The 243,747-nt window shown below is 37.2% G+C and overlaps 4 protein-coding genes and 1 long non-coding RNA gene across 14 annotated transcripts; 2 read left to right on the top strand and 3 right to left on the bottom strand.

Moving 5' to 3' along the window:
- Positions 1–1,735: 1,735 nt before the first annotated feature.
- sc5d (sterol-C5-desaturase) lies at positions 1,736–5,899 on the bottom strand. The gene is made up of 5 exons (XM_039687495.2): positions 5,750–5,899; positions 5,097–5,313; positions 4,872–5,004; positions 4,423–4,523; positions 1,736–2,696 (listed from the first exon to the last, which is right to left on the bottom strand). Exons 2-5 carry the CDS (start codon positions 5,304–5,306, stop codon positions 2,241–2,243), a joined length of 900 nt encoding a protein of 299 aa, XP_039543429.2. The 5' UTR covers positions 5,307–5,313; positions 5,750–5,899; the 3' UTR covers positions 1,736–2,240.
- A 541-nt stretch (positions 5,900–6,440) lies between these two features.
- On the top strand, positions 6,441–7,414 carry anapc13 (anaphase promoting complex subunit 13). The gene is made up of 2 exons (XM_039686147.2): positions 6,441–6,828; positions 7,106–7,414. Exons 1-2 carry the CDS (start codon positions 6,730–6,732, stop codon positions 7,229–7,231), a joined length of 225 nt encoding a protein of 74 aa, XP_039542081.1. The 5' UTR covers positions 6,441–6,729; the 3' UTR covers positions 7,232–7,414.
- A 1,046-nt stretch (positions 7,415–8,460) lies between these two features.
- Positions 8,461–93,463, bottom strand: arhgap32b (Rho GTPase activating protein 32b). 4 transcript variants are annotated; one of them, XM_039686141.2, is made up of 25 exons: positions 92,960–93,463; positions 67,297–67,410; positions 58,302–58,410; positions 55,750–55,841; positions 55,562–55,646; positions 40,229–40,315; positions 37,467–37,604; positions 34,591–34,683; positions 34,355–34,477; positions 34,169–34,246; positions 31,696–31,777; positions 30,226–30,276; positions 29,517–29,591; positions 25,411–25,560; positions 23,700–23,802; positions 21,593–21,737; positions 20,969–21,051; positions 20,610–20,717; positions 20,343–20,488; positions 19,894–20,095; positions 19,627–19,772; positions 19,385–19,459; positions 18,530–19,300; positions 15,716–16,305; positions 8,461–12,714 (listed from the first exon to the last, which is right to left on the bottom strand). In XM_039686141.2, exons 2-25 carry the CDS (start codon positions 67,383–67,385, stop codon positions 10,489–10,491), a joined length of 5,847 nt encoding a protein of 1,948 aa, XP_039542075.2. In that variant the 5' UTR covers positions 67,386–67,410; positions 92,960–93,463; the 3' UTR covers positions 8,461–10,488. The 4 variants fall into 4 exon arrangements, with proteins under 4 accessions (XP_039542075.2, XP_039542076.2, XP_039542077.2 ...); XM_039686142.2 differs by lacking the exon at positions 30,226–30,276; XM_039686143.2 differs by lacking the exons at positions 29,517–29,591; positions 30,226–30,276.
- A 5,922-nt stretch (positions 93,464–99,385) lies between these two features.
- On the bottom strand, positions 99,386–204,395 carry igsf9bb (immunoglobulin superfamily, member 9Bb). 7 transcript variants are annotated; one of them, XM_089123417.1, is made up of 22 exons: positions 204,085–204,395; positions 180,344–180,535; positions 175,739–175,885; positions 159,884–160,035; positions 153,215–153,332; positions 150,560–150,701; positions 140,442–140,587; positions 134,984–135,126; positions 132,949–133,089; positions 132,733–132,849; positions 132,492–132,642; positions 130,191–130,314; positions 125,214–125,389; positions 123,526–123,752; positions 122,708–122,792; positions 121,104–121,265; positions 119,417–119,462; positions 115,558–115,578; positions 113,600–113,686; positions 107,188–108,831; positions 104,137–104,264; positions 99,386–102,773 (listed from the first exon to the last, which is right to left on the bottom strand). In XM_089123417.1, exons 1-22 carry the CDS (start codon positions 204,146–204,148, stop codon positions 102,559–102,561), a joined length of 4,428 nt encoding a protein of 1,475 aa, XP_088979543.1. In that variant the 5' UTR covers positions 204,149–204,395; the 3' UTR covers positions 99,386–102,558. The 7 variants fall into 7 exon arrangements, with proteins under 7 accessions (XP_088979543.1, XP_088979542.1, XP_088979544.1 ...); XM_089123416.1 differs by lacking the exon at positions 115,558–115,578 and having other exon boundaries at positions 113,600–113,755; positions 130,203–130,314; XM_089123418.1 differs by lacking the exon at positions 115,558–115,578.
- On the top strand, positions 168,539–169,280 carry LOC148970819 (uncharacterized). Its single transcript, XR_016147655.1, has 2 exons — positions 168,539–168,823; positions 169,153–169,280. It is a non-coding gene; the product is annotated as an uncharacterized LOC148970819 (long non-coding RNA).
- Positions 204,396–243,747: the final 39,352 nt, after the last annotated feature.

Here is a 243,747-nt window from a genome sequence, read left to right on the forward strand (position 1 = left end):
ACATCAGGACTAGGTCAAGTAAGATCAAACGACTACTCGACAACAAAGATGTTTGTCTTTGATATTTGTCGACAACAAAGATATTAGTCGACGAATCGACAACTCGCGATATTGCACGCCATTACATTAGTTCAAATGAGATCGAACGACTACTCGATAACAAGATATTCGTCGACGATTTTTTATTGTTGACAACGTCGACTAATCGTTGCAGCCCCAATCAGCATCAACCACAGTACTACATCTAAAATAGGATTTCATACAAACTAAATGAAAAGATTTCCTAAAGGTTTTACTTCTTTTATTAATTTGTGTGGAAATACATTCTGTGGAAGGGACATTTGTAAACAGCCCGGAGTTATCATTAGAAGCCCAACAGAATGAGCATTGGTCTGTGCTGTAATTGAAAGATAGTGGCCACAGCTGCAGTACAGCAAAGCAATGATACCGATTCAAATAAGGGGTGCAGATTATTCCAGGTGGACAGGAATGTAATGATTAATTTCCTCTTTGGGTTCCGCGCGATCACAACAATGGGTAAGAAAATGTGGCATTGTTTGTGCACAAAGCAATAGTGCTCCTGGTGGTACCCACAGTGTGAACTTTGAAATTATGTGTTCCTGTACCTCAGTTAGCTACCAGGATACAAATGAGTCATCCAGCATCCCACGCCTGCATGCACATCCACCGTATAATAAAGCCATTTCACCCAGCATGAAATAAAAGACCATTTTCAGGTTCAGTTATTTGGTTCATAAACTCTCTCACGGCCTAAACCACACGTGCAACAGTTCACATACACGAGAGCACGGTGGCAAGCTTAAGCCGAGAAAAGAATTGCTATATATATTAGCCAAACATAACATAAAGTAAAGCACTAACGTGTAATTATATCTGTAAAGGAAATTCATTAAAAGCATAATGCCTTCTGATATTCACAGCATGAAACCTGAAGTAACCCCACTAGCCCACCCACTTCAATCCATCATAAAGATGGCAACTTCAACTTTTATCCTTATTTCTCTCCTCGGAAATATGACTCAAATGCTCATGTGCATCAAAAATGATCTGGGCTGTAGTTTAACACCTCACACAAAGGTGCCTTTCCCCCTCCAACACACCTTAATTAAAGTTTTGAGCATTTTCAACAAGTGATTCAACGGCCTTTACGTTTTAGTTCAAATGTGAACCTTTAGTCACCTTTAGCATTAGTCATAAAAATGAGAAAAATGGTTGCCATAGCCACTAATTAGCTTGCCAGGATGTTTTTAACAGGAGCATGAATTAAATTTGCTTAACAATGCATTGCCTATCGGTTTCTCTCCTCATTATAATGATGAACAAATATGTTTAATTTGAGTTTGTTTGTTTTACGTTTATGAAGTTAACAAGAAACTGTTCTTTTGTGATGGAAACAGTTGTATTCTTGCAATATTGTCTTTGTCACCGCTTTGGTTTGTCAATAAAACTATTTCTTCACCTTTATTTCTGCACCTTTAGGTACTTAAATCACAAACACCAGAATAATGTGTGATTCAACAGCACCCTCTTGTGTGCGCCACACAAACTGTTGCTATGCTACGATGGACATTAAAATGCCAGTGATTTCAAAGGTAAAAAGTTCACTATCAACAATTATGTAATATGAGCAATATAGCTTTCTTCTCCATTCGTGATTGGGCTTAATTACATTACCTGACCTCAGATTTATGTGCACAATATTACAACACACAGCTACACAGCTACTTTTTTTTTTATTTGGAAGGAATGTGCATTTATAAAAAGTAAACCACAGAATCTCTTTTTAAATAAAATGGCTAGATCAGTACCTTCACCTGGTCTCTGAGTTCATAAATAAACGTCTTGTTTTGTTAACTTTAACAATGGCATACTGCTAATAGAAAGGTGAATAGGTTTATGTGAAGGGATAGTCCAGTCAATCTTCATACATTCTTTGAATGTTTATGATTGCAAAATTATAGACGCTTACTTGTCAGAAGCCTATTAATTCAAGTCATTCGTATTAGGTTACACAATGGCAAGAAGATTAAAATACCAACAGGGTAACCATAGTGAATGTTTCTATTTGGCAAAAATATATTCCTTTTGTCTATGCTTCCTTTAGGCAATTATATGCATAATTTTAGTGCCAAGTAGAGTTTCAGAGTCTCATGAATAAGGACTTATTAAGAGCAGAAATCTTACCTTGAAACCCATTCATGCATCTTTTATATGCCTACCTACTCTTTCTTGACATGAAGGCCATTTTTATTATTATTAGTGTGGCCGTTTATGCTGTCTGAGCTCAGCTTCCCTTCCGCCATTAATTTCTTGATGTGGTCGTGCGGCCCCTTCCCCATCAAGGCTGAAGGATAGCGGTAGGAGCCTCCGATGCGGTCCCACAGGGTGAAGTACTGCCCGTAGTTGTAGTCAAAGAAGAGGTGGTGGTCAGTGTGGTGAGCTGAACCATTGATGATTTGTTCCATCAGGCTGGGTACGCGGTAGTCCCCGTCATGGATGGAGATGGTCCATATGTTGACGAACACGTACAGGGCTAAGTACAGAACCTTGTGTAGAGGGAAGAGGAAGGGGTAGATGTGGTACGGTAGGCCCTGAAGAAATCCATCCACGGGGTGGAAAGCGTGGCTGGCAAACGGAGAGGGGATCTTCCACACATGATGTGGTTTGTGAAAGTACTGTATATGAAGGGAAAAGGATGAAAAAACATTATTATATCGCATATATAAAATACATGAAATATACACCTTTTCATATTTTCTGTAGGGGGAAATCTACACAATTATTTATAATGGTTTTAAATATGTGTTATATGGAGAACACTTTTATTGGTAGCAGAAAGCATATTAAAAATCAGAAACAAAAGCTGTCATAGTGTGACCATTAATCAAAAATGGGTCATTTTTACTATGTACCCATAATATGGATGTTAATATGGAGGTTAAATTCACAATAAAATATAAATATAAGATAAAAAAAAAAAAACTTTTTTTAAGAAAGTTTGCAGCTAATTGAAATAAATCAGTTGACGTATTAAAAATTGGTATAAACTAATTTTATACAGAAATTTAAAAAGCAAACATTTGTAAAAATGGCAAAAGCACATACAATTGCTCAAACTAAAATTATAAAAAACTAGTAATAATACTAAATATTTCTTCTGGGGAATATTGTTTTAATTGGTTATATATATATATATATATATATATATATATATATATATATATATATATATATATATATATCACCTAAATGATTATTAGGAACACCTGTTCAATTTCTCATTAATGAAATCACATGGCAATCACATGGCAGTTGCTTCAATGCATTTCAGGGTGTTTTCCTGGTCAAGACAATCTCCTGAACTCCAAACTGATGTCAGAATGGGAAAGATGGTGATTTAAGCAATTTTGAGTGTAACAAGTTGGTGCCAGACGGGCCGGTCTGAGTATTTCACAATCTGCTCAGTTACTGGGATTTTCACGCAAAACCATTTCTAGGGTTTACAAAGAATGGTGTGAAAAGGGAAACACATCCAGTATGCGGCAGTCCTGTGGGTGAAAATGCCTTGTTGATGCTAGAGGTCAGAGGAGAATGGGCCGACTGATTCAAGCTGAAAGAAGAGCAACTTTGACTGAAATAACCACTTGTTACCACCGAAGTATGCAGCAAAGCATTTGTGAAGCCACAACACGCACAACCTTGAGGCGGATGGGCTACAACAGCAGAAGACCCCATCAGGTACCACTAATCTCCTCTACAAATAGGATAAAGAGGCTACAATTTGCAAGAGCTCATCAAAATTGGACAGTTGAAGACTGGAAAAATGTTGCTTGGTCTGATGAGTCTCGATTTCTGTTGAGATATTGAGATGGTCGAGTCTATATTTGGCGTAAACAGAATGAGAACATGGATCCATCATGCCTTGTTACCACTGTGCAGGCTGGTGGTGGTGGTGGTGGTGGTGTAATGGTGTGGGGGATGTTTTCTTGGCACACTTTAGGCCCCTTAGTGCCAATTAGGCGACCAGATGTCAACCCAATAGAGCATCTTTGGGTTGTGGTGGAACGGGAGCTTCGTGCCCTGGATGTGCATCCCACAAATCTCCATCAACCGCAAGATGCTATCCTATCAATATGGGCCAACATTTCTAAACAATGCTTTTAGCACCTTGTTGAATCAATGCCACGTACAATTAAGGCAGTTCTGAAGGTGACAGGGGGTCAAACACAGTATTAGTATGGTGTTCCTAATAATCCTTTAGGTGAGTGTATATAATGTTTTTCCTTTGTCCTTAATATAATCCTGTTTTTTTTGTAATATTACTCTTTATTTCCTCATTTTTTTTACCCACTGTCAAATCAAAATATAATTACTCATTGCATTATCATATATCTTAAATACCTTATATATTAACTTGTGGTGAAGGAATCTGTGGATCCAGTAAATGCACATGTCCGTAAAAAACAGGAAAGAGACCATGCTGAAAATAATCCCTGACCAACCTGAAAAAACAAAAAAAAAAAAAACCAAGAATAAATAGTATGAAATAGTTAATGCCCATAGCAACATGTTTATCTCAAGCATATCTGACAGACTTCATCACTGACACTTACTAAAATTAGGGCTGTCAGTTCGCTGCATTCAGATTTAGTCATTTTTAATGTGCCTGGTGTAGTTTTGTTTTAAGTTTGAAAGACAGTTTCAAACATAACCCGCTTTATATATATATATATATATATATATATATATGAATAACTATAACCCACTTGAAAAAGCAAAGCGTTGTCCATGTAGCGCTTGTTTAGCTCAAACTTTGATTGACATTTATGACCACAGCTCTGTTTTCTTACCGAAAGGGGATTCATCGACTCTGTCGTACAGTTTGCTGTATCCTCTGACCTCAGCAAAAAACAATGCTACTGTGGGTATGCTTATATAGGGCAAAGACCACAAAGCATACTTTATTTCACGTTGCACCTGGTTCTGTTGACAAAACAAAACAAAAAACATATTTATTCTTGCCTCTGATGCAAAACATGAGAAAAGACACTAGGTTGGTAGATGCATAAACAAACCTCCAAAAATTGAGGGTGTTGCATTAATTTGTGGTCAAAAACGAAGAAGTAGCACAAAGTACCCAGGCCTAGATATAAGATTGCAGCACCCAGGTTGGTGACCACCATCAAGCCGATGATCTGTCGCAGAGGCTCGTCCTCGGGCCATGATGAGGGATACACATATGGGGTGAAGAAGTAATCATCTGCAACGTTCAACACTAGGTCCATCTTTGACCTTACAAGATGGCCAGAAGAAGTGTGATTAACTGTCTATAATGTGACTAAAGAAGGCAGATTCAAATTAAATCATTTGAGCATCACTGCTGTATAGTAATATATATATATATATATATATATATATATATATATATATGAAGAGTTCAGATGCAAAAGCCTCTAAATGCCATTTGAAATTTTCTTCTTTAATGATGATTTTTTTTTTTATCAAACTTGTATATTTAAGTTCAGTGATTTCACTTAAATGGCAATGATAATTACCTATTAATTGTTATTTAAGTGAAATTACTGAACTTAAATATACAAGTTTGATAAAAAAAAATCATTATTAAAGAAGAAAATTTCAAATGGCATTTAGAGGCTTTTGTATCTGAACTCTTCATATATGTATATATATATATAATTATACAGAATGTTAGAAACAATCAGCTCACCTGAACGGTGTTTTTTAAGACACGGCAGCGAAGAAAGTAAGTAACTTAGATTAGGTTAAAGCCTTGACAGAGGTAGTCCTTCTGCTTCCACCATAGACTATTAAAAAAAGGCTTTCACTGAAGAAACACAAACGGACGCAGCCAATAGCGTCTCACTTCCTCACAGCGCCAGCCCATTTCTTGACGTCTCATTGGTCGATGCGAAATCTGGTCATGGCGTTAGTGACAGGAAGTCCAACTCCTTTCCACGAATCGGTTCTTTGGAAAAGCTCGATAAAAAAAAGAATCGATTGAAACAGGTTAAATGATTCTTTGACGGTCTTCACATTTGCGTCGTCATCTCAATTAAGTTGTATTAAGATATTTCTCGTAATTTGATCTGCCCTAGTTCATTTTATTGTTGCCATGAGTCAGCTCATAAAATAAAAATATATACATTTTTAATTTAAACATAATTTATATTTACAATTAATAGCACTTAAATTCATTTACATCTATTTTCTGAAAATGTATTGTGTGTTTCAGTAAAACCAGCTGTCATGCAAGCGTAAACATATTTCTAGCGCGTCTTGTTCGTAACAATTCGTGGAAAATTCAATCAGACGGCAGGTCCAAGGCAGATTTATGAACCGGCTCAACAGATCCATTGAAAAGATCTGTTCACAAATCGTACATCGCAACGTATATGACGTAACAAATGCATCAGAGTAAATGAAAGAAACACTATGATTATTCGGATTTATTAATCTAGGTGCATCATAAGCTACATGTTGTATGCTCGGTTTTATTTATCTAGGTAGGTGAATCATCGACTGCTGTATGTTTAAATAAAAGTAGGAGTTATATGTCGTCATCAAAGAGCGACGCAACAAACAGCTGCGCGCCGCTGGGCACAAGACTATAACGTTACCAGACATTCCCTGACTGCACGGATTTGTGATTTAACGTAGTTTGATCTTTTGATTGTGTAAAGTCGGATCATGGACAGTGAAGTACAGAGAGATGGACGAGTGCTTGATCTCACAGATGATGCCTGGAGAGAAGACAGACTGCCATATGAGGATGTGACGATCCCACTGGTGAGTATTAATATTTAACGTTACAGTTTTGATATATGCCTTCCGAATTACATACATCAAAATTTAGCATGACAATGATTGGCGCGTATTGTAATGCAGTCAGCAATGGAATGTGCACATCAAATTATTATTTTTACGCCCCACCCCCTTTTGCACAACAAATAGTCAAATCAGTCACATATTTCACACGCACCCTTTATATAATTTGTATTATATTTACCATAAATTGCCTCTAAGCCTTTCGTATTATGATTTAACTCTTCTCCTTTTCTGAAAGAGTGAACTTCCAGAAGCAGAACAAGACAACGGCGGATCAACCGAGTCAGTCAAAGAACAAGAGATGAAGTGGTCAGATCTCGCCTTGCAAAGTTTGCATGAAAACACCCCAAACATTGGCAGTTAGCGGGACGACTCTGTCCTCTCAAACTGATCCTTCTGTGGGTGATCCGATCCAGAATTTATTTATAATAGAAAAAAAAATAATTTCTGAAAATATGACATTAAATAACTGTGCCACTGTGATTTTCATTACACGGTTTTCATTGTTTTGATATCAAAATAACTAAATAAAATGTTTAAAACTGGAGTGCAGTATCAATCCATTTTAGTTGTGTGCTAGTTGTTTAAACTGACAGACATTTGGCTTTTTCCTCAATTTACAATTTACAAAATGTTCAAGGTTTCAGATTATTGTAGCCACCTACAAGGTTGTAGCCACCTACAATTTATCAAAAGTAACAGTAAATAAATTTATTTAAGAAAATATTATTTTTTTCAAATAAACACTGGTCTTTGAATTTTCTATTCATCCAAGAATCTAGATTTTTTTTTTTTTTTTCATGGATCATGGTTTATCATGATTTCTAAAAGATCAAGTGATGGCTTCTAAAAATTAAGCTTTGTCATCACATGATTTTATTATTTATGAAATTATATATTAAAATATAAAAAGTAATAAAATTTTAATATTTCACAATATTACTGTTTTTATTGGATTTTATCAGATAAATGCAGCCTAGGTGAGCATGAGACTTTCAGGGTACATTTACGACAAACGTGTTTTTTTTTTTTTTCATGTACAGACAACAATGTTGTCAAAACGATCCCAGTTAAGACGGATCCATAAAAAAAGTACTATAAACACTGTATTATTTATGCCAGGCCAGTATTTATGTATTAATTTATGCCAGGCCAGGCATTGTCTCTTTGCAAAGAAATATTACATGCCTATAGACTGAACACGTAATATGTATGCATATGACATCACAGTTTACAAATTCGCGTTTTTGTAGTTTACACCGACGATAACGGTATCGGTTTCAAAAACTTGCTCTTTGAAACCCAATTTAAAAAGCTTGCATTTTAAATAAATGACCTAAACGCATGAAAATATTTTTTATCCCGTTTTTAGTTGAAAATGGTGGCGTGCAAACATTGAAACATCATACCGACCTCAAATTTTTGAATGTTGGTGTACATTAGACTGATTGCAGGGACAGCCATCGCTTATACTGCAGTTGTATTACAAACACATAATATGAAACTCAAGTCACTGGAAATATAATGTAAGCAAGCATGAAATAGCTAAGAATTGAATTAAAAGTACAAGCAATAAAGAATGGAATCAATAAATCATTCCTTCTCAGGCTAAGCTTAATTTTATTTGGGTTCAAAGGTGACACTGAAATTCTCCAAGTGTTATCACAAATAAATTTGAACCATGGCTAACTGCAAGCATATTATGTTTCAGTCATTGCCAACATGTATGATAATACTTTATTGGTATTACAGAAACATGTGTTCTGCTAGGTAGGTAGGTTTGGGGGAATATGACCAAATAGCTATAGACTTACAGAACAATGGCTTGAGATTAACATATCAAATGCAATCTTGATTGAGATTTTTTATACAACAATCCACTTTGCAGCCAAATTAAATCAAGTCTGTAGCTGTATTATATTACAGATTTATGTTGTATGAAGTATTTCTTACAGAGAAAAATAGTAAAGTTTATTTATTTGTAAACTACACTTGAAAAGAAAATATTATACCCCAAAAATGTGCGTTTAAAGACTAAATGTCATCGAGGCCAAAAGAAATCAGACTGCAGGGCAATTAAATCTTGATTAAATTAGGCCATGAGGCATTAATGCTAATATTTAGGGCCAAGTCCTCATGAGGAGAATGCAGGCTTGAAGATGCTGCATTAAAATTTCAGTTTGGTCCCATAAAATAGAGGTTACATATGAATGCCTTTATTTTATTTTTGCACACTAGCCACCCAACCATTTTTTTTTCACAGTCTAAAACAAACAAAAAACGAGAAAACAGCATATTACCTGTCAATCATAAAAATGCTGGCAAAATGAGAATGAACTTCATAAGACTTGGCAAAACACAAAAAACATGTTATCAGGGAATCAACCACAAACATACAAATAATGCCATTGCGAGTTTGGGCTCACTTGAATAATCAAACATGAATTTTACAATTATCGCTATGCAATAATAATTATTACTGTCTGATAGAACGGTAACATGCAATGGCTTTGTAAAAGAACAAAACTGGGTCCACTGATCATAATAAAATATAGGTTTATCTCCATCTGACAGAATCATTCTGAGAGCAATGTGTATTGTAAAAAGCACAACGTTAAGCAGAATGAAGTGGTTCCCCTTACAGATGAAAAGTTATGGATCTATGTGAAATTTAGTAATACAGTTTGTTACAAAAATGTAAGTATGGCACTGGTCTTAAATTAGTCAGATACATATTTTAATCACTTAATGTATCAAAAGCTCCCTTTCAATCACCAATTTCTCTGAAAGGGGAGAGAAATGTGTCAGTCACTTCACACAGGCATTCTCACTTTCAGTCATTCTCCAACACCTTCATGAATATTGATGCAATCAAATCCATATTCATTGTTTGGTCCCTCAAACAAACAAAGAGCAACCTTATCCAAGCATAGTTCAGTCAAGTTTTCAAATGAAGAAAGAATTCCAGTTGCTTGTGATTAAACCCTATCATACGTAATAGCAATGGCACAGTTTGGACAAAATGAAAAATGCACATTTTAGGCCTCCAACCTGAAGGCAGAAAATTAAAAGTTTCACTAGTACCACCTAGTTGTGTAAACTGAGTGAAAAATTAAGGTAGGGTGACTTAAACAGGGGTTCTTTCCACTGCTGCTGTAACATCCAGAAAGTACACAATAAGGTACACAGAACTGTTCTGTAAAAGATAGATTACATGCATTTCTAAAATGCAAACCTTTACACTTCATTTATACCCCATCCCAGACCTTTTCAAAGAAATAAAACAGAACTAAAGAATCCCTTATATCCAGTAGTACTTTTCAGATATACATCATCATTTCAGATATATATCATCTGGTTATGATTTATGTACCATTTGTCAATATCGCAGAGTATCTACAGTATATAACAAGTTATATCTCCATGTTTAAACAACCGAAAATATGGTACATTTAGTTCAGTAAAAAGTCTTTAACATTTCTTTGTACATTTAAAAAAAACGAAACTGAATGTAAACAGTCAGGCGGCAGTCCGCTGTCCTGCAGAGGCTGCCGAATTATTATAATTATTGACACCTAGAATACTGTTCCAAATCTATCCTATTTGTCATTAAATGCCGGTTCACTCGGCATTAATCTCCGTCTCCGGCCTGGGCACTGAAAGCTCAGCTTGTATGAAGGCGCCCTGTCCTAAGGCTGTGGAGTATGCACGGTTACTGTGTGGAGTTGAGAAACCAGGGCTATGATAGGAGCTAGAACCGCTCCGATTAGCTAGCGAGGTTTGGGACGGAGGTACCGGATGGTAGTCATCCAGGTTGTCGTAGTGTGACTGTGAAGTAACAGTGCCTTGTCTTTGCCCCTGTGACTGATGGGCGTAGGAACCACTGTGGTCTCCATCTGAATTGTCCGGTAAATGTGCGGGAAGACTAGACAGGTTGTAATGCTGCCGCTCTCTAACACTGTGGGATCTCTCAGGCTTGGGTGGAGGAGCTGGCTTCACAGGAGCCGCTTGTTCATCTTCACTGGCACTGCTTGTGGCTTTAACCCTGCATATGTGGCGATCCAAATCGGACCTTTCGTAACGAGGCTGGGCACTCCTGCTCTCTGAGTGTTCCTGCCAATGTTTACTGCTCACTTGCTTTTCCCCTGTCTCAAACTTGGGGTCAAGATGGCCACCCTCTGGTAAGTGCTGCAAACTTCGTGGTGGAAGTTGCGATTGATGTGAATGGATGGACGAGTAGCTCCTGGAGCTGCCTTGCTTGGCGGTTTTGTCCCCCATTCCATTTCCTTGGCAGTGCTTCTCGGTTTCCATATACAACAGGACATCTGGATCGGAGATCAAGTGCCTGGGAGCATGCTGCGGTCCAGGAACAATATTGTATCTCGCCTCCTTACTTTCGGTGGTCATCAATACGGCTTTGCCAGGATCTGATTTGCTGCGCAAATGTAACATGTCTACATCTACTGGCATGTAGGGCCCCACATTGTCATACTGAGACATAATAGAACCCTTCACCTTTTGCCTCGCTCTGCTTTCCCTGCGGATAGAGTGTATGCGAAGCCTCTCTGCTTCCTCTGGGTCCCACGCAAAGTAAATATTTCCCTTTGAACCACTGTAAGGTGGCATGTCCCTGCTTACGAAGCTATGCTCCTTTAAAGGAATGAAATGGCGTGAAAGGTAGTGGTAGCCTCCAGATTTGGCTCCAGATCGAAGGAGAGGGGCACTGTCCCGACCACTGAAGGAATGGACATGCCGTAAACGGATCGTACCATAATGGTCCACATCGTAGAAAGGGGCATCCAGAACATGAGAACCAGAGTAGGGGCTGTAGCGGTACTGAACTCTTCCATTCTCAAAGTAAGGCTGCAGTTGTGTGACATGATAGTCAGCTTGAGAGGGCGCTTGGTGAGACTTGCAATGGTAGACTGGGCGCTGATAGTAAAATAACTCATCATCTGGTGGAACCTCAGTTCTGGTGACTGGCACTGAGCGGATAGCCGTGGGGGGCGCATGTAGGGAGTGGACCCTGCGGATTGTTGGGTACACGGTAGGTCCATCTACCTGGCTGTAGCCATGGGAGTGGTGCAGTGAACTTGGAGAAACGTACTCGCCTCTCGGTGGGCCACGAGATTTGATGGACTGGTGGTAGGACCTGGGTCCAATCGTATTGTATCGCCCATCACCGTGGCCTCTATAAGAAATCTGTGGCTCCGATTTCGACACATAAGAAACGTGAGGTGGAACACTCTCTGGCCGGTAATGGTACCCTATTGTAGCCTGACCAGAAGGGGTTATCCGCTGATGATAATATGCCTCGGAAGTGGGCTCCAAAAGGGCTGCCTCCCCTTTTGAGTGGTAAATATAACCTGACTGATGAGTGGAAGACCTGCGGTGAGGTGGATGAGATTGTGGGGGAGTTTCCTCCACTGAGCCCCTCATGGATGTCTCTAAGATGGCATGAAAGTTGGCGGGGTTTGCTGCCTCAGTGTTGCAGAGAGCCGCCATTGCTAGTTTACTTTCAATAGAGCGAACAGGGGGTGTTGGCGGTGTCACTCCCTGAGTGTGGTGTTGATGAACGCTATCTCCCTTCGGATGGACAGGCTTTATGGCTTCCCATGGTTTTTCCACAGGATCAAGAGGTGCAGCCGGGATTGGCGCAACTCTAGCGTTGGGCTGCGATCTGGGCTGAAATTGAGGCTGTGCTTGTGACTGAGAATGAGGCTGAACTTGAGCTTGAGACCGAATCGAGGAAATAGGTTGAATCTGTATTTGAGGCTGAAGAATTGCGACCAGTTGATCTGCCGCCTTTGTGGATTTGAGTGGCAGGGGCGTTTCAGTCATACGGATCTAAGGATTAAACCCAAACCAACACTGTTAGATATCTTACATATTTTCCTTTGATATTTATTTGTGCTGTAAATTTAGTTACTGATACCAATACCAGAATAATAAAATAATTATTCTTGATAACAATTTTGATACAATAAGACAAATCTGAATTGTCATACACCCAGGGGTCAATGGCGTCACTTTTTTTCTTATCAGTGTGACTCAAACTCCATTGATTTTTGTCATACGGATAAGTACCTAAATAAAAGTAGACATTTAATAGTTTCGAATTGTGAACACTCACAATTAAAACAAAATGTTGTGCTTTTCGTAAAGTAAAGAAAATAAACAATCTGCACGTTCTGCCATCTCAGTGTGAAGTCCATTCTGAAAAGCTTGAAGTGTCTATTTTTAACTTAAGTAATATAAGAAAAAATATTCTCTGTTTAAGTAACCCGTATGAAACCAATGAGAGGTACAGTTTCTCAAGCGTCTTCTCATTATCCATTATGTGAACACACCTGAGCGTGCACAATCAATTCACGAGCTAATAGTCCACATAAAGGAACGCAAAACCTGTAAACAAACTTCATTCCTCTGCTTTTCACCAAGTTTGGAAGACACACAATGATTTACCTTGGATTTACTGCAGAATCATTTTAAGATAAGAAAGAGGTAAGGTAAGAAATGTATTCTGTATTATATTAGTTAGCGTGTTATTGTTGCATAAACTTCATATTGTACTAGTTGAACTGTTGCGAGACTAAAATGTATAAAATTGATGGAAACATGGCCTATGGCCATGTTCAGTGACTTTTTTCCCCCTACAAACCATGCATAAACGTAATTTTCTCAAAGCTACAAACTTTTACACACATGCTGCTCACTATATTATTGTAGCAGAGTTTGTGCTGAATACAGTGTAATCAGACTTAAGCCATGAAAATGTTACAAGTAACAGAAATAAGAACACATATCAGGGCATGTCAGAACACCTCCGGCGCCCAGAAAACACCTCAGACACTTTTAGAGGGTTAATAACATGCTCTTCAAAATTTGAACTTACAATGGCAAAGCCCTGGATGATCAATATAAGGCTGCACGATATATTGAAATGGAAGCAATATCACAAGTGTACATATTGAGATATGCATATCGCAATGGCTTACAATAACTGAATGATTTTAATACGTCAAAAGATTACAAAACGTCAGCTTTAGGCCAACGCAGACAGCACAGAGTAGACTAGACACATGACTGTTACATACATGTGATATGCTTAATGTTATTAGGCGCAATAAGCGAAGCAGGGCCTACTCACGCGCACAGGAAGCTGTCTCTTGCGTATTCCTGATTTCAGTTCTCTTCTGCAGCGTATATGGCCATATACACACAAAGTTATGTAAAAATGCCTGTCTTGGTGACTATTCATGTAAACACAGTCAGCTATGTCTTAAGTGGAGTTAACAGTTGAGTAAGCGCATGTGTAACAATATATTGGATCTGTGCAGATCTTAAAGTGACAGCAGCCTAATAAACCTGCTTCAGTCTGCTTTCAACCTGCTTATAATAAGAATCAATTAAATACAGTGAAGACTAAGCAGTGTTTTATTTTTACATTTGATCATTACATTTCTGAAATCTAATGTAGGCCTACCTGAAATCCTAAACACCCCAGGTTTACAATTACAGTTAAAATGACACTTACTTTTTATTAGGGCTGTCACGATTGCTCAATTAAATTTACCCGTGCCAAGTAACCGGCAAAATACCAGAAGTGGCACATTCCAAGGACAAGAATCCATGAACCGCATTAGACCGTTTCCATGGCTGCACAATGTATTAAAACCATCTAAAAACCATAGTATATCATAGTGCTATTGTGAATTCACATAGGTTGCAGTTATATCAAACATATTGTATATATTTATTATATTATAGAGTATATATATTATATACACACACACACGCACACACACAGGAATGATGCGAGTCTGGGTTGCTTATTACATTCATCTGGGAACACAATGTGCGCCATTTCGTCAAATTTATAAATGTATATCAATAAATCATAAAATATGATTTTTGAAATATGAAAATATTAATTTTTTAAATATGCAAACTGTTGTTCGTTGCAATTTCAAAATACAAGTTTAAACCCTTGCTCTGAGTTTGCATGTTTTGATGTCCACATATTTCTGTTCAAGAAATTACAGAGGCTGTAGCATTCTATAAGTGGACAAATATTAAAGATTAAGTGAATATTTGAATTAAATGCTGTTTGGCCAATATTAAACAAGAATTATATCATGTTTTGTGTAACAATAACCAGGCCATTGGCACCCTCTGCAGGCATTTGTTAATTTACATAGTGTAAATATTATGATTGCTTATATTATGTATATCATGTATTTTAACAGTATTGTTCTATAAAACCATATAATTACTTGCTTTTGATACTTTATTTGAACCTAATATTATTGCCTTGTTTTTATATATGTATTTTAGGTCATTTTTAAAGGCTTAGGTCTTTCTTTAGGTCTATTTTTTTTTACCACAAAAATATCTGATTACCCGAGTAATCGCAAAATAATAGTTAGTGACAGCCCTAATTTTTATTGCTAAAGTAAAAAAACTGCAGTTCACTTTCAGAAGTTGTAGGGATGCTCTCTTTTCACAAAAAAAATGTGAAACATGTATGCTGCTTATATGATTTTCAGTTTTTAAATATATTGAAATAATTAATTTTACAAACTCAAACCATCATCCTTTGTTTTGTATTGTATTGTATATAGGACCCCCTCGAAAACGAGATGGTCCATCTCAAGGGGTTTATCCTATTCAATAAACTTATATGAATCATATCATATATCGAATACTCTGTTATTTAACAAATTATAGGATATCACATTTTTCTTCAATATCGTGCAGCCCTAATGATTATTTATAACAATGTAACGTTTAGCCTTGGTATCTAAGTACTAGTGCGACTGACATCCCTGCTTGTGCCACTACTTACCTCTGAGCTGGGTTGTTGAATGACAGCATCCTTGCTGCTGATAGTTGGTGCGGTGCTTGTGGTTTTGGCTGCGCTCACAGGGGTCTGGCCCACAGCAGGCTGCTGCCTCTCTGGGCTTTTTTGTGTCTGAGACACTTGAGAAGGTTGACTAGAAGGCGTAGCATTCTGGCTCGGGCTCTCAGGTGAGACAACATCCTGGTTGTTGCAGGAAACGCTAGATGGCTTCCCACTATCAGCTGTGTTAAGGTGCAGACTGACTGAGTGAGTTAGTTTTTCAGGTGGGGTGGATGGTGGTGAAGACGTAGGAGCGGATATCTTTGAGACTGCAGCTTCCTCCAGGAACGGCTGTGATAACAAGGAAGGAGCAGGAGGCCAGTCCAGGGTGTCCAGTAACTCTTGTGGCTTAAGAGGGGACACTGGTGTAGGGGGTCCAGAGGATTGCCTCTGAGACAGAATGGAGGCCTGCTGGGCAGATTCAGCTAGAGCTAGTGCAAGCATGCGGGCAGCGTTCTTTGGTGGGGGAGGGGGAGGGATGAGGGACACAGAGCTGACAGGGACATTGCCCTTTGGTGAGTCCAGAACTACGGCTCCTATGGATGGACAAAACAGAGGGAGCTCAAACAAGGCAGGCAGGCTAATATTCATGAGAAAGGTAAGAGAGGGGGAAATGTTACATTTCTATTGATTGTGGACAGATTTCTCTACATTGAGAGCACTCATGCAAAGCGTTACTGGTAAAAGCCTGGCGAACTAAACCTGAAAAATCAAATAATTATATTATAAAATTTAAACAGTGTACCTTAAAGGATCATTTCAAAGTAGCATCAGGTTCAATGACATGTTTGTGTGTATATATATATATGTATTAGGACTGTGTATCACCAGCAATGTCACGATACAAAATGCATCACGATACTAAAGCCACGATACAATATGTATCACGATATGGATTCATTTGGAATTTAAATTTCTTTTGAGCAGAGTGAGTTTAGTAACAGTATTATCTGTTTATTGAATAACCAGTGTTATAACAGTTGTGATAACTGAACAACTATTTTGTTTTTGTCATTAAATAAAAAACAAAAACAATGAGTTAAATTAAAATGTCACAAAAAAGCTTAGAGTGGCTCTTCTGATTTTAAAGTCTCTGCCTCAATAACTGAAATGACAATTATAGTGTCAATTATAGTGACACTGAAGCGTGTCGACAATGCTCAATGACTAAATAAAACTTAACATATTCCATAAAAGCAAAAACTGTAACAACTTAAACTCTCTGTTGAGAGTGACAGCAGAACATCTCGCCAAACTTCATCAAACAACCGGGGAATTGACGTTTCTGTAAAAAACTGACGTGTTGGTATTGTGTAGCGTGCCTCACACTCGTGAAGCAATTGTCTATTCTCGACATCACTGTATGGCTGTAAATCCTGAAGCGCATTAATGCATTTGTAATCTTTTGAGAGCACTGAGACGTGGGTGGGAGTTTTGAGGTAAAAGCATCAGGCGACTGTGGTGTCTTCTGAGATGACAGGTGTGTGCTGCGACCAGGGCTGGCTCGTCTGGATGATGTTTTGCCATATGCAGAGAGAGTACTTAACTTTTGTTTTGCAGGTCTAGCATATCACATGACTCATGTCTAATGTCTGACCCCCCCGGTTTAGTGTAAAACCCCAAATTCTATTTTTTATTTTACTTTTGTCAGCGGTGACAAAATCCTCTTCTCCATTTTGAATGTCTCGCTGCTGCTCGCATGGTTAAAATTGGCGCCAATTGACGTCACTTGATAATTGGCTACAGTCAGGAGTTCATGACGATGTATGTCGATATTCTGAGCACAGCCCTCATATATATTAGTGCTGTCAAATCGATTAAAAAACAAATTAAATCACATAATTTTTCTGTAATAAACCCAAATGAATAAAACCTAACATTAAAATTAATATATTTTTATATTGTAATAATTTCACATGTAATCTCCAAATTAATGTAGAAACAAAAACAGTAGCCTATATCTGTTTAATGGCATCTATTTATGAAAGAAGGCATCACTGATAACAATACTGCTACTGATTTATTTTTTTCTCAATTTTTTATAATTCATAATTATAGTATAATTAAAAGCTATTCAATTTTACAATTTATTAGGCTTTAAATAATAAAACAACTTAATTTAAATGAACTTAAAATAATTTTCCTGTGCCCTTCAATATATCAGGAATAATTTTTTTCTATTGGCCCAGTCTGACCGGTTTAGATTTTTATTTGCCCGGTCAAAATGCACAAAAAGTTATTGTTTTCCCTCATTTTCCTTGTAAACAGTGCTTGAAGATTTTTAAGTCGGTCTAACAGGTAGAGTATAGAAACTGAATAAAGCTCAAACTTATCAAAGCTACACATATTATTCAGTCAAGAGCAGCAAGTGACTTTCTCTTTTTCTTTGTTCTTTCAAAGAAACATCACAGCAGCAGGTTTTTTTTTGGGGGGGGGGGGGGGTCGGTGCTGTCACTTTAAGACCCGCCGCTGCTGCACATCACGCAGACTTGACAAGCAACCCAATTTAAATTGTTAATTTAAGACGTCATTTAACTGTGCTTGCAGGATACTCAACAAAACGGTCATTTTGATATAATTTTGTGTGTTTTTGACCATTCGAGCGCTGTCTGAAGAGGCTTTCTGTACGTGCTTTAAAAGCATTTGCATGAATAAGAGCCACGATCATATTGTAACGCTAGCCAAAGAATGCAACGAAAAATGGACGCTGCGTTAATATTTTTAATGTGAATTTAAGCCATGTATTTTAGTTCAGCTTACCTGGCTGCTCTTGGGAGCAGGTATCCTGTGGTGTCTGTGAACATTCAATGCTTGATATGTCTTTACTCTCTTTACTCTCAAAGGTAGCAGCTTTAGAAAGAAGCTCTTGTTCAATGGCTTCACTCAGGGGCAGATCAGTGGTTCTTGTCAGAGAGCTCAATTTTGCAGGAGAGTCGAGAGGAGATGGAGGGCAAGAGGGCTGTACCGCAGTTTTCTCTGGTCCTTTTCTTAGAATGGAGGCAGATGATTCAGAGATGCTTAGAGGAGCCATAACAGCTGACTTCTCACTGCTCTCAATTGACTGAACTGGAGTTCTCTCCGAGACAGATGCAGGGGGCAGTTTATTTCCATCCTTTAGGGCTGGACTGTGGACTGGAGACAAAGAAAAGCTTGTAACTTTAGCTCTTACTGGCGAGACCGGCTCTGAGCCACTGCCACTGCCCTGACTCCTCTTTAGACTGTTTGCATCTATGTCAAGTGACAAAATGGAAGTCTCAGCCAGTGGAAGGCTGCATTGAAAAGACATGGGGTCAAAATCTAAAGAGGCCATGCCAATGTCAGGAGGGCTCAGGTCCACATCATCAGCGGAACGGGGTGGGGACATGAGAGCAGGCACACAAATTGGACCATCATCCCCATCACTGTCCCCTTGGTCCAGGTTGTCATACGAGTTACAGTGTTGCCTGCTATCCAGCAGGTCACCATTGAAAGAAGCAGAGAGAGCATCACTGCTGGAGCGAGGTCTGCGTGGCCTGTAAACCTTAGACTCTCCTGTGTTAAAGGTAAAGGAACGTCGTCATTTCACAATGGTTGATTTACAAGTTTATTCTGAGCATTCTCTGAGAATTTTGTTACCTTCAACGTTATGCAGAGAGGTGAGAGATTCCTCACTTTTGGCAGACCGAAGAGTACTTGTGTCTCCTCTCCCTCCTGTGCAGTGAAAATAAAGTGGGAAAAAAGTTCATACAAATTACTTTTACGTGGCATCCCACAAAATGAACCCCTTTGACATGATGTAAAACCTAATTAAACACTGGGTTGATTTTGTGATAATGATCATCTGACATTCTGAGATGAGAAAACGGCACAACACTAACCAGCCAATGCCATGGCCTTGAGTTCATTTGGTTCACTGGGATTGCGGTGTAGTTTGCGTTTAGACATCGAGGAAGACTTGCCCAAGTTGAAAAAAGACCGCCAACTGCCGACTGGAGACTTTTTAGACTTTATGGGCTGCCTTTTCCTAGGTAACAATTGATAAGAGGCACAAAATGTATCTATGAGAATAACAGGCATAAAGTTGGTCTCTATGACAACAGAAACACTGACATGGTTAAAATGATATAAACCTCAAATCATTATACCTCTCAGTGGGGAATTCAATGACTGTGTGGAATTTTCCCTGTAAGGCTGCAGGACCCTCTCCCACCTCTATGTACTTGCTGTCTGCAGTGATGGGCGAGTTGATCTGGGCCTGGGTGCGTGCCTGTGCCTCTTCTAGTGTTAGCAGCTTCGTGGATGGAGAGGGTACCAGCAAAGATTTAGGCCGAGACAAAGAATTGTGTCCTAAGAAGACAAAGACATTTGTGATGAAAATGTAGCAATCAAAACAAATGTTTAAACAAATGTTGTTTAAGCAAAATACTTGTTTAGACAATTGATATGTATCCTGAAGGAGGCTGTGTAACCAAAACCCATAGATCTACACTTTTAACAGTTTGTAATGATTTAGCCCAGCAAATTAAAGGCTTTTTACTTCACTTAAGTGCTTGTAACATGTTCATAATCCATTGAAATCTGTTTGTGTCCATACCTGTTCCCTCCCGTATGAGAGAGCTCAGTTTGGGGCTGAAGAGAACATCCACGTGGTTGAGGATGAACTCCACCACAACCGACTGAATCCGGACCTCCATGAAGGCTGCTGTTCCGCTGAAGCAAGCAGATTCTATTTGCTTTGACCTTTTTTTTTTTTTTGAATAAAAATCAAATATTAGTTATGAATAGTAGGATTTTTATATTTATAGTTATAAAACTGTATATCTGTTTTCACATTTGCACATTGCATGCAGATTGCACTTACCTCAGTAAGTTTGGGGCCCAAACGATGGCCAAATTCTTTGTATGCATGTTTGTTACATAGCTGAAGGTTGCTAAGTGGGAAAGATGCCTCATAAGAAACTCGAGGGTCCTACAAGAGAAACATGAATACTAAACATTAAACCTACTGATGCATTAAAATCAGACGCTAAAAAATAGCACAATACACTCGATTCAAGAGCAAACTCATTTACATGAACAAAGTTGTAATAACAGCCAACATTTTCCTCAGTCATAAACGTATTTGAACCTCATTAGTAATAACATTAGAAAAAATTGGCTTTTAAAGAGAACTGCAAGTCCGCTGGCAACCAACAGAGGACACTGTGGTCATTTACAAACCTATAATGTGGGGGCGGCAGCTGCTGAATGACATCATGTATTTTGATCAGCCTCTCCTCATCAGTGGCTGCTGACACAGCCTCCTAAAAAGGAGAAGAGCACGTGTAAATCAGGGTCACTGCATCTAGAGCAGCTCAAACCAACTAAAATATTTTTCAAACCCATGTTCACACTGTACTGCAGAGTGAAGAGCACATGGTCAGCCCCGTTTCCTGTGCATTATACTTTTACCGATTCCATAGCAACCAGAAAACATGTAAGCAGTATTTACTCTGTCCTTTATTTTCATTTGCAGTGACTTATCATGAGATGCTGTAAATGTCAGCACTGTGTTTGGCATGTAGCTGAACTCCTTGTGAGGGGCTCTGGACTCTAAGGAGAAGGGCTCTAAGAAACAAACCATTCATTTTGTATGCTCATTAAAAGCAATCATTAGAACAAACAGTATCAAGCCATCAATAACTACTGCACTGTTTTGCCAGTTTATCACACCAAGAACTAAAAAGGTTATGATATCATTGTTGTTCTAGTATAATGCCCTCAGCTGTAGCTATTTGTATGACAAAAAGTGTTTGTCTGAGAAAAGGCTCTTTAAAGGACGGTCGTTCTGGGATAAACACTTACCGAGAATTTCTCATACAGCTGGTAGGTGAGAAGTGGGTTGGGAAGCTCTCGAAAGTAAAGCTTGCACAGGGAGCCCACACAGTGTATGTCCTGAATGTAAACATCTTTTGTCAAATCTGGGATCTGTTCAGAGTCAAATTCATGCCTAAAAAAAAGAGAACACATTTTTACAAAACCATAAAACATTTTGTTTTGATGAGAGCAAATTAAATGGACACAAAATTGCAGAAATAAAATACACTAACAATAAAAAATATAAGGTCTAAGGTGTTTTGGGGGTCCTTGAGATGTTTTGACATGCCCTGACATTTGTGCTTTTATATATGTATAAATTTGGTTTCCACAAGATGTTTCAAAATCTAACTTTTAACCAATTCTGTAGAATGAATTCAGAAAGTTTCGGAATATGTATCATATCCCCAAAATTGTCACTAATAAAACACTTATTAGTTATATAAAAGTTACAATTACTATAACCATTGCAATTTTACTAATATTTCAAGTGAAAACTTTCTTTGTAAAAGTTATAAATTTTAACATATTTCAAAGGTAAGGATTTATTAGTTGGAATATTGGAACAAACACTATAATAACACATTAGTTGATAATTCAATATACTTTATTTTTTGACAAAACATCCCATACTACATATTTAACATTTGAGCAGAAATTGGCGAACAAAAGATTATTTGATGTGGTAGTTGTCTTTTTTTACAGTCAAAACTTTATAATCTATCCAAAACAAAATCGATGAAATCTTGACTAAACATTCATATACATATCATGAGTTTGATATATTAGCATATATATGTTAATTTGCAGTTTGTTGCTTATACAAAGACATTTTATTTCAACATATTTCTATTATACGTCTATTTTTACTCATCTCAGTAGGCTATAGCAATATAGTTGGTCAAAGCTTGGTTGAGTGTGAATGAACGCATCTGTGCCGTTCATTTATTCACACACACGCAATTCATATTTAAACAGTTTTTTGCAATTTACAGACACTAGTCCATATCGCGATTAGAACAAAGCACTTAAGAATAAATAATCTAATTTCACATCAGCTTGATCCATTGCTCCTTGAAATTAAACTACCAGCACTTCTGAGGTAAGTTTTTCCAGGATTTCGGTATTAGATAGTATTAATCCTCACAGCGTAGCAAGACAATGTAAAGTAAATGATTCTTATTAAACTTGATGTGTTTTATCCAAATGTTGTGGGCGTTGACAAGTCTGCACGGCTTGCCTCAGATTATTTGCGTTTTGAATATTTCGTTTTTATATAAATTACTTCATTTAAAAGAGAATTCAAGCTTCATGCCTGTGTGCCTGTATTCCTGCGTGACTGAGTATTCGCTGATTTACAGTTCATTTTCTGATGCGTTTCAGAATGAACTTCACTGACAGAGAGAATGCAGAACTCGCATAATGTTTTTTTTTTCTTTATTTGGCGAAAAGCACAACACTTTGTTTAATTATGAGTATCCACAAAAAAAATAGACACTTAATATAAGAAAAAAGTGAGCTTGTCGCGGCGGCATGATAGCAGACCCCAGGGGGTTAAATATCGGTATACTAATACTCCAAAGTTTGGGGTCAGAAATTGGCAGTAAAGGCATTTATAATGTTACAGACGATTTCTACTGCAAATGAATGCTGTTCTTTTTCAACTTCATTCATCAAAGAATCCTGAAAAAATATTTTCAAAAGTCTATTTTTAAACTAATAATATTTCACAATATTACTCTTTTTACTGTATTTTTGATAAAAAGCACAACAATTTTTTACCAAACCCCAACTTTGGAAAGGTAATGTAACATTAACTTTACATTTAAAAATTATATTTAGAAACACAGGGGAGGAAAAACTAGTTAACTGGCTGAGCGAACAAATCAACTTTCCTGGACGTGGTAATAAACCCCATCTAATCTCTCTCTGAGTCCACTCATTTCCTGCTGTATTTATGAATACAAACATTCTCATTACAAAATGTAATTAGCAACAGCTTAATGTCCAGCCTTTGCATTTAGAGTTTCTCAAGCAGTATGATAAATCCCTATGTCTTGCTACTTGCAATTAGGGAAGTATGTTTATGTCTCACCGCAGCTTCTGAATGTTGGAGGCAATCCCAGAGAGACGGTACATTCCATCAACAACTCCATGCTTCTCAATGAACTCAGTGCAGCTCTTGAGTACCTGAGGGACTAGAGGTTTAAACCAAATGTTACTGAAGCATCCTTTTTGGCACATAATGTGATAGGATTGTCAAAATGCCAATAGAATAGAATGCTACATTCTGTGCAGCAAATCTTAGATTTTGTAAACTATAAATAGCCGTAAGCACAGATCCGATTGTCAGGTAACAAATCTGTGCTCTCCTATATAAGCAGAGCACATTTGCTCCAGTGGCATAAGACAAACACCAGACTTCCAATGCAACCTTGCAATATTTCACCCAGAGGAATCATAGTCACAGACAACCCTGACCGGCCTCTAGTCTTGACAAAGTTTATCCGCCAGATGAGCGATTCCAAGGCTTTCAGAGGCTCCTGTTCATCTTCATTCCTGACATAGCAGTCTGAAGCACAAAATCCTTAAAAATGCAAGAAAATTATGTCTCAAAGGCATCTCAAAAATCATTCAGCGCTTCACGATAAGGATGACCTGGGGCCATTGTGAGTGCGTTTCAGGGCAGTGGATTGTCACTTGCCCTATAAGGCCAGTCATACATTGTCAGGGTGTTTTCTGAAAATATTTTGAAAAAATACATTGTTTTGTTACATTATAAATGTATTTATTGCTACTTTCTACCAATTTAAGGTGTCCTTGCTGAATAAAAGTATTAATTTCTTTTAAAAAAAAGTATCACACTAATCCATATTTTTTGAATGGTAGTGTTTGTAGAACAAAAAGCCAATAGTTTTTGGCAGTGGTAATACAAAACTAATGGCCTGATCCGGCCAGCACTTTGAAAAATTCTGCAAGTTACATCAGTGGCAAACATGGCACCAACTGAGAAAGGGAAAAAATTGGATTAATAAGTTTAAGTGCATTGCAGGGAGGTCGACTGATCCATACTAATGACTCACTACTTGAACAAAGTGTTCAGCCTTGTCCTCTCACGTTCCTCTGAGATCAGTGTCTGAGACAAAGACTACACAGTCTACCATTAACTGTTTTACAAACACATTAAAGCTGTGTGTGCTCATGGGTGGGAGAGGGCAGTGAAAGGTTCAGATCTAGGTGGTAAACCTAAACATTATCATCTATATAACCCAATTCAATTTGTGACGTTTTGTTGCAGTGTTAGGAACACATTTTTAAAGAATTCCTGGAATTTCCAGTTTGAGGACACTTGCGTCCTCAGGGAAGGAATGTCTTTTCTTAAACATTTTAATAAAAGTGATGGGGTTTCTGATTCCCTTCTAAATGTAATGGTCGACCAGTCGCACCAAGTTGCGCGGATCCTGTTTGAAAAGGACAAGGCCTAGATTGTAAAGGCAGGCAATGGCTCAGGGAGGATTTGAAGTCAAACAAATGGAGCAAATCCTGAAGGCTGCCAGGGAGCTTTGAATCAATGGGGAAGAAATCTCCAGACACAGCCCCCCTAACCATTTCTACTGACCTTTAGACCCCTTTAAGCCAATCCATTGGCATAGCAACCCATGCAGGCAGATCCAAGGGTGACTCTAACGGAGGGGGGTTAGCTATGCTTTCCAGCCCACCCACACACAGTGTCAAAGAAACTAGTGTCAAGCACCGTCTGGAGCACGGCCGTGAGTTTGAGTAGGACCAGAACGGGCAAAGCTCACCATCATGGCCAGAGTTGAGAAGATGTTCTCCTAGGTCACAGCCAAACACCCTCTCCCTGAGGATACCTCTTTGCTTCAGTTTCTGCTTGGTCGGCCTGGACTTCATGAATGTACGCAGAAAAGTGATCAGTTTCCCGTGCTTCTTGGACACTGAAAGAAAAAAAAAATGAAAATATGCAGATTTAAAAACATATTCATGTCAGGGAATACCACAAGCAGCGCAACAATAAATGACCACCCGGCCAGTGCCAGCCACACCATGTGAGCGAGCCAAGATCTTTTGAAAATGAAAAATAATATCACTGGGTTGTGTGAGAATAATGAGTTTATGCATTATGCTTTACTGAAGGAATCTCTGAATTACTCAAACATGACTTATTTCCTCCAAGTATATCCTCCATGTCTTGGTGTTTGTTCTACATCTGGTAGAGCAAAATAAAACAATTTCATTCTCTGTGGATCCATGTAACATTGTTATAGAAACCAAATAAATATAATATAATCAACTATGAATGATTCATGATATTGAAACTTGAGCTCAGTTTTGGAAGAAAAAAGCCTAATGAAGAGTGGCTGACATAGAACATCTGTGAAAGTCTTCTTAGAGCAATAAATGCTTCCTTTCATTTTATTTTTGAAGGAGGCCAAGAAGCAGGAAGGACATCTCAAGCTGTTTGGTCTCCAGAGCAGCTTGCGTTGACATTACATTGACAGCAACTGCCTCAGTGGTCAAAAATCAGCAGCCTGACCTAGAATTTGCATGAGAAACTCTTGGAAACAGAGGAAAAGTATCAAACGAGAAATTCCAAAGGTTTAACAGGAACACAAATGCATCAAAATAATTCCACTGGATTTGCTATAAAAACCTGTATTGTAATTGCTCATTAAACTTGAGTTGTTTTCATTGCTTCTCATAAAATATTAGCAAGCTTAAATATTACAAACCCAAGAACTGTTCATAATGAAGCTGTATGAATCAGCAAACAATCTGTTGCCGGAAACAATTTCAGAGCCATTACAAATGCAGCTAGGATTCCAGAAAACCATAAACTGGTTAATCTGTGTTTATCTTTGTGTGGGCACGTGTGGTGGATTTAGCAGTAGAAAGTCAAAATTATTAGCAAAATAATTGCAAATATCACACAATTTAGCTTTACTTTGCATGCTGAAACCACAGTGGACGTGGCAAGGGGACATCTGCCAGCTGTGATCTCATCTGTTCCTTTGTGTCTTTACCTTTTAAAAAGGAACATTATTTTTCTCCATAAAAGATATTGAAATTTCTCCAACAAGCAGTTGGAACTGCTCTGAAGGCAATTAATCATTTCATATTCAGTCGAGGTTGACAATAAAAAGAGCTGTTGTAGGAATTTCCTGTTCTACTTTTCAAGAGCCAATAAAGTAACTGCCACGCATTTCACAGATCCGCTTATTCTGAACACCACAACAAACCAAATACAGGGCATGTGTTGAAGTTCACAGAAGCGGCAAGAAGACCGTTTGTTATTGAAGAATGAGTGTTTCCTGCAGGCTGCACTTTACTTCTACCGAGGAGACACTGATGACATCACAGCGCAACATGAATGAATGTCACATTCACGGTATTTCTTTACTTTTTTACCTCCAAATCAAATTATAGTACAAAAATTACTATGTTACAGACATCTGCGTATACAAAGACTATTGAGAAAGACGATTAAAAAGCCTTCAAGTCAACAAAATGCATGTATCGCAAATTAAAACCAGTGTACAAATACTTTAACACTTATTTTTCAGCGGAGCAAATGCACAAACCCTAAATAATTCCTACACAAATTTGCCATTAAATGCACTTCAGCCAAATCAACAAGTCTGAAATAGTTTAGCAAACTGAATTAGCACTAAAAGGCAACTTCACAACTTACCACAATGTTAAATATCCATAAAAAAGGACAGAAAACTTGAGGACAGTGCTTGAGTATTTTTAAGTTTGTCAGGCTGCGGCTGCTATAGAGAGCTTGAGACACAACGGTGAAGGATCATCACAAACTGCTTTTTCTCTCGCTCTCCCTGCCAGCCGGTAAAAGCTAATAGTCAGCATGCATTCTTTCCTCGTTGCTTTTTCCCTCCTCTGTCTGAATTTGTCCAGCCCCTAATATCAGCTTTCAACAGCGCTGGCTTCTAATGCAGAGATCGGGGCGTGAGCGGCCGCAAAACCCAGAGAATGTCAGTTTCAGCCTGAAGGCTGTTGCATTTATCAAATCCAATCTCGAGTGATTAATGTGGTTGAACTATAAAAATAATATTGACCCAATCTTTAGCATGCATATACAAGAGCAAACAAACCTTGCACACTACATTCAAATCATAATATCTGATACCTTCATAAACCTCCCAACCCAACAGCTAAAAGAAGTTCTTATAAAAGTCTCTGTTTTCAGAACAGGCCAATAAGGAAGTAGAAGTACACAATCCCCTGAAGGATAAACGGACACATATTGCTATGTAAATCTAACATAGTTTGTCTCTCGTTCTCTCACAGTTCCTTCCAGCTGTCTTGGCTTGTTCACAGAGGCAGCTGCCCTTTCCTCCACTGAGAGGAAGACATTGTTACTCCACAAGGAAGTTAGGAAGTGAGAGGGTGCTAAGGGATCTACATCTGGAGCAGCACCTGCTATGGCCGAGAATAAGAAGTCTGTACAAGAAAGAAATGATTATATTTGAGGCATTCTCATAACCTAGAATGTGCCCTATTCATGCTATAAAACTCCCAGCAACCTTTATCACTGTTACACCACCTGCACAATAGGACATTATGAGGTTAACCATTTACACAGGGCATTTGCTTAATGAGGTGAATGATTCATAAGGTGTTTTGTGTTATGTGATAGGCGTTTGTTGCTTGGCTGAAGCTCTGCAGGGGAGCGGAGAGGTATGCTGTATTTGAGCATGCACAAAGGCTGAACACGAGAATGTGCTTGAGTAACCATGGAGAGACTGTAGTTCATATTGCTAGAGGACAAAGCTGGGATTATTTTATAGCCTTTTTCAACCAGGGTCATGTAAATCAGCCAACGAGTGTGTTGCAAAATAACTTCACAATGAGGCTTTCAGGAAAACACAATGTGGTGCACTTACAAACTGGGCCATAAATTGACGTCACAAACCTCTTTTTGAATACAGAGACATTAAAATGTAGACATATTCAAAATAGACTTGACACACTGACATTCAAATTCTGGTTGATAGCGATAATTGTTTTCATATTATGGCCGATACCTGATAAATAGCAGACATTATTTTGCGTACATTAAATAAAATAGAAACTATGAATCAATCAACATTATAGTGCATGACAAATAAATGCATTTTTGGATTCGCTAAAGATTACATTTAGCAATGTTATTAAATTATTAGTTTTCAAATGTTAATGTAAAAATGCAAAAAACAATGAAATATCCACTATTTGTGATATTCTTCACTTGCAATGGCCGAACGCAGGTTAAAACTCTTATTTAAATCAATTAAATTCAATCATGATACAGTATTTAACATGGAATTAGGCATCACAACATTATAATGGAAAGTATGAGAAATTGCCGATTATATTTAACAGAGTTATTAAACTATTATCTCAATTTTTAAGTGAACGTTTAATAATTGCAAAGGTAATCTAAATGTAAAAAGGGGAGAAGAGCATGCTCAATTAAAAACAATCAATTTAAAATGTCTTCAAAAAGAGACTGATTGGTGGTATGGCAGCCCTACAGTAAAATAAAATGCATAAAGTCCGATAAACAATCACATGCGTTCAAATGCAGGTCAAGACAGAGAGAAAAAGAGTGCTATCAGGGTAAATCTATAAGACATGGGTCAAAGTCACAGACACGAGGAGTGTGAAGTGAAAAGTGGAAAACAAGACGCCATACTTGTTATGCTTGCCCCAGATCCCATATAGTTAACACGTGATGTTAGGAAAGACCAGTGAAACTAGGTTATACCAATTCTAGGAAGTGCCAGTAGTGTTCAGAGCACCCGTGAGCAGCAGGCGACTGTGCGAGGACGCACAGGAGAGTTTGGGGTTAGTCCGTGTAAGACGTAGTACATGGATAAACAGTTTGGTCTACCTGAGCTCAGCCTGTAGGGGTTTAATGGGTCGGGTGCCCATGCACTGTCCTGCTTTATACTCTCCATCTCCAAATCTGCATGCCGAGAGTAGACAAGGGGAGAGGGAGGTACCATGAGTTAGAGAACAAGAGAACAACAGCTGCACATGCAGCTCTATTAGCTTAGAAATCTTTTAGGATTTCTCACTCCACATTTCCCGAAACTTTCACAACAGTTCTGAAGGTGACACAATTGATAAAAGCTGATGCAGTAAAAGCCATGTGAAGACAAACACTAGTCTATCATGTATGAGAGTGCTGTAAGCTGCAATGCAAGAGAAACACTGTTTTATGATTCTGCCAAAGAATAACTGATGCATACAGGGTGAAAGTGTGTGTGTGTGTGTGTGTGAGAGAGAGAGAGAGATAGGGTGTGATGACATGTTTGTCTGTATATGTATTTGAAGGAATGGTTAAAACAAAAATGTCATTACAAACGTGTATGACTTTTTTTCTGAAACAAACCTATAACAAGCATTAAAAAAAGAAAAGTCTTTTTAACTCCAAAAATAAAATATAAAGCAAATAAAAGAATCGTAAAATGATTCTAAATTTCCATGTAAAAAAGAAAGTCATACAGGTCTGGAACAACATAAAGGTGAGAACATGATGACTTTTGTTGTTGGGTGAACTAGCCCTTTAACATTGGGGAGAATATACCAGCACGCACAGGGTGGGAACAGACTCCAGGAGGCCGGCCGCAGACCAGAGCAGGGGGAGGCTGAGGGAGCAGTGGAGGAAGCATGGTCAAATAACACATCACACATGCAGTAAGTGCAAAGCAATGCAACATACATTCCAAATACATACCACAGAGTCAGTAGGTGTACAAGCAAGCATTAAAAATGAGCTAAACCCCAGCAAAAAGCTTCTGCAGTGTGAAATCGAATCATATAAACTCAATTTTTTCATCAAGCCATGCTGCAATTACGCCCAAGACCACAGTGCTCTTTTTCCAAGCTGATTGTGCTGTGCCATGTCATTGCATCTCTGTGATAATATTACTCCCACAAAATTATGTACCAAAAAGCCCTCCCACCCACTATTGCAAGCCAGCATTCTGATTGGTCTGATGAGTCATGATGATGATGATGATGATTCACCCTTTTGCAGATGCCAATAAGCACTCATTTGATACACGAGAAGGCCGAAACCAAACAGAAAAGGCTGAAGGTGATGGATAGGTCTCCAGAGGGCTTGGTAGGCCAGTTAGTCCAAGTCATGATGTAAATTGACCAGTCATAAAGCAGTCTGCATGGTCCACAGCCACTCCAAATATGACTAAATGTATTACTCGTGTTAGGATTGTGAAAGCTAGCAACAGACCATTTGCGAGGTCTATTAATCAAGTTTAATCTTTTGACATTTCAGTTCCAGTGAGATGACGTAGGATAAATCGCACCATGCTGCACCACAGTGTGTGATATACATTAAAGGCACATACACACAACAAACCATTAGGAATGAAATCAAACAACAGCACTTATTTAACTATAAATGTGATAAATGAAGAGGGTCAAAGGTGTCTATGTGAGCAGGGGGGAGAAAGAGTGAATGTGGACTGAATGTGGAGTTAACAAATTTCCCATGCAGTGTGTTGATGACGTGCTTCGAGATCTGAAAACCTTGCATGTCTCACATCCAAAGTGTTGAAATCTAAAGTGACACTTTCTTAAAAAGCAGCTGCACCCTTCCCAAGGACACAGCTTGTAGTCTTTTCTTCACGGAGGTTTGAAGATTTCTGATTCATGCAACAGGACCCAGAGGCTCCAGTCAGCACCTGTTCCAGTTCACTCAAGTACACACACCACAGAGACTCAATCCTTGGCTGATTCAACACAACACTTGTACAACTTTGTTCTTAAACACGATTAATATCTCACTGCAACACATGAGTAACAAGCTAGCCTTTAAAAGCCTGCATCTTTACAAAGGCCCAACATCCTTGAAGGGAATCTTAATGCTTAAGAACAGCAAGCGTGACCTTGTAGTTTTGTTTCCTGATGATGATTGCTCAGTTATTGCGGTTTATAATGCCCAGCTGTTTTGGGATAGTTAATACAGACGTGAGCAGAAGAACTGATGAGCTGTCCCAGCAGGAGTTGATGTAACGTGTATGTGCGTGTGTGTTTTGTGGTACCTGGTTTTGGCACTGAGTTGGTGACAGACTGCGGGACCTTGTCGTTTATCAGCTCCACACACTCGCTGGGAAAGAAGCCAACCTGTGAAGAGCAGAGAAGGTTTGAAAAGCTCCTTCGCTCTCTGGAGACAGACATGCCAAGGCTTCATCATATCACTCTGCGTTCTGCACTTAGTCACAATCAGAAAATAGCTTGTCATCAAAACACAAAATATTACAGTATCAATATGTTATAATAATTATTCTTGAGACAAACTACAAAGCTAAAAGGAGAATGGTGAACTCTGACAAATGGTGAATTTGACAAAATCTAGTATGTAGACCAAACTATTTCAAACTACACTTATATTTTGAGAAGATAATGGAAATATGCATCTATTAGTTGAGATATGCTTTAATGTTCTGCATAAACACATCTAGAAGGATGTTTACCTAAACTAAAACAGCTGAGAACAATGTAAAACTTTTTTTTTTGTTTGTTTTTGAAAGAAGTCTCTTATGCACACCAACATTGATTTTGTGATAAAAAAAAAATACAGTAACATTGTGAAATATTACAATAGAAAAATGACTTTTAACTACTTTATTATATTTTCAAATGTAATTTATTCTTGTGATGGCAAAGCTGAATGATCCTTTAGAAATCATTCTAATATGCTGGTTTGGTGCTCAAAAATATTCCTTATTATTATCGATTTTAAAATCAGTGGTGCTTAATTTTTTTTGAGGAAACGTGACATTTTATTTCATGATTCTTGAGGAATAGAAATTCCAAAAGAAAATTTTTCATACATGCTTGTTGATTTTTTTTACAATTTGTTTTTACTGACCCCAAACTTTTGATTTGTAGAGCCTGAAACTGAAATTGGGTTGGAAATAAAGCTGATAGAAAACGGGATCTCTCATTGTAAGAGAGATAGGGCATTGATTACATTCTTGCATTGGTCTAAAATCTTAATAGTAATTATTTTTACGCTTGCAAACTTAAAAATGTAGTTTCCTGTGTTATATTAGATCTTGTCATTGCTAATTCGATGATCCGATGTCAAGCCGTTGAAATTTAATTAATTAAGTCCTGCCTAATCGGTATTAATTGAGGAGCCCCTTAGAAATACTGCATGTATAACAAACTTAAGTCCAGTGGTGTTACTGAGATATTTTTGGGGTTAAAAAAATCCAAATCTAATCAATTGTAAAATTCCAGTATCATATTAATGGACAAAATCTTTGAAAAACACTAAGGATTATACATCTCAAGGGCCGCCCATCTTGTAAACCTGCAGACAAAAGAATCTAAAGTTCAGCAGTTTCTCACACACACAAACATGAAAAATAAGGACACAGAGACAAACTAACCATGTTTGCCATAATTTGCAACTTAGTTTGATTTGATCATTCTATCAAACAAACCAATTGCAGATTGCTTATGAATCAAGATCATAACAAAAGCCTTAGTTTTCTGTGTCATAAGACCTTATCTTGCAGATAAAATAACCTTGTCTATTAGTATAACCTTGACCTTGTCAACAATCTCAGTCTCTTCAACGCCAGAGCTCGATTACATTTCTTCTGACATTCCCTAAGACCATGCTGACTTCAGAGTGTGGTGATTGTGGGGGTGACAGCTGGCACTGCTGTGTACTCAAGCTCCATCCAGACAGATGCTGGCTACCTGATCCAGCTGTAGCCTGCCAGAGCTCAACGTCAGACTGCCCCCCAGTGGATCCAGCACACATCTGCCACCATGAGCCAGTCTCCCTGCACAGGGCCTGACTCAGTGGAGATGCAAAAATGGCATAACATGCCAAAGCACTGCATACTGACAGGGCAAAATAAAGGTGACATATGCTTGTGGGGCAGTAAGAGAGAATGGTTTGGCACGTTGCAAGATTGTGAGGTGACTCACGAGTGGGTTTGTTTACCCATGACCACAAGTGAATGATGAGCCAAGCTCTGCCATTAAACTAGTGTTGTTTCACAAACAATCTATATTTTACACTGATAACAGTGGTAGCATGACAAATCACAGCTTGATTTTGACACTTAACTAGATGGCGACAACGCATTTGTAAAAGTAATGGACCAAGAAAGCAATAGATTAATTAAAACTTTTTTTAAAAATGCAAAAAAGCTATTAATGTATTACATTTAATTATCATTTTAAATAAGATGTAATTTCATATGTCTGTTTTTTGTCTATTTTAAGGGTGATTTATTATCTCATTATTGATATTAATTAATTAATTTACATTGTTATTATTTGATGTACACTGCTAGTTCCTCTATAGCAGCCAAGTGATTAAAGAGCAGGGCTGGAAACACCATAATTTGCAGGTTCACTTTTTATTAGAGACTAAAGAGCTATGATCTCTGTGAAAGCCCTTAACCGTCTGTTGCTCCAGGGGGACTCTACCTGCAATTTCTGAGCTGCCATGTACACTTAAAATAGAGGACTAAATCACATGCAACAAACCTGAAAACCGTGTTTTCCTCTCCACCAGGTGGTGTCCTCTTTAGGGGGCATGTCTATTACGGAAACAATATCCCCCACCTGACAGAGAAAGAGAAAATTATTCTTCACAAAAAATATTTGTTATTAGTATGGCAATCACAGATCTTCAATACTGCATTAATCTATCTTCATTTTTAGCCCAGTCACCTCAAATGACAGCTCATCAGCAGCCTGGGCAATGTAGCGCTTGATCACGTGGGCCGCTGCGATAGCTGGGACATTTATGGATGACTCCTCATGCACCAGCAAGTGATTCCCTTTATTGTCAACCTGGGGAAAGAGATTAATTATATTCAGTGAACATCCCTCATCCTCGCTTAATAATCCATGTAAATAAAAAGCACCAAATCAGCTCTCTCAGCTGATTTGCATCAAATCTGTACCTCCATCCATGTGAGGGCTGGCCCACAGTTGATCTTGTTATCAGCGATCGCTGAGAGACGGGAGAGGTAAGCCATCAGCATCTGGGAAACTGCCTGTTGGGAAAAAAAGAGCAAGAGAGGGAGGGTTAAGCAAGTGTAACAGCTTCCAAGGGGGTAATTCTATAAATACAGAGTATTTTTACAGGGAGGTTTAAAGGCGCACAACTTGAAGAACGAATGGTTCGAGTTTGCATACTTTTTCACTATAAAATGGTAGGGTAGGTATAAGGAATGCAGCTTTCCTGTTAAAAACTAAGCAGAGTTTCGCCGTAGCTCTAATTAAACCTGTAGAATTAAAATCTATGTATATTTAACTCATGAAAACAACTGTTCTTGTTTCTACACATTCTCAAAAACAACGCTAGTCTCTTCAGTGAAAGCCGCTTTGTATGCATTAATTTGAGGAATAACAATCTGTCATTGTTTTTCAGAGTATATGTTTGGTGACTGTGGTAACTTTAAAAGGGATGAAGTTGCACTCTGAAATATAAAATGATCTGAATTATACTTCCACACAGCTTGCATAAAAAACTAATATAGCAGGAGGAGAGGTGGAGCGGTCTCATATTTATACAGCTCAAAAGATCTGTCTAATAAAAGTGCTCTACCACACATCTCTTTCTAAAACTTTACAGCCTATTTAAACTCCATAACATACAGCTTAGTCTAAAAATACAGTAGTTATAATAAAAGTATTTCCTAGCGGAAAACAGAGACAGTAAGATGTCAGTTCATCAGCAAAAAGCAAAACGTGTAAAAAAAAAAAACAAAAAAAAAACTAATGCCACTTTCAATTTTTTTCAAATATTTCTCCTCAAGACAACAAATATGCACATGGAAAATATTGGAGGATATTTTGGCCAAATATAAAACAATGGAAAAGACATGCAAAAAGATACACAATACTGTTTAATGCATTAAATTGATCAAATGAGACCTGTGAAGACATTTAAATGTTACAAAGACATGTGTGCGTGTATGTATATATATATATATATATATATTTAAAAAATGCTGTTTTTCTGCAGTCTGGCATTTTTCCTCTTTGTCGCCATCTCTGTTTGAAATATGCAATTGCAGTCATTCGCAGAATTATCAACTTTACGTGATTTGTACTTCAACATCCTCAACACGGCACAGCGCGTATGAACACAATGTTTGAGGAGATTGTGAGGCTGTCAGTCACCGCACCAGTGTGGATACTGGCATTCAGAAGAATCAAAGATTATTCTTTTTGGAAGTATGACCAACATAACAATTTTCACCAGAAAATGTCATCTAAACTAGTAAGAAAAATCCATCTTTGTTCTGGTTCTGACATTGCAGTAAATCACGCTAATTTAAATCTAACAATCAAATAGATAAATAATAATTATATCAAGTGCTGTGAGAAAAGACTCTAAATCTCCACCTCCAACATTATATTAGCCGAGACTCCTTGTTTATGTGTACAGATGTGACGTAATGACGGAAATCCACCAGTACCACTGGAATTAAAACATTATTATTACAAGCTTACCGCTTTGAATCGAGCTAAGGCAAGGAAGATAGTTCTGAACACTGGATGGTTATGTATTTTCTCAAATATGTATTTTGGATAATTTTAAACCTCCCAAAAAGATGCAGCTTTAACTAAACTTCATAATAACTCCTAAATAAGGGGTTTAATGACAAATAGTGTATATATCAGTTTAATAAATATGAAAAGCAAGGGTTTTGGTGACTGGTGAACAGCCTACGAGAGAAAACAGGAGATTAAAATGTATCAGTGAAAGCCTATAAGATTTTATTCATGATCCACAGAGCACCGATGGAATCTGTTCCAGCTGAACATGATCCACACTCCTGTCAATACCTTTCCCAGACATATGCTGGAACAGACTAACCAAAATGTAAAACTAAAGCCAAATGGATCTGCAAAGGAAGCATAATTAGGTCAAAGAAGACTGAATAGACAGCTGCAAGATTTCGATACAGCTACATGTACCTCCAGAATCCAGGGCAAATCTGCTTGTGTTGACTATCCTAGAGACAATTGTGAAGAAAGTATGTAAACAGAAGTTGAACAGTGTTCTCTAATGAGAGGGTTGCCAGCTTCAGTTATTTGCTCATGTTATGTTGTGCTCATGCGCTAATGAGGCTTATTTGTGCGAGATATCACATATTTAATGCATAAGCAAGCTTCATGAGACCGTTCTTTGAGGTGTTTGTACCTATAAATCATAGCCAATTAACCTTTTAAGATCGTCTTAGGGCTTTTGTAATGCTGAGATCCCCTTTCAAGATTCAGATACATCTTAACCAAAATCTCTAAATTGCCCCTCTATAAATAAAACTGCGAAATCCAATAAGTGAAATATGATCTCAAAGGTGTTTTCCTGTTTTGAGAATCTCAAAGCGCCCGGTTACACAGAAAAGCCATAGTGGGAGCTTCCATTAAGCTGCTTTGGAGAGACTTCCATTACTGCAAAACATAATGGGTGGCATTATCAGCCACTCAAACTTCAAAGCAGATCAATTTAGCTGTGAAAATATGTCACAGTTCAAGTATACTCCTCTGTAAAACAAATGCCGGTTATGCCCAACACGGCAGGAAGAGGGTTTTTTTTGTATACTACAGGGATATTTATATGACAGTCTCTCAAGGGACACCATTAGGTGTTAACCAGCCTCAGTCACTGAGCACTCACTAAGAGGGACATCTTCCAGGATAAGCTCCTTTGTACACTGGGTATAAAAGGTCTAACCCTAACCATTCTGCACTTATCAAAAAAAAAAAAAAAAAAAAAAGGCTCATTGGCCGCAGGGGAGTGCTAAAAGAAGAGATCTTACAGTACCTCTGCTCTCTCCCTCAGGCTGTCGAAACGGGGAAGCTCGGGGAGCTGGGAAAAGCGACGGTCATAGATGCAGAGATGGAGATGCTTATCCAGGACTCGGAAATCTTCATAGCTCCGCCTCACGATCCAGCTTCGTCCCTGCAGGGTGGTAAAAGAGGGCAGTAACTCAAAAGGTAAACAAACAAGTGTTCAAGCGTGTTGATGTTTGGTCTGCAGAGTAAATATGAGGGCTTGTTTTTTTGGGGATAAACCTCATCTGGCCAGTCTAGCACCACAGTGACCACACAAAACTGCCACATCACAGCTGTGTGTGTGTGTGTGTGTGTTTAATCCTGGACATAGCAGCATTCAAAGCAATGAGGAGAGGGATAGTGACAAAGCATGTTTACAGGTAGAACTAGATTTGCATTTTCTGAAGGAAAAACTGATAATTTTAGGCTATATAAAGAATAGAATTTATTTTGAAAAAAAAAGAAGATTTTTTTTGATAAAGGTGAATACCAATTCACTTCAGATTTTAGAACGTATTTTTAAACACTCAGAAAATTATGAGTGTTGGGTATTGGGTCATTCTTACTAAAAAATTGGACTTTTCAATGTGTGCATCATAAGATAAATATGTTTCATGTTATTAAATGGATGTTGCATTAAAGTTACATCAGACAAGTTTGGGGTCAAAGTTTAAAAATACTGAGCAACACAACCGTTTTCAACATTGATATGTAATGTTTCTTGAGCATAAAAATCTGCGTATTAGAATGATTTCTAAAGGATCATGTGACACTGAAGACTGCAGTAATGACTGCTGAAAATATTAAAATAGGAAAAACGTTTTTAAATTGTAATATTTTACATTATTATGTTACTGTTCAAATAAATGCAGCCTTTGAAGACTGCAGTAATGACTGCTGAAAATATTAAAATAGGAAAAACTTTTTTAAATTGTAATAATATTTTACATTATTATGTTACTGTTCAAATAAATACAGCCTTTGTGGGCATAAAGGACTTGTGGGCATAACGGACTTATTTTTAAAAACATTAAAAAAAATTACTGTATCATATAAAGTAAATCAACTCGAATCGGTGCATGAGTGTCCCTTAAAACGGCCAAGTCTACAAAATTGCACTACTTTGTCTAAAAAAAGGATGCAGTTATGATGACGTATAAAGCATTTGAGAATTCTCAATTAGAAGATATCAATGAGCATGAAACTGAATATGCTGATGGGATACTATGGAGAAGAGTGGGAATAGCCTGAGTATGCTAGTTTCTCTTTCCTGCCTGTGGTGGATTCCCTTTGGCCTAATGCTTTTGTGTCTGCTCTGCGTAAACCATCAATCATCCTGCCAGTGTTGTGCCGCTTGACTAGAACACACTGTGTACTCATGTAGACCCACGGTTGACCATAGCCGACCAATCAGATTTCCTAATTAAACAACATAGTGCAGCATGTGTACATTAGTTACTTACAAAACAGTTTTTTCTTTCGGCGAATATATAGACCGACATGATGCTAATCCAGGATTAAAAATAGCTGCTTGCACAGAAAATCAATTTTGAATATAGTTTTGTGGCTAGTAAAAATACTTGATATGCTTTCTCAATTCACCTGACATTAGCGTGAAGATACGTCACAAAAACTCATTTTGGTCCCCCTTGTACCTGTGATAAGACCATATTGAATTCTATTCTAGCTAAATTTACATTGTATAGACCTATTATCCGCTCTAATGAACCAAGTCAACTTATGACACCACCACTTTTAAAAACCGTTTAGTATTTTTCCTTTCTCATTTGGAATATCTGCTGCACTTTTCCCTTCATTTCCCTTCAGCATCCAAGCCACAGGGTCCATATCCACACTAAATGGAAAACCTCAATGTCTATGAAACACTTCTCTCTGAACTAGGGCTGGGAGAAAATGCTTCAAAAAACGCTGGTGTACTAGTGCACCCATAGGGAAAACAAACAGTTGTTCAGCCTTCCTGCTTCCAAAGCATTTCATAGGGGACTGAGGAGCATTTGTTTGGAAAAACGCCAATGAGAGTGGAACTAAAATGCTTTTCCTGTGTGTCTGATCCCTGTCCATTCAGACGGCTCCTGGCCAAACATGCACTCTCAGTCGTTAATGTTTTTTTTTTGTTTTCTCATTTTAAACACACAGGAGCAGTGCTGTGGATTTGGATGAGTTCTCACACACTGAGATGGAATGAGGTTTCCACACACAAACCAAGACTTCAGATATTTTTCCACTGAGTTTTCAATCACATCTGCCAGTGCTCAAATCAAGTGCACAAGCTGCCTGATTTCTGTACCAGATTTAGGTATAGTTCCCTTAAAAATAGAAGCGTCCAATTTAGTTTTTGAGTGGACTATCCATTTCAGTAGCTTCTCTTTTACTTTTTTGCAAAAAAAGGATAGTTAAAATTTTGTTTTAACAAACTATTGTGAAAACGTAGGTCTGCATCTCAAATGTATACGCAACAACACATAGTTGCGTTTAATTTATGGCTTTACTGGGGTGTCTCAAGTTGACGATTACATCTCTCCCTTTACTGAGAGAAATCGCGACCCTCTTGTATTTGCAGATTGGTACTAGATTCTGCTATATTTGTTTTTGGAAGATACGATTTTAAACCTGGCAATGCAAAAAGCAATGCTCAATGGTCAAAACAGTGAAAAAAAGGCAAGATGCAATGAAGTACACAAAGACGTCCATGCGTATGTACTGTACATAGACAAGCATATTCTGTCTTACCTGACAGTAGATCTGAACCAAATACACAGGCTCTTTTGACTCCAGGCCATTCCGTGTCACTTCAGTCTGTTCATCTGCGAGGGTTAACTATAAAGAAAAAGAAGGAGGAAGGAATGAACACTCTAGTCAAGTCAAGTAGATGTATAAAGCACTTTTCACAATCTAGATTGCATCAAAGCAGCTTCACAGTATCAATCAAAACATAATGTTCGTTTCTTAGTGGAAAAACATCCACGTTTGGTAGAGCTGATAAAGGGTATTGCTGATTGGTTAATTTAATTTCGAATATCCCAAACTATATACTTTCTAGTTTTAGTGACAGCTGAAAACATCACATTCTGTTGCTATTATCAGAAGCTTTTTTAATATTGGTGAAAAAATGACTAGCAACAACGGGTCTTCTGTGTAGTAAGGTGCAGAGATTGTTCCTCGGGTTTGAAGATGTGTTAAATGATTTGTCATCAGCTGAGCATATTGTCCAGTCCAAATATTGTAAATAATTAATATAACAGCGCTGAAACGGTGAATCCAGACAGATCACAGACTGAGCTATGCATGTAAACAAGTCACTCATATTCCGATTACATTTCTTCAGTCCATCGTAGCTTTTAGTGATAAATGTAAAAATAAACGTGAAATTAATATAATAATAATTTATATAAAAAATATATAAAAAAAAGTGAAATTAAAAAACAATACACATTAGATTTTTTTATCAACATGGTGTGTGTGTGTGTGTGTATATATATATATATATATATATATTATATATTATATATATATATATATATATACTAATGAGCACTAATGAGCACAAACTCTGTGGGAGGGTATTCGTTGAGAGTGGAGAGGGGCATGAAAAATGTAAACATTCAAAATTTTGCTTAACAGTTTCATGAACTTTTAGTATTTTAAGTATTTAGTATTTTAGTATTTCATTTGTAAAGTCATCTTTTTATTTTTTATCCATCCAAAGCTATAGCACCAACATTGAAAACTCCAATCTCTGTGTTTAGCGCCAAATTTTTGACATGATTACCAGGTTAACTGACTCGTAACATGTGCAATGGATCACAGGCTCCCGAGTGTCTAAACTTGCAAAGTGCATGCCCAGCCTAAGAGCAATTACACGCACAATGAATCTGTTTGTTGTCTTGAACGCTGTACAAAAAAACTCTTTCTTGATGCGTCTCAAAATAGTCCCAGATCCATGTTTGCGAGGGAACATAGAAGAAATGATGTACCATGACTAACTATATATATCAATCAAATAAAAAAAGTCCTCTCACCCTAATAACTCAAATATTACCCATTACATCATCTCATGGTGTTCACACACTGACTGTTGTGTTATGTGAGTGAAAAAGATTCTGCTGTGACTCATTTGAGTTTGTTCATACTGTGAGATGATGGTGAATGACCTCAGCGAGAGACACACAAAACAAACAGAGAATAAATAAATAAAAAATCTCTGTCTTGCCAAAAACAAAGGGTGACTATATTTGTCAAGTGCAGCTATTCACACTCCCACATAAAAATAAACATCATCATGCAAAAAGCCTCTATATACTGGACTAATAAACTCAAACAACGAGCATAACAGCAAATATCTTTTTAATAAGAGCTTTGACAGCAGCTACTTGGACTTCAGTTGGTAGCAAAAGCATTGAGCTGTAAATCTAGATGGAGCATATAAAAGGTTGCATCCACTGATAAATAATTTAATTAGCACAAAATGTACCATGAGATCAATAAAGTGTCTCCATCTAGTTAAATAGCTTTAATAGAAGAGCAAAAATAAAAACAACTCTCTACCCACTTTGTGTTTATGATGATCTGATCAACAAGTTGTCAGGTAAGAAGATGTCAATGAAAAGGTTGGCAATTCACACTTAGTGTAAACAGACACTGCCAAGATTGCAAACCCTTGGTTTGGTGGAATGATTACATATTGGATCCCGTGCTATTGTTCGGGAAACATAAGGGCTTATTGCACTTACACTACAAATGTGGTCACAAGCTTTTCTGATCAAAACGCAAAATGTTTTAGACCAATCTTACACCTGTATTCTTGTAGTCTTTAGCACTGTCCACTCACCTAGTTTTTGTTTAAACAACACAATGCAGTCCTTTCACAGTCTCCGTTTTGTACCTGAAAGCTGAAACCATATTACAAAAAGTACCAAATGTTCCTTTAAATTAGAAAAAAGTTTGTGTGAACCCTGAAATCTGCAGTCAAATCTCACCTATATGAGTGTGGCAGTGTTAATTACACTCTAGTTCAGAAAGCAGCCGTTAGGTTGTATTCCTGTCACGATGAGTGAAAGCTCAGTGCCACTGCACTCAGAGCTTGAGGATTATGCCCTTAAAGAAGGCAGGGTTACAGAGAGCTGTGAAGTATTAAATATCTGTCTCAGTGTGTGTGCAAGTGAAACTTTAGACATCTTAACAATACCACATGAAGGCCCGACTGAGCCACGGTCTGAGACTTCCGTTCATTCCACATCCTTACAAGTGAAAAGTGAAATCTAACGCTGCGGCTCTGACGCGAGCAAAGAAACAGACCTCTGACCAGCAAGGTCTATTTGAGAAGAGTGGGAAAAGATTAGAGAGAAGCACAACCAGGTGTACGTGAAATCTGGAGGTCCGGTAAGCAGCGCAGCTCTGCTCTTCAGAAAACCCTGGGTAACATGAGAAGTAATGACCCAGATATTCACAGCACAGTTTAAAACACCCTTGAACAGCTTGCCAGTGTTGAGAGAAAGAGCGGTATCCCCATCACAAGTGCCAGGAAAAGGAACTCAGATGGGCTTCCATAACCTAAACAGTTAGGGAAATATATTTAGCAGTGACCACAAAGGGTTTTTAACACAGTCCCATGGGACGTACAAACAAATGCATTGGGACAGACCGTTCAACTGAACTATTATTTGATTGAAACCTTAAGGAAAGCATCTACACTGTATGGGAATTCTTCATCTAATCATTTACAAGCACTCACAGGTATGAAAGATATTAAATCACTCTGGGTGCTCAGGAGGAACTGAGCGTCCCGTAAGAGCGGTTACAGAAAATCCATTTAGTGGTGTAAATCTCCATAGTGCATGGTTACGCAGCACTGATCTGAAGTACAAAGCATGATGTCAATGGCCCTGGTGAGACTTGAAGACATTAGGTGTCTCTTTAAAGCACATCTGCAGCCTTTAAGTGTGAATAAAGTGAGATTAAAGTGACCAAGAGCAAAATAAAAAGGTGGGAAAATAAAACAAGCAGTGAGCAAAAAGGGCAAAGACGACTTACAGAGGCACAACATCCCGTTCACGCTCATTAACGCAGCATCTTTTGTTCAACCCAAGATTGCGGCTGCACGCTGGAAGCTCAATTCGGATGCCGTACTCCTAAACATTCAAGGATTCCCAACCTTCGACCATGCGTGGAAGTAAAACCGGTTCTTTTCGTTCAACACAAATCCACTCGGCAGAACACAGATGTCAGTTGAGTTTCCCACCCCCTCCGGAGTGCCGTCCCGGCTGAGTTGTTGTGAAGCACAAGGGTTAAGGTTCTCCCCTTTGGTGCTTTCCTGCACACTTACACAGAGTGAAGTGTTGGCTGGTCGACTTTTTGCAGAAATCCAGTTGTTTTAAGGGACTTCATTGCAGTTTGGTTTTCCTAATTTGTGATGAGATGCTTCGGTCCATCTTACTCCATGTTATCTGAAAATCACTCACTTAGCTTGCTGGCCAAAAGTGGTCTAGAGAACACACAGAAGAAAGTATGATGAAAAAAGCAGTCCTCCCTTTGCATTTGTTGTGGTGTCTTTTCACCACACGCTCTCGTTTTCTGCAGACTCTATTGGTCTCCCACTGTTCCCAACCCCCAGCGCCTCCCCCATTCGCTAGCTCTCAGTGGTACAGTCCCTGGGACAAAGCACAGGGCCGGTGAGCCAAAAGAAACAGTGGGGAGAGCTGGGAAGAGGGGGTTGCCCTTGTAGGAGCACAGAGCGGTTCTCCAGCATGTGCCCTTCCCACTCCGTCCTGATCCTCTGGGACCAGTGTTGTCCAGAGAGAAACAGAAGGGACAGAGACTAATGTTAGTGCTGCATTGAGAATGTCTGGAGAATCCTTCATGAACGACAATGGCTGCTTGAGGCTTTATTGTCTAATAATCACACAATTGTAGTAGCACAAAAGACAAAGAATGGAAACAAAGAGCCTCCATATGTCTCGTACTTTGGCAGGGGGGGCGCTTTCCGTTCATGGCCATTTTTAATGACCTAATTACAGTGTTTGTTAATGAAGACAGGTTAGGAAAGCTGACTAATCCAACAAATTACTATACGAATGGTGAGGTTGACCAATAAATGTAATTTTAAAAGGGATAGTTTACCTAAAAAAACACATTTGAGACAGTGTACATTTAACAAACAAAGATTTAGAGACAATGGTGAGTTAATGACGATATTTTAAAGGTGTTTAAGAGGATTTAGACATGCAACTTGATTTAGGCGTGCTAGTATTCGTAGCTCTTAATACACTTCAGCCATAAAAGCATTGCCTTTGAATGAATTATAACATGTCAACAATACATTATAACTGTGAGTCTGCAATGTTCCCTTTTTTATACATAATTGAAATGCTTGTTCATGAGAATTATGGTAGTTTTGTGTAATGAAATGTTATAGCTATTTAGCGTATTTGTTGAATATCTGTCAGCTAACTGATTTTAGGGATGCACTTAGCATCCATACCCCAAAGATTTGTTTCTATTGGATATGATCTTAACCCAGGCTTATTATACAACATTTTACTTTTAACATTGACAACTACAGTACTTTTCAATTTGTGGAAAGAAGTCTCAACAAGCTCACCAAGGCTGCATTTATTTAATAAAAAAAGGCAAAACAGGAATATTGTGAAATATTACAAATGAAAATAACTTTGTTTATTCAAATACTGTATATTTTAAAATGTCATTTATTCCTATGATGACGAAGAATTTTCAGCATCATTATTCTAGTTTTCAGTGTCACGTGATCCTTCAAAAATCATTCTAAAATATGCTGATTTGGTTCTCAGGTAACATTTCATAATAATAATAATAATAATATAATGTAAGTAATAATATTATCAATGATGAAAAAGTTGTGCTGCTTAACATTTTTGTGGAAATAGTAATACATTTTTCAGGATTCCTTGATGAAATATTTAATGAACAGCATTTATTAAATTTATTAAAGCATTTAAGAAACTTTTGTAACATTATAAATGTCTTTACTGTCACTTTTGATCAATTTAATGCATCCTTGGTGAATAAAAGGATTTCTCTCTTTTTTTTTAATCTTGCAACACATTTAAATTAGATCATCATTAGATCAAGGCAGATTTTAAAATGATTGCTTTAGTCTAACTGAAATCAAACTTTTAAAGTACATATTTGTTGATTTTGAAAGCTTAACCTGACTTCTAGTTCAAGGTCTAATGGTGATAGTGACTGTGATAGAAGTACAAGCACACAGGTAGATATTTCCACAACTTTCAGCCGTAAATCAGTGCAGGGGACAGAGAAAAGCAACGGGTCACTCGTGCCATCACAGCACATCTGAGGGTGATTAAAACGATTTTCCTGGAGGAGTGTTGTGAAATGCGGCAGTCAACCACACGGAACGCACTAGAGATCCAAGAGTCCTGCTATTCGACCTGCAGAAATGAGAAATCCTTCCCTGGAGTCGTCACTCGCTCAGAAACACATGGCTGCTTCAGAGTGAATGTGTGAGTTTGAGGAGGGAGGCTGGCTGGTATCAGATGTGTTTGGAATATTTCATGGAGGTGGAAAAGGTCATGCAGACCAAAACAAATATGAGAGCTTAGAGACTTGAGCTAAAATGTGAAGATGAGTTTAAAAATGCCTTGGCTTAAAACTAATGACATATGACGTACCATTTGCTATGGCAACAAGAATGTGTTCCAGCAAGATGAGGAACACATATGATGCAAGTTAACAAACAAATCATTCTCCTGCAAAGTTACAGAACGATGACCTTTAAAGGGCCAGAATTGTGATTCCATTGAATAAAGAAACACCAAGTCGTATGATTATCCAGTTACTTACTAATGTGTCTGGATGAGCTGCGAAAGAGCATTCTTAAGGGTGGACACATTCCAGCAGAAGATTTAACACCCTCAAGCATCCAGTTCCAAAACAAATCCAGAGTTTGAGTGTGGGAAATACACATTCCTTAAACTGAGGAATTCAGGATTAGTCAATTAGTTAGATTGAATAGTTTATTCATTTAATAACATTTGTTTTTAACATCTATCTCAGCATATAAATGCTGAAATTGAGATAGTTAGGAATTGTTTCATAATATTATAATTATCTGTAATATATTATATCCTAAAATCCAGGTCACATTTCACCACACAATTAAACAGTCGGTATGCTAAAACCCTTTCTGCAAGGACCACAAAAACAGGTTCTGTATCTGCGAATTTCATCAAAGCTCAAAAAGGACCATGTATAATACAACATTTGCAAAATTACAAAGATAATATCTTCAAATGAATTTGTAATCTTGCAAATGTTGTATTATACATGGTCCTTTTGAGGCAATCCCTTTAAAGCATTATGAACTGACATCAAAGTATCGCTTTTGTAACCAATTGCAAATCTAATAGTTCTGTGCAGTAAAATCTTAAAGTAATTTTGTGTATGTGTTTGTTGAATCAGAATATATCAATTATTCTATTAAAGGGGTGTGATTAGATCACAAGCCTGATTAGTGTCTGTCTACAAAAGATAACCCAAAACCAGCCTAAATATATAGGCTACTCTGGTTCTGGATCACTTTTTTAGTCAGTCACCTAAAGGTCATGTGACGAATCACTTTGGAGTCACATGATGACACCACAATGCTGATTGGCTGATGGAAACACAACACTAACCAATTAGTCCCAAACCTTGACCTGAAATGTTCAAGACAGAAGAAAAGGTCCAAACTTTGAGAACAATCTACAACAAAGTGTTTTGCTGCAAAGAAACACACTTTCCTCTGAGTAATAGATTACCTCCATCTTAAAGCACGAAGAAATCAAGAAAAAAAATATTCTGAACTTGAAGGACATAGCATCATCCACTGGATCATACATTAAAATAAGAACTATTTCTGAACCGCAATAAATATCATACAATTAAAATCCACTAGTGACCTAGTTCATCCAGATTTGCCTGAACAGAAGCTGGGCATCCTGCCAGCTTTGCCAGGGTAAATCCCTGATTCCACAAATCACACTTTGAGAGGACATTCAAGGAAATGGGAGGTCACTGAAATGAACATGTCAGGTGTGGCTGGTCAAGAAACTGTACCATAATCTGTAGCCAGATTCACATCGTTGAGTGGTATTACAAACAAAATATCACTGTGCTGAAAAAATTATGTGGATAGGGCGGGACTGTGGAGGTAAGAGCAGGTCTGTGCATATAAAGTGGTCTTCCCACACGCTCTCCAATCCAAGGGGGGTGGAATGAGTAGTATTTTTGTCGGGCTGCAGAGTGGTTGTGTTTTTGAGTGCGTTGCCCTGTGGGCAATAGTGGAGTGCTCCATTGTTTCATTGCAGAGGAGGGACCAAGATAAAGCAGTGCCTCTGAGGATGACATAACTAAGCAAGGTAGCTTTGAAAGGGTTTAATGCGGACGAAAGATTAAAGTTGATAAGATTAAAACACACACAAGAAGGTAAACTAGAACTAAAAATTGTTCAATCATAACCCATTTTTTTCTTTCTTATATATGCACTGCCATTCACAAGATTGGGGTCTATCCTATATTTTATTTAAAATGTTTTTCTAAGTCGATTGCAAGTATTTTAAATAATTGGTTTCTATTTTAATATAATTTAAACTGTATTTTATTCCTGTGGTGGTAAAGCTGAATTTTCAGCAGGCGTTATTTCAGTCTTCAATGTCACATGATCCTTCATAAAATCATTCTAATATGCTAATTCAGCACTCAAGTAACATTTCATATTTAGGTTGAAAACCATTATGCTGCTTATTATCATTGTGGAAACTGACACATTTGTTCAGGATTCTTTGATGAAGAGAAAGTACAAAATAACAATATTTATTGGAATAAATGTTTTACCATACAGTACATACAAAACCCCCACATAAATCCCTCCAAAACAGCAATATTACATGTGTTTGGAAATAAAATGGGGGAAGGGGGTCTTAATTTTTTTCACTCTGATAGGTTTCCATTCCTCCAAGCACAAACAAGTTATTGGGCTTTTGGCCTCATCCGCACTGTTAATGATTTAGGCTAGTTTGTTAGCTCAGCCTCAGACATATAAAGGTGCTTGCACACTGAAAACACATCGTACAGCACATATCGATAACAAAGCCAGCTCAGCAGCTAGTAAACATCCCAAAGAGATCTTACAGGATGTTTTCCCCAAACAAGGTGCACAGCAGTACAAGAGCAGATGCTATTAAAACACTGTCTGCACGTAGTGGCTACATGTATCTATTTAGCAGTAGAAGGACTCCATGGAGTGAATGGGGTAGTCTGGTGCTTTACAGAGATATTCGTCTGTAAAATGCCCTCTTCTGAGACTGTTGTGATTTGTAAGAGCAGTTTGATTCCTAAATCAGCATTGTTAATGAGTAGAGGGCATAAGGCAGGGCTCGAGGGAGATCGGAAGGGGAAGGACTATTTCACAGGCCAGTTCCTCCTGAAATCTCTACCCCACAATACCAGCTGAGGCATTTTGTCATTAACAAGCATACATGGGGTCAACTGACTGACATGATTTATGTGGCCACACGTGTAAATATACACATACTGCAGTCTAAGATGCTCGGATGGAGAGAGGGGCAGGCCACATGAGATGTCATGCCTTGACTATGCACCACTCTTTGGGGTTTGTGCATCCACAATGCTGACTTGGCAACTGCTAGGCCTATATAAAAAAAGATCTAAAACGCCCAGCTTGCAAAAAAGTAATACATTTCAATGCAAAATCTCACATCGGAGAGCTTGCCAAATATTATCTCACAAGCTGCTTTGTTTGTTTATGCAGTTTACTGTTTGTTACACACTAAAGGCCCTTGCACATTGAGACCGAAATTTTCGCATGCATTTTTTCGTATTCGTCATCCTAAAAATTAGTCACACACAGACACCTTGCACACTGAGTCAGATGCGTATTAATGAATCAGTTGTGGGGTAAAAAAAAAATTAAAAAAAAAAAAACAATACAAAAAGCATCAGTTTGATGCTTTGCTAGTGATACTGGAGGCATATATTAAAAACAATTTCCACGAACTATTTGATCCTGAACAGTTTTTGCCGTTCGCTTGTGGCTTTAAATTGTCAAAACAGCTCTCAAAATGCTTGCTACGGATGTGAAAAACAAACCGAAAATCGAAAGTTTTTCTCCTTAAATCGAAAGCTTCGGGATTGACACAACGTGAGGTCATTTCGGACGAGAATTTCGGGCTCAGTGTACAATGACCTTAAGCAAGGAATATCTGTAAAAGTTCACTTTACTTGGTAAAACATTTGGACTGGCCTGTAAAATCACACACAAATAACACTTGAGATGCACAAATTAGGGATTTTAAGTATGAATATACATCATAAAAAATAAAAACATGTATATACATACTTTAAATATGATATATTACAATGAAGACTGAGTAATTGCTAAAGAAAAAGAACATTTAGCAAACAGCTTTGCTATCACAAGAATACATTATGTTAAAATATAAAGCAGTCATCATTTTAAATAGTATTCTTTTTTCACGATATTGCTGCATAAGAGATTCTCACTTAAAATGGCTGAATCTCCCAAGTCTATTTCGCCAGTGCACTATTGGAAGACTGGTATTTACTCACAATGTGGCAAGCAATCAATTTTCCATTCGACAGGATAGGCCAACAAGAATAAAAGCCTGTTGAGATAAATAAAACACAAGAGAGTACTCTTTGCACAAGAGAGACCCATGCATTAAACCACAAAGAACTAAACTGGTGGAGTATTCATCTGTGGAAATGAACTCCTGGAACAGATTAGTTTTATGCTGGAACACAAAATATAGATACTCAGTCACCTAGAAGGCAGAATTAAACAACATATTTCCTGTCTCATAAATCTGAATAGCAATGTTAACAAAGCAGATGCTATTTCCTATAACTTTCCCATTAGCACCAGATGGTGCTGATCAACATCAATATTGCCCTAAAAATGAACAGTTGACCAATCCAAAGCAGGATGAGAATCCAAGCGTTTATGGCCTGTGGTGAGAATAAAAAAACAAACAGAGAGGAGCATGTTTTTATATCAGTATTCTGTGCGTTCAAGAGCCCTTAGTAGCAAACACAACTACCACTCACTCCTTATTAAACTAGCTGATTTGATAAAGAGTGTTGCTGTTACGCTACGTGACTCCCCTTCTGATTTACATTGAGGGCACAAGCAAGTGTTCATGTCAATGTGATGGCTGAACAGTGACAGCAGCCATACTGGCCTGTCTGACCTGTGGGTTAGAGGCAGCATCTCTGCTCCAGACTGCCTAATAGATGAGGAATAAATGTGTCATGTGCGCCAGAGATATGAAGATAGATTGCTAGAGAGACAGAGAGGGTAAATAATAATTGTCAGACTGTGGACAGTAATTCAAAACGCCTGAGACAGAGCTGAGAATAGCACAGGATGAGCTCTGCTGTTGAGAAGCACACAAGATTGATGCATCATAACTCGTTGGTGACCAAATGTAAGAGGATGGACCACAGCAAATACTGGGCAATGAGCACATAGCCTGGCACAGGCCCGACCCAACGAAAGCTCTAGGTCGAGGGGTTCGTATATCCAGAGAGTATTCAGAGTAGCTATATCAGCCTGGAGCAGAAAATGGGGGAAGGGACAGTGGGACACTAAAAACACAGCCATTGCCCTCACTCATTCACCAGCAGGGAGGGGTGCCTATGGAAACTATTTCCTCCGGTCCACTGGTACAACACACACGTGTCATCCACACACATTTCTGAACGGCTGATGAACTTAAGACATATATGTAATTGAATCTAAGTTGCACTTTTGTCTTCCACTGGCTGTGGTTAACAGTGAGTGCCAGTTACCACACGGCTGCAATACAAGGCTGAGCAAAGGCCATGGATGGATCCAGAAGACAAGCCCTCCATTGTGTGCAAGAATAAACCAACATACAATTGGCGGCCGTATCCAACAACACAATTAAGACATCAAATACAAAGTCACCTCCAGAGCTTTAAACCGCAATTGTTTAAATGTCATGCAACATAGGCAGAGGAGGGCACAAAAATAAAAATAGCATTCAAGAAAATCTAAATGATGTTCCAGTGAAAAGCAATGGTATATGACCATGTACAGGAATGTAACAATAAAATCAATGCATGATGCTAAAAGCAAAAGGGTCAATGCCACGTGAGCAATGCAGCAATTATTGCTAAACGTTTTGCTGTGGGGGACATGAACCCCTCCTATAGTGGCACACATAATATGGCAAACGGCTTTAACAATGGTACAACCAGGGCCTAAAATGAACACTCTCCAAAAGCCAAATGAGTGTAAAAATCAGCATTAGGGAGTATATGAAATGGGGTCACGCGCTAGTTGGCCTGTAACATTTTTATGAATTCTAACAAACGCATGAGCGTGAACAAACTTCGGAACAGTAGACGAGTCAGTGTACAAATGTTTTCAACATAAAGGCTGGTAACGATTTACAATAAGGTCTCATTTGTTAACATTAGTTAATGTAGTAGCTAACATTAACTAACAATAAGCAGTACATTACAGTATATATTAATCTTTGTTAAAGTTAGTTAATAAAAAGAGTCGTTCATTATTAGTTCAGTGTTAACTTCTGTTAACAAATACAACTTTGATTTTAATAATGTATTAGTAAATGTTAAATAAATGATGAAGATGTATTGTTCATTCTTAGTTCATGTTACAAAAATGTTTCTTTAGGCAATCGAGTAATGGTAATGCTTTCTATTTTTTTTTTTTAATTGTAATGATATATCCTCAAATTACTGTCTTTACTGTAATTCTGATTAAATAAATATAGCTTTGTTTAGCATTCAAAAATCTTACCACCACCAAAATTTTGCCAAAATCCCCTTATTATTATGTTTAAATTCATTTGTCATACTCAATGTAAAAAAAAAAAAAAAAAAAAGCCGATACCAATACATTAATGATAATCAGTGAGGTATGTGCATCCTTAATTAACTAAATCATGTGTATGGCTAACACAGTAAAAAGATTTGTGGAAAACAGAGTTTCTCTGGAGCCATTTCTGAATGCAGAGAGAAACCCAGTCATTCTGCTGCTCTTTTGGGAGTATCAGTCAGTGATCTGCCTGTAATTACAAACCATTCATAAATCACCAGCAGAAGGATGACATGATTCTGGTAGGAACTCCACAAACATGGCTATAGTATCCATGCCAGCTGCTGCTGTAAAACTGCAGGCTCATTCAATTCTGGTCTGTAAAGGACTTGTCCAGACTGAATTGTGTTTTGTGCATAAACCATGATTATGTGGCAGAGTAAAGAGAACTATTGATGATCTTCATTGTCGCCATGGTACCCTGCTGCACTGGCTGCGAACTGGTACGATAAGAGAAAGAAAGGAGCTGCCGCCCTCTACTGGACGCCAGTGCAGGATACAACCGGCTGCACCTAGATTGTTTACACAATGCTACAATGACAATAATCTAAAACAGCAATGAAGAAATGTCGACGCTGCAACATGTGAATGCACAATAGCTGTCTCATATTTTGGCTTTCCCAGGGCAATTCCTCCAAAAGCAGGATTACTATTCAGTGTGAAGGCCCCCTGAAGAAACCACTGCTTCACTCCGTCCCAATTGTCTGGCCCTCGACACCATGCCAATCTATTTTCTTATTCTGTGAGCGCTCCATTATATCCTTAATCCCAAACACAGCACAGAGATCTCTGACACTGTCGCACCACCCCACCTCCCTGTCTCTACACAACAAGGCGCTATTCAGCATTCCCACCAGTCCTTTTAGTCTTTCACTGAGCCTTGATACAGTTTATAATGAGAAATGTAAAATGGGAACACCACTGTGAAGAAGCCGAATCTATTCAGAACAGATAAAGTTTTCTTTCCCACATCAAAAGATGTCGCGAGTAGGAATGTGCACATCGCTGCTTCTTTATTTGACATCTAGCACATTAAGCGTCATGTTCTAAAATGTAGTCCGGTTAAAAATAGTTCTTTAAAAAAAACCATGTCTATCGGTTTTTGAAAGGGAGAACATGTCCGGTGAATGCCCTCTAATCCTCTCTAGACTGTTGAGCTTGTTACTGCCTCACACCGAAAGTCATGCACAAAGTCAAGCTGTCACACTTCTCAAACCTAGTGGTTCCACTTCCCACCCTTTTTCTCAGGGGACACAAGTCATATGCTTCATGAGTCATGTGTTTCACAAGTCATATGCTTCACAACCACACCTTTAAAGTAAACTTATGTGTAGATAAGCAGTTGAAAATATTCAACTGTTATTATTTGCTTATGCTTGCATTTTTTCAAATGTTAAATACGCAATGGTTTTACGAATTGCTAAATTAAAAAACTGCAGACTTTCACTCTGTCATGTCCATTTGCTTTGATCACAGCCAGGTCATTGAACAATAAGAATTTTTATTCAGTTTGATATTTTGTCATGGTTCTTGCAGCTAGATGGAGCTCAAAAGAATTGAACAGAATGCAGGGGACTTGAAATACCTTTTAAGTTTAGCTTTAGTTTATACTGCTTTTAAATAGAAAATTACAGTAAAAAAAAAAAAATACCATCTATAAAAGACATATTTATTAGCCTGGATTATTTAAACGTGATGAGTAAAACCATTAGCTTCTCTAAAATCAAATACACTCTTCGACCCCTCAGAAAGCCCTGATGGGGGTGACGAGCCGCAGATTGGGAAACCCTGCACAAACCAAGCAGCCCTCAAAGCATTTCCCGAAAATAAAAAAAATAGAAAAATGAGGCCAAATTTTGGTCTATTGGTGTTTAGCAATTACTAAACTTGCATTAATGTGAATTTCTGACTCTGAAAAATAAATACACAATGATGAGCCAAAACCAGTCACAGGTGAAGCAAATATCATTAATCATCTCCTAACAAGTCCACATATTAAAAGACTTCAAAATTAAAATTCTGTTTAAAATCTGTATGAGGCCCCGTTTACATGAAGGGAACACGCAGATATTTCCCTGCGGTTTGGCCTCTCGTTTACACGAAAACCCTGTTTTTATCACAGAAAACGATTATTTCTAAAAACTCCGGCCAAAGTGAAGATTTCTGAAAATGCTGGTTATGCGTTGTCGTGTCAACTGGGAGAAACGGCATTTTAGGTTCTCTCTTATCGAATCTGAGGATTCTGATTGGCTTGCATGGCTTTATCCTTCTCCCTACACTCCCGCCCATAGGTTTGGCATAGATATGATGGCGCTCGACTGTGTATTTATGCGGATGTGTGCACGATGTTATTATTGAAAACGGAGAGGGGGAAAATATTTGTTTCACTAAATACCCGGCTTTGTGTAAACGTGGCCTGAATTTCTTTCTTCTGCTAAACACAAAAGAAGATATTTTGAAGAATGCCACCCCTACTTAAACATTGTTGCAGACCAAGTACATCCCTTAATGACAATGGTGTTCCCTGGTAGAAGTGGCCTCTTTCAGCAGGATAATGAACCCTGCAACATTATTTATTATTCAATTAAACATTTATAATTTGATACTTGTTTACCTAAACCAGTGCAAACTCTACATCTGGTGTCCCTCAGTGTGACACAATGCTGGACTAAAGTGAAGAGATTGAAACATATGCATTAAAAACACTCTCTTGCCATCACACTGAGTCTTTCAGTCACGCTTCTGGCGCAGTTTCAGTTGAGATAAAATTATGATATAGCGATGCATCATAACTGAATTGTGACATGTATCGAGATGTAATGTATGGTGAAGTAGCTGAGGATATAATCATCTGCAAGAGTGCTACTGCAGGTTTGAGAGGGATGTTATATCACATTGATCCTCACTTTTCAATTCCCTGGAGCATTACATTAGAGACACGCTGCTTTTCCTCTCCCAGCTGTGGCGCTCTGGTGTTATCTGCACACCCTTGACATTTTATTGCACAATAACACACATGCACAATAGAATTTAATCTTTCCTTTTGACTCATTTTCAAGTCCAGCCACTGAGAGCCACTCTGTAGCAGGTTTACTGATATTAAAGGGTTAAGATCTTACCTGTATTGTCCCAAAGTCAACATTTTCATAGTGGAAGTGGGCACATTCGGCTAACTTTGGGAAGTGGCCCTTGGTGAATGAGAGTCTGAAGAGATCACAGATCAGTAAGTTTAATATTCAGCAATTGGAAACATGAGGATAATATAGTAACCTTTGTGACTTTGTGGGTGTTAATGTTTGACACTTACTTTTTAACATTCTTCACCTTCATACTGGCAGTGCTGCTGCAGGAGCGCATGAGAGGCTCAGAGCTCAGCTCTGGAATTTCAGCACTTCGTGCCTGAAAGAAAGATCAGTATGTGATCAGCTAAAGACCAAAAATAAGGAAAACCTAACAGCTATCTCTCTCTCTCTCTCTCTCTCTCTCTCTCTCTCTCTCTCTCTTTTTTTTTTTTTAAACATTTTTAATTCAGAATTTAAAATACAATCACTAATACTCATTCATTATATGTGATGGAATCTGGGAAAACCCACCACATGGTGAAATTTAACATATTACAGGTTTGCAACCATATTAAAGCTGGGTTCAAGCCCTTTCCAAATCTGTTTTTTTGTCTGTAACAAAATTTATGGTTATCTGAAGCTGGCTGATCGCTGTGATTTTCAGAAACGGAATTTTGAGAAAAACAGGTTTAATTAACGGTCACAGGACGACTGGCGCTCTTTAGTTTTATTGCCTTTTATTCATATCACATATTTTAGTAATCATCATAGATTAGGTATCATTTGAAAGCATACAAACTCAAAATTCACCCTGTTAAAAACCATTTTGAAATTGGACGATTGAGAGGCGAGCAAGATCTTTTAAATCTTAGATTAAAAATCAGCTTGCCACTATAAATCGCTATTTTTCCTGCACTAAACTAGTGAATTTTCCCCAGATATATTCAGAGATGGTAAACAAGATGTTATAGAATAATAATTTATTGAACACCCAAAATTTACAATAAACTGACATTCAATCTATTTTTAGACTTTACTGAAAATGTACAAACGCGACATCCGACGGGTTTTCCCAGATCGCATCACATATGGGCAGGGGCTTGGCCCAAGTGATAAAGCACCTGAATATAGTTTTTTTTTTTTTAACAGAACAGTCTCCTCCCAAATCTTTATGCAAAGAAGTACCCTTTTACAAATCCCTTTTACACACACAGCGTCATCCTTTAAATGCACAGCACAGTATATTAAGAATATCATTTAACACCACAGAGCACCTTTAGGCACCATAGAACAGACATGCTGAGTAATGGAAGGAAAGAAAATACAACAACAGGGTCAAAGACAGGTTAAACAGATATGCCAAAAAGCGGAATGACCCTGAACTGTTGTCTACAAAGGCTAAGTGTGCATCCAGCATCTGAATCTTTTGACAGCTGATATGCTTTATAACGCTCAATCGACTTCTTTTCAATTCCTTAACAAATGAGAGACAGACATCTGGCAAGGCCAACCAAAACAAGCTAGTGATTCAGAATGCTCATGAAATATGAATAATGTTTTGAAAGTTTGGCTCTTAGAAGTCAGACACAGAATTATTAAAAGCCTCCTGACCATGCGGCCCTCAAATTTGCCATGTGGCTGAACCGATCAGTTTCTACTGGTGTAAAACATGGGTGTGAAAAAAGCTAGACTGGGTCTGGTCCAAATCTAGTTCCGTTTCATTATTTGTAACACCCAGTCTGTTGATCATCACAGTCTCAACTTCACTATAAGTGACAGTGAAACTAGGTCACGACAGTGAAGAGTCAACATTGAATAGAGCTTGATGACCTTGACAGTAAAATTAACCAGTTAAATTAATACCCTGGTACACAATGTTATAAAACTGAACCTAAGAGCATTAACTTAATGTATCATAAGAGTGATCTGATACATGGTGATTCCCTTGATGTCTTTGCTAATCTATTTGTGCTCAAAACAACATCAGCCAACAGTCAGGTTGCTATGGAGACTGTTTTTTTTTTTGTTTTTGTTTTTATCAGCACCACTGAATGCAAGTATGTCAGAGCTGGTGAAATCCTCATGAACTAATTCTGTAAAAAAAACAAAGGCTGAGGAAAGAACGTTATAGATGGTGTAGATCATCAAAAGCAGTGAAATACATTCATCTATTACTATACTCCATTTTAATAGGTCATCCAGGGATATTCTGTGATATACTGTAGTGTACGTCATCACTCATGGCAAAAGAGTCAGACGAAGTGTTAGCTGCTTCATGACAGGGTGTATTTTACATTAATGAATAACTGACTACATTACGCTTTACATATTTGATAGAAATTAATCATTGTATTCAGCATGCATGCAATATATTGATGAAAAGTGACCATGTTTTTAGATTGTTTTACATAAAGATCAGTAACCATTACTCCATGCATCTGTCTCCTTCCTAAAATAATTCTCAATGAAACTCAAATCTACATTTCATGTCCATTCATTCCTTTATTTCATAATGCATGAATTATATAAATAATTCTGCTTTGTGGCAGCTCATATAATGATCATCTACATTAATAATCTACATTATTGCTCTGCAGGCATCTGGCAAGAGCATGTTCCTACGTTACGTCCAGGTAATAATGTCAGTCTGGCGCTAATATGGATCTTACAACCAGCCAGTCTTAAATTTTCACAGCTTCAGGGTATGCTATCTGCTCTCTTTACTACTGCAATTGTAAACGTAGGGTGTGGGAGGGAGTCGCTGAAATTGTGCGAGACTGAGCACTTGGCTTCTCACCATTGCGCTGATGGTTTCCTCCCAGTCAGGTCGCTCTCGGGGGTGGATGCTTCTAGCAAGCTCTGGCACGATATCGTCTTCTTCCGGGTGACGTCCAGGTCTCAGGCCCCTGAGGGGAGAGGGGAGGGGATGGGATAAATAGAGAGAGAAGCAGCAGGGTCAGTCTGATAGCCCGTGAACTAAACGGATATAGCCTGCTTTGTGCCTGCCTTTGAGAATTATGACAGAGGAGCAGAGTAGAATATCAGATGTGACAGCAAAAATGACACGTCCTCTATGTAAGGCAGTGATTTAGAACATCCCATCCCTCACAGAGGTGTTAATGGCAGCATCATTTCAATTAGCCGAGATGTCGAAACTAATCACAGTGACACGAAAGGGAAAAATTATTATCCAGCATCCACAGCAGGGAATCAAAGTAAGATCACTACAACAGCATGGAGGGATATCTGCCAATTTAAGTCAAGGATATATTCTAGAAAAGTAAATGCTGTTGATTTACTTTAAAAAAGAACAGACAAAAGTCATTTGGTCTAATGGGTGATATAAAAGAAAGCAAAGATATTATTTCCTTCCAACCCTGATGAATGAGAGGGTGGGAGAGACAAAGTAGAAGTCTGGCTTGTCTCACATTGGCAAAATGACAAACCACCGCTGATCAGAGATGAAAAGCGCAGCGCGGTCAGTGGTTCAGTTACACTTTCCAAAGTGGGGGATGTTCTGACAGAAAAGAGAAAATAGTTTCCATAAAAATACATGGAATGAATTACATAAAAGTTATACGATATGGAATAAACCAATCTGGATGACCTGGAAAATGGCTTTGAATGTTTATCTATCTACTTTAAGCACAGATGCTTGCGTTGGAGTTTAATAAGTGATTCTGCAGTTTTACGGCACAATACTACATCCAGCAAATGTCATAAACTGTGAAAGTGTGTCTGTATTTTACTTTAACTATATGTTGCCATTTTACAATAAACAAGAACTTGACACCACCACACAAATATGGGCTACATGAATGACATGGTTTGCATCCTTGAAAGACCTTTAATTATGCTGAGGCTTTATTGAGCAGAGTGAAAATGGTTCTCGCCATAAACAATGTGCCAGGGAAGATGCTCGAGATATTACGACTGGGAGCAATGTACAGAAATTTCCCATTCAAATCACTCATATTCATCTGACATTTATCATTTACTAACAAAATTATCTTAAAGATGACCAGAAATTAACATCAAAAAAGGACCTTAGATAATGCAAAAAAAAGTTTTTCTCCAAAACACGTTAGCCAAGTATTTTATTAAATACTGTTCGCAACCTCCTTTTGACAGGATACCAGCTCTGAGTTTTCTCCTATAATGCCGGATGAGTTTGGAGAACACCTGACAAGAGATCAGAGACCATTCCTCCATTCAGAAGCCCTCCAGATCCATGGTAGTGCTTCTCTTCAGTTCAGCCCACTCATTAGGTCAGGGGACAGGGACGGTCATGGCAGAAGCTTCATTTTGTGCTCTATAACTAATTTTTGTGTTTATTTTGATGTTTGTTTTGGATCGTTGTCCTGATGGAAGATTCAACCATGGCCCATTATAAGATTTCTAGCAGAAGGCGTCAGGATTTGATTTTTTATCTGTTGATATTTGATAAAATCCACAATGCCATGTATCTGAATAAGAAGTCCAGGACCTCCAGCAGAAAAATATGCCCACAACATTTAAGATCCAACGATTTAGTAAATTGCACACATGGTACAAGGGTACTTTTTATCCTTGTGTACACCAAACAAAGATTTTTTTTTTTATTTTTTTATTTTTTTTTGTTTCATCTGACCACAGCAATCGTGTTTGACCACTTAATTTGCTGAAGTTTGTTTTTGGATGAGCTTGAAACCCTTCCAAACCAATGTGGTGATGTAGAGGTTACTTGTTTGATTTTTTAAAAATTTGTATAGGCTTTCTGACCCCAAGACTCAAGTACTCTCTGCAATTCTCCATCTGTGATCCTTGGAGAGTCTTTGGCAACTCAAAATTTCTTCCTCACAGTCCATTAAAGCAATATAGACACACATCCTCGTCTTGCATACTCGTAACATTTTATTTGATTTTAATTGCTTAACTATTGCCCTGATGGTCAAAATTGGGATTTTCAATTATTTAGCTAATTTACAGTCATTTTCTATTTTGTGATGCTTAAAAAATCTTTTGATTTACATCAGAACTATATTCTTTGGTTTTACCCATTGTAATGGATGATTGAAGGAATTTGGCCTGTGTGTTTCCTCATATTTAAACTGTGAAACAAGCAAAAAACAAAAACGACAAAACACCAACAAACTGTTAAACCGTTTAACTGATAGCATTAATCGGTCAAAAGTTTTACTTTCGGTTAACGGTTAAATGGTCAATATGAGCATCCCTATCAATCCATTGCAGCTTGTTACGGTAATGGTTGTAATGGTTTGCTTGGTGACTGTGGTCCCAACTGCCTTGTACATATCTGATCTCACTCTTGCAGCAGCAAGTATCAGGCACACATGAACACAGATCCAGCACTTCGAAGGGGAATAAAGCAGGTTGGGTGATCCATACGTTGATGACCTCAAACTGCCATCCTCCATGTAGTTCTGACACAGCAGAGTTTGCATCCATAATTACCAGGGTGGAGGATGTCCAGAAAGCAACAGTATGCTGCATGATGACACTGCTGCCAGGATTCTTTGCTGATCCAGGTGCAACCAACTGCAGTGCTTAATCAATAACATGATTAATCTCATTTGCTTAAACTAAAATGCACAGCGGCCACGGGCCTGTGTGTGTTTTGGTTAGGGAATCACTCATGGAACAAGAGTGCTCAATGAGGCATGGTGTGATGTAGCAGGAGATTCCATCACGTACATGTGGAGATGAGCAGGGTATTCTGGGGTGAGGTTAGAGAGATATGCTAATGACAGGCCCACACAGAATCTGCATTCGCACAACTTCACAAAATTCAGCAGAATTGGACCTCCTGCCATTCAAAAATTACTACAAATCCACCACTCCCTGTGGGTTTTTTATATTGTATAAATTTAGCTAATCTGATTACGCATTTAGCAGCACACACGAGTGGTGTACTGTCAGGTACTGACAATTTGACATTCCACAATAATTCATAGCAGCTTGAAAAAAAAATTACCAAGGAGCCATTAGCTCATAAAATGAAACGTTTAAGAGGCAAATTACTACAGTTGACTAATTACAGACCAGGGGCCGGTTCCCCAAAACGTTCTTATCACCAAGTAGTTCTTAACCTATTCCTTAACCTCTCTCTTAAATTTATAGCATGATTCCCGACACGTTCGTACGCTAAGTATATCTTCTGTAAGTCACACTTTCTCAGACCTGCGCTTGCCAGGCTAACGCGGCAGAATTTTGATTTAAGCCCTTAAGCAAATGGCTATCAATACCGCATTAAACAGAAGTAACTTCAGCTACTTGCCAATCAATTCTTACAATTAATATAAAAGTGTATTACATAATTATTAGAAGTCGTTAAACCCATGTCAAGAAGCGGCACAAGTGGCACAACTGGATAAGGAGGTTGGGGCATCAAGGCCCGATTCAAATCGCTTTTTCAGCATGGTTTCTAGGTATTTGACAGACTCACAAAAAAATAACCATGTCATAAAAGTAATTTGTTTGTAAATCAGACAACCAGTGCATACTTTTAAGAAATTATATCTGATGAAAAAATATCATGCGTTTTTGTGTCACATTTGTATCTACACTGAACAAAATTATAAACACAACACTTGTTTTTGCCCCCATTTTTCATGAGCTGAGTCTTTTTCTATGTACACAAAAGGCCTATTTCTCTCAAATATTGTTCAAAACTGTATAAATTAAGAAATGTTAATGTGACTAACACCTATTTAATCACAAATCTAAATTATCCAGCTATTCTCTTAGCAATTTCCCAGAATTTCTCAAAATCAGCAGATTTATTCAAATTGTGATTGTCTAACTTGTACAACAGCAACAACTTTGAATATGGTGCCATTCTGGCCTAGTGAATCTTTATTACACCAGTGTGAAAGGTAGTGTTTAAGCCACTGCAGGACAACAGAGATAATTGGGATGTTTCTAAGGTCGAGATGGAGTGTCCGCCATTGTGTTGTCACAATATCCCCATCGCATCCCAATGGAAGTCGTTAACTCCTGGAGGCCACTACAGTTCATGCTGGGCCTTCATAAATCATGAAATCAACTATATCCAGAGTCAGCAATTCATTAACGCAGTTTATAGAAGGAAAAAGGGCAAAACAACAAGATAAACCGACAGCACCATCACCATCATGGCAGTATGAAATATAAGGAAAATAATATGAAAAAATTAAATATGAAAAAAAAAAAGTGTTTTTTTTGTTTGTTTGTTTTTTTGTTTTTTTTTTAAATGTCAATATTTAGTTAGCATGTTGATTTACGGTGAGTCCCAACATTTTCTGGTTGTGTCCCTAAAATCTTCATTTGGGGGCCACTGTGCTCTTAATAAAAAAAGTTTGTCTGGAGCCGTGCATATCCCCCTGTAGCCCAAGACTGTAGCCTAGGTTTCCCACTGAATTTAAGCAGGGATGATTCTGGTCAGTACCTGGATGGGAGATCTCCTGGGAAAAACTTGGAAGAGATGTTAGTGAAGCCAGCAGGGGTTCTCACCCAATGCGATGGTTAAAAAGCACCGTCCTTTAGATGAGACATTAAACTGAGGTCCTTACTCTCTGTGGTCATTAAAAATACAAGGATGTTTTTAGAAAAATCCAGGCTACATTTGCCCATTGGCTTCGGTCCATCATGGCCTCCAAATCAACTCCATACGGATTGGCTCTATCACTCTGTCTCCTCTCCAAGCTGGTGTGTGGAGGGAGTTCTGGCGCAATATGGCTGCCGTCGTATCATCCAGATGGATGCTGCACATTGGTGGTGGTTGAGGAGATTCCCCCCATCTACTGTATGTAAAGCATTTAACATCATTCTGAGTACCCCCTCTCTTCCACATTTTCCATTAAGTGACAAGATTTGTCCTCTTAAATTGATTTTCAGGTTGGTTTTTATAAAAGGCAAAGTTTTTCTAACCATATTAAATGTTATGTTTTGTGTCAAATTCTTATAATTCCATTAAGTTAATTACTATTAATAATGAAATAATTTAATGAGATAATGATTAAAAAAAATGAAGTGATACTTTTAAATAGTAATCAAAAACCACCAGTAGGTCTTAATGAGTGACTCATAGAGTTATTCATTCATTAAGTAAACCAGCAAGTGGCTGAATTTATGAATGGGATATGAATCATTGACTGTCCTGATTCATTCAAAGCAGCAGATTCGTTCACATAATGCTCTGTGTTGCTTGGAGACAACAGTTCTATGGTGGATTTCATAGGAACTATTATTTGGTTGCATAATAGAGCAAATAGTATTGACAAAATTTGTGTTTGCTGTAGAGCAGTTCGAAAAAATGAAATTGGATTCGGCCAAAATCTGTATCGGCAGGTCAAACTCAATCAAAAATCTGAATCGGCCTAGAAATTGTAATTGGTGCATCTCTGTTTGGTTAGTTTAAATGTTCAAGTCACCTTTGCAACTGTGTGGATATTCGTTGGAAAAAATGCATTCTTGCTTGTATATTTGACCTTTAACAATGTCTTTTTCGATAGATGCAGCATTTTGAATTACATCTGATTTAATTTTATTTTAAGGTTGGGTAGAATTAAATGAACCGAAAATGAAGTCAGCATTTTATTCACGCGTCACCTCACATACCCTAGTTTGGGAAGCACTGCCCAAGGCAACATTCCCTAAAACAAATGATTTTAAAACTTTTCATTAGATAGCTTGTTCTACTCTCGAAAGAAGAAATCAGGAGGATCACACTGAAAAATTTGACATTTCAAATCACTAGCACATTTGGGTATTTTTAGTTGAGGAATGATCAAAACAATAGCCAGTCTTTCTAAATGAGCGCACAGAAGACACCAGGCCTATAGCTCGGGGACAGCTACAGGGGCACTTTCTATCTCCAAACTCAAGTGGCAGAGTGTCTGCGAAGTAATGCAAGTCAAACCAGCCCACACAGAGTAACACTTTCCTAAACTCACTAAAATTGAAATGGTTTTTAACATGAGGATACTGGCACTGAAATCAATAGCACAGACCATATGTTTCTGCAACTGCGATTTTGGAGAAATTAAATGGTCTACTGGAGGACTGGGGCATCAAAATCAGACAAAACATTCTCTCTTGCTTTCACATAGTAATATGTTATTATCTCACATAGAATAGTTCACCAAAAATGATAACTATCATTATTTACTCAACCTTATGACATTCTTTCCTCTGTGGAACACCTATTTTGTCAAGGCAAATACCAAAAAATAGGGTTATTAGTATCATTGAGGGTTATAATTGTTTTTTTGGTGATTTGGAAAAGAGATAACGTTTCTTACAATTCTAGCTTTGTTTTCTATGAATATCAGAATAGCAGGTTTGAAGACATGAGACAGTTTAATAAATGACAGAATGTTAATTTTTGGGAGAAGTACTGCTTTACACGCAGTGCTCTATCTCAAGCAGGACAAGTCCAGCAGGAATGCTTCGTCACTGCGAGGACAAACAAATTGTCCACTGATATAAAAATGCGGGTAGAAATGCACTCTGTCAGCACATAATATTTCAAGAAGCAGAGATCACTTCCGTTTGCTCGGTATTACCCAATCACGGACAAAAGAAGATTCTGGGCTAACAAAAGTTCATTTTAATGAACACAAAAAGCAAATGTGAGGCGGCATATCTTACAGAGAACTCAATAAATAAATCAATTACTTTTCCTGTGCCGCTATGAATCTACAGAAACACATTAAAAGACATTTTATTTTACCCAAGTTGTGAATTTGCAGCCAGAAACAATAAATAGCATTGCATGCGTGTGCTTCATTGTCTTCACAGGCTGTAAGCAAAGCAAACATGCACCACTACAATTGCAGATTGGCTGGTGAACGAATTACTTTTATTAGCAGGTTAACGCAATGTCATTGATCAAGTAACTATTCGTTACACTGTACAGTAAGGTTGTAAATATTAAGAGCCAATGCATACATTGTCAGTTGCATTACTGTTATTGTTCAGTGATATTGCTCATTCGATATGCATTAATGTTCATGTACAACTACAGTAGTATGCATTAATTTTAAGCATGGGTGACACTGTATAGATTATTTTTTATTGTTAGATCATGACTCCTAATTGCATTAACTAATGTTAGAATTATACAACCTTATTGTAAAGTGTTAACTAGCTATCAATAAATGGATCGTGTCACATTCATTAAAGCTAAAATATAAATAAGGCATACGTTACGACTACACGATTAACTGCTTGTCAGTATCTCAACAAATACCATTTGCATGTGAAAAAAATATATACTTCAAAACTCCCACTTAACCTGCAATCACTTCAGCAGTATGGTGTTGAGATGGATGAGCCTTACATGGAAACAGAGATCTAATGTTAAACGATTAAGGCAGTGGTTTAAAAATCCAAGTAGACCAAGATCACAAACCCGTTTTATCACTTTAGTGCCCTTCAGTGAGGTACTAAACCTCCAAGTTGCTCAGGGCAGACTGGGCCTGCAATCAGTGCACAGTAAGCCACTTTGGATAATAACAGTCTCGTAAATGGCAAGTACATAGCCACACGACTAAACTGATCTACTTCAGAGGTCTCTTTCTTACTGCAACCTAGATGTTGATAAGAAAGGTAACAAGTTTAGGCAACAAAATTAACTATTGCATACTCTTTGCAGTCCGTTCTGCACTTTAAAAAGCTTACTTGCCTAGCTGGAGGCTATTCAATGTCATAGGCTGCTTGTTTAAGATACGCATGCGCTGCAGCGGAAGGACAGCATATTGAAGGATTGCAGAGCTCTAGGCCATCAGAGTACCAGGGACTGTGAAAGCAAAGCCTCAGCACAGCTTAAACATTTCCCCTAGTGACTATGAATCATAAGCATGGGTGTGTATGAAAATGACCACCAAATCTGGAATGACTTCCACAACAGCTGAGAGAACACGCTGCCTCCCCTTGTCCTTTTCCTTGCCTTCTTTCGCTGATGTTGTGCTAATATTTAATATATGCTAAGCTGTGGCTGCCATGGCAACCTTAGGCATACCAGATTTGGACTGTGTTCAAGTGAGGCTGAGGGCTAAAATGGCTGGACAATAATCCTCAAAACACAGGACAATTGCCGCAGAGCCCAAAACCGTTGGCGGGAAGGTGATAGGAGAGGGATTTAGGGCAGAAAGAGGAAGCCAAAGCATCCAGGCTCTCGTGAGCGCTGCAGATCACGTGACTTGCGCTCAGAGCTGTGAGAGAGTGGATGGGTGGGTGGGAGTGTACTGGCATTGTAACGCTTTTTATTGGCTGCCACAGCTTTACTACTCAGCATTGTGGATTTTCATACAGACTCAGCACCATGTTAACTGACTACAAAATTTGGGACGGAAGGGATATATATGAGGAATGACATTATCCCGGAGAAATAAATGTTCTCATGTTGGGTATTTATCAGTGCTAGCAGCTGGGTAATGTTGCTCTGCATCCAATATGCTGGATATGTACACAACTCTCTAAAAACCTTTAGCTTACATAGTTTCTGCTTCATCGGTGCGTACCTCCTAGAGATTGCACTTCTGACATTTCTCCTCAACCCCTGGAGAGGAAGAGGATGTACATGCCCAAGCCTTTGCTGCGCACACACACACTGCACACAGAAATAACCTCTATAGTTATGAATGAAACAGCAGGGAAGCAAAGGGCATGCTGAGGCAGGGACGCAAAAACTCACACAGGAGCAAGAACGCAAGACACACAGAGAAACAAACAGGTACCTCAAACGAGTAAAATAACCCAGGTGAGATCTCCCCTGGGGAAGTCTGATGAGGAAAGACATTGAGTCTTACCTGTCAGAGATGTCATGACTTCCTGTGACTCCAAGCAGTCCAAGAGCTGCACTTCCCACCACTGCAGCAGCCCCACTGCCAGCCTCCATGATACTGACTCACTGCAGGAACAGCCTGCCAGAGAGAGAGAGAGAGAGAGAGAGAGGTGGGAGGGGAGGGGGGTATGGCAAGGGAGAGAGTAAAAAAGAGAAAAAAAAAGATGTAGCGTCAGTACAGAGTTAGAAATGAGACACGAAGCAACTTGGACAGGGCGAATGTGAGAGTTAAACAAGCAGACGAGAAAGGTGACCAAGAGATTGTGCGTCTCTGGAAGAGAGCAGAAACCTAGACAAATCTCTAGGGCTGGTTTCACGAAGCTATTTTAGACCAATCTATAGTGTTAGACAAGTCTAAAATTTGCCCATAGACTAGTCTAATACAAGTTAGAGTGTTTCACAAAAATTAAGACCGTCTTAATTAGACCAAAACGTGTCTGGAAATGTGTATTGATGGTAATGGGATGAGTGACATTAGACAGTAGATCTAGTACATAAAATAAAAGTTACATCCTACTTTTTGTTATCCTGAACAGTCTTTTGTATTCACGTCTCATGTATGTTGTAGTTCATCCTTAATATTTCATTAGTTTACCATTATTTCAGCAAATCTGAAAACTTGCAATTGATCACAATAAAAATAGCGGAAGTCTCTCCATAATTCATACGCTCTGTCGATGTTGATGATCCATGTTTTCGCAAGTCGATTCACGTTTGGCCTGACGAGCTTCAGCAGATACATATTTGTTTTGTTTTTTATAATTATGTGGAGTTTGTGTTGGAGTTTGTGTTGTGCTGGAGGCAGATCATTGTAATATGTGATTACTAGGGGTGGCACGGTTCACAAAACCGACGGTTCGGTTTGTATCACGGTTTTAGTGTCACGGTTTTCGGTTCTGTACGGTTCTTGTTATTTTTTTTCTTTTAATCTTTAACACTCCAGAAATGTACTTCAGCATGTGATATTTAGCTTAATTATCCACACTTTAGGATACAGTATAAAAAAAATTATATTCATGCAATCATGCACAAACTGAATTTGACTCTTTGACTTTAAGCACATTTTGGGACTATCTCAGAGGAAAGCTAGGTGAGATTTAGATACAGCAAGAGAGAAGACATTGACATGCTTTTCATTTATTTTGAAAAAAAAAGGAGAATGTGTATCACTATCTCTACAAGAACTTGAGCATTTTTATCACACAAATCTTATTTACACAAAGAAATTAACTTGCATTTATCAACTGACAACTTTTGTAGCTCTTACAAAAATTCTATCTTTTAAAAGAAAAAAAGAGGAACTACACTGTCTTTTATGAATAAGTTAATATACATGAATACCTCATTGCCTATAATTAGGCTATAGCAATATAGCAAAGGCCATAAACATAAAGTGAAACAAGTTCAACCTCAACACAAAAAACAGTATAAACAATGCTTCTATTCCCAAAAAGTGAGGGTACCTTTTTTCACTTGAAATTAAAGTGCAGGATTTCGAAACATATGACTGGAGCTCTTATCTAAACATAAAGTGCCACTGTAGCGTTATATTAAAATATCATAACATGAAATCCAAAATGTTCCCACACACCAGACTTATAGGACGCTCGCGCTTCCTCCAACTCCCTCATCTCTCCCACTTGCCATTTCTCCGCGTGCCGTGACCTGCAGCGCTCCATACTCCACTTTTACTGGATTGCTTACTAAGAACCGGCATACAGAGCGATCGGTAATGACATCAAATACCGCGAAAGTGAGTGACGGAGCCGTCGTTCCCGCTCTAGTTTGATGTTATTCACCGGTCGCTCTGTGCAGCGCCGGTCCAAGTTGAACAAGCTTATGTCGTGCGAAAAGAAAACAAACGTGACATACGGACACGAGGCTACATTGCGCATGCGTCGAACCGTGAGACGCACACACGCTCCGAACCGAGACAAGCGAACCGAACGGTTCGGGTGTTTTTTCATGTACCGTGCCACCCCTAGTGATTACAACCCCATCATCACACACAGGCAATAAAAAGGATTAATTTAAGAAGAGTTACATATCACCTTTAAGTGCTTTGTGCAACGGTCTGATTTAGATGTCTATCTACAATAAGCCATAGTCAAAGTCTATCTTTGTGAAACCGGCCACTGATCTTTAAGATTAGGTATTTTCAGGATGATTCTTAGACTTTAAGAAAATGTTTGAAAATCATGAAAGTCAATCAGATTAACCAGTTTGCTATGTGGTATCAGGGCTTTGACGTCATTCCTCCAGCACTCCAATGCCAATTCAAGGAAGCACAAGAGCAATCTCTAAGAAAATATTATTTGTTATTAGTATTATAACAAAAAAACATTAATATAGTTAGCTATATTCATTCCAAACAAAGCATTTACATTTTTTTTTCACATTTTCTGCAGTACGCCTAGAACCATCAAATTTGCTTGTGTTTTTCATCCTTGTCTCATAATTTCAGCATCAGCTGTTGAAGATCCCATATCAGTCATTCAATAAATCAATAAAAACATCCAGTGTAAGATGGTATAATGTGTCCTTCCCTTGTGTAACTCCTAAGTGGAGGTTATTAAATCTTGTTAATAGTACCATTAAAGTTGCCACCCAATCAGACACAAAGCTAATGTTTGTCACACAGAAAAACTCCACCCCTAAGCTCTGTGTGGATTTAATTGCAGAGACAAGAGATAAATGACAAGCTGAACAAGAGAACATTCCTCACCCCTTTAAAACAACAAACCCCTAAACCCACACAGCCATCCTCCTTTAGTAGCCATCAACCACCGCCATGCGGCTTTCTTTGTGTCCTTTGAAGCAGACAAGGGGAACTTTATGAAAGACTGGCAGGCAGAAAAATTGTAGGAAGCGCCGTACACCCACGCACGCTCAAAAAGCAACATCATGTCAATGAGAGGGATAGGCTGTTGTGAGAGTTTGACACTGGTAAAGAAGAACTTGTGGAAAGTTTCCTTTGTGAACGACTCTTTCAACGATTTCTGTGTTGAGCAACTGGTTAGACCGTTATTTCGCGACTGTTATATTACATTAGAATGAATATGCTACAGGTGATTAAAGAATATTATTTTAAGTCATCCATTTAATTATTTAAATATTCTTAACAAAAAAGCCACAAATGAGTAAAACACAAGGCAAAACCTTTTACGGTACTTCTGTGTGGGATATTGACAAAATAAATCTCAACATTTTCTGGGATTTTGTCGATAACGATCAGATGATATTTTGAAACAGTGCTGTGTGCACATCATTAATATAACAATTAATGATATTATATATAAATGCATACCCCTATGTTGTACTATCTTTTACTAAATATGATAATTCATACTCAGAAAGTAGAGCTGAAGTGGCATTTCATTACAAAACAGGGCTGTCACGATTCCTCAAGTAAATTCAAGTGCTTGATTTAAAAAATAAATAAAATAAAAGGTCCTAGATTGCACCATTCAACAATGGGGAATAGCCTAAATCCTGATATTTACATTTCATCACAACAATTCAGTGTTTCATAAGATTTCAAATTACTGTACGCACGGTCATCTTATTCAACTGGAGGAGAATAATGGAAATACATGTCAACACTTGGCTGATGCTCGTCATTGACAAATGAATTGCTCTCTGATCAGCGTTCTCCAAACAGTCTCAACACTGTTCACTCAAAGCCATTTCAATATCATCACTAAAATAAACAGAAGAATGTATACCATTTTTGTCTTGGAATAGGTCAAGACCATGAGAGGCTATTCTTTTTGTCCTTTTGATTTTTCAAATTGAACTTACATATGAATTTATCTGCATCACTTTATTTTCGGGGTATAATTGTCAAGAGACTGAAATTTTCATGCATTGCAAAGACAAAAGAAGGACAAATACACTTTTAAACATAACTGTTCCAAACCTCCACCACAACGGAGCACCAGATTCATGAAGATCTGTTTGAAATATGATCTCATTGACAGGCAGACAATCTGTCTGGAGTAAGACCTGTTGACCTGCACTAATATGAGAAATATGGGATTTGTTAACAGGACATTACATCAGAGCGCAAAACCCTGCCTCTGCTATTACATCAACAAATGAAACACGAGGCAGGTCATATAATCTGTTAAAATATCTGAAGGGATACACATCAGTTCAAAACTAGGAATCATGTTTCTCCCACATTTCTCACAGCTGTCAGGCAACATCTCAATAATATAAGATTAATATATTGTCTGCTGCTGGCAATAGTATGCATTATTTCTGAGTGAAAATAACGTACAAGCGTGAAAATTGGGTGTGAAAATTGACTCATTAAATTCGATGTGTTCCCACATCTATGAAATGTTTGAGTAAGGTCTGGGCGAACTGCAAAAATATGTATTTTTTCCTTGATCAGTATTTAAGCCAGTAAAAAAAATACAACTCTAAAACAATTTACTTTAACCAAATAGAAAATGTGTGTAAAAAATAACTTTTTTCCTGAGAATTTAGCTTGAGCTTATTTTTTAAGCATAAACCTCCCTAAATTTTTGTTAAAATTGTGCTTAAAACAAGAATATATATATATATATATATATAATATATATATATATCTTAAGCATGTTTAGAGGTTTCGTCAAGAAAACAAGACAAAAATACCAATTAAAGGGATACTTCACCTCTGGAAAGATGAATGTGTATTTAAAATGGGTCATTTATGTAGAAGAAACGTGAAATTATTTTTGAATTTGGAGCTTTTTAGACTGAGAAAAGCCAGAAAATGTATTTTTGGTTTGTAGATGAAAGACAACAACTCCCAGAATGCACTTGCTTCGCTGCCCTAGGCCACGCCTACCAATAACAGAGCACAGTAGTTAAACAACAAGTCTAGGCTACTAGTGAGTCTCCGTGATGAGTCTGCCTGAAAATGTGTTTCGAGATCACCCAAAATGAGCGACACCAGTGACATTCATTATGTTTACTGTGGCAAGCGGGACGAGTGAGGGACGCGGGAGAAAGGCGTGAGGCCGCCAGGCCGGTGGCGTGATTACCGATGAGCGACACCTGTGAGACACACCGGTCTTGCATCTCTCACAGAGAAGCGGGAATTTTCTTATCAATGTTAAAAGGCACATCAACCGATCACTTGTTTAGCGTTCATGTAAACACTGCATTCAGATTCACCAATCAGAATGAATTCAGTTAGATTGAAACAAAAGGTGTGCATGTAAACACTGGATGGCGACTGCAGAAAGCAATACCTGAATCGACGGCGAGACATGTCCAGGAAAGAGAGTATGGTACTCCTCCGCTTACGAGGATGGAAAGCATGGTAATTCGAAAATACTACAGGTTTTCTACTAATACAAAGCTTATGCTAAATCCCCTTTAAGAGATTTTTATTTGCAGTGTAGCAATTGTCTCTCCATCCCAAGATACGAGCACTTGTTTTGACTTTGCTTAGACAAAGGAGAAGCTAATGAGCAAACTTGTACTTGGTAAATAGATAATTACTGTAGATTGTGTTTAAGAGAAGAGCATATCTACAAATCCGGAGAAGAGACCAGAGTTAAGAGTAAACAGCATCTAGTGGGTGAGTCCATGAACAAAACACTGCCAGAGCTCTGATGAAGCCCTGCCTCATTCAATTATATGCCAGGAAAACAGCAGCTTTGAATGGATTTAGACAGGATTTGTAGAGCCAGATCTTAAATCTGAGAATGAGAGGGGGAAAAAATCCATATCATATCTAGGTTATTTTGAGCATTGCTGACCCTGTGAAAAATGACTCCGCTGTAGGGTCAGATGCAGCTGTTAATCAGATAAAAGTACAATTAAGACAAATTCATCAGACTTTACATCTCCACTTTATATCTCCAACCACCAATCTATAGACTTTATATCTCCAACCACCATGTCCACTGAGGAAAACCGCCACTTGGCAAAAACCAAAAAGGCATCATTTTAAGCCTAAAACATGAGGTAATGTGTACAAGACATCATGTGGCAGATACAGAGTGATGCGTTTTGGAAATATTGCTATATCACTTTCTGTGAGAGGTGACTCAGCATGTCCATCCCCTTTCATTTGGATTTCGGGGAACTTCTAAAAGCTCTGCCAGATTCAATACAGTGACCTGCCAACTTTGCAAAGAAGAGATTTGTGCAGTCGAAAAGTGAGAGTTAGGTAAACAGCAACATCAAGGTAATACGTGTCAGCGTGTTATGATCTATAAGGTTATTTATCATGCTACTGTCGCATTAGCATGAACATTTTAGACCCAAAACCTCTGCAAGAATAATTAGCATGCTTTACTGCCCATCCCGTGGGCATTGCTATTAGATGGCTGTTCATGCTTAATTAGACAGAGAAAACAAAGGGACAGTCTGTACTGTTAACCAACCTGAACTTGCTATATTTAGAAATTATCAGGCCCCCAACCTCCCTCACAAATTTAAAGCAACAATCCCAATTGACTACTAAAAAATCCTGACATTTTTTCTTAAGGCTGTGTGTTTGTGTTGTTTATCCAGTGTTATTTTAACTATTTCAAAACATACGTTATGGCTGAATGGGTATGTCGCCCCGCATCAAACATCAGTTATCAATCGGCCTGAATCTTGGGAAAAAAAAGGTCAGTGCTGATGAATAGCCCTGGCTCTGCTTATATTGCTGGATTACATGGGAAGTGGGCAGCAATCTGAATGAATGGGAACGGGCAAAGACTGCTGGGCACAGAGACTCAAGCCTAGAAGGAAAAAAAAAAAAACTGTGGCTCAGTGGGCCCACAGAAGAGACTCTCCACTCCAAACAATGCAGGCCGGAAACCTATGGCTTCAGCAGATCGTCTGTACAAATCCAACAGAGTGGGGTCGCAAAGAGATCAGCCAAGAGTCCCACAATGCGGGCCCCTGCGTGGGCTACAGGTCACTATCAGGCTTACTAAGACTAGAAAGCTGGGAAAATATATTCTGCAACTGTTTCATGCATGTGAATCCTAACACTGAACAATGCTGTGCTCTATATATCAGTGGTAAACAGAGAAACTACTAATACAATTAACTTAACAGTAACGAATGGGCGTAATCAAAATGCTAGACATCATAAAACCTTCCCCCTCTCTCCTCCTGTTCAAACTAAGGGTGTATTCACACCTGCCTTGTTTGGTTCGATTGAATCGAACTCTAGTTCGTTTGCCCCCTTGGTGCGGACCTTTTGGGCAGGTGTGAATACAGCAATCGAACTCGGGTGCGGACCAAACAACCGAACCGAGACCCAGCTGAAGAGGTGGTCTCGGTACGGTTCCAAACGAACTCTGGTACGGTTCGTTTACGGTGTGAACATGAACCGACCCAAAAGAGAATATTGCGCGTCTTTCTGCACGTCTTTCTGCGCGTCGTGTGTGAATGTCTAATCGCGCAAAGATGCAAAAAAAATATCATTCATTTGCAGTTCATAAAGCATTTGCAGTTCACCACCTTTTGGTGGTGATTGACGAGTTTCCCCCTTAAAGCGAGTGCCGAGAAAAATTCTATATAAATGTAATGAATTATTATTATTATTAATGTAAGGATAGTTACAATACAAGGATGATGATGCGTTAATTTACATTAAACTGGACAAACTTAATCGCAAGCGTTAACATTGACAGCACTTGTTAGTACACAATAAGAATCTCATTATTTGAATGAGTGAACATAGCCCCTCTCTATGAATGAAAACTTTATACCTTCTCCGTCTTCTGTGCAGTGCCACTAGTAACGCAAAGTTGAGATGTTGCCCAGAGATAAAAAAAAAACAGAAGGTGGTCGAATGAAAAGATGCACGAGAGACGAGAGTTGTCGTATTTCCCCGCGTTTATAGAGCCACTCAAACGTTACACTCGTCGTCTTCTCAAAATCCGAATTACAACTTCGTATAGATGACATTGTATCATATGGTACTCATTAGTTTCTTCATATTGCGTTTGTACAGAATTAACACAAAATTAGTAAAAGAACAAATATTGCAGTATGAAATATACGGAAATATCTCCATGCTGAGCCTTTTTTGCACTTCCTGATTTCCCTTGAGAATACTTGTCCAATGAATGGACGACCTTAGCACACGTGTGGTTTGGTTTACAAATTTTGGTTCACTTGCAAAAAGAGCAGTGTGAAAGCGAACCGTACCAAAAAAAAAATAATAATAATTTATTTGGTCCGGACCAAAGCAAGTGAACTATCGGACTTTCCTGGTGTGAATACACCCTAAGTCACCTGGCCCAAAGAGGCGCAAACCCAGTTCTCTTCAATCACTAAGGCTAATTTCCTTTATGGCCTCTCCAGTGTAGTGATTTCACTAAAGTAGTTCATCACTACTTTCTGAAGCCAGGTTCAGAGATAAATACATTCTACAGAAGTTAAATTTGTAAATTCTGTCACCCTGATGCAGTTTCACTCTTCAGACGCTAAGCCTTGAAGGCCAAACCTCAGGAACCTTGTGAAGTGGTACACAGAGAGATAAATTATACCAGTTAGACTGTTTATCAACTAGAGAGAAAGCAAGCACATTATTTACAATGGCCTTCAGAGGACTCTAAATGCAATAACTGATAATGAAGACTCCTTATAGTTAGTCCATCTACTCGCTACTTATCAAAGTGACCTCGCACTGAGTGTCCTGTTTATCATGCTTAGATAAATCCTAATTTTAGTGGCTGTGCACGTCACAGACCGTTCTGCTTCCATTTCAGATGTTACTCTGAATAGCCTCGCCCACTGCGAAATCTCACTGGCCCAAAAACCTTCTCCACATAACTGTACATCAATGTACAGTGTGATTGTCACATTGTGCAACAGTATCACGTTCAGTGTGGATGAAGTGGTCAATCAAACGACCTGCAGGCCAGCGGTGAACACAAACTGCGTGAGGTCCCTGCATGGATTAAATTCTTTGTGAACTGTCTCGATCTCATCGTCATGCCTCTTACTTTGATTAATGAGGCAGAAATAACACAGCATGATAATCCTGTCAGTGCCATCCCAGCGATAAACAGGAACAGCACCTCACCTAAGCTCTTCCAGCAGAGATGCACAGGCCTGATAGGCATCCCTTGTTTCTTAATAAATGCAAAGAATTTCCTTCTCCTCTTCATCTCTGCCCAGAAAAAGAGAGACCGAGAAATCTAGGCTGCCAACCACCAGCATATGGCATTAATATTCATGAAACAGAGACTGTGAGTTTCATCAAGGCCTCACTTTTATTTCACCGGCATCTTTGCTCAAAAGACAGAATGATACACTACCTCATTACAGTGAACCAAAAGCTTGTTGCTTAAAGCATGTCTGCTTGCAAGGCCAAAACATAAAATCCTGCTAAAGCTCCAAGTCAGCATCAACTAGGCTGATTTGGGAAGTGAAACTGCCATCATCTCATTGTCATTTTCTCAACGCAGCACTGAACTGAATGCACTAGATAGTTTCAAATGCACAATCAGATCCGTGCCCTGTGTCGCTGACATTAATTATCCCTTAGTGTGCAGGAAGAATAGGTTATGTCTGCATACATGGATGTATCATTATGCTTAATTGCTTCACAAATTGTGGCCATCCTCGTGTTCGCTTCAACGGAAATTAAAACTATGGCTATTTTTAAAATAAACTTAATAATGAGCAAGGAAATACATACTTTTCCCTGCAGGAAGGAAAAAAAATGCGAAGTAATTTCCAGACTGATGACTATGCATGCAAACTACAAATAAAGCTTCAAATTACAGGGATAGATCACTTTGAAATTAATTTTTTATATGTTTTAGCTTACCTCAAGGGTATCCAAAATGTAGGTGTCTTTGTTTCCAGTTCCACAGTATTTTCAATTTTGATATTTTTCGGTCAAACCGTTCTTGTCTGTCAGTCATATAATGAAGGTCTATGGAGCCCACCTCACAGAGCATGCACAGAGAAGTCCAAATTAAACATGATTTAATGACTCGTAAATGTAAGTACACATTGATGGCCTAAGACACGAAACGAGCGGTTTGTGTGAGAAAACGAACAGTATTTATATTGTTTTTACCTCTTGTAACCTGATTTGAACTGATCTGAAAGCACGGGCGCTTCGGTCTGTGCATGCGGCGGAAGTGATCACTTGCATGTGTACGTCACTCATTGTTTACACAGAGATTTCGGAAGTTTTACCTTTCACTGTGAAGATCTAAACCTATTTAGATATATCGAAATCATATTCCATTGCGATTTCCTGTATATCTAAATAATGTTTAGATCTTCACAAGATCCTCACAATAAGTTAACGTTAAAGTTGCTACTTCTTACATGTTTCAAATGATAAGCCATAGGCTATTTGATAGAGAGAAAACAAATTTCCATGCATGATATACATTATTACCACAAGGACCCACCATTAACGATCTGTCCCTCATGGACTTCGCCACTTCCTGTGGAGTATTTTTTTCTACTACTAATTGACAAATACAATTTTGTTCGACAAACCGTTTTCTGGACGACTAACTTTTAGTCGACTATTAAGGGGCAGCCCTACCTAAAATGCTTTATAACCAGCATATATTCCCATCTGACATATCGGTTTGATGCTGTAAACGTGGTTTGATGTTGCATGACCACCAAACAGCAAAATACAGTCTGAATTAAATGAACGTTTGCTCCTTTATATGTTGCTGGTTTGAGTAGCACATGCACATTCATTTAGGGAAATTCAAAAGAGATTGTAAAGACAAACTTTTGCAACAATCACTAAACCTTTGCCATGACTTTGCGTGTGTGATGCATTTATTTTTAGAATTTTTTTTCCTTTATATTTTAGAAAACAGAATAGGGGGAAATAGCCTGGAAATAAAACAAAAACATCAGCTGGAAAAGTAATCTAGCTTCCATAATTCAAAATCAGATTCCATACTTTTCCAAATAGTTAATGGCTCTCAATAATAATTTTGATTATCGATTTTATCTTTTAACATTTTCTTATAATTAAGTAGCATCTAACCTAGAGAACAAAGCTCCACAGTGGTGTGAAGCTTAGCTTCTGACATTACAAGACAACAAAGTCACCCAACATTATCTTTTCTGCACAATTAGCTACTCATTTTTTTCATAACACTCCTATTACACACATGTTCAAAGTGTATCTTCTACATCTATGGGTTGTTCTCAATTAAATCCAGAAGCCAGTCAATACTTTGGGATACATATATAGGAGCAGACTCTTTAGACTACTTGAATCCCTTAATTAGGCCGCACGCAGTATAAATAGAAAAGCACACTTTTGAAGAACTCTGCATATATAGGGAGGATAAAATTAGTGGCCCAACATCAGAGGAGCAGAATATGGCACCACTTAACAAAGCAGCCAGTAACATGAGACACAGGCTTGACTCAAACAAATGATAAGCAGGCAGCTACTGAAACAGAACATCAAATTAGGAGCAGCTCTTTGCAGTGTGGATTAATTGGGAACGGCATTCAGTCTACTACTCCAATATCATGCTACACTGCAAAAAAAAAATAAAAAATAAAAATATATATATATATTTTTTTTTTTTGCAGTGTAGCATATATATATATATATATATATATATATATATACACACACATTAATCTCATTAAATTAGAAAAACTTCTGAAAGCAACTCTTGAAATATATATATATATTTATTCATGTTATGATTGATAATGGATAAATTGTAAATGTCAAATGAATAAAATGTAAATTATCAAAATTACAGTAGTGGCCAAATTTAATTATCAAAATTAAAGTGATATATGACCTTATTTATTCAAACGTTTTTAAATAATATTTAAAAAATATTCTATATGCATGTCATGAAGTTGCGCCTAGAACGTAAATCTAATGTATGCATTCCTGGTGGTTTTAAGCACCATGCAGCCTTAGAAAACGGTTAATGAATTCTAGTCCTTGAAATGAGTCGCTTACTGTATTTTGCAGGTTACTCGAAACGGATAAATTGCAATTAAGGATTATTTTTAATCAAGTACTTCAATTTAACAGAGGAATCGTGACAGTCCTAGCTAAAATGTAATATTACAATTAAACATTTTAAACAAAAATGAATTTAGGCATCACAGCATTATACAATTTAAAGATTACATTTAGCAGGTGCAATTCAAGTGTTAGTGGTGATAAAGATTAACTTAAGTGAGCTTTAGATGATGGCAAACTATCTAAAATGTAAACAGAAGAAAATATTCAGTATCGGATGATTAAAAAATAAGTAATAAACACTGTAAATATAAACTACAAAAAAGGTTTAAACTGATATTAAAATATGTAGGCCTACCAACATATTGTGCATCCCTAAATAAATTTTTGCATATAAACATTTTGACTATTAAACACCACATTCACATTTTATTAAAAAAGACAAAAAGTCTAGGGAAAGCGTGGGTTGGTGTAAAATAATACTCAAAGAAAAATGGATTGGAGGGCTAAATATTCCTGCACTTGTCCAGAAGCTTCCACATTTTGATTTCAGCTGCACAATAGCAGGATTCTATCTCAGTGTTTGCACCATCTCTCTCATCAGACAGACCTGTTTGATCTCAAGAAGCCCTGACCCTAATTCAGCAAGTAGCATGCATTCATGTTGTAATTCATAACAGAGCAGTGGAGGAAATAGGCCACCGCTCTGAGGACTGCAGCAAATCTCAATGAGGTCCCACAGCGAGACCGTCTGGGTTTCAAATGGCAGAATCTATAAGCCTAGAGCATGTACACATATACACACAAATACACACAAAGCATGAGGTGGGAAATGTTTTAGACCAGATTGACACTTAAATAGAACAAATTTTTCAATATTTGTTTAAACTCATACATAAACACTGGTTGTAATAACAGGCATTAATTCTTCGACATGACTAATGTTTTGACTACAGAAATCTGCGACTTTTAAAAGTGAGACGGAGTATAATGCTTGACAAAAAAAAACATTGCAGGCATGACCAACCATGATAAAATTTCTCTGATAAGTGCAGTCAGACAAAACAAATGTGTTCAGTAACTCGCCGTGCTCGACCGCAACCTTATAAGCAAAATCCATGTGTCCTTCTGTGTGACAATGAGACAGGAGCACAGGAGATAAAGAAACCTTGAGGATCCTGAATCCAACCATTCCAGCTGCCATGGCATTCAACACTAAATCAATACCACTGCACCCCTGAGGAGAAATCTAATATTCCCTTCTGCAGTCTCGGGGGAACGAACATAACACCTACCCATAATATCTAAATTCATCCTCTATATTAACCAGCCAATTTGGCATCAAATAGAGCAACAACTTTGTAAATAACATTCAGTTGCTCCAATAGGAAAGAGAGCCTGGCTGAAGACACGACAAACATGAACTCCACTTGACGCCTGTCATATAGTGAACTTACTGCTTACAACATCTTAGCATGAGTATGATTAAGTATAATTATAGTGAGGTTGGTAGGTTTGAGGGAGGCCTATTTTACATGTCAGTATAAAGAGCAATGAAAGCATCTTCAGCAAATCAAAAAGAGTCCACTCACAGATCAAAGTGTCACCATTAATCACACCTCTACAGACACACTGAAGCTCAAGTTGCCATAGTAAATCTTCTTTTTTTTACTCGCCAGAATTTTTACATTAAATGCAAGAAAGAAAGAAAAAAGAAACGATATACATATTACATAAATTGATTTTGTGCCTAGAGATGGCACCACAAGATGGCGTTCACTTGCTCACATTGTTTACAATCTACAACGATGTAAAATTTTACAATTCCAAGTTTGAGATGACAAAACAGAAAATATTAGACATTTATCCAGATTAAGCCAGTAAATCTTATCCTACAAATAGATTCACTGTTGAACAAAAGCACAGTAGGACTGTTTGATTGACAGGTTGTTTGAAACATGGCTAAGGAAAGCCTTCGTGAAACAGCACGAGATATCGCACCACTGTTATCAGAGAATAAATCCAAGATAAAATGGGAATGCAGGCTGGTGACAGCAAAGGGTGTTTTCTTACAACAGAATTGGCTATTATGGACACTAGATGTGGAGCACAATCGACCCTGGAGACCTTGAAAATATCACAATCCTTGTTCAAAGCACTGTTTTGAAAGTTGACAGCAGGATGTCCTACAGAGGGAAGTTTGTGCCACAGATAGCCTTGTCTAGTGGTTGGAATAATAATCACAAAGATAAAATAGCAAACTTACAACTGGGCACATATTGGAAAGAGTATTAGGCTATTTTTTTTTTGCTTGTGCTGCTTGAGCATGATTTTTAATAATGCTTTTGTTTTTTTTAATATTTTTTGTTTACATATAGGCCTACTGTATGTTTTCAACTATAAGAAAACTTTAATATATATTGTAAGCTAGTTGTGTATATTGCCTAATTGTAAGCTTATTCAGAAATGGTGACAAAAACGTAAAAAAAAAAATTAACTTACAAATAACTTCTTTTTCGTTTACATTTAACGTCATTTAAATAAACGAATATTCAAATAATCGATTTTTATGAGCCCGGATATTCGAATGAAATATTTTTTTTAAAATGCCCATCCCTAGTTTAGGACCTCCATAGGTTATTATCTGTATCCAGAGCTATGCAGATCAAATGCCCGCAGTGTCCAAGGACAGGTCACTGCTCATTAATTCAGCACGGCATCTGAGAGCTGACGAATTCCAGCATCTGTCTTCAAAAATACCTTTGCTTTGCAGGTGGTATGTCACAATTACCATAAAGAACTACAACTTCACAGTTAAATGATTTGGTGGTAAATTAAATTTTAAAAAGACAAATATGTTTGCATTGCCAGTAACACAGTTTCATAAAAAAAAAATAGGTTGACTGGGCAGCCAGCATGATAGAGATCAAAGCATCACTCGGCATAAGTATCACAATACTTAGCCTACTAGAGACTTTTCCGCAACCTCCTCACAGTGAGCAAGAAAAACATCACGAGATGGCCTTGAGATAGGCCTACAGTTGAACAAACAAGCAGCTTTATATCGCCAATGTACATCAAAATATGAGAAGCACATTTCATAGCCTTTGCCGTTTCACAAAAGAAAAACAACTCTGTGTGGGTGAGCATTCAAGTGAGGTTTGAGAAAAGCGTCAGGCAAGAAGAAAAAAAAAAACGGTTCCAAAAAATCAGTAAAGCTCTTGAGAAACGTCTGGAGGTCCTGTATCTATCAGGAACAGAATGAAATCAATGTGATGCTCCTCACTCACCCCAGGCAGCTGGCTGGCAACAGCCTCAAGCACTTGGTGTCAGTGTCAAGTGGCAGCATCTGATCAAAGAACAGAGGGCAGTCTGTGGCATTAGGAAGCACTCCAGTGAGAAAATTAACTTTACCCAGATGTAGTTCAAGAGCAAAGAAACAGAGACTGCATAAGCAAAAATTCTGTAACAAGACAGTAGTTTGGTCTTGCTTTCATAATATACTGTAGCAAAGTATAGCTTTGTTCCATGCCCTTGTGAGCTACCTCGTTGTAGGATGCTGCTAGTGTAGGCAGCATCCTAACTAGGACAGAACCTCATTAGTGAATGGAATGCTCTACATGCAATCATTTGAAGCTAGCATGTTACTTAGCCAACGACAATACTTTTTATCAATACAAATTGAATAAAATATTGCATTTTCCATCTCATCTGCCATATGATTAGTAGAGCTAAGGGCATTCTGGCATAGGATACATGCACAACACCTTCAAATCTGGCCAAAACGAGATATCTTGGAACAGCGTTTTGATTATAATTCCAAATACTCTATGCACAATAAAAGTACTTCCTAAAGTTGTTTAAACATGTTAAAGGAAGAATCATACAAGGAAAAACAGACACTTTAAACCAGACTGGACCAAGACGATTTAACTGATGGCTGTTATTGCCTGAATGTGCATATGAATAATTAATGCATTCAATCTTTAATGATTCATTTATGAGTCTCGATCCATAGTATCACAGGTCTGGACCCTCAGGAAGCAGTTCAGTGGTGCAGAACAGAAAACTGATGGTTCCTGCTTGTGAGACATTATTTTGAAATTCAATTCAACAGTCTTGGGGAAACTTACACGGACTAATCAGCTTGATTGGAAAGTAAGTGCGTAACTTACTCAATGAAGAACATGCAAACCTAATTTTGTTAAACAATGTTTTCAGAGTGAATCAAACTATAAGAGGGAGGGGTAAATGCCATGGCAAAGTTAGATCAAGGACAAAAGGGGCTAATAACAAATTTCTGAGACAGCAGTCCACAAATAAAGTACAAATGCCATCTTGTCTGTCAGACTGATAGAGGTTGCCATTTAAAAAAAAAAAAGTTTGACCGAATCTGACCCTGAATGTCTTGCATATGACAAACCCTTCTGGCAGTCAGAACTTGAACTACACTAGAAATTAAGTGTGGAGAAAAAAAAAACATTCGGCAAAGCAAGCCAGGACATTTCACACTTAATGAAATAGCTTCTAAAAGAGAGCAGATAACATCAGTGTTAGTCTAGGCAGTTCTTCGTTGTCTTCCAATCCTAAATTGCTCGGTGTCCCAATTCTGTCAGGCGTGGTTTCACTCAAGATTTACATGGGTTTGGAAAAACCCTAGATCACAGCAAATGCTCTTTACCACATCACTTTAGCCAAAAGTATCACATTTTAAATTAAAGTATTTGTCCATTTCACTAAAATAATATGGGTTAAAAAAATGGGTCTGTCGAATATAAGTAAAGACACAAGTTTCAGTAAAATGGGTATCCTTTTATAAGCACATGCATACACAACTATGGCCGTCACAATTCCTTGATTAAACTACTCAAAAAATAAATCCTTGACATGCAATTTACCCAGTCGCGGTTCTACTTTGAATTACACCCAGGGCGAGACCCCCTTGCGAGCTGATTCAGTGATTGCCCAATACATTAAGTCATTTTAAAGTCTATTGTTTGCTAGGGCTTTTTTTATTACCACACACACACACTAAAAAAAAATCGTCAAAATAATCAACCGATTACTCGATTACCAAAATAATCATTATTGACAGCCCTATGGACAACTCAAAAGATACACCTGCGAAATGCTTTGACTGAGTTTGCAAAAAATAGCACAATAGACAACTGAAACTTGAGTTTATTGTAAGGAGTTGCTAGGCTGACCAAACACTGCTTCAAAAAAATGGTCCATCTTGAAACTATTCAAACATTGAAAAGATTTTTTATATGTCACCCTTAAGCTAAATTTACAAGTTAGCCGACAATAGCCCAGTCATGACTTGTAAAACAGCTTAACACATACTACGTGACCTTGTATGACCCAATCTCCACATCAAAATCCAATTAAAGGTGTAAGAGATTATCTTACCCAGCACATACTTTTGGAATTGAAGCTTGTTCATATTACTCAGCAATTTGCCAAATGGTGAGACATTTTTTAAGATATTTATTCCAAAAGTTCTTAGTCTCTTGTCTGACTAATTATTAGCAAACATTTTTCAGTTACTATCATACAGGGAAGTTAGAAAGAATATTCATCAAGAAATTATAGTTTGTTTGTTTTTTGACTGATTGTTGTTGGCATTAATTGTACTGTACCAACGCCGATAAAAAAAATTACATTCACAGGTCAGTAAGGACATTCTTAAAAAAGAAAAAAAAAAGGTATGCAGGCTCCTTTTGTATTTCAGACAAATTAGAGTTAACAGGAAAAATGAGCCGTCAGAACTGAGACTGAAGATTCTCCACAGATGAGTCATCCCTCAAATTGCTCTTTCCCACAGCTGGAGCATCAAGCCGTATGCAAGATGTGCTTTGGAAGGTTGTACTGAATATGACAATCAGAGAGGCAATTTATATCAAGAGTGAATACAGGAGATCAAGGCTGAATAAATTAAAGATCCTTTCAATAGCAACTGGTCCAGGGATCCAGCAGAAAATAGTCTTGTGAAAACAGTCTCTATGCCTTTCAGAAAAAAAATCAATATTCTACAAGTGCCAATGAAATCAAAATTAGGGCTGTTACTAAAAATTATTTTGGTAATAGAGTAATTGGTCGATTATTTTGATGATTATTCGAGTAAGGTTAGTATAAACAGTGTAAATAAAAGCACATATATATATACTAAACTTGCAGGGCATATACTTATTTAACTGAACCACAGCCTTTGTAAATTACCAATAGTACTATGCCATTGTATGGATTTTATATGGATTTAATAATGTGGTCCAATAATGTGGTTCATGGATTCTGGTCCATGGGATGAATCACTTCCGGTATTTTGACGGATATTTTACACTGGTAAATTGAAAGTGATTTTTTTTTTTTTTTTAAATAAGAGTACTTGAATTTAATCAAGGGATCATGAAAGCCCAAGGAGGCCAAACCTAGGAAAGCCCTTTCCTGATTAGGAAAACTAGTAAACCATAACAAAGAACAATTCCAGTTTAAACCTCAATGCATTATGAAAAAAAAAAAATATTTTCCAGTTAAGGAGAACTTTACGTTAATTTCTTTTTTACATTGTATAGATTCACTCAAAGAAAACAGTAAATGGTGCAAACATTCCCAAGGTATCAGAGTTTTGTGCAAAAGAGAGTTCCTCAGCACACCATGTTGCCAATTGAATACCGAATGAGAACTCCTTTTGTCAAGGCTTTCTCGTTATCCCCATTGTAGGAATTCCCTGGCTGTTCTCCAACAACCTCTCTCAATGTGGGAATTGTTTATACGCAAAGAATCAAATAAGAAATTCCAAAGCATCTCTACAGTGGAGACCAATGGAGATGCTTTTTATTCTCAGCGCGCACACGCTCACTCAGCTTGAGTGTGGAGATCAGGGGATAAACCAATGTACGAGATTCTAGTAATTAATGGACATGTGACCTGAAATGACAAAGCCCTCTTTCCCACACAATGCATCCTTAGCCCTCAGAGCTGGGGGTTAGAGTTCAGCCATGGCTTTGTGTGTGGCAGTGCTGATTGTCAACAGACAATGAATCCTTTGATTAAACTGAAAACTTTTCAGTCGCCAAAAGGATGAGTATGGTTATGTAAGCAGTAGGACCTTTTTTTAACTTTTAGGAAATACAAAACTCTGCTTTCCCAGGTTTTTGCAGAATATTTATGGGGATATTATGAAATCCAGGCATCTCAAAAAACACACTACTGTTTTTCTTTGAAAGTAGCATCTTATGCTCAACAATGCTGCATTTACTTGATCAGTAAAAACTGTAATGTTGTAAAAGGATTACAATATCAAATGTTTTCTATTTGACTATATTAACATTTATTTTGTTTTAAGTTTAAAATAAAAGTTCCATAGTATTGATCATCTTTTAATTAACTACTATTCACAATAGGACTGTTAGGCTATAACAATTACATAAAATCAGTGTCAACTAAATACATCTTTCATTTACACAAGAATTAGCCTAAAATTGGCTAAATGTTATGAGATTATTTTCCAAATATAAAATTGAAAGTAGTAATATGAAATGTTGGGAAAAATTAAATGATACTACTATATATGAAAATAAAATCACCAGTAGGTGGGGGCAAGCCGCAATGAGTGAATCATAGAACCGTTCATTTAAAGGTTGAGGAAACGTTATTTGAAAAACGCTGTTTGGAAGTTAGTCGGACCAACACACGAACAGCAACAACAAACGTGAGGCCAATCAGCATTATGGGGCATATGACGGTGGAAGAGAAAGAATGGGCAAGAGACTGCAGAAATATGTATATATATATATATATATATATATATATATATATATATATATATATATATATATATATATATATGAAGAGTTCAGATGCAACAGCCTCTAAATGCCATTTGAAATTTTCTTCTTTAATGATGATTTTTATCAAACTTGTATATTTAAGTTCAGTAATTTCACTTAAATAACAATTAATAGGTAATTATCATTGCCATTGAAGTGAAATTACTGAACTTAAATATACAAGTTTGATAAAAATCATAATTAAAGAAGAAAATTTCAAATGGCATTTAGAGGCTTTTGCATCTGAACTCTTCATATATATATATTTTTTATTTTTTTATCAATATTTAATAAATTAGATAGATTTAATAAACTTATATTTTAAAAATCTTTAAAATAAACATGCTTAGGCCCTATACTTTAGTTTAGATGGCAACTTCTTGAATCTGCAATCCCATTACAGTTTTTTTTTTCACAAATAAAGTCATTGTTTAAAAACATACAGTATATGTGAATAAACAACGCATTCTCACCCCAAGGCGTCACCTTTGACCATGCTTCAATATTTGACGTTTTAGGCGCCCTTTAGCGTCACTTACATGACGCGTTCCTACGGCGTCATCTAACTGACGCTAAAGGAAAGCGTCAGTTAGAGGACGCGGTTAGGTTTAGGTGTGGGGTGGGGGTAGGGTACACGTGATCCTAGGGCGTCATCTAACTGATGCTAAAGGGCGCCTAAAGCGTCAGATATTGAAGCATGTCCAAATGCTTCCCAAGGCGTCAGTTAAGTGACGCCTTGGGAGTGAGAATGGGCTGGAATAAAAGGGAAGTAAACACTGTTACAGGGCACTCAGTGTCCTGTGAGTTATTTGTAATTAAATGTTTGCAACATGTCTAATGATTATGATAAATATAAACTAAAGAAAAATGGCATAAACTCATATAAGAAAAATATAAGTGCATGAAGTTCCCGCTCTTTAACTGGTTGTGAGGCCATGGCTAGCATGAGTAGCACAGTCGTCACTCACATCAGTCAGACGGTGCTTGCTCATACATACAGCTGAGTATTTACAACGGTTAATGAAATCACACTGCAAAGTGCTTAGAACATTTCTCTCTCCATCATTACATGGACAAAGTGTTTTAAAAGCTAAACACAAACAGCTAAACAGCAACTAGTCTAACCTGCTGACAACATATTGTTAGGGAGGAAGCTGGGAGATAATGATAAGGTTGAGTACAGTACATTCTTTCCTGTAGCTATTTGCACAGCACTTTGCTTAACGTCTTTCCCTCATGTTTTCTTAACAATGTCGGTGATTTGCCCGTTTAGTTAAGGTGCAATGCGTCAGCCTAATTCAAACATCTATCAGCTCTGAGGTTCTCTTAAATCAGGGCTTTACTTTTTACTTACAAGGCTCTTCATAATCTGAGTGAACTTCATGTTGTGTATGTACCTACGCAGTCCCTCAGGTATTCTGTTTAAGTGACTCTAGTTTCAAGATGCACATTTCCACTGCACAGGTGTGCCAATGTGCTCCTAGCCTCCTCCTGAGAACAACACCTTCCCCTTATTCTGTTTTATAAAGTGAACACTACTTGAACACAAGTACTACGCAATTCAAATTGCTTATTCAAATTTCAGACTAACCTGAATGAAATTTAAGTAGGCCAATTTTTGCATTAGCCTTGCTCTCTAAGACAACATGCTCATTCAACTGAAAATATCAGTGAACGCATTTCAAATAGAAACCAACATTCATTCAGAGATCATATTAGTCAAGGCACCGAGTTGAAGGTTTGTGAAATATACCTCCCAACAATGGCTTTCTGAACAGCACTGCCTTATGTCATTCTGTTTTGCATTAGTTTGCATAGACATACAAGGGAAACTCTGTTCTCAACCAGAGATTCAATGCCATTAACCCATACTGACATTAGCCACCACTAATGTATGTGAAGAGAGAGAAAAACAGAGAATAAGAAATAGACGCCAATACACTTTCATATTTCAATGCAAAGATTTAAATTCTTTCCTCATTTCACAGAGCAGCGTGATAATGACCTAAAGGCCTTCACCAAGTACACATGAACAAAAACGCAAATCACTCCACACAAGGAAAACAGATGGCTGCTGGAGTGAATCAAACACTGATATTACAACACACTGCATATCATTCTGATGTGGTGGCTGACAATGTATCTTGAGTCACATATGCTGTTTTCACCAACACAAATTAAGCTTAGTCTACGGAGAGTAGGGCTGCACAACAGACATTGAAATATTTATTTTTTTCTGCTTTATATTGCAATATGAAAAAGAAATTCACCAAATGACTTGAATAGCTCTATAGATCTATATATTTGGACAGAATTAATCTAGTATTTATTAATCAAGTATTTACTGAGTTACAGTTCATTTTCGGACGCGTTTCAGAATGAACTTCACTGACAGGTAGAAGGCAAAATTCGAATCATGTTTATTTTTCTTTATTTGACAAAAAAGTAGAACACTTATGTAAAATCAAAGTCAACAGAGTTGAGTCTCTTTTGCACTGATAAGGAAAAAAGTGAGCTTGTCGCGCCGGCTCGATAGCCGACCCCAGAGGGCTAAATAGTGGTTAACAGACGTGAAAGAGAATGGGATTTGGTGTTCATGAACCATCACATGCACAGAAAACATGCTCATGACAGGCCCTACAGCATTTAAAATATACATTTTATAATCACCTTACAAGTGTGCATTCAATTTGTATCATGTAGGGAGTGTCTTCCCTGGTTATGTAGGTCATATATCAATATCTAATATCCTGCACTGCCTGTCTGAGTTGAAGAACAAATGAACTACAATGAAATCAGGCAAAACACAATAACAACTCAGTCCAAGGCAATGTGCAACATCTTTTACAAGTACATAGGCTGTTATCAGTTTTGATGCTTATCTTGCTCCTTACATTCAATTATATCATCATTATGGAATTAAGCATTTTATGTTGCTTGTTATCGGAGTTGCTTGTAATGAAAATACAATCATTTCAAAGAGTTATGCACCATTGTTAGAGACAATAATCACTGTTAGAGTGGCATGGAATTTGTATGCTAACCGATGCAGGAAATTAGAAAGATGAGAGGAAATATGAGAGGCATTCTACCACTGTGCCAATCAATAGCAGCTCATCGCTTCAGCAGCGATTCACATCTTGATGACAATACATGTGCGATTTAACAGGGGCAAGAATGTAAACCACGCCACCAGACAGAACACAAAGGTAGAAAGGCTTTATAACCAGGCTGCTTAAGGTTGCTCTTTCCATGCTGGCAATAAAAGTGTAAGATTGGATGTGGTTCGCCTCAGTAAGACTGCTCAAAAACAAAATGAATGAAAGCTGTAGGCCTATCACAATACAGGCTAAATCCTAAGCTATACATATAGCTGTAATTCTATCACCAAAATCAATATGTTGAGCACTGCGCTGCTTTAATATGCACACAGACGCCTCCAGCTGATTCTCAGGCTTAATGTCAAGTCTGGAAATCATTCAGAGACTTGAATATAATTTAGGATGCATTTTTTCTAAAGCAATGTGGCCAAGAGCAGACATTTTTTAACAGGTGTACAACCAGACAACTGAAATCAGTTTAAAATATTGATTCATGACTGCAAACCCCTTTCAGAGCAAAAGGGAAAGCCAGACCTGAATACAAAGCTGCTACATGAAATCTCATTTGTCTTCGACCAAGGATTTTCAAACTAAAGGGCCACAAGGAAGTGTAAGGGTCTGTGGAAATGTTTAGAGAACACAGCACAGTTATATAACGAGTAGAAACAAAACTTAACTTAATCTTCTCTTACGAGAGGTTCTCTCGGATTACCCGTAGCGTAAGCAACTTGCGCAAAGTCATCTTTTCTGAAGTCATCTGAAGCCAAAAAATTATCCTTAATTTTGTATTTATTATTGTCAATGCAGTGTGTGCGTGGATAATCAACGAATACCCGTTGCAATGCCAGGAGGGGTCATGAACACGATCTCGCAGACCAGAGGTCCTTCTGCGAGAAGATGTCATATCATTAAGGCGAGCCTATCAAGTGTCCATTACATGTGCTTGGCCGCCTGTTCTTCTGCGTGTTTTGTTCCACGGGTCTCATGTAGCGAATACTTGGCGCGCGTAGCATCAGCAACTTACGCAATACGAGAGAACCTCTCGTAAGAGAACATACCCGGTTACCTAATGTATCCTCGGTTCTCTCTAGAAGAGAGAACGAGCATTGCGTAACCTGCCGTGCTCGCGCCATGAGCTTAAAACCAATTTATACTTCTGCGTCGAGGGTACGCCGTAGTGTACGCCGTTGGCTACGCACGTAGGCGATGCCGTTGTGAGCATTTATACTTCTGCGTTCAGGTCTTGTTTGCACTGCAGTACTGCTCCAAAACGCTAGTTGGCGGCGGAGGATTTTAATGTTCCACTGTGTTTAGATTCCTCGCGGCTAGGTTCCTACAAGCAATAGCGACTGAAAGAGAGTGGATCATGTTGGAGTTGGAGCTAGAGGTGGAAAAACAGTTCATTTTAGTGAAATTACTAAAACTGAAAGGCAGAAATGAGAGAAGATGTCGGAGGAGATCGTACATGTGGAAATGCGTGAGAAGGTACTTGCGGAAATGCGTAGGAGGAAATGCGATGCTACCAAGCCGACCAATCAACGACGTGTAGTTACATTTTTGAGGAGGTGCGCATCAGGCTACAGCGAAGGGTACGCGGTATGGGACGCATCTGTGCATATGCTACGCTGTACCTACTGTGCGCACCCTACGCAGAAGTAAATTGGCCTTTATTCGTGTCAGAGTTCAGCCTGTTGAGCCCCTCTTTTATATACGCTAGCCACTCCCATTCTGGCGGGCTGTGACACGTAGAGGGCGGTAAGCACCCTCATTGGTCGTAATATCACGGGGGGCTCACCAATAGGCTGATCAATGATCCAATGAGCACGCTTATACAGCCTGCTATGGTCTGCTGTCCACCACACTGTGTTGACAAACAAAATTAAGGATAATTTTTTGGCTTCAGATCTCCAGAAAAGATGACTTTACCCGTAGCGTAAGCAACGCAATACTAACTTGTTCCCTCTTCTAGAGAGAACTGAGGTTACATTAGGAGTGGAGTATGTATGTTTTGCAAATAATATTTTAGACATATTTGTAACATTCATTTTTCACGGTTTAAATTGTGTCTTTATTTCAAGAATCTAAAATAAGGCTTTTACATTTTAGGATAGGGTCATATTTGGGGGTCCTTGGTATCTAAATGATTGAAACCCTATGACATAAAACCTCAAGTTTTATGTTGGCATTCGTGTCAATCTGCACCCTAAGAGCAAAAAAAAAAATAGAAATAAACCAAAGTCTATGGCCAGATGTCATTATGAAACACGAAACGTAGGCTACCGTCTTTAAAAAATTGTAGCAATTTGGATAGCAAATTGTAATTCATTTGACTCTTGATTTTTTTCAACATCGTTTCTTCGAAGATCTCATCTTAATTGGCTATTTAACGATAATAACTAGCGACAGCTTACGAAGTTTATGCACCCTAATAAGTAACGTTAGGCTACTGGATAAACAGGACACCTCCCAGGAATGTACATTGTAAATCAAAATAACATTCGAATCGATCCAAACTTCAAAAAAAAAAAAAAAACACAATTTATGTTGATACTTAATCGTGTAAATTGCATAAAATACAATCCTGCAAACATTAGCTATAAAATGCACAGTTGTGGCAGAGTTTATTATAGGAGAGCACGCGAATACACACACACACACACACACATGCAAGCCGCCCCACTTTCCCCGCTCGCGCAAGCGTTTCACTACCAAGTTATGAATACATATAACGGTAGCCCGCTATGTTTACGTACTTACCGGTTGTGTAATTGTGTAAATGCTCGAGAAAATGAATATTGGGGTGTCAATGTGGCTCAGCACCGCTCTATCCAGAGATCCTCCACGAAGACCGCAGAAAGCCAGCCGAGAAACCCGGTGCCAGAGAGTCGCATCGTGAGATTTAAACGAAAAACGAAAACACCGCAGAGTCCACTCGAAACTGGATTGTGCTGCAGAAAATATAACTTCAAAGAGATGAAATTATATAGGTTCCTTCAAAATCTTCTTGTGGGGAAGGGGTTTGTCGAGCTAGCTTTGCAGCTAGCTGCAACCAACCAGCTGTTCGAGCGGCGTTACTGACTGAACTTTAAAAAGATATGACTGAATATGTGACTGAACTTATCACGTATCTCACGTCCATTTTAATGTTAGCGAATATATGAAGAGAGATGTGTGCTGTCCTGTCGGTTGAGCCACGCGTACCGCCACTTGCCACAGTGAGACTCCGGTTCAACATTCAAAAGCGTGACCGCGCAGTGGTGTTCCACGCGCGTCACCGTGACCACATAAGTGCGATTGGCGCAGATGTCTGTCCAGCTGATTTTATCAGGGGACGCGCACTCGTTCATTCTTTCCTTTTTATGAGTATTTCTTGTTACTGCTCGATGTATGAATTTTTAGAAGCATGAAATTGTCGTGCGGTGCTGGTTCTTAAAATATTGACACAGAAGACCAGTCTTTGACTGTTACTGTCTACATTAATTATGCAAGACTTCACATAGCCTAGCCTACATTGGTCCCTTAGTGCAATATTTGCAAGTATAAATCATGATTATAATAGCCTACAGACATACACTTGCAGTAAAATATTATAGGCCAATTGCGTGGGTAGGGCCTAAATGTATAAAATTGGGCAAATCTAACACACAAATCACTGATTATTGAATAGCTTCTGGGACCTACAGACAACAAACCTAAAAGAAATATTATAAACAAATAAAAAAAGTGCCAAACATTCAACATTTTAGGTAACAACAACATTCATTCTGCTATTCCTAATAATAAAAAAAGACACTTTTAAAAACATAGTTCAGGGAAAAAAATGAAGATTGTATCCTTTACTCAGCCTCAATTGTCAATGCTCAAATGTCATGCAAAACAACATGAAGGTGAGTAAATGATGGCAGAATTGTACTTTCGGGGTTAGCTGTTCCTTTAATGACATACGTCATATATCACATATCAGATTACAATATCATGTTTAATTTGTTTAGTTTCTGTGCAGGCAAATGCTGTACAGCATATGGTTAGAAACCTACATCAATGGAAAATAGTGGCACATTAATGCCACTTGATTGAATCTGAATGAGGTCATATTGTGATGTGCAAATCTGCAAATGATAACACATTGAATAGCTTCTCAACAAACCTGAAAAAGTCAAATATTTATTATAAATAAATGACAAATCTAGCATTTACTTCAATGAATAAATGCGTGAATAAATTGAGATTACAGCAGGATTAGAACCGATCTTCAGCTCAATCTATTGAACTGTACCGGCGGCATTCAGAAAATCTTATACGAAATAGCATCACTGACATGTATTAAATGTTGCTGTTCTAATTATCACATGTTGCTAAAATGACCAAATCGGGTTATTTTTCTTTTGTGTTGACACAGGCTCTCAGACGTGTTTGAACCAGTATTTATTTTAGGAGAAAAAAGACTTTTATTTTGCCTGATTTTTTAAAAAAATATTCAATTGACCAAAAGGAACACAGTAAAACTTCATATAAGACAAATATTTTTAAAATAAACACTTTTAGAACATAACAGCAAGGTTTCTCGAAAAGATGCATAATTTTACAGTAATTTCTGTTTTTATTACGTCTTATGTCTTTATTAGGCCTATACTTTCTGACTGATAATGCCATAATACTGATAAAATGAAGAGGATTTTTTTTTAATTTTATTTGTGTAATCCCCTCTAATCAATTTCCTTTTTGAAAAACAAATTCAATAGTACAATATTGTCTATCCTGATGTGAAATATGTTAATTTTACTATTATATTTGGCACGTATTATATACCAAAAGATACTGTACCAGGTATAGGTAGTATGAAGAAAATTTGAAATGTTACAATAGCCCCAGTCTCTTATACATAAGCAAAGCTCACACAAGTATGCTGTCATTTTCTTGTCCCTTTTATTATCTCAAAATACAAAACATTTTTTTGAAGCAGGGAACAAAATACATGGGTCTAGCATCTGAAAATGTCAATGAGATTTACCAGCACTGGGTGAAGTGAACCGAAGTGATGATGGTGAGGTCAGTATCTACAACTGTTAGTCTTTTTTAACAAGTTATTATTGTAATTGTTTTGTTTATATATTTATATACTCCATTTGTATCTATTATCTGAAAAAAAAAAAAACTATAACCTTAGTCTTGATGAGTAAAGCAACATCCAAGCATCATATCAGTGCTTCTTGTGTCTGAGGTCTGTAGATGTTAGTTCATTTAGAGCTACTGGAGAACTATAAACAGTTGCAGTCAAAATATTAATTGGAATCTGAAACTCATAACATCAGGGCAACCATTAAAGATCGGTGCAATTCATAAGAGCACTGTACAAGATACAAGCAGAGTTAACCCTATGGGTGCCGCTCGAAATTTCATTTATCTGAAACATATGAAAGCACATTAAAACAATACAGCAAAGCTATTGAACAGCAGTGAAAATCATACAAATGGGAATAATTGATACAGAACAAAGCAGATTCCCACATTCATTAATCTGATGTTCAACATTTTAGGTAACAACATTCATCCTGCTATTCAGAATTTAAAAAAACAAAAACAAAAAAAATGAAGATTGTATCCTTTACTCACCCTCAATTGTCAATGCTCAAATGTCATGTAAAACAACATGAGGGTGAGTAAAAGATTGCAGAATTGTATTTTTGGGGTCAGCTGTTCCTTTAATGACATATATCACATATCAGATTACAATGTCATGTTTAATTCATTTAGTTTCTGTGCAGGCAAATGCTGTACAGCATATAGATAGAAACCTACATCAATGGAAAACAGTGGCACATTAATGCCACTCGATTTAGTCTGAATGAGGTCATATTGTGATGTGCAAATCTGCAAATGATTCTTCAAACGAAATTAAAAGACATACATATTTCAGTACAGCATACATGTTGAGGCTACCGAAACGGCTAACATTGTTGTTCTACAATAAAAAGGAAATAAATGAAAATAAAAAATGTAGACCAAAAACAAAAATGTTGTTCGACAAAAAAAAAACAAGCAAAATAGAATCACTAGTATGCAATATTGTTTTTAAGAGCTAAAAAAAAAAAAAAACTCGGACTAAATGGAAAGCACCAAAACTGTTTTGCACTGTAGCTTTAACCTCTTATGTTTCAAAAGTGTTTTCCCGACTGTCAAGACTGTGTTTACCGTATTTTCTAATAAGTGTCTCTAGTTTTTGGTAGCACATTGATGTAACAAAGTACACTCTCCAAGTATTAATGTGTGGTTTTCTCTCATTTTCTTTGTTAATCTACAGGAAATATAGTGATAAATGTGAGGCGCAGAGTTATCTCGTCTGGACCACAAAATCGTCAGCAATAGCACCAAGTCATGATATGTTCAATGGTATGGCTGTTTACACACCACACTGAGGTCTCTAGAAAAGGTTACGGTGATTGTTAGAATACATACTAACTACAAAAAGCAGTTTGCATCATCTGCTATATTTCGCTAATGACCACACCTTGCTACCAGGAGCTTCTAACAGCAGAAAGAACATATACTGTGTTTCTCCATAAACAAGACAGCTAAACTGGAACAAATCTTCTGGGTTTTTTCTCGCAGTACAAAATTAAAGAGTCCCCAATTTGTCGATATTACGCAACTATAAATATCTTTTATTTATACATACAGTACACTGTCAAAATATTTCTACTGGTACAGTCTGTTGACTATAAGAATACAGAATACATATATCTTGCACTGTGCTGCTATACATATCCCACACACACCCTAACCCCCCCCCCCCCCACACCCAAACAACAACATACCGACGAATGCCATTTCAGTCAACACACACAAGATCTTGTGCTCAGCTGACTGCTTAAACAGCACTGTAGCTGGACTACAAAACAAAACTCCATCTCTGCAGGTATATTGAACCGCACGATTAGACTCAGGACTCAGTAACTGGTCATTTGTGTACAGAATTGTGTGCAATCCTGTTGTGTCATTTTACATTAATGAGGTTTTCTGAGCATGAAGCATCATAATAAAGCTTCCCCTGAACATTAAAATGTTTGACAGTGAAAATAGGAGCAGTTTCATATGCGTTTTATCCGTTTATCCGTATCGCTTTTTATTCATATTTGATTTTGTATTGCTTGAACCAGAGCTTTAGATGACAATGAAACGGGGATAAAAAAAAAGTGCAACAACAAAAAAAAGCATAACAGTAGATAACACCATCCACTTTGGTTTATGATTCTAGTAGCATGTGAGACTTTTATTCATTGTGTTTTATAATACAGTATATTCTATCTGTAACAGTTTTATAGATATCTGAAAGTGAAGGCCTGCTACATGTTTCCATAAACTACTGAGACAGACCGTAAATTGATCATACATCCATCAACAGCCACAGTGTACAACATATTTCTCATTTACGAAAAAAATATATATATTGCATGATGTTCATTTTTTTTATATACACCTTATGGTAGTTCTGGTATGTGTGTGTATGCTGCGGAGCTGGTGTCCTGATAAACCCTATGTGTTTCCTGCAGACTCATGGTGCAGACTAAGTGCCATGTGAGGACATGACCGCCACACTCTCTCATTGTGCTGACTCCATGCTTTCTCTCTCTCAATCTGAGACTGTGTACCAAAACGATGAGCAACATGGAAATTAATATGCTTTTTGTATCCCTGATATACTATAAGAGGTCATCTTTTGAGAGGTTAAGTTATAGGTCAGTCTGTTAACTCATTAGTGGCATCAAAAATAGGAAACGTGTTCTACATTTGTACATCTGAATAAATGAATAAACACAGTTAGGGTCATTTTAAGGGTTAAAGCATTTTGAATTTCACTTGCTCATATCTATTATAATTTGTATAATTTTATTATATATATTTTTTTTAATTTGTTAAAGGGGTGCGCAATGCATTGTGTTTGTGTCACATTGTTTTCGATGTGCATGTGAATTTGTAATGTCTTTGCTCTATTACATTTTTTTTCTGCATTCTCCCTTTCTAGTGAGCTATCAAATGACTGAAATAATAAATATAATAATTATAATAAATATATCTTTTTGCACTGATTATAAATCATTGGCTTAGTAACATTCAGTAAAATCCCCAAATCATGCTAAAAAGGTAAGAAATACTAATGATGTAAATATGTATATCTAATAAAATAGGGTTATATTAAACTTCTCTACACATCTTTAAACATAATTTTCATCCCGAACATTTTGAAAAGCAAACAGCTATAGTACAAACCAATGGGGGCATAAATCAGTTATCCAAATATCTGCAACCAAACAATCAACAGACCAGCTAAAACCGGTTTGCCAATGAGTAACGCATCATTCAAGATGAAGTAATATGCAATTTCCGCAAAATGTGCACTTTCTTGTAAGTTGCTTTGGTAAGCAAGTGTCTGCTCAGAACGTAAATGTAAATGTGATGTAAACTTTAGAAAGAATGTGTCATAAAAAAATTTAAAAAATAGAAGATGCTAATTGAAAAATGCTGCTAAATGACACGATTTATTCGCAATCAAAACAAAAGAACAGAGATGTTTTTTATTTGAAAAATGATGCACCTCAGAAAACGATCTGGAATGGAAAAAATGCTTGAGATGTGTTGTCAAAAGTAATAATGTTTTTGTCTTTGTGTGGAGAAAAATGGCATATAAAGTCAGTACAGTGTCATAAATAATCCAACTAATGTCTACCACGTCTATAATGCTGCTAAAAAGATAAAGGTTCATTTCATTCAAGCTCAAAAGTCTGTTACAATGAATCTCAATTGTATATCGCCCATGAGTCAAATCAAGTTAGCATTAATTACCTCTCAAAATCCCCAAACAGCTCATTTATCTGGCCACACTAGAGCCAATCTGTTCAACGATTGATGCTACAGTAGCAGAAGTCTCCTGCAAAGCAGATTTTGAGCTAGGCTATCCTTTTAGGTTCAGACATAGTAAACTTTCGTCATTAGAAACCGACAAAATAAGTTGCAAATCCTATGTGAGAGTGAATGCAAGTGGACCAAAACATTTACACCACCTAAATCGCTATTTTGGCTCAAAAATGCTCTCATGCATTTTAATCCTCATGAAAAAGTAACATTAGAAACGGAATCCAAAATATGACAATATGTTTTATATCAATATATTCTGTCGCGTGCATATATTGGCCAATTTATTCAAAATTACTAAAATTTTATAATACATTGTGCAATATATGCTATTATATTATATACAGATTTTTTTTTTTTCATATTACAGTACATTCCTAGCTTTTTGGATATTCATTTCAATATTATTCTTTTGTATGAAGGCTTTAAATAAAAAAAGGAACACAATATTATGAAATTAAATAGTTGTATTTTTTTTAGAAAGCACCATATTTGACAATTGCCAAGTGAAATGGATCAAAAATACTTAGATGAGCACATCTCCCAACTGAACGAGATGATCGCCTCTACTTTAGTATAGAATACCTAACTTTAGCAAGTAGGTCTCATCTAGTTACTTGATTACAAATAAAACAACAATTGCAAGTATGAACAATCAAGTTTTGCTCAAAATATAAAGCCATTCACACAACACACACATGAGAAGGCTCAATCAAGGTCTCACGGCACGACCTTAAGTAAAACGCGTCGAGCTCCGAATCGCTAAAAGCTTAAAACGGCGTTCTCTCCGACAATCAATCCCCTGATCCAAATCTACATATTCCACAAAAGTCGACCTTTCTGATGAGCAAGGCGTAAGCTAACGTTACATCCCGACAAATAATATGGCAGCTGCGGCTACAACATTGCTTCCCTTTACCAATCAATGTACGCTCCACAACTGTAGACTCACGCTCGCTGAAATTGTAACGCTCCGATGGTAGTAAGAATGTCAATCTCATTGATGTCCCTCAAAACGGCACAGCAGAAAAGTACGCACACATTAGCAAAATTTGGGCTGTTGTCCGATGGCCAACTTGAACCCATTGCAAAATTTGCATGAGGAAATCATTTGCCGCCAATTTGAAATTCCAAATTGTATGGATTCCTATTTTGAATGAGAAAATTGTACAAACAACAGTAAATGTGACCGCACTTGAAGACTTATCAGACAGATGCAGGATGGTGTTAATCCTAAAACATCAAATACTGAGGTGTTCAGGAGATAGCCTAAGGTGCGTGACATTAGCGAAATTTCACACACACACACAAAAAAGTTCAATTGTCAATAGTGAGTGATCTCACACAGAGGTAACTTTCAAACCCAGTAGTGTTTCTTTTGGGCAACGCGCCAAATCCGAGTCCATTGTGAAACTTGTTGTGGGGAAATCTTTTACCCTTAAACGTAATTCCCTATCGAAAGTAATGTAGGGATATATAATATAAAAAGTAATAGGGATATATAATATAAGAGTAACTACACTATTGATAACAGACCTTTTTATGCTCATGAAACTGTGTCGAAACTTCGTTTAATGTGACCACACTTAAAAGCAGCAGCAATTGTCTGATGGAAGATCACATTAATAATATAATATTAACAGAGTTCAGTCAGAAGACTTTTGATAGCACCTTACATAGACTGTTAAAATGCCTATAATGTGGTGATTGGCCATTGGGAGGGGCTTAGCTATGAACCACATCCCCATAACCCCTTAAACCTGCGAGCTGGAGGTCAAGGCTTAGCCTTCACTTGGCGATTTAAAATCCTTCCAAGGCTGAAGAAACAGTACATTGTTCAGCCATTTGATGCATTTTTAGACATTTTTCAAATGCTGACTACACATCTGTTCAGGTGATGAGACACAGAACATGCCACCTCTCGTCTGACGACCATTACATCCCCCTTTGACAATGGCTAGCACACTAAAATTTACATTTGCCCAGGTATGTCTGTTCAGACAGTGAAAATACATGTCTTTCTGTAAAAAAGAAGCACCGTTGGATGATAGAAACACAATAAAAACCTTTGGCCGCTGGGAATAGCCCTCTCATCCCAAAGAGATTCATCCCAAAGGGTCTTCAAAGAGGAGAGAGACAGGCGCTGGGTTGCCATTTCTGGTTTTACCAAAAAACAAAACAAAAAAAAGGCTCGATAATGGCCCACAAAGGCAGTAGATTTCTTTTCTCTCTTTTTTTTTTGTCATTTAAACAGAAAAAACCCTAACAAACACAGAAGGAACAAGCATTTAGGAGCCCTACTAAGGCTGAACAATGCCTTTTTTATGTAAGGGGGCATCGCATATTGATGACAAAAATACTATAGTATATTATGGCACAAAATCCTATCCTCCTCACAGTACAGTACACTTTATAGTCTTATTGATTAAGGAAGCTGTAGTATTTTTGGCATTACTATAGTACTTTCCAATATAGCTTGATAACCAAGAGAAATGAGGTTGGTGTAAACTAAAAATATCACTCATAGTAGTAGTCACCAAGGTTTTGCTTCAGTGCTTCAAGTTTGTGTTCAATAAATGTAGAAGGGAGTAGCAGCTTCTGTAAGTACACATAAGTTTATCAAAAATTGCATTAGAATAAAATGTTGATTCCCTTTGCAATCCAAGCCTATGTCTTTGCCTGTACTGTGGCTTTAACAGATGTTGTGCTTTGTAAGAGTGTTTCCATTTTTTTCCTCAAATATGGTGTATTAGTGTTAGTATGTGAGCAGAGACACTAACAACACTAACAGGCTATGTCTAATTCCATCGCCATGATGCCTTTGAAATATTACTTTGCTAATATACGTTAAAATTGACTATGCTACAGTTCAAACGTTTAGGGTCAGTAAGACTTTTGTTAAAAAGAAAGTAATGCTTTAATTAAGGATGCATTACATTGATGAAAGGTGAGCGTAAATATATTTATGAAGTTACTAAATAAATACTGTTCTTTTGAACATTCAATTTATCAGTGTTTTTACACAATTTTAAGACATGTTTCTTGAACAGCAAATCAGCATATTAGGCATGATAACAATAGTGCTGTTATATTTGTGATCAGTGCAACCTTGGTGAACATATATTCAAAAACCCCAAACTTTTGAACAGTAGTGTACATTTCACTTTTCATGAATGGTTTGCAAATATGTACTAAATTTGCACAGTGAAATGACATTTGAAAATACAAGAATACTCAGATTTGATGGATCTTTCTGAATTTGATGTAAATGAACTGGAGCAAAACCTTGGAACACAAGCCTTTCCTTGTGATACATTAAGTGTAAGGGAACAGAGAAGAGGAGTAAACCATTGGAGTCGGTGTGGACATGAAGACGTTGGCTGGCTGAGCGAAGGTGGAAGGAGCTCAGAGTTTGGGGAGAGTGTGGGCCTGTAATCTCTGGGACTTCAGAGGAGAGTGGCGTGGTCTGGGTCTGCTGTGTCCATACTAGCCAAAATGGCTTTCTGGTCTTCTCGGGGCGGGCGACGGTACAGCAGAGCGGAGAAGCGGGCGTACGGGTCCTGGCGAGTCAACTTTTTCTTCTTCTTGCGGAGGTAGAGAGCTTCTTCTGGCTGGAGGACCTGAGAGGTGTGAGGCTGCTGGGTCTGAGAGGGGGTCACACCTGTATTGAGAGCAAGACAGATGAGCACATGAGGACAGAGACGATAATAAAATATAATAATAAAAAGTCTTAGCGACATCTAGAGGTCATATATACTGTACACCCAAAAGTTTTAGCTCATGGCACCATTGTAAATCAGACAGTTCATCTGGTAAACTGAAACCACTTTCATGTCTCATGGCATGTCTTCACTCCTTGCTCACTCATGTTTTATACAAATACAACTGGTGCCAGCTTGCATCATGGTCATAGACTGTAGTGAAAATGACCAGAGGATTTCAGTTTTAGTATAACTCTTGTAGGCCAGTTGTTTTATACATAGTAATGGACTTTTTTCTTAGCAGTAAAGTACAAAGGTCTCACCAAGGCTGCATTTATTTGATAAAACATTTCGTATAAACATTAATATTGTGAAATATCATTACAATTTGAAATAACTGTTTTCTGTTTTCATATACTCTGTTTTAAAATGTAATTATTTTTGTGATGCTAAAGCTGAACTTTTGAACATAATCCTTCAGAAATCATTTTAAAATGATTATTTGATGCCCAAAAATATTTTCTATTATTATCAATTTTGAAAACAGTTGTGTTGATAATATTTTTGTAGAAATGTGATACTTTTTTCAGGATTCTTTGATAATTGGAAAGTTCAAAAGAAAAAAAAAATTAATTAAATTATTTTGTAACATTATAAAAGTCTTTACTGTCATCTTTAATCAATTTAATTGATCCTAGTTGAATAGTAAGTATTACTAATTTATTTAAAAAAAATACATGACCCGGAAATATTGAACAATAGTGTACAGACTAATAATATCAAAATACATTTCAAGTGATATCAATTATTAAAGGCTATGTGTCTAATCTATAATATTTTGCGGCAAATTCATCTGTCACTTGGTAGAAGCAAAAACAGGCAGATGCATGGACCGGTTGCGTCACATATCATTATTCATGAACAACATCACACAAAGTTGAAGAAAATACAGCTCCCATTTCATTCGCTTGCAATTACAAAGAAACATGTATTTGTTGGCTGCGGGGAATATGATAGTTTGCTGCCACTACTTGATAACAATGTCAAATCTGGGTCCTGAACCAGATTGACACAAGCTGACATCATTTTAAAGCATCATAGGCATGCTATACCGACATGATGGCTGTACCAAAAGAACCCAAGCGACCCAAATCAGTCACTTACAATGTTACATTTGAGTTGGCATACTTTCATAGAAGGCAGTATGCAAAAAAAAAAAAAAAAAAACTAGATTATGTTTATGAGTATGAGAAAAGGCACATTACGTGTTGTACAATTAGCTCATAGTATATGAATTAAAGTAGCGTTTAACTTGTTCCTCACCCATCTTTCGTCTGGTCTTGGAGTTGTTATTGTTGATGCCGACTTTCTTGACTTTTTTCACTCGTTGATATCTCAGTGCTTCTATCCTCTCAGACCCTGCAGAGCCACTTGGTGCACCTCGACGTTTTCTAAACAGAGAGCAAAGAAAGGCAAAGCCATCACACAAGGGACGGGTAGTGCGTCGGCTCTCCGTGTATATTCAACTGGTCATAGTAGTGACTACATGTTTGTCGCTCAGATTACCCATGAATCTCTTACACTCCAATGCTCAAGACCAGGCTTGATCCAGTAAGTATGATGCAAAACATTTATTTGAGTGGAAAGAGGGGTATACTTAAAACTTTTCCATGTATTTCCTGCCCAAAATTACATTTGTAATTCTTTTGAATGGCAACTTTTCATCCATTTAAGATCAAATCAACATTTAAACAAAAATAAAATAGTCAAGCTTATGCAACAGGAAGGCAAAACATGAATATTTTATCATATATTATTAAGAAATGAGATTTGTTTAAAAATGTATACAGTACCTCAATATGGCAACATAATGTATGTATCTGTTTAAAGAGAAATTTTGAGAAATCATGACATAGATTTGGGTAATTCCAATGGATTAGCATACTTAAATACATATTAGAATAATACTGTAGTGGTCAAGTAAAAAAAAAAGCTTTATGAAACCATTCTCAGACAGTTACTGTAAGTTTGTACAGTCTTCCCATCCAAATACAGTATGGAGGCACTTAAACCGGCAGCCCGCATACTCTGCCCCAGACAAACACTCGCACACACAGCTCTCACGAGGCACAATAAAATAACAGAAATAGCATTATAGAGGCACCGTCCTTCTGCTGAGGCTGCCGAGAGAAATTAAAGGCCATTAGTATAGGGGGAAAATCACAGCTCAGCAACAAAGCATTGTCAGAAATGTGCTCATAGACATGAATACTGTCTACAATGGGCTTCACCATGCTGACAGGGGGAGAGATGGCGGGAGGGGAAAATGGCTACTTGGGAACAGTCACATAATGAAAAATAAAACAAAGCACTTGGACAACAAATGTAACAAGAATTTAATCAGATATTTGTTGGTTATTCAACTGAAGAGCAATATTTAGCAATGGCATGCATGGCATTTTGCACATGAAACAGAACTTTAAAGGGGAATACTCTGGAAAAGCACTTCATTGGGTGAAAGCCAAAACTTAAAAAAGGAGCATTTTCTAGTGCCAATAGTGCTTTCCCCATTGTGAAGGAAGTGCAGAAACTGTTTTGGAAGAAAACTTGCTTCACGTGATTGTGAAATGTGTTCTGCAGTCCAAACTTACACAAAACAAGTGCAGTTTTATGCATATGGATACACTGTGTGTATACTAGATCAATCATGACTATATTTTGTTTTTGTTCATTTTTTTGTAAAATAAAAATTAAATTCGTTTCAAGCAATAAAAAGCACCTACCTGAAATGAAGTTTGACATGCAACTCTTGCTTGAGACGGTCCCTGACGACTGGTCACTTTTATCCAGGTTGAGCTAAAATTCCCAGCCACTGCAAGTAGTGTTTGCTCTGTCATTTACTAAAAAGCTTTTTATAAAGGCCCATTTATTTTATAAACAGAAATCATGGTTACCATGAATATCAAACCATGCAGACTTTTTAAATGGCAGCTTCTCACAAAATCTCAATTTAAGCTCTGCTTTTGATATCTTATTTGTATTGCGTCTCAAGCACGAGGTTGTGTTGACCAAATGGTATGTGCTGATTTTTCTAATCAATAACTGGGAAACGTACATATGCATACTAAGACAAGAATGCATACAGGCTTCAAGACTGCAGAACTAAAATGTGTGGCTATTTGAAAATATATATAAAAAACCAAAACAACCTAGGTAATAAACAAAAGGAAAGCAAGACCCAAAGACTTGTATTCCCCTTTAAAGGACGAGGTGAATAAAAGCCCCACCTGCTGCCCCCCCCCCTTTCAGACATGGATCCAACCCTTACCTATTGCGGTGTAGAGGACCTGGTCACAACAACGCTGCCCAGATAGCTGAGATCAATCAAAAACAAAGCAGGTAAGACTTGAGGAGCCATCAAGAATGACCAAATGCCCTATTTAAGATGATGACAACATTGCAACAGATGAGAGCAGACAGTCCCTGCAACACGATTCGCCCAACAAGCCTCCCCTTGGCAGTTAGAGCTGGGGTGACCTGGGTGACAGGAGGTGGGAGAGAGGGGGAGTGTGGAAAAGGCAACCATGCGGTCAGGTTACTTTGGAACAGGAGAAGAGACCTGTTGTGCTGGACACACCAACCTCAGCCTCCACATCATACATTCTGAGAGTCGTCCTAAAAAGCCTGGAGTTAGTCAAAACAGTGGGCTTCATTTGGACTGGGATTGGTCAATTTTATTGCACATGTGGGGTTCCTCCTGTTGGGTGAAAGGCAGGGTAAAGCATGACAGTGAATGGAAAGGCTGAGATCCTGTAGTTGTGTCCCTCTGATTCCAGGCTTTTTAGGGGCTTCGCTATTGCATTTTAAGTAGACTTCAAATAGAACCTCACCTCACACGTAGCCCTAAAAGGTCTGTCACCATGTCTGTGAAGCAAATAATTCATCAAGTCTTGACTTGGAATCTGTTACCCCACAACCACTTTGGTTAGTTGCTCACTTTGGTTTTAAGACAAGTGCTTTAAAGTGCTTCACAGACCTTATGAATGAAATCGGATGTCTGACATGAAAAGCAGCATTACATAGAAAACCATAGCACAACTTGTCATGTAGAAAATGGTTTTGAATGGTTTTGAATAATGCAAGGCATCAGGGGCAGTGTAACTATGAAAGCATGAGTTCTAACATTCCTAAAAAAAATAAGCTTAAGGCAAGCAGCAAACACAATCTTGACCATGTGAGCAAACTGTAGCTTTAGACTAAAATTAAAAGTGTGGTTACTTCTGCACTGAGACCCCTGAAAGGTCCTAGATGTTACACTTAGGCCAGATGGTACATGATTTATCAATCCACACGCCACAGGCCTAGTGCACCTACCCTGAAGCTGATAACTGGGGTGGAGAGGGTTCTGACGGAAGGATCTCCTCCTCAGTCCTCCTATGGGTTGGCATCTGCCCAAAAATGTTGCTGCTTTCTACAGGAGGTGAAGGGGACTGAGACGGATAGCTTCCCACTGAGGTGGCAAATGCCATGTGGGATCGGTAGCTGGGACTTGCCCTTCGGCTACCTTGGCCTTGAGCAGGAGAGGAGGAGGGCGAGGACCTCCTAGAGAAGCTAGCTGAAGACGGAGGTTGAAGGGTGATCTCAGACATCTCAGGAGGGATTGAGGGTTGGGTGACACTGGGACGCGGCCTGGGTCGCACTACAATCTCCGGTGAGCCTTCGTGAGAGCTAATAGGGCTCTGAGTTAGAGGTGAGAGGCGGGATGGTTGGAGAACAACCATGTTGGGTTCCATCCTACGGGGCTGCCTGGGGCTAAGCCTGGGTGTAAGCTCATACCATCGGGTGTCCAGGCTTCCGAACGAGCTTGGGCCAACCATGTGAGACACTGGGTCAGGGTAAGGCAATACCGGTACACCCATACCGTGGCTTGTGTGTCTTAGCTGCCCTAGACTCTGTGCCTCTTGCATAGGTAAACGCTTGGCTGGAAGGCCCTGAGGCTTGACCTTGCTGGGAGACTTGCCGGGGCGGGACTTTGGAGCCCCCAGCTGCAGGATACCAGGGTAAGGAGACACTTGAAGGGTGGAGGGCTGGAGAGCACTAGGTGGAAGAACAAGAGGGGGAGGAAGGGGAGGTTCCGGATGAAGATGCAACGGGTGTGGGGGTGGAAAAATAAAGTGAGGACCCTCAATTGTGGCAAAGGTGAAATCGGGTCGTTGCCAGATGTCTGGAGAGCGCGAGGTGGAGGGATGTGCCAAGGGAAGGGTGTAGCCAGAGACTGCATAATGCTGAATCTCTCCCTCACCGATTTCCTCCGGAATGGTTGGATGGCCGAAAGGTCCCTCCAGGTGGTAAGGAGGAGAAGACATTACTGAGCTCAGAGGGCTGCTGTCCGGCATGTAGAAGGGGGGCGGAGGCTCAGGTTCCCCTGGACTTCCCAAATAGCTGTAGAACTGACCATGGGAAAAGGCTCGGAAGTGGGGAGCACAACGGATCTGCCCTGTAGCCTGGAGTCGACTGGTCTCCATGATAGTCATGCCTTCCATGGGCCTCTGAAAGCAGGGACTGTAGGCTGGGGGCTGCAAGTAAGACTCCTGGCTAGAAGAAATGGGGGAGATCTGATGGGGTCTGAGGGTTGCCATCATAGGTGGCATGGGCCCTGGATCGTCATTCTCTTCATCTGACTGTCTAAATTCAGGGTACAGGTCAGATTCCTCCACAAAGGGGAAGCCCTCAATGCGGCGTGCCTTAACCGGAGTTTCCATATCTGTGGGATCCATGACAAAGCGCCCATCTGGCCCACGACTGATCAATTCAATTGGTGTGGTAGCCTCCGCCTCATGCTTAGAGACGCTGTATTTCTTGCTAATTATTGCTCTCTTGGTCTTCTTGTATAAGGACAGCTCCTTCTCCTTGGCAGGACTTTGAGGAAACTTTTTAGCACGTAATCCATCTTCTGAAGACTCTGAAGGAGGTCCTATGGAGTGGATGCTTTCTGGACTTATCTTTCCAGAAGATGACCTATAACAACGGGAAAGAAAAAAAAAGAAGAACAAATGTTGAGTTATGATCATTGGTATACATACGTCATAGACAACTGGACTTTTTAATAATGTTTCATCAATCATCCAAAAGGCCTCATCTGTTATCCAATGGGGAGAAATAGCTGTGAACATACTTACAGTAAACCAAATTAGACCAACACACAGTGTGAAAGATTCTTCTCAGATGCACCCAAGGTACCTCATACACAAAACTTATGCATATCACATGATAATGTGTGAAAATAGTTCAATTATAAATTTGGTATTTAGTTACAAATTACAATACACTTTTACAGGGACACATTGGATTGGTCTAAGATATGTTCTTAAGGTCACAATTGGGGCCCAACCTTGTGATTTCAAGCACATGGCCCACCATTAAGCTACATCACGCCCAACCCTCCCAAAGCTACAACAGGTAGGCCTCAAGTGAACTATAAAATATTCAATAAACCCAGCAGTGCAAGTACATACACATTTGCTTATTTACTTGAATTTCAATGATTTCCATCATTGATAATAGCACAACAAATTGTTTCATAAACTATTCTGACATTTGAATTTTATTTTGAGATAACCTATTGACCTCTGTGTAACTTTCTGCTTTGGGGTCTTAGAATGTCAGAATTAATCAGAATGATCATTGAAGTGGTTTGTTTACTTTAAGGTCACAATCATGGGAGTTAAATGTGACCTGTGATTTAGACTATATACAAGTTTATCTTTTCAAGGCATCTTTATTTTACCTTACATATACATAGACAAAATTCATTATCTTCAAATTAGATTGAAAATGATATCTAGGACAATGACCTTGAAAAGATTTACACTTTGTTATTCTAGGCCCCAGAAAGTTTTCACTCTTTTTTTCTGGATATATCTTGTCATAACTCATCCTTGTTAAGCCCTTATACTCTCCAGTCACCACTGTTTGAATATCATAACTAATTAAGTTTTAACACTAAATTTAGTAGTGTTTGTGTGTGTGTGTGTGTTGTATAAAAAATATATCAAAATATTAATAACAGAAGGTGACATTTTCAAAGACATTCAACTGAGAGTATCCATGTGACCAAACAGCGAGAAATAGCAAGCATAGTCCAGAAAAGAAGAGAGAAAATCAGGATATGTTATAAACATAATACTTTATTCCATAACAAATGTACATGTAATGGCTGAAGCTTTGTTTTTGCTGAATCATTACAGCATGCACTTTCACTTGTAATGGCTGCGGTGACAGAGCTTGGTTTCCATGGCAACTGCCTATTGATGCCCACCATTCAGGTGCAATGACGTTATGCTTGCTCCAAGCAACAATACAGTGCACTATTAAGCAGGCTTTTCCCAAGCCAAGCCGAGGGAACACACAATACACACTCTTCGTTAAAACGAATGTCCACACTTTTAAACACTGTTCTCACAAATGTTTAGAGGCATAATATACAATATGTCTGTTAAGAAAAGGAAACGAAATCTAAACACACAGACAGATCTTATTAGATATTGACTTGCTTATCAACAAGGCTTTGCTTTCATTTTGCAAGAGTAAATATGTTTTGGATAAAAACATTGATAAACATCAGAGATTCAATGTGTTTTAACTGTAATTATCCTTATCAGCTGATCATTTCAAGTTGTTGTCCTGCTAAATGTTGTGATGAAAGATAAAGACATCATCACTGACAGAAAGATGGTGGTATCAAACTGTATAGAGACGCAAACAAAATGAACCGAGCGTGCAAATTTCTCCTGGAACTTCATAATGAGTTTAAACAATCTTCAAACTGAGACTCAATTCAGATTCTACTATACATGGGAAATTCATATAGTTGTCATATTACGTCACACAATTCACAATCTTTCCGGACTAATTAAGCTGAGCATTCAAGAATGATTGTCAGGCATTACAATACCACAGTTCATACTGTGTTTGGCACAGAATATCTCATTCAAAGCTCATTCTACTGGCATTGACTGTAAAAGCAATTCCAAATAACCACACAAAGTGCATAAGCTTCACAATATACCAGGATAGTGCAATGTTTACCATTAATATAAGTTAAATCCACTAACAAAACAATAACAAACAAAAAGCAATTTGAACACTGGAACACCAGCTTTGCTGCATGTTAACCTCTGGTGTGTAAGGGTTTGTTGGTGTCATACAGGCAGTGGTTCAGATGCTTGGGAGGGAGAAATCTGAAACAAACATTATGGGGTGAATAAGACACATGAAATAGAATGAAAGCCACCCCCTTGGTGGCCTGTGGTCTTCATGTGTGCAGATATTACTATACTGTCAATTTTGAATGTGTGGAAATAATAAAAGTTGCTTATCAAGTATAGATAGATAGATAGATAGATAGATAGATAGATAGATAGATAGATAGATAGATAGATAGATAGATAGATAGATAGATAGATAGAGATAGATAGATAGATAGATAGATAGATAGATAGATAGAAAGATAGATAGATAGATAGATAGATAGATAGATAGATAGATAGATAGATAGATAGATAGATAGATAGATAGATAGATGGATAGATAGATAGAATAATGCTAAGAAGAACTGAATATAAACTGAAGAGGCTTAACTAAATAGAGAAGTGAAAACATCACAAGACATCAAAACTCACATCCACACACTCATCTCGCAAACCAAGTATGTCATCTCAAAGCCAAGGCCCAGCCATGTAATATGAGTGACTTGACTTTGGGGAGCAGCTGTATTAAGTTTGAATCAGAGATGATTGTGTGCAAAATATATTTGTAGGAAATTTCGCTAAAAAGCTAAATAATTTAAAGTGCTTGCTCAATTATGTATGAAAGAGAGTGTTATGAAAAGCTGTCATGACCAACTTGACCGAGTTCTGTGTACTAGTGTGTGTAGAGGATTCCACTGCATCGTTATCAAATTAAAGGTGCTGTGTCGCCCTCTACAGGACACATTCAAACCGATGCTTTAATCAAATTAAAGGTACACTCCAGGTTATTTTCAACAAATAGACAGTATGTTTGGTTCTATTAAACGATGTTGAGGGTAAATACACATAATGGAAGCCTATAGGTTAAGACTCAGGACCAAGTATTATAAGATAGTTTCTATCCAACTTTTCCTATTATTGTCCTTTATACTGTGATTTAAGGAACTCTCTTTTTGAATCAATTCAGTAAAAAAAATGATATGATATGATATGTTTTGGAAATATGAAGGATTTTGTGCTGGATGTTTGAAAATGATTGCTTTGTCAAAATTTATAGAAAAGGCCTGGATATCTGCAGCAAAATATTTTGTATCCCATATGAAAAGTCATCTCCAATTTTTTTTTAGAGGTTTAGTTATGCTATGTTGGGTTCTGTGTTATGTCACGTGGCTACTTGGAGATATTTGTGAAATTATTACTGCTAATAAGGCAATGAGGGCTGGCCACCATGGTGTTTGACAAATCAATCAAAATAGGTTTGCCCAACGTGAAGTAAATAGACTTTATAGAGCATATATGACTTTTTCTTCCATTTTTTAAACAGCGCTTTTCAGAATATGCATTGTTTAAATGCGGCTTTACATAAAATCATAATGTTTCATTATAATGTTAATTCTATATTTATATTTTAATGCATTTTAGACCCTGTTTACACCTGCTATTAAGAAGCTTTTTCGTCAATCAGATCACAAGTGTTGTGGATGATGCTAAATACAGGTGTAAATGGATGGGGTCTAAAACATTTTGAGCTTGTCCACATTCGACAACTTCAAGAGGTTGTCAAAAAATGCATTCGTCCGGATTGCTTTCAAGGTGTAGACGCTGATGTGTTTGAATGTGTTCTAAGCAGTGGCGAGGCTACATTAGACCCACACAGATTGATGGCTGGTCCACCCAATCAAATGAGACACAAAATATTTGTTTGTGGGGAAAGGAGTGCCATGTGACTAACAATCACTCATATAACATGAACTAAAATACATCCGATTAACCAAAACGTATCTTAATACCAGAAGTAAACAGGGCCTATTGTTGCATTTAGCAGATTAAAGCTGAGCAATTGTATAGTTTACATTTTGCCATGACACAAGCAATCAAGCAGTATAGATGATATAGTATCGCGGATAAATTTGGACAATCTATATCAAACCTTATTTAAATAGCTGGGTGATGAACAATTGCAGAGCTGAGATTAGCTATACAGTATATATACACACAAGTCATACAGTACATGCGACTGTGTGATAGAATTGAAATGGTAGTAATGTAATGTATCTATATCAATACTTTTATACTAGTTAAATGCAAACTCGATTCAGAGAAAGTGTTTTTGTAATTCATAACCACTTACTCCACCTAGAAAACAAGTTTCACCTCAAAATAATCATTTAAAAGTAAAAACACAAACATTAATTGAGCATTTGTGTTTAAAATAACACACATTTACATATTTGATTTGGAAACATCTGGCACACTTGCCTGATAGGCTCCCATTATAAATGTATACAAGTAAATGTGTTTACACAAACATAATAAACCCAAATCAAGTTGAAACCTAGAAAGCACCTTTAATTTCACAGAGCTACGCGTAAATGTGTGAGTCGGGCCAAAAGGCAACAAATTCTGAAGTTTTGTGGCTCTCCAGTGTGTATAGCGCATGGGTTCACAGCCTGCCGAAATAACCGTGCCCAGCAGCGCACATGGGACGCATGCGACATAAGGCAGTGCATACTGCTGAACAAGGTGCAGGCACTCACAGAGGACTGGAAGGTGGAGGCCTGTAGCTGCTCCTTTCCTGGCCTTCCCAGAAGGGTTCTATGCCAGGTAGAGGGGTAAGAGGACTCCTGTGGCAGGAAACACAATAGAGACGGGAGGGACGGGGAGGGGAGGGGTCATGTTGGCCATCAACGAAGCTGCTTTCCATACAACCAACATAACAGGAGAAAAAAAACAGTGACATGGCGAGATAGAAGTGAAGGAAAGAGGATGGCAGAGCTTCAGGGCATAAGAAATGATAATGATCGCGGGCACTGGACTGTTCATTTATTAAATGACACTCTTAATCTTCTTTGCATGCAGGGATGTCAAGGCGAGCTTGGATCCATGCAGTCTCCTCGTTTTGATACACCAGTAGACATTCAGAGGCTTATTTGAGATTCCTGGCAAAAGCAGCTGATATACAGTGGAGTGCAAAGATCTGTGATTAACTGTTTCAGATTGCATTAAAAAAACACACAACAAACATGTATGTGTGTGTGTGTACTGTTCTGGCAAAATTAGTCGCAATGAGCACATTTTCAAAGATGAGTTGTTATTTTTTACAATCTCTATTAAAACGAATACCATACCATACTTTAAATTTGGCACATACCAAATCAAAACCTATAATATCAAGAAAAAATTGTACCACAATTGTTTGATTAACATTAATTAGACAGGCAGCCTATAGACTATATTAAGACCTACTGTACCACACAGATCTAATATAATGTTTCACATCTGATTTTTTTTCCCCGAAAGATAATGTTTGCATGAATAACCAAGACTGACAATTTGAAATACTGTAATTCTGTACGTGTATATCGGGATCTTTTACTGCCTATGGGTCTGATGAGTCTTTGTGAGCATTTTGTTTACATTAGCATGAGTTTGAAAATCACATTTTATTGGTTCAAACTCTTGCCATCGAGAATTCGCTATGAATATTCACAAATTTGGAATGATGTGCTTTATAAAGATACCAAACGTGCTGAAGGGAAGAATCAATCGCAGAGAAAGCAGAAGAAAAACAGCATTTTCAAAGGAAAGATACTCCTCTCAGAAAATGTACAAATAAAGATACTTTTATATGTGTTATTGCTATTTGGAGCATTGGGATTGCTAGACGAAGGCTTAATAAACTCATTTTTGTGCAAACCTCAAAATTCAATCAAAATTGACATTTTTCACTTGTTTTGCCAGTAGCTTGAAATGATCCCATAGCCTAGGCATTCCGACTCCTTTTGCCAGCATGGGTCATATACAGTGTGTGTGTGTGTGTGTGTATAAATATATTCAAATGTTTTCATTTTAAATTATTATCCACATAAGACGTTGTGTTAAAAAACTTCTGAAATTAATATTTGCTTTCTTTCTCTCTCTCTCTCTCTCTCTCTCTCTCTTTCTCTCTCTCACCCCCACTGTATATTTTTGCAAAGCACAAGCCTATGTAAAAAGAGGTACAATAAATCAAAATGAATATAGTAAAAAAAAGTATGAAAAAAAAACATACTTGATGCCATATAATAATACTGTAGATAAACAGGAGTTACGTAACTAAAATAATCTTTAAAAAATAATTTCAGTGCTACACTTAATTTAAGCACTACCACAAACAGACACCATATCCCCGCATGACATGAAATAAAGTGAACAGCAATAGCAGCATGTTTTTAAATGCCACCCTTATGGAGGTTATGACTGACATCATATAAGAGCTAACCCATTTATATTTAACTTATTAAAAGATGTATATTGGAGGATCATATAGCTACTATAAATGTAATATTACAGAGGAGCACAGTTATATGCTCTCTATTAATTTAAAAATTATTCTTTGTATTTCTGAAGCATTAGAGGACATCAGAGAATGTATCAAGTAAAACAGATTATGAAGAAATAATATGAGCAAATACTAAGTAACTATTGAAAATATAAATAAGAAAATCCTAGTCACCGATGTCCTCTGTTATTAGCACTGGAAAGAAAGACAAACAACAGAGTTAGTGTAAAATGTAAGTCAAGAAAAGATACGTTTGCAGTGAAATAAAAATATCGGAGATGAAACTCCCTGTTCTTTGGCAGTTTGTTAGTATACCATGGTAAATGCAAAATAAAAATATGAAAGTATGGTAAGAGGCAGAGACAACACAGCATGCACATTTACCATGGTAATAGGTCATGTTGTTAAAACGGTTAGCGCCACTTTTAATGGTGGCTTATGAAACCCTGCTTGATATTTACACAACTAATGAAACAAGCCTCAATGCTTACCTCATTAAAATATTTATGTGCTTATAAGCCCTTATATGTTCATGTTCACTGACATCTTATTGAGCAATTGATATTTGCAGACCCCCAAGAACCAGTTTTGAATAAACTATCCCTTGAAAGATTTTGACAAAGAGGGCAATCTTCAAAAAATAAATTGATAGTCTGTGTGTTTGGATTATGGTAAACAAAATGATAAAAAAAAAAAAAATCAGTTTTAGCACACCTATACAATTCAAATCACAAGATGCACAGATGTATATAATTTACAGTGCTTGTACAGTACATGCATGTTTTACACCTCTTTTCAGTGGCGGATTGTTGCCATGGGAACTCAAAAGCTGCAGGGTCACTATGAATCCCACTTAGTCACTGTCTGTGTAGAAACCAACTGCTATGAGGATAAACCTGAAAACAATCCTACTTTCTCTACTGGGGTGGTACTGTAAGTGTCATCAAAACCATGAACATTTATAGACAACAGTTCCATCAGCACAAACATCAAGCAGAAATACACACAGGGTATTGTCTCAATCTTACTGCAAAACATTGGTATTAAATGGCTCAATAATAAGAAAAGAAAATAATAAGAAATTAACATCAAATGCTACTATTGAATGCTGCAAGGAACCATTGCAATAGAGTAAAGTTTCAGAGACAGTTGCGTTTATGTTTATGTAAAGCTCAGGCCGTTTCCTGATCCCTAAATGTTTTCTTGTTACTGCTCATCTGGTAAAATTTTTTTTTTTTTTTAAAACAGAGCCTGAACTCCTATGCATGTGAAGTATCAAGTGTACTATACTTCTTTCAAGAGCTTTTGGATGCGGGTCGCACCCCCTCCAGCATCAAAGGGTATGTGGCGGCCGTAACAGCATCTCACGCTCTTGTGGCCGTACAATCATTAGAAAGAAAAAACCTTATTGTGCGCTTCCTTAAAGGGGCAAGGAGGCTAAATCCTCCGCCTATCTGGGACCTCTCCACGGTCCCGGAAGCAATGAAGGGTGCCCCATTCAAGCCTCTTTAGGCGCTTTTCCACTGCATAGTACGGTACGGTTCGGTACGTCTCACTTGTGGTGCTTTTCCACTGCATGGTACGGTACAGTACGGTTCGCTTCGGGACGCTTTAAATGGTACCTGGTCTGTTGAGGTTCCAAGCGTACCGTACCGGTACTAAAATGTGACGTGAAACACTGCAGATCACTGATTGGTCAGACAGAATCGTCACTACTAGCGTCACTACTAGCGTCATTGGATTTGCGACACGAGACACTTTTTTTATCAGTATTTTTGTTTTGCTGCCATCAGCCTCATTTTAAACACATTTTTCCGTCTAGCAGTTAAAAACAACCACATACCGAGAATCAGGAACACCATCCCCTCGATAGTCTCCATTGTTCCTGTGTTGTGGGTTTGAAAACGTGGCGCTTTTAAGATGATGTCATGGCAGTAGAGGCGCGCGCAAATAACGATCAGCCCCACACACTTTGAAGGGGAAACGTAAAGTTTCCTACTGCAGTGGAAACGTAAAGCGATCCGAACTGTTCCGCGCCGAGTCGAAGTGTACTGAGCCGAACCGTACCGTACTATGCAGTGGAAAAGCGCCATTTGCTGTTTACTAAGGCTGTGTCCGAATTTGCCCCCTAAACCCTCACCATAGTTCACTTGAGGGAGTGAATGAAAGGCCAGGCCCTTTTGCATAGTTTGTGCTTGCTTTTTAATAACTTGAAACTTGGCAAACTGGCAGCCCCAGTAGTAAGAGGAAAACATTTATCTTGAACTCTATCTAAGAAACCATGTATAAACATTAATTATACAATTAAATAATCAATTAAAATGGAATTCATGCCTATATAATATTACACTGTAGTCACATTAGACACACCTCAGAAAATGGATGGATGTTGAGTGTACATTGGTTGTATACTAGTTTTTTGCGATGCATTGTGTGCACTCGATAACGTCCAATATTGTTTTGAACACCACTATAAATGGCTGTGCCCTCAAATAGTACCCTATTTAAGGATATAAGGGGCGATATTGGACACAGCCTAAGAGATTGTCTGATGATTATGTTAAGAATGGCTGGGTTGATATTTCACAAGAATCGACTAGTAAAGGTTAAACTTTGGTAAGTAATCTATGCAAACCAAAGATAAAACGCTGTCTGCGTCGAAGACTTCAAGCACAAATTTAAGGACGCACATACAGGTGAGTAATAGATTAATTTTGCTGCTTTATTGCACTCTTTATCAAAAGTCTGTTTCTGTTTTAATTACAATGATGAATCAGTGTTTCTTAGAATAATCTGTCCTGCTACAATTTCGCTATGAACCTTAAAAGATCCCTAACGTTGTATTTTTCGCCATTGCTTTGGCAAAGCATCTGTCAATCGAACAGAAAATGAATTTGCAATATATCTCAGTGCACTTATCACATGGCAAAGGGTATGATTAATTTAAATAGGTGTATATAGCTTAGTTTGTAGTGGCGGGTTTCGGAGCGAATCTTTTCTGTGAACAGAAAATGCTGTGAGCTCCATCACTGCATGTGCTATGAGTTTAATAGAAATTTTTGACTACTACTTGCAATGTTGTTACATTTGTTGCAATTTTTCACTGTGACAAACAGTTTGAGATATATATTTGTGTATTGAGTGTAGGCTATCTATGGATAGTTTACAAAATAAGACAATATAGACTATTCTTTAAAATCCCAATTGCATTGCATTACTTTTTTTAAACGTTTTAAAAAAGTAGATTCAATATAGCTAGAGACTTTTTGATTGTAACTTGTAGTGTAGCTAACCTGGATGAGGTAGCCTAATTTTAAAAGTTTGATTTCTAGACCTTCTAGACTTTTCTATGAAAAGTCATGTAAATTAATAAAAATCTTAAAGGAGTAGTTCTTTCATCATTTACACCCCTCAAGTTGTTTGAAACCTGTATGAATTTCTTTCTTCTGCTGAACACAAAGGAATAACATTTTGAAGAATGACAGAGATAACAGAGTTTTCATTTTTTAAATGAACTATTCCTTCAAAACTTCAAAACTATTCCTTCAAAAAGGTTTTCTAAGCTATTAGTAAAAACCCTCATTCATGATCCTTATTTAGCGAATCACAAATTACTAAATTACAGCTCCTAAAACTTAATTTTAAAAAATTTTAAAAAATTTAATTTTTAGAATTATCCTTATTTTAGTTACTTTTTTGTGGACAATGGAGTCCTATTGGTTGAGAACTCTGATCTAAAGTGCAAATTAAGGCAAACGCATGAGAGAACTATTTAGCATTCCAACTAACTAATGGAAAAATGAAGAAACTGCTCTTTGATGAAGTTAACTTAGGCTGTCCAGTCTATGAACACACTATATCCACGAATTACTGGCCTATCACTGAGCGGTAATTAATGGGTCTTCTAATAGGATCTTTAAGCGAGAGGGCGGACCTGTTAGATGTTTTGATTTATGAAGCACACTCCACTCTCACTCTGAATGAACTGAGGTATAAGGGGAGAAGGAGGAAGATCTTAAAAGACATTACTTACGGAGTCTCCACGCTCTTTCTGCAGTGTGTTATTGACAGAGGGGGATCTGTCGAAGAGAAAAGCGGAGAGAAAGAAAGTGATTAGAGATTTAACACTCATTTCCTGATGAAAAGCAAAGTAAGAGCTTGTTAGGAGTTCTGCAGCATCAAGAGTGCAATAGTGGCAGCTATTTAAACATTTCATACTGTAAGAGAACAAGATGAAATCTTGAAATGTTAAATAAATGGAACTTTAGGCCAAAAAAGTCTCCCAGTCTGTTTGAATTGCATCAAAGTCTTCAGTCTGTCTGTAGGGTAAGATGTAAAGTGCATGGGGTTTGGATGAGAAAGAGAATCTATCCAAACTACCTTTTCTGTCAAAGATATTAGAAAAAACAGTATCCTCACAACTGTGTTCCTTTCTCGAAAGAAATCATATCTGCAAGGATTTTCAGTCCGGATTTAGACCGTACCATAGTACCGAGACAGCTCTCGTTAGAGTCACAAATGATTTGCTCTTATCATCTGATCGTGGTTGTATCTCCTTAATAGTGTTACTAGATCTTAGTGCTGCATTTGACACAATTGACCACAACATTCTTTTAAATAGACTAGAAAACTATGTTGGCATTAGTGGAATTGCACTAGCATACTTATCTGACGTTATCAGTTTGTAGTAGTAAATTAAGAGATCACAAGTTCAGTATGGCGTACCACAAGGCTCAGTACTAGGACCGCTGCTGTTCACTCTGTACATGCTGCCATTAGGAGATATCATTAGGAAACATGGAATTAGTTTTCACTGTATGCCGATGATACTCTAACGAAACTTACCAATTCACAAAATTAATGGAATGCATAGCTGATATAAAAAAACTGGATGACTAGAAAAGTCCTAAGTCTGTTAAGCTCTGCTAATCTTTCATTTGAAAGTCACGTGTCTAGTATCTGTAAAACCGCATTTTTTCATCCTAAAAATATTTCTAAATGACATCATATGCTCTCATTGAAGTGCCAACTAGCCTCTCCCTATGGAGGATCCCTTTCCCACTCTACAGAATTTCGTCTCGCGTACCTACCCCGAATTGATAAAATAAAACAAAATTCTGTATCAAATTTATAGACAAGACAAGTAGTTTGTTCAGGCAGGGTTTTGTAGGGAATTACAAAACACACATATATTCAATATATGCGCACATATATTCAAACGCACATAACTATAGAATCAAATCTTAATACGCATGTGAACGCCATCATCATTTGTCATAGGTTCACGTTTATCTAATGTCTGTTTAGAGACATTCATATAAATTTTTACCTTACAGTTACTGTAAATCTGGCCTCTAGTTCATAAATGCCAGAGGAGAACTGGCCCCCGACTGAGCCTGGGTTCTCCCAAGGTTTTTTTTTTCTCCATTGGATCACCTGGTGGAGTTTTAGGACACATTAGGACACTTGATGGAGTTTTTTGGTTCCTTGCCACTGTTGGCTTTGGCTTGCTCTTGCTCAGTTGGGGATATTCAAATTAATTAACCCATCAGTAATACCCTTGATCAGCTCTACCAAACGGGGATGTTTTTCCACTAAGAAACGAACATTGTTATTATGTTTTGATTGATACTGTGAAGCCGCTTTGATGCAATCTATATTGTGAAAAGCGCTACATAAATATACTTGACTTGACTTGACTTGATAAGGGCACCACTGACCTCGTCTCCTCTTGAGCTTACGCCGTCTCTGTTTGTTGACGAAGCAGGCTGCTAGTGTGCTGAAGAGGACGGCTGCTGCCAGGAAACAGATGGTGGCCACAATGCCTGCCACCACCGGCCGCGCCAGTCCCTCGTCTGGCACCTCAGGCGGTGGGAAATAGTCTGAAAGATACAAACAAGCTCGTATTCAGCACACACACACAAGCTCTTTCATTCTTAGTTGCCTAAGACGAGCTGTTTTAACAATAAACCATACAATCTTTTTGTATTATTTAGTTAACAGGAGGGAAGGTTAGACTGAAACATGAAATTGCCAGCTATCATAATTCAGAAATGCATTCAAAATACATTTTAAATCACAGTGGGATGCTTTAAGAAATGAGATCAAAGACTGACAGCCTCACATTTATTTAGACTTCAAGTAGTAATTGAATTCCAACTGTTGTGTTCAAGCTATCTATTTACTGAAATCCATCATTAGGGGTGGTTGTCAATCACTAGAATATGGTAACAGACAAGATTTGTCAACATAATAAAATACACTGATCATGTTAGAAAAACAGGTTTACACTATTGTTCAAATATATTTTCTGTATTATAAATTGATTCTTTTATCCAGCAAGGATGCATTAAACTGATCAAACAGTGAATGCAGTTCTTTGAACTGTTAATAAAATAATCCTAAAAAAATATATATAAAGCAGCACAACTGTTTTCAAAACTGATGTTAATAATAATAACTGTTTCTTAAGCACCAAATCAGCATGATTTCTGAAGGATTATGCGAAACTTAAGATTGGAGTAATGATGCTGAAAAATCAGCTTTGCCATCACAGGAAACAGAAAACTCTTATTTTAAATTATAATAAGTTTTCTTTACAATATTACAGTTTTACTGTATTTTTGATCAAATAAATGCAGTCTTATTGAGCATAACTTAACTAACCCCAAACTTTTGAATGGTAGTGACATATATCAAAAGTGAATATTTTTCTCATTTAAATGGCTTAAAAGTGATAATAAACATTTTACCTACTAAATACTAAACAAACTGGCATGTCCTAGTCTTTGTTAAATATTTGAACAGTTCAGATGCAAAAGCCTCTAAGTGCCATTTGAAATTTTCTTCTAGAATGATCATTTTTATCAAGCTTGTATATTTAAGTTCAGTAATTTCACTTAAATGGCAATTGATAGGTAATCTTCATTGTCATTTAAGTGAAATTACTGAACTTAAATATACAAGCTTGATAAAAATGATCATTCTAGAAGAAAATTTCAAATGGCACTTAGAGGCTTTTGCATCTGAACTCTTCATTTATTTTTGTATTTGTATTTTCAGTGAACATTTACTGTGGTTTGAGATATAGAAACTATAAAAAAAATGGTCTGACTTTATTCAAACAAAAAGAACACTATGCATCCAATATTTCTAAATGTGAACTTGCTTTAATTCTCAAATAAGTGAAATAATTCACTTTACATCCATCAGATGGCAGACCACCACTAATGTAGAGTCAATGCATTTAATGAATCAAAAATGTCAAGAGTACATTATAAAATATCACCGTACATGTTCTAAAATCCTCAGTATGGGCACTGACCTGTGCTAGAGACTCCCACTACATTACTGGGCTCACTGACAAGGCCCTCCATAACAGCTATCACTCTGAACTCATACCAGGCCTCCTGTAAAACAATGCAGAGACATTTACAGCATGTTGCCTTTAGATAGGTATATTACCTGCAGAGGTGGGAGACTCGAGTCATATAAATTGACTCGAGTCAAACTCGAGTTGCAATTTTCTGGACTTGAGACTTACTCAACTTGATCTCTGAAAAGACTCGACTTGAATTTAGACTTGCTCCTTGTGACATTAGACTTGACTCGGACTTGTGCCTATTTACTTAAAATGACTTTTTTTATACGTCATAGGAGGTAATGTGCTCAAACCTACTGTAGAAAATAGCACATTACTTATTCATTTTGATGTTTTTGAATGCAAAAACCAAGCGAATGTCATAAGTTGACCTCAGACAACAATATTATAAAATTTAACAAGCCAGTTCATGACCCCTTTAAGACTTGAACTTGACTTGAGACTCCAACCTCTGATTACCTGAAATCACTAGAAAAATCAGTCCGCTGAAGGTTGTTGTAGTAGATTAAATCATTTGCATTCAAATGACAATATGCAAAACAACTACTAAACTTTTCATTACTTTGAGTAAACCTTAAGGAAGATTTCTGCCGTTTTGCTTTTTTTCTTCAAATTTACATTTTAGAAAATGTATTAAAAATATAATTTGCATGGCTTTCAAGTGGCCATAAAAGTTTATAGTTACAGTTTATTCTAAAATACTGCAGAAATGCCAAAACAAGCTTTGTGTCAAACTTTTGAAATTGTGATCACAGGTATACCTGAACCAGGTCTCTAGCCAAGAGCTCTGTCTCTCCAGCAGGAATTGCATCATCAAGGACATCCCACCTCTCCCCGAGGCGGAAGTCCATGATGTAGTGATCAATTGGTGACGTGTGATTGGCTGGAGGGATCCATGTGAGTAGGACTCCCTGCTGTGTCCGGTTGGCTGTGAGGCACCGTGGTGGGGTAAGCAGCACCAGTGGTTCTGGGGTACTTATAGGAAATACTAGAAGGAAGAAATCAAAACACTGTATCATTATAATATGCAGATATTATGCTCAAGAAATATTTCTCATTATCATTAATGTTGAAAACTGTTGTGCTGCTTAATATTTTTGTGGAAATCATGATACTTTTTTTCAGGATTCTATAAAGAATAGAAAACAAATTGCATTTATTTAGAAAATAAATATTTTCTAACATTATACATGTATTTTCTGTCACTTTTGGTCAATTGACTGCATCCTTGCTGAAACTGCTCATAACTTTCTGAAAAATAGTGTTTTATAAGCGATAAATATGCTAATATTTTTAGTATTTTTTGCTAGTATTAGTATTTTTTTTTCTAGTAGCTTTTTGGTAAAAGCATTTATATATGATGCATTATAAAAGGTATTCATAATGTACATTATAATGCATTTTATGTTTTCATAAATAATTGTACCCAAAGTTAAAAAGCATTATAATATGTGCAGATTAATTGTTACATCTGAAATTGGTTGTTTGTCATGATATGTTTTAATCTATTATACTTTCTAAAGTATTGGGACACCTGACCATAAAACCAACATGGACTTAAATTACATTGCATTCTAAATACATAGACATTAAAATGGAGTTGGTCCAACCTCTGCAGTTTTAACAGCTTTCACTTTTCTGGGAAGGCTTTCCACAATAATTTGGAGATTTTCTATGGGAATTTTTAGCCATTCAACCAATAGTGAATGGATGAAATAGCCAAAAGGTCTAAATGGACGTTGCTTTGGTTCAACGTCAGTCATGTTTATGCAGATTACAGTTGCATGCAGAATATCTAGCAGGGATGAAATTTCACAAAGTGATTTAGTACAAAAGTGGCATCCTATACACAGTATCACAGGTGAAATCACTGAAATCTACAAAACCCTTTTTTTTCACCCAATTGTAAATGCAGACTGCATGGCTAGGTGATGATTTCATACAGCTGTGGCAATGTGCCTGACTGAAACAACCAAATTCAATAATTAGGAGGTGTGGCCCAATACTTTTGTCCATATGGTGTAATATACAGGTGAAACTCGAAAATTTCAATACCATGCAAAAGTTTCAACTTAAAATGTGAAACTAATATATTATATAGACTCATTACATGCAAAGTGAAATATTTCAAGCCTTTATTTGATGAGTATGGCTTAGAGCTATACAACCTTTTCACAATATTCTAATTTTGAATTTGGGGTTTTCATAATCATCAAATGTACTTTTGCACAATATTCAAATTTTTTGAGTTTCACCTGTTGTTAGAATCAAGAATGTGTAGCTTTTTTAGAAGTACTAAAACAAATCTGTAAGGAATCATAAAATGTTAAGAGTCAGAATTTCAACTTTCATCGCTTAATTCTTAGCGCTTCAATCCCTACAATAAAATGCACTTCTGTCAGGAAGGGATGAACTTGTCACTGAATGTTGGATCGCACGGCTGACCAACCTAGTGTGTTCACAGTGACGACCTCGCTGAACGGGCCTGTCCCCAGCTTGTTCTGGGCCAGGACGCTGAACTGGTAGGCCGTCTCAGGCTCCAGGCCTTGCACAAGGAGCCAGTGCTGCCCGCTGGGCACAGGCATGGACAGCCAGTCATGCGGTCCTAACTGCTCCCTCTTCACCCTGCAGGAGGAATCACATGCACAGATGGAAAAAATTGTCATGCATGCACATACGCTTGGATAATGATTATCACGTCGCTCACAACACTGATGACAGCACTGCCTGCAGCTTGACGGAAAAAGACAGCTTGTTTGGCTCAGTGTGAGTGCTCAGTGATATCCAATATTACAAAACTTATTACATCCCTTTTCTCTGGCTCTCTTGGGAATGACCTATGGCTTGAAATGAGTCTTATGGACAATACATCTCTTACAGGAAACAGTAAGAATGGCTGCAATGTTTTGGATAAGTGGAATAGAAAGTATTTAGAATAGGGTTCAATACGCAAAATTAACTATTAACCACGACGTGTGCAATAAACTCGAATGACAGCTAGTTGTTAAGTTTGGGTAATCGGTAGGATTAAAGGTACAATATGTAACAATTTTGTAATAAAATATCCAAAAATCACTAGCACAGTGTGATATATTACCTGCAGTTGTGTACTTACAATATCCCAAAAGTCTCCAAAGATTTTTATTTCAGAGAAATTCCAATTTTAATTTTGAATTTTAAGTGGTCGTCCCAGAAAAAAAATATCGCCTGTCAATGATGCAATAACTACGCTATCCATGGTTTCCGTTCATATTGCCATAGCCATGACGCAACCATGGCGACAGAGGTGGACAACTGCATAGTGCTCAACGTTTAGCGGCGCGCAGTTCTCGTTTCTCAACATGATGAAATGTTAAAATATGGTGAGTATGTTATTCTAATGTTGATCTAGCCTTCTGCTAGTTTCGTATAGCAAATGAACTAACACGTAGTATAACATTATAACTTTCAACACACATTTAAATGTTGTTTAGTGTAACGTTAGAGCAAGTGAAGCAGCGCTGCGTTACCTCACAAGTTTAATTCGTCTAATAAACTAACATGTGTGAGTAATCCAGCACTTGCCGGGAGTTCGGTAGAATTAAATGTCCTCTTTCCATGTGATATCTGTCTCTTTAGCAATTGCAACCTGCTTCATAGCACCGTAATGTTAAAAAACATGAATGTTTGCACTCAGCCATTAACATTATAAGATCCATCGGCTTGACAGAAAGTCCCATCATTTAGCTCATCACTGCGTCATCAACCTACGCCGTTGTTATTGTTGGAAACTGCGCCCTCTTGTGGTGAAAAAAACTATATATTGTGCCTTTAAGTGATGAAGAATATAATCTTGCAGAATAAGGCATTAATATGTGATTTACAAGTACTAATAAACAGCCATTGTCCTAGTAATATGCATGCTAACAACGAACTAAGTTAATAGTGAGATCTGGACCCCAAAATATTACTGTATATTTTAACATTTAGATTTTTTATATTTACAATGGATTGTTTTTTTTTAGCTACAGAAGCCAGTGACGACAACACTACAACCAGTATTCTGATAAACTTCTGCTCTTGGCATGCATGGAATGACGCCTGACGGATGTCCTATTGTTCCTATTGGTATGAGTCAGAATATTCCACTGAGGAGTAATTGATCACTTCCTCCATGCCCTTATAACATGAGAGTTCACAGGCTCTTGAGATGTGTGTTATTCACAGCATCTCAGCGGTCGCTTAGAACCTTTCCTGCAATACACAGGAAGTCGCAGGAACGCGGCAACTATCTGCGTCAATGAGGTTGACGGAAGCTGTTGTTTAATCTCACGTGGGTCACCTTTAAAGGCCATTCACACATAACCTTTAAAGCATGAGTCACACTGCCCAATGTTTCAAATGGCACCTTTAGTCAGCTCTTGGCACAGGCCTCCGATCGTTCGGGTACCTGGGGTGGACACATCAGGCCAGTTGATAATGACAGTCTAAAAAAAAGTTTGATGCAGAAAGGTGAGGGAGGCCTGGAGGGTCCTCCGGAGGACCTTCTAATGCCTGTGTGGAGTTCTCCATTACTGGAAGGACTCAAGTTGGTAGTCTGTACAGACTATGAGGAAATTGCGCTCAGCATGACATCAATCTGTCAGCAAAAATAACATTGAAACGGAATTTGATTCTGATCTTGGCAATGTACATGGAAATAAATTTCTTGATAAGCGAAGTCAGATGAAAGTTCATGTATGTTTTTTTTTTTTCAATCTTAAAGCCACATTGTTTTTCCACGAAGAAGACTAATATATACAGGTATATATATATATATATATATATGGTGTAATTATTTGGCCAAAGATAGACAATGTATACTGCTACCTCTCCATTTTTTTTTAAACAATTTCCAAAGAAATGACCACAAGCACTCATATGTACAATACTAAAAAAAAAAAAAGCCTCAAGATTTTAATATGTCAGATTTGAGCAAAAAATTTGAAATCGGGCACCACAAATGTACGGTATATGAATAAGCAATACCAATCAAACATTTGTTTTTTTTAATTAATAGTTTTATTAGCAAGGATTCATTAACTTATGTATTTATTTTGTATTTTTCTATTTCACATAAATGCTGTTAGTTTAACTTTTATATTCAATAAAGAATTTTAAAAATATATATAATACAGTTTTTAGATTGATTTCTGAAGGATCATTTGACATTGAAGACTGAAGAAATGGCTGCTGAAATTTTTGCTTTGCCATTGCAATAAATAATATTTTATGATTATATTAAAATAGGAAACAGTTATTTTAAAATTGTAATTATATTTTACAATATTGCTGTCATTACTGTATTTTGATCAATGCATCCTTGGTGAGCATAAGACACTTCTTTCAAAAACATTCAAAAATCATACTGACATATAGTATATATGTCAGAAGTGTATATATATATATAAACTTCCCCTTGCATCTTCTATAATCTCTAGACTTTCCCCTCTTTTTCTCCAAATGTGTCTCGAAACTCTCAAGACTACATTGACTATTTACATACTATTGACTATTTTGAAAAGGACTGAAATCTGTCACCAGAGCTTGTAACGGTCTAAACCTGTTCATGCTACATTCCCATTAAACATGGCTGCCATCTGTTTCCTGGTGTGACATTGGAAAAATATGTTCTAAAAAGAGTAAGTAGCAAAGACACTATTAAAGGAGCTTTAGAGACAAACGATTGATGTTCTTCCTCGTACCCGTCGAAACAAAAACAAAAAGCATGTGTCATTCTATAGGGGCAGGAGCACATAGAGCTATAGAATGCTGATATTCCGGGTGAATATCGCAGAGGACAGCGCCAAAGAAGGAGCAGAATCACAGGGATGCAGAAGCGCTGGCATGGGTGGAAGAGAGATGAAGAGAGGCGAAGGAGACGAACGTGCTGAGCCAGAAGCGAGAGTTTGCCGCAATGGTCATGTCAATAACAAGAGTACCTCCGAAACCTATAACCTCTTTTAAACCTGATCATCACCTTACCAGAGCAAGTAATGGAAACATATAAAATTACGTTACAGTAAATACTTACTTGCAATTGCTGGCTCTCTGCATACGGTTACAATATCAAAAACTGTTAAGCACTGAACTGTGAGAAGGCACAAGACAAAGTCTTTATATTAATAAATACTTTTCATACATCACATCTATCAGGGATTAATATCTATCAGGGCTGAATAAATACTGTATGTACAAACTGAAGGTTCACAGCACCAGCCAAACATTGTCAGTTCAATAAGCTGGACTTGTAGTTGATTAATTAGCATCTAAAGTTCTATTGTACTTCAACATCATTGTTTAGAACTTAATTTGATGGGGTTTTTTTTATGTTAAATCACCCTCATGTTGTTCCATTGTATTAAGAGACATTTCTCAAAATATATTTTTTTGTGTGTTTCACAAAAGTCATACATGTTTGGTAAGACATGGCAGTGAGAGAAAATAAAGTAGAGAATCTTTCATTATTGAGTGAACTATTGTGAACTTTTATGTGTCTCTAAACTGTCAAGACTACATTTCATGACTATTTATAGCTTGAAAAGGACTGAGATCTGTCACCTTGTAACGGTCTAAACCTGTTCATGCTACATTCCCATTAAACATGGCTGCCATCTGTCATTATTGAGTGAACTATGTCTTATTTTTCTCACAGTATATGAATGGGTCTGTATGTAAACATGGAAATATATAGCTGCCTTTATATTTTAGGAAAGGGTCACTGTGATTAAATAAAGAATAATAACAATAAAAAGGCCTTACCCTAACATACTGTAAATGTGGCTTCCATAACTATAATCAGCAGTAGACTGTTCCTTCTAAATCACATGAACATGCCATTATTTTTAGTGTGCTGAAGTGATTAAAAAGCAGTCTAACTGCACACAAAACCAAAATGGTCTTGTCATCTTAATAAGGTACTTTGCATGCAGCTCAACTCATAACAACTCCGTAGAGGGATTTTACTGCCAGATCATTGCATTCCAATTCTATCGTTATGAGCCAGATTAACATGGCCAGCATGCTAGGGAACTGCTTGTTGAGGGGGAAAAAAAACTCTCGACTAGTCATGAAATGATTATCTTTGACTTTCCGGGAAAAAAAAAAATATTTGGAAGTTAAGAACAGTACTTTGAAGAACAAACTAACCTTATTGCATTCATGATATGCACTACAACAATCCCTAACTATGTTTCTATATACCCCAAATTATCTCCTTAAAATTTTAGCTCCATTTCCATTAATATTAAAAGTATGGAAGGCCCTGCTGGTCATCTCACCCTCTGGGGGAAAGGTTTTGCCCCGTCCCACACTGTGCCCCCAGATGTAGCAGCCTCACAGCAGCAGCAGAGCTTAGGTCAACAGTTAGGAAAAGAAGCAGAAAGCGAAGCATGCTGGGATGACTCACACATGGCCGTACCAGACTGAGAATGTCTGCTCAAAGCCGCCATCGTAACCAGATTCCCACGAGACATTGGCCGAGGTCGTCGAGACCGAAACGTGGACTTTGGCGGGGGCGTGTGGGCTTGTGCCTGTGGGAAGAGGACAGCTTGTGTCACACTTGATACAAACACACACTTGTACACAAAAGCTAAATCAAGGCCTCACTCATTTAATTTCCTAAAGCGTTGCCCGTAGAAACCCTCGATCAGAGCGATTAGATCACTTGTCTTAACACAAACACTTGCGCTAACACTCAAACAGAAACAGTGTGCATTATTTATCCTTTATCCCTTATTCAACAAATAACCGTTAGCTTGTAGCTTTGCTTTCGAGTAAAATAATCCCTCTATACTAAGACACTGAAACATTTCTACAGTTTGAGTTCGCTCACAGCATATAATACCCCTCAGAGACCTGACCTACCAATGGACTTTTACAGAGAGCTTTTTGTGAGGAACTCACTAAATAGATAAAAGAGAAAACCTACCGTTTAGCTTAACAGCTGCTGATCAGGGACTCAACAAAGATTCTTTAACTGACAGCTACACAAATCCAAACTGTGTCCACAATGGATACGACAGGGCAGTGGGCGATATAAGGACTTAGCCGGCAGTGCTGCTTTATACAGTAGCTGCACAGGTTGCTAATAAAAATAGACCATGGCGACATTAGCATTTGTGCTACTCTCCTCAGTTAAACCTATCAATTAAGTCTTAATATATGTAAGACACTGCATCAGCTACTGTTAATAGCAATACAAGTAATCTTTGCACCCAAAAAATGCTTCACATGAGATGAAGACTCCAGTCATACTCCCTTTTACTCAGTGACCTGTTTACTTTTTTCAAAATACATTACACAATATGCCTTAAAATAAAATATTGAGCAACATATATCAGTATAAACAGGGTTCCCATAGTTCTCTACTAATTAATTTCCTTTTTTGGCTTGATATACTGTACAAGAATTAAGAAACTGGATAAAGATTTTTATTATTATTATTATTTGGATTCAGACAATTCACAAATGAGTCATGAACCTGTTGGACCAAAGCCTTAAAAGAACAATTTGCTCAAAGTTTTAATGAATAGAAACTAAAAATAAACCTTTTTTTTACTGAAAAAAAAATATTATATTAAATGTATAATATATAAATATTATATAAAATCATATCAGAATAAAAACTAGAAAAATGTATGTTGACTACAGAAATTATCACTTTAAAGCTACACTGTGTGATTTTTACCCCCATCTAGTGGTGAAAAGGTATATGACCATCCAGTGAATATTAGTTTCTGTTCCTCTCAATTCCGATTTCGTTTTAACTCCTACGGTGGCCAATGTAGTCCAAGATTAACATGGCTTCCAGTTTGACCTCGTCCATGAGTGTTAACTCGTAAATGCAAAAGGCAAAGCTTGAATGGGCTCTATGCACGGCGGTATTTCCGGTGAAGCATTAGGGATGCTCGATAACTTCCGCCGATCGTAGAGTCCAATGCAATACCGAGAATTTATATTGAATTTTATACTCCATGGTTATACTAAAGAAACGTTAGTCACAAAAACAGATAAAACAGACACCCCTCGTTGTGTTTATGCTTCTTTTTAAAATTATATTAAATAAATATAACTATATATAAAATTACATCTAAACGTATGTACGTTTCATTTCAAAGACTGGAGGACAGTAAATTTTGAAGACTCCAATATAATCCCGTTTTCCTCGGTTCTCCTCCGCTTTAATCTGCACAACCGGAAATGGACGAGCATCCTTGCGTCAAATGCGGAATTTATGCGTGCATATAGCCCATTAACGGGTATGTCCCTCTTTGGCTAATGTACTTTCAAGATGGAGGGGCAACATGGCGACCGACATTAGAACCCCTTACCCGTATGTATTTTCAATGGCATATTATACACTCACGAGAATACTTTATTACTTGAACGAAGTAAATATACATTAATGAGCACATATATTTTTGAAAGAACGAAGTGTTTTTACCTATGAATAAACTAAAAAAGTTACACAGTGTAGCTTTAAAAAAAAAAAATCCCTTTTCATGACCATGGGAACCCAGAGTCAAAAACCACTGACGTCCAGCAAAATATAAACAAAAAATGCATTATGCACTTTTAAAAAAGTAGCAGGGTTGAGTTTGTGTGATGTAATATGATCAAAAAAACATTGCTGTATGGAAGAATCACTTTATTGCAAGTAGTATTTGTGCATCATGAAGTTGCACCATTTGTCTCCTACGCCTCCTACCAATTACTAGGAGGTGCGTGCTGGCAGTGATGCTCGTGGCGACATTGGAGGCGACACACTCCCACTCCCCATGGTCCTCCTTGCTGAGAGATTTGAACTGTAAGCTGCCTCTTGGTAGGACGTTGTGCTTGCTTCTGCTGGGCTTCCCTACCTTCTCCAATAAAAGAAAACAGTTCTAGCAAGCGGTTGGGTTGACAATGATACAGGATCCTCCTCAAGGATCGTTATGGATGCGGCTTACCTTTCTCCATGTAATGTTGGGGAATGGGTCTCCTTCTGCCTCACAGGGGATGACCAGCTCTCGACCAGCCTCCTGCCTGTACTCCCCTCCAGGAACCACCAGAAATTTGGGTGGGTCCTATCCATTGCCAAACACCACGTCATATTGATTCAAATTGATGATGTAATTAATAAAATGTAAAAAAAAAAAATATATACTACAAGTGTAATTCTCTACCTTTAGCACCAGGGGGGCGGGAGGGGACTGTCCCATTGTACCGAGGCTATTGTAAGGCACGCATGTGTAGGTGCCGAGAGAGTCCTCTGTCACCTCAGACACTCGAATGCTCCCATCTTCCATTTGGCTCCAGCCAGGGTACTGCAACAAAGAGAAAAGTCCCATCAGACCCATGCAGCATACACAACCAGACAGAGCAAACCATTTTCCAGAAGCTCTAACAGTACAGCATGATGCTTGCAACGCTAAGTTTTGATGCCCAAGTTTGATTCCCAGGGAATGCAAAAACTGACTTTGTACACTGCCGTTCACATTTTGTGGTCAGTAAGCTTTTTAATCGCTTTTGAAAGAAGTCTCTTATGCTCACTTAGCCTGCATTTATTTTTTAATATATTTGAAAATGTAATTTCTTCTTAGAAAAGCTTAATTTTCAGCATCATTACTCCAGTCTTCAGTGTCACATGATCCTTCAGAAATCATTCCAATATGCTGATTTGGAGAAAATATTCTAAATATCATTAATGCTAAAAAAAAACAAAAAAACAAGCTTTGCTGCTTGATATTTTTGTGGAAACCATGATACATCTTTTCGAGGATCCTTTGATACATATACAGTTATACAAAATATATACAAAATATACAAAAGAAGTTATTTAAAAAAATAAATCTTAACATTATGAACCTCTTTATCATCACGTTTGATCAATTTAATGTGTCCTTGCTAAACTAAATGTGTACCTGCTTCTTCTTTTTCAAAAAAATAAATAAATAAAATAATAAAAAATAACTTAATAAGCCCAAACTTTTTAACTTCAGTGTATTTTGAATAGAATGTAAATTCCTTTGTATAAAACTATGCATTGCATGCACAATTACATGTACAATGTAAAAATCGCAAATTCAATAAGCACACTGTATGGATATAATCACTGTATGAAAAACTCATCTGCAATCAATTTGAGTGTAATGGACACACTGAATAATATCACTTATGAATGAATGTACTAAAAAGTGGAGGGGACATATTATTAACCTCATCAGCTTGGATCAGGAATATTAATTAGGTGATGTAACAATTGCCTGCCTAGTCCATGCTGAAAGGCAGGTACAGTAAGTGGGTACAGTCTCAAAAAAAAAAAAGGTACAAAAGCTGTCACTGGGGCTGTACCTTTTCAAAAGGTACACTATTGTACCCAAAGGCTGCATATTTGTACCTTAGTGGTACATATTAGCACCTGAAATGTCCATATTAACACCTAAAATGTACATATTAGTAGCCGAATATACATATTAGCACCTAAAATGTACATATTAACACTTAAAATGTACATATTAGCACCTTAAATGTACATATTAACATCTAAAATGTACTTATTAGCATAAAAAATGTACATATTAGCACCTAAAATGTACAAATTAGCACCTAAAATGTACTTATTAGCACATAAAATGTACATATTATCACCTAATATGGACAAAAGTTTACCTTTTGAAAAGGTACAACCCCAGTGACAGCTGTTGTACCTTTTTTCTGAGAGTGTATTAACCATAACCAACTAGTAGACCGTTTAAGTCATCATTTCACAAGGCTGGGTACAGCTTTTTCTTCATACTGCATCAGAAACACCACCAAAAAGAGGGGGAACAAGCTTTTAAACTGACTAAAACCCCCTTGTTCTAATGGTTGCAACACCTCTGATGAGCAGTACAACTTTTGCATTCAGTGAAATGTATGAAGTGGATTTGCTCTCATGCTCTTGGGATGTAACATGATAAGCCTACACATTTTCAGCTGCATGGACACTATCCTTTATTAAAGCCAAGTGCACTGAGGAGGAACAGGCTTTGAGAATGAAAGTGATTTCCTGTTACTTCATTAGGGTCAGTTATTCCCCACTTGGATTTACTGAAGAAGAGCCAGTGCGAGACTATGAGATCAATGTAACCTGTGAATGAAACCCATCTGCGAGAGATCGTTGAGACCCACGTGACCGCATCTGTGAAAAGACTGAGATCATTGTCCAGCTGGACTCACCTTCTCTATCCGCAGAGGCAGGCCATCTTTTTTCCACTTCACTGAAGTGACAGGCGGGTTGGCATCTACCGGGCAGCGGATGTACCCCGGCAGTCCGATGGCCACGTAAATAACGGGCGGCATGTTTACCACACGGGCAGGGTCTACAGGACACAATGATAGTAGAAACATTAAATACAGCATAAAAGCTGTGCTGTTATAACATTAGACATCGAGGGTTTTGTGCATTGTAAACTGTCAGTGTAAATCAGTGTGTGAGATGAGACAAAAAGATCTGAACCAGCTCAGATGGAGATGATTACTCAGCTAATCAGAGTACTGTACAGTAAGTGCCTTGGGAACAGATGGGAAAAAAGTAGCTATTGCCTACATAACTGAAATACAATATTTTGTTTATATTTTCAAAAGACATATGAGTGATGTTTGTTTACCCATGTAAAACTCTACAAAACATGGACAGTTGAAAAGACATGGCAAGGATCTTGTGCAGATTTTTATTATTATTATTATTGAGAGCCCGAAAAACAAATAAGACCCCAAATGCCAATTCTCGTCACTAGATGAATGACTAAACAGGCAGGATGTACTGTAATGTAAGACACTTTTTCAAGGAAACTGGTTTAAGATCAGCTTCCAACCATAACATACTGTATGTCTAATGATATAGACAATTTTAAGCAAGCCTTAGATATAACTAAACAACTAATGTGTGACGATTTGTATTGCGTAGAACTGCCCTTTAAGTATAGATAGATAGATAGATAGATAGATAGATAGATAGATAGATAGATAGATAGATAGATAGATAGATAGATAGATAGATAGATAGATAGATAGATAGATAGATAGATAGATAGATAGATAGATAAAAAGATAAATAAATATTCAAAAGTTTGGTTTCAGATTTTAAAAAAAAGGATGCATTAAAGTAATCAAAGGTGACAGTAATAACATTTATAATGATACAAAAATGTTATATTCATGAAAAAACTGCATCATGGTTTTCACAAAAAAAAACAGTTTTTAACATTGATAACAATAAGAAATGTTTCTTGCATGCCAAATCAGCATATTAGTATAATTTTGGAAGAATCACGTGACACTGAAGAATGGAGAAATTATGCTAAAAAGTCAGCTTTGCCTTCATGGCAATGAAACGACATTTTACAATATATTGAAATAGAACACAATTATTTTAAATTGTAATAATATTTTACAATATAACTTTATTTTGGATGCAACCTTGCAACCTTGGTGAGCATACTGTAATTGATAAAAAATAAATAAAAAAATCTAACCATCTCCAAACTTTTGAATGGTAGTGTAAATAAATCAACAGTCCATCAGACATGGTTTTATTCTTTATATCAACTGTACATATACACAGAATTGTGTGATATAATAGGCAATGAAGGATACATATTCTACTGCCTTCAAAATCAACCAGATGTTGTGAAAAGCCACTATTAATAGTGTTTTCATCAGTTCCCGAAAAATTAGCAAGAGGATGATTTCTGACCGCTTTTTCCTTTATTATAGACCATTTTGCAAGATGTAAACAACACTGGTCCAGAAGCACTTCCTGTTTCAGTTTTATACTACATAAAAGCTGGGATAAAATACAACCAACAGAACATTTAAAACTGAATCAAAAAGTTAAACAAACATCTTTAAGATATTTTCTTTACATGTGAAATAAAGAAATCAGTTACAAACTGAAACAGGAAGTGTTTCTGGACCAGTGTTGTTTACATCTTGCAAAATGGTCTAAAGCGAAGAGTATCAATGATGCTGTAAAAGAGATTCAGTCGTGTGTGACTCATAAATCACCGTCTCTCATTAGTGAAGACACCAGCCAACCGCAGCATGCTGGAGAGCGAGAGGGAGCGGCGCTTTGAAAAAATCCACTGCTCCATCTTAAAACCAGGTCTATTTTTAGCACAAGTGGAGCTGTGGGACGGGATGGCGGGAGGAGTGGACCAGAAAGAAGTGTGGAGTTGGAAAAAGAACGGAAAAAGGGAGTCGTGAGGACGAGGGGAAGGAGGAGGGAAAAAGGAGCAGACCTGCAATGCCGTCATCTGTCTAAAGGGGGCGCCAGCGCCCACGCTAACAGCCTGCCGGAGTGTCTGCAGGTGACGTCACTGCAGAGAAGAGGGTTTCCACACAGGATGATGTCATCCCTTTACATTCCCCCCTCCTTTTTTCACTTACTGTCAAATAGACTTTCTCTCCGCCTCTGCTCGCTACACACATGGGCGAAAAGACTATGTGCCGGTGGATGAGACGGTTTTAGAAAACAGGTGAAAATTTCTGCAGTCAGTCCCTCTCTGGGAATTCTGCAATGATGTAATCCCTTTCCGCCACTTCAACGGAGACAAGCCGGTCCGACACAGGCTGATCTGCTTCCTCCGAGCGAGGGAATTTGGAACGTCTGTTACCTTGGATACCACAGCCAATTTGCAGCGCTCATTCCTGTCACTATTTACTGCAAATGCAACATGATTGTGTATTTTCCCTGCTTTTTTTTTTTCGTCTAGAAAAGCCACAACACAGGTTATTTGCATCAGTCTATAGGAGTGGAGGACGTGAGCCATGACTGAGTGATCTGCTAGCTTACTGACTCAAGGTCACTGTTTCAATTCTGCTCCAGACTCCGGGGACAGAAGGCCATTCCAATCTCTCGGCTGCAAATAGAAAGCGTCAGCCTATCCAACAGCGGCAGTTGAGGCTAATGCACCTTCATGCACATGTATTGAGATGGAATGCGCAAGGAGACTAAAGTAACCCTGTCATCAATTACAAAAGATCACCATGCAAGAAAAATCTTTCTGAATACATGATCCCGATGTGAAAACGTAAAAAAATGATCCGGTCCATGATGAAAAGGCGTAATCTGCTGGTGAAGGTTGTTACTTTATTTTCATGCTCAATCCAATGAGGCCAATGTCAGAGAGGATGAAGGAGAATTCATTCTCTATTACATCATGTATGACATTACGTAATACAATAGGCCACTGGGAATTATTACTGCATCTACAATGATATACTGTATATATATATATATATAGACCTCCTGATTTTAGTGATTTGGTAAACTGAATGAAGATATTACATATGATACGATACGAACATTTTAATGTTAGATGAAGCAGTAAATCCCAGTTGCCTATTCATACTTTGCAGTCATGTGACTACCATGGATACCTGGCGGGCAACAAATGCTGACAAAATGGTGACAAACAGTGGCCAGACAGGGGAATTGCAGCCTTGCAAATTTCCAATACTACTATCAATGAACTATTTAGACCATATGTCACCGAATGTTAAAATTAGATATCAAGAAAAGATTTTTTCATTGATGTTTTCATTGACTTTCATGGACCAGACTTGGAGTTTGGAGATATTTACATGTAGCATATAGAGAATCCGTCACCTTACGTTGCACAAAAAAGGTGAAAAAGGTCTGTTTGCTTTTGTTTGCAGCTATACACAAAGTGACAAATCTGTTCTATCGTGTGATGAAGTCTTCCTCTGAATATGTACACCCTGCCTGGCTAGCAGGATGTCAAACATTGTAGCCTACCTGCTTATCCACTCCACATAGCATCAGATGATCAGACAACAACAAGAGCAGCGAAATGCATATAATCCTGTTAGCAATCTGTTAGGCTGTAATGTAGTATATAGTAATAAGTGTACAATAGTATGCCTGCAAAGTAACTGTAAGTAATAAGTAGACGCAGTACAACAGTAACGTGTCATTCATTCTCCATGCATTCATCTTCTCATATCATATCAAATCACGTACAGATGAACGCGTTCTCGCCACCTACTGGAAAACATGCAAGCACATTTATGTTAAAGGTACAATATGCAGGATTTTTGCAGTAAAATATCCAAAAATCCACTAGGCCAATGTTATATATTTTGTTAAGTTGATTACTTACAATATCCCAAATGTTTCCAACTATTTGTAAATCGTGAGAAAATTGCGATTTTTAACCAAGGAAATGGGGCGTGTGAGCAGGGGTGAGGAGTCGCTAGTCAATGACGTCAAATCCGCGTTACCCTCGGTTTCCGCCAGGTTTGACCTCGTACTGCAATAGTAACCATGGCGACAGGACAGATGTGGACAACTCGGTAGGTTATGCCCGTTATGCGTGCTCAACAGCGCGAGCGTCCCTAGCAGGGTTTTGTTCAAACATTATGGACCATGGCAAGCAGACTTTGAGACAAAAAGAGGACTAGAAAGAAGATCAACATCTAACTTTAACTTGACAGAGACGCGAGTGTTGCATGTTACTCGAGCAAACAGGTGAGCAAATCAATGTATATAAAACTAATCAATGTTATATAGTTCAACATGATGAAAAGTTAGAACATGATCTGTATGTTATTCTCTAATGTTAATCTAGCTTAGTCTCATACAGCCAACAAACAACAACTAACATTCAACACACTCAAATGCAGTTTAAGTGTGATAGTGAAACTGTTAGAGCAAGTGAAGTAGAAGTTTAATTCCTCTAATAAACTGACTGTATGAATAATTCAGCGTGTAGTTCGGTATAATTAAATGTCATTATTCCTTTATATCCGCAGGACTCGCGTTGCGTGTGCGCTGGTAAACGTCTAGCAATGCTTTATACTACAGTCAAGTTTAAAAACATCAATGTATTCACTCATCCATAAAAGATCAGCTTGACGACAAGATCCATAATTCCGCTTAATGCGGAATATACGTCATTAATATACGCCTTTGTTATTGAAAGAGGTTAGCGACCCCTGGTGGCGAAACAATCTTGCATATTGTACCTTTGAGACCAACTACCAACTATCTGGCAAGTCGTTTACACCTCAAAACACCAACTTTTGTATATTAAAACTGGCAACGTCCTGGCAAGATCCTTGATTAGTTTACTGGGTTTTGTTGCTAGAGAACGACGTTCTTGCCCGCCAGGAGGACTTGTGACGTCAAGTATGAATTGTGTAATGTCATACATAATGACCTACTGTATATCTACATTTGCGATCATACTGAGATCATCAATATGGGAATAAAAGGTCTAACTCATTTACTACAAAGTGTAATATGGATGACTTGGACACTAATGAAAAAAATGTTAGCAAATTCGTGACACTAACAATGTGTTCAACATCGTTTAGAAACATGCTTTGGATCATCTGAAGCTGATTATCATGTTCAACAAAACAGAACCACTTTAACTTTGGCTCTTAGATTTTTGAGCTGGATATATTGACTGGAAGTAAAAATACCAAATCGATTCTATTCTGATGGTTTCTCGCCTACACTCCACAGTATATTTCAGCATCTGCTCTGAGCAACGCAGAGAGTTTTAGGGGCATTAGCAACGGATACATGTTTTCAGATGAAAGACAAAAATCTAATGTCTGTAAGATCTAGTGGTGTATCAGCAGATTGCTCCACATAATGACTCACAATGCACTGTCAGGTATGCTGATGCAGAAGGTGGGCGGCCAAGGCTGTTACTCGGGCTGCAGGTGTATCTCCCAGCATCCTCAGGTTTCACCTGGGAGATGATGAGTGAACCGTCGATCAGAATACTCACTCTGCGCTTTAGGTCACTGGAGAGAGAAAAAGAGACAGAGCTGATTTAACACAAGTAGTATTAATAATGACGCTTTCCACAATTTACATTACTTACAAGTCATTATTGCCACAAAGAATGCCACAAAAAAATCTTTATTTATTCTACATATGCTATTGTTCAAATGTGTAGATCAGTAAGATAAAAAAAGAGCAATACTTTTATTTAGCAGGGACCATCAAATTGATCAGAAGTGACAGTAAAGACAGACTTCCAAACAGATGGAAATGGATAAATACTCAAAATGTTCCCATCCAATTTGACTTGTATTGCTGCCCGAATCATACACTGTTCCCTCATTGGTCAGAGAGGAACTGGCCCTCCAACTGAGTCTGGTTTCTCCCAAGGTTTTTTTTCTCCATTTTGTTACCTGATGGTAGCCTGGGAAAACCCAGACAACTTCCGGCAAATTTAGATTTGCTCTGAAAGTTAGGGTTAGTCTGGCAAAGAGCTCATTCAAGCCCATTTCCAATCCGTCGAAATCGCGGCACCAATCAGAAACGTTGGGGCGTGCTTTATGCGATGACGACAGCGCTGGGATTTTGAAGCAGATTTTGTAGCCTATCAGCCATCGCGTCTGTTTTAAGCGATTTGAACGTTTCCTTTTTGTTAAAAACCGAGCAAAGAACAACACTCAGAGATTAGTCAGAGATTAGACAGTTTCTCCGCCAACCGCTGCTCTGCATACATCATCTCCTTCATCACTCTGATTGGTTTTAGGTCTAGTCGCGACGTCCATTGGTGACGCCCCTCGGGAAATGATTTGTCTATGATGCTTTGCCCGACCATAACTCAGTTACAACTGAGAATGGTCTGGTTTTAACCAGGCTTTTGGCTTGCATAGTTGGGGACATTTAATATTAAACAATATTACTGATCTGCCTTACTTAAGGTGGACGTTGATGCAATTTTCTTCAAGAAACAAACTTTATTATTTTCATGTTATCACTGTGAAGCTGCTTTGATACAATCTGTATTGTAAAAAGCGCTATATAAATAAAGGTGATCTGACTTCATTATAATGTTACGAAGGATTTCTATTTCCTAAAATGGTTTCCAAAAAAAAAAAAAGAACTGTTTTGAGTAGTATTAATAAGAAATGCTTCTTGAGCAGCAAATCAGCATAATAGAATGGCTTCTGAAGGATAATCCTGAAGACTGGCGAAACGATGCTGTTGAAAATACAGCTTTGCCATTACATATTTTAAAATATAAAATGTATTTTATTTTAAATTGTATTAACATTTCACAATATTACTGTTTTACTGTATTTTACATTAAATAAATGCTGCCTTGGGTGGTATAACAGACTTATTTCAAAAACATTTATAAATATAGCTGCAAGCAGCCATTACCGGGGCCAAGCGCAAGAAGCGGCAACATATGCCAAAATGGCAAGGAGTGGCAGACCAACTGCAGCAAGGAGCAATTAAGGGCATTTTGAGAGAACTTTGGGCAAATGGCTAAGAAAATCACATAAACATTAACTTATAAGATGATTTAATGGGTTATCACTTTCGAACAATAGGTGGCGCAGTTACGAAATAGATGTGATGTGGTCAGAGTGAGGTGACAATGACACATGCAAAGTTTGGTGTCAAAATGTGAAGGCATTGCAGAGATAAAGCCTAAATAGTAATTTTGGCAGCATGCCTACATTTTGATGCTGTGGTATACGAAAACAGTTTTGTCTATCATCGTGCAATTCATAACTTTTAGTCGGCACGGTCTGGAGATGATACGATTCAATTTTCGTGAAAATCGAACAAACGGTCTAGGAGGAGTTCGAAAAAGAAGGTTTTTCAAAGAAATAAAGATGGCGAACAGGAAGTTTGTCTGATTATGGAAAACCTGATATCTATAATTTCAGCATAACAGAAGGAATCTATTAAGATCAGTTTCATTGCAATAGGCAAATTTAATCAAAAGTTATTAGCGTTCTCAGAAAATAATTATAACTTTTGACCAACAGGTGGCGCTGTCTCAAAATCTTTTGAGTACCTTCAGGGCATGCTGCTTATGGCACACACTGAGTTTTGTAATATTACACCAATGCATTTGTTTAGTATAGCATTTTAATTCACAAAACTCTATTGAAGTCAATGGGAATTTCACGTTTTGTTCTATTATAGCACCACCAAGAGGCTCAGTCCCACAATTTTTTTTATGTGTCCTCAGAGTGACCCCATACATATGTGTGTCAATTTTGGTGAAAATATCTCAATTCGCTTCCGAGTTATAAACATTTATATGAAAAAACACGTAAAAAATGACTGACACATGACTTTGTTTGAATTTTACTACCCCTTACTATCAATATTTTCGCATTTGGGTATTAGCGTATAGTTAACGAGCTATGATTCCGTGTTTTTGGCGGTGGTTTCGTCTCGATCGGAACAGCGGTTTTGAAGATATCGCCAAGTGTTTTTTTCGCGCTAAATCGCTACGCTACACCAACCGTAACACGAAACCCAGCATGTTTAGTATCGTTGGACTCGGCAACGATTCAGGAACTCAAAAAGATGACTCCCGTGAAAATAAGTGTACCACACCCAAAGCCATAAGCGTTTGAAAAAAAAAATTCACCACTAGGTGGCGCTGTTTCGAAACTTCTCAGGCTCCTTCAGGGCATCGTACTGATGACCCATACCGAGTTTCGTAACAATTCGTTCATGCGTTCAAAAAATACAGCATTTTAGCACATAATTCAAAATGGCCGACCGCCAAAATGGCCGTTCTGGGAAAATTGGATATCGGTGGACTCGGCATGACGCCCTGAATCTAACGAGACCAAATTTATGATTTTTGGACAAACCGTTCAGAAGTTACGAGCAAAAATAGCCATTTTTCATATCTCCGGACCACTAGGTGGCGCTGCGCCGAAACACAGCACGTAGCCTCAGGTCATGCTTGTGATAACACGTACCAAGTTTGGTCTGAAAACGAGTAAGCGTTGCGGAGATACAACCTCACGTCTGTTTTCGCAAGCGCTACGTAAATTTTGTTTACGCGTTTATCGAAAACTGTTATTCGAATCATCTTGAATTCCATAACTTTTTGTCAGCACTGCCTGGAGATGATCCGGTGCGATTTTGGTGAAAATCGGACAAACCGTCTAGGACGAGTTCGCAAAAGTAGGTTTTTTGGAAAATTCAAAATGGCGGCCGTTTTTTTATGACGGAAAATGACGTCATAGGGTGCGATCGAATCGGCTTGAGCTCAGGAACAAGAGGAAAAAAGAATTTTGTTGATAGGGCTTACGGTTCAAAAGTTATTAGCATAATAAAAGTGAAATTTTGGACAGTTGGTGGCGCTAGAGGGAATGCGTTAGAGACACCAAAATTGGTGTATTTAAAGTTGGGACTGTCCTCTATCAGAATGTCAAACCAAAACAACTTTCCCGCAAACCGGTCTATGGGCTGCCATAGACGCCCAGTCGGAAGAAGAATAATAATAATAAATATAGCTGCAAGCAGCCATTACCGGGGCCAAGCGCAAGAAGCGGCAACATATGCCAAAATGGCAAGGAGTGGCAGACCAACTGCAGCAAGGAGCAATTAAGGGCATTTTGAGAGAACTTTGGGCAAATGGCTAAGAAAATCACAAACATTAACTTATAAGATGATTTAATGGGTTATCACTTTCGAACAACGGGTGGCGCAGTTACGAAATAGATGTGATGTGGTCAGAGTGAGGTGACAATGACACATGCAAAGTTTGGTGTCAAAATGTGAAGGCATTGCAGAGATAAAGCCTAAATAGTAATTTTGGCAGCATGCCTAAATTTTGATGCTGTGGTATACAAAAACGGTTTTGTCTATCATCGTGCAATTCATAACTTTTAGTCGGCACGGTCTGGAGATGATACGATTCAATTTTCGTGAAAATCGGACAAACGGTCTAGGAGGAGTTCGAAAAAGAAGGTTTTTCAAAGAAATAAAGATGGCGAACAGGACGTTTGTCTGATTATGGAAAACCTGATATCTATGTTTTCAGCATAACCGAAGGAATCTATTAAGATCAGTTTCATTGCAATAGGCAAATTTATTCAAAAGTTATTAGCGTTCTCAGAAATTAATTATAACTTTTGACCAACAGGTGGCGCTGTCTCAAAATCTTTTGAGTACCTTCAGGGCATGCTGCTTATGGCACACACTGAGTTTTGTAATATTACACCAATGCATTAGTTTAGTATAGCATTTTATTTCACAAAACTCTATTGAAGTCAATGGGAATTTCACGTTTTGTTCTATTATAGCGCCACCAAGAGGCTCAGTCCCACAATTTTTTTTATGTGTCCTCAGAGTGACCCCATACATATGTGTGTCAATTTTGGTGCAAATATCTCAATTCACTTCCGAGTTATAAACATTTATATGAAAAAACACGTAAAAAATGACTGACACATGACTTTGTTTGAATTTTACTACCCCTTACTATCAATATTTTCGCATTTGGGCATTAGCGTATAGTTAACAAGCTATGATTCCGTGTTTCTGGCGGTGGTTTCGTCTCGATCGGAACAGCGGTTTTAAAGATATCGCCAAGTGTTTTTTCCGCGCTAAATCGCTACGCTACACCAACCGTGAGACGAAACCCAGCATGTTTAGTATCGTTGGACTCGGCAACGATTCAGGAACTCAAAAAGATGACTCCCGTGAAAATAAGTGTACCACACCCAAAGTTATAAGCGTTTGAAAAAAGAAATTCACCACTAGGTGGCGCTGTTTCGAAACTTCTCAGGCTCCTTCAGGGCATCGTACTGATGACCCATACCGAGTTTCGTAACAATTCGTTCATGCGTTCAAAAAATACAGCATTTTAGCACATAATTCAAAATGGCCGACAGCCAAAATGGCCGATCTGGGAAAATTGCATATCAGTCGACTCGGCATGACGCCCTGAATCTAACGAGATGAAGTTTATGATTTTTGGACAAACCGTTCAGAAGTTACGAGCAAAAATAGCCATTTTTCATATCTCCGGACCACTAGGTGGCGCTGCGCCGAAACGCTGCACGTAGCCTCAGGTCATGCTTGTGATGACACCTACCAAGTTTGGTCTGAATAGGATGAAGCGTTGCGGAGATACAGCCTCACGTCTGTTTTTGCAAGCGCTACGTAAAATTAGTTTGCGCGTTTATCGAAAACGGTTCTTCGAATCATCTTGAATTCCATAACTTTTTGTCAGCACTGCCTGGAGATGATCCGGTGCGATTTTGGTGAAAATCGGACAAACCGTCTAGGACGAGTTCGCAAAAGTAGGTTTTTTGGAAAATTCAAAATGGCGGCCGTTTTTTTATGACGGAAAATGACGTCATAGGGTGCGATCGAATCGGCATGAGCTCAGGAACAAGAGGAAAAAAGAATTTTGTTGATAGGCCTTACGGTTCAAAAGTTATTAGCATAATAAAAGTGAAACTTTGGACAGTTGGTGGCGCTAGAGGGAATGAGTTAGAGACACCAAAATTGGTGTATTTAAAGTTGGGACTGTCCTCTATCAGAATGTCAAACCAAAACAACTTTCCCGCAAACCGGTCTATGGGCTGCCATAGACGCCCAGTCGGAAGAAGAATAATAATAAATATAGCTGCAAGCAGCCATTACCGGGGCCAAGCGCAAGAAGCGGCAACATATGCCAAAATGGCAAGGAGTGGCAGACCAACTGCAGCAAGGAGCAATTAAGGGCATTTTGAGAGAACTTTGGGCAAATGGCTAAAAAAATCACATAAACATTAACTTATAAGATGATTTAATGGGTTATCACTTTCGAACAATAGGTGGCGCAGTTACGAAATAGATGTGATGTGGTCAGAGGGAGGTGACAATGACACATGCAAAGTTTGGTGTCAAAATGTGAAGGCATTGCAGAGATAAAGCCTAAATAGTAATTTTGGCAGCATGCCTAAACTTTGATGCTGTGGTATACGAAAACGGTTTTGTCTATCATCGTGCAATTCATAACTTTTAGCCGGCACGGTCTGGAGATGATGCGATTAAATTTTCGTGAAAATCGGACAAACGGTCTAGGAGGAGTTCGAAAAAGAAGGCTTTTCAAAGAAATAAAGATGGCGGACAGGAAGTTTGGCTGATTATGCAAAACCTGATATCTATGTTTTCGGCATAACCCAAGGAATCTATTAAGATCAGTTTCATTTTAATAGGCAAATTTATTCAAAAGTTATTAGCGTTCTCAGAAATTAATTATAACTTTTGACCAACAGGTGGCGCTGTCTCAAAATCTTTTGAGTACCTTCAGGGCATGCTGCTTATGGCACACACTGAGTTTCGTAATGTTAGACCAAAGCATTTGTTTAGTATAGCATTGTATTTCACAAAACTGTATTGAAGTCAATGGGAATTTCACGTTTTGTTCTATTATAGCGACACCAAGAGGCTCAGTCCCACAATTTTTTTTATGTGTCCTCAGAGTGACCCCATACATATGTGTGTCAATTTTGGTGCAAATATCTCAATTTACTTCCGAGTTATAAACATTTATATGAAAAAACACGTAAAAAATGACTGACACATGACTTTGTTTGAATTTTACTACCCCTTACTATCAATATTTACGCATTTGGGCATTAGCGTATAGTTAACAAGCTATGATTCCGTGTTTCTGGCGGTGGTTTCGTCTTGATCGGAACAGCGGTTTTGAAGATATCGCCACGTGTTTTTTTCGCGCTAAATCGCTATGCTACGCCATCCGTGAGACGAAACCCGACATATTTGGTATCGTTGGACTCGGCAACGATTCAGGACCTCAGAAAGATGACTCCCGTGAAAATAAGTGTACCACACCCAAAGTTATAAGCGTTTGAAAAAAAAAATTCACCACTAGGTGGCGCTGTTTCGAAACTTCTCAGGCTTCTTCAAGGCATCGTACTGATGACCCATACCGAGTTTCGTAACAATTCGTTCATGCGTTCAAAAAATACAGCATTTTAGCACATAATTCAAAATGGCCGACAGCCAAAATGGCCGATCTGGGAAAATTGGATATCGGTCGACTCGGCATGACGCCCTGAATCTAACGAGACCAAGTTTTTGATTTTTGGAGAAACCGTTCAGAAGTTACGAGCAAAAATAGCAATTTTTCATATCTCCGGACCACTAGGTGGCGCTGCGCCGAAACGCAGCACGTAGCCTCAGGTCATGCTTGTGATAACACGTACCAAGTTTGGTGTGAAAACGAGTAAGCGTTGCGGAGATACAACCTCACGTCTGTTTTCGCAAGCGCTACGTAAATTTTGTTTACGCGTTTATCGAAAACGGCTATTCGAATCATCTTGAATTCCATAACTTTTTGTCAACACTGCCTGGAGATGATCCGGTGCGATTTTGGTGAAAATCGGACAAACCGTCTAGGGCGAGTTCGCAAAAGTAGGTTTTTTGGAAAATTCAAAATGGCGGCCGTTTTTTTATGACGGAAAATGACGTCATAGGGTGCGATCGAATCGGCATGAGCTCAGGAACAAGAGGAAAAAAGAATTTTGTTGATAGGCCTTACGGTTCAAAAGTTATTAGCATAATAAAAGTGAAACTTTGGACAGTTGGTGGCGCTAGAGGGAATGAGTTAGAGACACCAAAATTGGTGTATTTAAAGTTGGGACTGTCCTCTATCAGAATGTCAAACCAAAACAACTTTCCCGCAAACCGGTCTATGGGCTGCCATAGACGCCCAGTCGGAAGAAGAATAATAATAATAATAATAAGAACCGGCACAGATACAATAGGTGCCTCCGCACCTTCGGTGCTTGGCCCCTAATAATAATAAGAACCGGCACAGATACAATAGGTGCCTCCGCACCTTCGGTGCTTGGCCCCTAAAAATCTTACTGACCTCAACCTTTTGAAAGGTACATCATTTTTGTGATGTTCCAGGTACTAGAAAATATATATATATATGCCTACGTAAATTTATTTTAAGCCAGGAAAAAAAAAACAAAGCCTCATGAATTTCTACTCTTTCAACAAGAACAGATGGAGTGTCCGGGGTAGAGATCAGAGATAGAAAAAAAAAAACCCGCATCAGTGGACAAAATGCCTGCGTGGCCTCAATTCTTGCCTGTGCTTCCACCTGTCCTGGTGCACAGAGTCTCTATTAGAAAAAAAAAAATAACATAATATCCTTTTTCTACAGAGTGTACATGCCACGCATGAGGGCGTCTTAAATGGCTCAGGGCACCGCTACTTATAATCAGTGCTAGTGGAGCGTATGATGACACAAGCGGCATGTCACTGGATATTCTTGTCATGGGGGAGAGAAGGAGAACAGCGAACCATGAAAAGCGGAGAGGGTCTATGGTGAGGCTGCGGTTATCGTTTATCGTATATATATAATAGTGGCCGTTCACTAGGCTATGTTCCCTTTTCTATTCAAGGTTAAAACAGAGGACACACCATTTTATGTAACATTTCTGTTTCCATTACTGTTTCTTTAAACATACCCTCTGATGTTCATTCATGTTTATTTTATGCTGTAACTAGTAGTAAAGAGAAAGAGGCAATGCAGCAATGTGACATGCCACAGTAGGAGTGATAAAAAGTCTATTTATGGTTTGAATTTCATACTAAAACTTAATTTTGAAAGCCACGATTGTTTTATGTACAATGTCACTTACGTGAGTCTCATGCTGAATGAGTGAGAGTTGGAAGCCCTGATAGTCATTTATGCTTTTAGCTTAGCAACATGCTAATGCTAAAGTCGTGTGAGGAGTAGCTTCCTATTTTTAATGTCCCCAATTATAGTCACTTGTAAGTTTCAATTTCAGCTGGAATTGATGGCCTTCGAAGTATAGAAAACTGAGCTTTACTAGAACAATCTGCAAGTCTTTACATTTGTACATGCATCATGCCAAGTGTGCATGAATGATCACAAGCGTTTTAAGTCGTGTAGTGTGTGGACGGAGATCTTTTCTGAATGGACAGTATGGACTTGACGGTTTAATTTTCAAAAAGCTGTGTTAGAACCAAAAACGCACTAATGTGGACATAGCCTACGCTTTCGATTGTAGGAGGCCTAGAGCTGCTTCTTTTTTTTTACATTGATAACTCTTTAAAAATAAATGTAAATTAAAAATGCATCTGTTTATCAAATATGTACACTATGATTCAAAAGTTTGGGGAGGGTAAGATTTGTTTATTGTTTTTGAAAGAGTTTCTAACACTGTGTCTACACCGAACGCGTATGGTGCGATGTGATAAAGACAATAGAACCCTTTATAATCAGTATAGCGGACTCCAAGCACTCACGATACATCTCATAGGAAGGACAAATGGATTTGTAACAGTCGCTTTATCGCGCCATTGGCGGCAAGGCTGCATTTATATGATCAAAAATACAGTTAAAACAGTAATATTGTGAAATATCATCATATTTTTATTTACTCTCATATATATCATTAGAAATAAAATTTCTATTTGAATTTATTTTAAAATGTAATTTATTATGTATTATTATCAAAGTTGAAAACAGTTGTGCTGCTTAACATTTTTATGGAAACCATGATAATCTTTTTTTCAAGTTAATTTCTTTTATGAAAGTTAAAAAACAGCATTTATTTGAAACAGAAATCTTTCGCTTATTTGCTGTCACATTTTTAATGTGTCCCTGTGGAATAAAGGTAAACATTTTCTTTTTTCTTTTTTTCGTTAAAAAAAAATCTAACTGACCCCAAACTTTTGAATGGTACGTTCGGATGAGTCGAAACCCTCTAAATACAGTTTAACGACACGTACGATTACATTTCAGAACATTTCTTAACAAAAGGCCTTACAAAGTGATTGCCCAAAGCCTAAAACAGAATTTCAAAGCCCATAGTCCCTATTGGCAAACTCACTGATGCCTCAATGATGATGACGAAACTACATGGACTGTGACAAACTCCACATGGACACAGGACAGTGGGGGTATGGTACAGTAATGAACCCGATCATAACTTTACTTCTTGAAGTAGACGTTATCTTCCTCCCAGAACCAGGTGTACGTTAGGTTGCCAGGATATGCCTCAGCATGACAAGTGAAGAATGCATCCTGGGATATGTTTACGGTTATGTTCTCTGGCGGTGAGACAATAAATGGGGGTCCTGAAATAGAAAAGAGACACATAATAAATCACCATAACATATCAGGACACGTCACATCCTATTGGAGCACATAGCAATCTTAGTGCTCTTCAAGGATAAAAACAACTAGAGCTGGAGAAAAGAGTGTTTCAATTTTCATTCTGTTATTTTGAATTCAACAGCTGTTAAACAATCAACACAATCCACCATTGTGGAGTGAATCAAGTGAAGATTGTATTCAGTCAATGCCTCACTTACATGCTAAATGAAGAGTCAATATACACTACCAGCCAGTCGAGTGGGCATTGATATGGTTTCCAATGGTGCAAAATAACAAGTGAACCTCAAGGAAAATATTAAACTACAGGTAATTAAAAATCCATGTAATGACCACTTTAAACTAAACATTAAAAACACTAGATAAATATTATTAGAGGTACCCTCAGCTGTAACGTACATATTTGGATCAACCGTCTCATTTGAATATCCTCGATTAAGATGATGAGAATTCTACTCGGTGTGAGAATCTGCAGCGGCCTACAGACAGATCTCACTTTACTGCCCACTGTGGGCATCGCTTATGTTGGCAGTGCCAGTGTAAAGAGAGGGCTCTTCTGTGGAGAAAGCCTGCAGAGATCTCCACATGACTCTACAGATGCTCTCTGTCCTGTTCTATACACACACAAACACACACACACCAGTACAAAAACAAACTTGCAAGACAGCCATGTTGTCTGCAAAACCATCTAGCCACTTTAATGTTTCAGCAGTTTTTTTTTTAATTTATGTTAATTTAATTTATTTTGTTTTTTTAAATAATTTTATTAAAAATGTTAATTCTCATTTTTGATACTCTTTAAATGCATTTTATGTATATATTTGCATTGCTTTACCCTTGCCATTCAGTCTTAAAATACGTGATAAACTGCTCATACTTTCTTAATAAGTAACTAATATATTGTACAATTTATAAAAAAATCTTTCATAATTTTATAATAATTATTTTATAATTTATAATATCTTGTAATAATGACATATTCTCATATTAATAACCTAACACGCCATAATAAAGAAAAAGTTTCTCGTAATAATGAGAAAGTATCTGTGGGGAATGTGGGCTTCCACACTAAATTACCCCTTCATCAACACCAAATCAGCATTGCTAATGTTCCTATTATACTGAATATCATTTTGCATTACAATCAACACTATTAAAATTATTACAATGTTTCACTTTTTCTTTTTTTACTTTAGTAGTTTTATTTAAAACGGGTTTGCATTTGATGGGAAGGAAAATAAAAAGAGTAGCATATTTTACTTTTGTTTAGAAGAATGAATAATGTGAATATATTTCCAATATGCAACAGACACAAAACAGATTAGCAATCCCAACAGGAAAAAGCTTATTTGGCAGAACTATGGTGAAAAATCTCTCTGACAGTGAACCCATTACTGCTTTATACTATACCAGACAGCTAACATATGGAGTCCAATTATCTCTGTAGCTCTGCAGCATGGGTGTATAGCAAGCATGACATTGCAAACACAGAAGACCGTTCAAACACAGCACAGAACTCTGACAAAATGATAGTCATGTCATTCAAATAATAGCATACAATAAAGAAATGGGGCCCTATTTTAACGATCGAAGTGTCAAGTGCAAAATGCAAGTAACTTTGTAGGTGGGTCTTGGGCGCTGTGGGATAAATGACGTTTGCGCCCGACGCAAGTTTAAAAGGGGTTGGTCTGAAGCAGCTTCATTATTCATAGGTGTGGTTTGGGCGTAACGGGAAACAAACCAATAAGAGCATCATCTCACATTCCCTTTAAGAGCATGATGAACGAGGTATGCTTGTTCCATGGCGCAATACTATTATAACGGTGCATTTACCAGGCGCACTTCACAATCGGTTCATAGCCGAGGAGATCGATGTTCTCACCAGGGCGGTAAAAGAAAGAGAAGTGACATTGGTGATGGGACAAACCCACCCAAATTAGCTTAACATGCATATAATAATTTGGCTAAATGTGTAAGCTTTATGCCTATTTTTACCATCGTCATGAACACAATGATTTCCCTCATAGTTTAATATGTTTCCTTATAATAATGTATCATTTGCAAAAAGTAAAATGCATCTGTGTAGATGAGAGAATCATCTACGGTGTATGCGTGTTGTTCACACTCTGTATTATAACCAAGCATGCACGCTTAAAATAGCATCTGAATGTACGCGCAACGCGCCACTGACTTTAGACTAGGTTTTTTCTGGTCAGTGGCGCAATTGTTTTCTGGAACTGCAAAATACTGTAGCACCAGGGATTGTTTGCGCTGGAACACGCCTCCTTTTTTTGCACTGAACCGCCCAGGGAGTGCAAGTTCATTCCTTACAGTAGTTTACTGACTTGAGTCTGTGGAGGGAAAAGTCTTCTTTGCACAGGTGCAAAATACAAATGATATATGCATCAGTGTACAAAGTCAATTGCGCTGGGTACAAGAGAGGGCCCACGGAGTCAAGTCAGAGCTAGGATGCTACCTTGGACGAGTAAGCGTGTGGTATGGATGGCCTCTCCCTGCTCGCTGTACGCTCGGCATGTGTACGCTCCCCTGTCCTCACGGCTGATGGAAACAAGCGTCAGGCTGCCATCACTGACCTGTGGAGAGAGGTCACAGCATCACCTACTGAGATACAAATTAACAATCTTATCAACATAAAGAAATAATCTTGCAGACAAGTGTTGGGGGTAACGCATTACAAGAATTGTGAGTTTTTCTTTTTCAAAGTACTTTTCACATTTACAGTACTTTTTCAAATAAGTAACGCAAATGACTTTGTTTTCCCATTAACTGACACCGCTCTTGTCCCCATGTTGAGAGAAATCGGGAGTAAGTGCAGAGGCGTTGTGTGAACACGGTTTAAACATGATAGTTATTGTAGTTCTTCTAGACTATCAGAATATTATGCAAACCTGCAATGATTAAATTTGTTAAATGACTAGGGCTGGGTACCAAGTTCGATACTTTTTGATACCCTCGAGTATCGAAAAATGACTTGTTGTTCGGTACCAGATTTCGATACCTAAGGGGTTAACTCGTTAAATCAGTACTCAAGCAAATACATATGAAATGCACACAAAATCAAAAAAAATAAATAAATATGTCCCTTCTGAGGTAATGTGTTATGAAATCTTTTTAAAATGGATTTCATAAAATTGGTATCGAAAAAAGTATCGTTCAGGAACCGGTATCGAAATCAAGGTAACGGTATCGGTATTGGTATCGAAATTTTTTAAACGATACCCAGCCCTATAAATGACACAATTTTGTGCTTAATCTCACTTTACTATGTCTTTACTGCTGACCTTTGATGATCCAATTCAACTACAGCAATAAGCAAAAAAATCTTTAGATAAACATCATATTTCTGCTTCTTTTGTTGTTTTACTGCTGAAGAGTGCTGAACTTTCTTCTCCTGTGTCCTATTCATCTGCAATCCAGAATGCCAGCACTGAAAAGTGTGTTTGAGCTGCACCCTCTACTGTACAGGCATAAATTTGCATTTGCTTCAACCTGAGGCTTATTCATTTCTCTTTTAAGGCCTTTACATTTGCCAAAAACAGTTAATGTGGGGTTTTTAAAGTCTGTTTGCTTCCACAGTAACATCCTGATAATCTCAAAATCAATGTGAGCTACACAACTTCTCTGTTTTTTATCTCTTATATCTCATTATTTTTGTCTTATATGAACACATAGATCAGTAGAAATGATGTGTTGGGAGAACCCTGCACAGCATCCAATCATATCGATTTTTCCTGCCGACATACCCACAGTTATGTTACTTCACATTTTAAAACATGCATCATGAGAGGGGCCACTCTTATATAACAACTTATAAAGAATAAAACAATTTGAGGAATGAATTGTCTCGTACATAGTACAAATAAAATTTCTTTGCAGTGAAATCACTGTGAACCGGAAAGAGAGGCAGAGACTGCGTGGGACAGATCAAACAAACCAGGCCACTCCAACAGATACTTGATCAATGTGTATCTCTCTTTCTGTGCCCACACAAGCATTATTTCCATTTTACCAATGGCAAAGCAGTTCTTGCATTTATCTAATATAAATTATATATAAATATATATATAATAAAATTGTAACTTTCAGTACAAGGGATTCCAGTGAACTGATTTATTAAATAGTATAAATAAAAGATATATAAATATAAATATTTTATATATAAATAATATTTTTTTCTTAAATAAACATGCATGTGTGTGTATTTATATCTATACAAAATAATTATACGCAGTGCACCCACATATATAAAACACAAACTTTTATTTTGGATGCGATTAATCACGATTAGCCCTAGTAGTTAATCAATATCACACGAATAGTACCATTTGAGTTTTTCTCCTCCAAACATCAGCATGATTAAAATGTGATATTAAGTTATTACAACAGTTTAATAAACAATAATTTAATTACAACTACAAAATGTTGCAGAATAATGTAAAATATGAATAAATAAAAGCCTATAAAGAACCTTTGTGGCAAAAAGGTTCTTTCTTGTCATTTTTTTAGCAAAAGGTTCTTTGGAGTTGAGTAAAGTACCCTATAGAACCCTAATGAACCCACAGAGTGTTGCTCTGTGTCTTGTTATTATTCTGAAATGATAGTTGTAGCATGCATAAGTGCTGCAATGATAAAAATAGTAGACCAGTATCAGAAAAGAACTAGGTTGGGCTCAAGGAGGAAAAGGCGAAGTGAAACACAGACACCAGGTTGCCGATTGTGCCACGTTAGGGATTATATTTACAATATTTATATTTTACAATATTAATAGGTTCCGGCTGTATGAACTTCGAAGCTCTTTCAAGATGTGATGGTTAGATTGCTGGCTCGGTTTCACAATCATCTTTTCGAGACCAGGCCACGCTTACAAGTTGAGAGTGTTTTTAGCTTGTTTTGGCATTGAATTGTGCACATGGTCTCAGAGGGTGAGCAGACACACAGCTGAATTATGGATTTACTCTGTACAAGTGTGTGTGTGTGTGTGTGTGTTTGGTGGCAGAGGCCGGGGCAGGTAAGGGTAGAGAATAGCAAAACTGGATTCATCGGTACAAGTTATTCCAAAGGACAAAATGTTTGTCTTAAACATTGCAATAATTTTCTCCACATTTGAAACAACTTTCTTCTAAGCTGACATCAAATATGTAGCGTGGACACAAAACTCTAATGGTTAATGCATTATTTCAATGCAGTTTAATGTAAATTAGCGTTAATACTAATTATAATATGGGTTATGGCAATAATATCAAATAACAATTTGTAGAAATAAGCATTTACCATTGGTATATGTCACAAGGCTTAAGGGTAAAAAGACCTTCTAAAAATAAGTACATGCTGGTGTTTTCAGGAAAGAAACTGTTCATTCTCATTTCTTCTCCTAAACGTTTGTCATGAGTAATGTCCATGGTTATTTTCGTAAACTAAAATTGCAACAACTGATTAAAAAACATTTTGAAAACTGAAATAAATGAAAAACTAAATGAAACAATTAATAATAATAATATAACATGCATAAAATAAAATAATAATTATCAAAATAAATAGTTTTCATAATCAATAAGCTCTTAATATTAATATAATATTGCAATAAGCTCTCTTTTAATATAATAACCAAACACAGACAAGCACTGGAGATAACAGGAGAATACCACAAGCAACTAAAGATGACGTGGAACGGAGAACAGAATGAACTGAGAGCTTATAAACCCACACTAAGATCGTTAACCAACCCGCTTAACTTAATTAATGATTATGGAGACAAATTAACTCGAGAACTTAGGCACACAGAATATGAAGAATAAGTTACACATATAATTAAAATATATAGGCCTATATTATTAAATAATAAAATATATTATTATTAATATTATGATGATTATTACAATGATTATATATAAAAAATAATTACTCTAAAGGACAACAATCAGTAAGCCATACTTGAAAACTTTACTGAAAAAAATGACATTTACTTTTCAAATGAATAAATTAGTCAAATGTATTTCAAATGAATAGTGCATTCTCTACAAGTCAGCAAGGAAGGAAAAACAGGGGTAAAAAAAAAAAAAAAAAACTTGACTCACTTTCAAATGCTATTTGCTGCCAATCATAATCTTTTGGGAAATGTGACCGGGTACAACTGGTCCCAGAACAGCATAACAGATCTGCCGTTCTGTGCAGACAGACCTGAAGGGTTAGGGACTCGCCAAAGCATCTTTTCTCCCTGCCCTGTCAGAACTGGATGGTTAACGAATAACGATACATGAGGGTCACTTTACTGTTGCCGGCCGAGCAGGTGAAGAGTACTTTGAGAAAAAAATTGCAGGAGTGGAGACAGATGACATAGATTCATGGTAAAGTAAAGCCTTCGCTGAGGGGGTTCTCTGATGAATTATTCAGTGTTCCATCAGACGGTGTAATGGCAAGACCTACTATAGCAAGCATCATCATCACAGTTCATGTGATATCAAACACGTGTGACTTTATTCTTAGGAGACTTACACACACACCTTGAAGCATTTTTTTTTTTCTTGGATGGTAAACTTTGGTTTTTGATTGGCAAAATCCCCAAAACATTGTGCTCTGGTAAGAGCCACCATAGTGAAAAATAAATATGCCAAAATGTATTTAAATCAATTTATTTTATGCTAAGTATACTATAAATACATTTACAAGTATTGTTTCTGATGCAACTATTACAAGTATACTTTAGTTACACTTGAAATATCTTGCAATTAAAGACTGATATTATACCATGATCATACTATTCTTACTAGAAATTTGAATTACAAGTAAATATATGTTATGGATTTGTCCTAAAATAAATGTATTTTAAATACCTTTTCGTATAGGTTTTTCTACTAGGGCAGTGTTGGTATTGTTAACCAAATGGTTTTTTGTAACGGAAATAAATCTGAAATACAATTTAACACATAGAAATATTTAGGAAAAATAACTAAAATTACTAAAACTGAAGTAAAAATAAATGTAAGAATAAAATAATAAAAAAATAATACAATTCTAAAAATGAAACTCAGAGCTGTGTGGGTTCTGAAAACTATAAAAAAAAATATTTTAAAAAGCTGTTTTTTTTTTAAATTATGTATTTAATTTATAAAATATGAATAACACTGGTAAGAGCAACTTGCAATCAGAAACCACAACTATATTCGAATGATCGTCAATTGAAAAATATGCTTTTTTTCTTTTTCTAGTTACAGCATCTATCCAGTGGAGGTTAACTGCTAACCAGTCAAACCTTGACCCCTTGACGTGAACATACACACTCTGCGCATTTACAAACTGAACATACCTTAAGTCTTCATCTAATTTACTCAACAAATGGCAGCAGTCCGAGACGCCGCTGTGGATCCCAGAATCCATAATTACTCTAATTACACAGATGGAGATGCAAGGCCAAGCTAGAGCAGACCGCACAACAACACATGTGTCTAATAAATCAAATCATAATAATATATAGAAAAAAACATTACCGTACGTTACAGAGTATGTATGTTATTTAGCATTAATCAAAGACCATATCCCAACTTCTATTCATAAATAACCCTGATGTTGTAGACTAAACTAATCTATGGCTATCAAATATCTATGGCTATCACACATTTAGTGTGATAATGTAACTTTAGAGCAAGTGAAGCAGCGCTGTGTTACCTCAAGTTTAATTCGTCTAATAAACTGACCTGTGTGAGTAAGAATTAGTTCGGTAGAATTAAATGTCCTTATTCCTTTATATCCACGGGTCTCGCGTGTGATATTGATCTCTTTAGCAATAGCGACCTGCTTCATACCACTGTAATGTTACCCCAGGAGAAGTTTCTTTCGTCTGTAAATAATATTATAGACCTAATCAGTCAAAACATTTTGACTAAACAAAGAGCTTGCCATCACTCAAATTAACAAGTAACGAATACCATTGCTCCTGATATTATCTCACTTTACTTCAAAAGTGTTCAATTGCCAAGCAAAGCTTGTTACTGACAGGCTGTCATTGCTCTGTTATGTGTGAGGAGATGAAGATCTCTCGATGGGCTTTTATAAAACAAACTCTTTTCAGGCAGAAAACTAAGCCATCCATTCCTGTAGGGATCTCTTTGCTTAGTGTTCAGCGAGCAAATGGTTTATACTCAGGAATACTCAGATTTGACAGTTTGGTTCACTATGTTTGGTTTCCTGGTTTTGATGAGCCACAATCAATGGATCACTTGTGAGAAAAAAGCTAGTATTTAGATGCTGGTTTCGACAAGGGAATCTGAGAGTCTGTTTCATATTATGGAAGGCTCATTTGATGAAATATATAAAAGACTTCACACAAGAGGAGAAATTCCATTAGTGCTGAAATAGAAGGATGATTTATTTGGTTCTTAATTACACAGCACTATGAACATAAGGGATACCTCCATGGCACGTAGTTAATATGAGCACAGTTATGAGCACTCAGATGGTCATGCGGCTAGGGCAAAACCAGGGTATAGGACAAGGCTGAAGCCTATTAATTAGCTGTTTCTATAGGCCGTGGAAATTCCAGCTTGATTTTTCCAATTTGACAGAGTAAGTTTAAACCATACTGCTTAGCTTGAAGGACACTTCTTGACAACATGGCAAACTTTTAAAAGAAGGCCTAAAACATCACTGGTGCCAATTTTAGTGCCAGTTCCTCAAACCATTTAATAGTTTAATTGTTTTTTTTTTCCCATTTTTTATTAAGTATATTATGATCACAAAGGCTGCATCTATATTTGATCAAAGATTATTACCATATTATTACAATTCAAAATGTAATTTTAATATCTTTTAAAATGTACTGAATTCAAATTCAAATGAATTTTTAGCATCATTACTCCAGTCTTAAGTTTTACACGATCCTTCAGAAATCAATCTAATGTGTTCAAGAAACATTTCTTGTTATTAAAGCGAAGTAGCAGAATTTGGTATTACCAGGCTAACGTGGCCAGCCCAGATGAATGACATCATTATCCAATCATAACAAATGGTCAGAGAGACACAAGAAAATTCTGTTTAGACACAAGAAACTATACTTTAAATACATTATATTATAAAATATCCCCTAGATTTCATGACCAATGTTAACATTCAAATATAAGAGATGTGTTACCTTGTATTTGAAGCTGTCCTGTACGGGGTCACCCTCCCTAAGCCAGCTGACTGAAGGTTTGGGATTCCCAAAGGCCGTGCAGCTCAGAGTGATGCTGCCCCCCTCTTTGGCCTCCACATACTGCGGTGGTGTGTCCGTAAAAGTTGGGGGAGCTGTGACACAGAGAAACAATGTGAAAATTCCCTATTTGTTACCTGAAATAAATCTGGGGATAACAAGGCAGGTTAATTCATAACAATATCATGTCTTATAATATACATGTTTTTTACAGACCCTGCAAAAGCATGTCTCATCGCTAATAGGAGCCATAGGAGTTCGGAAGGACATTGGAGCTGTTAGCTCGTACACCTGTGAATAATACCTGTACTCCTGGTCATGGATCTCCCTATTGCAGTGCATACATATGTGGCCATTTATGAGCTCTTAGTATACAGTATATGAGCTCTCTGGTTGGCATCTCCCTCATTGTTAATATTTCTGCTCCTGCTCTATGGCCAATTCTCCCCCAGCCTTGATTTAGTAGCTAAAATTTCACTTTCATTACATATAAATCAAGCTGGGGAAGGGGTGGCCATGTCGTCACATCACATGGCCAGCCAGCAGTGTGCCTGAATAAAGATATATAGATATTAGTGAGACATGCTGCTGCTGCTGTACAATATAGCAGATCTATCCTGTACATGTGGAGCTGGGGAAGGTAGAGGGTTTCTGAAAGCGCACCGCACTGCTACACAAATGTTAACCAAGTATTTGAAGGTTGAGCAAGCAAGCTCATTGGCTACTGATACAGCTGGAACCAATCAGCTGTACCCTAGAGCATGGTGATTGCAAACAGGTTGATTTAAGGGCCTGTCAGCCTGCGTCATCTAGAGTTTCATGACAGAACTTCATTTATATACACATAGGAAATTAATTTACAGTATTGGATTGCCATTATAATGGTGTATTTAATCATGCGACTGTAATAAATATATTCTTTACAACAGTATTTGTTTTGAAGTCACCATAATGGTGATTAGTGTTCCATTCGGATATTGGACCCTCTGTATTCATATTCACATTTATGTTCTAGCTAGCTAGAATATTAAATAGTTTAGTCAAACTATTCCTTGCATGTATATGAAGATTTTGTGTTATTTAAGATTTACCAATAACTTAATTCAAATTCATAACTGTTTGCAGATGGATCTTTCTCAGTAGAGAAGCAACTGCTGAGATTGATCTATGAAAGATGTGACATCATCTTGTAAACATCACCTGATGACGCACAGACTTCAATACTTGACAAAAAAAAATGGTGGCACTCAACAAATAATAAAAATGTTTATACAAAATAAACCGACATTATAAAATAAACCAACACAAATGGCGAAAGCAAAGCAAAAATAAGTTCAGGAACACAACATAGCCTAATCTATTCATGCCACTCTGCATGCTGGGTACCTTAATAGTACATATGCACTGTAGAAATACAGTATGATGTTGTTTGTTAACAGTAAATTGTGTTTTCCAATTTTTTAAAGCGGTTAGACACAAGAAAAGTCCTACTGTGAAATGACAGTGAAAGTAACCAGTTATTAAACCGGAACATAGTAATTTCACACAAAAATATTTAACAGTATATACATATATATATATATATATATATATATATATGTATATATATATATTGGGCTGGACAGGGCACAGAACCGAAAGACTGATCAGGAACAAAATTAACAAGGTTCAAAATTAACTTTTGCCATGTCTGCAAATGTGAACTGAGAGCAGTTATGATTACACTAACTGACTAACTCAAAGATATTAATTATTTTCACCATTTTAATTAACTTGTGACCATTTACATCACAAAAATATTTTGTGATTTTGCATGAATATTATCATCAATTGAAGTATTATATATACTGTATATATATACAAATATTATAATTTATTTGCATAAATATTATTAGTTTATATATATATATATATATACACCTAGATAAACTTGAAAGGTATTTGCTGCAAAAAAAACAGGGCTATCGGGAGACATAGATATGAATTTACAAATATACAATCTCATAAGAAACATTCATGTTCATGTGTGAGATTGTCTGGTTACAGCATGTGGCTCAATGTATCTCCTGTGTGTAATAACTTGAAATGGGTTGTATAGTTTTGTAACACTCGAGGGGAATTGTGTTGTGCTGCATGATCTGCATTTCACACAGAAACATCAAAATATCAGTGACTTGTTACATAATTGTTCATATTTTTTACTGTATCTCCAAAATTAAGATTGTGTCTCTTGAAATTAATTTGGTGGTTACTCAATTATTTCTAGGCACAATTACAAACAGTTAGGCACATAGGATGACGAACCCTTGTCAAGCTGAGCATCTATTATACATTCCTCTAAATGTCAGTAAGACCTGACTGTCTGTGAAGCTAAGGGGCAAATAAAAATTGTTCAGCAACCTTGATTTGGTCTAATAATAATACTAATTTGGATGGCTTTTTTAATTTTATTTGTTACTTGTCATACCTAGTTTCAGCACTGCTTTATTCTGCTTCATTCAACTTGATGAACCCCCAAGATCTGGTGGCACATGACCAGAGTGCTCAAGGAAACATATATGAGGCCAGCCGCTAAGACATATGCGCAAAAAATGCCTCCATCTGCTCCGAGTCTCCATTTACTGCCACACACACACTCACACACTGCTGACCTGTGATGTTGATTAAACTTAAACAAACAAACAAACAAACACACACACACACACACACAAAATGCTGAGGGCACAGGCACACTACAGGCTAATGAGGAGAATGTGCGTGTCTTCCAGTATATGAAAAAACACCCTCATCTGTGATTGTATCATGTTTCACAGTCAATGAAAGCAGCTAACTGATAACGTCTAAGTTTTCCTTTGCTTTTCAATCCACATTTCCATTAGTGGCAAAACATTCAGGCAAATCCACTTGACATTAGCTAAATGCCTTCCACAGCATGCCAAATGGAGAGAGAGCAACTGCCCGACACCTGCTGAGTATACATATACAGAGAATATGTCTCACCGGATTCAAGTCTCCATCGAGTATTGTGTGATTTAGGGAATTTTCACATTATGTTATGTTCCTAAATTGGATCATGAAATATCTTTTCATATAAGGTTATTAATTTTGTAGTTTTTAAGGTTAGTAATTTTGTTTTTGTTTTATAAAAAATGAAGTGAATTGGAATTCAATTCATTTCAATTAATTGTTTCAAAAATCTTCATTTAAAAAGTGACATTTTATACACTAAAGGCCATTGCACACTGAGTCCGAAATTTTCGTATGTGTTTTTTCGTATTTGTGATTCATGGACTCTGAATTCTCAAAACACCATTCAAACACTATTCAAACTGCTTGCTACAGATGTGATAAACATAGAAAATCAATCCCGATCAGATTTTTTTTATGACGGATGAAAGTTTCAGAGGCAGTGTACAAAACAGTGTGATTGACATAACGTGAGGTCGTATTTATTTTGTAACGTGCAAAAATTTAGTACGCGAATTTCGGACTGGGCGAAGTTCAAAAGGTTAGAGTCGGTACGATTTTTAATGTTTATAAAAAATAAATCTCTTACACTCACCCTGGATTTATTTGTTAAAAAATATAGTCAAATTAGTAATATTGTAAAATATAAATATATATATATATATATATATATATATATTTGAATATATATTATAAAATGGGATGCATTCCTGTGATGGCAAAGCTGAATTTTCAGCATTATTACTCCTTTTTTGAGCTTTGATGCATGTAAACCTGTTATAGGAGACTCCAAAACAGCATTAGGATAGCATTTAAAATAGCATAATAGGGGCACTTCAAATGAAAGTTTAAAGCCAAGCCATACACAAAGATATTTAATAGTATCAAGTACTTTATGCAGACAGAGGAGTACCATCTTGACATGATACAGCACAAGAACCAACTTTGGATTTAAGTTTCTGACTGGAACCAAAAAACACAAAGGACTAAATATCAAAAAGCCAATCTTGTAAAATATTAAAATCAGAAAGTTGAATTTGTAGAAAGTCCTATAAATATATGAATATATAAATATCTGACAGTGTTATTAGCATAGAGTTGACAGTAATTAAAAATTAATGGTAAATTATTTACATAATTAAATATTGGTATCACTTTCTGTCCTTAGTATTACAGCTAACACCGAGGCAAACAGAGTCCTGGAATAGAGCTGTTGAATTTGCCAAACGATCACCTGCTCAGCCTCAGTGCACGCACGCACGCACACACTCACACACACACACATTTTGTCTTTGACGCTGCATAATAATCCCTCCGATATTTCCGAGGCTTTGAGGCAAGATGACATCATCTCTTTTGCATTGAGCGCGTGTGTCAGCCGGTGATAAAATCACTAGCACTTATCGCAGGCACAAATAGCGAAAAGAATTCAGCTATAATAAGGCTCTGTGCTTACAGGCAGATGTTTTAGCACACACACACACGCTAACATCACACGCATTGCACCAGCGAGAGCTAATTGGCAGGAGAAGCATGGAGAGAGGAGGCTGCGTGGAGCTCGTCCCACAGGAACACCTTCATCCTGCTCATCTTCCTCTCAAGATCCAAAACTGAGCCCAGCATCTGTGTGAATGCTGCTCGCTGCATTACACCTCATCAGATCACACGGCCTATTTAGACTCATGCAAATATGTGTGAAATACACCAGCTGCACAGTTCTTGCCCAGAACAAGCCACATTGTTCATGAATGAATAAATAAATCAATCAATTTGAGCAAACTACCCAATGTAACACTGAATCGATCTGGGTTTAAAATACATACTATAGACTTAAACATGTGCTGTCACGTGGTCCGAGTCTTTCGTTCTTCCTGTCAGTCCCATAGAGGCTATGCTGTTATGGTGGGGCTATGGCTATGGTGGGGAATGAAATCTGTTTTATTTTTTCCACAAATTCCGTTTTTCCCGTTTTAAATTTTTGGTAATTTTTTTTACCCTTTACTGTTATTTTAGTGTGTGCTTTTAAAGTTAATGATTAAAATGGATGACCTGAATGACCTTAAATTGACATTTACTCAGTAGCCTTTTCAGAACAAATACTGCGTGATGCAACATAACGCTGCGCTCTTCAAGTTACAACAATATGGTTATGAGCTTTAAACTGTCCAGTAAAATATAAAATTAGTTTATATAAGTTAACATGAAATGTTGCACAATGCACCTTTAACTGGAGATGTTTTATTTATTTGTATTAGGTAGCCTATGCATCCGTGCTTCAATGTTTCAAAAAGTGGTGGGGGACAATATCGATCCTAGGGGGACATGTCCTACCAGAAAATTATGCCTATGATGATGACAAATTCACTGGATCTAAACAAATCAACCAAATAAAAATGTTTTTAACAGTCACTTGTCTCCACCCCATCCTCTGGCATAATGATGTGATTGATACACAGTTACTTTCAAAAGATGATTTCCTGTATTTTTATCACTACCATAGACATCAGTGTATATATCTGAACAATAAACTTTAATCTCAGTACTTCTGTGATAATTTGAATTATTGTAGCAGAAATAATGATATGTGTGGTTGACAACACTGTTTGTGAAGCTGTGATACATGATAACTGCTCTCTCTGGCTTAGCAGCAAGTGCCAATACAGATTTGAATGTTGATTGTTTGCTGTGATCGTACTTGAATCGTACTGAATCATTGTCATTATGAAATAAGATTGTGTGGGTGTTCGAATTGAGATCGCAATCTTTTAACGATTAATCATGCAGCACTATAACACTGGTAAATAAAGTGTGTTTCCAGATCCCTCTGCATCACTGTATATTTCTAATTTCTAATAATACTAGATCATTTCTAATATTAAACAAAAGAAAGCTCAGACAAATGTAGCTTCTTTGTTAATGATGGAAGATAAGAGGCCATTCAAAGAGTCAATTATAACAAAGTGCTTTCCACAAAATGAAAATTAATTTTTTATATTTGGGAGGGTCCGCTGAGGTGAATGTAACTAAATTGCAAGTACAGTCACACACAGAGGGCATCTGTGAGCAAAACCTATTTCCTTATCTCTCAGACACTCTTGGTCAAACACAGATTAAATGTAAGCCGATGCATACTGAGAAGAGGGGAGCCTCAGCGGAGGCTGAAAGAGCAAACTGAGAGCCAGTACTGTGGATGTTAAAGAGAATAGTAACACTGCAAGACTAAAACTGCTGTCCCTGCTAAAACAAGCCCTGATTCAATTAGCCCAGAATGAGAACTAACCCTCACTTCCTGTTTCTCTGTCTGTTACTTCCTTCCATGTCACATTTCGAGAGTAGATAACTTCCAGCATTGTGTTTTCAAATCTGCATTTAGCTGTGAGAAGTCTGGTTTCTTTTAGTGAATCAGTTTGTTCATTTAAAGGAGTAGTTCACTTCTTTTAAAAAACATTTGCTGATAATTTACTCACCCCCATGTCATCCAAGATATCCATGTCTTTCTTTCTTCAGTCGAAAAGAAATTAAGGTTTTTGATGAAAACATTCCAGGATTTTTCTCCATATAATGGACTTCAATGGGAACCAAATGGTTTCAGGTCCAAAAGACTCTTTCAGTGCAAACTGCAAACTGTTCAAAGGGCTTTGAACGATTCCAGACGATGAATAAGGGGATGAACAATCGCTCATTTAAAAAAAAAAAAAAAAAGTTTAAGTTTTATAAGCTCAAATGGTCACCTTGCTCTGTTAGGGTTAGGGAGTGATCCACGTTCGTGACTCTCCTATTTGAACTTGTTCATTAAAATGAATGAATCTTTTCCCGAGTCAACTCATCTATTTTGTTCGTTGAATGAACCAAATGACACGAAAAAAGATTTGTTCATTTTGATAAACGAGTTCAAACAGGAGAGTCACAAATGCACATCACAGAACAGAGCAAGGCGACCATTTGAGCTTATAAAAAACTTTTTTTTTTTTTTTAATGAGCGATCGTTTCGCTTGATAAGACCCTTATTTATCGTTTGGAATTGTTTAAAGCCCTTTGAACAGTTTGCAGTTTGCACAGAAACTGTCTTTTGGACCTTGAACCGTTTGGTTCCCACTGAAGTCCATTATATGGAGAAAAATGCTGGAATGTTTTCATCAAAAACCTTAATTTCTTTTCGACTGAAGAAAGAAAGACAAGGATATCTTGGAGTGATTAAGCCAATTGGTATATATGGGGATGATTAGGAGGCCACACATGAAGTGAGCTTGAGGTAGTGATTTGTAATATGAAACTCCAAGGGAAAATTTCACTCAGTTCCGATTGTGTGTTTATGTGATGATGGTGCAACTGTGAAAACTGCTACAACAAGAAAGAAATCAGCAGAATTGAAACACTGAGAAGTTTAAAGGCAGATGGAGTGATACCCAAAGCTAATTAAGCACAAGCATAAAAGCCAAAACCAGCCTCCCAGACCGCTATTCTCAAACACTAATCATATGTGAAAATCCTCTTTATCTCACGCTGATGGAGATCTGAAAGATGATCCAAAAAGCTCTAGAAACTATTGGCCCCCAGCTTCTGTACTGACTTCACACATGCACCAGAGAATGACTCAGGCAGATTTCAGGCTTTAATTCTCCTTTTTCATATTACAGACATTTATAATCACCTTACACACTTTGATCTGCTTACACATGTAATCCTTGGTTTTTTGTCCTCTTCTGTGTTATCTTGTGTGTATATTGTCCATGATGTATAGCATATGGCTAATTGTGCAACTGCATTCCAGGGTGATTCATTACATTAAAGCCATGCTCTAAGCGATGTTGAGTGTCGTCACTTCTTGTTGACGTTCGAAGTATTGTCAAACAATATCAGCAAATCGATACAAAGGCCTGAAGTTCAACCATAAAATATTCCCTCACAGACATGCAACACATTTGTCAATGCAATGATTGAACAGACCGGAATAAGGGCAGTAATTCATTATTAGTAAGAGTAGTGCACTATGGCATCACTCTTACCACTATGGCACCCAAGGGGCTGGCATGCTGTCAGCTTCATTTACACCCAATTAAAAAACACACACCAAGGGCCATCCCTCAACTATTGAAAACTGAACAACCAGGCCTGACTGTTTCCTGTAGCTAAACCCACACTTTCCATTCCCATTAACAAACCAACAAACATGCCAACAGGTCAACAGACTGTGACAATTAGAGCTGCAAATATCAGTTGTCCCAGTTCTAGAATTCTGTGCCTACCGTTGCGCTGTCGTTTAAAAGTCTTCATCTCATGCCATGATGCCATCTGCAATGTTTCTGAAGCATATGGCCTCGCCTTGAAGAGTTTTCAGCACTGACATGAGATTGTGGGGCCATCAGGACCACGGACAGCTCCCTTGCCCATAAGCATCAGCACCACGGACAGTTCCCTAACTCAACCCTGCAGTGACTCTCCTACAGGGTCAGTTTGACTCATGGAGACAATTAGAATGGCAGCATAAGCGGCCGGATTGTTTATGTCTGTGGCTTTATCTGGGTTCATGCCCTATCCGAAGAGGCTTTATTCGCTTAACAAGCTTTATGGAAAAGAAGATTTGTAATGGCATTATCAAAATTGCAGTTCTGCACATATAAGCCGATTGATATGTGTTGTGTCAATTCATGGTTACTTTGCTTTAGTTGTATTGAGCATTCCAAGCCAAGATTCACCCAGGACACTCAAAGCACTCCCAAACTGCAGGGGGCATCCATGCAACAAAAGTTGGTGGAACCAACCTTTGGGGAAGTAGCTTTTGGGACTATATTTGCCTGCGCACCCACAGAGAGAGCATGGCATTGAAATGTTTGTGGAGAGTTCAATTTGTTCTCTCATTTATTCCTGGAAAAGGATATTATGATTACAGCTCCTGATCATTTAAAGACGCAACTGGTAGGACAATTTATGATTAACTGTGTTTGAATATGTTGAGTTTTAAATGTTCAGGTTCTGCTTGGTTTGTAATGTGCAATTTAAAGGTTATGAGGATTTTGTTATGTGAATGTTGAACTTGACAGAAGTAACATGTGCATGAGTTTAATTATGGGAATGGTATTTTCTTGTTAAAATCCTAGGTTAAACTTAATGATCGTGTTTAGTTTGGTTTGAAGATTCAATAGCATTCATTTATTATTTCTGTGAGATAGTGGTATTGTGATTTATGTGTGACTGATTCATGATGTATATGTAACTAATTCATGTTTGGTTTGTGTATTTGAAAGGTTTTCAACCTATATCTACTGTTCCATCACTGATCTATCAAATCACCTTCAAGAAACTATACCATATTATTCCATCACTGGTCTATCAAACCATCTCAAAGAAAATAAAGAATCAAGAAGTGAACAGATTGAGTTGTCCTTTGCGTTCTTCAGTGTGAAAAGCAGTTTTCAAGTTTGGGCTGAGCTGTAATCAATCAAAAAACAAACAGAACTTGACAATATGTAATGGTGCTTTTTTAAACTATAGCTTCTGTAGATGAATTGACCAGCATGAAGAAGTACAAGCCTTTTATGTCACAAGTCTCTAAACCAACAATGAACACTCTTAGTTAAACACAATGATGCCTAGCAGGCAATTAGAACCCGTTTAAAATGACAATAACTTAATCTTTCCGGCTGAAAATAAGTGTCTTAGCATTTCAGGATCCAGGTGAACATTGTGGATTGCATTAAAATAAAATAAAGTCACTTGAAACTAGAGATGTAACGATACCCTCGTGTCACGATTCGATACATATTACGATACTGAACTCACGATATGATATTATTGCGATACTCCAAGACATATGGTCAAAGGTTAACAAAAAAAAAATGATAAATTTGATATTACATTGTGGGTTTAAATGAATAGGCTTGGACTTGGTGCTTGTAACCCAAGGACAATGGTGACACCAGAATAAATATATTTATGATTCTGAAGCTGAAAATGCAGAATTATTTTAGATGAATATGCTTCCACTCTTTCAGTGACTAGATATATTTAAAATAATGTCACTTTTTACTTGTAACATCAGACATTTGGCATTATTCGGACCCACAAATATTCCCCCATTGCGTTATTATACATTATATTCAACATTATATATAGTAGTTTAATGTATACTTACACTAAAACTCTAAAACTTGAATTTTTTCTCACACAGTAATTTTTATTTTGGGGGGACTATCCACTATACGTATTGTCACTATCCACGATACGTATTGTAGTATTTTTGTATTGCAATATATTGTGGCATGATATATTGTTACACCCCTACTTGAAACCCCCTTAAAAAGGGTAATGTGATCTAAATTTAAATAATAATCTGAAAAAAAAACTATTTTATCGCTAATTAATATGATTTATTAGCCTAACTTTAGACATGTAATTTTACATGATATATTCCAACTTTTTAAACTGCACTTTGCACATTTGTTTATAGTTATGCATGCAGTTTTGAATGGTCACATATTTAGTTAGACAATAAATTGAATTAATATTTAAATGTAACATTTAAAATTCAAAATAAATACAATAGATATAATAAAATATTGTATCTTCAAAATACAATAGATAGATATATAATAGATATATAAATACAATCAGACCTATTAAAATGAATTAGACATCAAAAAGGTTTTTTTTCTTAAATGTGAACAACCTAATAAATAGGTTAATCCTTAAAATGTTCAAGTGTCCTCAGATATTTAGGTGAGTCTGTGGACATTTTGGCTTGACTGTGTGCACAGTAAGTCATCTCTTAACAGCAATCATACAACATCAATCAAAGCATGAGAGCAGAAATGCAGTACAATTTTTGGACTGCCCAGAGACTAAGCAACAGACGTTCTCTCCTGATGCGGGTATCCCATTAAATCCCAGCAGGATTAGTGCTAGCTCACAGTCGATTTGGAATAGGTTTAACCGCACTGCTCTCCTCTCTAACCCTGCCATAAGGATCTGAGAATTAAAACAGACAAGATGCTCTCGACAATCGAACAACAACTCTCACCTTGTCGCCAGGACGTGATCTGGCTTCTTATAGAATCTAGATAACTGCATTAATCACGACATGGTGATTATTGAAATACATACAGATAAATGGTGTGTCCTTCCTGTCTACATCACACCCCAAAAAATGGAATGAACAGCAGCTGTCAGTCAAAATGATGGGGGCGGGGACTGTAATAATTATGTCCAATCAAAACACACAGAGGCTGAGCATAAGAGCATGAGTGTCAGTTCAGGGGAGACAAGCAGCCACTAATCACAGAATATCCCTCATAAAGGGCCCTATGATTTCCGTGATCATGGAATCGTGGACGGAATTGCGGAATTGGCAAATTAACGCGGAATCAAGTGTTAACGCGGAATTTCGTGGAATTTTACATATTTGGTTTGAAATTCTGTTTTTGTGTGGGAGAAGAACGTATGTCTGGTGAAAACGCAGACTGGGGGAAGCAAATCTGGGTGACACAAACCCCCCAACCCGTCATTTCAGCTACAATGACGAAATCAAAACAACGAAAGCATGGCGAAGCGGCTCTCTCTGCTTTCATCTGCGAAAAGTTAAGAAACTCGACGCCATAAGCCGTCAGTGCCGAGCCAACAAGTTCGCATGTGACTCACATAGTCTAATTCGCCGCCACATTCTGCGTTTCATTTTTTAACGCTATTTAAAACACGCAGCTTATTCTTTCAGTTGTATTTCCTCGCTCTCCCTCCGTCAGTATTTGTCCTGAAAAGGCTACTGAGTAAATGTCTCTATTACCTCAATAAATTTAAAGTCATTCCTAATTTATTTGTATTTTTTAATACATTTTAATCATTAACTTTAAAAGCACACTCTTTTTATGACTAGTCTAGGGTAAAAAAAAAAACTGATTCCCAAAAAATGTATACGGAAAAAACGGAATTTGGGAAAAACTAAAACGGATTTCATAGGGCCCTAAGAGTCATTAAAATGTATTTGATGAATTGTACACATTAGATACAACCTAGAACTTCCCAATCAACCACATAATCACTTGCTAAAAATTTAGTAACCACATAGCAGCAGTCTACATGCATTGTAGTATAGCATATTTACATATGGAATCATTTAAACACTAACTTTTGAAAATCTTAACCTTAAATCCTTTTTAGTGACTATATTTTGTAGCCTCACACTAATTCGATTTTGGTGACACAGGCCAGCATCAGAAATCAAACACTAATTGAGGTTTTAAATAGAGCCAGACTGATATATCGGCAGACCGATATTATCGGCCGATATTAGGCATTTTCCAAACTATCGGTATCGGCAGTTATAATGGCCGATAAATGAATATTTCAAAAATAAAATAAAAATGGACGAAACACGCTTGAACCATGTCATGAGTGTTGGATTTGTATAGTTTGTCCACCAGAGGGCACTCTACACCGTTCCTGTTAGCAACTCTCGTTGGGTTGGTTACGATACATGCATTGCTTGGATAACAATTAAAAGAACATCCCCATCAGTTCTCTTGACTCAAATAAGCATGACAAAATTTTTCACTATCATGTCCAGTTTCAAATAAATAAATAAAATATCGGCCGATATATCGGAATATCGGATTTTAAAACCCAAAAATATTTGTATCGGTATCGGCCTTCAAAATCCTTTATCGGTCGGGCTCTAGTTTTAAATAACTTGAGAGTCATGTACATGGGGAAAAAGTGAAATAATAAAACTGAACATTGGGTTTGCTATTTGGATTTCAATGGGACTTTTGTGCTTTCCCTCTCCAACTTTACAAGGAATGTAATCTGAAATCCAAAGGATTAGTGATAACCAGCAGTGAAGTGTAAATCTGCTCTAAGATCACAGAAAAACTCTCCGGTAGTGCTGGAGTTTTCTATTCTCTCCACACAAATTCAGCCCTGCAGACGAGGAAATTAAGTTATTTAAAGAGTCAGACCACCTACTCCCTCTCTCTATATATAGCTTCATGAGGCTTTTTTGTGAATTATTGCTTTAAACACAAAGACGTGCACTCCATTGTGTCACTCCAACAATCACCCGCATGAGTACTAAATCTTGCTGCAATGATGAACCATTACATCACTTCCTCTCCTCCAACTTAGCACGTTTGACACGGGCCTCACACCTCAAACGACACAAGTGAGAGTGTGTGTGTGAGAGAGAGCAAAAATATCAACTGTAAAACAACAGCTCTGAGGCACATAGCGACAGCAGCTAACGTCGAGCTTTAATTTCTTTCTTTCACTCACCACACTAACCGCCGCTTAAACGTCCCCAAACACGCCAGCACTTTATCAGCTGGCCCTATAGATATATGCTAAAGCCTAATGCTTGTTGGTGTTTCAATCTTTGCACAAAAAGCCTGCAGAAACACCTCTGAGAGAATTATTAATGAGGAGTGAAGACCTGCCCATCACACAGATGAGACGCAAACATATTACAGTACACCCTAAAGTACAGTTTAGTCTCCAATATAAATGTGTAAAAAAGATTGGTGGTGCTCTTGAATGTCTTTGTGCTTTTCCGGAGCCCAGTGCAGACTTAGACATATCAGTTGTGGTTTCAAAGAAGAAACACTGCTGATATTAGTGTGTTAGTCACACAGGACCGCAGGGCACATGGGAACACACACATCCACATGCGGCTGATAAACTGGCCTGTCAACACTCCAGCTTGAGGGCTGAGCTGCTGGATTTAAGACTAGCCACAACACAAATGGATTCACACACATACACGATGCCATGGAGCGACATCGGCACCACTCTGACACTTGAGAGTCAAATAAAATTAATAAAAAATTAAATAAAATTCAAGTTCATCTCAAAGACATGAGCAAAGTTATTAAAAACTTCAATAATACAATTTCAACATTTAACTGCAGAGCTAGGTATTTGGAAGGGTGATCTGATTTTTACTATTGGAAGAGGTTGAGTGGATATCACACAGCAATGAGATAGGGATAATGTAGTGTAACTGGTCTGGGGATTTGGGTGTCTGCTGCCTAGGCAACACAACCGAGATGGCACAGTGGCATGATGAGCTCACACGAAGACTGACACCGTCGTAACCAGGCACAATGCGGCAAGATTTTTTGGTCTGCAACAATGGCCAATCAGAACAGTGCGTGGAAGGGTTTTCCCTGTTTGAGCACTGTCACGCACACACAAACCTTGCCCATTTGGACACTTGACAAACAAACTTCTCAAGCAAACCATTATACAAAAAGAAACTTTATTTCATTTATCTATTTAAAATGACTTTGGGACTAGTTAAAGCTGCAGTCCGCAGTTTTTCCTCTTTGTCGCCATCTCTGTTCGAAATCTGCAATTGCAGTTTTTCGCGGAAATATCAACTTTACTTGAGTTTGGCAGTGCGTGACCAACAAAAGAATTTTCACCATAAAATGTCATCTGAACAAGTAAGTAACATCCACTTTTTTTCTTCTGACCAACTAAGAGGAAAAAAACATTGCAATAAACTGTGCTGATTAAATCTAACAATCACTTATCATATATCACGTCAAACCGTGCAAATTATACTTTGTTCTCAAATTGTTAATGTTAACAACGCCAACGTGCGTGACTACAAAAAGCCCTTCACATATTTCCTCGTTTTCGAATGGGTCGGTTGCAGTCTCTTTTTCCAAACTCTCAGTCTAAAGTCTTTTTTTATTTTACAACGGGTGAATCTCTAGTTGTCACTGGTGATTGTCTTTTGAATCTGGATCCGTCATCAAATTGATAAGTTTAATTATATCAAGTGCAGTGAGAAAAGGCTATAAATCTGCACCTCAAGCATCCTCACACACAATATAGCTTATACTAGCCGAGACTCCTTTATATGTGACGTAATGACGCAAAGACATGCTCGAATCTCCCGCAGAAATCCACCAGTGCCACTGGAATTAAAAAACATTAGTACAAGCTTACCGCTTTGAAAGCAGACAGTTTTGTATAGTATTGTAGTTGCTCAAAAAAAATTTTTTTGGATCATTTTTAAACCCAAAAAGTTACGGAGTGGACCTTTAAAAGTAATCGAGTTACTATTCATGCATTAAATTGATCAATAGTGACAGTGAAGACATTTATAATGTTACAAATCAAATAAACACTGTTTTTTGAACATTCATCAAAGAACTGAAAATGTTTATCAGTTTACCCAAACATTTTAAGCAGCTCAGCTGCTTTCAACATTGATAAAAGCAGCAAATCAGCACATATTAGAAGATTCATGTGACACTGAAGACTTAAATAATGATGCTGAAAATTCAGCTATGCCACAGGAAAATATATTCAAAAAGAACAGTTATTCTAAATTGTAATAATATTTTACAATATTACTGTTTTTACTGTATTTTTGATTAAATAAAGCATTAGTGAACATAAGAGACTTTCAGAAGCATTAAAAAAAATCATCTGGATCCCAAACTTGTGACCAATAGTGTACTTCAGAACAACAACAAAAACAAAAAAGCATAATTTGCTTGCATATTAGTCGGTTTAATATTTTGATATTTAGAAACTTAACTATGGCTGACTGAAGTGTCTAAAAGGGCCTAAATACTTTTGAAGGTCTGGAAGGAATGGAATATTGGTCCACAAAATTTTGGTGTAGATGGGTCTATGTCCACAAAACCAAACCAAACAGCTGACTGAATGCCTAAAAACTTACGACTTTCAACTAGTTATAAAAGAAACTTGAATCACACATTTTGAATCACAAAACATCTGATTTGGACACAATCAGACAACAGAACAAAAAACCAAACTAAACCCTATAAGTGACATGAGAAGAAAACTGATCTTAGGTCAGAGACTCACCGTTGACTGTGAGGTGCACCCAGCTGCCGTTGTGAAAGGTGTGATACTGTTGCTCCAGCATCAGGACCTTGCACTCATACCAGCCCTGGTCTTCCGAACGAACCCTCTCAATGCGTAGAGATGACTTGCCATGCAGGCTGGCTCGACCTGAGGGGTTCAGAGGCACACAAAAGATGTGAGATATGCTCTGATCCAAGGGGTCCAAAAACACGTAGTCAGCTTGAGACAAAAAAATTGAACTTGGTATTTATGAAATAAAGAGAAATGTGCTTTTTAAACATATTTTTATTTAAATTAATTTAGTGAAAACTACTATTTGTTGTAATTTTAATTCACATTACTCTTAAGTTTTTTTGGTTTAGTACATGAAAAAAAAACAAAAGAAGCCTACAGCCATTTACACATTTAATTCAAGTAAATTAAATCTAATGGTTTATCTTTACTCTCACAATAATGTACACAGCCCGGGTCCACAACAGCATCACTCATGAGTGTTGTTTTGGTGACAGCAGTGTCAGGTCCAGGGGCCATGATGACTGTGAGAGCCGTGAAGAAGAGCCGAAGTGGCCCACAGTAATTTGAGCAAATCGGGAAACACACATCTCTAACCACGCCAGACGTAGACAAATCCTTTGTGACACTATGATATAGCTGGCTGGCTGTCTTCAAGGGTCAAGCAGAGTGGGGGATTTATGCCTTTTTCTCTATATTCTGGCAACAGTGCTGGACAGATGGCCGGAAACAATATCAGCACAGGCAGAGGGATTGCAAGACAGCACCGTTAAAGGCTATTAAGGACCTCAATTTTTTTTTTAAATGGCATTACCATGGCCAATACACAGTAACACAGTGTGTTATAGTCCAACACATATGTAAATGAGAAAACTAAAATCGTACATGTGCATTAGTTGTACTGTCTAAAAATATGTTATCTTGGATTTTATTCTTGTATAAAATAATGATGAAATAATGCAGATGGTGCAGTCTATAGCAGCTATTTGAACAACTGTACACAATTGTGTCCAGTGATTTCATCTCTGAACAAACCAAGGTCGCAAAGACAAAAAATTTCAAAAATATATCTTACACACAGCAGTTTCTGTAAGGCCCTGCAGATCAATAACACTGAAGGAGAACCAGAAGCGAAACGAGAACGGTCAAATGCCTGGCCTACTTTTACAGCTGTAAGAGAGTGTTGATGAGAGCAAGAGAAACAATGCTGCCACATGATGTGGGTTAAAGATAGTCCTCAGGAAGTGATACGGTGGAGGTCAATACGGGACGGAAGTACATTTTCCCTCATTTTATTTTTCTCTCCCGCATTCTCTCCCGCAAGGTATAGTTCAAACCTGTATGTGAAATGTATATACAGTGTATAGGCTATATATATATATATATATATATATATATATATAGTATATATATATAGTATACAGTATATATATATATATATATATATATATATATATACGTATACGGCAATATATATATATATATATATATATATATATATATATATAGGTTTTGTTTTTTGCGGGGTTTTTTTGTTAAAAAATTTTGAAGAATTGGACACATGCAGGTTTGACTTTCACTGTGTTCCTGAACGTCATGATGAGTGAGTACAGTGACATGAGAGTGAGTACAAGTTTTATTATTGACATAACTGCTAAAACGGTTACATTTTTATTAATTTAATAATTTATTACATAAAGCTAAAATAAAATAAAAAACTAAAAGACAATTTTTAACCTAACAAACTACTTTAACTAATTTAATGTTTAACTAATATTTTAATGAAAACTATGTAATACATAAATAACAAAATAATATAAGCTCATTCTAAATATTATTGAATTAATAAATATTAATAATATAGTATAGTATATTAATAGTTTGTAAATAATACCAAAATATATTTAAAAAAAATCAATTAATAGTACATAGTATATTGATAATATATAAATAATACAAAAATAACACAAAAATTATGATAGAATTTTCTTGGGTTAACTATCCCATTAGCATCTCATGATGCATAACTCAAAAGGACAATAACACCAATGCAAGTTTTAAAACTGCAGTGAAACAGTCACTCGCATGACTTCCAGCACTGCAGGCCTATTTTTTAGTGCAGTTCCTGAATAAACAAGACTAAAACTTTTTAAAGAATTGCCATTTCATCTGTTTTTAGCATTAATGCATAATAGTGACTCTCAGATATGTGGGACTCTCTTTATCATCTCTCAATCCCATGCTTAGACAAAGGCCCATTACATAGGTTTTACATGAAGTCATTTGGTGACAAGCAGGCTTTTGTGGTGGATATCGGATATCTATGCCTGAGCTATGCTGGATGCAGTTACCATTACATCTGGGAGAGTTGTGCCCGGGTCTCACGCACTAAGACACAGAGCTACTGTGGATGTGCTGAGTTGAGTCATTAGTCTGGATGATGCGGTGCCAACCATGAGGCCAGAGATCAGAGGAAATATGCTGCTGAATAAGACCACATGTAAAACCTCATTTATATACAGGACACAGAAGCACAAAGGCCATATACTGTATGCCACAATTATGGATCCTGCTCAATGGAACATTGATAAAAGCTGCAATAAAATAAAAAACAATTTCATTTAAAATTTAAATTGTTTTTGGATGAAGTCTCTGTCTTGTTAGTAGCACACAGTATGTACAGTGCAAGTGACCAGATTTTCTTATATTTTATATTGCGATATATTTTGTTTTGTTTTGTTTGATTGTTTGTCTATCTGTTATATATTTCAATACATAGATTAATATACCATTCATAATGCAATTGTACATTTATCATATTTATTTATTAAAGATTAACTCAGTTAGATGATGCCAAAGATAATCCAAATGTAAAAGGAGAAATTAGGTGCTTTATTAACCAAGAAGCCTATGCGATTTTTTATTAATCTTAATCTGTTAAGATTAAAAAAAAATACCGCACAATGTGTTAAAAATCACTGCTGGAGATTCAGGATGAGAGAAAGTAAAAAAAAAAAATCCCATCTCATTACCGTTCACCGTGAGTGAGAGCCATTAAAATTGCATATCCTGCCCCAAGCCACGTCTGATAAACTATCACAGTTTCTTTGCTTTTATAAATCTGACATGCTCTTAAATTATGCCCTTTATGTTTCCACTTCTTATCAATGATGTAATTTTCAATCTCAATTAGGAAAAAAAAGGATCATATTTGATCTGCCTCACTCTACCCCGACCCCAGCACAAAACCTCTTTCATCTGTTCGGCTGATGCTTTGGTCTTGAGATCAGCACCTCTTCCACCTGTCCACTGATCTGGACCGCCAGATCCATTCAAGCAAAAGATAAGAGCTTTCTTCAAACCAGCCCGTATGTCTCGATTCATAATCTGTTGACACGGCTGGCTCTTGCCCTGTGATAAAGCTTTCAGCCCCTATGAATGAGATTAAATAATGTGCTGATGTCTGGACTGGGCTGATTTCAGAGGCAACAGTGAGTGTCTCAATTTCAGTGGGTCAAACTTATGGCTAAACGACCTGGAAAAAAAAAAAAATGAATCGGGAGACATATCCAACAATCAGGTATGTACTGTAGATCAGCCAACTACAGTATATTTACTGGCAGATTATGACCAAATTATAACATGTCAAAATTCAATTGTACCTGACCTATGTGGACCTGCTTATTACAGTACATCCAACCAGGATCCAATATAAAATAAAAGTTCCTTTATACAATTGAATTAAAAAAGTTAAAACGGTTGGCGAAAACGCAGGGTATCTTTTGTCATAGTGATAGTGCTAGTAGTTAATCAAATTGGGCATTCACCAAACACTGTCTGGTGGGTGATAAATTCAATTTCCCAGTCTACATCCAACTAACAGATCCAATCCAGAAACGTTCAGTCGAAATGACTGAATGCAATACAAATTGTACCTCCTGTGATTTGTAGGGCTGTAATTTCATTGTATTCATTTACCATCATTCAAAAACAGAGACCTAAGAGCAAAATGAATCAATACCGACCTAGTTTCTAGTTAAAAACTTTTTTTCAGCATTTGATTTGAAATTGGTACATCCCTACCTGCAATATCCGCAAATATGGCTATCATAAAGAGATTTAGATGTGGAAAGGCAACCTTCCATCTTTAAGTTTGGGTAAGTTTGGGAAAATCACAGTTGTTGTGATTAAACAGTCCGTGCATAATGATCTCAAATCAAACAGGCAATTACTGTTCACTAATTTCATGTGACAAATCAGAGCCATTTAAGAAAAAAAAAAAAACAAGTTTAGAAGTGTAATAATTGGAAAGGGAAAGAGACATTTCAACAGTATTTATCTCAAAAACAAGACAATTGTGTCAATGCATTTCAGTGCATGTAAAAATAAATGGCACTATCAATGCAAAACACTGTCTAATAGAAAGAATATGTCTGAAACTCATGTAAAATGTGCGAATTTCCTTTTATTAAATGCAATAATAATCATATAATGAATTAATTAAAAGTTGTATTAGTCATGACAAATGATAAAACAATGGCTTTTTATGTGTGAATGATGTTATGCAGTGAGACAGACGTAATCAGGGCTCACCGGCGTACTCGGGGTCCACATGGGGAGGGTAAAAGCGGAAGTTGATGAAGAAGGGGATGGGAACTCCAAACTTGAACCATTCCACCACGTAGGGCTGGCCGTTGAGTGGGTGGGCCACGTCACATCCCAGAATCACGGTCTCCCCGGCACGGGCTGTCACAAACTGGGGTTCCTCTCTGACTCCGTGGGCACCTGTGAGAACATATGGACTTTGATGAGCAATCACACACAGGATTGTACCAACCACACACTGAAACTGCTCTGGTGAGCAATGAATCATCTAACAGCTGAAATTAGATTTTGGTTAGTAGATCAACCAAGTCTGCAGGCTATGTGCTGAAGTTCAATTCAGCATATATTAGCCTTATTCAGAAATCTATTTTATCTCTCCTGGAACTGGAAACTATTTTACTAATCAATAATATACACACTACTTCTCTTTCTATTTACCAAGACAAAAACTACAATGGGCTCCAAAAGTAAATAATGTCAATAGAGATTTAGTTTTTGTCTCACACTTAAACCTGGAAGTCAACAAGTTTTTGTAGGATTTGAAAAATGCAAAACAAAGAAAACTTAGAACAAAAAACTTAGATTCTGCTTTATTACTGGTCACTAATCAAATATATTGGGAACCTGTAAGCTCTGATGTGTACTTAGGTTTAGAGCCCGACCGATAAAGGATTTTGAAGGCAGAAACCGATATTTGTTGGTTTTAAAATCCGATATTCCGATATATTGGCCGATATTTTATTTATTTAAAAATTTTTTTTAAACGTGCAACAAAAAATTAACAGATTTCCCTAACATTAGTTATTTGTAGTTATTTATGAGTTTTAACTAAAATAATATGATAATGCATTTTATGAAGAAACTTTTTACTTTTATTGTCACAACAGAACAGACTGATAATAGTGGCATTAGCTAGCTTTTGCCATAATTTAGTAATGGATAACGTCATACTGCAAATTGTAAAATATACATTTTCAATATAACAGGCATCATTGCTATAACTGTCACGCGCTATTAAAGAAATACTTCAGTCACATTGTCAAAAGTTAAAAGGACAATCAGTCAACTACACTGTAACAACCTAACGTAACAATTACTAGCTAATTCCGCTTCACTCTCGGCTTATTTAACAGCAGCAAAACTGGACATGATAGTCACAAATTTTGTCATGCTTATTTGAGTTAAGAGAATTGATGGGGATGTTCTTTTAATTGTAATTCAAGCGATGTATGTCTCGTGACCAACTCAACGAGTGTTGCCAACAGGGACGGTGTAGAGTGCCCTCTGGTGGACAAACTATACAACTCAAACACTCATGACATGGTTCAAGCATGTTTCGTCCGTTTTTATTTTCTTTTTGAAATATTCATTTATCGGCCATTATAACTGCCAGTACCGATAATTTGGAAAATGCCTAATATCGGCCGATAATATCGGCCTGCCGATATATCGGTCTGTCTCTACTTAGGTTTACTAGACTGTATTGACTGACTGGTTGTTCATATGACAGCATGTAATTAGCCTAAAGATACATATTCACAACAATATTTCAAGTTTTTTAACGAAATACATTAATAGCAGTATTTTATACATTTCTTTCTTTTCAAAATGCTTCTGAGCAATCAGCAAATCTGTAATTTTAAAAGAAGTAATTTAGCTCCTAAATGTTTCACTTTACAGTATGTCTGGAGCCAGGGGCGGCTCGCCCATAGAGGGCGCTGGGGCGCCGCCCTCCCTCCGACCTGTCTGTCTGTTTTTTTAATATATATTAAAATTTATCATTTCGAAAAATAATCTGTGTTAATTATATGCTAATAATGGTTTTACTTTGAAAAGTGTTTTGAACTCACCAGAATGATATTTGCATTCACTTTCGTTACTTTTATCATGTTGGTGTAGTAGTATAGCCAATAGGCTGTCTTCTCAGGGCGCCAGTTCGCTCAGCCCCACAGTGCTGGAATTTAAGCCAATGGTTCCCCGGTTGCTATGCAAAAAAGTTTATATTTCGCCAATCAGCGTCGTCAAATTTTATGGTTTAGGGGCGCTGAAAATATCGCCCACAGTATCAGATTAGGGGAGTGCACCGTGCACGCGCATCACGGGACATTTTTACCTCAGATGAGAGCAGAATGGCAGCGCCAGTGACGTCGAGTGGAAATAATGTAAAGTAAGTCGTGGGAATTGACCTGTCTGTCTCTGTCACTCACTCACTCACACACACAAACACTGTTTCACACACATTTGATATTAAAATAGTTATAGGAATATTAATACCTGTGTGTTTGCTTTGTTTTTGATGTTTTTAAGTTCTGAGCTGGATTACTGTGTTTCATACTAGTTAAAATCAACTTTATTCTCATACTTGGGTGTTACCCTTGTCCCACCCTCTCTTTCAGAGCCTTTTCTCTCTCTCTTTCTCTAGTATCAACACATTGTTATCCATTATCCAATTGTCAATTTGTCAAAAATATGTAGTCTACAGCTGGGGATTGATTAAACTAGATTGTTGTATTACCTATTATTTTTTGTATTAACTATATTATAATTTATCAATATTATGCGTTTTCACTTTTTCTGTCAGCACACAGAGCATAATAAACATGCAACTTGTTCATTATCATTAACTGTCAAACTGTTATTATTATTATTCTATTATTTGACCATTGGTATTGACTGGTTTAAGTTATTTTATTGGTAGGCTATAGGTAAGGGCAAAACAGTATTTTTTTCTTCATTTATATTGTTGAAAACTAGTGAATGGTAATTGATGGTATAATGAACAGAGTTAAGTTAAGATTATGTTAATATAACTAAATCTAAATTATTTTAAGACTTATTGACCCATGTAAGTTTGCTAAGGCCCCCTAGTGGGCCTTAGGCCTAAAATGCACCAGAATGCAGGAAATCACATCTACTAAATTCAAAATTTTTTTGGGGGGGACCCCCAGACCCCCCTCTTATTCAGCCCCCCCTCCAATATTTTTCACCAGCCGCCACTGTCTGGAGCCCTAAATTAGAAAAGCATGCACACAGAATCATTTTCACAACAGGTCTCAGATTTTTGAACCCCACTAATATCCTGCCCACCTGAAGAGCTGAATATTTTGTCTAAATGAGTGAGTTTAATTAAATCACAATTTTCTAGAAAGCAATTAAAGTAACAAAACCGTATCGGACAGACGTAGTGAAACTGTAATCAACCTTTGCTACAGTAACCGTGTCATCCAAGTTTATCTTGCCTGCAGCAAATTAATAGATCATTAAATATAATTAATCAGATATAGATGACTAGATGAAAAACTTGCAGATTAGACAGGATAAAACATCAAGTCTTCCTCTCCTCTGTAACAAAACTGACCTTGACTTAAGGTCACGTGGCCAATGAAAAACTTGTATAACCAACACAAGTAAGTGTAAGAGTGTGAGAGGTGCCTAACATGACAGATAAAACAGCGTGGCTTACTCACAACCCAAAACTGATTTATTAAATATGTAATTTCCTTTGTGAGGCACATCACACATAAAAAGCTGGGGAATCAGATGACTGTGATTAGATATTCTCAGCTGCTGCTTTCCCTCCTCCTCTCTAGCCCCGTAATGATGTGATGATGAGAGCCGGAGTGCCGCCAGCGCGTCCCTGTGTGTATACCCAAGACTCCCGCTGCACCCACTACCTACAGTAGCAGTGCCTGCTGATTGGCTGCTGGTGACATCACCGGTGAGCAAAACAAGCCTTGGAAGGTATGACTTCACTGTTTGCACGACTGAGAGCAACAAGCGGTTAACAAGCTGCTCTCTCTACTCTCCCCTCCAGATTTACTCCCGTTTACAATGAAAGGCACAGGGGATTGAGCCAGTCAATCCACTTGAGCCCTTAGAGAAAGAGGATGTGCGTTTATAACAGAGAGGACTTAAGCATTCTCTCTGGTAAAAATCCAAGCATCATTTTTTATTTTTTTTTAATAATAAAAAATTGCCCTTTTAAAAATAAATAAATAAATAAAATCATAATAGTAATTACGTTGCCTTAATTTGCATTAATTCTGCCTTAATAATGCATTATTTTCGTAATACTGCTCATAAATAAATAAATAACAATAATGCTCATAAACAAATAAAAATAATTATCTTTCATAATTAAGCTGCCCAATTACTTACCTATACATTTACATCTATTCATTTAGTATTAGCTGTTATCAAAAGCAAATGATGTCGTCAAAGTCAAGTCAAGTGAGCCTAAAAGCCTAAAACCTAAAAGAATAAATCAATTTTTAAAAATCCAATCAATAAAGGCAGAGAATACCCTCGGTAGAATATGTTTTCAGCGTTAAAGATACATCCATCTTAGCATAAGATTTGCATGAATGTACTGATGAAAGCATCAATATATTAAGCATACATTAATGATCTAACAGCATTTCATGATATTCACAGATCCTGCTCAACATTATAAATGTAACGAAAAGGCTGGAGGCACCGTACTTCCTTTGAAAATCCCACTTAGGAAAGTAGGTCAAAGTAACCTGTAAGTGCTCTGAGATTGCAAAGGATTTGATTCAGTACAGTGTGCTTCCACTAAAAACACTGAATCAACACCCAAGGGTCATAACATTGCCAACTATTTCCACCAAAATCAATATGGCAGGACAAATGAGCAATGTTAATTAAATTAATCTATATACAGGAAATGATCCAGTCTTTATAAGTTAGTCTTTCTCATCATTTTGCCAGTTCTAAAAATAGACAAATTAAAGGCTATTTGCTATAAACTTTCAGTTTGGGAAATCAATACATGAAAGAAATTGGGCCAGTAAAACACAAATCTTTAAACTAAGAAGTATCAATCTTAATAAGTAATAAGTTCAAGATTGAACTTAATAAGTTCAATCTTATTAATCAATTTTTAAAACATTGTTTCAAGCATCTGTCAAGTATCAGACTATTTCAGAGTCAATCTTGTCTGATTGTGGCATAACTTTAATGAGTGGTGATGAGAATCACCAGAAGAGATCAGAAGAGCCCACTATCTGAAAAAAAAAAAAACAGACAAAAAGCTAAAAAGAAAAGAAAAAAGGTGTCAAGACGGCAAATGGGCAAATACACAGAAAAATAATAATGAGCTCAGCTGTACAGTGCAAATTAAATGACATTACCTCCCCTTAGCGAACAATACACTGTAGCCTTCCCATTCATCTGCATTAGACGATTCTGACAAGGATGATAAAAAACAAAATATTATGGTGACTCAGAAATCTAATGGCACTCTAATGGAAGGGAAGGACTTGACCTAGTTCGGTTGATCCACAACAACCCTGCCATGGATCACTCGCACGAAACCCTCAGAGGTTCAGGTTCTCTCTTTTCAAACGGCCCAAGCCGAGGCCTGATCAGCTCATGTCTCTGATGTCAGGTGACTTAGACAAATCATATGATTATAGCCGGAGCAGAATTTACAGGCTCTTGAGCAAAAAAGATCAGTATTTAGCTGATAGATAACGTCTAGGTTACTTATGTAACCCCCATTCCCTGAAGGAGGGAACAGACGTTACTTCAGAACGGTAAATGACAAATTAGGATCTCACTAGGGAGCATAATCATCTTCGAGTGTAACTAAATGAGCAAATGGACATTGGCGTGTGAGATTTGCATAGTGCCCCCTGCCCCGCAGCGTGGTTATAAACATGAAAGCCTGTGTGATCGCACATTAGGATTTCGCTGAGGAGCCGAGCTGGTGACCTGGTTGCTTAGCGGTGCTACAAAAACTATAGCAGAGGGGCGTAACGTCTCCGTTCCCTCCTTCAGGCAACGTGGGTTACATACGTAACCTAGACGTTATGTCAATTCACAACAGTGGATATCACATGATCTGACATGGTACTTAATATTATCAAGTTAATATCAAAGATTTACATAACACACACACTTTTTATGGTATATTAGGTCATAGTATATCATGACTATAATATTAATGAGCCATACACAAGGTTTATAATGAGACCTGAAACTTAAAATGATTTTCATGTTTGTTTATGGATGTCTGTCTGGATTATACAGTAAAGTGTTCACCAATATTTATGCATGCAAAAGTTATTCATTTTGTGTTGTGTTAAAGTTTAACATGTCATTTTGGGTTAAAATCTGTCAGGAGACATATACATGGAATTATACAACTTCACATATCTTTCTAAAGTGAGAAAAGCCACTTGCGTTATTATGCAAATGTTAGACCAATCTGTGGGTCCCAAACCAAGCTTCTTACCCCCTGCTGAATGCCAGTATTAAGGGCAGATAGCTAAGGGTGGATCACTTGGTCTACTGAGAGGAATGTAGTGGAATCTCTTTTAGAGATTTACCTCTCCATGTGACATCAATCTAATAGGTCATCTGAAGTCTAAGACTTAAAACAGAATACAATCCCCAAATGAACTTTCATATTTTTAGTTTGAAGTTTTCAGTTTTCAGAAATTCTTAAAATGAATTTAATACCTTTTAATACTGTTTTTAAAAGCTTCACAATATTAATTCATTCATAGTAATATATAATATGAATATTATCAATATTAATACCAGCACAACTTCAAGATGCAACTGTAGTGGCGTAAAGGGAAAGAAAAGTAATTAAATATCTTGGAAAACGTGCATTTTCCCATAATGTCCAGGGTTTTTCCTTGGTCAAAATTGGTCTTCGGTGGTGGCCGACAGACACTGTTATCCTTTCTTGCCAGATTCTCATGTCTTAAAACATGAAGTAAATCAAATCAAATTACCATATCATCCCTAGAGATGACTTCAGCAAATCTCATTTGACCTGCAATGAGAACTCAGTCCAGACAATGTTGCCTCCAATTGCAGAAATCCTAAATGGATGCTTTTACCTCCCATTAAAAAGCACAATGCTAAAGACTTGACACTTAAAATGCAATGAGAGGAAAACACTTAATTGGCTGTTTCCTTCACCCCTCTAGCACAGTGCTCTCAAAAGATGGAAATGGAGAATATGATTAACAGTGTTCATACAATGTTCTCTGCAGGGGCAAAAAATATATATATTCTCGACAGGCTGGTCTCTTTTTCAACAGCAGAGAAGAAACACAAGAGACAACAAAACAAACTGAACCGGATTCAGATTTTAATGATGAATCCTAAACAATAAAGGCAATTGTGAATGGTTGAATCATGAGGGTTGACTGCAGAACTTTAGTTACTGGATAGTTACAGTTACTGGACAGTTTAAAACCACTAACCTTAAAAGACGTGACTTTGAATGTATCCCCCTTTTAAAACACCACAGAAATGGCCACAAATTCATTTGACAACTATTTTCTGAGGTGAAGATTTCATATGAATTTGTACATATGGGAATGAGATACAAATTCAACAAATTTGCCACCAATTCGCCAAACTGCTAAATAGTTACAAATGGCCACAAGTTGTTTTGCTGGCTTGACCTGCTACCATTGCATTTTAAGACAATGTATCAAATTAAAATGTTTTAAAAACTGTTTTAAAAACACAGAGACTTCCATTGAAACTCAAGGCTGTTTCCAAAGAAATCACATGAACTCAAAAATCGTCCTCATTCAGGATTTCCTTATGAAAGATTAGTCGACTAGTGGTTCAAGCAAACCACCAACTAGTCATTTTAGTCTTAAACATACAGTTTAGCACATTTCACGAAACTATGTTTAATGTGAAGGGTGTCTTGAGGGTGAAATGTTGGCATGAGGTTGAGAAACCTGATCTTCAGAAAGCATGTGCAAGAGAAAAGGTCTCATCAACTTAATAATAGTAAACAGCAAAACCGCTCCCGAAATGGCTAAAATTATTCACAATATTGTGATCACATGATTCAGCAGCATCATATGGTGTTGTTCATCTATGTTCTGAATATTTGTTTTTACATTTGTGAATGAGAAGCTCTAAGCTAAACAATAACTTGTAAATTTCATCATGTGTTAAGTAAAAAACTGTTCCCTTGAATTTTTGATGTCATCAGCGTCCTATTTCTTATTCCCAGCTGATTCTCTTTTCAATATCCCGCAGCTCTTGTGAGCTTGCATTGTCAGGGCTACAGGTTAATCAATCCTCCAGATAGGGGCCACATGACTAAGATTCAGCTTCACAAACTCTTCTGAGGATTCGGTCTGATTTCCACCCCAACTCTCCCAGGCAGCGTTCACTTCTCCTTTAGGCATACATGTGTGTAAATCGAAAATCAGGGGTTCTCAAACCTATCCTTGAGGACCCAGAGCATTGCACATTTTGTCTTTCTAATCTGACACACTCAACTTGCTGTAGGTCTTACAGTCCCAGGTTTGAGAACCCCTGATGTAAATGACTGCGTAGTAATGATGTTAGAGGCTGACTCAATATCAGGCTAGGCAGAAACAGAAACAAAATATTGGATTCCACTAATGAGGTTTTAACGCTTCTGTGACAATTGACTCTTTTTTTTTTTTTTTGCTGGAAAGTAACCAAGTTAACAGACTGACATATGCTGGTTTAAATTTGGGAAAAATACAATCAGATTTCAGGTATACTGCAAATTCGAAATTTTGAAATTGCTCAATAACTTATCTTGTCATTATCATGACCAACCAGCATAGGTCAGATAAGTTACATTACTTCACTGCCATTCAAAAATCCTCTGTGGCCTCATGGGATAGTAAAGTGTCCCTCGTATGAACACTTCAGAATCTACAGAAGTAGTAGGTCATCCGGGTACTTTTTGCCTATTATGAGTACCGTGAATTTGGACATACTTTTTGAAATTGAAATAACCGGGTATATTGATTTCATCAGCAACACTCAAACAATGATAAGCTTGGTGCCTTAATAGCAAAAACGGATAAACGCTTGTTTGAAGTTTAGGTCCCACTTTATATTAAGTGGCTTTAAGTAGTATGTACTTACATTGAACAATAAGTACAATGTATTATTGTGTTCCTGTTGTATTGTAAAACACTTTTGCTGCTATTGAGGTGTGATACGGGTATGGTTAGGGACAGGTGTGGTGGTATGGGTAGGTTTAAGGGTAGGTTAAGGTGTGAGGGGAGGGTCAACTGTGTAATTACAAATGTAATTACATAAATTAATTATAGCTGTAATTACATGCTGAAATTTTAAAATGTAAGTACAATGTAAAAACATGTAGGTACACAATAAGTCCATTGTATCAAATGATAAATTTCAATGTAATTACATAGTACTTAAAGCCACTTAATATAAAGTGGGACCGAAGTTTATTACAAACACACTGTAACATTGTGTCTACACCGGACGCAAATAGTGCAACGTGACAAAAGCCAATAGAACCCATTATAATCAGTAATGCTATCTACACTGTACGTGTGACATGATGACTTGACATGACAAATCCCAACAGCAAACTGACGTCTCATTAAATTCCTGACGAACTCAAAGCGCTTGCGCTACTTCTGACATGAAGGAAAAATGGATGTGAAACGTTCGCTTTAGTGTCCTGTAGACACAATGAGATTATAAATAAATGTACTCACCCGCATTGCCTCTGAGGACAAAACTTGGCACTGCCGTCTCTTTCAATAAAACATTTCAATCACAAAACAGACTGATGTGAAATGTGAAGAACAAACGAAAACTTTCAGTTGCTCAGGCACATCATTAAAAATAAACTTCATGTGCAGTTTCTTGACATCCACTGACAGAACAAAGGTTGCATCCAAAAATAAAAAAGGTTGACTTGACTTGTTGCCTCATTGCCCCATCAGGCAATGACTCTGCTGGCAGCATTTAAGCATGAAGGCACCTCAAGAAACTGATTTTGGACAGACTTCTGAGGCAGCATAATAGTTTAATGATCTACAGCTAAATAGAGCCAGCTTTGCTGAGAACTAAACACTTAAATTACTACAGTAGTAATTTCTCGCTAGAATGGACATCAGAAGTGGAAAACGTTGGTCAAAAACTGACCAGCAACCGAAACTTTCAGATGCCATCTTTCTTTTTCTAGCTCAACTGTCACCAAATGGAACACACAGGATTGTGGGATATCGAAGGCAGCAAAGGATACATCTATGCGGCCTTCAAAAATGATTCAGATGAAGGTATCTCAGAAGACAGGAAGTGAAGCTAACATTGGATTCATACTGTACATGCCTTGATGCCTTCCGACCGAAGGCAGTATTTTTAAGTACAGTCGGAGTTACGTATATAAAAAATGTCCTGGCTCTTCCAAGCTTTATAATGGCAGTGAATGGCGGTTTCTGTTTTGAAATCCATAAAAGTGCATCTATCCATCATAAAAGTGCTCTACACGGCTCCGGGGGGTAAATAAAGGCCTTCTGAAAAATATTCATATTTAACACAGGGGTGGACTGGCCATCTGGAGCACCGGGACTTTTCCCGGTGGGCCGCTGGCCGACGTGGAAAACAAATAGCTAATATATATAAAAAATATATATGTAAAACAATGACAGAAATCATAATATTAAATTTCTTTCTACGCAAATGGATGAGGGAATTGATCGCGCAGCCGACAAGGAGTGTGTTTCGTGTGCATGCATGTTACTGCTGTCCCTCCCTGTTAATTAGTTTGGTCTACCCCCATGCGTATCTTGAAACACGTATATTTTCACTTTCAGTTTTACAACATTGCAGACTGTTTACATTCAGAGACAGCTACAGTACATTACACACTGCATAAAAGGTAATTTTCAAAAAAACATAATTTTTCCATAATAGTTTTAAATTTTGTAATTATGTCAAATTAAAAGTATTACTTGTGCGTTTAAAAATGCATGTAAACGCATTATAGTTGAGTCTTAATTTGTGTACTTAATTATTGCACAATTGTATAACGTTTTATAGTATAAACCATGTGAGTAGTGTGTTCAGAATGAAAATTTTAAAACAAAAAAGTGCACTTTAAATAGTAGCTATAATAATAATAGCTATTAGACTCCAATATTGAATGACAAAATAACCATAGTATAAAATTCATACAGTTTGAGTACATGTAGCCTAAATAAGTAATTCCCAATGCTCAATTTGGGACTAAATTTATCTTTTAATCTTTGTGAAATGAACATACAATTAAGTGTCTAAAAACATTACATTCAGTTTGCACTCAACTGCATTATTTTTCAAGTATACAATTTCTGTAATACGATTTTTGTTTACATCTTTACTGTAATGTTTAAGCACTGATTGAATATTGTGAAATTCCATTAAGCAAAACTGTGCTCATTTGCAAGCAAAGACAGCAAATCTGACAATGGTGGGTGCACTGTAATATATGATCTTGTAAACACAGACATCTATGGCAGAGGCTGGCTATTAATCCTATATTGTTGGGTGTATTCAATCCTCTTAGTCTGCAACTTTTCATGGCTGAAGAGTCAAGCATAACTTCTGTGACTTGAGTTTTGAGGTTAGAGCTCATCCAAAATCCAAATCATGTTTTATTACAATAATTGTTGTATTGCTGTGCTAAAATGTGGATTACAACAATACAGATAGGCTACTCGTTTAAAAATGAACACCATTTTTTCTGGATCATTTTCACTCAAATAAAGCAGCGCTAGGCGCGATCCAGCAATTCACTGGAACTTTTTTTTATACTGTATATATCAGGTCATTAATCCTATCAAATATAAAAATAACTGAGACAAAAACAGAATCTGTGTCTAAATATATTCCCAAACACATGCTCATTTGTGTTAGCAATGGAAGAAGACGCCTACGATTCTCTACACTGGCTAGCATTATATAAGCAGCAATTGGTTTCTCTGGCATATATCTCTCTATTTCTATATCTGACAGATATTCCCGGTTTACCTGCCCTTCACCTTTTCACTCTCTGTGTGCACCTATGCTTTTCATATGCTGTAGTAGTTCATTCCACTGCACTCTGGAAAAACATCCCAAGAGAGCACGCTAACAGTAGTACTATTTTCATTTTTAATAGCCACTGGCTAAGCAGTTATTAACTAGTTGTTTCCCGACAAAATTGTTGTTGGTGGAAAGGAGTATAAGCAATGGGTGTTAATCTGTCAGAAGACTACACTTTTCTGAGACTGCTAAGAATGTTGATTCCCACAAAAATTATTTGTTTTATTATCTTGTCTTTAAAAAATATCAGGAAAATATCATCAAGCATCTGATAAATATGAATTTTTCAGTTTTAAAGCTGAAAAAACAAATTTGAACTCACCAAACTTAGCTTTGGACTGATTTTGTTTTAACTGACCTGTTAGTGTTTCGCTTAAAGTACTGTAGTGTACAATATATCAAGGCCTTAAAGTACATTCAGGTTTTGACGTGCTGATATAGCCGGAAGCACAAAACGAATTGAAAAGCGTATGTACAGTGAGTGTCTTCAGAAAGATTTGCGCTTCCGGCACGTCATCTTATACAGTACACTAGGTGGCGGTAATACTCCTAAGCGGTGAGCAGCCAATAACAAGAAGTAGTCGAAGAAGAACGCCCTCATCTCAGTTCTCCAGCATGCGTTCTGGAAATCTCTTCAACTCTCGTCTCAAGGCCCACAAGGAAGTAATGGAATAGTCGAATAAAGTCGTTATATATTGTTTTTTTTCTTAGCACAAAAAGTAGTCTCGTCGCTTGATAAACATATAGTTGAGCCACTGTATAGGCACATGGAATATTTTAAAATTTTCTTTAATGACTTTCTGGGCCGTCAAGTTTCGATCCCTTAGGCAGCCTATGTAGCAGTGATCCACCTCTCAGATTTAATCAAAAATATCTTCATTTGTGTTCCGAAGATGAACGAAGGTCTTACGGGGTTGGTACAGCATGGGGGTGAGTAATTAATGACTTAATTTTCAATTTTGGGTGAACTAACCCTTTAATATTATATGAAATACAATACAATACAATAAGTTATGAATAGCAAGACAGCTCTCGTGTTGTTTAAAGACGTTGAGAGTGTGCGCGCGCATGGAATTTGCAGGATGGAAGGGGAAGACTCATGAATTTTCATTAGGGAACCCATCCCTGATTGGCTCGCCGTTCTGAATAACACTCCAACTGATCAAATATCAAATGAAACCTTACCTTCATGAATATATCTGTGTCTATTGTCAGAACTTGTCACGAAGGAGCCTCTCTCTGCTCTTTATGCGCCCTGTCAAGCACAGCAGTCATTCTAGTCTACATCACTCACCGATCAAAAAAGAAGCCCCCAAAAAGCAGACGATCTGATGGGTTTTAGAAGATTAAATACAACCCCAAACTAAATATTGAACCTGGAATATTCCTTTAAACCTTATTTAAGGCCTGTCTGACCTCTGAGTTTAGGGGTGATAGGCTGGGCAGATATGATTGGTGTGGAAGAGTGGATATTTGGGATTTGAAGGAGATAGTTTATCGAAGTTGGGCGCCATGCCACAAGGAGGAGAAGAGGAGGCAGCTCATTGAGGACGGCCTGACTCATTACAGCAAGTCAGCATCCCACCTGCGTCACGTCCCATACCAGGCGTCCACCCCAGTATGCACAGTGAGCAAACACGTGGACTCGTGGTGAATGATGAATCTAATTTTAACAGATCTATAGCACAGCCAGACAGATTGAGAGAGATGGATGCACAGATAGAGTGCGCTCAAAATTGATTGCTTTCTGAAGGATGGTGGTGGAGGATAGGAAAACGAGGGCTACGAAGAAAAGTGACAGCGAGAAGGAGAGTTTTCTGGGCAGAGAGCCTGCGCTGTAAAAAAAAAAATTAAAAATCCTGTCGTATTTACAGAGGATTACTGGCAGCTGTGGTTGCCAGCATAATTCTGCCGAAATACATTACAAATTTAAACATATTTACAGTACAACCTGTACATTTCAAATGTAAAAAAAATGTATTTTCTGCTGAATAAGCAAGGCCACGCTGATGCTAAAATCGATTTTGTACCTTCACCATATACAGTACTATAATAAAGGCATAAAGAGAAAACCACATGATCAAAGTTCAAGCAGCTTTTCCGCAAGCTGGTAAATGCTAAAATATTGAAGATACACACATGTTTTATTTCCAAAAATAGTATATTTAACAGTCTTTTAAAATGACATGAAATTATTAGATCTATTACAGTTCTTCTCTGTATATAGTAAAGGAACTTCCTGTTATCAGGTATTTACTGTGGCATTTTTACAGTCTTTTAAAGTTAAAATTATAATGATTTTTTACAGTGTGAGGTACGGTACTGAAGTATCTCATGGCCAGAGCATGAATGTTTAATGGACATGGTGGAGCCAAACAGGAGAAAGCCAAGTGCACTGCATCAATGGACAGCTGAAAAATGAGATGCGAGGGGAAGTGGTCCAGTCAGGGGGCAGGGAGAGAGGCGATCACAGCATGCTGTCTGGCTGCCAGCCGGGCCCACGCGCGTCAGCAGAGTCACATACTCACACACGCTCTCTACATCTCTGTCAATTCATTGTGAAGTCCAGCAGCCTGTCCTGATCCACACAATACAACGGGATCTCAAAGTGTACATGCAGTCTGGCATTTCTGTCTCTATCTCTGACTGATGATAGTGGGCTGTGTTAGACCAAATGTAGTGATAACACAACAAATGATAAAATGTATGAGTTTTTTTCTTATCAGCCATGGTTTCGATTTCTGCAGCCTCAAGCTGAGTAGTTCCGCCCACACTGAAATCTCATTGGACAGAAGGACCACTCCTCATTAGGGATGCACTAATATTAAAATTCTGCACTATTTTTACTTTTCTACAAGTGAATTTTAGGCATCACAATGTTATCATGTACAAATCTATATATACTGTGTGTGTATATATATATATACTGTATATATATATTGAGATTTGCTTAAGATGGCATTTAACAGTGTTATTAAATTCTTAGTGTTTTTAAAGATTAACTTTGAGTGGGCATTAATTGATATAAAATGTAATTAATTAAATTAATTTAATATCCAATGTATTATTACAACAATATCCAATGTAATAATACATTTAAATCTCAAATATTAGCCAGTATGGGATACTAATATAATGTGCATCTTTATTTCTCATATCATTAAATACAGACGATGTGCAACTGATAGTAAAAGTTTAGAATCAATTATATGACAAATCTCTAAAGCAGCACAAGGGAAATAATAAAAAGCATAAACAAAATTTCTGCCGAAAATGTCACAAAATGTTCTATATCTGAAAATCCTGGGCAAAATCTGAACAAAAAAATTTTAACAGTACTAAACCCAAACTTTTTAACAGTAGTATACCAAACCCAATCGTTTTTCAAACTGCACAAATCCCAAATTCACCTTTATGTTTCCCCTGACTCAAACTCTGAACCACTAAGAAATTTATTTTTCCTCTTCCAGATGCTAGATCAAGATTCTTACTCTTCACCCTCGGATGCTGAGTCAGACTAAACACTGGCATCACTCACTCCTCCATTAGTCAGCAATGAGCGTCCTTGATTGTTGACATTTTCATTTGTGCCAATCAAAAGGGACATTTCTTTTTCTAAACCCAAGAAGTGTTTATCAATCACTGCATTATCAATGGATCATCCACAAATGACACAGAAACACGGTTCTTCAATCATTTTGGTGTGCTTTAGGCCTTGGCCACATCACATATGCAGATCTAAACAAGACCAATGAGAGTGTATCGATCAATAGGCCCATGCTCTCAATTCTTAAAAGATCAAAGACTTTCTGCTCAGTGATTTCCAAAGTGCTAAACCAGGCGTTAAGCTGTACTTAGACCAAGAGAGTGATTTCCACTGACTAAACACATAGTACATGAAAAAAAACCCAGATCTTCCATTTCCAGTGAGGACGATACATCAAATAAAATAAAGGTTAAAAGGTAAACAAGGTTCTTGAAGTGGTTGTCAAAGTCATAATAGATCATAGCCAAAGACTTTAGTTATACAAAGATGGTGCACTCAAATTATTATGAATGTGAGAAAGTGAACGTGCAGAATAAGTACCACCTTCTAAATAAAAGAGAAGTATTTCAATTTTGGATGTGTTTTTTCAGTGTTCTGAGTGGAAAAAAATTATTATGTTTGTCATGATTTGAGTGTTTAGAAACAAAATTTGTTGTCAGACAGTTGTTAGATTTCATTGATGATTTCAAATATGGAACTGAATTGCAAGCTTGGTGAACAGCTTTGGAGAATTTGATGTTTCCCCATTCAAAGAGACAGGAGCTGTACTTGAATGACTGAAACAGAGAGGAGTTTCAAAGATGGCCGCCGTCTGCCAAATGCATGAACGTGAACCTGATATTTTTGCATCATTGTATAAAATCTAGATCTATAATGGCATTTAAATGCAGTCAGTGAAAGTCATGACATGAATAAATCAGTCATCTGCCATGTTCTCCAACATAGGACGGGTATTTTTCATGTGTTGATGAGCTAGAATTAGAAACATACTTTCTTGACTTTAACATCAGAGTGAAGTAATGCATAATTAACTGCATTCCACGGGGCTCTTTTGAAGGTATCTATATATGGAACATCTTCCACTAGGGTTGTCAGAGTAAGAGGAAGACTGTATTTGGGGGAGGGGGACTTGAGTCAATGCTGGCCCAAATACCAGCTGATTGACATTTAAGGGTTAGTGACTTTTATGGAACAAGCCCTTTGCCCTAGGCCAGCGGTGGCCTGTTACTTCCTATCTACATCAATTGGGTCGCAGGCCGGTCTTTGGTGAAAAATTGATGCTAGAGCATCAAGGTCAAGGAGTATGTAGAGCATGTGAGTGGTGAGTGATTTCATTGAGGAAGATATCTAGGAAAAAAATCTTAGAAGACCAGGGTTTAAAGTTGTTATTATATATATATATGCAAGTATATTAATTTATACCACAGGGTTGAATGCTTGAATCTAATTTGCTGATGAACGCAATTATTAATGTGCAATTATTTTCAGGGAAATACACAGCTAAAGTAGTTCCAGGCAGGTCTTGACCGAATTACAGTTCCATATCACTTTGCCAAATGATTTCTGTTATTTCAAGGGCCCTTCAACAGCAAAGGAACTAAAACGCACAACAACATTGACAGTGACCAAGCAAATAAACATAATAGAGATAGTATAAAAAATGTTTATACACCTAATGCAATATTTTATAATACAAACTAAATTAATTTATTTTAATTTAATAGTTTTCTCTCATTAATGAGAAAACAGCCTAAAGTACGGAAGCTGTAAAAGGAGCTGTATGCAAGAAATTCATTTAAATTAATCATAAATTAATAGATACACCCTTATTTGAAAGTGATTGCAGTACCAGTTTTGGCCACAATCTTGAATACAGCAGGATTATGCCTTAATAATCACAAATTATCACAATTTTTAATACACCGTAACCTTAAAATATTATTTTTTAATATGATTGTATAGTGATTCATGTATCAATATAATATTGTATCGCCAAGTGCCTCATTCCCAACTTGAATGTGTTCGGGGAAAACACAGCAAGACTACAGTGAGGAACAACAGAGTACTGTATGTAACTTAATAGCAAAGTACTCATCATGTCGTTCCAATATTATAATCCATCGTTTCCAAAAATACAGAAACCATTGCCAGATTTTTTATCCAACTTCCTACAATAACAGTTGAACGAGTCTGTGGATTATAGAAACATCCAGTTCAAAAAGTCTCTACCAACAAATTTTTGAATGAGACAAACTCTTCCATTGCTTCAGTGGGTAGTCTGCTCAGGCTCTTAGTTTGCACTGGCTGTGGTGGCAGACTAGACTGAGAGTATCAGAGACAGGAAACTGCCTTTGAAGTGCTGAGAAAGTAGAAATGGAATCCAGCCACAGACATAGATAAGACATTCACTTCAGAGTCTAGTGCTAGGGAGCTATTTGAAGATTTTTGTACGTTTTTTCTTGTTTAAAACTGAACAAGATATCCTGAACGCAAATGCAATACACAACCTACTGCAGCGCACATATATATGTAGCGCTGTATTGGTAAAACACAACCTACTGCACTTCATATATATATATATATATATATATATATATATATTTATAGATAGATAGATAGATAGATAGATAGATAGATAGATAGATAGATAGATAGATAGATAGATAGATAGATAGATAGATAGATAGATAGATAGATAGATAGATAGATAGATAGATAGATAGATAGATAGATAGATAGATAGATAGACAGACAGACAGACAGATAGATAGATAGATAGATAGATAGATAGATAGATAGATAGATAGATAGATAGATAGATAGATAGATAGATAGATAGATAGATAGATATGAAGTGTAGTAAGTCCCAACACATTCTCATCATAGGGTGTCATATTTTGACAATGAGTATTCATCCAACGCACATGGCACCCTTTAGCGTCAATAAAACACGCTTCGGTTATGTAGATTTAGGTCTGGGGTAGGGTTAGGGTTAGACCAGTCTAGGAAGCGCCTTCTGCCCCATATATATCTGCGTCTCAAGTGTGCCATGTGCGTTGGATTTATACGCATTGTCAAAATCGTCAGTATATGATGCCTTGGGATAAGAATGGGCTGTAAGTCCATATATATATATATATATATATATATATATATATATATATATATATATGAAGAGTTCAGATGCAAAAGCCTCTAAATGCCATTTGAAATTTTCTTCTTTAATGATGATTTTTATCAAACTTGTATATTTTATTTCATTAATTTAACTTAAATAACAATTAATAGGTAATTATCATTGCCATTTAAGTGAAATTACTGAACTTAAATATACAAGTTTGATAAAAATCATCATTAAAGAAGAAAATTTCAAATGGCATTTAGAGGCTTTTGCATCTGAACTCTTCATATATATATATATATATATATATATATATATATATATACTGCATATAGGTCGTAGTAGTAGGTTGTGTTTTACCAATGCAGCGCTACGTTAGAACATAGGCTCACTATTGGCCAGCATCACACACATGACCAGTGTCGGCCAATAGTGAGTCCACGTTCTGACGTAGCGCTTCTCTGTTACACAACGTGAACTCACTCTGAGGTCCACATAGAAGGAGATGAATAGTTGAATAAAGTTGTTATTTTGGGGGGGGGTTTGCGCACAAAAGTATTCTCGTCGCTTGATAAACTTAAGGTTGACCCACTGTAGTAATTTGGACTATTTTAAGAATGTTTTTATTAACTTTTTTTTGGGCGGGCAGGTTTCAATTACATAGAAGCTTATGGAGGAATGGGACAGCTCTCAGATTTCATCAACAATATCTTAATTTGTGTTCTGAAGATGAACGAAAGTCTCACGGGGTTGGAACAACATGAGGGAGAGTAAATACTGACAGAATTTTCATTTTTGGGTGAAGTAACCCTTTAAGCCTAGTCCAAGACTAATATGTTCCAAGACTAAATTAAAGCAACTTACACTGGCATATCTTGGCATAAATGTCAGTGTCATTCTTTAGTCTCACGATGAAGACCAGTAATGTTTTTTTTTTGTTTGTTTTTTTTGTTTGTTTTTTTTTTTTATAAAAGCTACTTAAATGTCCTAATTTAACTAAATCTTATACTCCTGGCTTAATCTGAGCCCTGTCTGTGAAACCAGGCGATAAAGTTATAATATCTTATCTTGAGCAATTTTGCTTCCCAAGTAAATTAATCTTGTTTACAGAATGTTTAGATATTTTTTACTCGAAAACAAGACAACATACTGATAAAAAAAGTTTTATTAATTGATTAACACATCAATGGAGCCAAGAAAATTCATTTTGGAAATTGGCTGCCTCAGCTGTGTGCTCTGTGGGTCGTAAATTTACATACATATATGCAATCAGCGCGGGTGTGCTGTTTTCATTGTTTGATTAGAACTCCTATCATGGATTTGGCTAGATAGTTGACATTATAAATCAGAATTATTAGGTATTGGTCAAGAGAGCCAGTAAATTGAAATATAGCAATTTAGGGGTTCCTTCTTTGCTATCTGTACTACCAAGACATCAGTGGCGGCTGGTGAAAAATATTGGAGGGGGGGCTGAATAAGAGGGGGGTCTGGGGGTCCCCCCCAAAAAAATTTTGAATTTAGTAGATGTGATTTCCTGCATTCTGGTGCATTTTAGGCCTAAGGCCCACTAGGGGGCCTTAGCAAACTTACATGGGTCAATAAGTCTTAAAATAATTTAGATTTAGTTATATTAACATAATCTTAACTTAACTCTGTTCATTATACCATCAATTACCATTCACTAGTTTTCAACAATATAAATGAAGAAAAAAATACTGTTTTGCCCTTACCTATAGCCTACCAATAAAATAACTTAAACCAGTCAATACCAATGGTCAAATAATAGAATAATAATAATAACAGTTTGACAGTTAATGATAATGAACAAGTTGCATGTTTATTATGCTCTGTGTGCTGACAGAAAAAGTGAAAACGCATAATATTGATAAATTATAATATAGTTAATACAAAAAATAATAGGTAATACAACAATCTAGTTTAATCAATCCCCAGCTGTAGACTACATATTTTTGACAAATTGACAATTGGATAATGGATAACAATGTGTTGATACTAGAGAAAGAGAGAGAGAAAAGGCTCTGAAAGAGAGGGTGGGACAAGGGTAACACCCAAGTATGAGAATAAAGTTGATTTTAACTAGTATGAAACACAGTAATCCAGCTCAGAACTTAAAAACATCAAAAACAAAGCAAACACACAGGTATTAATATTCCTATAACTATTTTAATATCAAATGTGTGTGAAACAGTGTTTGTGTGTGTGAGTGAGTGAGTGACAGAGACAGACAGGTCAATTCCCACGACTTACTTTACATTATTTCCACTCGACGTCACTGGCGCTGCCATTCTGCTCTCATCTGAGGTAAAAATGTCCCGTGATGCGCGTGCACGGTGCACTCCCCTAATCTGATACTGTGGGCGATATTTTCAGCGCCCCTAAACCATAAAATTTGACGACGCTGATTGGCGAAATATAAACTTTTTTGCATAGCAACCGGGGAACCATTGGCTTAAATTCCAGCACTGTGGGGCTGAGCGAACTGGCGCCCTGAGAAGACAGCCTATTGGCTATACTACTACACCAACATGATAAAAGTAACGAAAGTGAATGCAAATATCATTCTGGTGAGTTCAAAACACTTTTCAAAGTAAAACCATTATTAGCATATAATTAACACAGATTATTTTTCGAAATGATAAATTTTAATATATATTAAAAAAACAGACAGACAGGTCGGAGGGAGGGCGGCGCCCCAGCGCCCTCTATGGGCGAGCCGCCCCTGCAAGACATAGAAATGACTATGAAAGTGACATGTGAGTTGTGTTGGAAATTCATCCAGATGTGATGACAGACTGCTTGTTTGTTATATAAACTATTTAAATTTTTCCACTGGGAAGAATTCTACATGCTTATCATTCTGCTGGATCAAACTATTACAGCCTGAGGATGAAAGAGAAGTGATGACTGTTGGAAAACACATCCAGTGTTATCCAACACCGCTTTAAAATGAGCAGCTGTCAGGTCCCCCGCTAGCCCTCCTCTAACAGGCTTTCCATGAAACCTAGACTGCGGTACAAACCTCCAGAGCAAGCTTTCTTTAGATTCTCCATTTGCAGCTGGCAGCTACATCAACAATGCCTAAGGGTTAAGAACCCAGCAGAATCTAGTCTGCTAGCATGTGCTAAATGCTAAAACAAATCACCATCATCTCATTGTGCCCACATCAGCTCAAATCACATCCTGTCTGCCCAAACTCAACATTTGATCTGGTTAGCCTGATCCGTTAGTCCCTCATGGTAGATGCTGTAACAATGACATTGTACAGTAATATAATCTAATTCAATAAATTATAATATAATATAATATAAAGCATATTTGAATGATTTCTGAAGGATCATGTGGGATTGAAGACTGGTAATGGGCTGCTTTGCCATGACAAAAAATATATATATATATTTTAAAGTATATTTAAATAGAAAACAGTTTTTGTAATAAATAATATGCAGCCTTTGCGAGCATAAGAAAATTATATAAAAACCTTACCGACCCCAAAATACGTCACATTTCATTTAAGGCTCAGGTGATTAGCTTAATTCTTTTGAGATGAACTCTCAATAATACTCTCCAGGTATTATAATCCTCCTTGTTGTCAATCTAGACAAATTTAGATGAAACGATCAATTTGAGCCCCTGCCAAAATCACTCGAACAAACACAAAACTAGTTTAAAAGGGGAAAAGCGGTTGGGCACATGCTCTTCTCATGAGGGAAGATGGTCTGTTCCTGATGTGGACTGCTGGAGGTCTCAACAAGTTCAAATGCCTTGAGGGCCTACAGTACCTGGAGCCATGAATGAGCTCATGACTCTCAGACTACGGCCTCCCAGTCCTCTGTTTAGACAGAGCAACAAAGCATAGATCTGGAAGCTGGCCAGTTTGTGGGCCTGTTTGCCAGCTGAGCTAACAGCTTGATACGGGAGGGTGAGGGCAGGGAGAGCTCTGCATTAGGGCTGGGATAGTGCAACGTGGCTGTGACACACAGGAGGGAGACAGTGAGCGAATGCAGCAAAAAGCACAGTCAGAACAGCAAGGTGAAATATGTCTCACTGTCAGATTAAGGGGATGACACAGCTCAAAGGTAAGATGATCACATTCCACTTTTTTTAGGGGTTAAATAACACCTAAATACAGCAACATATCAAACCATGAATAATGTCTCTCTTGACATAGGAAATTTATAATTAATCATAGTGCATGCCATGCAATGAAAAAGTTCTCAAAATGTGACCCAAGATTGGATACTCCTCCTTGCTGCTACACAGTTAGCAGCCCTCTGGTGGCTAAATTGGAAATTGCAGGGCTATGTGAGTCCATGAACCCAACATTTGAAATAAAGACAGACAGACCACTTATTTAAACTAGTCTGAACTGAGGGTCGGTCAGATTCACAGAATTGAATTACAATTGTGATGGCTCTCGTGAGTGGTCTCGTGTTAAGACATCTGAGGAAGGTCAGGAAAGGCAGAATATTCATAATATGAATTACTATATACAACCTATAGCACAAGATGACTGATATACAATATCAAAATACTACTGAGCACAACACCATACGGTGAAAGCACCTTCAAATCATGTGTAATTAAAGTTCCAGAGCTTAAAAATAGTTCAAACAAAAATGAAAACTTTGTCATCATTTACTCAATCTCATGAGGTTGCAGAACCTAAAGGACATGTTAGGCAAAATCACCCTCAGCGAGCTCAAATATACAATGAAAGTGAATGGTAACATCATTTTGTGCTCGACGAGAAAAAGAAAATCAGTATGTCAATTTTGGAGTGATCAATCCCTTTAATTTAATAGAACACACTTAATAAAAGTATACAAGTCTAAAGTTGCTCATGGTATTGAATTACAGATAAATATGGATAAATTAACGGCACAAACCCTCGTTTTGCAAGCTCAGGTGACTTTTAAAGAAACACAAGCACCTAAATAGAAATGTCACTGACAGATATAGCAATAATATTTAAGCAAAGAGAAAACTATCATTATTATAGGCTAATTATAAAAAGCTGCTATACTGCTGTTTACTTTAAAATATTCCACATAGAATTTAGATATATTATTAGAAATTAACTCAGAATGACACAGTCCCAGAATTTTATTTTAAACTCAGCAATATCTCACAACAAACATAAAGCTGTATATAAATTGCACTTCAACTCACCTTGAGCAGCTGTTCCTCTGGTGCTGAATACACTTGCTATCAAAGTGGCCACATACCAAATCATAGTACTATTGCCAACCAGAAAGAAACCTCATCATATCTCAAAGTGCCCCTTTCAATAAATCATTCTCAGCCAAGCCCCTGGACGTTAGACACGCTGTCAGCTGTTGATACCCTTTTAATCATGCCCTGCATACTTTTCTCCGACGGTTCCCTTCATTCTTTCCCTCCCCTTCTTTCCTTTCGCATCCTCTCTCGATGAAATAGAGCACCTGCACCAGCGCACGGCAGCCAGACGCGGCTTGATGGCAATGCCAGCGTGAAACCAAGCATGACAATTTAGCTGTTAGCTCCGCCCCCGCACTGATTTCATTGGCCGGTGGGGGAGGCATCGGGGCGGGTATTGGTCGCCTCTCCGTCGCTCTCCACGTAAAAACTGAGAGCACCGCGTTTCAAGGTGAGTTGGAGCGTGAAGTGGCGTCGGGACCGCAGTATCATGCGCAAAAGCGAAGTCGTGTAAGCATAAGCAGACTGTCTGAGACCCTCCGAAGGGATAAACCCGCGTGTGGTAAAAGTTAAATGTGTGGAGGGGTAGACGTCAGACTTTCGTGTGGGAAGGAAATCCTCAACCTGTATGCGTCATTCGCATATCATCCCATCGATTGCACTGCGCGCGGTGTTAGGATTGAGACACTAAACTGGAGCCACACTGTTAGTAGTGATGTCACTTGAACGTGACATCATGGTTGAACCACATTTTTAGCTCTAAACTAATTCTAGAAGGAGGCAAGTAACTAGCACTGTAATAATATGACACAGTTATATTGGTACGGAGGGACACGTCCTTCACTGTCAGAAAAAAAGGTACGAAAGCTGTCACTGGGGCGGTACCTTTTCAAAAAGGTACACTTTTGTACCAAAAGGGTGCATATTGTACCATGAAGGTACCAATATGCACCCTTTATGTACAAAAGTGTACCATGAAGGTACCAATGTGCACCCTTTTAAAAAGGTACAGCCCCAGTGACAGCTTTCGTATCTTTTTTTCTGAGAGTGTTGCATCCCTACTAAATTCTACGCCCCTATATATATATATATATACACACACATCATCATGAATCAGTCCTCCCAGGTCCAAAATATGTATAAATGAGTCATTACTTGATGGTCACACCAACCTTCCATTTAAATAAATAAATAATTAGTAATTCTAAATTTCTAGCCTAGCCTACTCTAAAACAAAAATTAGAATTTTGAAAGAATCTGATTCCATACAGTAAAAATGCTGGGTTGTTTTAACACAATTGTGGGTCAAATATGGACAAACTCAAACATTCGGTTAAAATTTAATTTAAAAAAAGTAACCCAATGGCTGGGTTTGTCCATAGCCTATGTTAGAACAACCCAGCATTTTTTGGGTCCAGAAGTTGTTAACCATGCATTTCACATTGTTTTGAAGTGTAGTCTAGTTGAAGAATTTATGAGATATTGTTGATTTGGTCAGGTGAACAGATTCTAAGACCACAGACTCGCATTACGAAAGCAACTAGCAATACATTACTTTTAACCATGGATAAAATTCCCCAGGGCCGTTACTAATCCATTCTGTCAATGTGATATAATGATTATTTGTAGCACAATCTCTGATAGTTTATGTCTTTACAGTCTTTATGTAAGGAACGGACATTATTTAGCCTACATCCATGTCCAGACTTGATTTTATCGTTTGGTGACTCACATATTCACCTTTTTTTGTTCCAGAGAAAAAAATATCAGCGGATGGGTTTGGAACATCATGGGGGTGAGTAAAAATAACAGTATTTCCTCTCAAAGCACTTTATTGTTTCTAAAAGTATTTTAGGTGAATGATACATCTATTATATAGCATATTGTTAAAATTGATGGGCTGTTTTTTGTAAACAGAAAAAAATGACCTTTAAATGTTTAATTTCCAAGAAAACAGAGCTGTCAAATAATTACAGTGTACAACAGCATAGCCTTCTATTTAATACATGTTGTGTTCTTTGCTAAATTTGAACATCCACAAATCAGCCTAGGAGACAGCTCAAGCTGGAAATTCGCATGTAGCATCTCACTTACAATTTAAGGGGCAGAATCTGCTAAACAGTCCATTTGAGCAATGTTTTTAATGGAAATTCTGGTGTTCTGCCAATGCTTATAAGGCTTTAAAAGTTCCATCCACTTAGACTTTGTTATTGGTCTTTATGTATTGTTTCTGTTTTGGGTTGGTTTGTCAAATGTTTTAGTTCAGCTTCCTGTTTCAGTTAGTTTCTACACTCTACACATTTTCTTCACACATAGTAACTGTTAGGCTAAATGCCAACGGCTGTTGTGACGTACTTTGGTAGGTGATTATAAGGTGATTTTGTTTTGGTAGATGGCTTCTATGCTGACAGGAAAAAGTCAAAGTTTAAATACCAGAGAATGTCTGGTACTGTACAACTGCCGAACACTGCTGTGTGCCACAGTGCCAGGCATCTGGAAAGTACCATACAGTACTTAGTTTTTTTTTTACTTTTTTACTTGCTGCCAATGAGGAGCTTAGATGTCGTCGGTATCCGCAGGGACAAATTCACTGTAACGCCTCAGTAGCCGGCCTTCAAAATGGAAGACATCCGTGAACCAGCATCAGAAACAAGTCGACGACTGTTAAAAAAGGGTGCTGTTCCTTTGTTATTTGAGTGGAACAACTTCTCCCTTCTACATACAAGACCGGGGGTTTGGGAGAGAAGGAAAATACCGACAAAATATTCATGCCGTTAATCTATCACTCTGCTATCGTTATTAAAGGAGTAGTTCACTTTTAAAAAAAACTTTTGCTGATAATTTACTCACCCCAATGTCAGGACAAGGCTAGGGCTGTGGGAGATTGGCGTGAGGGCGGTGGCGTGATTACCGATGAGAGACACCTGTGAGACGCACCGGTCTCGTATCTCTTACGGAGGAGCGTGAATTTTCTTAGCGATGTTAAAACGCACATCAACCGAGCAGTTGTTTAGTGTTCATTGTAAACACTGCATTCAAATTCACCAATCAGAATGAATTCAGTTAGATTGAAACAAAAGGTGTGCATGTAAACAATGAATGGTGAGTGCAGAAAGCAAAAGTTGAATCCAAGATATTTTACGATCTCAACAGAAAGCTGAGTTTTACTACTCAGCTTTCTCCACAGAACAAGAGCCTGTTAGCTTAGCTTCCAAAAAAAGATGGCTGACACTATGTGTACATTCTCTGAGTGAGATCCCACCCTCTATGGGCGGGTTGAAAACATGTGGGACAGCCCCTACTACTGGCTGTAGTCTTTAACCTCTGGCCAAAAAATCCTCAGATGAGGCAAAATTACGATTTTTTGCATCATCTGAGGATTTTTTTCCAGACAAAGAATACATAAATCTCTTGTCTCAGAGGGATATGAGAGTGGAAAGCATGGTAATTTTGAAAATTTCTACTAATACAAAGCTTAATGCTAAATCCTGAAGTCTCCCTTTAACCTCCTTTCTTTGTGGGCCCCTGGCACACAAAAGAAGAAGTCTTGAGTTTGAGTGTGTGTGTGTGTGTGTGTGTGTGTGTGTGTGTGTGTGTGTGTGTGTGTGTGTGTGTGTGTGTGTGTGTGTGTGTGTGTGTGTGCACGTGTGTTGTCCCAATGACAAAGAGTCTGATAACCCCAACATTCTTCAAAATATTGTTCCACAAAAGAGGTTTAGCACATGAGAGTGATGATTAATTATATGAACTATTTCTTTGAAGGATATATTTAAAATGCTGACCAGAAAAAATCAGAAGCACTCTGTATAATAAGAATTCATATTAAATGTGCATGCATCATAAATTAGCTCCTCCGGGGCATGAGGCTGTAGTAGCTCTGAATCATGAAATGCTTTAAACTTTTCATATGTACCCACAGGGGACAATAAATATGACTTTTGCGTTTTTCCACTCCATTAGAAGATTTGCATATATCAAAAGAACAGCAGATGCTCTGCACTATAGTTTGTCAGTTCGCCGTGCTCAGGGCACATTTGGACAGTCTGGCATTTCATGAAATGTTAACCACTGTCGAATTGACAAATGCAAATCATCTATGGCTAGGCTCTTGTGTTCCAGATAAACAAGAGATCTTAAAGACAACAGATAAACAGATTGCCACCATACTGGCTAATGTTAATGCTGGATGTTTTTACTCTCTGATAGCCTGGATGCCAATCCAAACCCCGCCCACAACATTTTTTGGAGAGCAATCGTTCTTCAAAATATCTTCATTTGTGTTCAGCAGAAGAAAGAAACTCATACAAGTTTGCAGAAACTTAAGGGTGAATGAATTTTCAGTTTTGGGTGGAGTATCCCTTTAAAAGTAATTGCAATTGATCAGGAGCAACTCATTTGATCAATTGATTCCTTGATTAGAAAGACAAACAGATCTTCTCAGGTGTTTTTTTATACATGGTAAATTGAGTTAAGAAATTAGTGATAATGCTATTTTCACAGTCTTTGTGTCCACTTCCAAATAGAATACATATGCAGACAGCAGAGCAACAAACGCATCTAAACAATAGTAAACAAGAAACCAGTTTGGAAAAATGACATAAATCCAACAAATCAGGAAGATCTTCACAGAAAAAAGGTACAGAAATGCAGAACAGGAGTTGCATGCGTTAGCACCATGTCAGGGCCTTATTGACAAAATGCACCACATATGGGGAGGGGACTATCGATCGTCCTATCCCCTCTTTAATGCTTTCTCATAGTTCTCAGATTCAATTGCTAGTACACTTTTCTGCATACAGCTTCCTATAGATCGCTAGCCTGAGAAAACCCAGACAATTTCCAGCAAATTTAGATTTGCTCGTCAAGTTAGTCTGGCAAAGAGCTCATTCAAGCCCATCTGTAATCCGTCGAAATCGAGGCGCCAATCAGAAACGTTGGGGCTGGCTTCACAGCGACGGTGAAGCATGTTTTGTAAGATGGATGCTGCCGTGGAACTAGGGGTGTGACCCTTAGGGGTCGTTAGAACTATAAACCCCAAAACCATGTTATAAAAATATTGATCATCATAGATTATGTTTGAATAGTAATATCAGCTTACGAGAGAAACGGAGGCGGAGTTAGTGGTGCTTCGGAGGCTGTTACTGCTGGAGATGATTCGGGAGAGGTCTATGCACCCCCTCCGAAGAAGAGAAATCCTGGAGATCTCCTTAATAAATGGAGGTCTGAAATCTCTGCCCCATTACCGATCAGAGTAATGACACAGAGTAAAGCCTTGTTTATACTCGTGAAGTTGCGCGCCGCAAAAATGACACGTTCGGTGCACAAGACCCCATTTCGCTTGGCTGTGTGCACGGCTTTTTTGTAACAGGGCGTGCGACGCCATGTCCGAGAATGAACGAATTCAAGCCGAATCTGCCCGAGCATGGACGTCTCACTGTACCGGCAACCAGTTTGCGCATTTAAATTACAAAGTTTAAGGTTTTGTTTATTGTGTGTGATTTATTTAATGGAAAGCACATTCACTTCTTGTCTTGATGTTAATTTTAAATAAACGTAGAGCAAGTATCTAATCAGTGTCTGCTCATTTATTCCAAGGGGGTAATCCACCAGCCGGAAACTGAAGTCTCCCCATGGGCCGCCACTGGCATACAAGCCTTCACCTGTTGTACTCCCATTCATTTTGGCATCACTTTGACAGCGAATAACTTTACATCTGACGCGTTTAAAGACTCCATTTGTCCATTGTTTATTTCTAAAGAAACACAACACTGAACGAAAGGCTCCATTACCTTGTTTCTTGTATCTACGTTATGGCCCTGTAGTTCCGTTGAAGTCTATGGGGTCGCTGTGTCCATTTCTTTTACTGTCTATGGTTATTCAAGTTGTTCTATAAGAGACGAACATCGCTCTGCATACAACATCTCCTTCATCGCTCTGATTGGTTTTAGGTCTATTCAATTGCGCCCAGAGGCATTTGAGCCACGTCCGTTGGTGACGCCCCTGTGGAAATGACTTGTCCATGAAGCTTTGCCGGACCCTAACTCAGTTACGGTCTGGTTTTAACCTGGCAAGTAGATCATCTCATGATGTTATTTTATTTTTATTGTAATGTATCATCATTTTGTAAAGTAAATTCAAACTCTCTCTTTCTCTCTCTCAGATGTTTGGACACTTCCATAAGTGCTGAGGATGTGCGTACACACTCACCCTTAGCACATTTGTAATTGTATCAGTGTTTACCCATTTTGTTTACAGTGCCTTGAATGTCATGTTTCCAAAAACTGCATCCACAATAAGCTCTTTCATTTACAAATGACCTCTTCTTGGTTTCTGTAATCTACTGTATGGGCTGTTTGAAGTTGATTAGTGGTCAGCTGTTTTAAGTTCGACATGACATCTGTACAATGACGGGCACCTTTAAATGCACATTTATATGAACTAGTCAAATGAATCCCTGTTCATTCTGGTCAGGGTTAAGCAAACAATTGCATAGCTGTTGGCTGGCACTGCTCCACCCCTGTGCCCATGGGAAGTCTGGCATACATGCCTGGCTGTGGCACTTTGGATTTGGGGGGGGGGGGGGGGTAAAGTAGGTCATATGGACTCATGTCAGCTACAGTCTGCTCGTGACCAACACCCCCTACCAGTAATTCATTAGCCCTACTCAAAAGCATCCGCTCTCTCAGTTTAGTTGGACTGTGTTTGGACTATAACCATAGTAACTGTGAGTACTTTTGGTGAAAGCACAGAATCAGCCCTAATGATCAATATGTCAGGTCATTAGTGTGTCAGTGGCAACTGTCCTCTAGTTATTACCAGCATGCTAGATTTTACTACAGTGAACACAAAATAGTATAATTCAAGGTCACTGTGGTTTTTTGGTGCTGTTACATCGCATATACAGATGTCATCTATAGCCAAAGTGTGTATGTTCAACATTACAGTATGTGAACCGACTTTTCCTAATGATTAGCCTGAAAAAAATCAGACATCTGTGACCATGTTGAAATCTGAGAGCTGTGTTAATTTTTCAACAAAATATTGTTTTAAGTTAATTATGATATGGCATGCAAATGGCAGGCAGGATGTTTAAAAAGTTACATTTAAGATCTGAAAGGTGTAATGGAATTATGTGATAAAAAAGCACACTAACAATGAGCCTTACTTTACTTTTAAATGTCAGTCCTTCTAGACATGGCTTATTTCAATGCATTCTCATCCCAAGGCGTCATATACGACACTTTTGCCAAAGCGTAGACATCCAACACACATGGGACCCTTTATCGCCAATATAACACGCACAGAGTATGGGTAGGTATAGGTAGGGTTACACCACTAGGAGGCGCCTTCTGCCCCATATATATCTGCGTCTCATATTGACGCTAAAGGGTGCCATGAGCGTTGGATGAGAAAGGGATCCTATTCATATTACCAATTAGCGTTTGATATTTCTGGCCTATTCTAGATAAATTTAACGGTATTTTACAGTAAAATTACATTACATAAAATTACATTTTACATTAAATGTACCGTTAGATCTATCACAGTTATTTACTGTATATAGTAAGGAAGCGTTCTATTAACCAATTAACAGTTTTGCACTGTAGCATTTTTACAGTCTTTTACCGTTAAAATCACGATAATTTTTTACAGTGGTGTACTTACATATTGGATGCTTGAGTATTGAGGTAAAAATCCTACTCGAAAATGGCACTCGTTGGTTTCTAAAGCATTGCTGTAATGGTTAAAGACAGGGTCAGTTGAGGATGGGCTGGTAAGTTGCCCTCTGGATGTAATGCTCTCAAAGTAGAGTTATTTTGAGTACTTTGTGTGCGTCCTGATCTTCCAGGGTATCTGTGTGTATAAAACAGCCCCTTGTATCCGAACAAAAGTAATAGTTTATTGTATTTTGATATTTTAACAACCCAGGAATACAGTATATGCATCAATTGAATTCATAAGGAAAATAAATAAATCATTTTCATAGTGGATTCCAACTGGTTCCAATTACATCTAACATACGGCAAAGACGTACATCTGATTCAATGAGGAGGGAAGTCAGAGAGAGAAGGGCATTATAAAAGTCATTGATAATCATTGAATCATTTACTTTACTGATTCATTCAAGCACGATGATTGCAGGAAGCGCACAATAGTTGATTCTGCTTTGGCTTCGTTTAGGACTGTTAATGAAACAAAAATACGCAAATAACTGGTAGTTTTGTGTAAAATGTAAGTTATTTAATATTAACCTGTTTATTGAACTTTTATTTTTTTTTAAAGAAAATATTTTCCTCAACTGCATCCCCTATCTACAGACATCTCTTCTTGTTGTCTTCCAGCATTTCAACCGAGGTGTTAGCCTCTGAAGATGTATAGGTGCCTCCTCTAGCCTATATTTAATGTAGGTGCCAAGACTAATTGGTTTTTATTTAGAAGGAAGAAACTGCTGAGCCACAGATAGATGGCAAGAGAGGTCTGAGGAAGAAGTGTGTGTGTGTGTGTGTGTATGGTGATAGTGGGAGGATAGGTAAAATACTGTACATCAATGAGATTAGCTTTAAGCAAAGAATCTGGGCCAAAAAGCAAAACGAGTCCCCTGTGAGCAGAGTATTGCGCTAGCATTTTTTATTCATAAAAACCTACAATGAGCTAATTAAAAAATGAGGGAGGGAAATCAACTGCCCTGGAATAATTGCCATGGATCTATGAAGCAATTAGATTAATTACTTTATGATAAACTACCCAAAAAAGAGGTCAGAGCAATTGAATTATAAAATACACCAGATATGCCCCGGTGAATAGTTAACATATTATATTCCATTGTTCTTATAATGTAAAACATTATTGCAACAATATGTAGGACAGCAGTATTAACATGGCCTTAAATTGTCCTGCTGTCATATATAATGAGATTAATCAGAGGTAGCACCAGGGGAGCATCATTCAGCAAACATACAGAGAGAAGAAGCTCTGCGGACTGTAATCGGATAAAGCTCAGTGGCAGGGCTCATTGCAGGTTTAAGCCATGGGCTTGATCCATTGCTTGACAAACATTGTGCCTGATAAACAACCATTTTCCTTCATTTCGGGACATATTTTGAATGATCTGGACAAAGCCAAATTAGAAAATGTGGTGCCTCAGATCATCAATTGATGCAGACAACTACAGATTGTTGTGTATTGCTCTTTTCACTGTAAAAAGAAATATTTTCAAGATTTGTTCTCACAACATTTTTTCTTTTTAAAATCAACTTAAATCATTTTAGTTGAGATAACTTATTATTTTGAGTTTCTGATGATTAAATCAATCTCCTTCATTGTATTAACTCACTTTTTCCAGTTCAATCAACTTAAAATTTTAAGGCAACCAGGTTACTTACTTTTTTAAGTTAAACCAACAATATTTTTACAGTCAGTTTTGAATACACAAAGTTTAGAAATGCGTGTCTTAATTTTGTTCAAGAGATGAAATCAATATTAAAAAATGACAGCTTCTGTAAAGTTACAGATAATTATCTTATCTTTAGTCTTTATATTGTGTTATTAATATTATTACTATATTGTTAAATATATCAATTCTTAAATATATATTCAATAAATGATATAATTAATCAATGATTTATTTTCCTACGTATTTTGTGTCTTTTTATGTATTTGTATTTATTTTTAGTAGTTCCTTTGTCACTGATGGTAAAGGTTGTCAAAATGGGTCATTTTTGGACCAATCTCTACCCTTTTAGTATTAAATTGGACACTTTTTCATATGTAAATGTTCCTGTTGCATGTGAAACCAATAGCAGAGCTACTCACACACAAGCTTGCAGGTTTGCTGTTGTGTCTATTATATTTTTAACAACCCCATTTTTCAGTAACAACCTTGTCAAGTGTTGCATTACCTTGTGACAGGATTGCAACATTGGGATCCTTCAGAAGAGCGGCAGATGATAATAAACAGCTAAGAATAGTTCGATGAACTCTCACTTGTTAGTTCATCTGGTGTTGTGATCTCAACACTATACTTTTCTCTTTTATCTTGCTGTTTTATGTTTTTAGGGGAGATTTTTCTTTAATTCCCATTTCTTCTCTTTTTGTCAATGCAATTGCAGAGCTTTACCAGCAGAGGATGTATGAACAATGATAGATGCACTTAAAGCACACGTTTTACACAAATGTTGATGAGCAAGATAAACCCACGAGCGGCTCATAAGCTTCTAAATGTAAGATAAATGGGAAAGTCAGTGACATTTTGTAGAGAACAGTAAACAAGAATTGAGAGTAATAGTGCTCGGAAGCAGCAGGAACTGTCATTTTATTTTTACCATGCTGTTATTTAGCATTTAATAACAGTATACTGCAGCACTCACAATAAGATACACTCTCTTTCTGCATATAAAACACTTGATTACATCATAATTTGGTGCCAGGATAGTACATGCTGTTCCCCACTAAATCTTTGTCATTTCATTGGGTTTCAGTTAGAAGCACATGTGATCCCACGACTGTCCTCAGTGTCAATCTCTAGCATTGCCATAGTTACTATCTTCTCTTAAAGGCGATGCTTCAATATGACTGTAAATTTCACACTGCTCATTCCTAATAATGCTGACACAAATGCCAGCCTTTATGGATTCTTTCTCAGTAATATGCCCCTGGGTCTGGATTACAGGTCTATAATTCTTATTGACAGGCCAAAGGTGCAAATAGGATTTATTACAGAGAGCAAGAAACATCCAGACAGCCCTGCTACAGGCACATTGATTCTGGGAAGTGCATATAAAAAATCACTAGAAACTGTGATTGAAACTGCAGACAAACATGCCCACGTTATACAATGGGATTCAAAAGACCACTAGTAAAAATTCAGTTTCACTTTATTTTGATGGTCCCTTTAACACATTATGTTGACTATAATATGTGACTATATAAATATGTAAACGTTGCGCCTTCATGGCTACTAACTCTCACTAGAGTGTTAGTAGACTGGCAGGGTTAGGGATAGAATAAGTTGACATGTAGTTGCAAAGTTACTTATAGTCAACAGAATGTTCAAAAGGGACCATCAAAATAAAAGTCTACTATTTTGCATTATTGTCTAATTCAAAGTGCATAAATCGGTTAAAATTGTAAAATTATTTTTGAACATTTTAATTTATTTATTCATTTTTAATTTGTTTAAGTAACTGCAAGATGTTTTGTATGTGTGTAGTTTATTTTATTTGTGTATCATTAGGTGTGGTTCAGACTCTAGGTTGTGACATTAACATTTTGGTCATGTTATTCTTTTTTTCTGTTAAAGAGCAATTTTCAAACTTTGTTTTTGCTATCAGGTCTGAAGTGCGAATTGAGATACCACACTTCTGACTAAGAGTTAAATGTTATCGGAGCCAGGCACGCCATGTGTGATGGACATACTGTTGACAGATTGTGCTGTGAATGTGTCACTCAAGAGTCGTGATGATGAAACCAAAGTTTATTTGGAAGAGAACAGCCTTTTGAAATGTCTTGTTCAGAGATGCATCAGCAAACTAGGCTAAACTTATTGTAATCTGTGCACAAAGGTTTAAGACCTTAAGCATTTTTAAAAAAGTGTTTTTAAAAAACGATATACTTTCTCACCAAAACCCTGATTTACTGTATTTCAGCGGTATGTCAGAAGGAACCGTCACAGAGTAACGATATGTTTTAAATAAGAATTAAAGTAATTCTCTAAAGTTTAATTTGAGATATTCAAAGGCCAAATTGTGAGATATAAAGTTGTTATTGCACAGCCCATTCTCACCCCCAAGGCGTCACCTAACTGCATTTGACCATGCTTCAATATCTGACGCTTTAGGCGCCCTTTAGCGTCAGTTAGATGACGCCCTAGGATCGCGTGTACCCTACCCCCACCCCATTCCTAAACCTAACCGCGTCCTCTAACTGAAGCTTTCCTTTAGCGTCAGTGAGATGACGCCGTAGGATCGTGTCATGTAAGTGACGCTAAAGGGCGCCTAAAACGTCAAATATTGAAGCATGGTCAAAGGTGACGCCTTGGGGTGAGAATCCGTTGCATTGCAAGATAAAGTCTAAGTATACGATATAAAGAAGCAATTGTGTGATTATAAAGTTGCAATTACGAAAACAAAGTTACAGTTTTGAGATAAAGTCAAATTGTGAGATAAAGGCCAAATTGCGAAAACATAAATTCATAATTAAAAGATCAGTCTAGTGTAAGAGTGTAACAAAGTCGCAATTACTAGAAACAAAGTAGCCATTTTGAGATATAAAGTAACACTGTAAAATCTAAATTCAATTTTTTTAGATCAAAAGACTGTGAAATAACCTATAGGTGTCAAATACAAAGTCACAATTGTGCGATATAAAGTCACACTTTTAAGATATGAAGTCAACCTATAAGGTATAGAGGTCGAATTGCAAGCTATAAAGTTCTAGTGAGATAAAACCTTGAGATATAAAGTCAGTATGTGAGCTAAAAAGTCACTTTCTAGTTTTATTCCTAAGACAGTCATTATTTTTACTTACACCAGAATCTTTCTTATGTGTGTCTTCAGGTAGATGTTTTGTTCAAACACTAGTCATTATGTTTTAAAATTAATCTTTGGGTTAATTAAAATGTGAATTGCCCTTTATAAAGTACTCTTTCTATTCTAGAGTGAGTCAGCAAAATGAGCTCTAAATAACTGTTCATTGAGTTTGAACCAGAGAGATTACACAAAGGGACGTGTGTGAGACAGTCTAAATATAATCCTCCCCTGACTCTGTGCTGGAATGGGCCGACAGAATGAGTTTAGGAAATACTTTCTGGACAGTCAAAGAATGGCCAGTCAGGCCCACGGTAACCCTGCTCGTAGCTCTAGAGATATCAGGAGTCAAGCTCTGAGTGACATGTGAGAACATTCGTACTGGCTCTATCTCTCACCGGACAGGGGTCTCTGCACCAGGCCTCAGCCAAAAGTGTGGCTTACTGTCACTCAAACTCAGATATACAGTACATACACGTCACGTCACTGCAGATGTGCTGGAAGCTCAGACTGCGATAGAAGTGTTGAATTTCGAAATATTTTAAGGTCATTTCAGGGCTGAAGATAAGAGAAGTTTTGAAAAAGAAGAATCCAACAGCACGATTTTAAGCTGTATCTAAATCCAGCCCCGTCACTGAGGAAGAACTTGTTTTGAGCGCTCTGGCCCACTGAACTATGTAATTGAACTGAGCTGTCCTCTTGCCAGAGAGCTTTTAAAGTCTTTAATATTGCTCAACAACCAAGTGTATTGCATTAAGAGAGCGGTTTGATATTAAAATGTTGTATTAAAATGTTTTTCCTGCCATTTCAGCATTACTCATTCCTGTAAAAAATAGAACAATTTCCCTCATGTAATCCAGTAATGAGATAAATAGCTCAGCTTTATTCCTCTTGATCCATTCTCATTTCAGATAAGGTGAAACCATTTGTTTATTTTCTCTAAAAGCATCGTTCGTGTTATGAATCTGGTAAGATCGTCGTTGTCAACAACAAAATGTTTCATTTTGAGCAAATGAGATGTTTTGCTTGTCACGGAACACTTTTACTTTATTGGCCACCTGACAGCTGATCCAGGATCAGTGTCTCATCTAATGTCACTGACCTATGATAGCGTTACCTGGTCATAACAGTTCAACAATCAAGTTATTTAATATGGCATCTGTCAGCATGGGAAAGTGATGCAATATATTGATATTTTTACCCTCATTTTTTCTCTTGTGAAGATGATTTGTTAAAAGGTATAATATGAGCGTCCATAAATGAGTAAGACATTTATTAATAAGACCATCTGAACTCTTCCATAATCATGCTCTTTATTACTCATCTGATTTAAGTCACGCTGCACCTCCACAGCAGATGCTTCTATGCTGAGACTTCACCGCTCTTTGAATGCACTATTATCTATTGTAGCATTTACAAATGTACTTAAATGTTTAATTTAGGTTCCAATACAATAGTATTTTAACCGAGAAAGTTCTGCACACTGTTTTCCATTTTAAAACATTTTCAGATGTTGGACATTAAAGGAGTATAGTTCACTTTAAAAAAAAAAAACTTTGCTGATAATTTACTCACCCCCATGTCATCCAAGATTATCAAGTTTAGCAAAATGAACGAATCTTTTCCCGAGTCAATTCATTCATTTCGTTCGTTGAATGAACCAAATGACATGAAAAAATATTCGTTCATTTTGATAAACGAGTTCGAACAGGAGAGTCACGAACGCACATCACAGAACAGAGCAAGAACTTAAACATTGTTATTTTTTTTTAAAAAAATAGCGATCGTTTCGCTCTTCATCGTCTGGAATCGTTTAAAGCCCTTTGAACAGTTTGCAGTTTGCACTGAAATTTTCATTTGGACCTTGAACCGTTTGGTTTCCATTGAAGTCCATTATATGGAGAAAAATCCTGGAATGTTTTCATCAAAAACCTTAATTTCTTTTCGACTGAAGAAAGAATGAAATGGACATCTTGGATGACATGGGGGTGAGTAAATTATCAGTAAAAGTTTTTTAAAAGTGAACTACTCCTTTCACCTCTTGTCAAATCGCAAAGGTCAGCTGGGCTTTTTGTTGATCTAATCAGGCTCTGAGTTCATCAGGTAACAAGCTGAATTAACATGCTTTGTTTCAGAGTGTCTCCACCTCTATGTAACCCCTCCCTCTTGAAAGGTATATCAACTACAATGTATACTGCCTTAGTCAGACTTTTTTTGGACGAATCAGACTACAGAAATGCAACAGCAATAAAGAATCCTGCCGAAGATACAACCAAGTCTCCTGGTCTTCGCTTCTGAGTATTCAAACACTTTAGAAGAAAAAAACACTGTGAAACTGTAAAGTGCGTACAATTGATGTCATATCTGTTGACACTAAATTAATCATAACACCCTTCCCAGAGGAATATATGCTAATTGTGCTATATTTTGTTCATGACTTACCAGACTGGCATAAAAATGCAAGTCTTGGAATGAATAAAGAGCATAATTAGAATTTTAAACCAATGAACGATATGAGCCAATATGACTTGTATGTGAATTTGTGAATGATGCAGTTGTATAATTGTCAAATTGACGTGCATCTGAAGTGATCGTTACAAACACAGTAAGTCACTTTAGTGTAGAAAAAGTCTGAGTATGGTAAAATGCATGAAAATGCTCAAAACTATTGCATACATTAAATATTATGGATTATTTATAGCAATTCTAGCCTATTAATTTGACTTATTTCATAAGGCAAGAGGCTTCACTGTAAAAAACATAATATATTATTTTGCATTAAAGGAGTAGTTCACTTTTAAAAAAACTTTTGCTGATAATGTACTCACCCCCATGTCATCCAAGATGTCCATGTTATTCTTTCTTCAGTCGAAAAGAAATTAAGGTTTTTGATGAAAACATTCCAGCATTTTTCTCCATATAATGGACTTCAGTGGAAACCAAACGGTTCAAGGTCCAAAAGACAGTTTCAGTACAAACTACAAACTGTTCAAAGGGCTTTAAACGATTCCAGACGATGAATAAGGGTCTTATCAAGCGAAACGATCGCTCATTTAATAAATAAATAACAAAGTTTAAGTTTTATAAGCTCAAATGGTCGCCTTGCTCTGTACTGCGATGCCCGTTTGTGACTCTCCTGTTCGAATTCGTTCATCAAAATGCACGAATCTTTTTCCGACTCAATTCTTTTGTTTCGTAGGGCTGGACGATATGATGATATATATATAACACTGATATAAGTGATCACCCGGATTTAGACCTACCTATATTGTATTTATATAAAGCGTTCACTGGCAAATTTGCTTTATGTTTAGGTCTACCGTATATTGCTTTTATTTCCCCGGTGTTATGATTTCCCCGGTAAATGTCAGGCAACACGATTCCTGGCTGCATGTCAATATCCATGGATCACTGGATCTTTGAACACCATATTGAGTCCACCAATTAGTTTAAATCGATAAAATTGTTCGTTTTAATCGCATTTTTGCAGTTTCCCCTATTAAATCCAGTCACGCAGCAGATCTTTTGCCACTCAGTCAGGCTGAGAGGGGTTGTTCGGTGGGAAAGTGACATCAATGCATTCCCTCTATATAGCAAGATACAAATGTTTGTTTAATAATGATAATGGTTTATTATTGGTGGCCTTCAGTTTTACTACCCATTTTATTATGTTGAAGGTGTAACAAATGAATACATTAAGCTTCTTTGAATAAAACGTGTGACTACCTCACTGACGTTTTCTACCTGAGTCATTCTCTAAAGGGATGCTGGCCTGTAATCGAGTTAATGTTTCATTAAAACATTGCCTTCAGACAAGATTACACAGAATACAGCGCATTAACGCCACAAGGAGCCAAGGCGCATTAAAAAAATCATCATTCAGTTCTTTTATTGAGGAGAACATTATCAAAACAGTAGCACTTGTGCCCTAGAGTCAAATCACTCAAAGCTGATTATAACTGTAAACAGCTCATAATTTACACGCAGAGTCAAGGTTACTGCATGCATATCTGTTCATTCCAGCATCCGGACATTACCGGCAATGGTTTTTGTTTGACAAACGACAGTCCATTCATTTTCTAATGTGTCAGCTATCTGGCTTCACATGTGCCCTACTAAAGCCAGATGACTAAAATAAAGCTTGAGCCTCGGTCAGCAGTAACTGTGTGAAGCGGGAGTGCCTTCGTTAGATGGCCTGATGCTTGGAGGATCGTCTACCTCATATACGTTCTCATTTTCTCAATGGAGAGGGGCCGATAAATCAGATCTCAGCGTGCTTCGACCCCACTGTTAATGCTTTATAGCAGTGCTCAGGCCTAATTGCTGGCATATTATTGCGGGCCTTCAGTTCAGCTTAGTCACTTCCTGCTGTAGATCGGTCTCTGGTGTAGGAATTTCAATGTTTGACAAATCAGCCTTCTTACACAGTTTGTGTAATGCAGGTCAAGTGTTTAATTTAGACTACAAAGCAGATGTGTTAAAAATACATCAAAAACGTCAAAAACATTTTTTTTTTAAATGCACCATATTTCAAAGAGCTGTCAGTGTATACAATTGGCACAACAGCTGTAGGAAGTTCAAAAACACAGTCTTATCTATATACAGTATGTGAGTCAATGCGATTTAATAAAACAAGATATTTAATATATTACTCTCTGAAACACTTGACTCCAATTGGTCAGTTGGTGCTCCGTGATCATTTTTAAAATATGTCTTTACTATATTGGTTATCGGTCAAGTTTTTTTTTTTTCTCACATAAAATAAAAAACGATAATGGATATTTCATTTTTCATTTTTTTTTTTCCAATTAGAAACTTCACTTCATCATCTAACTTTCACTCAAAATCATAGGCTATTTAATAACACTGCTAAATATAATCTTTAGCAAATCACAAAATGAATATCATTAAAATAATTCAAAATAATATGTATTATTAATAATTGTATAACTGTGTATTTGGCACTCTTTCTTTCAAAGGTTTAATCACAACCTTCTTCCCATGGGATAGTTCAATCAAGATGATCTTCTTCCTCACGTCAGACCACAAAATCACATCTGGCCTTATTGGCCTGATTATGACTGGCCAGGTTATTTGTTGTTCTTGATGTGGTTGATGTTCTTTTCTCCCACTCTCACAAACTTGATCAATGGTGTTGGTTTCTCATATGTTTGCAGCTTGGAAAACCCAGACAACTTCCGGCAAATTTAAATTTGCTCTGAAATTTAGTCTGGCAAAGAGCTCATTCAAGCCCATTTCCAATCCGTCGAAATCGCGGCACCAATCAGAAACATTGGGGTGGGCTTTACACGATGACAACAGCGCTGGGATTTTGAAGCAGATTTTATAGCCTATATTACAAAGATGGATGCTGCCGTCGAACATCGCTCGTTCGAATCAGCTATCGCGTCTGTTTTAAGCGATTTGGACGTTTCTTTTTTGTTAAAAACCGAGCAAAGAACGACACTCAGAGATGTTTCTCCACTGTGCTGCATACGTCATCTCCTTCATTGCTCTGATTGGTTTTAGGTAACACAGTCTCATCCCAAGAAATCATATAAATGACGTCTTGGGACGTCTTTTGACCATACGTCAACATCCGCCTTTTTAGGGTACCCTTAAACGCCGGTTACATGACGATCCCGGGCCGTCATACAACTGATGCTTTACCTTTAACGTCGGTTAGGTGACGGGGTAGGTTTAGGTCCGGGGTAGGGTTAGGACGTTTAAGGGTATAAAAAGGCGGATGTTGACGTATGGTCACAAGACGTCCCAAGACTTGGGATGAGACTGCGTTGTTTTAGGTCTATCCGCGACGTCCATTGGTGACGCCCCTCTGGAAATGATTTGTCTATGATGCTTTGCCCAACCATAACTCAGTTACAACTGAGACCAGGCTAGCTTCTTACACCTGTCCTGTTCCAGAGCATAAGCAAGCATCATAAGCACCTTATCATGGCGCCAGCTGTACCTTCCCTGGGTGAGTGCTGTTTTACAACCCACCAGGATGCGCCATGGTACCTCTCTTCCCACAAAACTTGCATTGTGTGTCCTCTCTCATACCCCACTTATGCAAATTTGCTGGAGTTGGGAGTGTGTCATACACTGATCACAGCAGGACGGATATACGGAAAGGCTCCAACTTCCATATATCCGTCTATGTGATCTTCCTCACTTGGGGTCCCATTGTGTCCAGGCTCCCTGGGATGCAAAAGCTCCACAGCTTGCGTTCTTCATCCTTCATCATGGCTCTCCTCTCTTTGGTGTCTACCTTTCCCCATTGTTGGAAATGGGAAGTTCATATTATTTATTTACTTTTGCATAACGAGAGTGCAGCGAGAGATCAACAGAGAGTGCAGCACACATTAGAGGACAATATAGCAGGCACTCCTCTGTTTAATTAGGCAGAAAACAAACAGTGCTTACAAGATTATCCTGAGACACAGCAGGCCTCTATTAACATGTAATGGACTGTCTTTTCCATATGTTCAGAGACCTCATGGTTTTAGCTCAGAACAAACAAATCCTGCATCACCTCCAAAGCCTTCAAGCATTACAGACCCATTCCTGCATGCCATTTTTTGCAAATTTACATAATGTCATTCTTATACACTATGTTTGCCAAAACCAATAGGTTTGTGCAGTATATAAGGATACATTATAAGGCTCTTATGAAACTGCATGCAAATACTTTGTGAAGTGAGCGCTCTACTGGGAGTTTAATAATTGATTTAAGTTGGCTGACACTCTATCGAATTTGCATGCAGTTTAAGGACACAGTTCTTTGCTGAATATAAAGTCAAGGGTAAGCACAATTTGTGATTAATCCCTTCACTTATAGCAAATTTTGCCTTAATGAATGTTATGTTTGCACTTGAGTAAGCACTTTAAGTAGTTGTATACAGTACGGTAGTTGTATGTTTTGTTAATAATGCAATTCATATTGTTAGTCGATGGGCCTGACTAAAATGCCATAAAGGGTTAGTTCACCCAAAAATTAAAATTATGTCATTAATGACTCACCCTCATAAGACCTCTGTTCATCTTCAGTATCTGGTGCATCTGTGTATTCGGGTTCAAATAAATATGGCTTCCTCTGTGTCGAAATCCTTAGACATGTTTGCGAAGATTGTTTTGTTTACAGCGCTCCCTCAGACTGTAAACGAAGGCACACCAGATAACACGTCAGCAGCATATTACGTCATCGAACGCGGATTGACAACAGAACCGGAAGACAATACAATGCTGAATAAAGTCGTAGTTTTTGTTATTTTTGGACAAAAATGTATTTTCGATGCTTCAAAACATTCTAACTAACCCACTGATGTCACATGCACTGCTTTGATGATGTTTTTATTTCTTTTCTGGACAAACACAGTGTACCGTACACACATTTTCAATGGAGGGACAGAAAGCTCTTAGACTAAATCTATATTAAACTGTGAACGGAGGTCTTGCGGGCTTGGAACGACATGAGTCATTAATGACATCATTTTCATTTTTGGTGAACTAACCCTTTAAACAGTTCACACAAATGGAAAGCAAAATGATTCTGACAGGGAGTGAAATTAGAAGAATAACAGCACTGGATGTGGCCTTGACCTTTAACACCCCCCCTGTCAGACCTTAAAGTGGAACACTGTCCCACACTATTAATGCCTCATTCGTTGCTTATAACACTCTGAGTCACATCCATGTAGCTCAGCAGGGCACGGCGTGTCCAAGATGTCCCACAAATGCACTAAACAAGACACCCTGTAGTACAAGACACTACATAGTTGAACAAGTTACTTATAGTAAGTAATGTTGGACCGTTGAAATAAAGTGTTACGGATTAGAGGGAGGGAAGAATGGAGAGGACACTGTCAAGGAGAGCAGTCATCTTCATTATCCCGCAACCCTGTTAGCGACACAGCGCATCACTTTTACACAACGCTGTGCCTCATCTACTGTGATCCCTTTCAAGAGTCTGACCACTGAGTGGAATATTAACAAGGCTGTCTCATATCTCCTCACAGTGCCTAAGTGCTTCAGTGAGCGGTGAGCAAATATTGCCCTGTCATTCCTGCAAATGGGGCCATTGAGGTGCTTGCTTGAATAAAGAAAGTCGTTGAAGAAATGATTACATGCCTGGAGATCAGACATGCCCAAAGACATGTGGAAAACTTTGTATGCGCCATTTAAATCTATAGCTAATATTCCAATCGACAGGGTCCCTTTATGGTCTTTAGTGCTCCCTAGACCCTGCACAAGTGATATCCAACACGTTCTCATCCTAGGGCGTCATATAGTGACACTTTTGAAATTTTGTCTAAATCCAACGCACATGGCACCCTTTGTCTAAATCCAACCCACATGGCACCCGTGTTATATTGGACAGTGTCCAATATAACACGCACAGAGCTTTGTTCGGTTTTGGTAGGTTTAGGGTTAGACCACTAGGAGGCGCCTTCTGGCCCATTATATCTGCGTCTCATATTGACGCTGAAGGGTGCCATGTTCGTTGGATGTAGACGAAATGTCAAAAGCGTCAGTATATGACGCCTTGGGATGAGAACGGGCTGGGATATCAATGGATAAGTCCACTTCACTTGATAAAATAGGTTAATTAAGAACAACTCGGAAACATCATCACACACAATAAACCTTGAGTTGCGTATATTGAAGGATTAGTTCACTTTTGAAAAAACTTTTGCTGATAATTTACTCACCCCCATGTCATCCAAGATGTCCATGTCTTTCTTTCCTCAGTCGAAAAGAAATTTAGGTTTTTGATGAAAACATTCCAGGATTTTCTCCATATAATGGACTTCAATGGGAACCGGATGGTTCAAGGTCCAAAAGATAGTGTTAATAACAGTTTCAGATGCAGCTTCAAATGTCTTTAAACGACACCAGATGATGAATAAGGGTCTTATCATGCGAAACGATCGGTTATTTCAAAACTTATTCCAAAAATTTAACTTTTCTAAGGACAAATGCTAGCCTTGCTATATTCTCTGAGGCGCATTTGTAACGTCACGTAATTACGTTCAAAAGGTCACGGGCGACGTAGCCGGAAGTACAGAATCAAAATCGTCCGACATCGTTGTTTTTCCTTTTAATTCCTTTTTTACTAAACGGTGTTTGAGCTAGTTTGCATGTTCAACCTATGCGTTCAACTTGTAAACACCGACTCTGTACTTTCGGCTACGTCGCCCGTGACCTTTTGAACGTAATTACGTAATACGTGACGTTGCAAACGCGCCTCACAGAATAGAGCAAGGCTAGCATTTGTCCTTAGAAAAGTTACATTTTTGGAATAAGTTTTGAAATAAGCGATCGTTTCGCATGATAAGACCCTTATTCATCGTCTGATATCGTTTAAAGACATTTGAAGCTGCATCTGAAACAGTTATTAACTGTCTTTTGGACCTTGAACCATCCGGTTCCCATTGAAGTCCATTATATGGAGAAAAATCCTGGAATGTTTTCATCAAAAACCTAAATTTCTTTTCGACTGAGGAAAGAAAGACATGGACATCTTGGATGACATGGGGGTGAGTAAATTATCAGCAAAAGTTTTTTCAAAAGTGAACTAATCCTTTAAAACAAGTTTGAGGTGTAATGACATAATGTACTTCTGTAAATGCATACAATATAAATGACCAAAGTCTTATTTAATATACATGTGCATTTAATATATCCATGTGTATAAAAATTAAAGAGATAGTTCACCCAAAATAATTACTCGCCCCCATGTCATTCCAAACCCATACGACTTTTGTTCATCTTCAGAGGATATTTTTGATGAAATCTGAGAGCTTTCTGTACCCTCCACACAGCTAGACACTTAGACGATTCAAAAAGTTCATAAAGAGATCGTAAAACGAATCCATATGTATTGTGTAGTTTAGGACAAATTTCCTAAAGAGACGCGGTCGCTTTATATAATGAACAGATTTAATTTAGGCTTTTATTCCCTTTTAACCGAACCTGCTCAACTTGTGAGAACAAAACTTATTGGTTCTTGCAGAAGCTCAAACATACCGCGTAACACGAGAATGAACCTCATTGGTTCGCGCACATCAAGGGTACATGCTTGAGCTTTCGTTTATCGCGACTGACTATTCAAGACTATTTATATAGAGACATGCTGTAACCTTGCATTTATTTGACTCATAAAAACCTGTTTTGGCAAAACTAGGCTCTAAAATGTCACCCTTGTCATGTACTGTCATTGTGTTCTTGAATGTGGTCTTTTTTTTTTGTTGTGGGCAGTGAAGTTGGGGAGTGTTTGTAATCTGTTAGAAGACGTAAAGGACATTAGGGGGTCTTGGTGACTCACTGAATGACTGTACAGTCCATACTTCTCTGCCCACAGATATGACCTCTCACAGTGGGGTCTATATGAGGACTTCTTTATGCACACAAACCGCAGATGTGAGAAGCTAGTTTAATTCTGTTCACTAAAAAGAGCACCTAATGCCTTGATGCAGGACTTCTCAAGACATTTCTGAACCAAAGACCCCTTTCATTAATCCTAAAGTGTCCACTGACCCTGTTTAAATTTACAGTCTTATTTTTGCTTTGAATGTTGATTCTTTTCAGAGCTTGTTTAGTTTGGTTCAAAAATTAAAACTAACACTGATAACACTGTCTAACAAACAATTTTCACTATGAAATTGCAAGTAAATTTCACAAACAATTACAGAAAAAGCAGGTGAGTGATTCTACAATTGGAATTGTATCGGAGGGAAAAAAATGTTCACTAACAGGCATTGTTTCCAATATCTTATTGAAAACATATTCAATTTTAATATTTCAGTTAAAAGTTAGTTTTAAACCATTTCAGGTATAAATTAGGAAAACTACTATTTAGGGCTATGAAATATTACCAAAAGAAAAGTAAAATAAAATGTACACTGACTAATTCGGACAACAAGAAATCATGATTTTCAGCTATTTAAAACACTTTTAACAGAAAATATTATATTGCCATGGCTTGTAAGTAACATCTTGTGATCCGTGACAATGAGTAACAAATTATTACAATGACCATTTGAAAAAAGACACCAAACGTACCTGCAATTGCACAATCACATCAATTAAAAGGGAAATTTTGAAGCAGAACTGAAATGTTTTCTTGTTAAATATACAGCAATAGTCTATGTTTTATTTACGATTTCAAAAAGTTGAAGAAAGAAAAAATCAGGGGCTTTTTTTCCAGTTTAATTTAGCTGAAACATTATTATCAGGAGTGAATGTGCAGTGTGTAGGATGATCATCTATAACCTTTTAAAGCATCAGCACATTTGTAATATAGTATAAAAGGCCTCACGTTCCTATTTGAATGATGTTCCTCTTTGCTGCAGCCCACAAACAACCCACACCTGACACTCATGCCTCGTGCAACTTATCTGTATCGTCATTGTTTAAGCGTCCCTACTGATACGTGCTGCCCTTGGTACATTAAGTACTTACACTTCACCATGAGTCAGAATATATCTTCTCATAGCGGTCTAATAGTGACGGGATGAGGATGACTGAAAGACTTTCAGCTAAGTTACCTTTTTCGGCTCCTCTGTGTCCTGCGTGAGTCACAGAACCACGTACGTACCGGACTTTTTCTCATGTTCTAAGGAGGTGTTGAAATGAACACGCTCATTAGGCCTACAGAGATGATTCACAACAATGAATCAAGATGTCGGCCCACCGTTAGCACACTGCTGGTCAGCCAAACTGTCGTTCTGACCGTAAAGCTGAATAAATGGCAACCCGCTTGTTCCCTGCTGTTGCCATGGTTCCAAGCTCATTCGTCACAGTGTATTGCGTGCGTCTCTCCCTGCATGTTAAAGTGAAGGGGAGGGAATGGTTTCAACTTCAAGTCAGACCCTCTGCAGAATATACACAAGTTTACTCGTCAAATCCCGGGCGCCGCAATTACGGAAGCCCAACGGCAAGGTGAGAAAAAAAAGAAAGAAAACTTATTTTGTTATTTCGAATTAATAAGTCTTTATTTCGACATAATATCTCATTATTACGACATAATATCTCATTATTTCGCCTTAATAAAAAGTTATTTCGACTTTGCTTGCAAAGACCGAAGCGCCCGCGCCCTCAGATCACTAACTGCTGTTCGTTTTCTACACTGTAAAAATTAATATGCTTTTTCTAATCAATAAAATTGTGGCAACAGATTACAAGCAATATTATTTATTAAATTGAACAAATTAGAATTGAGTAATAGTTAATCAAATTAACATTCTAATTAATTATAATTTGTACAATTTAATTAATAATATTGCTTGTAATATGTTGCTACAATTTTATTGATTAGATAAAGCATATTATTTTTTTCAGTGTATCACAAACTGCTCGTTTCGTGTCTTAGGCCATCAATGTGTACTTACATTTACGAGTCATTAAATCATGTTTAATTTGGACTTCTCTGTGCATGCTCTTTGAGGTGGTGACCATAGACCTGCATGATATGACTGACAGACAAGAACGGATTGACCTAAAAATATCAAAATTGAAACTACTGCACTGTAAAAAATATTGTTGGTTTAATTTAAAAAATGAAGTAACATGGCTGCCTTAAAATTTTAAGTTCATTGAAATGGAAAAATTGAGTGAAAACAATGAAGGAGATTGATTTAATCATTAGAAACTTAAAATATTATGTTATCAGAACCACATAAATAATTTAAGTTGATTTGACAAAAGAAAAAATGTTGTGATTACAAATCATGAATATATTTTTTACAGTGTGCGGAAACAAAGACACCTACATCTCGGATGCTCTTGAGGTAAGCTAAAACATACCAAAAATTAATTTCAAAGTGAACTTTCGTGTTAATGGGTGCTCATATAGTTTGCATTAGTTGTTTCTGATGGCCCTGTGGAAATAAGACAAGAAAAGTTATGAAACACTGATATATAGCATTCACACAATCCTTATCTTGGAGGTGACAAAAACAGAACAGAACACATGGCTAGCCTACACTGATGGAAGAGTCCCATGAGGAGAAGCATATGATGTGAAAAACAATCCAGGAGCCTTCATTCTTAGCCTCTCTCTAGTAACGTGGGGTTCACTGCTGCATGTAAGGCATGATCATCTCAGGGGAGAGGCCTTCATATTCTTGTCCATGGGGATAAGGATCACTTAGCAACTTTTGTTGGTAATGGCCTCTCCTTGTTCTGACACAACCACTCCACACACAGCATAGGACCCCTGGCAAGAGATATCATTTACATCTCTGAGATCTGAGCGTGAATAAACCCTATCTTTAGAAAAACTTTTTTCATCATCTTGTTTAACTATATTGTATCACACCTCTCATAATCACAGATGAAAATGCACCGACTGCCATCACAGAAGATTTGTACCCTGCTATTAAATATCCAGACAGAAGGTAATTTAAATTCAATGTGATTTTACACTAACTTCATTATCACTGACTATTTTTAATGTCTGATAGAAGCTTCAACAGAAGCCTATGGCAATCATGGGTAACAGGCAATCATCTACTTAATAGTAGATAATAAAAACTTTTTATATCTTTATAAATCTTAGTCACTCTAAGATAAGGACAGAAATAGGAGGATTTAGTGACTCCTATGTCAAGTATGAATGAATACTGATTTATAAGTTGGCATGAGTTTACTTTAAAAAAAAAATACATATTTTATGAGCACATGCCAAACACAACTACATCAGTACCAGTACCCTAATTTAGTTAGTCCAGCTAAATTCTTAATGAAATGGTGCCACCTATAGTCATTTAGTAGCTGCTGACAGGATACAGCAATGAAAAAAAAAAATAACTTGTGGTGTTGATCTTACATTGTGTAATTAATGTAATTAATAATGGTTAGTTATTCAATTTAATTATTATTTAATTATTTAAAAGGTACTAATTATTTTTAATAATGTTATCTTTTAGGCATAGTGTAGCTCAAAGCATGAATTCAGAAGTCAAAAACGCTTTTATTTTGAAAAATAACTATCATTTCAACCACTAGATGTCAGTCATGAACCATAGTTTTCCGTCTTCACGTTCTCTTTGTAGAACTCTAGAATCTAGAATACGTCATGTTTCGGTATTCAGTCATGTTTTGGTATTCATCAATTTATTATAAAAGTTAATAGAGTAGATTTTCAAACAGCTATAATGTTTTTTTCTGCCAACCTGTCAATATACAATAAACGTTGTCTGTTGATTGACAGCATTTGGGATTTTGGAAAATACTAATTAGGGTGTATACAAGTATGATAGACAATTAAAAATACGATTAATGGTTTTTCTGCTAGCATTTGATTTTTGAAGTCATCATGAGAATATGGTAAAAATAGGCTATTGCAACATTATTGTGTTGTCATTCTTTTTTTTTTTTTTTACAGCACATTTATAGAACCAAAAACATTTACATTACAAGAAAATAATTGAGCTCTGTTGCATTTATAGAGCTCCAAAGACTAGGACAAAGGTCAAAGTGCATGTCAGTGTGCTTTACCTTGTATTCCTATGCTGTCAGAGCTGTTTTTCCTCAGTGCGCCTGCTGGCGGTCTTGGAACAGGCCTTTTGTTTTTTTTGAGGAGAGACTTGAAGTGACTTTGCTGTGGGCAGGTGTTTCCACTAACAGGTTCACGATGAGATTCCTTGAATCTGACAAGGCATTTAAGGCCTCCTCACGGTGTCCTGCTGCCTCGGGGCGGACATGCCGCTTAAACATTTAGCATGGAAATGGCCTGCGATGTCAGAGTCACAGTCTAGCACATTTGCCATTCTGTTCAATATTACAAATGGCTTAATTCGTTCAATTCATCATCCGTAATATTAGGATGAATGGATATATAGTAGGATTGTGTAATGGTTTAAATTATTCACGTTTTGGTTTGTATCATGGTTTTGGGTTCGGTTTGCTATGTGCTATGTTCTGGGAAAAAAGGGCTACTGTCAAAAAAGAAAAAAAGAAAATAACAAGAACAAATAATCTAACTACACGAAACGGCACAAATAAATACATTAGAGCAAAGATACGACTACTAAACAGTAATTTTAAGGTTTTATCATGTATCTTAACAGTAGTTTTCTGATAAAGTAATCAAACAACATTGCATATACTCTTCACTGTATGAATTACATAACGATTAATCATTATAAAAGTTAAAAAAGATGTTCAGTCAAGAGCAGTGTGTGATTTCCCTGCCTTTTGTTGTTTGATTAACTTTAAAAACACAAACAGCAGGAATATTAATATTAGGCTGCTGTCACTTTAAGACACTGATCCGATTCTGATACTGTGCACATGCTGTATTTCTCTGCTGTTTACATTCACTGAAGACATAATCTTCTATGTTTGCTAGGATTCTCGCCAAGGCGGGCATGTTTTTTGAATGAATTAGTTCATTTAAGCGCAAGACTTGAAAGAGAGCTCAATATCTGTGCGCTGTATGAGATGCGGCTTTCTGTGCGTCTTGTTTTATTGTTTGAGTTTAGTTTAAACACAGATAGCAACATGCTGTTCAGGTCTCACCTGCGCTTGTGAGCTATCAACACTCGGATGATGATGTCATAAATGACTTGTCGTATCATACAGCACTTGCATTGAACAAAGTTTAGGGCAGATAGATAGACAGAACGATAGACAGACTGACAGATAGACAGATCAATAATTACCAATGATCTCTCATGACTTGCCACCATATATATGGCAAGCCGTTTTAACTTTTAATCATCCGCAGGATATGAATTCTTGATATCAACAATGCCATTTTTTGATGTCAAGAATTTAATTGTTGATATCAACAATTAAATTCTTGATATCAACAATTAAATTCTTGATATCAAAAAATGGCATTGTTGATATCAAGAATTGAATTGTTGATATCAATAATTTAATTGCTGATATCTGTAATTGTATTTTCACTAGTGAAATGTCACCATAGGCTGGCAAGCCATTTTAGCTTTTATTCATTTCCAGGATATGAATTCTTGATATCAACAATTACATTCTTGATGTCAACAAATACATTTTTTGATATCAAGAATTACATTTTTGATATCAACAATTAAATTATTGATATCATCAATTCAATTCGTGATATCAACAATTACATTTTTGATATCAAGAATTCAATTGTTGATATCAAGAATTACATTTTTGATATCAAAAATGTAATTCTTGATATCAACAATTGAATTCTTAATATCAACAATTGTATTTTCACTAGTGAAATGTCCCCATAGGCTGCCATTCAAAACCAATTGTTGATATCAAGAATTGATTTCTTACTAGTTGAAATTCCAATTTCACATATCAGAAATACAATTATTACTAGTAACAACCTTTATTTATGATATCAATAATTCAATTGTTACTAGTTGAAATGTTATTCTTGATATCAACAATTGAATTGCTACTAGTAAAAATTTTCATTTTTGATATCAATAATTCAATTTTCACTAGTGATAGTGTTAATTTCTGATATCATGAATGTGATTGTTACTAGTAAGAAAGCCATTTTAGATATCTGAAATAATATTGATATCAGAAATAAATTTTCAGATATCAAAAAGTAACAATTTTACTAGTAACAATTGAATTGTTGATATCAAGAATAGACATTTCAACTAGTGACAATTTAATTATTGATATCAGGAATTCACATTTTTACTAGTAACAATGTAATTATTGATATCAAAAATGATATTTCTACTAGTTAAAAAAGAATTCTTGATATCAACAATTCATTTTGAATGGCAGCCTATGGTGACATTTCACTAGTGAAAATACAATTACAGATATCAGCAATTCAATTGTTGATATCAACAATTCAATTGTTGATATCAAGATTTGAATTGCTGATATCAAGAATTCAATTGTTCATATCAAGAATTCAATTTTTGATATCAACAATTAAATTCTTGATATCAAAAATTGGCATTGTTGATATCAAGAATTCATATCCTGGAAATGAATAAAAGCTAAAACGGCATAGGCTGCCATTCAAAATGAATTGTTGATATCAAGAATTGATTTTTTACTAGTAGAAATATCATTTTTTATATCAATAATTACATTGTTACTAGTAAAAATGTGAATTCCTGATATCAATAATTAAATTGTCACTAGTTGAAATGTTTATTCTTGATATCAACAATTCAATTGTTACTAGTAAAAATTACCATTTTTGATATCTGAAAATATATTTCTGATATAAATATTATTTCAGATATCTAAAATGGCTTTCTTACTAGTAACAATCACATTCATGATATCAGAAATTAACACTATCACTAGTGAAAATTGAATTATTGATATCAAAAATGAACATTGTTACTAGTAGCAATTCAATTGTTGATATCAGGAATAACATTTCAACTAGTAACAATTTAATTCTTGATATCAAAAATAAAGTTTTTTACTAGTAATAATTGTATTTCTGATATGTGAAACTGGAATTTCAACTAGTAAGAAATCAATTCTTGATATCAACAATTGGTTTTGAATGGCAGCCTATGGGGACATTTCACTAGTGAAAATACAATTGTTGATATCAAAAATGTAATTGTTGATATCAACAATTGAATTCTTGATATCAGAAATGTATTTGTTGATATCAAGAATGTAATTGTTGATATCAAGAATGTAATTGTTGATATCAAGAACATAATTGTTGATATCAATAATTTAATTGTTGATATCAACAATTAAATTCTTGATATCAAAAAATGTAATTGTTGATATCAACAATTGAATTCTTGATATCAAGAATTCATATCCTAGAAATGAATAAAAGCTAAAACGGCTTGCCATACCATATAACCTACTTTGCAAAGTTTGCTTCTCTGACACAAACAGTGATTGAGAGGACTATCTGTTCATCTTTTAGGGCATCTTTAGTCGTGCTTGTGCCAAGAGGCTTTTGTGACTTGGCAGAGGGAACATCCCATAGCGGAGTGGCCCACTCATCTGTCATCACAGCTCCGCTAGACTCTGGCTGATGTTAACACACTTTGATGTCAACTGTACATTCTGATGACATTCTTTCTCTAGTGTTTCATTTACAACATTAGAAAGCATTTGGCAGATCACAAAATGACAGCAACTGACAGTCTGGTGCCTTTATGACGCGCTGCTAAACAATTGTCCTTGCTATGGAAGCTATGCAATGTCTGTTTTCATACAGTGTGGAGCCATAGAAGTTGAAATCCCTGTGGTGTCAGGATTTGCTCCTGGGGTAAACAATTCAGCTGCACTTTACTGATTTCACTGTATTTTATTTCAATTTATGTGTTTTATATATTTTTTTTTATCATTTTTTTCATTTTGTCCAATTTCACTGCAATCTTTTCTTTTTTAAATATAATTTTTTTTTTAGTTTTATAGTTTTTTTCATGCTTTTATTTAAACAACTTATTTTTATATAATATTGTTATATATAAAACAAAATATTATAAATTTTGTCCAACTTCACCGCAATCTTTTCTTTTTTAAACATTAAACATTTTATTCAGTTGTATAGTTTATGATTTTATTTAAACAACTTATTTTATATAATATTTTTATATATTACATTTAATTCTGTATATTATATAAAACAAAATATTATAAATTATATATTTATTTCTTTTTTCATTTTATGTCCTTAAATTAATTTAATCTTTATTTCTTGATTTTTATATTATATTTTTACATATTATTTTTTTATTCTGTATATTATATAAAACAAAATATTAAATTATATATTTATTTATTTTTCCTTTTTATGCATGTCTTTTTTCATTTCATGTCCTTAAATGAGTTTAATCTTTATTTCTTGATATATTTATTTCTCTTTTTCTTCTGTTGAGCACTTCTCTTTACCATTATGCATGACATGTGCAGTAAAATAACTTGCCTTGCCCCTGATCTACAAGGGTCTTTCTGTGGTTATTTTTAGTGAGGTTATTTTCATTTTTCACATTTTCACGTTGCTTACTCAGAGAAACACTAGAATGTTCTTAGACCAAGGGTAATGTACGACTTGTTTTATAAAACAAATTGATGACATAACCCACAAAGAAGCGTGCAAGTCGCAGAAAGGATTTTCAATAATATATATACAAGCTTGTTTGTGTGAAAGCTTTTAGCATGAGCCCTGATGAAACATCTGCGCTTAAATCTGACAAATGTGACAACCTCTCACAATCTCATTAGAGACCAGTCCAAACGAATAAAGGGCTCCTTTTATCAGAAGGTCACAAGATGCCGCTCGGTGTGACCAATGCTTCTCACAAACCTCGCTGACAACTTAAATCTTTAAGCATATGATGACATATTTCCATAAAAGATGAAAGTACTGAATAATGCATGAAGACTCCTTCATGAAACATTGACTGTTCCTCTGATGTCACTTCTTGACACTTTTTGATGCACCTCTCTAATGATTTGTAGATCTGAGGCTCATGGTTCCATAAATGATATATGTGTATATTTTCATGGGTCATGAGATAAAACTGTGATATCTGATAATACAGCCTGTGATCTCATTAGTAAAATTTCTATATGTAACGATTACATTTTTGTATGTTTGGATAGTATGCTGGAACTTCCTATTTGGATGGACTGACAGCATCTAAAATTTAAATGTATTTTTTTTGTATATATATATATATATATATATATATATATATATATATATATATATTGTATATATTATATGTATCTATATTTTATTTGTATATATATATATTTTTCTTTTTGTAGTTGCGTTTCACTTTTGTAGCTATAGATATTTTTGAGTCATGTCAAATTGGTTCAAATGCAATAAATAAATGTCATGGCATTCATTGATTAAAAATACAGTAAAAATACATTTCGTGAAATGATTGAATAACTTTTCTATTTGAATAGATTTTAAAATGTAATTGTTTCATGTTAAAGCTAAATTTTCAGCATTATTACTCGTCTTCAGTGTCACATGATCCATCAAAAATCATTCCGATTCACCTTTTTTCAAGATTTAATGATTTTCTTTTCAGGATGCAATTCTAATTTTGGTCAATTTAATGTCTCCTTGCGCAATAAAAGTACCAATTAGAAAAAAAAAATATCAAAAATGTTACATTATACATGTACATTTGCTAATGAGATTAAGTTACATATTAATTAAAAAAATAAAATTTTATTAAAAAACAGTATGTATGCTTCCTGTATGAATAGTGTAATATGTACGTGCATTTTCAAAGGATTCATATTACATTGTGTAAAGTTAAGAAGGTAACCAGCTCCAGATGTGACCAGTTTCTCTTTCAAAAGAACACCTTGAGTACGTTAGCCTGCTAGCCTCAAACGTGGCGGGGGTTGTTTTGAAAGACACCAGTGAAACAGGTGTTATGAATTCATCATCTGCACTGTATTATTGCTTCTGCTCTGATAATTTCACTTTGCCAAGGGCATAGAGGGTTTGAGAGCTGGAAACATCTTTAAAGGCCAGGCAACCTGGACAACCAACCTGGAATTTGAACAAACTTTGGGAAACACTAAATTCCTTCTACTACTGAGAGGCTCTTTTACAGCAAACACACCTTATACACACACTCACTGGTGAATTTCAATCATGCCAGTAGCCTATGTGAAACATTATGTCAGTGACTGACTAAGAATCATAGAATAAAAGTAAGGTATTTTACAATGTTAGGCGCTAATTGTGGTTGAAATATAAGGGAGACTGGAGCTGGGAGAGTCTGTTTTTTAGCTACGAATGAAGGATTTTCTTTTTAAATGTATCCCTAAGCTATATTTCATACATTGTTCTGTTTTGTTTAATCTCTGTGGTTCCAGCTAAAGTAAATATGGGGTAAGTGATGTTACAACCTCCCCGGTCTTCTTATAGGCATAGACTTTCTTTCTTTCTTTTTCTTTCATTTTCTTGTTTATTAGGCAATTAATCAAAAATATGAAGTAAATCAGATCACACAAGACAATTTGCTGAATAAGATTATTGTTTTGTCCGATAACTTTCAAATCAAACTGGAAACCAGAAGGCTGTACACATTGTACACAGAAACTTACTTTTACGTATATACATAAACTACTTAAAGACATATTCTAAATGTCTAAATGCCATCTTACAGGAAGAGACGTAGCTAGAGACGCATTGCAGATGAAAAAACACTCTAAAAAATACATCTTGCAGATGTAAATGCAGACATCAAATAGACATCTCCGAGATGTACTTGTGCTATCAGGGTGTTTCAACTCAGCCCTCCAGCTTTAATCAAATGTCTACAAGAAATGCCTCCCGTTAAGTTGCATTCTTGCTTAACGCAGTTGCCATGCAACGCAGGTATAAATTTCCTCCCGCAATGGAAATTGCCTTGGAAGCTGCCAATGAACAAAAAGGGCTATAAATACGATATAGGATAATTATCATTGGTTCAGGGGGTTTTCAGAAGTGTGATTCTTTGGCTCATCTGTGCACGGGGAGGTTAGACTGAAGACCCAGGTGTTCCTGTGTGCAGCATCTGCTCGTATGGCAGGGATCCAGAGCCTCATCTCTCTCTTTTTCTGTCTCTTCTTTAGGGTCGGGAATGGAGATCCGGGTCTTGTTTAACCGCTTCCGTTTTTCCATTCTTTTCCCAAGGGAGTATTACTGTACCAATACCCTGGCAGCATTTACCACACTGCTTATTCAAATGGCACGGCAACACTGAAAATGAACCAACAACGCAAAACGGATATCTTCTGATTCCCAAACGAATGACGCTGATAAATTGGGCCTTTTTGGTGAATCAAAAACATGTCGAGAAATCATTGTAGTAGTATTCCCAATCAATGTGTCAGTTATTTTAAGTGAATCAGAAACATTCAATGCAACCTATATAGCCTGATTCTTGAATGAATCACTCTTACCAATTTTTTTTTTTTTTTTTTTTAGGTGAATCAAAATGCAAGCAATGTATAGTCCAAATCTCAAACAAATTACTCTAATGATTTTTTTTTTAGTGATTTCAAATATACGGTGTAACCAGTGTAGCAAATTAATCTAATGAGTCGGACTTAATTTTTTTTAGACTATTTTCGAATTGTCTTTTGTCGAATTGCTCTAATGAGTCATCTCTTTTTTTGTGAATCAAAAATATACACCACAACCTGTAGTCACGCTAATGACTCATGAATCGGTTGTTTTTAGTGAATTAAAAAAATTACAACATCATAATTAAATTGAATCTTTTTCTCAGCTTGTTTTCTTTCAATCAGCACAGATTTTGTATTTATTTTTGCATCTGATTGATCATAGGCCTCATTAATCTGATCTAATGCATCTCAATTTTCAGAAAAAAAAACATTATTTGTGGTTAATTTTGTCAATATTTAATAAAATTTGAAAATATCCTGTACAATTTATCACACTAGTGTGCTTTAAAAAAAAATCTAATTATTTTCTCACCTTCACATCATTCAAAACCTAAATATTATATTTAAAATATTTTAAAATGTCGTTTAATTATTTATTGTTTTCCTTTTACCCATACAATGAAACCTTGAATTTACTTGAACAACACCCATCTTCAACCTACATTTTTTGTGTGTTCCACAGAAGAAATTCATTTTGGAACAACATTAGGGTATAAGTAAATGATTTTATTTTGGGTGAACTATTCAATCATTTCAAGAGTTCACACTTACATCTAATTGAATGGAGTAACAGATGTGTATTTGGAGCCCATTCTCATCCCAACGACGTCATATACGACGCTTTTGCCAAAGCGTAGACATCCAACGCACATGGCACCCTTTAGCGTAAAATGAGACGCAGATCAATATTGGGCAGAAGGCGCCTCCTAGTGGTCTAACCCTAACCCTACCCCATACCTAAACCTACCACAACCGAAGCGTCTCATTTGACGATAAAGCTTGCCATGTGCGTTGGATGTCTATGCTTTGGCAAAAGCGTCATATATGACGCTTTGGGATGAGAATGCGTTTGCATTTGGCATGCTGTTTGGGGGGGGAGGGCTCTGAGATTGGAATTTTTCCCAAACCCAGAGTTGAGGTAGTTGAGAGTGGGGAGTTGGGGTGGAGGAGGAATGCAGGAAAACTGTCGTGCCTCCTTGCACTGATTATCTGAACGTGCCTCTCCCAAACTTTGTTAATAAAACATCATTAAAGAGAATTCTTTGATTCACATCCCTGCTATTCTTGCTCATCTCATTGGTCCACTCCTTCAGATGTTTCCTTCTTCCCTATTAGAGCAAACACAACGGCCAGGCTGCGTTCCATCACGCCGTCTCTCTGTTTCGGCCAGCTCAGGCTCTGCCCTCTTTAGCTCCTCTGACCACATGCACGCATGACACGCTGGAGGCTCGTGACAGCTGTAACTGTGGAAGGCCAGACAGTGACAGTCCCGAAAGCAAACAGGTGGATAAGACCAGCGCTAGCAGACCCATCTGTGTGGGGTTGGCCAAGGGCACACCTATATCACGTGCCAGGAATGCAAGGCAACGGTGTTCAAGCAACTTAATCTATTTGTGACTAATACCTGGAAAGAGTAAACATGGAGCTGTGAAAAGCTCCACGTTGTGCAATCTCTGGCTCTTTTAAGTAAAACCTGATGTTTTGGCAGTGTGTGAATTTATTTAATTATCACTGTACCCAGCAAACAAATGTATAGGTTCTGTGAACGTTCTGGGGATGTTAGTTTTTGGTATTTTAAGGTTAAGGGAACGTTCCCAGAACATTCTCCTTACGTTATAAAAATGGAACCTAAAAATAATCTACATGGAACGTTCCTGTTTTAACCTCATGGGAACGTTCTGTGTTTGCTGCTGAATCGGTTATCGCAAACGTATGCAGGCTAATTGGAAAAACATGGTGAAATTTCTGCAAAAACATTGCATGTTTCATGACATTAAATATGATTAAATATGTAATTTTGGTGATCAAAGAGGAGTTTTAAGGGATATTGACTAAATGGGGACTTTAACAGATAGTTAACAAAAGCAATGACATAAAAACACATTTTTTTAAAACAATTTTCGCTTGCTTTTTTTTTAATCTTTCAGCTCTTTTAACAGGACTGCATCTTAAGCGCAATGCCGAACCAAGTGAGCTATATCGAGCAAGTTTAATACACTAGAAAAGCCACACATATAGAGCTGGTTATGTAACCAAATGGTTGTCAAATTAGTTTACAAATCATGCACTAAAGTGTTTTGAGGTCAAAAACATAATATTGTGCAAGGGATTGTGCAAAACTTCATCTTTATTAATCAATAATCTACCCTCTATGGGAAAGGAATAAAAGATGTTGGCGTCTGTGCCGACAGTCTCCCTTTACATTTGGACATTCACCGGCACAATCCAACATCATATTACAGTTTGAAAAGAAAGGTGTAAGAGCTTTAGGACTTAATACCTTCTAGAAAGCTCCTCTAATGTCCTTGTAAGAAGCTCGACTCCGACTGAGAGCTTTACATCAAATGGATTCAGCGAATCTTAATCCCTCTTAATTTAGGTGCAAACCAGCAGTTGCACACTTCACCCAAGTGAATTAAGCAATTAATTCCCTTGCGCTGTGTTGCACTCAGTCTACGCTATGATTTCACTGTGACATCTTCAAACCTTAGGTTACTTCCAGCAATTGTTTTTTGTTGCTGGCAGGGTCCGCCTCCATCCTGTCTCCAGCCTCCTGGCCCAAAGGGATTCAAGCGGTGTAGGGTAAGAGCTTCAGCCCCTCTCTCTCCCCCCTTGAACCGAGGCTGTGGGCACCAACACTGTCAGCTTCCATTACCTAATTAGAGTTGAAATGCAGCTGTCCCGTGTTTCCGGCGTGGTGTGCCTAACTCAGCTTCACAGATGCTGTGTGTTGTAGACTTTAAAGGCGTCTCAATCTCAATCTCTCTGTGATGAAAGGGAGTATCAGCCACTGACAATGAAGGGGTATAGCAACGGCATTTAACTGAAGCTTGGCGGAGCTCTCTTATGCAACACGAAATGTATAAGCGAGCGAAGAGTTAAGATGTGCTTTATCATGCAGCTGTCTTTCAAAATATGTGGATGAGAATAACAACCACACCCCACAAATGTCACAATCCTATCAATTGCAAGTCGTGTCATTGGTTCAGAAACAGTTGGAATTTTAATGACTGTACTGTAAATCTGAATCAGCGTGCAGCATCTACAATGACTCTTATTTAGCTACACCATGAAGGAAGTGATCAATGTCCAATTGATCCGTTTTCTTAATTGTCTTCTCTGATGAAAGTACATCTCATTGTTGTACACTGTAAAAAATGATTTTTTGGTCGAGTAAATACTAGTGAAAAAACCCAATGTAATTTACTTGAAAAAGTTAGTTCAGACAAGAATTTAAAAAACGAAGTAAATTCCATATCAGTACTTAATTCAAGCCAGTAGAAATAAAAGTGTAAATATCAACTCAATAAAATTAAGTAAAAATTACTCAACCTTTCTGATACTGGGGTTCCCATCATGCACTGGACCTTGAATAATTAATGAGGCTCATTTTTCACTGGTTTCCAGGTGTATTTACACTGTTTTATCATTGATTTTTGTTGTCAGTATTAGTAAATTGCCATTTTGTAACATTTCGAGTAATTTTTTTGCTCAAAACGACACATCCAAACACAAAAACGACCCATCAAATGTTACCGCCATTGTGTATTGTCTACCAAGTATTGAGGTGTTTGCATTCAGATGAGGCTTAATGTCTGACATAATGTATATATAAATTACTTAGATGATCTGAGTAAAGCACATATAAATGACTAATAAAATTCTAGATTATTGTTTTAGTGAAATGTAATACAAAGGCAAAGGAAATCGATATTAATTAACCTTTTACTAGCTGAGTTAAAATTACTTATTTTTTGTAAAGTTTACTTAATTCCATATTCCGAGTAAATTTAACTTAAAGATTTCTAATTAAAGCTACTGATGAAAATATGTTTAGGTTTTTACTTGGCAAATCTTTGTAAATTTACTAGCATTTTCTGAGTGAGATAGTTTAGCAAGGTTTTTTCAAGTAAATCCTACTCCAATTTTTTTACAGTGTAGGCTAAAACCGAACTCATTGGTTGAAAAGGGTTCAGGTCTATAGCATTTGAAGTTACAAATCTGTACGGCAGGGAGTTGCTAACTTAATAAGCATACTTCCTGTTTCAAGCAGTTCCCATGGGACAGTTTACAAGAGTCATACTGAACGATTATAAAAATGATGTCCATTAGTGTTCGCATCCTGTATATGGAACAAAACCCCACCCTGCCCTGCTAACCTTAATTTGAGGCAAAATCAGTTAAATCCAAATGAGAAATTGAAGAAATTCAAAGTTTAAGTAAGCAGAACTAGCAGAATTTTTATTTTCTATGCATAATGTACATTTTGATTGCTCTTAACTTGAAATATTTGAGTAAGATAATTCAAACATTTCACTTAAAATTGTCATAATCTCAACTTAAATATTTTTAGTAGTAAACTTGGGTAGCTTTACCTCGCTAATTCAGTTAATTCTAACTTGCTAACACAAAGCTTTGATATAGCATAGCCAGTATGCCACATATGAACATATGCCAGTTCTCAAACCGAGCTTATGCTCCACTCGTCACTATGATGTTAACCCCCCCCCCCCCCCATAATCCCATAGCAGAAACTTTGCTAAACATTAAACACTACTAAATCCCCCATTTTAATTTATATTTTTAAAGAAACCTCATTCCCTAACTGTCGACTCTCTGCTCTCTCTGTCAACCACTGTAACTTCTGTTGGTTGCAATTTGTAACCTCACCACAAGATGAAGATGCCGCTAAAAATTACATAGTGCACCTTTAAAGAAGTAGTTCACTTTTGAAAGAACTTTGGCTGATAATTTAGTCACCCCCATGTCATCTAAGATGTCCATGTCATTCTTTCTTTAGTCGAAAAGAAATTAAGGTTTTTGATGAAAACATTCCAGCATTTTTCTCCATATACTGTAATGGACAGTGGAAACCAAATGGTTCAAGGTCCAAAAGACAATTTCAGTACAAACTGCAAACTGTTCAAAGGGCTTTAAACGATTCCAGACGATGAATAAGGGTCTTATCAAGTGAAACGATCACTCATTTAAAAAAAAAAAAAACAAAGTTTAAGTTTTA

The sequence above is a fragment of the Pimephales promelas genome, chromosome 19, assembly GCF_988280905.1.
Source record: "Pimephales promelas chromosome 19, fPimPro1.hap1.1, whole genome shotgun sequence".
Lineage (NCBI taxonomy): Eukaryota > Metazoa > Chordata > Actinopteri > Cypriniformes > Leuciscidae > Pimephales > Pimephales promelas.

Bases quoted from the DNA above. Each gene is read 5' to 3' on its own strand.
- sc5d (XM_039687495.2), bottom strand. From the start codon at position 5,306: ATGGACCTAGTGTTGAACGTTGCAGATGATTACTTCTTCACCCCATAT. The intron at 4,524-4,871 runs GTAAGAAAACAG...TTGTTTTTTCAG, and splicing joins AGTCGATGAATCCCCTTTCG to GTTGGTCAGGGATTATTTTC. The intron at 2,697-4,422 runs GTATTTAAGATA...CTTCATATACAG, and splicing joins ACCACAAGTTAATATATAAG to TACTTTCACAAACCACATCA.
- anapc13 (XM_039686147.2), top strand. From the start codon at position 6,730: ATGGACAGTGAAGTACAGAGAGATGGACGAGTGCTTGATCTCACAGAT. The intron at 6,829-7,105 runs GTGAGTATTAAT...CTTTTCTGAAAG, and splicing joins AGGATGTGACGATCCCACTG to AGTGAACTTCCAGAAGCAGA.
- arhgap32b (XM_039686141.2), bottom strand. From the start codon at position 67,385: ATGGAGGCTGGCAGTGGGGCTGCTGCAGTGGTGGGAAGTGCAGCTCTT. The intron at 58,411-67,296 runs GTAAGACTCAAT...CTCTCCCCTCAG, and splicing joins AGTCATGACATCTCTGACAG to GGGCCTGAGACCTGGACGTC. The intron at 25,561-29,516 runs GTAGACCAAACT...TTTTTCTTTCAG, and splicing joins CCCCTACAGGCTGAGCTCAG to TGTCCAAGAAGCACGGGAAA.
- igsf9bb (XM_089123415.1), bottom strand. From the start codon at position 204,148: ATGATTTGGTATGTGGCCACTTTGATAGCAAGTGTATTCAGCACCAGA. The intron at 180,536-204,084 runs GTGAGTTGAAGT...ATGTTCTCACAG, and splicing joins CAGAGGAACAGCTGCTCAAG to GTGCCCACGGAGTCAGAGAG. The intron at 104,265-107,187 runs GTAGGTGCACTA...CTCTCTGTTTAG, and splicing joins CCCCAGTTATCAGCTTCAGG to AAAACGTCGAGGTGCACCAA.